Consider the following 288,358-nt stretch of genomic DNA (forward strand, 5'->3'; position numbering starts at 1 on the left):
CGACGATCGCTGACTGTGTTCGCCGCTGTCTCCATTCTTTAAGTGTAGCCTGTTTTTGTGGGCACAGCTTCGCCCAATAAAAGCTCGTTTTGCCTTTCACAGTATTGCTACTGTGTTCTTTGACGTCACGACCACGTGACACCTGGTGGAGGTGCTTTTCGTCCATGTACCGGACGCCCCCGACAAGCCGTGATCCAAGCCCGGACCGTAAAGTGAGCACCAACGTAATAACGGACCATCGAGCAAGCCGTCGTCTACAACAGCTGCCCCCGGAGCACGGACTTCTACCTAAGAAGACCAAAAAGATTGCAGCCAAGACAACCACAATGGCTGCTCCAGTATCACCCATCGTACTTCAACAGCCCAGAGAGCCCCCTACCTTCCGTGGAGCTGCGTCGGAGTATCCTGAAACCTGGCTCGAAACCTTCGAAAGGATCTTGACCTTCAATAACTGGACCTCTTAGGATAAGCTACGACAGGTGTATTTCTCCTTGGAAGAGGAGAAATACACCCGTTCTCCTCGCGGTTCTCCGCGAGGAGAACGGGCAGTCCACCCTAGCAACATGGGACCTGTTCCGCAGTAACTTCCTGAGGACGTTCACGAGCGTTGTTCGAAAAGAAAGGACCGAAGTTCTGCTGGAAACCCGACGCCAACTACCCAATAAGACCATCGCCATCTTCACGGAAGAGATGACACGTCTTCTCCGGCACGACGTCCCGGAAATGTCCGAAGAGAAAAAAGTGCGTTTCTTGATGCGAGGCGTAAAGCAAGAACTTTTTGCCGGACTAATCCGAAACCCACCGAAGACCGTAGCTGAGTTCCTGATAGATGCTACGACGATTGAGAAAACGTTAGAAATGCGCACTAGGCAATATAACCGCCAAGTGCTCACGCCTCAGTGCGTCATCCAAGCGCTGGGCTCCGTTGATCTCCAAGAGACCAAAAGGGCCATTGTGCGCGAAGAACTCCGCAAGGTCTTGCCTTCGTCGCAGCCTCAAGTAGCCTCGATCGTTGAAATCGTGAAAGATGAGGTTCACCTCCTATGAACACAACAATCAAACCCCGGCCCTCAATCCCCAGCAGCTGCGAAGCAACTGACCACGGCGGCGGTCAGACCTGCGACGCAGCAGAGGGTGCTAAGAATCACTGGCTCCGGACAGGCCGCCATTGGAATATGAACCTGGCAACGTTTAACGCTAGAACGTTATCTAGTGAGGCGAGTCTAGCAGTGCTATTGGAGGAATTAGAGGGCAGTAAATGGGATATAATAGGGCTCAGTGAAGTTAGGAGGCCGAAAGAAGCATATACAGTGCTAAAAAGCGGGCACGTCCTGTGCTACCGGGGCTTAGCGGATAGAAGAGAACTAGGAGTCGGATTCCTGATTAATAAGAATATAGCTGGTAACATACAGGAATTCTATAGCATTAACGAGAGGGTGGCAGGTCTTGTTGTGAAACTTAATAAGAGGTACAAAATGAAGATTGTACAGGTCTACGCCCCTACATCCAGTCATGATGACCAAGAAGTCGAAAGCTTCTATGAAGACGTGGAATCGGCGGTGGGGAGAGTGAAAACTAAATACACTATACTAATGGGCGACTTTAATGCTAAGGTAGGAAGGTAGGCAAGAAGCAGGCTGGAGACAAGGCAGTGGGGGAATATGGCATAGGCACTAGGAATAGCAGGGGAGAGTTATTAGTAGAGTTTGCGGAACAGAATAATATGAGGATAATGAATACCTTCTTCCGCAAGCGGGATAGCCGAAAGTGGACGTGGAGGAGCCCGAACGGCGAGACTAGAAATGAAATAGACTTCATACTCTGCGCTAACCCTGGCATCATACAAGATGTGGACGTGCTCAGCAAGGTGCGCTGCAGTGACCACAGGATGGTAAGAACTCGAATTAGCCTAGACCTGAGGAGGGAACGGAAGAAACTGGTACATAAGAAGCCGATCAATGAGTTAGCGGTAAGAGGGAAAATAGAGGAATTCCAGATCAAGCTACAGAACAGGTATTCAGCTTTAACTCAGGAAGAGGACCTTAGTGTTGAAGCAATGAACGACAATCTTGTGGGCATCATTAAGGAGTGTGCAATGGAAGTCGGTGGTAACTCCGTTAGGCAGGATACCGGCAAACTATCGCAGGAGACGAAAGATCTGATCAAGAAACGCCAATGTATGAAAGCATCTAACCCTACAGCTAGAATAGAACTGGCAGAACTCTCGAAGTTAATCAACAAGCGTAAGACAGCTGACATAAGGAAGTATAATATGGATAGAATTGAACATGCTCTCAGGAGCGGAGGAAGCCTAAAAACAGTGAAGAAGAAACTAGGAATTGGCAAGAATCAGATGTATGCGTTAAGAGACAAAGCCGGCAATATCATTACTAATATGGATGAGATAGTTCAAGTGGCTGAGGAGTTCTATAGAGATTTATACAGTACCAGTGGCACCCACGACGATAATGGAAGAGAAAATAGTCTAGAGGAATTCGAAATCCCGAAGGTAACGCCGGAAGAAGTAAAGAAAGCCTTAGCAGATATGCAAAGGGGGAAGGCAGCTGGGGAGGATCAGGTAACAGCAGATTTGTTGAACGATGGTGGACAGATTGTTCTAGAGAAACTAGCCACCCTGTATACGCAATGCCTCATAACCTCGAGCGTACCGGAATCTTGGAAGAACGCTAACATAATCCTAATCCATAAGAAAGGGGACGCCAAAGACTTGAAAAATTATAGACCTATAAGCTTACTGTCCGTTACCTACAAAGTATTTACTAAGGTAATTGCAAATAGAATCAGGAACACCTTAGACTTCTGTCAACCAAAGGACCAGGCAGGATTCCGTAAAGGCTACTCAACAATAGACCATATTCACACTATCAATCAAGTGATAGAGAAATGTGCAGAATATAACCAACCCTTATATATAGCTTTCATTGATTACGAGAAAGCGTTTGATTCAGTCGAAACCTCAGCAGTCATGGAGGCATTACGGAATCAGGGTGTAGATGAGCCATATGTAAAAATACTGGAAGATATCTATAGCGGCTCCACAGCCACCGTAGTCCTCCATAAAGCAAGCAACAAAATCCCAATAAAGAAAGGCGTCAGGCAGGGAGATACGATATCTCCAATGCTATTCACAGCGTGTTTACAGGAGGTATTCAGAGACCTGGATTGGGAAGAATTGGGGATAAAAGTTAATGGAGAATACCTTAGTAACTTGCGATTCGTTGATGATATTGCCTTGCTTAGTAACTCAGGGGACCAATTGCAATGCATGCTCACTGACCTGGAGAGGCAAAGCAGAAGAGTGGGTCTAAAAATTAATATGCAGAAAACTAAAGTAATGCTTAACAGTCTCGGGAGAGAACAGCAATTTACAATAGGCAGCGAGGCACTGGAAGTCGTAAGGGAATACATCTACTTAGGGCAGGTAGTGACGGCGGATCCGGATCATGAGACGGAAATAATCAGAAGAATAAGAATGGGCTGGAGTGCGTTTGGCAGGCATTCCCAAATCATGAACAGCAGGTTGCCGTTATCCCTCAAGAGAAAAGTATATAATAGCTGTGTCTTACCAGTACTCACCTACGGGGCAGAAACCTGGAGGCTTACGAAAAGGGTTCTACTCAAATTGAGGACGACACAACGAGCTATGGAAAGAAGAATGATAGGTGTAACGTTAAGGGATAAGAAAAGAGCAGATTGGGTGAGGGAACAAACGCGAGTTAATGACATCTTAGTTGAAATCAAGAAAAAGAAATGGGCATGGGCAGGACATGTAATGAGGAGGGAAGATAACCGATGGTCATTAAAGGTTACGGACTGGATCCCAAGGGAAGGGAAGCGTAGCAGGGGGCGGCAGAAAGTTAGGTGGGCGGATGAGATTAAGAAGTTTGCAGGGACGGTATGGCCACAATTAGTACATGACCGGGGTTGTTGGAGAAGTATGGGAGAGGCCTTTGCCCTGCAGTGGGCGTAACCAGGCTGATGATGATGATGATGATGATGAGGTTCAGCGATCGCTGGGAGCTCCTGAGGTGCAACCTAAATTACCGCAGCCCCAGCCAGAAACGATGACCTACGCCGCCGTCGCACGCCGTGAAGGTCCCCCTCCGCGACCGCGCCAGGGCCCTGTCACGCCGCAATTCCGTCGTCCGCCGCCGACGCCGCCAGCACGACCACCCGTCGCCCAGCGCACCTACGCGAGGAAGACGGACATTTGGCGAGCACCCGACCACAGCCCGCTATGCTACCACTGCGGCGAAGCCGGCCACGTCTACCGACGATGCCCATACCTGGAGGTGGAACTGCGAGGTTTCGCCGTCAACGCTCCGCGCCCGCAGCAAGGTGAACGCCCTCGCGATATCGCAGACAACCTCGCCGCTACTCAGTGGAGCTCTCGACGACCGACGCGTTCACCATCACCAGGCCGCTACCTGTCGACCCAGCGCAAAGCATACATTAGCCGAGCCCGGGGCCGATCCGTGAGTCCATATCCGGAAAACTAAAAACAGCAACCGATGGGGTGGCGGTTGCTGTTCGTCGAACTGACGAAGATCCTCCGCCGCCTACGAAGACTACGAAGAGACTGCCTCGACGACATAACCAACAACGCTACCATACTCCCTTTGAAGAGACATAACAACGACACGCCGCGTCCCAACGAAGACTAGAAGTAAAGAATGCGCCGACGAAAGACCACCTGACGACGCCACGTATCAGCCAGAGGTCAACGCGACGCAGCCGTGAACCAACGCCAAGACCTAAGTGTAACGCAAGACAAAGAACCACCGACCTCGACGTGCTGCTCGACGGCCACGCAGTCACCGCCTTAGTAGACACAGGAGCCGATTACTCCGTCATGAGTGGACCCATCGCAGCACAGTTGAAGAAAGGTAAGACTGCATGGGAAGGCCCGTTAATACGGACCGCTGGAGGACACCTCATCACACCGACTGGAATCGGCACGGAAAGAATCACCATTCATGACCGGACTTACCCTGCCACATTCGTTATCCTGCAACAGTGTTCACGAGACGTCATTCTCGGCATGGACTTCCTGAACCAACACGGCGCAATCATCAACCTGAAGTTGAAGTCAATAACACTGTCGGAAAATCAAGCGACACCGCCAGAGAGCGCTCGTTGTCACCACGCCTTGAGTGTGCTCGAAGATCAAGTGAGCATCCCGCCTCGCTCCAGCATTGTTATCTCGGTCGGCACCGAAACGCCCGCTGACGTAGAAGGCGTCATTGAAGGCGACCAACGTCTACTGCTCGACCGTGAAATTTGCGTCGCAAGAGGGATCGCTCGACTGCACGAAGGAAATACAGAAGTGTTAGTGACAAACTGGAGCCAGGAGTTCAAGCACATCAACAAGGGCACGACGATCGCATATATCGAGGAAATTCTGGAAACCATCAATGCGTTTGTCCTCTCGGATTCTGTTGCATCTACCCCGACGACCGTAGTTCCCGAGCCAGACTTCGACATTAATCCAAGTCATCCCGTGATTAAGCGGCAACAGATCAGAAGTCTGTTTCGACGACACAAAGACTGCTTTTCGACGTCATCGAGGATTCGACAAACACCAGTTGCAAAGCATCGCATAATAACCGAAGAGTGCGCTCGACCACTCCGCCAGAGCCCATACCGAGTTTCGACAAGAGAACGCGAAGCTATAAGACAACAAGTCGACGAAATGCTGCGCGACGACATCATCCAGCCGTCGAAAAGCCCGTGGGCGTCTCCAGTTGTTTTAGTGAAGAAAAAGGACGGAACCCTACGTTTCTGCGTCGATTATCGTCGACTGAACAAAATCACGAAGAAAGACGTATACCCCCTCTCACGGATACACGACGCATTGGATCGGCTCTGCAATGCTAAATACTTCTCATCGATGGACCTCAAGTCTGGCTACTGGCAAATAGAAGTCGACGAAAGGAATCGCGAAAAGACCGCCTTCATCAGGCCAGACGGCCTCTATGAGTTCAAGGTTATGCCATTCGGACTGTGCTCGGCGCTGCAACGTTCCAGCGCGTGATGCACACGGTTTTAGCAGGATTGAAGTGGCAGACCAGTCTTGTTTACTTGGATGACGTCGTCGTCATCGCCGGAAATTTCGACGATCACCTTAAGCGGCTTGCGACAGTATTAGAGGCCATCAAGTAATCAGGGCTCCTCTGAAGCCGCACAAGTGTCGCTTCGCTTACGATGAGCTCCTATTCCTAGGCCACGTCGTCAGCGAATCTGGGGTATGCCCCAACCCGCAGAAGACAGCTGGGATCGCAAAGGTCCCGCAGCCAATCGACAAGAAGGCAGTGAGCAGGTTCCTTGGCATGTGTGGCTACTATAGGCGCTTTTTCAAGGACTTTTCACGCATCGCGGAGCCGCTAACACATCTGACAAAAAGTGATGTCGAGTTCAAGTGGAAAACGCCACAGGCCGACGCATTTAAAAACTCAAACGACGCATACAGTCACCGCCGGTACTTGCGCACTTCGACGAGAACGCCGATACTGACATCCACACTGACGCCAGTAGTCTAGGCCTCGGTGCCGTCCTAGTCCAGAGGAAAGACTGACTTGAACGGGTTATATCTTTTGCTAGCCGGTCGCTGTCAAAAGCAGAAGGCAATTATTCTACGACTGAAAAGGAATGCTTCGCCATCATTTGGGCTACAGCAAAATTCCTCCCTTACCTATATGGCAGGCCATTCAAAGTCGTCAGCGACCATCACGCGTTGTGTTGGCTAGCTAAGTTAAAGGACCCTTCAGGACGGCTGGCGCGGTGGAGCCTCCGGCTGCAAGAATATGACGCCACCGTAATATACAAGTCCGGTAGAAAGCACTCTGACGCCGACTGCTTATCACGCGCCCTTATCTATCCCCCGCCGCAGGACGACGAGGACGACGACGCCTTCCTTGGAATAATAAGCGCGGAAGACTTCACTAAACAGCAGCGACCATACCCGGAGCTTAAAGGCCTCGTCGAGTATTTGGAAGGGAACACCGACGTTGTCCCTAGGGCATTTAGGCGCGGGTCGTCTTCGTTCACGCTACAAAACAACCTGCTTGGGAAGAACTTCTCAGCAGTCCGCGCCAGCTACCTTCTTGTACCGTCAGCGCTGCGTCCAGAAGTACTGCACGCCTTACACGACAATCCAACCGCTGGGCACCTCGTATTCTCCCGGACGCTGTCGAGGATACGGGAAAGGTATTACTGGCCGCGTCAGACCGCCGACGTCGCCCGTTACGTCAAGACATGCCGAGACTGTCAACGACGCAAGACACCACGGACAAGGCCAGCAGGGTTACTAAAGCCGATTGAACCTCCTCGTCGACCATTCCAGCAGATTGGGATGCATTTGCTGGGGCCGTTTCCGACGTCAACGTTCGGCAATAAGTGGATCATCGTGGCGACGGACTCTCTCACCCACTTCTCTGAAACTAAAGCTCTACCAAAAGGCAGCGCAGCCGGAGTGGCGAAATTTTTCGCCGAGAACATCCTGCTGCGACATGGTGCCCCAGAAGTCCTCATCACCGACAGAGGAACGGCTTTTACAGCAGAGCTCACCCAAGCATTCTGCAACATAGCGAGAGAAGCCACAGGAGGACAACTGCCTACCATCCGCAAACGAATGGTCTCACGGAGTGCCTGAACAAGACCCTCGCCGACATGCTAGCGATGTATGTCGACGTTGAGCACAAGACGTGGGACGCAGTCCTGCAGTATGTAACCTTCGCTTACAACACGGCGGTGCAAGAAACAACACAGATCACGCCGTTCAAGCTAGTATACGGCAGGAACCCGACGACGACGCTAGACGTCCTGCTGCCGCACGTCAATGACGAGAATCTCGACGTCGCTACATAGCTCCAGCGCGCCGAAGAAGCCCGACAGCTCGTTGCCTGCGGATCAAGAACCAACAGAGGACAGACAGCCGACGCTACAACCTCCGACGACGCTTCGTCGAGTACCAGCCCGGCAACCGTGTTTGGGTATGGACCCCGATATGCCGACGAGGACTGAGTGAGAAGCTACGGCGACGCTATTTCGGACCCTACAAAGTCATTCGACGTATTGGCGCACTGGACTATGAGGTCATGCCAGACGGCATTTCGCATTCACAGCGGCGCCGCGCACGATCTGAAGTGGTCCACTTGGTGCGTCTTAAACCCTTTTACGGACGCTGACGAACTTCTTATTTTGTTGTTTTCCTTGCTACGAGTGCTTTTCTTTCTTTCGTTTGTTTGCAGCATGGGGTCGATGCTTTTTAAGAGGGGGGTATTGACACGTGTACTTATCCGGCGACCAGGTTTCGCCGCCTAACAAATGTTATCGCAGAGCGCGGGACGCGCCCGCATGTATCCGATGTTTCTGGAAAGTTATCGATGCTTCTATCCGCTGTCTGTTGTCGCCGCACCTTTTGTTATCTGATTTCATCGCCTGACGCGAATGGTGTAGAACTTTGTGGAAGGCACGCGGGTCCCAACTATTAGTCTGGAACATTCGACGACTGCTGTATAAAAGCCGACGCGCTTGACCCGCCGATCAGATTTTCGACGATCGCCGACTGTGTTCGCCGCTGTCTCCGTTCTTTAAGTGTAGCCTGTTATTGTGGGCAGAGGTTCGCCCGATAAAAGCTAGTTTTGCCTTTCACAGTATTGAAACTGTGTTCTTTGACGTCACGACCACGTCACAATATATGTTAGCTAATACGATGAAATAACAGCGGGAAGCAACAAAAATTCAAGCAATTGACAGATAACAAATATAATTACATACTTGGTTAGTTACATTGCAATACACTTGTGTTTAAAACATTATGAAACTCGGAATAATGAGCAGTGGAGGTGACTGACCCAGGAACGTGGTTCCAGTCATGTGAGGTGCGGGGTACAAATGATTATTCACATGTTTGCGTCAAACACGACATTATTCCCACCTTTTGTGCATGATCGAGACGAGGGGAAATGTATAATCGAGGGAAAATAAGGTCGTTGTGTAGGGCGGGTCTGTAGTATACTTTGTGGAAGAGACAGGCGAGAAAACTTGCGGCGACGGGCGAGTGACGCAAGCTGCAGGGACTTTTTCATTAAATTGATACTGGCAGTACGACTGTAGTTTCCTAGAATGAAGCGGACAGAGTTATTTCGGACAAGCTCGAGGGCAGAGGTTAATATAGCAGTGCTGGGGTCCCAGATGGAAGAGGCATATTTGAGTTTACTTCTAATTAAAGACTTGTAAAAGAGTTCTAAAGAAACAGGAGGGGATGAAAAATTGCGCCGGAGGCAAACTAACCAGCGGTTTGCATTGCTAATTATTTTGCTAATAGGAAGAGACCAAGAAAGACAGGAGGTTACGTGGACATATAAGTAGCAACAGTATGTTGCGGTTTAGAGAGCGGAATTCCCAAGCAAGTAGGAAGTGGGGCAAGAAATTGTACGGGAGGTACGTAATACCTTACGTTTCGTGTGTTGAGTTCCATCAGCCAGATTTTACACCAGTTTGATATACATTTGATATCATTTTGCAGGATCCTAACATATATTTGGTCAATAATTTCTCGGAAGACTACGCAACGACGAGCAAGATTTGTATGTAGCTTGTGTGTAAAGGAAGCCAACTGTGCTTCACAGGAAAGAGATCGGCAGAAACCATACTGGGCCTTCGAAAAGAACAAGTTGGCATCAAGGCAATTAACAATGTTTGTGCAAAGGACATGTTCGACGATTTTACACAGGATACTAGTTAGTGAAATAGCAAGGTGGTTTATGGGTGAATTTTTACTTCCAGATTTATCAACTGGAACCACCTTTCCGATTTTCCTGTTGGATTGCAGTGTGAATTCATCACTTGATTGTTGGAATATTTCGCATAGCATAATACTAGAATGTATGACGTAGTATTTCTGCGGAAACCCGCAAGGTGGGGAGAACTAATTGATAAAGGGAAAATCAGACATCCACCCGTTAGTAGCAATTGCTACAATGGAAACCCATACGGGTTCCTCGAGAGAAAAGCCTTCGAGTTGAAGAAAAATTCGTCCTGGTCCGGGACTCGAACCCGGGACCACCGGCTTTCCGGGGCAGCCGGTCTATCATCTGAGCTAACCTGGCGGCTAGCAGATGGCAGGGCGAAGTCGAATTTGCCGACAACACGCGAAGCAAAGGTAAGTTTACAGTTTACTTGCCCTGCCATCTGCTAGCCGCCCGGTTAGCTCAGATGGTAGAGCGGCTACCCCGGAAAGGCGGTGGTCCCGGGTTCGAGTCCCGAACCAGGACGAATTTTGCTTCAACTCAGAGGCTTCTCTTTCGAGGAATTCGTGTGAGTTTCCATTCTAGCAACTGCTACGAACGGGTGGATGTCTGATTTTCGCCCTTTATACTAAAATATGACCGGGGTAGTTGGAGAAGTATGGGAGAGGCCTTTGCCCTGCAGTGGGCGTAACCAGGGTGATGATATTTTGATACTTTGTAAGAATTTAGCATTGATAAGGTCAATTACAGGGCTTGAGGACACTTTCAATAATTCCATAATTTTTTCGAAGCCAAGGGGTTGAATACTGGATTAATTATTAGAGAATCAAATCACTGTTCGTTGGGAAATTTTGTAGACGAGGTTGTACCAAAATTACGGCAAAATACATCATTTAACACCACAGAGCAGTAGGCAACTGGGATTGAATCACCAGCAGAGTCAAGTAACGTGATTTCGCTGTTACGGTCGGGGTGAATTGTTTGCCAAAACATTTTGGTTCATTGCTGAGCATAGTTGGCAGAGTATTTTGTAGGAGATTATTACGGGAACATTTCAGTGCGGAGACAAACATTATTCGCTTTCACATATGCATCCCAGCGCTGCTCGGAGGGAGAATGTTTAGCAGAGTGATAGAGCCGATTTTGTTTGTTACGAAGTCGTTTTAAATGCGAGTTATACCAAAGTGCTTTTGAATGCGAAGGAATACTGCGCATAGGCACGCGCCTGTCAATTAGTTCATGTACTTCTGGGGTAAACATGTTCCAGTTAGTTTCGGTAGTACGGCTTTCCAAATCTTCTAAGAAAACGTTAAGAAACGTAGACAGTTCGTTATTAATGACTTCAAAGTTGGCTTTACTGTAATTAAAAAGGAACTTTTTGACTCTCCGGTTTATTGACTGACAATATTTTACTTCAAAACAGAGCGCTAAATGATCGCTAATACCTGGCAGATACGATAAATCAGAGACCAGATCAGGACAGTTCGTTAGTATAAGGTAAAGCGTATTTGCCGTATTGTGCGATAGCCTAGTAGGTTGACAGACAAGCTGATGAGGAGAAAATATGGAGCAAAGATTGATAAAGTCAAAGCTTTCTGATGAAAACGGTTTCAAAGCCGGGTGATCAGAAGACCAGGAAATGTTGGGAAAGTTGAAGTCTCCCAGGAGAAAAATGAGAGCGGCATGATGAAGTGCAATAACGGCATCAATGGCATCATGTAAATGGCAGCAAAATTTGAGCAATTATTGGGCGCACGATAGCAAAGCCCAAACACAAAGCTTTTATGACAGATATAAGCGTGCACGCATAGAGTTTCTAGAATAATTTGAACAGGAATATAGGAAGACGGAATATCTCGCGAGATAGCCAACATAACACCGCCTCCTATACGTGATTCACGGTCACAGCGATAAATGCTGAAGCTAGGTGTGTCATGGAATATTTCGTTGTCAGTTTTGTTTGGGTGAGGCCAGGTTTCAGTGAGCGCAATGATAGCAAAATTGCACGTGTCAGCAACTGATTCAAGGGTCTCACGCTTATTAAGTACGCTTCTGACATTTGCCAAAAGTACAGACACATTGGGTGCCGGCAGCAAACCACCAAGTCCACTCGCGTTTACCTATGGTGGTGTTTCGCCAGTCAAGTTTGGCGCTGAAGGTCGTGATACACTCCTAGATGAATCACCGGAAATGGGTGGGTTTAGCTCTTTAATGCTGCTGCCAGCTGCGTCGTACACATAGCGTTTATTCTGAACAATGAGCTTGTTGTGCTGCAGCTTGAAGTTCGGTGACCTGCGTAAACCTTTGGCGAATTCAACCAGCTTTTTTCTAGCATAGCGAGTGGCAGCGGAAAAGTTTTCGGCAACTGACATTCTATCCTCTTTGAATTTTGACCGTAATGCCAGCACATTTTCTCTAGTTTTAAAAGAAGTAAACTTTATAGCGCCATAGTTTGGAACCTCCATCAGTCTTATCTCCAAACGAAACTTTGGCGCTATAAAGTTTACTGCTTTTAAAACAAGAGAAAATGTGCTGGCATTACGGTAAATTCATTACGGTAGTTTGGAACCGCCATCAGTCTTATCTGCAAACGAAACTTGAATGAATTCAAAGCCTAGCACTCCGTTTTATTTATTCCCGTTACTCCCGCTACGATAGCGTGACACTTCTGCGTAAAACGGCTTGCGTCTGGACGTTAGAATGCCGACGACTAACTGCATGCATGAAATTTATTTTCCTGTTATATCATGATTGCACCAGCATAACTAAAGATAGATACTTAAAGCCACCTCACGACCGCTCCAAAAGAATAAACCACGACATGTGAATACGACCATTTGCTGCTAAATGTGATTCATTCAAATTTTCATTTTTTCCTCAATCCATAGAACTATGGAATAACCAGCCCCACCATATTGTGAATGATTTTCACTTGGTGCTTTTGTTGCGAATGTCAAATCTTTCTTTGAAGACCAGTCCCTTTTGTAAATCTGTTGCAGCCATAGCTTTCTTGATTATGAGTCATGAATTGTATGATTCCACAGCTCGCCACACTTTTCATTCACTCATTTATGTAAGCTACGTGTCTTTTCATTCATGTTCCGGAACACCAAACCGGTTGTACTACCTATTGTTAATTCCACTCCTGTCAGAGCCTGAGAAAGGCTCACAGTGTTATGAAATAAATAAATAAATAAATAAATAAATAAATAAATAAATAAATAAATAAATAAATAAATAAATAATAACAGGCCGACATTTGATGCTGCAAAGTGCCTAAACGGTGTGCGCTTTCGATCTCGTATTCGGAGATGCTACTGCCCATAGCGGTGGACAACACGGCAAGCGCTTTCTGCTCGGTTTGTTGCCATGTTTCACGTGCGTCAGGAATACCATGTATAATCATGTTTTCGTGTCTGAACCGATCTTCTGCGTCGTCTATGCAATTCTGGATTGAAACTTGCTGCTACGTCAGACGCGTGACAGGATCCTGCACAGCAGCTATGTGATGACTCATGGACCTAGAGTCGTTGCTCTTACGCTCAAGAGTTTCAATGCGGTTAAGCATGTCAATGAGTCTAGATTCTAATGTTTCTTGGTTAGACTTGATTGTCTTAATATTGGCTATTGCAGTCGCTTGACCCAATGAAAAAGCTTTCGATAGTTCTTTGGTGCTGTCATTTGTCTTTTTCAGCATCTGCATCATGACACTTATCTGCGCTTGCTCCGAATCGTTTTCGGTTTGAGTAGATCGAGTGCGGGCTGGGGCCAGAGTTAGTCTGAATGTCACCACAGCACAGCAGCAGCAAAGAAGAATCAAAGCAATTGCACAGTTTCACAAAGCACCCGTGGGCATGGGAGCGCTTCCAAGCAGCGGTCGTCCGACCTTCTAGCGAAAATAGAAAAGCGGTTACAGATCTGAGGAGTGTAGAAAATGGAGGGATTAGCCATGCTTCCGCGACAGCTGCTCCCAAGACCACTGAAAGCGCAAGTTGGCGGCCAGGCATATAAATACGGGGCGGGACTTGATTCCAGCGTCGATTTTGTCATTTTGATAGCAAAAAATTGATGATCCGAGGCATGAATCCGTTGAGTGTACGCGCACCTTCAAGGCAGCGCCTACGGCCAGTGCTGCGCGGGGCTTTCGGTGAGCGACACTGTCAAGGGCGGGATGGCGGACGGCATAGCGACCACTTAGTAGACCACCAGGGTAACAAAGGCCTGCGGAGCGTAGAAAACGAAGGGATTAGCCATGCTTCCGCGATGGCTGCTTCCATGCCCACTCGCACTATCTTCGCACTACCTTCGGGAGCGGCCCAAGTATGGGGAGTGTTTAACGCCTGTTTCACCTCCGCCGCGGGTCGGCCAATGTTGCACTATCTTCGAGATCGGCCCACGTTTGGGGAGTGCTTAACGCCAACTTCAGCTCCGCCGCGGGTCAAACCGGCATTGCACTGTCTTGAGATCGCAAGCATATTTAGCGCCAGCAAACAAGGACGGAAGGGAGACGACAACACAATGCGCTAACTTCAACAACTTTGTTTTCAGGAAATACACCTATATAACCCATGCACAGTGGCGCCACCTTATCCAAATCTTACCCATCCAAAAAAGCCGTCTCCTTATCTAACAGGTCGATTGAAGGGGCACTAACACACGTGTCTCTATTCCGCCAGATAGCCTGAGCTTCAATGATCTCTCGCACGTCTTTATCTTTGTGCTTCGCAAGAACCCGGCAGGATTCATACACCGGCGCACAGCCGCATTCTTGGCAGTGGGTTGGCAGATGACCGTATTGCTTATTTTTCAGAGTTTGGCAATGTTCCCGTAATCGGTCATAAAGACATCTCCCTGTCTGTCCGATGTATTTTTTCCCACAGGACAGCGGAAGCTCATATACAACAGTCTCTACGCATCCCACTGGCGCTTTTCGATGATTCGTAGAGCACCCCGCAGCTGGCTTACGGTACGGGTCTGTCAATCGACATATTTTTGCCAGCTTTTCTGGTGCGGAAAAGACCACTTTTGTGTCCACCCGGCTTGCCATTTTCTTAAGTTTATGTGCCGTCCTACGCAGGTAGGGCACTACCGCTACCTTCCTTCCACGTTGCGTCCCTTGATTTGCCGTGTCCTGAATTGTGCTATCTGACCTGCACCTTTTTAACAGCCCCTCGACGACCGAAACTTGCACTGATTCCGGACACAAAAGTGGTCTTTTCCGCACCAGAAAAGCTGGCAAAAATATGTCGATTGGCAGACCCGTACCGTAAGCCAGCTGCCGGGTGCTCTAGGAATCATCGAAGAGCGCCAGTGGGATGCGTAGATACTGCTGTATATGAGCTTCCGCTGTCCTGTGGAAAAAAATACATCGGACAGACAGGGAGATGTCTTTATGACCGATTACGGGAACATTGCCAAACTGTGAAAAATAAGCAATACGGTCATCTGTCAACCCACTGCCAAGAATGCGGCTGTGCGCCGGTGTATGAATCCTGCCGGGTTCTTGCGAAGCACAAAGATAAAGACGTGCGAGAGATCATTGAAGCTCAGGCTATCTGGCGGAATAGAGACACGTGTGTTAGTGCCCCTTCAATCGACCTGTTAGATAAGGAGACGGCTTTTTTGGATGGGTAAGATTTGGATAAGGTGGCGCCACTGTGCATGGGTTATATAGGTGTATTTCCTGAAAATGAAGTTGTTGAAGTGAGCGCATAGCGTTGTCGTCTCCCTTCCGTCCTTGTTTGCTGGCGCTAAATATGCTTTCAATTTACCAATAAGCCCAACAAATGGCAATGCTTGAGATCGGCCCAGATATGTGGAATGCTTAACGCCTGCTTCACCTCCGCCGCGGTTCGGCCCGGCATTGCACTATCTTCGAGATCGGCCCACGTATGGGGAGTTTTTTGCTTACCATGTCAACGATACGAAAATTTCCATGGGACAGTAGAGGTGTACAGCTTCGCTGTAAGAATGTATAGAATACATTCCTACCTTCCGCTCTTTTTGTTTCCTTGGCTTTCGTGCTCTTTAAGGCTGCATTGTGCCTCTTCTCACAAAGGATCCGCGCCCCGACGCCGCAAAAGTGGCTCAATAAAATCGCGCCTTAAAGAAAGAAAAGCAAACAAAGGCTTTTGTACGTTTTCTACCGAATCCGAAGTATTTTTAATGAAGGAAAACCCCGGCTTCCGCGTGCGCCTGTCAACAGTCGTGGTGCCCCTCCCCCCACCCGCCACCCTTCCCTAAGACGCGCACACAAACATTTTTTTTTCGACTGCTTTGACGTTACAGTCCCAAAACTAAGGAGCCCAAGTGAAAGTGGTTCGCCGTGATAACAAACATACAAAAAATGATTGCGCATAATAAACGTTTCTTTCTCTCTCTCTTTTGGCGCCGAGAGGGGGCTGAGCAATACTGCTTCGTCCTTTTGTCATTGAATAGAGGGTAGAGTAACCAGACCAAAAAAAAAAAAAGAAATGTCATGCAGCAAGGAACAGAATGGTGGCCGGTCCTGTGTGGCGACGTAATGGGCTGATAGCGAAGGCAAATAAGGTTCGACTTATTTTCCAGAACGGAGGAATACGAGGGCCCACTGTTGGGGGGGGTGCGGGTGTAGGAGGGGCTGTGCGTCGCATTATTTAGCTTGGGAAAATTTCATTTGGCAAGTCGCGGGCTTTCAAACGTCGGCACTGCAAAAGTTGGGGTCGGTGCCCCATAACGCGAATTTTCGGTCACAGGTTATGAGCCAAGTAGTGTGAGGTCATTCACTTTCTAAGCCATTATTATATTCCGCGGCTGGATAACCTTCGCAGGAGGGCTTTTTGTTGTTCGCTCTTGAAGGGGCTAGAGAAGGCAGGGAGTTGACCGCGATACCATTCAGTAACTAAAACTTTCATCCCTGTTAGCGCATATCCATGTTTCTATGTTTCTACGTTCTATGTTCTATGTTTCTACGTGGGACTGTGAGCGAAATATGACGCTATGCAAGCAGGTGTAAAATCAGAAGTCGCATATTAACTCCTTGACAACAAAACTGTTACGACGGTCACACCGAAAATGAAAGGCAAGAATTTCCAAAAAGTTGTTACGCCGCGTATCTGAAAGCGAAACTGTGTCGCCTAATTTTTCACATTTGTGTTCATTTTGCCACACACTTTGCATTTCTCTGCATACGTTTCTACCACCGTTCGCGAAGCCTGAATATAGCTTTCCCGTGCCGCCATGCCGACTTTTTTTTATGTCGAAACAGAGAGAGAGAGAGAGACTCTTTATTAGAAAACCAGAGATTTTAGCCGGCGCTTGTACGACCACTGGCGTTCTACTCTGCATAATGATGGAGAATGGAACTGAATGATTCCAGAGAGTGGAAAAAACTAAAAAAAAATAATGAAAAGAAATACGAAATGCGCAAGTTGGCGTGATACTAATATTTACAGGTGAGATGGCAGGTAAACTTAGGCTTTTCTATATGAAATCTTGAATATTTAAAGTGTTTCGGCTTGACGAATTTCTTACGGGTATTCGAATGGTGAATCCAAAACCGGCCGCTGTTCGGAAAGGCCAGTCACTAGACCTAAGATGCTGGGTAGCGTTAAAGGATCGTGAAAAATCATTGCCATTTGTCAATAAAAAAATTTCTCTCTAGTCGCGGTACGCGAGGCATTGAAGCTGTACGTGATCTACTGTCTCTAAACTGCCACAGTTATCACTGTAGTGAATAGTGGTGCGCCGTATGCGGTACAGATATTTGTTTGTGTATGTCACTTTCAGTAGAAGATGATGGTACAATGTCTCTAAGTGTCAAGATTGTGGAGTTTTGCATCTCACTTCTGGATCGATATAACGCAGAAAGCTTTCTTGATGAAGCGGCAGGTTGTAGAGGCGGTCTTTTTATTGAAAAGCATATTTTTTGCCATGTTCTAAGCGTCGGCTTGCGTAAAAAAATATTCGTCTGAAATTGCGGCATTGGAGTCCATTTCAGGCAGCTTCATTCGCTTTTTGGCTTCCCGAAATACTAACATGACCAGATATCCACTGGAACGTGATGCAACGCCCAGAAATCTTAGCCTTGTGGTGAAGATAGGCAAGGTCAACTGCTGCAGGTTGGATATTACAGCGCTTGTACCTGTTCCACATACTTTGTAGGGATGCTTTCAAATCCGTGAATAACACCCATGTCTTTGGCGGCTGCTGTCGAAGCACATAGACAAGGGCCTTCTTAATGACATGGAGCTCAGTTCACATAGATAAGGCCCCTCGCTCAAGACGAAATGAGAATCGTTGCCCTTTATAGGGGCACAAAAAGCCCGCACGATGAGGATCCATCTGTAAAAATGTGCGTTGCGGATGGGTATTCTTTGTGCATATATTCTAAAGCTGTCTAATGGGTGAAAACTTGAGGCATTTTTTTTGCACTGATTCCGGGGATAGGTGGCACGATTTCCAGTGGTGACAGTGTCCAGGGTGATATGTTTCGCCGCATAATCTGCTACGCTTGATAAGGAATCGAAATAGACAAGCTTCCGGTTGCCTGCGCAAAGCTAGATGCGGCGCGGGTTCCAGAAATATTTTTTTAAAAAGTGGGTCTTTGTATGAACAACGTGTCTGAGGTGAATCCGAAGCGTCCCCGTCGAAGTTAGCAGTTCAAGAGCAGGCATCCCGCTTCTGCTACAGTTCCTGAGCGGTACAACACCTTCCAAAGGACGAGACATACTCGAAGACAGTTGTTTTCTGCTGCCTCAAGTTTTGTTTTGTTTGTGGGGGACATTTTCTGCAGGATAGGTAAGTAATACCACAGTGTTCCGTCGATGTAGATGTTATGCACCATTGATCGAAAGTTGCTGCCGCACTGTGATCCAGCTAAATGTCGGGATACGTGCGACGCCGAGGAAACCTTTTCTCTCAGTTTTTTTCACTAAGGTGACCGTGTGCGATTCCTATCAATCCACATTCCAAGAAACCATTGTGAATTGACGTATGAAAGGGTGCGACCACCCAACACTAGTGTGTATTTTTCCATAGGCCTCCCCGTGAATGCGATAGCAACGCTTTTACTGGAGAACAATTTCAGACACCTTGAATTCGGGTATGCCGATATATTTGCCAGCGCTCTCTGGAGACGTTGTTCGGTGGTACTACGGAAACGCCCCGCGCTCCAAATGCAGATGTCGTCCACATAGAGTTTGATGCTGACACCACGGGGCAAGTTTTTTTTTCTCAGATGGATCAGGACTAAAGTAAATAATAGCGGTCTTAACACAGCGCCTTGTGGCACTCCCTTCTCGGCAGCATAAAGCGTCGTGGGGCCACCCGGAGTTCACATGTTCTTGCAGATGACTGCTTAATGTATACCAGAGTATCCAGCCGCAGTGACCAGATCGCCTTAAATTCCGCATTAAAAAGTTATGGTGACTGGTGCAATAGGTAGAAAATGAAAATAAACTGCAGCAACACTATGTATATAAGGGTAACCAACAAGATTAAAAATATACACTCCTTCGAGGTGCTAAGCCGTGAAAATCACATTAAGTACCTTTGAATTACCATATCGAGTGCCCTCAACTGGAAAACACACGTAAACAACACATGCTCATCAGCTGAAAAAAAGCTCTGCTACTTCAGGCGAATGTTAAAACTTGTTCCTGAACAAACTAAATTAGCTGCACATTTAACACCTGTTCCTCCAACATTAGAGTACGCGAGCATCGTGTGGAATCCGTTCAGAAAGAAATATTGCAGTTAGAATTGAAAAACATTCATAGAGTAGCAAAGTTCACCATGTCAAAATATCGTTCAACTGACTCCGTAACTGAAATGCTCAGGAAGCTCAACCTACCTCCACTTTCAGAACGCAGAAGGGTAGCTAGACTAAAATTTCTTTAGCTGATTCGCCATAGCTGGTTTAAGCTTATTACACAGCAGTACATAAAACAGCGTCTGTCTCGAACAGTAAGAAGGAGCAACCAAGAGCAAATTCAAGCTATTTTAGCTCGAATAGATGTACAAGGGTACTCGCTTTTCCTCACAACAACATAGGAGTGGAATGCGCTGCCGCATGAATTACTAACAATAGACAGTGTAAATAAATTTGAAACCACACAAATAATCTTTTTTACCTTGGCTAGAAGTACGTAGCTACTACTTTAGTAAGGATAATTTGTCGAATTAACTTTATTTCCTGGTTGTAATACACATGTTTAAAAGAGCGGCTGTGGTACATTTGATGCCACCCTGATGTAATTTGTCTTTTGCTTCTTCTTGCTTTGTATTATGCCATTTCCCGTGTATATGCCTCATTTGGTCTCCTCGAGACTGCGTCAGCACTGCTATGTTGTTTCCTTGTCTTACAACCGCCCTGAAATGACCTTCAGCCAACAGTGCTGACAAATAAATAAATTTAAAAAATGTCATTTAAAAAGAAGGTATTTTCCCTGCACTTACCGTGGCCTCACTGCTTGTTGGCTTCATGTGCAACTAAGAAGGACGCAGCCCGTTTGTTCCCCCTATTTTTGCGGTCGTTTGGGAATGTGAGTTGTGATATCGTAGCGATTAGGCTGAACATGTATTTATTCTAGCTCAAGGCAGCGGCGGCGTGCAAGTAGAAACTTTGTAAGGAGAAGCTTTGCAATAAGATCTGCTACACATTTTATCTTATGTTGGCAATGAAGTATCTGTCCCTTTCGAAAGAGCATCTTGTTTATCCCTGAGCGATTATCTCGGTAAATGAAATTCCTCATCAACGTGACATACCTACCAAGGTGCCCTGAGGTTCCAAATAACGGGAGTCTACTGTTCAACATACGTTGAAGTTATTCGACGTATAGAACAGGAACTCATGATTATACGACAATATAGGGGAATCGATCGGCTGCGTTTTTGTTAGTTCTATATCAAGCCACCAGATAAAGTAGTTTGGGGAAGTACAGGGTAAATTAGGTGTTCTCAAATGACATGGAAAAATAATACGAAAATAAAGGGAAAGTGGGCGATAAAGCTCTCATATCTTAATCCTAACAACCTACCATAATGCTCTTGGTTCTATTTGGGTGCTACTTCTGTTTACGCTATTTAGGTTTACCGAGATTCTAGTGTATGCAATACCGCGTCAACAAGCGGCTCGTCTGATGTAGAGTTGTGGGTGGTTTCAGCACGGCTTCATATCCATCACTGCTCGTCCTCCAGAGAAGGCAGTTTAAGTGCTGTGTACTCAGTGCAGATGCTGTTCCTAAGGATAGATTTCCTTATTATTTCTAAGGCGATAGCCTTAAGTGGTTCATACCCTCGATGGTCTTGAAAAACGCATCGTCCGATCCAGTGGTTCAAAAACTATCGTCATCAGGAATGGCTCATAACCCCCTAAGCAAACGAAATAGGCAATGTCTCATCTCTCTCGTAATGCAGAGGCTACAAGCACTCAGAAAAGTGAACCGTACGGTACTTACATTCATTGGAATCACGCATACAACCTACAGAAACGCGGCGTCTAATCGAGTTGTACGACGAAAATTCCGAGTCATTCGAATCTGTGAAGGCGGATGACCAGCGGAACTGTATTATGGTGATAAATATGTTGATAATAAGTATTTTGATTGAAAATTTAAAAAAAAACACATAACACAGTGAATTTCGTCCTTTCATGACTTCTTACAGCGAAGCTGTATATGGATAGCCGATTCGTCCGTCCATCGCCTCCGGCGCAACCCCATGCACCTGTGCGAAAAAAAAAGAGAAAAAGAGGCGGGAAATTGGCTGCGCCAGTAGTTGCCCTAGTTGGCGCAGTAGTTGGCGCAGCCATTGGCTGCGCCACGTCGTTGCTCTCCATCGCAGCCGAGAGCGCGCTCAGCAGTTTCTCTCCGGCTCCGAAATTGGTAGGCCACGTGCCATACACCTGTACGTACTGCTGAGGAACAGGCAGCTTTTGGTCAACAACGCTGCGAGCTGAACCGGGAACGAGCTCGTCTACGCCGTGCCAATGCTGCAGCCCGGGCACAAGAACAGGCTGGTCAACAACGCTGCGAGCTGAACCGGGAACGAGCTCGTCTACGCCGTGCCAATGCTGCAGCCCGGGCACAAGAACAGGCTCGTGCAGGCGAGCGCACGCAGCAACTGCATACTGAGGATCCGACAGCCTACCAAGCCGTCGTTTAATGAACCGTCGGGATTAACCCAGTGATAAACAGCGGGGCCGCACGTTTCTGCTTCGCTCGTTTACGACGTGTGCTCTAATATCCTCTCCCCCTTGGGAGCTATGCAAAGGGGGAAAGCAGCTGGGGAGGATCAGGTAAAAGCAGATTTGTTGAAGGATGGTGGGCAGATTGTTCTAGAGAAACTGGCCACCCTGTATACGCAAGGCCTCATAACCTCGAGCGCACAGGAATCTTGGAAGAACGCTAACATAATCATAATACATAAGAAAGGGGACTCCAAAGTACTGAAAAATTATAGACCGACCAGCTTACTGTCAGTTGCCTACAAACTATTTACTAAGGTAATCACAAATAGAATCAGGAATACGTTAGACTTCTGTCAAGCAAAGGACCAGGCAGGATTTCGTAAAGGCTACTCAACAATAGACTATATTCACACTATCAATCAAGTGATATAGAAATGTGCGGAATATAACCAACCCTTATATATAGCTTTCATTGATTACGAGAAAGCGTTTGATTCTGTCGAAACCTCAGCAGTCATGAAGGCATTACGGAATCAGGATGTAGACGAGCCGTATGTAAAAATACTGAAAGATATCTATAGCGGCTCCACAGCCACCGTAGTTCTCCATAAAGAAAACAACAGAATTCCAATAAAGAAAGGCGTCAGGCAGGGAGATACGAACTCTCCAATGCTATTCACAGCGTGTTTACAGGAGGTATTCAGAGACCTGGATTGGGAAGAATTGGGGATTAAAGTTAAAGGAGAATAGCTTAGTAAATTGCGATTCGCTGATGATATTGCCTTGCTTAGTAACTCAGGGGACCAATTGCAATGCATGCTCACTGACCTGGATAGGCAAAGCAGAAGAGTGGGTCTAAAAATTAATCTGCAGAAAACTAAAGTAATGTTTAACAGTCTCGGAAGAGAACAGCAATTTACAATAGGTAGCGAGGCACTGGAAGTGGTAAGGGAATACATCTACTTAGGGCAGGTAGTGACGGCGGATCCGGATCATGAGAAGGGAGTAATCAGAAGAATAAGAATGGGCTGGGGCGCGTTTGGCAGGCATTCTCAGATCATGAACAGCAGGTTGCCATTATCCCTCAAGAGAAAAGTGTATACTAGGTGTTTCTTACCAGTACTCACCTACGGGGCAGAAACCTGGACGCTTACGAAAAGGGTTCTACTTAAATTGAGGACGACGCAACGAGCTATGGAAAGATGAATGATGGGTGTAACGTTAGGGGATAAGAAAAGAAGAGATTGGATGAGGGAACAAACGCGAGTTAATGACATCTTAGTTGAAAACAAGAAAAAGAAATGGGGCATGGGCTGGACATGTAATGAGGAGGGAAGATAACCGAAGGCCACTAAGGGTTACCGACTAGATTCCAAGGGATGGGAAGCGTAGCAAGGGGCGGCAGAAAGTTAGGTGGGCGGATGAGATTAAGAAGTTTGCAGGGACGACATGGCCACAATTAGTACGTGACTGGGGTTGTTGGAGAAGTATGGGAGAGGCCTTTGCCCTGCAGTGGGCGTAACCGGGCTGATGATGGTGATGATGATCACTCTTATCTGCTTGGGTGTTGATTTTCGTTGTTAGCCGCCGTGGTTGCTGAGTGGCTATGGTGTTAGGCTGCTGAGAACGAGGTCGCGAGATCGAATCCCGGCCACGGCGGCCCCATTTCGGTAGGGGCGACATGCGAGAACACCCGTGTGCTTAGATTTAGTTGCACGTTAAAAAACCTCAGGTTGCAGAAATTTCCGGTGTCCTCCACTACGGCGTGCCTCATAATCAGAAAGTGGTTTGGGCATGTAGAACCCCATAAATAAATTACATTATTATTTTTGTTGTTTTAATAAATTACATACCTAATACTTTTATATTTATTTTTAACCTTCTTTTGTTTGCTTTTTTGGATTATTACTTTATCACCAAGGGAACTATATCGCTTTATGATTGCCATGATATACGGGCAGTTGCTCTGTGTTGACGCTGGAAAGGTTTTCGGACAATGAGAGATGTATACACGACCGATGATGCTTCGTAGTCCACTGATATTTGTGTAACATAGCATGGCGAACCTTTCCAAGAGATACGCAATGAACCACATTGCGTCTGGCTGAGATACGCCTAAGGTAAAATTACCCACAATTTCTTTGAGGTGGAGCCCGTGGAGGTGATCCAACCAAAGGTGTATACGCTTTGCGTTTGCGGCATGATCTTCGTCCGTATTGCGTGCCACCCGGCGTCGCCTAGTACATTCTCACTTCTGTTCATAACGGTGTTCTTTGTAGGCATGATGTTCTTTCGCATTCGTCACCTACGTCATCTGCCCATTGCACGGGTGGAAGGAAACTGAGGTAAGGTTACGTGGTTTGGCTTAGAGCCTGTGACGTCAAACCGCAATCCGTACTAAACCGTGTCTATTCGGTTTTAGTTTTTCATTACGATATTTTTTTTATCACAATATATATGGCAATACGCTTTATGTATGTATATCTATAAAGACGCTGCAGCAGTTTCTCTTCTAACCCGCCGTGGTTGCTCAGTGGTTATGGTGTTGGGCTGCTAAGTACGAGGTCGCGGGATCGAAACCCGGCCTCGGCAGCCGCACTTCGATGGGGGCGAAATGCGAAAACACCCGTGTACTTTGACTTAAGTGCCCTTTAAAGAACCCCTGGCGGTAAAAATTTCCGGAGTCCTACACTACGGCGTGCCTCATAATCAAAAGGTGGTTTTGGCACGTAAAACCCCATAATAATAAAAAAAAGTTTCTCGTCTACGCGCTCGGTCTACACGATCATTCTGCGCACGCAACGGACCGCTCGGACTTAGCGCATAACAGCTCGGGTGTACGAAACCACGTGACTTTCTCAATGGCTCATACCCCCGTTAGCAAGCAAAAAATGCAATGGCTCATACCCCAGGTCTTGCACTCCTAGAAGAGGACAAAAGCTTGATATACTGCGACACCAAGAGGGCAATTCTGTCCTCCGGAACAGGGAGCATATCCCCGACCGTCGGCAGAATACTTGGTACTCATCACCCCACACTACATCAATTGGTTCCCGGCAAACATGGGACCATTGGAGGGGCCGCTCCCTGACCTCAACGAGACAGCACACGAAGCCGCATGAGGCCTATCTCACCGTGCGAGCCCGGACTCCCTCTCGGCAGGATGGGAGAGCGAGCGCGACCCACTCGTCACTTACAACAATCTCACCCAGCATTATAAGTTACTGAAGAGACCCATGCAGCTACCGCACAAAGCACTCAATAAAGCCCAAGATGTCACATACAGGCGGCTTCAGACGGACACCTACCGTGCCCGGCCTTCCTGCACAAAATCTTTCCGGAGGCGCACCCTCACAATGCGTGTCGGTACTGTCAGAATGTAACTAGCCTTGCGCACATGTTCTGGAGTTGCCCCCTGGCACCGGGGGCGAGGACCACCAAGCAAGAGTGGGATCGAGCTCTACGTAGCTCGGACCTTCAATCACAGCTCTGGGCTGTCCATAGGGTCCGCGACGCTGCGGAAGGGCATGGCCTCTCTGTCCCGACGTGGGAGCGGCCCGCTGCGCACTAATCGCGCGCACCAGCGGACCTCAAGAAAGTTATTCATCCATCCATCCATACCCCAGTAAGGCGGACGCTACAAGCGCCCTGCAAAGTAAAGCGAACATTGCAAACATTCAATGAAATCGCCCATACAACACACACAACAGCATACGTTTTAATACCATGCGGAGAGGATGCCACTGCAAAGACGAAGAGAAACGTCATTGGCGTGAGCCTAACCACGCAATACGAGCGCGCGAAGCCGCAGCTAAGCGTCGAAAACGAGCCGAAGAAATCGAATTACGAAAGCAGCAGCGCGACAATGCGGGACGGCGCATTACCAATTGTGCAGCCGCCTTTCGCCTTCAGGTGTTACATGAGTGTAACATGCTACCGAACTTTTTTTGTTTCGAAGGAATAACAAAACATGAAATAAAGCGCACAAATAGGGAGAACCTAATCTTAACCTAATAGCCACGAATTCTAGTGTGATACGTCGAATAATTTCAGCGCATGTTGTGCAGTCAAGTCTCGTTACTTGGAACCTCAAGGTACCTACCTTGTTAATATGTCGTGTTCATCAGAGGTTTCACGTACCGAGAGACTGAGCTCAGGGATACGCAGGATCCTCTTTTGAAAGGGACAGATACCTTGTTGCCAATAGTAGATTAATGGTGTAGCAGATCTTAATACAAAGCGTCTTCTTAGAATTTTTCTACTCGCACGCAGCCGATGACTGGGGCTAGCAGCAAAACACATTGTTACGAAGAGAAAGCGCAGCCATGTAGAAAAAAATAATAGCCGTTTTAGTGCAGCGACTACTATTGAAGTCACTTATAACTTCTATCGTCTTCTATGACAACATCGTGACGATGTTTCTATCCCGCCAATCGCAAAAGCTACGCTCTTAAAAATAAAGGGGGCGAGAAAGGACGAACTAGCCGTTTTCCTCCTTCGGGCCTTTGAGTTCCTCCTTCCCACGGACTTCACATGTCGCGCACACTTGTGGCAATCAAAAGGGGAGGATCGTTTCTCCCTTGCGTGCATATCGTGCGTCGCCGTCGCCAGTGACCTGAACATCGACTACAATAACATTTTTTTCGACGAGAAGTAATGCTAAGTAGCAGAAGTTTTTAAGGACGTGCGAATTTTGCGACCGCCTTTGAACGTTGCAGCGCGTAGTTTCGCGTTACTGTGTGAATTTTCTTTTTTTTTTCATTTTTCCCCTCTTCTTCTTTCTCCTTTTATTCCCTTTACCCCTTTCCCCAGCACAGGGTAGCCAGCGGGCACTTACACTGGCTAACCTCCCTGTCTTTCCTCTCCTTTTTCTCCTCCTCCTCCTGACGTCTAAACCTTTCATGACAAGCGACCACCCGTGTCAAACCTCTTGCTCGGACGGGAGCTGCGATACCAGAATAGTTCAACTCAAAGCAGCGCCCGGTTGCTGACACACACCGAGACAAGCCTGTATTTAGACATCTCGGTCTAGACATCGCAGATATCAGCCAGCCTTTCTCGTTTTTATGCGTGAAGTTAGGATGGGGAGAAGGTTAAGCTATCTTAAATGTATGCATTTGTGGCCGATTTGAAGCGCCATCCTCGAAGGCTTTGAAGCGAAATCAAAATACATTTGCTGGAGCCGTCGGCACGTAGCTGTGCGGTGTGAGCACATCACCGCCACAAGCGACGCCGTCAAATCCATAGCTGAAACACAAACCCTGCCGCAGAGCAAGGAGGCACTCTAGCGCACCATGTAACCAGATATACAGCTGTATATCCGGCGTCACTCGCGTGCCGGTTCGTCTGCATCTCCGCCCGCCAACGGCGGCTTGTCCGTGATGCATCATGTAGCACGCACTGCACTACAGAGACAGGAAGCACCGACCAACAACAGAAGATGTATTTCCTAAAAGGTGTGGTACAAGCAAATGTACAAACAAAGAGTACCCAGAAAGTAAATTTGAAATAAACTCAGTGCCCTTCCTATCTGTGAAGAAGGATGACCAAGGAAACTATGTATGTGTGCGCCTTAATGGCGAACTGCACCTCCGCCATGGGTCGGCCCGGCTTTGCACTATCTTCTGAGTAGGCCCATGTTTGGGAAGTGCCTAACGCCTGCTCACCTCTGCAGCGGGTCAGGCCGGGATTGAACTATCTTCCGGATTGGCCTAGGTAGGGGGAGTGCGTAACGCTTGCTTCACCTCAGCCGCGGACCGGCCCGTCGTTGCACTATCTTCGGGATCGGCCTACGTATGCGGAGTGCTTAACGCCTGCTTCACCTCCGCCACCGGTCGGGCCGGTATTGCACTATATTCGGAATCGGCCAACGTAGGGGGGGGGGGGGGTGAGGAGTACTTAACGCCTGCTTCACCTCCGCCGCCGGTCGAGCCGGTATGGTTCTATCTTCCGGAGCGGCTCACGTATGGGCAGTGCTTAACGCCTGCTTCACCTCCGCCGCACGTCGGCCCGGCATTGCAGTATCTTCGGGATCGGCCCACGTATGGGATTTGCTTAACGCCTGCTTCACCTCCCCTGTGGGTCAGCCCGGTATTGCACTATCTTCGGTATAGGCCTACGTAAGCGGAGGGCTTAACGCCTGCTCACCTGCGCCGCGATTCAGGCCGGGATTGCTTTGTCTTCGGGATGGGCCAACGTATGGGGGGTACTTAATGCCTGCTTCACCTCCACCGCGGGTCGGCCCGCATTGCGCTATATTTTTTGGATCGGCCTAGGTATGGGGAGCACTTAACGCCTGCTTCACGACCGTTGCGGGTCAGGCTGGTATTGCATTATCTTCGGGCTCGGCCTACGTATGCGGAGCGCTCAACGAATGCTTCGCCTCCGCCGCGCGTCGGCACGGCCTTGCAATATCTTCGGCATCGGCCCACGTATGGGGGGGTGCTTGATGTCTGCTCCACCTCCGCCGCGGGTCATTTCGGTACTGCACTAACTTCGGGATCGTCCTACGTATGCGGAGGGCTTAACGCCTGCTCACTTCCGCCGTGATTCAGGCCGGGATTGTATTACTTCGAGATCTGCCTGTGCAGGGGGAGTGCTTAACGCCTGATTCACCACCGACGCGGGTCGGCCCGTCATTGCACTATGTTCGGGATCGGCTTAGGTATGGGGAGTCCTTAACGGCTGCTTCGCCACCGCGGCGGGTCAGGAAGGTCACTATCTACGGGATCGGCCTACGTATGTGGAGTGCTTAACGACTGATTCACCTCCGCCGCGCGTCGGCACGGCATTGCAGTATCTTCGGGATCGGCTCTCGTGTGGGGGGGTCCTTAATGCCTGCTGCACCTCCGCCGCCGGTCGGCCGGTATTGTGCAACCTTCGGGATCGGCCCATGCATGGGCAGCGCTTAACGCCTGCTTCACCTCCGCCGCGGATCGGCTCAGCATTGCCCTATCTCCGGAATGGGCCCACGTATGGGGAGTTTTTTTCTTACAACGACACGAAAATTTCCTTGGACGGTAGAGGTATACACCTTCGCTGTAAAAAACTTTTAGAAATTGCTGACTTCCACGTTGCAGTTTTGCGCATATGGCTATCGGCCTCTGTGAATAAAGCGAGGCACTCTTCTTTTCGGATAAACGGATGACCCCATACGTCAGCGGGAGTCCAAGTTAATGTGACACAGATTGGTACGGCTGTGTTGTGCACTATTTCGAGTGCCGGGGTTCTAGAAAGCTGCATGGCACTGTTGACCTCGAACGTCGGTACGAAGCGAAATCACCTTCTCTCTAGGAGAAAGCATGGTAAGTACGGCGCAGACACAGCTTCGCAATAGTGGCGCCCAGAGAGAAACGACATACTCCAAAGTCGGAGTTATCCTTCCCGGTCACTTGTCGCGGCAGTTACACTTGATCCACTGTATTCCCGCTGTGGTTATAGCATTTTTGGTCTGGTAGACTGTATCGAAACAATCTTCGTTACCGCGACTCTCTTGGAGAGGGATATAACACAACAGACACCAGCAGTTAGCCGTTTGACATCGTCAATGGTGTGCGGGGCAAGTGCCCGTGTCAGATGGGAAGAGGACTTGGCACCCGGAGGTGCCGTGTCGCAGAGCTTACATGTACTCATCAACCCATCATTATCCTATACATTGATCCCGGCACTCGCCCTCTACACGGCCTGACTGGGCGGGGGCTTTGGTTAGGGCCAACGGTCCTTCCCGGACAATGGGGGCTGCTGTGTTGCCGCACAACTGAGTTACTGCACTCAACACACAAACAACCATGTCGGTCTTACAGGACAGAAGGCTGATTGAACTGCGGACTGCCTTGACGCAAAAGCGGTCAAGGCATACAACCATGGAGACCACCAAAGCCATCCGTGGAGCAGCGCGAGCACACCAGGATGCGCCACGACCGGTTCCGGCTGCGGGTTCCACTGAGCCAAACAAAACCCGTGCAAAAATCGAACCGTCTGATATGGAAAACCTGGGAACTTAAAGACACTAGCAATCCTTTGGAGAAGAGCTGCAGGAAGCAAACACTGTGTAGCGATATGAACCGAGTCCTCACAACCGCTACATGAGGGGTGCACTCCACGAGCCGGGACGGCTGTGAAGGGCCTGTGAGTCAACGGCATGCACCCAACGCGCCAGGCGGTACATAAACGCAGCTCGCCTAGCGTCGAGGAAACTGGCCTTAATGAGCTTCCAGTTTGGCCTGTGGATGGACAGATCGTACCTTTGGCAATGCGGGGGAGACCTGGGGTGAGGATATCGACTAGTTCTTAGAATGGAGTTGAAACAACATCAATACCGGGGTGTACCTTGCGGGTGCTTACCAGAGAAATGGCAGCCGCCGCATAAATGGTGGACGGGGAACCTGAGCGAAGCACACAGTGGGAAAATTTGCTGTGCGAAAACAAGTGGAGTCGAGTTCTAAGAAAGAAGGAGGTTAAGTTTCGAGTTTGGAGCAAATCTGAGTTAAGTGCGACCTGGGTCCACCTGACGTGCAGTGCAGTAGCCACGATGCCCAGGTCGGGAATTCCGAGTCCTCCCTTATCGCTGGGTCACTTGAGCACCTGCCTAGCTACACAACCAGTTGTCCCCTTCCAGAGGATGCGAAAGAAGACCCTCTCGAAGATAAGCTTGGTTCGGTTTCCACTAGGAGACACACACGCCACGTACGTCAGGAAGGAAATAGAAGTGAACGAAGAATTGTCGCTCGAGCAGTCAATGGGCATGACAACCTGCTGAATTCCTGAATCCTGGTTTCAAGCTTCTCCTTAGCCTGTTGCCAGTTTCCAGGAGATAGACCGTCTGGTTCGAATTGGAAACCTAGAATGCGCAGCCACGTTTTTACGGGGAGACCATTGAACGGGCTGCGGACGGGATGGAGTGGAGTCACGCCAACCGCGGTGAGTAATCTTTGGTTCCCGTATGTAGCAGTATCCTGAAATCCCGGCGAGAGACTTTTTTCTTAGCCCCCTCGGATGCTATGCTAGTATTTCCGTCGGCTCTCCTCCAGTATTCTTACAACAGCTGTATTCTCACAGCTGCTCAACGTGTAGCAGCAAACGACGTCCTCGACGTAAGCGAATACTTTTAGTCTGTGGACAGGAAGGCAAAACATGATTTCTAAGGCTTGCTCGAAAGCGGTGGCGTCAGCGTCCCAGCAAGTCTGGCCGCCGGCATACCGCGCGCCGGCTCGCACGTACCCGCTTGCCGCGGCGTACGGACGCCGCAGATCGCAGATTGTTTGCCATTTCTGTATGAAATTAGGCGAGAAAACGTTGAAGAGATCTCAGCAGAATACATTCTGTAAGAGTCAACGGTTCTTGAAGTGCCATTTGCTACGGCTTCGAAGTAAAAGGCTTAATCGCCGTCGCCACCATGTTTATAATTTAAAGCGGCTAGTCAAAAGTATTCATTATAGTGCGGTTTTATATTAACAGGTCTGTGTAGATTTGTCGTGCCTATCCCGTGACTATACCAGAGCAAGTATTAGATGGAAATGTATTGTGTAATTACGTATAACAGAGTCTCTCACTGGCATTGCAATGCGCCTCGAAACATCATGGCTATATAGGAAGGTTCCAAGACATGTGGAGGTAGCCAGCTCGAGCCGCGTTTTTGTTGTGGTTGCTCTGTTCTGCGCAGCCTACTCTGTCGTGACTCGAGCAGTGAATGTGTTGAGCATAGCATTTTCCTCTGTCGTGACGTTGCCGAATGGAAAGGCAGCTTTTTTTTTCGTCAGCTTTTAGCGCCATCATCGGGTGGCGTAGGGGCTATACGGTTTAGTAATTTGAAGCCTCTCCAGGTGGCGCTATGCGCGTTGTTTACGTAAGCTTGTGTGTGTGTGTGACGTGTGGATGTACGAATATCCCTATGAGTGTGTGTGTGTGTGTGTGCGTGTTCGGCGGATCAATGCATGGATCTACCTACGTTTACGTAAGTTCAACGCCGCAATGTTCTAGCGATGCCATTCCTCTTCGCGTTGAGACAATGGGTAAAGCGACGCTCCGCCCGCGTTAGTAGCATGATCAGCTGGCCTTCAGCAGTGGGTGATGAGCGGGGCAGCCGAGCGGAAGCCATCACTACAATATCGTGTCGTACCTGCACCTGGTTCCTTGTACGCGCCGAAGGAAGATTACGGAGTGTGTTTGTTTTTCTTTGTTGCAAATATCAGTAACGTACACTATGCTTATGACGCGTACGTTGTTTTCCAGCTGGGAACTAGCGCAGTTCGTAGGCCTAGTCGCATCCATCGCTTCGTTTGCTTGGAGTCGGCCATGTTGGTTTTGGAGAGGAAGCAGCCGTTGCTCCCATGCATGAGGACGGAAACTTGCTCCATTTAAAGACAAACATAGGGGACATCGCCGTTTCTCTCGTAATGGAGCACGCGTCACTTCTTTCTTTCTTAGAGTGTGTGCAAACTCACCAGCTCGCTCACATTAGCAACACCAAGAAACCACTGCGAGCCACGACCATGGTCGTGGCTCGCAGAAATGGAAACACGAAATGGAAAGACCCAAAGTGTTATGCGTGCCTCGATGGCACTGATACTGGCCACTCAGTTTCATTTTTGGGAATATATTTTTCTACATTTACCCGGAGTTAAAAAAAGATGATGTTCCGTTTAACGAACATTTTTTTACGTTGTCCTAATGCATAACAACAACCTATCAAAAGGCTCTTGTTCCATCCAAACGCTACTTCTGTTTATGCGAGTTCCGTTTACCGAGCCTCTACTGTATATTTCAGTTTTCAAACATTGCAGCGGAAACGAAAGACAGAGTCTGCCGCGCGCTGTTTGCCCGGCTAATTTGACGTTGTTGCAAGACCCAGCATGAAGGTCAATTCGCTCGTTGCTGCTGCCGCGCTTCCTCCCTCCAGCGTTTCGACAGCGAGTTTCCGCGGTCATCGAATGAGATGTGTTCATGTTTGCTTGTGCGCGCGTGACACCGCGCTTATTATTTTAGTTAGCGTACCTATTTATACAAGTTTACGCAGCCGATAAAGCTACTCTCCTTTTATGTTACAGCTGTCCACTAATTTGCTATTGCAATCGAAACTTCGCCTTTTGTGCGAAACCGCGACTTTTTTTAATGTCGTGGTAATTTTTAGAAGCTTGTTAAAATTGCACCAGGAAATTGATTCCGCTTATATAAATAATGGAGCTTGAGTGGCATTAAGGTAGTATATTTGAGTGTTTAATTTAGACGAATCGACATATGCGGTCAGCATATCTGTGGTATCCTGTGTTGGCTTCTGGTTTCGGTTTTGAGTCGTTTACTTCAGGGCGCCACTCAGCGCCAAACGCTGGAAGTTGCCTCCTGTTTCCCCTCCCATAAATAAAAATTAATTCTTTGTCAGCTCCCCGACTGAAGCAGTCGGGCTCTTTCTTGCGGCGCTGCGCGCCCCGGCCGTTTAGGCCTCATGCCGTAAATCCTCCGTCCAGCGGCCCCATCGGAGCAACAAAAAACTGGCGACGAGGTAAACCTATAATCACTCTGCTTCCTACGTGCCCTTGTCGTACTTCTGCTCCTCCTCCTGCTTACGGCATGCAAGACGCCGCAACTACGTCTCCTCCGTCAACCGCAACTCCCCCGCCTTTGTTCTCGGTGTCCAGCATGGCCTTCGTACCCCCCCCATGCCGCCTTTCTTGCCGCTACCCGGTACTCCTGCGGTACCGTGGCTCACGTGTAAACGGTACTTTTGCACGTTTGTCGAGGCAACCGGACGTGAGGCACTATAAGACGAGAGGAAGAAGGCCATTTTACTGAGTAACTTAGGCTTCGAGGGGCAGCGTCTCTACTGCGACCTCGCGTCGCAAACGGACCAGACGGGTACCACGTTCGAAGACATTCTTCGCATCTTCGAGCAGCACTACGAAGAAAGCACCAATCCCCTGGTGCACCGCATTATCTTCCGGGACAGGACACAACTTCCCGGAGAAACCTTTCAGGACTTAGTCACCGTGCTACAAAGGCTAGCGCCTGCTTGTGCGTTCGGCGCTTGGCATGACGAGTCCCTTCGCGACCAAATCCTCCAAGGCGTCGCATCAACAAGAATACGAGAAAGGTTACTCTACGAAGGAGCGCCCCTCACGCTCAAGAAGGCCCAGGAAATCGGACGAAGCGTACAGCAAGTTCACAAAGAACTTCAAGTCTTTAACAGCTCGTCTGTTCAGCGCGTCTCGACGCAACGCCAAAATGGCGTCGACAGCCATCACCTTCCTCGCCCGGCCGCGAAAGCAGGCGGTTCCCGCCACCCTTCTCCCTCGACCCAACGGCTTCAAGATGGCGCTCGGCGGCATGGCGGAAAGTCGCGACCTGGCGAGGCCGGCCAACATGGCGCGCGGCCCGAACTCTGCGAAGGCAGTCGAGACATCACGGGCCATTGCTACCGATGTGGTTCACCTCACCACATCGCATCTGATCCAGGCTGTCCAGCCAAGCACGTTTCCTGCCGTGCGTGCCGAAAAGTAGGACATTTTGCTTCAGTTTGCCATTCGAGGAACCGAAAGCATCGAGAGTCCCCTGCTCGTACGCAGCTTGTTTTCGCGGCATGCCAACAAGTGTCAGGAGTTCCAACTGACCCAAGCGTTCAGTTTCCGTCTCTTCCGCATAACGCTCCCTCGGAGTTCGCCCAGCCCTACTCAGGACAATCGGGACTTGTAAAGAACTTCATCCACGACGTTCATCTTCAAGCTTCAATGCAACCAGTCTCGGCAAAACAGCGTCCTCAACCTCGGTTTCTCCGTGAGCAAGCCTGCGCTGCAAACGTTATTTCGCCCGGTATTTCGCCCCTGGAGTTAAGTCAGTTGTTGAGGCACCGCAGCCAACTGACAAGAAGTCACTGCATTGATTTCTCGGTGTCACGCGATACTACGCTAAACTGATCCCGCAGTACGCTGAATTGGTAGAGCCGCTTCGGAAACTGCTAAAGCAAGGACAACAATTTGTCTGGGATCAGGATACCGAGTATAGCTTCCAGACTATTAAGGAAGTGATTGCATGGGAATTCGGCTCTTACGCCAAAAGTTTTAAGACGTACGTGGACCGTCGTTGTGCATCAAAATGCCCTCAATTTCGCCCAGGAGATCTTGTCCGAGTACGTAACTCGAGAGCGTCCGATCTCGGGACCATTTAAGATTTACCTAGGGTAGGTCGCAATACTTTCACGTTTGAAAATGGCAAACCATGGAATGCATCCAAACTTGTGAAATGCCCTGCACTACAGGATTTTCTTGGAAAATTCACTGAAAAGACTCACTCAAGTGACTACCCTTCCCTTGATGATTGTCTCCCACCTTTTCTTCCAGTTACTACTGGTATAGGGGATACATTACGTTTTTTGTAGCGTAATCGTGCACTACGCACATCATTACTACGGTGCTGACCGCCATACGAATGGGCCTTTCATGCAAAAAGTTTTTGCAACATTTTCAACACTTACGTCATTAGCATTCTTTCGGGGGGACTATCACAAGTTGGAGTGTAAAGTGATTTTACGCACAATGCTATATTCACAACAACCACAGAGCTGCCTCGAGTCAAGCACAGGGCGAATCAGCCACCCATCAGTGCTGTCCCAGGGGGCACACAGATGTTTACACTGTCTACTTTTGTACTCTCAATTTTTTTTCATGTGTGATCTGTGTGTGCAAGGCTGCATCTCATTGTCTTCCCAAGACGGGTACTGAAACTCTGCAGAACTGGAGTGCAATCGCGTTCATTTTCAGTTTTCATGTTGTGCGTTTATCTACGCACAACATGAAACATGAAAGTAGTGAGGTGCAGCGGAAGCGTAGAGGTAGAACACCCGCCTCGCATTCAAGAGGTCCGTGGTTCGAATCCCGGTGCCGTGCAATTTTCCACCGGATAAAATTGCATAAACAGGCCTGGAGTGTGGCCTGATCCCGGTGACCAGAACCGGTAACACACTCCCTCACCAGAGCAGGGTCGGCCACCCTGGTGCAGTACTTGGCCACAGCCTCCTATATGAACACAACAATCAAACCCCGGCCCTCAGTCCCCAGCAGCTGCGAAGCAACTGACCACGGCGGCGGTCAGTTGCTTCAGACCTGCGAGGTCAGACCTGCGACGCAGCAGAGGGTGCTAAGAATCCCTGGCTCCGGACAGGCCGCCATTGGAATATCGCTAGAACGTTATCTAGTGAGGCGAGTCTAGCAGTGCTATTGGAGGAATTAAAGGGCCGCAAATGGGATATAATAGGGCTCAGTGAAGTCAGGAGGCCAAAAGAAGCATATACAGTGCTAAAAAGCGGGAACGTCCTGTGCTACCGAGGCTTAGCGGAGACACGAGAACTTGGAGTCGGATTCCTGATTAATAAGAATATAGCTGGTAACATACAGGAATTCTATAGCATCAAAGAGAGGAAGGCCGGTGTTGTTGTGAAACTTAATAAGAGGTACAAAATGAAGGTTGTACAGGTCTACGCCCCTACATCCAGTCATGATGACCAGGAAGTCGAAAGCTTCTATGAGGACGTGGAATCGGCGATGGGTAAAGTCAAAACAAAATACACTATACTGATGGGCCACTTCAATGCCAAGGTAGGCAAGAAGCAGGCTGGAGACAAGGCCGTGGGGGAATATGGCATAGGCACTAGGAATAGCAGGGGAGAGTTATTAGTAGAGTCTGCGGAACACAATAATATGCGGATAAAGAATACCTTCTTCCGCAAGCGGGATAGCCGAAAGTGGGCGTGGAGGAGCCGGAACGGCGAGACTAGAAATGAAATAGACTCCATACTCTGCGCAAACCCTGGCATCATACAAGATCTGGACGTGCTCAGCAAGGTGCGCTGCAGTGACCATAGGATGGTAAGAACTCGAATTAATAAATAAATAAATTAGCCTAGACCTGAGGAGGGAACGAAAGAAACTGGTACAAAAGAAGGCGATCAATGAGTTAGCGGTAAGAGGGAAAATAGAGAAATTCCAGATCAAGCTACAGAACAAGTATTCGGCTTTAACTCAGGAAGAGGAGCTTAGTGTTGAAGCAATGAACGACAATCTTGTGGGCATCGTTAAGGAGTGTGCAATAGAAGTCGGTGGTAACTCCGTTAGACAGGATACCAGTAAGCTATCGCAGGAGACGAAGAATCTGATCATGTAACGCCAATGTATGAAAGCCTCTAACCCTACAGGTAGAATAGAACTGGCAGAACTTTCCAAGTTAATCAGCAAGCGTACGACAGCTGACATAAGGAAGTATAATATGGATATAATTGAACATGCTCTCAGGAACGGAGGAAGCCTAAAAGCAGTGAAGAACAAACTAGCAATTGGCAAGAATGAGATGTATGCGTTAAGAGACAAAGCCAGCAATAACAATACTAATATGGATGATATCGTTCAAGTGGCTGCGGAGTTCTATAGAGATTTATGCAGTACCAGTGGCACCCACGACGATAATGAAAGAGAGAATAGTCTAGAGGAATTGGAAATCCCACAGGTAACGCCGGATGCAGTAAGGAAAGCCTTGGGAGCTATGCAAAGGGGGAAGGCAGCCGGGGAGGATTAGGTAACATCAGATTTATTGAAGGATAGTGGGCAGATTGTTCTAGAAAAACTGGCCACCTGTATTTGCGATGCCTCATGAGTTCGAGCTTACCGGAATCTTGGAAAAACGCTCACATACTTTTAATCCATAAGAAACAGGACGCCAGAGACTTGAAAAATTGTAGACCGATCAGCTTACTGTCCGTTGCCTACAAAGTATTTACTAAGGTAATTGCAAATATAATCAGGAACACCTTAGGCTTCCGTCAAACAAAGGACCAGGCAGGATTCCGCAAAGGCTACTCAACATATTCACACTTTCAATCAGGTGACAGAAAAATGTGCGGAATATAACCAACCTTTATATATAGCTTTCATTGATTACGAGAAAGCGTTTGATTCAGTCGAGAGGTCAGCAGTCATGGAGGCATTGCGGAATCAGGGTGTAGACGAGCCGTATGTAAAAATACTGAAAGGCATCTATAGCGGCTCCACAGCCACCGTAGTCCTCCATAAAGAAAGCAACAAAATCCCAATAAAGAAAGGCGTCAGGCAGGGAGATACGATCTCTGCAATGCTACTCACAGCGTGTTTACAGCGTGTCCAGCTTTTCTGGACACAAGGGTTTAGTCCGCTTGAGTGCCACCACGTGGCGTACTCACCCTAAACTTTTCAAACTTCCGGTGGTCACGCGTGATGACGTCAAGTAAAGAAAAATAAAAAAATTGAAAGCTATCCCTGCGCATTGTTTGCTCGTCGCTTGGAAATTACTCGTCATACTAAGAGCGTTTAGTCGCGACGAGCAATGGTTGATTCTGGGCTTTTGATGCGGTTCTTTTTTTTCCTTTTTTCCTTTCCTTTCCTTTTTCTTTTTTTTTTATTCTACGGAGTAAAGAAGCTAGCCTAACCATAGAGAAAGGGATTGAACAAGAGGGGACACTCAGCGAAAATTGGAAACAGGAAACACGTCACGCTATAGTATTAATATCGACGAATTGAGGCCGCGAGCATCGAAAAAAAGAAGAATGTGAAATGAGATTAACAGAAATTGTTTTATTTTTTTTTATTCTTTCCCGGAAGAATTAAAAATATCTGCGTATAAATTAAATTAAACTTTGCGGCTTACTTCCGTTGCCTAGCGACAGGCGAACCGGCGAATGACGAGCCAGATGTTTGCGTCATTCGTCAGACACACCGCCGAAGCGAGAGAGACCGGCCTCGCATCTGAGCGTTGGTCTGTTCTGGCACCCGTCTGCCTGTTTTTCTATTTTGGTATTTAGCCTGGTTTGGTGTCCTCCCAGCGAATTATTGCGTTCATTCGGAACCTCGACATGGCAGCACTGCACTATTGGACGACGGCAAGGTGAGAAACTTTGTTCGACAGTCTGTGACGCACTTCAAGCAATTAGGCTTACTGCCCGGCACCTAGGCTAGACCTGTGACGCAGTTAACGAAAAACAGCGTGGCCGTCGTGGAGCAGTTAAGTTTAATTAAAGAATCGTACTAGGAGATGTTTGCAACGCTTCTAATAAGCCCCAATATTATTTTAACTAATTTCGGCAGTTTTTGGGCACGCTAGTCGCACAGGGTGCTGTGACGCAGTTTCGCATGTACTGAATTTTACTGCGACAAGTTTTGGCGCTTTCTCTGACTGCCAACATTATTGAAACTAATTTCATTACTTTTTGGGCTACCTTTCGAGCGTAGTGGGCGCGCCTGGCGCTGTCACTCGGTTAGCGAAAATCAGCTCGGCCGTGGTGCGCGGTTTCGCGCTTTAATGCATTGACAAGTTCATGGCGTTTTTCTTTCTCTGCCGCCCAACATTGTTGAAAATTATTTTCGAACCTTTATGTTATGGAGGCCCGCTCGCCGCGCCTGTTGTGACGCAGCGAAAAGCAGCTCGGCCGTGGTCACAGTTAGTTTGGCGCGTACTGAATCTTACTGCGACAAGTTTGTGGCAATTTTTATGTCCCCGCAACAATTTAAGCCTTCTTTCGGTACCCACGCTTGTCGAAAACCCGAAGAGCAATCGTCAACAGTGATAACACGGGAGTGCGCTGCTTGCGCTTGCAGGACGCACAAGAGATACGCCAAGGAGCTCAAACGCCAGCTACCAGTAACTCGAAAATTCTGTCTTCTGAACGGCACCCACGCATTTTGTCGTGATTGCGAGTAGAAGGAATTCTGCGAGCGTCCAGCATGCTCTGGTTGAGAGCCTGTGTTGTGGCCACCTCTGTGTACTCGTAGCGTACTATCGCGTCGGTTGTAGCCAAGTTCGCGAAACGCGCCGTTGCCCGCCCATTCGTGCTATTAAAGTGCAGGAAATAAATATTGAGAAGAGGGGAATGCTTGGAATGAGAATGTATTTGTGGTATGTACGGTATTGCTTGGGATGAGTCGGGTGTTTTCTACGCCGTGTGAGTAAATACGAACTGCTTTTGTTTGTAATGCCGCCCACTCACCACTTTCGCACGCTTCGCCTCTACAGGCATTATTCTTCCATGTTAATACCAAAATAACGCTTGTAATTGTTTCAGCTCACGTCGTCTGGTGGAGCTTCCTGCGGAAACTACTGCTGCTTATCTGGTGCCACAACGCTGGATGAATACACAGAAAGCCCGCGACGAGCATTTACAAAGAATAAAATAAACGTTAATTTTTCCACATTTCACAAGGTGTCTTGCGTCTTTATGAAATTGCACGTGGCACATATTCAATGGAGCCTTGTGAAGATCGTTCGCAATCAATTTTACTTAATATGGTTTGCAAATAAATATTTCATAAATAAAAAATAAATATATAAATAAATATTTGCTGCAAAAGCAAAAAAAGAAGAATGAACGGAGCCGGCGTGACGCGCACCAGCTAGTATTAAAAACGCGCGCGCACGAACTGAAGCAGGAAGTGTGCTTCAGGTTTTAACATCCACGGCTTGGTGCGCTGCAGTCAATTCGGTGCCTGGGCTCTATGGGAGTGTCCGCTCTTGTGGTATTCCTTTCTCTATGGCCTAACCGTCAGAAGCACTTCGGGCCAGCCTTTCTTCAGTCGGCACACATTGTTAACGTCCGAACATCGCACAGCGTCTACTAGAGACGCCGTCGTGGACGGATTTTGATTTTCCCCTATCGAATTCGTTAAGGTGCACACAATTATTTCACTAGCGACTTTGCAATGCGCACTCATGGACTACCGCCGCAGCTGCAAATCTAGATGTGCTTAAGTTTTAAGACATATACATGGATATGTTGGTTTTTCACCTTGACACAAAAGTCACGACACAAGAGTAGACCAAACTGTCCCTGTGTCGTCGTAGGGTATGAGACCGGGCTAGTTGGTATTCCATGCTAAAGTGACTAGCGGAAGAGTGGACACGGGACACTAAAGAGGCGACAAGGATAAGCGCAAACATCCAACTGGTCGCTTGTCCTTGTATCCTCTTTAGTGTCCCCTGTCCACTCTTGCGCTAGTTACATCAGTCTGTGTCGTCGTTCGTTAGCATGCTATGGCCGAAGCTGCTCGCAATATTACGTCACATTTACTGGCCTCCTGGCCAGGTACACCCTTAGGTACGGCATACACAGTACTTGCAGTTCGTTTGCAAAGTCTAATATGGCGGTTATCTACGTGCGTGAAGCAAGAACGCTACTTAAAATTATTTTGCAGTTATATATGCGGGATTTGTATGTCCTCCACATTCTCTACCATGTTGCCGTTCCGCTTTTATTATATAGCCGCATGTAGATTAGCAGCTATCGAACGCCAAAAAGGCTATCCACACACTCAAAGACCTCGCGCACAACTTTTGACACTTAATTGTATTCAAGAGTTTTGCGACTGCCCAGGACATCCTTAACGAATGTTACATAACACATTATGAGGTTTTACTTGCCAAAACCACGATTTCGTTATGAGGCACGCCGTAGTGAAGGATTCGGGAATAATTTAGACTATTTGGGATTTTTTAACGTGCGCCTAACCCTAAGTACGCGGGTTTTCGCATTTCACTGCCATTGAAATACGGCTGCCGTGGTTGGGATTCGATCCCGAGACCTCGTGATTAGCAGCCGAACCCAATAAAAGCTAAGCAACTAGGGAGAGGAAGGAATGTTGGCAGTAGGAGGAAGGTGACAGCCGGTACGAGAGACACTTTGTTCCAATCCTCATTGCGCGAGAATCGGTACCATCTGTCGAAGAATGACACCGTAGAATGCACTGTATTCACTGTGATGGAGTCCACGTCCAATATTTCAGACGCGAACCATACTGTAACTACTGACGACCAGGCATCTCGCTAATACGTGCAGTCGCTTGACAGCTGCCGAGCGCTGGCGTCGGCCACAGGGCCTACTTGACCTTTGTTCAACACTTGCCGACATTCTGGCCTCGTTTCGCACCATTGCGTTTCAGTTGAACTGCGTCAACAGCCAATTTATTTGTGCAAAAATTTGGCCACCCTGACAACGTTATGGTTTCTTATTTTTAAGTCAGCTTTTATATTTAGGCTAATGCTGTCCTGAAATTTCCAGCGGTTTCAGCTTTCGCAAAATGCCCGCATTTTTGTCGGCCTCTGTTCATATCTTCAAGGATCTTTAATACACGTGGCAACCATTGCGTGGCCCCCTGACCAAGCTTCTCAAAAAGTCGTTTTATATCCCTGAGGTCTTGTACAAGCTTCTGCCTTCTTGCCGTTCATCAACCTCCTGATTTCCCTGGCAACTGTATTCCATTTTGACGACTGGAATCCCACGGAAGTTGGAAACGATATAATGTCCCTGGGATTAAAGCCATTTAAATCAGTTCTACTGTGGATACGACAGGCGCTTTTGTTCACTGTGAATGGAAATATTGCGTTAAGAGCCATTCTTAAGCATTTAAATTGATAGTCAAAAAACTATGCCGATCCCATGTATGTGCGAATCGATGTAAGCAAAGCTTTCGGTGTTTGTTGTCATTGTCATACGTAATCTTCACAGAGTAGACAGGCACTCTCTAATAAAATGCTGTCAATGTTTGCCTGATTACGCCTGCCATTGTGATGCAAATAAACGTAACTTCAATTCATTTTTTCAGAAATAAATACTGAATGAAATGCTGACGTCATCCTAAACAACATCAACAAGCGCCGTAGTGTTGGATCTTATGATATCCCTATTCGTAAGCTTATATTCGCAATTTTTTTTTTCGGGGGCGGGGGGGGCGATGTGCTCTTGTACCCTAGAAATGTCCCTCGGACGTCTCTGATGTGCTCGTTTTTATTCTCAAGTACCCAATGAAAACTCTCATCGCTGCAATTTCATGATCTCCTGGTGGCAGGCCACCATGGCGTTTCGCGCAAGTATGACCACGCTGATTCATTTGGGTTGACATACACTAATTTGTGCGTCATACTTTGCCACGTTCATTTTTCAAAGCATGCCAGAGCTCGCAAAGAGCGGCCAACTTACTACGTCTCTTTCCTCTGTTTACTTCGGCAAAGTGTGTGATATCGCTGTGGTTACCAAATACGTCCAGCGGTATGCTACCACTCAAGCCTTTCTGGCGGCTGAGCAACTGAAGTCGCAGGCTTTATTCAATATGGCGTCGACGTTCAATATGACTATCCTCAATTACTTGTCGCGGGCTTCGCCCTCCGCCTTCTCTCCAGTGTCATCTCTTACACTACTCGCTCCTGCTAGACACAACAGAAACACTCAACGACCTTAATGAAGTATCAGTTACAGGCTAGTTGACATGCTGTCGATGTACATTTCCGCTGAGCACCGAGATTCGAGCGTGGTCCTGTCTATGTTGACATTATCCCTCTACAGCCTCGCTCAACAACACCGCTCGTTACTCATCACGTTTTTTTTTTGTCGACAAGAGCATAGTGTTTTTACTCTGAATGTGCTTTCGGCGTGACCTTGCACGCCCGCTTACTCTGTTACGTTCACGGCGACAGTTGTCTTCAGGCTGCCGCCTCATTCTGAGCTTCGCAGTCACCAGAGAGCACAGAAAGCTGTCTTCACAAACAAACCACCGGGATTCGAGCCCATCTCCCAAATGCACCATCTTGCATTTGGGAGACGGGCACGCTAACCATTACGCTACCACCTGCCTCCATCAATTTCTGTTTATCTGCCTTCCTACTTCACGTTTCTGCCGCAGACGCAGGCAGAACGGATGCAGAAACGAAAAAAAAGTAAAGATAGCTTGAGCCGGGCAAGCTGACACATGACCTTAACTTTGGCAGGTTATTATCATTGAGCGCATGAATAATTTTTTTAATATATGGGGTTTTACGTGCCAAAACCACTTTCTGATTATGAGGCACGCCGTAGTGGAGGACTCCGGAAATTCAGACCACCTGGGGTTCTTTAACGTGCACCTAAATCTAAGTACACAGGTGTTTTCGCATTTCGCCCCCATCGAAATGCGGCCGCCGTGGCCGGGATTCGATCCCGCGACCTCGTGCTCAGTAGCCTAACACCATAGCCACTGAGCAACCACGGCGGGTATTGAGCGCATGAAGGCTTGCGGCTGCGTGCAGATTGTGGGTCGCCTTAGCTTTATTGTAAATTTGCTTTCACCGACTCTTTTCAGCTAGAACTGAAACGCCGGACTAAAACGAGACCTACCGTTGAATATTTTTTTCTTGTTTTCTAGGTTTTAACCAAAAACACTCATTTACACAAATAGTGATTTTTTAAGGAAATGGCATAAGGATACTATTTTTCGGGATCATGTCGTTGTGTCAATACGGGCCGGCACCACGTATCGACGAAAGGGCATCACAGTGGTGATGCACGCGGCAGGTTACTGAATGAAGAAAACAGGAAACGACTGTTTTTCAGTTCTCGCAACATATTGTACACTGAACACAAGGCACCCACCACGATGACATTTTATTTTTGACAACAGCGACACACAATGGCGGACTGATATACTTCCTAAAGGGGTTTCATTTTATTGTTTCATCGCAGAACCGCAAGCACAGGTTGCGTCGCGCGTATACCGCAGCCACTCACTGTGGCCGCGCTCCTCTTCCTCTAACAATGTGGCCACCGTCGGCTTCACGCGCTACCGTAGGTGACGGATTGGACTGTAACTCCAGAAGTTTAAATACATAACCTCTTTGCATAGAAACGACGCCATGATTGTTAACATATTGTTGGCTTGGATATGTTTGGCACGAGGCCCAAGACCCTGTCTTCTAACGCGTTCTTATGTTTGCGTTCACGTCTCTGTCTTGAAGGGACGCGCACCGTAACACGCTGCAATGGTGCTTGCGTTGAGCGCATGTAACGCGAAAAACGCGGTTCTAAAATGTCTGTTCACTAACTTGTGCAGTAAACCCATGTCTATAGTATTAGTAGTAGTATAATAAGAGTCACGGAGTATGGCATCCGTAACCGCAAGCGTCACGTTATGGTCGTAATTTGTCGGGACAGCGTAGTTGTAGTCCACAGACCCTGCCACTAAGGAATACGTGGCTAGGCATGGCTGATGAATAAGTAATTGCGAAGATTGGTTTTCAGTAAAGGTTTGTTACCAAGAACGGCGGGAGCTTATACTGCCGCAAAGGACGGATGCTGGGCGGTGACTCCAATCATTTACTCGGCACATCACACATCCACACTGGAATTCAACTGGTTGTGCCAACTCTTTCTTATATTCTCTCGCCCCTAAGCTGCGACTTTGTCTGCCACCCGGGCCCCAACTTTTCCTCTTTGTCCCCCGCTTCCTTCCCAATCTGCTGAGACTTGCTTCCACTGATGCTTGCTCCTCCTTTTTCTCAATAACTAAAGGCCTTCATGCATGCATTCCAAAGTTACTGCAGAAAATAGCGTGTCTTTATCTCCATAACCACCCTGTCTCTCACCTGGACTCTCCCATCGCAAAACAATGTTGCTGTGTTGCAAATGGCTGGGCGTCACATATACAATTTTCTAGGAATGGCCAGTAGCACGGCGGGCAATTTTCGGTGGGTGACTAAGCAGTATATAGAACACCTTCTCTGCCATATCCACACTGACTGCTCTGCTTCGTGAGCTACTATTAGTCGCTACGACGAAGTACGAAATGAAAGAAACCTAGCTGGGCTGGTCGCGGGCACCTCTCCTTGGTTTCGTGATGCGTCGATTTAAAATATATATATTTCTTATGTAAGCCTAAATGACAGCGATATAGGCGAGGTGAGTTACGGTAGCTCGTTGGTTTGGACTAACGACGCTCTTCACGCAGCACTTTCTTCTTATGCGTGTTTGCGAACTGGAATGAAAGGCAGGAGGGTAACACGCCTTCCTGAAATGAAACATTCGGAATAACCCTTTGTTCGGCGGTTGGACATATGTCGAGGGTCCCCGATACGAACCACCTGCAAGTCTATCACTTTGCAAAGGGGAACTCAGATGAAACGTTGTCAAACGGATATGCTTTTAATTATCAGAAGTATATCTTTATTGAAATTCCTTGCCATGAGGTGAAAGCCGATTAATAAGCATTTACATTTTCTGTGTTAGTAAAACATCCTGTTAATAAAAGGTTGCTGTGCTTTACAGCCCCCTAAATTAAAAAGTAAATTATGAAAAATAAATATGTGCGGTAAATGTGTAAACGCAGACGCATGAAAAGGCCTAGTCCGTTTCCCAGTATTCCCTCAATGGAGATGGAGCACCTCTATACTCTCACGTTGTAGTAATGTCAAGAGCAAAACACTTCCAGAAGAGTCAGTCACGAATGTAACTCATTATAAGGTGAGCGGAAAAGAAAATAACGCTCAAACATAACGATGGCTGCGCGCAAAGTGCTTCCTGTGTTTCCGATCTACGGATCAAGGCGTCGGTTCGTCAGAGTGGAATGCTCGTACATTGCAGCGCAATCTCGGGTCGTCAAATGAGAATGAACGCTAGTATTCGCTTCACATGCGCAATCTGATAAGATAACGCTCTTTCGCTATTGAATCCGTGACAACATACTGGATAGTACAAACACATGCAGGCGCTTCTTGAGCTGATAACTTTGGAACTGTGGTTGGACGCTAAAAAAAGCCCCCCCCCCCCCCCCCCCCCCTCAAGAAAGATAATACAGTTGCTTTCAATATTAGCTTAAACAGCGCTTCTGGTTTAAAAAGAGCCCCCAACACTGCACAGTGGCGCCGACATACAGGAAATTGAAGAGCGAACCACTTTCCAATTACTGGTATTTATCAAACCAGCATATCGTTGTTCGATGTAGCCCTGTAGTCCAGGGGCCAGTTCCACCACGGGTACTGTGTCGGAGCTCATATTTCATGCCGGCATTAAGTGTCACAAAATCGCAGTATCTTTTTCTTTAGATATTATCATTAGAAAGCTAAAATAGATCCAGCGAAATCCTCACCTGAATATTTCAGTACTTTTCGTTCTAACGTACACATCCGTGCTGATCCATATGTTACAAAGTACTGAAAATGTACCCAATGCTTCCCTCCAGGAAGCTGTTTTTATTCCTTATGATGCCAGGAAACCGAGCCTGATGGCACCAACGCTCAGAAAACTTATCGGGAGCGCGCACAATGTTCTCGCACACCTTGTGGGATGTACCGTAGCGCCGAGGTGCTTCTTGTATAATGTATAAAAATCGGTTGTAAAGACAGACGTGCAAGGTAGGGCCATGTGCTTAAGCTCATGAAGTTGATTTGCGCCAAGATAACCTGTCCATGCTTTCATGCTTACTTTATAAGAAGTCTACAGCACCATCAATATGCCGGCTGCTTTTAACTGCACGAGACAAAACTATTGAAACGATACAAACAATGTTAACATCATTTTATCATTCGAGTGTTCAGATTGGTAACCTCCAGATGCGGAGTAAGGTTGTTTGCATAATTAACAAAGCTACGGTAATTAAATTTTTAGTAATGGTTCTTACGTGGCTAAAAAAAATGAGCAGTTTGGAGCCCGTCCTCGAGATTATGCAGTCAAGCGAAAAAATTTGGACTAAACATGCTTCTGCAAGAGCCATGCGAACAAAAATTTTCTAAGTAAGCACTCTTGGATGACGTAACTGAGGCAGAAAAAGAACATCTGTAAAGTCACAGAAAGAACAGCACTTCACGACGGGACACAAAGGAGGAACCACACACAAACTGCGCTAACTTGAAGCGCTGTTCTTTAAGTGATGATGAAGCAACTACCCCGTCAGTCATTCCTTCCAAACCTGTAAAGCCAACCTGACCACATCTAGCCTTTTGTGGTGCTGTCATCAATAGTATGGCCCCGCGAACATTTTCCCCATGACCACATAGACGCGTTCCATTTTTATTCATGCTGCTTTCTCGAAGGCAAGCATTTTAATGTTTTAGTGTCAATACGGCCGTGAACGTGTGCCGCCGAAAGTTTGCTTGGTCGCACAAGCGATGCATGACGAAATGATGGTGAAGATTTAGCGCGTCGCTGGCATCAAGACAATCCGCTGCCGCCGATGGAAGAAAGATAACAAAAGTGAACAGCTTTGTAGCTGCTCACGGAGCAATGCCGATGGTGGCGGTGCCATCATGACGAAATCTGAGGCGGCGATATTGACGGCTGAGGCGTTTTTCTTTTCTTTTATTCCTTTTTTTACAGCAAAGTCGTTAAGAGGAACCTTTAACTCGGGCCCAACTCCGACGCGGCCGATTCAAATAGATGTAAAACGCCGAAATGCTTTTCTGAGATAACTCCTGGGCCGATTTTAATGGAATTTGCTGGATTCGGGAGAGAAAGGCAAATTCTATTGACTATTGGAAGCGGAAGTTCTATTTAGGGCTTGAATTCTGGTGAAAGATTTTCGGAAATTCGAAAGTGCGAGAACTACAGAAGCACGAAGTTTAAAAATTAATAACTTCGCATAAAGAACCGATATCGCGGTTCTGTAAACAGCATACTTGAGACAATTCAAAGCGGACAAATTCAATATGCCGATTTATATCTTACGTGAAGTCGTTGCGTTGTGAACAAGGGTTGTGGAAAAGCTGTATTTCTCCACATTACTAATTTTTTTTTAGATTCATGCGTAATATATCAATTTTGTCCTCTTTAGATGTGCTGTTAGATACAATGTACAGAATTGTGATATCAGTTTTCATTGCCGAAAGACAGAGTTGTAAACTTGATGGTTTCGTTTTCTGAAAATTTGCGATTTTTGCCAATTTTGAATAAACAAATGATGACCTAAATTTAAAATTCTAAACCAACCGTCACTAGATTTTAAGTTTTTCATTTAAGTTTAACAAACCTTGTAAAATATGATGCAGTGGTTGTGGAGAAAAACGAATTCTCCTTTTACATGTATTTAGATAGGACCACCAGAGCTGAAGTTCCTCTTAAGGGCTACTTTCCCCACTATCGCGTCGGCGTGTAGAGCAAAATCCCGAAGATAACGTAATTCCGGCCTGACCCGCAGCGGAGGTGAAGCAAGCGTTCAGCTCTCCCCATACGTGGGCATATCGTGCATGTAACGACATGCCAGGCCGACCTGCGGCGGAGGTGAAGCAGGCGTTAAGCACTCCCCATACGTGGGCCGATCACGAAGACGGAGCAATGCGGGGCCGACATACGGCGGAGGTGCAGTTCGCCATTAAGGGGCCCACATACACGACTTTGCTGGTCATCTTTCTTCACAGAGTGGGAGGGCACTGAGATTTTGTACTTATCAAACATCAGGTCATCGACGGCGAAACCAGGGACACCAAAGCCGTCCTCGGGCTCGACCTAGAAAGCGCCTTCGACAAAGTGACGCACTCTGCCATCCTCGCGCACGTATGCCATCAAAACCTAGGCGAGAGGTCGTACGAATATTTCAAAGACTTTCTCACCGGCAGAACGGCGTAGCTCAGAGCCGGCGACCTGAAGACGGACGAGAAGAATTAGGGAGCCAGGCACTCCCCAAGGCTCCGTCATCTCACCCGTGCTATATAACCTTGTTATGATTCAAGTTGCCAAAAGACTATGCCAGCTTGAAGGACTGAAGCACTCGATATACGCGGACGACATTACGCTGTGGGTGGACGGGGGCAGTGATGCCCGCATAATATCCACACTACAGACGGCCATCGACACGATCGATTATAGCCTGGAAGGTATGGGACTGCGTTGCTCCCCAAGTAAATCGGAGCTCCTGCTTTACCAACCGATCAAAACGCACAGAATCAAGAAGCAAACAAACACGAAAAGATCAAGCTCCGCACCAGGGATGGTAACACAATACCGACGATCAGCAAGATCCGAGTCTTGGGCATGACGATCAAAGTGCTCGGCAGGAACGGAGACACCGTCACCCGCATCATGGGTAAGGCGGCCAACGCCATCAGACTGCTCAGGTGCGTTACCACCAAGAAGGGAGTCATGAAGGAGGAAAACATCAGACTTATACACTCCTCCGTAATCTGCCACATAGTGTACGTGGCAGCCTTCCACAGGATGATGAAAAGCGAAAAGAACAAGCTAGACATCCTAATCCGGAGGGCTTACAAGACACCCCTCGGTCTACCCGAAACTACCAACACGAAACGTCTCCTCCAGCTGGGCATACACAACACGCTCTACGAAATTGCCGAAGCGCAAGGAGCCGCTCAGTTGGAAAGACTGTAATCAACAAAGGCCGACAGAAAGATCCTGTGCAGTCTAGGCATCGGTTATCACGAACAGCAGGGACCAAAATGCCCCGTCCCCGACCACGTACGACGGAACGTGTGGGTTGACCCCTTGCCGAGGAACATGCACCCGGAATTCAACGAAGGCAGAAGACGCGCTAGAGCCAAAGCACTGACGGACCTGCACGCGGAAGACATCAGCGCCAGATACGTGGTTGCAGCCGAATATGCCGGCCGCAACGGCTTCGCGATCGCGGTGGTCGACTCCGGAGGCAACGTGCGGGCGATCGCCAGCACATCGAGCAAGCAAGTGGAGGAAGCAGCAGAAATACCCATCGCCCTGGCCATCGTAGACCGAGAATGCCACATGATCCTCAGCGACTCCAGACGGGTGGTGAGGAACTACGCCAAAGAAAGAATTGCCCCAACGGCGGCACGCGTCCTGCTCCGACAGGCAGACCGCGACAAGTAGACTCGAATCAAGTGGTACCCGGCGCACGCAGAACAAGCGTCGGAGAAGCATGCCAATCGCAACGAAACGGCACGCGCCCGAGCGCGAGGACTAACTGACCGCGCCCAAGTCAACGGCTGCCCGCTGTGGTTCAGCGCCAAAGACCGGATGACCAGCTATAACGAACTGACCAAGGCTTTCGGCTGGCCCGCAGACTTCTCCCGCCGCCCTGCAAAGGGCTGAGCAGGTCGCAGGCCGTGCTGTTCAGGCAACTACAAACGAGAACGCTTAAAAGCCCGGCGCTATTGCATAGAATGTACCCAGAATCGCACCCCCATGACAAGTGCAGAGCGTGCTGCAGGGAGACGGCCACATTCGAGCACATACTATGGGATTGCTCCAAACATCCAAGTGAAGCTAACTCAGGACGTATACCGCTGCAGCATGAGGAAGCAACGCATAGCGGCGACCAAGAAAAACAACTCCAGGCCGTCCAGCAGGTCATCGAGGCGTTGGCTAGGCAGGAGCCTGGCGAGCCGGCAACGGCGAGCGGGGATCCTCGCAGAGCACCCGCCACGATGACGACGTAGGCCACGTCCGAAGCGCGCCTTCACGCTTTACTGTAGGCTCAATAAACGTTTTCCTAATCCAATCCAATTACTTAGCCGCGTTTGTCCTGCATGCGTCTGCGATGAAAACAAGAAGCAGGTATGCATAGAAAATCTGATGTGGCGGCGGCAGGTGGTAGCGCAGAAGTTAGCATGCCCAGCCCCTGCACGTACTTATATCTGCATTGACATGGGTGCGTGGTCGTGATAGCGACCAAAGCTCTACTTTTTTGGCGCGCTCTAGCCATTGTGAAACTAAGGATGTAGTTAGCATGCCCAGCCATTGGATGCAAAAATTGCAGCAGTTACGACTGGTGGAATCCCGCTGGGGCTGATTGTGAAGAAAGCTTCCTTTCTCTTTCCACTCTCGCGATGGTGAAGCTAAAATGAGGAGGATGCCTGACGGACACAACGTTGATCGTCACTATAACACAATGGATGAACGACCTGCGGAAAGGACAAAGCACACCAAGTTTTTAGCACTTGTCCTAGAGTAAAGTGCTACAATGGCTAGTATACCATCATGGGTATGGTAGACGGAACTGCTTCTCACTGCTAACACTGGACTGACACTAAGAAAATACTTCGTTCCCAGACCACACGCTACACCGAAATTGGCAAAACAATATCAGTTTATGAACTGATAGTGTCAATTATCTGGTGTCCTTCTTGTGTGTGTGTGTGGAGGGCATAAAGGTCCTGGCAATTAAATGGTAGTATCTTTGTTTTTGGTGCAGTTGCACACAAACAAAATTCGTTGAAGTGATCGGACAGTGATCTACCAGCGAAGACCAACCCGCAGATTAAAAATAATTGCTCGTTTCAGATCTTCCAATGTACTTTGCGCTTAGCTACTAGCTGTAATATTTTTTTTGTTTTTGTGCTCTTATGAAGAGGAAAACTCCACATTACTACAATATCAACAACAGTACATAAAATACACTGGCTTTGAAGCTGTGACCACGCACCGCACTTTTGTACATTCAGCACATGTAGTGTTGGGGCAACACGTTTGAGCAAACTGATTAGGTTTTCGGTCAAAGCACTGTGACAGGCGGGAAGAAATCTTTCAGACTGGGATACATAGCGCAGGAAATGACACAGGGACAAGCAGAACACAGGACGAGCGCTAACTTTAAACAATTGAGTTATTGCAGCTGGTGAGTATATATATACTCACTGAGACGCCACTGCAATAGAACACACTGAAGGGAATGAGGAAAAGACAGTCATGTGACTATTATGCCCAAAAATTCAAGCTCTTTCCTTGATAAAAATATAGACGGCGTGCTAACGCACTCGTCACATGCTCTGGCTATCTCAGCTGCTTACACAATTTCCTTCGTAATCTTATTCCTGTGGCGATAGACAACAACAGTCTGTTTTAATAGCTGGAAGCATGGTGTCTTCGCGTCACATTTTCTACAATGGGCAGCCAGATGCCCATCGATTGCGATGCTCTCCATTTTGGTACTATGCTCCGCGAGACGCACGTTTAACCATCTGCCCGTCTGGCCCACGTAGTACTTCCCACACGAGATTGGGATCTTATATACACCATTGCGAGTGCACGTAACAAAAGGATCTTTGTGCGCGGTAGCACACAAAGATCTTTTAGTCTGTTGTATTGCAGTGGCGTCCCAGTGAGTATATATATACTCACCAGCTCCAATAAATCAATTGTTGAAAGTTAGCGCTCGTTCTGTGTTCTGCTTGTCCCTGTGTCATTTTTTGCGCTATGTATACCAGTCTGAAAGTATGCCACCAACACGCCCAAACTTCTTCCCTGCTAAAGGGAAGAAATCGTTGTCGTGCCCGGTCGAAACAATACCATCTGAAATCTTATTCACTTATACATATTTTTTGAAAAATCGCTATAGCCCTTTATACATTTGCTTCGTATGAGTTATACACCAGCTTGCCTCGTCAACCACAAATATGTATTCTCTTTGCGGAAGAAGGCTTTCGTGAAAAATGACGCAACATAACAGCAAAACATTCACCAAGGTTCCTATCCAGATGATTGACGAAATCGTGCACTGAGAACGTCTGGACTAGCGTGCGATTGAAAGTTGAATTATGATCGTTGTAAGCTTGCGCTGCGTCTAGCACGAGGGAGTAGTGTTAACGATGACATTGGTGTCAACATGGTCAGCTCGGTCTGCGATTTGTTCTTCTCGATCTCCACATTGAACGTCGCAGTCGTCACGATGAGAGCACTCCTGTGACATTATTAGCTCAGTGGGCTGGGAAGGCTCGAGTAGTAGCTCACCTTGAGGGGTATTGGATAGCAATTATTAATATACGTACTTTGCAATGACAAAAAAGATGCAGGAACACCACTGGTTTTGTCTAACTATTCGTAAACAGGTCCCCAAATTTCAATTGGCCCAACCCGAACATTAAGTAGGCCCACCCTCATATTTAAAGTGGCCCACCCCCAAATTTAAAGTCGGCCACGCCCGATTTTCTTTTCGCCCAGCCTTAAACTTCAAGTTAGCCGAATCCCAAACTTCAATTGGGCCACCCCTAATTTTCAAATTGGTCCACGCACGAATTTCCATAAATAGTCCTCCAAATTTCGAGTCGACGCACCCCAAAATTTAGATTGGCCCACCCCCATATCGACCTCAAATTCAGATTGGCTCACCCCAAGATTGCCCCCACATTTAGGTAGGACCAACCCCATATCACCTCCAAATACAGATTGGCCCGCCTCCACAATACCACCAAATTTAGGTTAGCCCACTCCAATACCACTTGCAAATCGAGGTTGGCCCACCCTCATATCCGCCCCAAACTAACCCTGGCCCACCCCTCCATCACCTCAAATTTAGGATGGCCACCGCAAATCACACACCAATTAAGGTTAGTCCACCCATATATCACCCCCCAATTCAGTTTGGCCCAGCCGCACATCACCCCCATGGTTCGGTTAGCCCGTCCCCATGTCACCAATAAATTCAGGTCGGCCCACGCCTATATCACCCCCAATCCAGGTTGGTCCACCTCCATATCCGCCCCAAACTGAGCCTGGCCCACCCCTCTATCACCTCAAATTTAGAATGGCTCACCGCAAATCACTCCCAAATTTAGATTAGCCCATCCCCTTATCACCCCCGATTAAGCTTCGCCCTGCCCCATATCACCCCATGGTTAGGGTGAATAGGGTAATGTTAGGGTAATGGAGAATAGCTTAGAAAATTGCGATTCGCTGACGATATTGCCTTGCTTAGTAACTCAGCGGACCACTTGCAATGCATGCTCACTGACCTGGAGAGGCAAAGTAGAAGAGTGGGTCTAAAAATTAATCTCCAGAAAACTAAAGTAATGTTTAACAGTCTCGGAAGAGAACAGCAGTTTACGATAGGTAGTGAGGCACTGGAAGTGGTAAGGGAATACATCTACTTAGGACAGCCTGGGACTGCGGATCCGGATCATGAGATTGAAATAATCAGAAGAATAAGAATGGGCTGGGGTGCGTTTGGCAGGCATTCTCAGATCATGAACAGCAGGTTGCCATTATCCCTCAAGAGAAAAGTTTATAACTCCCCCCCCCCAGCTGTGTCTTACCAGTACTTAAGTACGGGGCAGAAACCTGGAGGCTTACGAAAAGGGTTCTACTTAAATTGAGGACCACGCAACGAGCTATGGAAGGAAGAATGATAGGTGTAACGTTAAGGGATAAGAAAAGAGCAGATTGGGTGAGAGAACAAATGCGAGTTAATGATATTGACACGTATACTTATATTTATCGGGCGACCACGCTTCGCCGCCTAACAAATCTTATCGCACAGCGCGGGACGCCCCTGCATGTATCCGAAGTTTCTGGAAAGTTATCCATGCTTCTGTCCGTTGTCTGTTGTCGCCGAACCTTGTGTTATCTGATTTCATCGCGTGACGCGAATGGTGTAGAACTTTGTGGAAGGCACACGGGTCCCAACGATTAGTCTGGAACATTTGATGAATGTTGTATAAAAGCCGACGCGATGGACCCGCTGATCAGATTTTCCATGATCGCCGACTGTGTTCGCCGCTATCGTTGTGCTTTAAGTGTAGCCTGTCATTGTGGGCACAGGTTCGCCCAATAAAGGCTAGTTTTATCTTTCACAGTATTGCTACTGTGGTCTTTATCGTCACTACCACGTGACATCTGGTGGAGGTGCTTTTCGTCCATGTACCGGACGCCCCCAACAAGCAGTGGTCCAAGCCCGGACCGCAAAGAGAGCACCAACGTAGTCCCGGCAATCGAGCAAGCCGTCGTCTACAACAGCTGCCCCCGGAGCAAGGGCTTCTACATGAGAAGACCAGAAGGATTGTGGCCAAGACAACCACAATGGCAGCCCCAGTGTCACCAGTCGTACTTGAACAACCCACAGAGCCCCTTACTTTTCTGGAGCTACGTCGGAGGATCCGGAAACCTGGCTCGAAACCTTCGAAAGGACCTCGATCTTTAACTGGACATCTGAGGATAAGCTACGACATGTGTACTTCTCCTTGGAAGATCCCGCGAGGACTTGGTTCGAGAACCGGGAGTCCACCCTTGCAACAAGGGACCTGTTCCGCAATAACTTCCTGAGGACGTTCACGAGCGTTGTCCGAAAAGAAAGGGCCGAAGTTCTGCTGGAAACCCGAGGCCAACTACCCCAATGAGACCATCGCCATCTTCACAGAAGAGATGACCCGCCTTTTCCGGCGCGCCGACCCGGAAATGTCCGAAGAGAAAGAAGTGTGTTTCTTGATGCAAGGCGTAAAGCAAGAACCTTTTGCCGCACTAATCCGAAACCCACCGAAGGCCGTAGCTGAGTTCCTGACAGAGGCTACTACGATTGAGAAAACTTTGGAAATGCGCTCTAGGCAATATAAGTGCCTAGTGCTCACGCCTCAGTGCGCCATCCAAGCGTTCGGCTCTGTTGATCTCCACGAGACCATCGGGGCCATTATGCGCGAAGTGCGCAAGGTCTTGCCTTCGTCGCAGCCTCAAGTAGCTTCGATCGCTGACATCGTGAAAATGAGGTTCAGCAATCGCTGGGAGTTCCTGAGGTGCAACCTCAATTACCGCATCCCCAGCCAGAAGCGATGACCTAAGCCGCCATCGCACGCCGTCAAGGCCCCCCTCCGCGACCGCGCCAGGGCCCTGTAACGCCGCAATTCCGTCGTCCGCCGCCGCCGCCGCCCGCACGCCCACCCGTCGCCCAGCTCACCTACGCGAGGAAAACGGACATTTGGCAAGCCCCCGACCACCGCCCGCTCTGCTATCACTGTGGGGAAGCCGGCCATGTGTACCGCCGATGCCCATGCCGCGACTTGGGACTGAGCGGGTTCGCCGTCAATGCGCCGCGCCCACAGCTTGGGGAGCGCCCACTTGACATCGCCAATTACCTAGAAGCCAGGAACTCTCGACGACCGTCCCTTTCGGAGTCACCAGACCGCTACCTGTCGCCGCAGCGCCGTCCATACACTGGCCTACAGCCCGGGGCCGGTCAGCGAGCCCATATCCGGAAACCTAAAAGCAGCAACCGATGGAGGTACGGTTGCTGTTCGTCGAACTGACGAAGATCCTCAGCGCCCGACGAAGACGCCGAAGAAACTACCCCGACGACCGTAGTTCCTGAGCCAGACTTCGACATAAATCCAAGTCTCGCCGTAATTAAGCAGCAACAGCTCAGAAGTCTGCTTCGACGATACAAAGACTGCCTTTCTACGTCGTTGAGGATTCGACAAACACCAGTCGCAAAGCATCGCATAATAACCGAAGAGTGCGCTCGACCACTCCGCCAGAGCCCTTACCGAATTTCGACGCGAGAACGCGAAGCTATAAAACAACAAGTCGACTATATGCTGCGCGATGACATCATCCAGCCGTCGAAAAGCCCGTGGGCGTCTCCAGTTGTTTTAGTGAAGAAAAAGGACGGAACCCTACGTTTCTGCGTCGATTATCGTCGACTGAACAAAATCACGAAGAAAGACGTATGCCCCCTCTCACGTATACACGACGCATTGGATCGGCTCTGCAATGCTAAATACTTCTCATCGATGGACCTCAAGTCTGGCTACTGGCAAATAGAAGTCGACGAAAGGGATGGCGAAAAGACCGCCTTCATCAGGCCAGACAGCCTCTATGAGTTCAAGTTTATGCCATTTGGAATGTGCTCGGCGCCTGCAACGTTCCAGCGCGTGATGGACAATGTTTTAGCAGGATTGAAGTGGCAGGCCTGTCTTGTTTACTTGGACGACGTCGTCGTCTTCGCCGAAAATTTCGGCGGTCACCTTAAGCGGCCTGCGACAATATTAGAGGCCATCAAGTCATCAGGGCTCACTCTGAAGCCTGAAAAGTGTCGCTTTGCTTACGATGAGTTTCTATTCCTAGGCCACGTCATGAGCAAATCTGAAGTACGCCCCGCCCCGCAGAAGACAGCTACCATCGCGAAATTCCCGCAGCCAATCGACAGGAAGGCAGTGCGCAGATTTCTTGGAATGTGTGCCTACTATAGGCGCTTTGTGAAGGACTTTTCACGCATCGCGGAGCCGCCAGTACATCTAATGAAATGTGATGTCTAGTTCAAGTGATAAACGCCGCAGGCCGACGCATTTCAAGAACTCAAACGGCGCATGCAGTCGCCGCCGGTACTTGCACACTTCGACGAGGACGCCGATACTGAAATCCACACTGACGCCAGTAGCCTAGGCCTCGGTGCCGTCCTAGTCTATAGGAAAGACGGACTTGAAGGGGTGATATCTTATGCTAGCCAGTCGCTGTCAAAAGCGGAAGGCAATTACTCTACGACTGAAAAGGAATGACTCGCCATCATTTGGGCTACAGCAAAATTCCACCCTTACCTCTATGGCAGGCCATACAAAGTCGGCAGCCAGCATCACGCGTTGTGTTGGCTAGCTAACTTAAAGGACCCTTCAGGACGGCTGGCGCGGTGGAGCCTCAGACTGCAAGAGTATGACGTCACCGAAATGTAGAAGTCCGGAAGAAAACACTCTGACGCCGACTGCATATCACGCGCCCCCATCGATCCTCCGCCGTAAGACGACGAGGACGACGACGCCTTCCTTGGAATAATAAGCGCGGAAGAATTCACTACACAGCAGCGAGCAGACCCGGAGCTAAAAGGCCTATTTGAGTACTTGGAAGTGAACACCGACGTTGTCCCTAGGGAATTTAAGCGCGGGTTTTCTTCGATAACGTTACAAAACAACCTTCTCGTGAAGAAGAACATCTCACCAGTCCGCGCCAGCTACCTTCTTGTTGTACCGTCAGCGCTGCGTCCAGAAGTACTGCATGCCCTACAGGACAATCCAACCGCTGGGCACCTCGGTTTCTCTCGGACGCTGTCGAGGAATCAGGAAAGGTATTACTGGCCGCGTCTGACCGCCGACGTCGCCCCTTACGTCAAGACATGCCGAGACTGTCAGCAACGCAAGACACCACCGACCAGGCCAGCAGGTTTACTACAGCCGATCGAACCTCCTCGCCGACCATTCAAGCAGATTGGATTTGTTGGGGCAGTTTCCGATGTTAACATCCGGGAATAAGTGGATCGTCGTGGCGGCGGACTACCTCACCCGCTTCGCTGAAACTCAAGCTCTACCAAAAGGCAGCGCAGCCGTAGTGGCGAAATTTTTCGTCGAGCACATCCTGCTGCGACATGGTGCCCCAGAAGTACTCATCACCGACAGAGGAACGGCTTTTACAGCAGAGCTCACTCAAGCCATTCTGCAATACAGCCAGGGAAGCCACAGGAGGACAACTACCTACCACCCGCAGATGAATGGTCTCACGGAGCGCCTGAACAAGAGCCTCGCCGACATGCTAGCAATGTACGTCGACGTCGAACACAAGACCTGGGATGCCGTCCTGCCGCACGTAACATTCGCTTACAACACGGCGGTGCAAGAAACAACGCAGATCACGCCGTTTAAGCTGGTTTACGGGAGGAACACGACGACGACGCTCGACGCCATGCTGCCGCACGTCACTGACGAGGAGAATCTTGACGTCGCTACTTATCTCCAGCGCGCCGAAGAAGCCCGACAGCTCACCCGCCTACGGATCAAGACCAAGCAGCGTACCGACAGCCGGCACAACAACCTACGACGACGCTTCGTCGAGTACCAGCCCGGCGACCGTGTTTGGGTATCGACCCCGATACGCCGACCAGGTCTGAGTGAGAAACTATTGCGACGCTATTCCGTACCCTACAAGGTCATCCGACCTATTGGCGCACTGGACTATGATGTCCTGCCAGACGGCATTTTGCATTCACAGCGGCGCCGCGCACGATCTGAAGTGGTCCACGTGGTGCATCTAAACCCTTTTACGGACGCTGACGAACTTCCTTATTTTTTTTTGCTACGAGGGCTTTTCTTTATTACTTTCGTTTGTTTGCAGCATCTGGTCGATACTTTTTAAGAGGGGGGTATTGACACGTGGACTTCTCTTTATCTGGCCACCACGTTTTGCCGCCTAACTAATGTTATCGCACAGCGTCGGACGCGCCTGCATGTATCCGAAGTTTCTGGAAAGTTATCGACGCTTCTCTCCGGCTATCTGTTGTCGCCGAACCTTGTGTTATCTGATTTTATCGCGAGACGCGAATGGTGTAGAACTTCGTGGAAGGCACGCGGGTCCCAACGATTAGTCTGGAACATTCGATGACTGCTGTATAAAAGCCGACGAGCTAGACCCGCTAATCAGATTTTCGACGATCGCGGACTGTGTTCGCCGCTATCGTTGCAAGGTCGATTCAAATAGGTCGCGAAGCTTCGGGCGAAAAGCGGTTGAGTAAGGATTGTCACCGACATCAGCATGGGGGGTTATGGGAGCAGCGATTGAAGCGCGACTATGTTTGGAGGGAATAAACATTGGGAAAGAAAAACGCGTTTTTTTAATTCAAACGAGACACAGTTAGATGCATTCAACGAAAATAAAATTCCCAGTCATTTTTATATATTCGTGACGAGTTAAGAAAATACAATTTTAATTTTGTTATTATTAATAAATGCATTTCTTTTCAGCGCCCATCGCTACAGGCGGCGTTGACGCCACTATCACTCGCAATGGAATGCACGTCTTGAAATGGGCAGAAAGGCGCACTCGTAAAGTTCACCTGTTGAAATACGCCCCCCTCACAGTTTGTGCTTTCTTGCTTGCCGAAGTTTGTCTGAATTTGGAGACGCGGGTAGCTTCATCGCTTCTTAATCTGTTTAGTTAAAAGGAGTGGGTTACGACCGCCAGATAATTGTGTAGTTGTTTCCGTGAGACTGCGCTGGCCTACGGGCTTGGCATCCGACAATAGGATCAACACTCTACACCTAAAGCTTTCGTCGGCCTCCAAAGAAAGTATGTTCTGTGCAGGGATGCGATTCCGACAACCGTACGGCTGGCCTCTTCCCGCATCGCTTTCCACGCTGAACGCTCGAAACGCCCATCAAGTCGAATGGCGGGGCATTTGAATATATAGCTCCAAAAGATGGACAACAAAACAAATTTCGCGCCTTCGAAAACAAAATAACGTCACTTCTGGTTTTAACGGACATGGCGTCACATTATTTTTTCTTCCGCCGGAAGTGTTCCCACCACATACAGATGGCGCTAAGCCCCATGAACCGCCGATGGGCCGCCAGGTTTTGAACGTATGGGCTCCTATGGAAGCTTCGCTACCAGGTATATTTACCTTGATCGTTGTGCTTTAAGTGTAACCTTTCTTTTTGGGCACAGGTTCGCCCAATAAAAGCTAGTTTTGTCTTTCACAGTATAGCTACTGTGTTCTTTAACTTCACTACCGCGTGAGAATATTTTAGCCGAAATCAAGAAAAAGAAATGGGGGGGGGGGGGGGCATGAGCAGGAAACCTAATGAGGAGGTAAGATAACCGATGGTCCTTAAGAGTTACGGAATGGATTCCAAGGGAAGGGAAGCGTAGCAGAGAGCGGCAGAAAGTTAGGTGGGCGGATGAGATTAAGAAGTTTGCAGGGACAACACGGCCACAATTAGTACATGACCGGGTTAGTTGGAGAAGTATGGGAGAGGCCTTTGCCCTGCAGTGGGCGTAACCAGGCTGATGATGATGATGATGTGGATGATGATGATGATGAAGTGTTTTCCTAAAATGGGGAACCCAAAGATGCCATTTTCTATTGTGTAAACATGTCATCATACACACGTGTGGTACTGTGCTAACATGTGTTCTTCTGTGACTCATGACTTACTTTTGTTGCGAGGAGAGCGAGTAGCGCATATTCCTTTCAAGGGAGAGGTGATGTGGTATCCTGTGTTGGCTTCTGGTTTCGGTTTTGAGTCGTTTGCGTCAGGGCGCCACTCAGCGCAAAACGCTGTAAGTTGTCTCCTGTTTCCCCTTCCCTAAATAAAAATTCATTCTTTGTCTGGTCCCCGACTGAAGCAGTCCGGCTCTTTCTTGCGGCGCTGCGCGCCCCTGCCGTTTAGGCCTCATGCCGTAAATCCTCCGTCTGGCCGCCCCGTCGGAGCTACAACATTATTGTTACGCAAGAAGAGAAGGAAACAAGAACACTACCTGGCTAACAACCACATTCTATGGGTGGGATGCAGGAACTCATATACCGGCGCAATAGAGTAAAAAAAAAAAAGAACAATGGTACTTTGAAGAACAGGAAAACTCAACTGGACACTAAATTAGGGCAGAGCGTAGCACCACTGGTTCTCTTTGTATGCGAAACTTGGAATGTGACGACTGTGGCGCCTCGAATGCTGCGTGCGCGTGCGTCTCGGGCGAGCTTTCACACTCTCGTTTTTCGCGCTGACACTTGTAACCCTCCTCTCTTACAAATTTCTGATTTCGCGCGCTCTGTGACATCGCGCACGCTCAACACACCTCGAGGGTTCTGTTAGATACCGCAAAAGTGGATAAAGCCTGCCTACAATGATACAAAGAAATGTGTAGCGGACGATGGGGTGTAATCTTCGTCTTCCAGCAGCCCAATGCTTTAAGCATTACGCCATGATCAGACGCATGCTTCTCATTCCAAGCCCACTCGCTGAAACTCCTGGCATGTGAGTCACGTGCCAATTTATCGCGTTCTTTCCTCGTGACATGTAGTGATTTGAGATGCTGTTTCAGACTGCAGTACTCTCGGGATCGGCCCGCATGTTATGTAAGACAAACGCGATACCTCGAAAGTGGGTAAAGTCGACATTAAAATTTCTGAGATGAGTTCGCACCTGCCTCCGGAAAGGCGCCACGCCGACAAGCCTCAAACAGGGAGGGCAGCAAAGGCACAGGAAGACAAGTCTGAGGCAACAACAATAAATGCCACGAGGAAAGAGAGAATACTGAAGAATGTCAACAAGCGTACTTGTGGCGCTAGGAATCCACTGATTGAGCTCTTCCTCAATATATGCCTACACCAGTCAGCAACAAACGCAGCGCTACGACAGAGGAACACTCACAGGTATAAAAGAACAACAAATAGAGACCTCATTCAGAGATATAAGGGTACCAGAATTGTGCTAAACACTGAGGCACGCTAACGGAGAAATAATTCTCCTCAACCTAAACAAAAGAATGTAATACAGATGTAAATATAGCCTCACAGTCGACCATGAAACTTTAGACAAATGACGAATACTTGAAAGGAATTTCTGGGCATAATCCCGACGGGATGCAGATGCACTAGGGAAACGAATACTGTCTAAATGCCTTTATGACTCCAGTGTGATAGGTACTGGGTAGTATAGGGTAGGTGATGTAAGTACTGTAGTGTGCTTTTGGTACTGGTAACCGTACATAGCGACACTCTTCGTGCAGATTTTTCTCATTACATAGCGTTTGTTGATATTTCTTTCTTTTCTTTTTCTTTTTTATTGTTGCTTGAGAAAGGAAGCCGCAATTTCGGGACTGCCGGCTCTAACGTACCCTGGCTTCCCAGTACTATTTATCTTAAACTAACAAATTACGTAAAGGTAGATAAGACCCATGACGCTGTTGAAGGTTTTCGAGCATGCGCTTGGCATCATATGGGAGAGCACGAGCGACTGCTTGCCCCGCCGGGACATCTAGCTCTGCCGACATATGCAAAGAAGCGCATGACTAGAGCTTCGTACTCAATTAAAGGACCCGGTGCAATGAAGAGCAATAAATGTGCAAAACTGCAAATCGATATTGCGAGCGTTCGTGTTGTCTGCTCCCTTTGTCCGTCGTTTGAGTTCCGCTTTTTTCCCCGCAAGGAAGATTGCTGTATTCGCACTGTATCGGCACCTGCGGGGAAATAATTTCGAAGTTTTATGGAAATCTTTAAAATGACTTGTTTCAAATCATATAAAACTAGTCCTTCAGCTGAATTATTTAGAGAGGCCGATATTACTTGCAATAAAACCGACACACATACAATTAATTACCATAAGCTCAAGCTGCAATTTACAAATTCAAGCCGGTGAACTTGCAAGGCGTATCGACTTGGAATGAATTTCCAGAATGACGCCAGCTTGAAGATACGTGACGTCAAACTTGCAGTAAAAATGCCATGCTGTTCCACTTAGTTAAAAAAAAAACGCTCTTTAATGCATTGATGCACAAAACATGTTCAAGGCGCTTTTTACACCCAGGTTAGTAACAAATAATTTTCTGTTAAAACTAGTAACCCTTATTTTGTCTAGCTGACCTGTCCACGTAGTCTGTATGCCTTCTTTTCTACCATTCAACCAGTGTTTCTGTCCTTACTAATGATCTGCGGAGGCGTTGAATCCAATCCAGGGCCCTCCACTTCGGAATTTTTGACGAGTTGATTGATGGTCAGAACAAGATTGACATGAGGACTCGTTTATCTTATTCGAGTGAGCGCTTTCAACGTCTAGGAAATGTTATCGCTCAGCGCGGGACGTGCCTGCATGTATCGGAAGTTTTTGCACTGTTATTTCATTTCATTTCATTTCATTTATTATCACCTTGAAGGCCCGAAGGCATTACACAAGGGGGGGCAATACAAACACGTGTAAGAGTGGTTTCTTGCAAAACACCGAAAAAAAGAAAAATAACACATCGCTGATTTTGTACGACTTTAAACAATCAAAGAAAAAATTCGAATTGAAAGAAGTAACACGGCAATACATTAGCAATAAAAGAAACAAAAGAAAAAGAGTAGGTGGAAGGGTTGACAAGGGTAGACTATTCCGATAGGTTTATGATGGATTCATGAACGATGTACACTGGGAACAGAAAGTTATTCAAAGCGATTTGTTAGGTATTCACGAAATTTTTTGCGGTCAGTACAGGTAACGAAGTTCTCAGGGAGCGCATTCCAATAAACGATTGCATCAGGAAAGAAGGAAGTGGTCATGGCAGATGAGCGGCTGGGTAAACGTGCTATGGCAGAGCTGTGACTTATGCGAGAGGAAGTTCGTAATGGTGGTTTAAGAAGGTGGTGCCTTGAGCGTGGATTCTAAAAAAAAGAGTGCAGCAAGCAAAGACGTGATATGATGCGGCGAGACTTCAGTGTTGGCAGACCTATCGTTTGTTTCAAAGAAGTGACACTAGTGTACCGTGAATAATGTGAAGTGATAAAGCGGGCGGCTCGGTTTTGAACGGATTCCAATGATGCGGCTACGTAATCTTGAGATGGATGCCAGACAGCAGAAGCAAATTCAAGTTGTGGACGGACAAATGTCAAGTATGCTAACTTCTTTACCTCTGGGGATGCCTTCTTTAGATTTCTTTGTAGATACCCGAGTGAGCGCGCAGCTTTGCGACGTATTGTTTCGATATGTGTTATCCAAGAGAGTGATGACGTCAAAATAAGACCCAGGTACTTGTAAGATGAAGTGGCGCTGATGTTGACAGAGCTAATGCGATAAGTGGACTGAAAAGGACTGCGTTTTCGGGTAAAAGACATAGATTTGCATTTCGATAAGTTGAGAGGCATGTGCCATTTTTCGCACCATGACGAGATGGCATCGACGTCACGCAGCAGGAAAAGAACATCGTCAGAGGAGTTAACAGTGTTGTAAACTACGCAGTCGTCTGCGAAAAGTCGTAGTTTACAATGTATGCTAGTAGGCAAGTCGTTTACATAGATTAGAAATAATAAAGGGGACAGACAGGCGCCCTGAGGGACGCCCGAAGTCACATCGGTAAGAGGTGAGCGGTGATTGTTTGTGGAAGTGTATTGTGTGCGCCCGGATAGGAATTGTTCAATCCATTTCAGTAAGCTATTACAGATTCCAAGTCCAGATAGTTTTTGCAGTAGGAGCTCGTGAGGCACCTTGTCAAAAGCTTTTGAGTAATCTAAGAAAACGGCGTCGATCTGGAGGTTCCTGTCCATGATAAGCAGAATGTCGTGGGTGAATTCGGCGAGTTGGGAATCACACGATAAGTGTTTTCGGAAACCATGCTGAAATGGGTAGAAAAAATTTTTGCTTTCAAGGAATTTCATTAGGTTTGAGGCTATAATGTGTTCAAGTAATTTTGAGGAAATGCTGGTAAGGGAGATTGGGCGGTAATTGGTAAGGTTTGAGCGGTCACCTGATTTAAAAATGGGCAAGATATTAGCTTTCTTCCAGTCACCTGGAACGGTCCCCGTCTCTAGCGATTGTTTGAATAGTACGCAGAGTATTTGTGCTGATACATGAGAGGTGTTCTTCAGAAGTTTACTACTAATACCATCACAGCCAGCGGAAGATGATGGTTTAAGGCTATTGATTAGGTTAAATATGCCCTCCGCGTATATGTCTAGGTCTGGCATAGTTTGCACTGAAGCAGTAAGTGTGGGCTGGTCAGGTACGTGAATGGGAGCAGTAAATACAGAAGAAAAGTAGTTATTTAGGGCGGTTGCGCATTCATCATTATGGATAGGTTCACCATCGAGGTCAACGAGTTCGATGGTGTTAGATCTGTCTTTAGTGGAGAGCATGCGCCAAAATTTATGTGGATTTGATTGGAGAATGGAGAGTAGATCGTGACTGTTAAATTTATCTTTAGCTTGACTAACCTCCTGAATATACAGTTTTACGCATGCGCGATACCTTTCCCACGCTGCAGTGCTATTACTTTGATTTGCTTTCCTGTAGAGACGTTTTTTTACGTTTGAGAAGAGATTTTACACGTTTAGTGAACCAAGGGTTGTTATAGTCTGATTTTACGACAATAGTGGGTATGTACTTATCTTTTAGCTTTAACATTGCGTTTCTAAATAGCTCCCAGTTGGAGTTCACTGAGCGTGACGAAAAAGTGGTCTGAAAGTTTTGCCAAAATGACTCTAGTCCACTGTTTATGGCCTCATAGTTACCTCTCCGGTAGTCAGAGATTAGTTTTTGGGTAGATGATTTCTTACTCAGTGGAAGACGAATAACAACATGCAGGAGACAATGATCGCTGAAGCCAGGTATCGCGGTAATGGCGGAAATGTCGTCCGGGTGAGTTGTAAGAAGTAGGTCGAGTATGTTATCGCCTCTGGTGGGGCATGCTATCATCTGCTGGAGGTTAAAGTCTTCTGTTACTTCAAGAAACTGCATTGCTTCAGTGGAAAAGGTCCCTGTTGATACAGACAGCCTACTCCAGTTAATCTGGGGGTAATTAAAATCTCCGAAAAGAAAAACTGGTGCATTCGGCAGCTTGTGTTTAATGTTTGCTAGGGATTGGGACAGCAAATCAATGAAAGCTTGCTGTTTATCAGGTGGTCTATAACAAATGCCAAAAACTGTTCTTATCGTATTGTTATAGACACATACCCATGTAAGTTCAAGGTTACTATCGTGACATATTAGGTAGGATGATAATGTCTTTCTAACAGCGATAAGGACGCCTCCTCCCCTTCGGCCTTGTCTATCGTTACGGTATAATGTGAAGTTAGTGGTAGACGGAAAAACTTCGTTATCGTCTATGTCCGAGCTCAGCCACGTTTCTGTTAGCAAGACGATATCGGATTCTGTGTCGCTAATATAGCTGTGTAACTGATCTCGCTTTGGCACTACACTTCGTATGTTAGTGAATGATATATGTTGAAATTCAAAAATTTAGGCAGCCTTTTGGGAGTGGGACTTGAGCTAGTATTCTGGAGACATCATTTGGTCAAGACTGTGGGTGTACTTACAGAATTTATGGTTCGCGTGTACGCATGACGCATTGGTGGTGTGCATTCCTCAACTTTGGAAGATGCGATGTCATAGAAAAAACACTTACTACCGATATGAAGTTTATCGAAACTGAGTTTGAATGCACATTTCTGAGTTCGGGCGAACTGTAATAGTTGAGCTCTAGACACGCGCGTGGTAGCCTCGAAGTCTTCTCTGATGGCATAGCTGGTATCTTTTAATTTTCGTCCATGAGAGAGGATGTTGTCTTTTGTCTTAAAATGGGTGAATTTTACAATGATAGGCCGCTTCTTTGATTCGCAAAATTTACCAATTCGGTGCGCTCGCTCAATAGAGTTGGGTTCTAATTTAATGTTTAGATTATCTGCGCACAATGCCAGTATTTTATCTTCGGACTCCTTCAATGACTCACCGACACAATCGTCTAATCCTAAGAATAGTAAGTTATTTCGTCGCATCCTATTACTAGTTTTTATGCTTGCAGTTTTTAGGGCTGCAATATCGTTGCGGATCTGAGCTGTTTGGGATTTTGAAAAATCATTGCCTGGTGTTTGTCTGGTGCATTCCAGCAGTGTTACGCGTGATTGAAGGGACAATAATATATTGTCTTGGTTTGCTTGAAATGCTCGTACTTCTACGATTTCTGCTCAAATTGCCTCTAACAAAGGGGTGAGGTCGGTAGCAGCAAGTGGGCCTGGATTCAACTCGACATCACCTGACAATAACAGCATAAGCTCGGAAAGCAGTTCAAAAGCAATCATGTCACTACATAAACAAATCACATAGCGCCAATTTACGTGAATGGGGCAAGACACCGCAATAAGAAAGTGGTCACTACTACGAAAATCCTTTGAGTTGCCGAGGTAACAAACCTGGAACGATACGTGGATCAGCATGGTGTGCCGAGCGGTGTCGTGCCCCACGCAGGCGCCATTCCATTCCCGGTTAAGTAGTGCTTGGTGCGGTCCTGTGACAAGTGACGTAGGCGAGGCGGGGTGTTGCCAGACGGGCACTTCCGTGCGCGCTGGAACTGGATTTCCAGTAGAAAAGGTGGCGGAGAAGGGTTGGTTGGTGACGACGGGTTCAGTTGCGTTGACAGAAGGTGGCGTCGGCAATGGTAACGGGTCCGGTAATGTGCACGGGAGAACAAGGGGCCAGCATAGCAGCACCTGGAACGATACGTGGATCAGCATGGTGTGCCGAGCGGTGTCGCGCCCCACGCAGGCGCCATTCCATTCCCGGTTAAGTAGTGCTTGGTGCGGTCCTGTGACAATTGACGTAGGCGAGGCGGGGTGTTGCCAGACGGGCACTTCCGTGCGCGCTGGAACTGGATTTCCTGTAGAAAAGGTGGCGGAGAAGGGTTGGTTGGTGACGACGGGTTCAGTTGCGTTGACAGAAGGTGGCGTCGGCAATGGTAACGGGTCCGGTAATGTGCACGGGAGAACAAGGGGCCAGCATAGCAGCACCTGGAACGATACGTGGATCAGCATGGTGTGCCGAGCGGTGTCGTGCCCATGGTTGTTTCCGCTGTCTGTTGTAGTGTAATCTGACTGCATGTACGCGCGACACGAATGGTTTAGAACATTCTGGAAAACACGCGGGCACCAGCGATCACTCTTGAACGTTCGATGACTCGCGTGTAGAAGCCGACGCACTTGACTGGCAGATCAGATTTTCGATGATCGGCGACTGTGTTGGCTGCTATCCTTGTGATTTAAGTATAGCCTGTTCTTGTTGGCACAGGCTCGCCCAATAAAAGTTAGTTTCGACATTCACAGTATTGCTAGTGCGTTTTTTACCGTCATTACTACGTGAAATCCGGTGGAGGTGCTAGTGGGTTCATGTACGGAACGCCGGCACAAAGCCGTGACTGAAGCCCGCACTCGGAAGACAACACCAACGCCGCTAAGAAAGAGCAAGGGAGCCGCAGGCTGCAGGGACTACCCTCGGAGCACAGACTTTTGCCTGAAACGAACAGGAAGATCATCGCCAAGTCAATCCTAATGCCAGCCCCAGCGTGCTCTAGTGTCCCCTGTTGTGTTGCAACAGCAGGGAGCCACCGATCTTCCGTAGATTATCATGTGAACACCCGGATAACTGGTTGGAAACATATCAAAGCGCCCCTGCATTCAACTGGAACTCCGAAAACGAGCCACTGAATGTGTATTTTGCCTTAGAAGACGCCTCCAGGACCTGGTTTGAGAACGGAGAATCAACCCTGAATACATGGGACGTTTTCCGCAACGGCTTCCTGCAGACGTTCAAGAGCGTCCTGCGCAAATAGTTAGCCCAAGCTCTACTCGGAACCCGCAAGCAGCTACCGATCGAAAACATCGCGATCTTTACGGAGGAGATGGCTCACCCCTTCCTACACGCCGACACAGACATATCGGAAGAGAAAAAAGTTCGCTTGGTGTTGTGCGGTTTGGAGCAAGGGCTTTACGCCGGATTAATATGCAACCCGGCTAAGACCGTTGCCGATTTCCGATGCCACAACTATTTAGAAGACGCTCGATATGCGGACAAGGCAATATAAGCGCCGTCCGCTGACCTTAAACTACACCGACGTTCCAGCACTCGGCAACGACGACCCGCGATAGACCTTCAGGGCGGTCGTTCGCGAGGAACTGCCAAAGCTTTTTCCAAGGTCGCCACCTCGAGTGGCCTCAATCACTGACATAGTCAAATAAGAGGTTCAGCGATGGGTTAGAGTTCCTGAGGTGCAACCACAATCACCACAGCCTCAGCCGGAAGCGATAACGCACGCCGCCCGCCGTTAAGGTCCCCCTCCGCACCCGGGCCATGTAACGCCATTCATCGTCCACCGCCACCGCCGCCAGCGCGCGCACCCGGCGCCCAGCATAGGTATGCGAGGAAGACGGACATTTGGCGAGCTCCCCACCACCACCCCCTTTGCTATCACTGTGGAGAAGCCGGCCATGTGTACCCCCAATGTCCATATCACGACTTGGGACTGAGAGGGTTCGCCGTCAACGCGCCACGTCCACAGCTTCGGAAGCGCCCACGTCACATCACCGACTACCTCGTCGCCAGTCAGTGGAGTTCTCGGCAGCCGTCCCGTTGGCCATTATCAGGCCGCTACCTGTCGCTACAATGCCTGCCATACACTGGTTCAGCCTGGGACCGGTCTGCGAGCCCATATCCACAAAACTAATAGTAGGAACCAATGGAGGTACGGTTGCTGTTCGTCGAACTGACGATGATCTTCTGCCGCTGACGAAGACGCCGAAAATCCGGTCTCGACGACATATCAACGAGTCGCCGCCATCCCCACGAAGTCTCGAAGCAAAAAATACGCTCACGAAAGACGACCTGACGTCACCACGTACCAGTCACAGGTCAACGCGACGAAGCGGTGATCCGACGCCAAGACAGCTGCAACACGAGGCAAAGAACCATCGACCTCGACGTGCTTTTCGACGGCCACGCAGTCACAGCCTTAGTGGACACAGGAGCCGACTACTCCATCATCAGTCGATTGTTCGCCGCAAAGCTGAAGAAGCAAAAGACTCCGTAGGAAGGCCCACACATTCGGCCCGCTGGAGGACACCTCATAACGCCGACTGGAATCTGGACGGCAAGAATGACTGTTTTAAGGGCAAGAATTACGTACGGCAAGAATCCCCGTACTTACCCTGCCACCTTCGTTATCCTCCAACAATGTTCACGAGTGTTCAGTGTTCATCATTCTCGGCATGGACTTCATGAACCAACACGGCGCAATCATCGAACTGAAGTCTAAGCCGATAACGTTGTCGGAAAATCAGATGATACCGCCGGAGAGCTTTTGTAATGTGCTTTCTTTCAGTGTGCTCGAAGGTCAATGAGCATCCCGCCTCGCTCCGGCGTTGTTATTTCCGTCGGCAGCGAAATACCCGCAGATGTAGAACGTATCGTCGAGGGCGACCAACGTCTACTGCTCGACGGTGAAAATTGCGTAGCAAGAGGGATCACTCTACTCCGTGGAAGGAAAGCGGAAGTGATGGTAACCAACTTCGGCCAGGAGTTCAAGCACATCGACAAGAGCACGGCGATCGCATACATCTAGGAAATTGTGGAAGCCAGCAATGCGTTTGTGCTCCGGGATTCTCCCGCATCTACCCCGACGACCACAGTTCCCGAACGAGACTTCGACATAAATCCAAGTTTGCTCATGAATGAGCAGCAACAGCTCAGAATTCTTCTCCGACGGTACAAAGACTGCTTTTCGAAGTCCTCGAGGATTGCACAAACACCAGTCACAAAGCATCGCGTAATAACAGAAAAGTCAACCCGACCCCTCCGCCAGAGCCCTTACCGAGTTCGCGGAAAAGGACGGAACCGTACATTTCTGCGTCGATCGTCGTCGACTGAACAAGATTACGAAGAACGACGTATACCCCCTCCCACGGATACACGACGCATTCGATCGGCTCTGCAACGCTCAATACTTCTCGTCAATTATTCTCAAGTCTGGCTACTGGTAAACAGAAATGGACGACAGAGATTGCGAAAAGACCACTTTCGTCACGCCCCACAGCCTCTACGAGTTCACTGTCATGCCATTCAGACTGTGCTCGGCGCCTGCAACGTTGCAGTGCGTCATAGACCCGGTGCAAGCAACATTGAAGTGGAAGACCTGCCTTGTTTACTTGGATGACGTCGTCGTCTTCGCCAGAAATTTCGACGATCACCTTAGGCGGCTTTCGACAGTGCTAAAAGCCATCAGGTCATCAGTGCTCACTCTGAAGCCGCAAAACGGCCCTTTCGCTTACGATGAGCTTCTGTTCTTGGACCACGTCATCAATAAATCTGCAGTCCGCCCCGACCGGCAAAAGACAGCTGCCATTGCAAAGTTCCCGCAGTCCATTGACAAGAACGCACTGTGCAGATTCCTTGGCATGTGTGCCTAGTACGTGCACTTTGTCAAGGTCTTTTCATGCAACGCTGAGCCGCTGACACATCTAACTAAATGTGATGTCGAATGCAGGCGAGAAACGTCGCACGCTGACGCATTTCAAGAACTCAAACGATGCATGCAGTGGCCACCAATATTTGCGCCCTTCGACGAGGACGCCAATACCGAAATCCACACTGATGTGGGTAGCCTAGGCCTCGGTGTCGTCCTAGTCCATAGGAAAGACGGACTTGAATGGTGATAGCTTACGCTAGCCGGTCACTGTCAGAAGCGGAATGCGAGCAAAAGGGATTGTTTCCGCATTATTTCGGACGCGGAATTCCTCCATTACTTATATGGCAGGCCGCTCAAAGTCGTCGGCGACCATCGCGCTTGGTGTTGGCCAACGAATTTAACTCACCCTTCAGGATGCCTGGCACGGCGGAGCTACAAACTGCAAGAATAGGACATCATTGTAATCTACAAGTCCAGATGAAACACTCTGATGCCGATTGCCTATTACGTGCTTCCATTGACACGCCGCCGCAAGATGAAGAGGATCACGACGCCTTCATAGGAATAATGAGCGCGGAACACCTCGCTGAACAGCAACAAGCAGACCCTGAGCTAAAAAGTTCGCTGAGTATTTGCAACAGAGCACCGACGTTGTTCCTAGGGTATTTAAGCGAGAATTGTTTTTTTTCTCGCTTCAAAATAACCTACTCGTAAAGAAGAACTTCTCACCGATCCGCGCCAACTACATTCTTGTTGTTCCGTCAGCGCTGCGTCCAGAAGTACTGCAAATGACGATCCAACCGCTAGACATCTCGGACTTTCCTGGACGCTATCGAGGACAAAGGAAAGGTATTACTGCACGCGCCTGACCGCTGACGCCGCCCGATACGTCAAGACATGCCGAGACTGTCAGCAACGCAAGACACCACTGACAAGGCCAGCGGGCTTACTAAAGCCGATCGAGCCTCCTTGCCGACCATTTCAGCAGATCGGAATGGACTAGTTGGGACCCTTTCCGACGTCAACAACCGGAAATAGGTGTATCGTCGTGGCAACAGACTACCTCACCCGCTTCGCTGAAACGGAAGCTCTGCCGAAGCGTAGCGCAGCCGAAGTGGCGACATTCTTCGTGGAAAACAACCTGCTGAGACATGGCGCCCCAGAAGTCCTCATCACCGACAGACGAACGGCCTTTACAGCGGAGCTCACCCAAGCCCTTCTGCAGTAAAGCCAGACAAGGCACAGGAGGACAACTATCTACCACCCACAGACGAATAGTCTTCCGGAACGCCTGAATAAGACCCTCGCCGGTATGCTAGCAATGTTTGTCGACGTCGAACAAAAGACCTCGGATGCCGTCCCACCGTACGCAACGGTCGCGTCAACACGGCGACGCAAGAAACAACTTTTAGTAAAGCAATGAAGGGGGCTAGTTCATGGTTATATTGCTTCGTCCGTCCACGTCCTGTCCTTCCTTAATATCGTGTTTGTAAAACTGAGCGCAATATAACCATCAAGAAACAACGCTGATCACGCCGGTCAAGCTGGTTTACGGCAGGAACCCGACGATGACTGTCGACGCCATGCTGCTGCATGTCTCCGACCAAGAGAATCTTGACGTCGCCGACTATCTCCAGTGCGCCAAGAAGTTCGAAAGCTCGCTCGTTGGCGGATGAAGAACCAGCCCAGGACCGACAGCCTACACTACAACCTTCGACGTTGCTACGTCGAGTACCAGCCCGGCGACCGTGTTTGGGTTCGGACCCCTATACGCCGACGAGGACTTAGCGGAAAGCTTTTACGCCGCTATTTCGGACCCTACAAGTCATCCGACGCCTTGGCGCACTCGACTATGAAGTCATTCCAGACAGCATTTCGCTAGCGCAGCGGCGCCGCTCACGACCTGAAATAGTCAACGTTGTGTGACTGAAGCCGTTCTAAAAGCGCTAATGAAATTTGGTACTTCGCGTACCCGACATTTGCACTTTCTTTTTTTGGACAAGTGTTACTTTGGACTTTGTATGTTTGATAAGTGTCCGGTTATGTTTCGTTCGCCTGTTATGATTGCAGCTTCGTAACGATGTTTTTGAGAGCGGGCATTGACACGTGGACTTGTTTTTTTCTTTCGGCCAAGGCTCTGGCACGACTGGACTGGGTGGCCCGTGCTCACGGCTTCCTGGCAGACCAACGAACGGGCTTCCGGTGGCGGCAGCGCACTGCGGACTCCATTGCTGACATGGTGCCCACCCTGGATGACTCCAAGGCCAGCGGGGGCTTCGTGATGCTCTTGCTGATCAACGTACAGGGTGCTTCGACAGCCTGCTTCACGCAGTTGTCCAGCAGGGACTGGACCTCCTCGGTATCTGTGCCAACCTGCGGGAGTTCCTCTCGTCGTTCCTGCACAATCGCACCCTCAGGGTACGTGTGGGTCAATCGAAGATCACCCTCTGTCCAGTCGCTGTAGGCGTAACACAGAAGTCAGTGGTGAGCCCCTTCCTTTTCAACCTGGCCATGGCACGGTTGCCTGCTGCTCTGCCGATCGAGCCTCACTTCCCCATGCAGACCTCAATGTACGCGGACGACATTGCTCTACTGGTGCGAGCACCAGCGCAACACATCCGCAAGGCACATGCGGCCCTACAGAGAGCCCTACTTGTGCAGCGCCTACTTGTCTGCTACTTGACGACGCTGCCTACTTGTGCAGCGTCAGCCTTACAATCTCGGTAAGGACCACCGAGGCTTTGCTGCTGCATCCCAGAGCAGCAGCCCACCGCTCAGCTGCCCGGCTGTGCTTTGAGGGCGTCCAGATCCCATGCAGGAAGGAAGTCACCTACCTGGGGCTGCGCATTGACCGTCGGCTGACCTGGCTGACGGCTACCAAGGTCCTGTGCGCCCAGACGCTTCGGGTCCGCAAGGTGATCTCACAGCTCCTTGCCCGTGGTCAGGACTGTACCACCAGGTGGGCCCTGCAGCTCTTTGAAGCTGCAGCCACTATACGGCTACTGTATGCCCTCCTTTTTGTGGCGCTGCCCCCACCCCACCTGCCAAAACTGGATCTGCAGCAGCGGTCAGCAATACGGCTCTGTCTTGCCATTCCCCGAACCTCGCAAGTGGCCGCCACTTTGGCTGTGGCAGGTGCCTTGGCCCCTGTCATTACTCTTTCTGCAACAGGGGCTACGACACATTGATCGCCTACACCATGCCGCAGATGGTCAAGCACTCCTGACACGCCTACGTTTCCGGCCAGCATCACACATGGGACGGCTGTGTGGCCTCTATAAGGAGGTCATAGGGTACACGCCTGCCAACGCTGTACAGCCTCGCTCACCACATCGACCACCAATCCCTATCTCAACGGAGCGGCCAGCTGTCTCGAAGAACCGTTCCCGAACATGTGCCCTACAGCAGACGGCAGCCTCTCTCCTCCAAGAGAGACTTGGGGACCACCTTCACATCTTCGTTGATGGATCCGTGGTACCGGTGACGGGCTCATCCACAGCAGCCTGCGTTGCACTGGCCCTACAAAAGAGCAAACTGTGCCGTCTTCCGGAACATACAAGCTCTACCGCTGCAGAGCTAGCAGGACTCCACCTTGCTGTGAACCTACTGGCAGAGGAGCTACCAGCGACCCCGGAAGCCATCTTCTGCGACTCCAAGGAGGCTCTGGTCTGCCTGCAGAACCCTGACAGGGCTAACCTTGGGGTTGCGCTGCTCTCTTCAAGACTGACGGCCCTTCAGGACGCAGGATGCTCACTATCCCTGCATTGGCTACCGGCACACGTTGGGATCCCGGGCAATGAAGAGGCAGACACTCTTGCAAAAGTGCCCACCACTCAAGCGTCCCCCTCAGCCCTGCTATAACGGCGGCAGACTTCTCCAGACACAGGCTGCGCCGGCACATCATCGCCTGCCACCCGAACAAACGGGTATCCCTTGGATTACCGCCACGGCCTCTTCCACAGCACGGCCTCCCACGAAGGGATGCCTCGTTGCTACTCCTACTGCGAGTTGGCTGCTTCTGGACGGCAGCCCGCCGGCACCGCCTTGGGAAAGCCACCTCGCCAGCCTGTGCCTCCTGTGGTGAATTAGAGACTCTGGAGCACCTCCTGCTGGCTTGCCCTGCTCACCTGCAGCACCGCGGCCGACTTCTGCAGGAGTTCCATCGCCTGGGGCTCCCATGCTCACGACAGGAAGATATACTCTTCCTCTCTCGAAATTAGCTACCAGCCTTCCTAAGTGTCGTCGAGTACCTCAACCCATCGGGGCGCTCGGCGAGACTATAGGAAATTTCTACAAAAGCGGATTGCCTAACGGCCATCCCACCACCTCGGGCTTCCTGATCAGCCACTACTTCGCTTCTGCTGGGCCACCTGCTATACGGTCTACCTGCAGCCTACTCCTCCGGTCGAACCGACTGGGCCCTCCCGGCCGGGCTGCTCTGATGCTGCTAAGACGACCCTCTACCTCTGTCCCCCCTACCCTCTCTCTCTTTTAATTGCAGCTCCTATAGCCTGCTGGCGCTGAGCCGTGCTCCCGCATGGGTTGCAGAAGATAGTTCTAGCCTTTCCACCTGCCCCTAAAGAACCCCTTCTCGCTCTCTCTTTCTCGGGTGAGCGCTTTTAACAAATGTTATCGCTGAGCGTGCGACAGGCCTGCATGTGTGGGAAGTTTCTGAAATGTTGTTGATGGTTCTATCGGCTGTCTGTTGTCAGCGAACCCTGTGTAATCTGATGGGATGTATGCGCGACGTGAATGGTGTATACTTTTATAGAAGACACTCAGCCACCAGCGATTTCTCGGGACCATTCTATGGCTCGTGTATAAAAGCGGACGCTCTTGACCGGTAAACCAGATTTTCGACGATCGCGGACAGTGTTCAGTGCTATCGTTGTGCTCTAAGTGCAACCTGTTTTTGAGGGCACAGGTTCGCCCAATAAAAGTGTTTGGTGATTCAGAGTATTGCAACTGTGTTCTTTACGGTCACTACTACGTGACAATATGAAAAAAAGAATCTTGATGACAGAGTTGAAGCAAAAATCAGTTGAAGCAAAAATCTGTGCAGGAATCTCCTGTGGTAAATAAAGAATTCAGCGATAAAACTTATAGTCCCGAAAAGACAGTCGATAAACTAGAAGGTAAGCTCGTTGGTTTAAAGGATCGGAGTATGCGTAACAACCTTATTGCGTTCGGCATACCGGAAAAAATTGATCACGCCTCTGAAGACCTCATGGATAGCGTTTCAGACAATGTGCTCATGCATACAGTAGATATCTCAGTCGAACAAATTCATAGGCTGGGGAGAAAGCAGCATGTTAAATTGTGACCAGTGATTGGAAGTTCTTTGATCACAGGGAAAAAGTTAACGTCCTGCAAAGTTGCTACACATTTAAAGGGAAGGGAATCTATCTCAGAGGATTCTTCCGCAACCACTAGGCGCGTGAGGAAGCTAGCTTGGAACACCTCGGATGTTAGGAAAACGGGCACAAAAGTAAAGGTTGTACATTACAAAATTAAGATTGAGAATCTATTAGTAACGCTACATGAAGTTCAGCATGAAAGTAAATGGTCTCTACCCGCGTACCAACTACCAGACAAATACATATTAAATGTAACGTCAAGAACTTTAACAGGCCTTTTCGATGCATCAATCTTGACCCTCGTAACATTCTAGGAAAAAGTGCCTATTTAGACAATGTCGTCTTGGCATATAAACCTCATCTACTTATAATTGCAGCGGTGGCGTAGAGGTAGAACACCCGCCTCGCGTGCAAGAGGTCCGTGGTTCGAATCCCGGTACCGCGCAATTTTCCACCGGATTAAAAAAAAATCCGCGTGTTGATAAAATTGCATGAACGCCTGATCCCGGTGACCAGAACCGGTATCGCACTTCCTCACCAGAGCAGGATTGGCCACCCTGGCGCAGTACTTGGCCACAACCTCCTATATGAATACAACAATCAAACCCCGGCCCTCAGTCCCCAGCAGCTGCGAAGCAACTGACCACGGCGGCGGTCAGACCTGCGACGCAGCAGAGGGTGCTAAGAATCCCTGGCTCCGGACAGGCCACCATTGGAATATGAACCTGGCAACGTTTCTATGAGCTTCTATGAAGACGTGGAATCGGCGATGGGTTAGAGTGAAAACAAAATACACTATACTAATGGGCGACTTCAATGTGAAGGTAGGCAAGAGACATTGCAGTGGGGGAATATGGTATAGGCACTAGGAATAGCGGGGGAGAGTTATTAGTAGAATTTGCGGAACACAATAATATGCGGATAATGAATACCTTCTTCTGCAAGCGGGATAGCCGAAAGCGGACGTGGAGGAGCACGAACTGCGAGACTAGAAATGAAATAACCCTGGCATCATACAAGATGTGGATGTGCTCAGCAAGGTGCGCTACATCCATGAGCTAACAGTTCTATACAGACGTTATACAATGCATACCAAAGAATTTTTTTTCAAAAGGGAATTACCTAGTGGCTCCTATTGTTGAGCGGTAGACAAAATTAATATTCCATCCGCTGTTAGCAATAGTTGGTATCTACTATGCTCAATATGCCAATATCAAGTTCTTGAGATTGAGCAATTATTATGATGCATGTAAGTATCCAATGTATGGGGACCAATAATGTTTTAGGTTGGTTTCGCAAATCATGTTAGATAACTGCGAATTTGTGGTATTTTGAACATAGTCGCAGTGTCACTGTCAGATACAGTGGGCACAGTATATTCGTACTTTTTGAGTTATTGAAACAAGTAGTTTGTAATCTAGTACGGGTATGTACACTGATATGTATCCTAAACGCAGTGATAAGACTTCCCTATTGTAATTGGAGTTGATTCAGTTTTAATTAAAAAGGATCCTTGTTGTAACATACCATGTGAAAAACAGAAAAGAAAAATTACACTAATTACGTAACTTTGAATATTATCGCATAATCACTCTATTGGTTAAGCAGACGATTTGACAAGAAATAAGGTGCCTGAAACTAGTTGCAACAAACAAATTTGTGAATACGGAGGTTGCGGACAATTCAGTAAACATATTGTGACCCAGTCTTTTTATGGGCACTCCTCAGCGATTTTATTGGTTGCCGTAGGTAAACAAAACAAATGAACAGTCTAAATCTGGCGCGCAGCCCCAGGTCCCATCAGTGCATGGTCAAGTGCGACGAACATACTGGTCCGGTGAGAGAATTATGGCGGTCTCTTAGGCACATGTTGTCGCACCGGCCAATCTGCTGCGTGTACATTTGACCAAATATACACATGATCACAGGAATTGACTATACTAACCCTGATAGACACAAGAAAAATTTAGTAGTACCGTTATGCAAGCCTTTCTTGTCAGGATGCCTACATATCCAGCGAAAAAAAAAAGTATGCAGCTTATGCACAGCAGTGTGCAAGGGAATTGAGAAAGCCAAGAAGCCAAGAGAGGCTTGCTCGGTGAAAGATACCACCAAATTTGTCGTGTGTGTCACAGACAGTGTACTGTAGCCCTTTCACATGATGTCAAGTGTACATAAGGCAAACTGGCCGGCATCTTATGTGTATAAGAGATCGCCATATTTCATTCAAAACACCAGTATCGTCGTCCAGCTTGGCCGTACATTTCCACAACGGGGCTTCATGTTGGATTACAATCGTTCATCTGTTTTCATCAACCGTTAAAATTTACAAGTGAAATCGATGAGGCATACCACATATATAGCAAGACATATGGGCGAACCCCATTTTTAATGCAAGAACAAAAAAAGGCATCCTGTGTAGGTCACAAGGGATGCATATCAGACTGTGCCTATGTACTACTGAAGTAAATGCAGCATAGAAAATACTGACCTGCATATTGTCGTAGCCTAGTAGGAGACGGGAAAGCCGGCGTGGAGGACTTTATCAGAGCAGTCAACACGAAGTCGTTGTCGTCTCTATTTTTCCGCTCGCGCGCTACTTCAGCGTAGTTCTCATCGCCTGGCACATACCAGCGGCGACCATATAGGATGTGGCATTAGCCCCCCCCCCCCTTCCCTTTGAAGAGAAAAGGCATCGTCCCGGTGCACCAACCGCCGAAGGCTGTGCACAGATGGTGCAAAGTTGAGGTCATGAGGAAAAGTATGGCTTCATACGAAGCACGTGCACAACCTCGGGCAGATGCCGCCGGCGTTTGGAGCAGTTGTGGCTGTCGGTGACAACTTCATAATTCACATCGCTGATGCGGCGCAGAACTGTGTACGGGCCGAAGTATCTTCGCAGGAGCTTCTCAGACAGCCCCCACCGACGAATCGGAGTCCAGACCCACACCTGCTCACCGACGTTGTATGTGACGGGTCTGTGCCGAATATTGTAGTGTCGGGCATCGTATTCTTGTTGTTCTTCGATTCGCAAACGCGCAAGCTGCCTGGCTTCCTTCGCGCGTTGCGTAAATTCCTCGGCACCTGTATCGTCGTCACCGCACTCGTGTGGCCGCATTGCGTCCAACATTGTTGTCACTTCGCATCCGTAAATGAGGTTGAAAGGCGTCGCGCGTATTGTCTCTTGGCGAGCCGTGTTATACGCCACTGCAACATAAGGTAAAATCTCGTCCCAGTTCTTGTAGTCGACGTCGATGTACATACTCATCATTTCTGCCAGAGTCTTATTCATACGTTCTGTCAGCCCATTGGTTTGGGGATGATAAGCCGTGGTCTTTCGGTGAGTGGCACCACTTAGTCGCAACACGGTATCCAGAAGCGCAGCCGTGAACGCAGATCCTCTGTCTGTTATGACTACTGCGGGAGCGTCATGCCTTAGCACGACGGCTTCGACGAATAATCGCGCTGCTTCGGCTGCTGTTCCACGTGGGATAGCACCTGTTTCGGCGTATCGAGTAAGATAATCCGTGACGACGATTGTCCATCTATTTCCGGCAGTAGACAGTGGAAATGGGCCTAAAAGGTCCATGCCAATTTGTTCGAATGGCGCTTGCGGTATCTGAACAGGATGCAGCAGTCCAGCTGGCTTGCCGGGTAGGGCTTTGCGGCGCTGGAAATCCAGGCATGTCTGTGTGTAACGTTTCACGATCGACGCAAGTCTTGACCTAGTACTTTAGCCTAATTCTTGCCAATGCGCGGGTGTATTCCAAGTGACCAGCGGTCGGCTCGTTGTGACAGGCATGTAGGACTTCGTCGCGAAGAGATGCTGGAATGACAAGTAGGTAGCTGCTGCCACTAGGTGACAAGTTTTTTTTACAGAGAACGTCGTGCCGTAAGCAGAATGAAGGCAACCCTCTGGCGAATAACCTCGGCACGCTGCTTGTTCTTCCTTCTAAGTAATCGAAAAGAGGAACAAGATCTGCGTCCTCGCGTTGCTGGCGTGACACAGCCACAGTATCTAGCACGCCTAGAAAAGCTGCATCATCATCGTCGTGCACTGCAGTCTCAACAGGAGACCGAGAAAGGCAGTCGGCGTCGGTGTGTCGTTTCCCCGATTTGTATACAACAGTGAAGTCGAACTCTTGGAGCCGAAGCACCAGCGTGCAAGCCGACCAGCTGGATCTTTTAAATTAGTCAGCCAGCAAAGTGCATGATGATCACTGACAACGGTGAAACACCGACCATACAAATTTGGCCGAAATTTGAGGACGGCCACACCAGTGCGAGACATTCTTTTTCTGTAGTGGAGTAGTTAGCCTCCGTTCTTGATGGCGTCCTGCTGGCGTAAGCAATCACTCTTTCAGCGCCGTCCTGCCGCTGTACAAGCACTGCGCCAAGGCCGACATTACTAGCGTCGGTATGAAGAAGCGTAGGGGCGTCTTCATCAATACGTGCGAGCACGGCAGGCGTCTGCAGCCGTTCCCGTAGGTCGTGAAAAGCCCGTTGCTGGTTTTCACCCCACACGAAGGGGACATCTTCTCTGGTAAGATGTGTTAATGGCCATACGCGAAAATTCCGCGATAAACCGTCGGTAGTGGGCGCAAAGGCCCAGAAAACGTCGCACTGCCTTTTTATCTGATGGCGTTGGGAAATTAACGACGGCAGAGATTTTATCAGGGTCAGGTCGGACACCTTCAGGACTAACAACATGACCGAGAAATTTGAAGTTCACAAAACCAAAATGGCACTTTTCAGGTTTAAAAGTTAGACCAGCTGAGCGTATTGCCTCAAAGACCGTCTTTAGTCTCTGTAAGTGTTCCTCGAACGTCATGGAGAAAACAATCACGTCGTCGAGGTACACCAGACAGGTTTGCCATTTGAGGCCTGAGAGTACCGTCTCCATTAGTCGTTGAAACGTTGCCGGCGCCGAACACAAACCGAAGGGGAGCACCTGAAATTCATAAAGTCCGTCGGGCGTCACAAAAGCCGTCCTCTCACGGTCTCTCTCATCAACTTCTATTTGCCAGTAGCCGCTTTTCATGTCCATCGACGAAAAGTAATGTGCGATTCCTAGCCTGTCCAGTGAATCGTCGATATGTGGTAGCGGATAAACGTCTTTCTTTGTGATCTGGTTGAGTTTTCGATCGTCGACGCAGAAGCGCAGGCTGCCGTCCTTTTTCACCAATACGACAGGCGATGCCCAAGGACTCTTAGAGGGCCGAATAACTCCGTCCTCAAGCATGTCTTTTTGTCTTTTGTCTTTTTGAGAACTTGTTGCATCTTATTACATGCCTACGATGATGTAAGCCCGCTCCCTGTATGGGTCTGCAGAAGACCTGCAGTATTGATAAATAAAATAAATGGTCTTCACTTGTGTTTGTATTGCCTCGCGCTCTTTAGGTGCTACAGGATAAGGATTCTGCCGAATTGGTCTGGCGTCGGCTTCGGTGACAATACGGTGCTTAGTGAGCGGCGTCTGGCTAACTCATGACATGGATGAGAAGCAGCTGTCAAACTCATCGATGAGCTCAAGAAGGCTGTTTCATTGCACGGGCGATAAGGTGGGACTGATGTCAATCACAGGGGCAGGAAGAACCACGGTGGACGTCGCGTGCTCCACTGAGAGGCAGTCCTGTATTGAAGTAAATTCGTCGAAGTAAGCAACAGCTGTGTCTTTAACAATGTGTCGACGTTCCCTGTTAAAATTCGTCAGCAGGAGTTCAGCATGTCCGTCGTGTACGTTAACTACGGCCCTGGCGATGGAAACCCCTTGAGTCAGTACCAGTGCGTCGATGTGTTCAGCAACGCAAGTCCCGGTGTTCAAGTTGTCGCAGATTACAGGTACGAGGGAACAGCTTCGCGGCGAAAGCGTGACGCCATCATCGGCGATACATAAGCGGGGTCGCTGGTGTTCCGCGGGGTCGACGTCGTCCGAGCTCGTAGAAAATGTGACGACGAGGTCACGGACATTAATCACTGCACCGTACTCTCTCAAAAAATCCATCCCCAATATAGGTTCCTTACAACACTCAAAGAGAATGACGAGGGTGGCGACGAAGGTTGCACCGGCGATTACTATCCTGGCTGTGCATTTTCCAATCGGCGTCATCAACTGGCCGCCGGCAGTTCTGATGTTGGGCCCAGTCCACGACGTCTTCACTTTTGTCAGCCTATCGGCCAGCTTTTTACTTATTATCGAAAAATGCGAACCAGTATCGTCGAGAGCGGCCGCTTGGTGGCCGTCAAGGCAAACGACAAGACTGGCGCTGACGGCGTCGGTTAGAGGGGGTGTGCTGGGAGTCGTCGGAGTTGTAGAGTCGTCGCTCGTCGGAGATGGGGCTCTTGGATATCTAGCCGGTTTGCAACCTCACCCCCGGAGGTCGCTGCGTCTAGTTTTCCCGGCGCGGGCTAGGGGACCTGCTCCTAGAGGCGTCAGAGAAATCACGACGGCTCGGTGGGGTGTAACGAGCCGGAGAAGGGTAACGCGATCGAGGCGTCGTTGAGCCTTCTGGCCGAAAGTTTGTAGAATTTCCGTCGCAGCTACGTGCAACATTAGACACAGCGTAATTGCAGCTGGGAAATCTTGGATACCCAGTCACGCGTTAGTGGCACGCGCGGTAAACATGTCCTGCTTCGCCGCAATGAAAGCATAGCGGCCGGCGGTCAGTGGTGCGCCACAAATCGGTCTTTCGAAGCGGGTAGCCGGCAGGGGATTCACCGTAGAAACGAGGCGCAGCGATCGACTGGCGGCGATACGGCATAGTTGGCGGCGGCTATGACTGTCGAAAATAGGGAGTCGGGGGTGGTGGCGATGGCTGCGTCGTAGTGGTCGACGGTGTCAGCAGCATCGAAGTGGCGGGAGGTGGACGACAGACAGCTTCCGCGTAGGCTAATCGTCGCGGCACCGCCTGCCAGTGGGGCGACGAAAAGGCCTCTCGGACTTCCTCCCGAACGATATCAGCGACAGAAGCCACCGCTGGTGCCATGGGAGAGATCCCAAGCTGCTGGATCTCCTCTCGCACAATCTCTCGGATGACTTCCCGCACAGACGTGCTGCAGCTCTCAGGTAGAATTGAAGCATTCACCGGCGAGTTCTTGCGGTCATATTGGCTGTACCGTTGCTGTAGTGCCCGTTATATAGCGGTAGCCTCCTTGGTAAATTCGGCCACTGTCGTCGGTTTGTTCCGCACGAGCCCAGCAAACAGTTCCTCCTTCACCCCGCGGAAGAGATAGCGTAACTGCTTTTCTTCGGCCACCTCAGGGTCTGCTCTGCGGAAAAGGCGCGCCATGTCTTCTGCAAACATGGCAACGCTCTCGTTTGGTTTTTTAATACGGGATTCGAGTAGGCGCTGCGCGTTGTCTCTTCTGTCGGTACTAGTGAACGTGTCTAGCAGCTGGGTGCGGAAGGCATCCCATATGGTCAAGATTCTCTCCCGGTTCACAAACCACGTCCCCGCACTGTCTTGAAGCACAAAATAGACATTAGGCAGCTTTTGCTGGGAGCCCCAGTCATTATAACTGGCGACACGCTCAAATTGGTCCAGCCAATCTTTAAAAGCGTCGCCATGGAAACTTTCTGGTATCTTAGGATTCTGCAGCGTCACCTGCGATGGAGTTGCAGTAGCCATGGCGGAATTAGGTAGACGCGTTTCAGCAGGGTCCTGCAAGGGGTTGAACTCGGGCGTCAGGCCTAGCAAGCGGTGACTGTACTGGTGAAGAGGAGTTTCGACGAACGAAGGTGATTCCGCTTTCGAGGTATGGCTCCGCGAAGGGGTGCCGAGCATGAGGCAATCCTACCCCGCACCTCCACCAGTGTCGCCGCCTAGTAGGAGACGGGAAAGCCGGCGTAGAGGACGCATGAAAGCACTTTATCAGAGCATCCAACGCGACGTCGTTGTTGTCTCTGTTTTTCCACTCTCGCGCTACTTTAGTGTCGTTCTCATCGCCTTGCACACACCCGCGGCGACCATATAGGATGTGGCAATATTATTTTCAAGAAATTCAAGCTCATCAAATGTGCATTTTGCAATGATTGTTACTATGGGAACAGAGAAGTAACTGTAAAGATATCAATGATAAACACTGGTGTGCACACTACGTGCTTATACCTGTGACATATTTAGCCCACTAAGCTTCGAATTCCTACATGCACAGAAAACTACACAAAAAATTGTAGCACAAACAGAAAAAAATTATGAAAATAAGGGGTACAGCATAGGAAATAGTTTTCAAAGAATAAAACCATAATAAAAAATGCTAGATATACTACGTATAAAGCAAAAATAATATTTACCTTCCAGGTAAGCAACTTATGCAAAATAAATACTAAACATCAGGAAAGGTTAGGTATAGTTTTACACAGAACACAATAATGTACACAAATAGGTAGCAAGTTCAATAAAGTTGCATAAATATTTAGTCTCTCTGGTAAGCTGCGTTCAGTAATGTGTTGATAAACTTCACCATGAATGATACCAAGCCCACTTCATGGAGCACGTAGATTTCATACACACCTGACACGCCCATTTCCCCTTTACCACCTGACATGACCTTCCAGATCACTCGCCATCCTACTGCAGCCATATATCCACGGGGTCTGCTTTCTGGGGGCTCCTCGCTCTTGTGGTTTATTGTGGGGCACGGTCTCACCACTACAAAATGAGTTCTATGATAGCTTATAGCAGTGGCACAATAAAGCTCTGATCTCGTGAAAACAAGCAATCAGCACCTAAAAGAGTTATGAAAACAATGTCTGCACTAATGTAGAAAGAGAGAAAAGCTTGAAATCATCGAATGTCATTGATAATAGGAACCTCTACAACAAATAAAATTTTGGACACACCGCAGCAGCGGATTAGAATCTAATCTTATTGTTTTTTTTCCATTACTTAGTATAAACTAAACATGACAGGGGAAAGTTGCTAAGTCAGTTATGTCAACACATCTTGTTTTGAAAATAAAGCTGTCTAGTAGCAAGGTGGGATTGCCTTACGTTTTTCCCTAAACTGTTCGTTAACCAAAAACCTCAAAAGCAGAGATTGTGCACAACGTCGAAGCATTTATAACCGAGGAAACATCATTGAAGAACGAATCGGTGACGAGGTAGACGGGTCGGTACTATGCAACTTTAGCAGAGAAGCGGGCGCTCGACGCACAGCTCCACAAGGTGAACAGGATTTCCGAAACTTTTCTCAGCGGAAGGAAACGCTTATCAGGATTATCAATTCCGCACTGTGGCAATGGCGTTGCGTACACAAATCTTACAACCAGCGCGCAGCAAGTATCAGCACAGGTTTCACTGTTGTCGTGGGTGTTCCACTTGCTAGGTTCTCAAGGCTCTCTATACACACATAGGAAGCACACACAATACGCATGAACGCACGTGTAGTTGGCGAGCACGATTGCTTACCGTTTCAACAGTAAGGCGAGGTCGAAAGGCGCTCTCCAAATTTCCAGTGCTGCGTCCGCCATGTTACTTGCAGCATACAAGCCGCTGGGTAGTGGAAGAGCTGAGGCACGCTAATAATACGCATTATTTCTTTGCGACGTCCACCAAACTTTCCACGACAATCAGCGGAGACAAAGGAAACGCACTCCACGACATGAAAATCGTTGGTCTACGTTTAGCTGGCGTGCCACGCATATGACGTGTTTACAGGGAGACGCAAGCTATCTTCTGGCACTTTCGTGCTCGCGAACTACGTCTCATTTCATTACAGCAAACCTAATAACACACGATCAAACAAACACATCAAAGCAGCTCGTACAACCGATTGAAAACAGAGCAATAAGAACACGCCGTATCACAGAACACTTACACAAACTTAGAGAAGGGAAACTGCTACTTCCACAGTGCAACGAAAATAAAAGTAGCGGTGACGTCGTGAACTGAAGTATGCGACCGAGAGATTGCGCTGCCAAATTCAAAACTAACGAAGACAACTAATGAAGACGTCTACACAGCGGTCGATTTAGGGGCCACTGGCCTCCTTGAAGCACTTGGGTTCAGCGAGAGCCATGGAAAAGTAAACATGTCCGCAATAGACATTAGTAAGAGGTGATTAGAGGATTGGTGGAGGAAAGTAGGGAAACGACTAAAAATGGAGACGTATAAAAGCACAGTCCAAATAGGGGACTAGAAAGTTTGGGTAGGGTAGTTCATAGTGTTTTTTTTTCTCTGTTTTATTGTTTAGCCTAGGTAGGGCATTAGGCATTATAATAGCAAGAGCTTGGTGGCGCAACCCACCGGCCCATTCCAATGGGGACGCTCATAACATCCATCCATCCATACTATCATTAGCATCAGCAGTAAGCAATATGGCCGCTACGGTAGTGGCTGGTCGGGTTCGTTGCGCTGCTCACTCGCTGGTTATGGGCGTTTCGCTACCGCTTTCTGAGCGGTGTTCGTGTGTACGATACTCTAAAATGACTACTGGTACCTTTATTATATTGCCAGGTGACCGAGAGGCCTTAATTGGCAAAAAAAAAAAATGTCCGACAAGTAAGCTTGCATTGTTTATTGTCAATCGTGAATGAAGCTGTACATGCCAACAATTTTCGTACAGGTCAGGTGGAGCTAAGGCTGTCAATCACTGAGTTTGCAACATACAGAAACACAGGTAGTAATCTATTTAACGGAATTAAAAACTGAATTCAAGCGAAGTTTTCTCACCGTGTTTGGCGTGCCGCTAAAGCAAGGACAACGATATTGTGCTCGGCTACACTCGTACTTGTGTCGCGTACAGTGCTGTTTGACGTGTTTCATACTATACGTATGTTGTCTGCCTTCGACGATTTCAGCTAGATTAAAAAAAGAAACATAAGAAGTGCTCGGAAAATATGTACTGTCAGTAAGGTAAGCTCTAGCTGCAATGTCGCATTGTTTTCATAACACATTGGCTATAGGCACGAAGTGTAGAGAAAAAAAAAACGTTATGCTAAATTTTAGAACATATATTGTGTGTTTTTGATATTTCTGCTGGACATTTAGTGTTCAGTTCCAGCAGTAAAGGCTTTCACACAAGTGGAGTACTTGTAGAAAGGCGAGGAGCGTTATGGAGACGAGAGTGCTTACAAGGACCTCTGCAAATATTGTGTATAAACAAGGACCCTAAGTAAACGTATAAGTATGCACAACTAATGCTCACGGATCCTTGCAAAATGCAATTGACTGTTTCATGTTGAAAAAAACATCTCGGTTTGCGTGTTCAAACAATGCAAAAAGGTTACAAGGAGATGAACACTTCAGTTGAGCAACAGAGGTGAGCAAGGGGAGCCTCAGCCTGTAGCCAATGTTTCAACAATCAAGCATATTTGTGAGGGCCGTGACGAAGATAAGTTCCCATGCTGAGGCTTCCCTTGCACGTGCACTGTTGATTGGCTGAATGTTAAGCCAAACATCGAGTAGATCTCAAAAACTTTTTGTTAACACGCTGTCCTCAGGTACGTTATCTGCTGTTTGAAGAGAAACAAAAATTGATTTTATTGGTTTGTCATGTTTGAGAAGTGTGGAGTAGGCGAGTTCTGTGAAGTTGCCTTTTCTAGCCATCTCTTACGGTGCAGGGCTAGTCTAGCTATTGATTTCATGCAAAGTGTACATGAGCCTTTTGTAGTTAGCAAATGAAAAGTTCAATATCCCTATCTAATTCTAATCCTATCACTTATCAATCATCACTTACAGCGCATACATAGACAAGGGACAAAAAAAAACGACGAAGACAAGCGCTGCATATGAGCGCTTGTCTTCGTCGTCCTTTATTGTCCCTCGTCTATGTATGCGCTGTAAGTGACGATTGATACCATGGAATACCAAATAGCCTGTACCCAAATCTTGCTTCAACCTATCACTCTAAAAACTAGGAATGGAATCGCAGGAGTGAAGCGGCCGATTTACTCTTCAAAGCGTTGTTTTACTGTCGCAAAATGTCGAGGAGAGTGAAATGCATTGTTCTCTCTGTCACCAAGGAGAGAGAGAAATGTGCTTTTCACTCTCCCCTTCAGAGAGAGAGTAGAATGCCCGTTCTACTCTTGCGGCAATAGAGAACAAAACGTAGCGTAATCTTCTGCTTCAACTGTAGGTGGCTGGCCCCGAACATGGCAAGGTATCATTCATGCACGCTGAGCAAAGAACACAACGTTTTGCCTCTAAGAGAACAGGCCGCCGCAGTTCAAAGGAACGCGTAGCGAGCGCTCTACTTTTTCACTCGGAGTTGCTCCACCGCGCGTGCGCGCGCTCAAGATCGCGGAACAACACAGCACCGGAGAAAGGTGATCCGTCCAGCGAGCAGCAACAAAGCCCAGCCATGGGAGATCCTGTGTCAGCCATCTCGCGTCGCCACGAAAACATGACAGTCGTTCGTCATGCCTTGGATATAACAAATCCTCCACGGTAAGTGAATTCTAACTTAGGTGCACATTCTCCGTATATGTCATGCTATCGCCCGCGAGGAAGTCGTCGCTGCGCTTAGCCGACGCGATTGACAACGGACTAGGCATAGGCGCTGTGTCTCTCGATGTCAATCGAAAAAGCCAGTCGTCGCGATAACTGCATGTGATTTTATCACTTTGCCGTTGTCCGTAAGAGCTTTGAAAATCGCAAACGCTGCCAGAACTATGGTATGTTAAATAAGACGCCAGGTGAGAGGACGCTTAAAATGATTTGTTCACCAGCCCGTGATTCCTATGCGCAGCCTGATTAGCGTGCGTTTTGTGTGTTTGAATTTATTCAGTTTGGCAGTCTACTGTGTACGGAACGCTGTTGAACTAAGGAATCACATAACAGAAGGCGTCATTTTGCTGGCAGCATGCTTTTGTTATAAATGAGCCGCGCGCTTGACGGTGTCTCGCGCAGGGGGAATCTGCGACCACTGAAGTTACGTGCAGCAGCAGTGCTAGTTAGAAACTTTGCCGCAGGCATTCAGCTGCATGCTGCAAGAGGTCGATTGGGCGAGTTATCTTAAACTTACTGAAAACGCATGAGGAATCCATGTTTTATGCTGAAGAAAGTATAAACCCCATATAAGCGATCTTGCGAGCGGCAGCTACAAGCGACGCGATGGAGATGGCTGTCGCGTTCGCTCGTCGCCTACAAGTGGTACTCCGTGCGAGCGACGATTTTGAACGACGCCTCCCCGGTGTTGCCGGCATAAGGGCTGCAATCACGCGTGACTCGTGCTTTAGTAATTTACGTTGATGTATTTTACTATAAAAAGGAGCCTAATATATTTCCGGAGGTCTTGCAGTAGGTTCTTATCCTTGCACGTATAAAAATTGAATCATTTGCTCGTTCCGCGCGACAATCGGTAGTATTTGAGCAATGTACGTCCAGTTCCGGCTTCGCGCTATTGGCTAGTCGCTCATAGCACTTCCGGGCGACGAGTGACGATTTCTAGATTTCCAGAACCGAGCCATCTGTTCAAGCGACGGCCCGTTTTGTCGCTCGGAGCCGTCGCTCGTCGCCGTCGCGCACTAAATCGCCGTCACAGTGTTTATCCCCAAGACTGAACTGTTTTCGCTCATGTATTGAAATGGTGTAATTATTGGTCTGGTTTTGTCTCCTGTTGCGGTTTTCGTGCACGGTGCGAAACTGAAAGGATGCTTATGTCTACGAACTCGGTGAATTGTCGAGCAGCTAGTTATGCATCGGCATCGAATATAACGGCTGCTGTGTGGAATTACAATTGCAGGGGCGCTTTGCATACGCTTATTGCTTTGGACATGCCTGTGCATTTGCTAATATGAGTTGGCGTGTCAGAGTTATGTCATATGAACAGCTAAATCAGCCTTCCTCTGGGGGTTACAAGAGTAATGTGTGCATTTTGCTATTGCATGGCAGATCAAAATGTGTTTATCGCTTGAATATTTTTATTTACTTATTTATTTATTTATTTAAGATACTTTCAAGGCCCAAAGGCATTACAGAAAGGAGTGGGTGAACATAAGAAAACATTTGTGCAATATACAAAGACATATTCAATGTGGCGTTTCATGAATGCTGGTTTTGATGGTGTCGGTATCCAGGATGGCTGCAACGGTGGCGGGAAGGTGGTTCCAATCTTTGCTCGTGCTAGGGATGAATGCATTACTACAAAGTTTAGCACGTGAAGACGGCACACCAACTTTGAAACTGTTATCAGAGCGAGATGATATGTATGACGGTTGGGCGATAAGCTGTTCTTTCAACAAAGGGTTGTGGTGGTAGATTTTATGGAATAGCGAAAGGCGGAAGCATCTACGACGGAAAGAAAGTTCTGGCAAGTTAAGTGTTGTCTTCACTGAGGTAACGCTAGTATGTCGGGAGTAGTTTGATAAAATGAAACGCGCTGCACGATTTTGAATGGCTTCTATGCTGTTTATGAGTGTAATGTTAGCCGGGTCCCAAATGGCGCATGCGTATTCTAGTTTGGAGCGAACTAATGTTTTGTAGATTGTTAGTTTCAGCGACGATGGTGCGGATGAGAAGTTTCGGCACAAGTAGCCCAACATGCGATTGGCATTGCTAAATATAATGTCGACATGCATGTGCCAGGAAAGGTTGCTGGTGATGTTTAGTCCAAGGTATTTGTACGACGAGACAACTGAGAGAGGGCTATTATTTAGGAAATATGTATGCAGATTAGTAGTATTGGTACGCTGTGATACCCACATGCATTTACATTTGCTTAAGTAAAGCTTCATAGACCACTTGTTACACCATAACAGAACGTTATTAATGTCGTCTTGAAGTTTACGAGAATCACTGAGGTCAGTAATTTTATGATATATAACGCAGCCATTAGCAAATAGCCTAATAGTTGAAAATTTCACACAGGAAGCAAGATCATTAATATAGATTAGAAAAAGTAGAGGACTGAGAACCGACCCTTGCGGCACTCCTGACGTTACCGCGAGGGGCGCAGACGACGAATTGTTCGCGATTACGTATTGTGTTCTATTAGGAAGAAAGTTTTTAATCCAGTCCAGTACTAGCGGGTCAATTTTAAGAAGACTAAGTTTATAGTTTAGTAGGTTATGGGATACGGTATCGAAGGCTTTAGCAAAATCGATAAAGATGCAATCGGTGTCAAATCCTAAGTCGCTGTTCGAAAAGAGGTCGTTAGTAGAGCAAGCTACTTGCGTTTCGCAGGAGAAGGATTTCCTAAAGCCATGCTGACTGTTGTTAAAAAAAGAGTTCGTCTCAAGAAAATCAACTATGTGGGAATATATTATGTGCTCCAGAATCTTACAGGGAATGCTGGTTAGTGATATGGGGCGGTAGTTTTCGGGACAATGTGTGTTACCTGATTTGTGAACAGGAACCACCTTCCCCACCTTCCAGTCGCTTAGTAGTGATGAGCAGTGTAATGATTGTTGGAATATCCTAGACAGAATAAGTGATGAATACAGTTCGGTACACTTGAGTATTTTTTAATTAATTTCATCTGAACCCGTCGACAAGGATATCTTCAAATTACCGATTAGTTTTCTAATGCCCACCCAGTCTATAAGAATTGAATCCATTGGAGTATCATAAACTTTCGTTGAATAAATCTAAAATATATAGAAATAAAATACAAAAATAAAATGTTGCTTTAATTTCGTGTTACCAGTCGTCTATCGTACACAGAACAATAAGTTGGTCTAATAAACTAATACCTGCGGTTTAACTGCAACTTTTACATGCCTTCAAGGATCTAAGATACTAGATTTCAAACTGCAGCAGTAGTCGGGTCTGTCAAAAATGAACTGCATTGTTCACCTCATACATGAAAATAAGTTCATGCCTTTTAGTAAGCTTAGATGCAGGCAGCAGTGAACTTTCTTGTTAGTATTGAAATGGGGGTAAGCTTGCCATAACAAGCCTTGTTGCCCTTTTTTTATAGGCACATCCATATATCCATTGAACTGAAGGACAATATTTTCATCCCTACTGAGCATCATGTTTGCAGCTATAATCCTCCAATTATGGCTTCAGCAGTGGCACAACCAGGGATGGTGCGGGGGGCACACTGGGCACGTGCTTAGGATGTGTCACAAGTGGTGTTTGCGATACACCAGACTTATGACAGACCTATGACGTCTGAAAATGACCAATATTCTATTCATTAGCAGGAGTATTCTAACATTAGTGACAAACAAGGATGAACTGTTGGTTATTTGTTTTTTGCTTAAATCTAAAAGTTGAAGTTAGTTTAGCAGTTGACTGTTGCAGTCATTTGGATGTTTTGCATGAATTTCACTAGGAAGACTAAGAGCTAAGACTTTCTTTTATTGCCATGGCCTTGACTGTCTTGATGTTGTTTTGCACCATGCCCTTGTGTTGACTTTTGCATACGATATTTTTCAGGCACCCGCTTTATATAACGCAAGAAGGCAGCTGCAAGGACACGAGGATGTGAAAGAGCCAGTGCAGCGCGACTTCACGTAGTGAAAAGGAGCGAATGCCAAAAAATCAAAATACATTGGCATGTAATTTCGACAAGAAAACTAGCATGTGGGTATATTGGGTGTACCATTTGGCCAAATGTCAACAAAATCAAGATACAGTATGTTACATCAAGCTGAAAATTCTCACGTGTTCCAGGCAGTCATCTTAACATGGTACATTTATGGAATGTCTCTGATTGGAAAGTCAAATCAAGTATTCTCTCTGGAGACAAACACATAGCAGCAAGTGTCATTGAAAAGTTAGAAATGTGTTTAAAAAAAGCTGATTAGTTCTGAGAAGTGACTGCTTTTTTTCTTGCCTCTCAGCAGATACATCCATGTGATAAAAAAATAGTGGTACAATGAAATTGCATATTTGCTTAGTGACATGATACATACTTGCAATGAGCACGGCGTCTGTGTTTACTATAAAAAGGAACAGCCCATGCTTGGTTAGGTTAGGCCCACTACAACATGCAGGCATGGGTGATTGGCGCTTTTTTTTATTTCTGTGTCGTGAGGTTTATTGACGTGCGTATAGGTGCAGGGGCACGCAGTATGGCTAGTACAATAAAGAGGGGGGGGGGGCAGATCCTCTCCTCTCTGTAATGCCTCCGGGCCTTGAGAGTATGACAATAAATAAATAAATAAATATATGTAGCTCACTGTACACGTCACAGGGCAAAGGAAATCCGTGTTCAGCAACTAAGTTAAATGACATGTACGTAAATTTTAGAACGCTACTCATTCGAAGCGCGCACAGGTGCATATTGACGAAAAGTTGTCCAGGGTACATAATTTAGTGCGTAATTTACACTAATTTTGCTCTAACCACGAGACATAATAATTTGAATATTTTGCACGGAAAAACCTAGAGCGAATTAAATTGTGTGTCAGCTTCGTGTGTATACATATAGTCTTTCCTTGCATTAGGTTTTTCGCGTAATGCATTACCAGTTGACAGCCTATCTTTTCATGTGTACTCTGTTTACATTACAGTTGTTTATTAGTTTACTCATTTGTTTTGCAACTTATGAAATGCCGGTGTATATATATTTTCAACATTTCACATAACCCTGTATGTTTTGTAGGGACAACCCAGGACGTGCATTTCTCACCAGTCAACTGCCAGAAGTGACTCAAACACAGCCCACCAGTAAGTGGACATCAGTTGCAATTTCACATTATGCAGTTGGCTGCTGCCTTGTACTGAGGCTTTTTTTTTAATGAGATGGTGGTGTCGTTCTGATGTACATTTTGACCACAAAGGTGCGATCATGTCTCACAGAGGCATATATGGTTGCTATTCTCTGCGAGGGACGTGTTCTCGTGTTCGTGAAGCATTTGTGTTTGCCAGTATTGTCGCCCGATGAGTCGGATATAAACACTGTAACTCGCCACTGCCGGCAAGTAGTTGCGAGAAACAATATATTATGACGCTGTAAACTTATTTCATTAATTCGAAGGAAAGTTTTGCAGCAGGAAGAAAGGTTGCTATTCCAGGTAAACATGTCTTTTTCTCACAAGGTATTTAACCAAACTGTATTGCGTGAAATTTGTGGCTTATGAATAGATTTTAATTCTTCCTTTAGTAATGCTTCTAACATAGACTAGAAATAGCATGTGACAACCTCTCCAATCAGCAGATCATACACTTACAGTCATAAGTGGCAGTTCCATGCAGTCTCGCACTCTATATAACCTTTCCTTTCAGCAGCATTGGAACTGGTGGCTGCGTTTTCAGGAGGAGGAGTGCACTTGGCACTGTATATGTATGTGTGAATTCGGTTTTCTTTGTATGTGTCGGCCCACTGACACAAACAGTGCAAAAATCAGTTGTACCATGAGGCTGACGACGCCTTCTGCTGCTAGAAATGCGGTACTTCATATTTTATAGTACTGCATGACAAATAAATCAAAGCTAGCACATGAAATGATCAAGAAAACTAACCGCTATTATAGCTGTTTTCCTCAAAGAAAGCTTGTCCTTTATGGGCTGTGTTAATGTGAGCTCTCCACCGATGTTTCAGTAGTATTATCACTTAGTTAGTGCGAGATTGGGGGCAATTAATCGTGTTAGTGTTTAAATGGTGTCCTAATTATGTGCATTTGTTCCAACAAAATTGTCTAGATTACTTTATTGTGTAGTGTAAAGCTTATGAAACCATCAGCAACTACCGAGTTGCTAACATGCATATGCATTTGTCACTATACAGGTGGCACTCGGCTGTACCACTGCAGTGCTGCGGAAATTGCCAGCACCAGTGGCTTTGCAACAGCTGTTTCACAGCATGTCGGCATGTGCTAAATTATAGTTATGTTGGGATGGGCTAGTATTATGGACCACTGCTACTCTGTATTGTTACAGATCCATATGATAAGTGATGTAATGGGCACAGCGAAAACCTGTGAATGTTGTACTATGGTACATAAAAAGGCTCTCCTTTTCGTCACTGGAGCAGGGAAGAAGAGCATGCAGGCACTCCTGAATGTACATATATTTCAAAACATGAGAGAGACATTATATATATATATATATATATATATATATATATATATATATATATATATATATACAATTAAACTAAAGGCAGGGACGTTCCACTTTTCATCTTGAATTGACTTGTACAGCGCAAAAATACAACACAGACCACACAGAAGCACGCATGTTAACAGGTTTGATACACACAATAATTCAACAGATTTGATACTTCAGGTGGGCTATTTTACGCAAGGGGGAAGGGAAAGGGGAGAAAACCAGAAAAAAAGAGTGGAGTGGAAAAGAAAGGAATCGTGCCAAAAAGCATGAGAAACATCGTGTAGCCAGGATCGCCAGCAGGACATCTAAAAAGCACTCTGATAAGATTACATACAGGGCAACCTTACGTATTGTTCGTTTCAATCAACTCAGATCACATGCAGCCATTACTGCAATCAAGTTGTTTCCTTATGTCATATGAGGGAATGATGTGGGCCCAAAAAACTGTTTAGAGCTGAAGGATTATGTTCCATGCTAGCCTCATTGCCTGCTCGTTTATCATATTTTTATCAGCTGCTTATGTTAGGGACAAAAAGTAAGAGTACGAGCTTTTTCCTGATTCGCCATTCCACACAACATGTCTTTGTGACTATATGTACATGCAGATGATCCATAGATGTAAAATATTAAGTACAGCAGAATCTCATTACAAGATACACTTGGTTGTAAGAGACATACGAAAATGGTTTGGTTGGTTTTCCGATGTTTGCCACGTTAACAACACTGTACACAAGAGACACCTATGTTACTAACGATGAGTTTTTCAGTATTCACTACTTCCAAGGGACACAACCCAGACACATTCACTTCGTGCACCTTGTGTGCTCCGAAGGGCGTAAAGATCACGCAATCCTCACACAAGACAATTGCGCATGTCTCTTGAAGCATGAACTAGAAAAGGAGTGCAACGAGGACAGTGCAGGGCAGAAAGTGTCGGCAGTTGAAGCTGACGAGCAGACGTCTAAGAGCACCTCAAAGGTACTGCGAGCAACAAGGCTTGCAAAGTGAAGTGTTTAACTTCCAGAAGTTGGGAAGGAAGGTAACAGAATCTACAGTCACAAAAAGCTGTGAATGTCTTCTTTAAAGGGCCCATAAACCACCGAGGTTGAAATTTAGTTGCGGTGTTGCAGTTGTACATGTTAAGGCAACGAACACGTAGCCACGAGAATTTTTCGAAGCGGTGCAGTAATGGTGGAGCTACGTGTGTTTGATTATCGAAAAGTAGTCCCCGCTCATTTAACTCTTTCATCTGGTACACGCCATCTGGAGAGTATCGTCTTTTCCTCGCCTAGTACACCTCCAAATGTTATGGGACAGGCCATCACCAACGAACTCTGTTGCTGCCGCGCAGGCCCGTCGTCCTGCGAGGGGTGGCGCTAATGACCTCGCCAATACAATGGAACTGTATGGTGACTCTAGTTGAAGAGCCTATAGGGAGACCCTTATGTTGGCGTTTCTGTTCTTTGCCCCCATTGGCTTTTCACAATGGCATCGCGAGCAACACGACGAGGAAGGAGTGTGTGTATTTGCTCGAAGGCCTTGCCGGCAGTCGTACACTTTCGTTCGACCAATCGACAGCACCTGAAACTGGTGACATCATCAGAGACAGCTTGGTGATGTCAGGACAAACTGGGGGGGTGCAGGATAGGTCCAGAGAGGCGCACGGGGTCGTTTTCTTCATATTGTGGTGCTCCCACAGTGCTACGCACTGTGGCGTTTGGCATCGTCGATTGTGACGGCATTCTGATTTCGATACGCTTGTTTACTTGAAATGTTAAAAAAAATATCGAGAAGTGGTTTAGGGGCTCTTTAAGCCACCCTGAGCAATTATTCCTTCAGATATATTTAAACATACTTTAGTGATGATGCATAATAAAGTGATCTAGTCTGGCTCCTCAGTGTTTTAAAATTTTTGGTTTCGAGAGACATGTTTCCCGTGCCTCTTGAGTATCTCTTCTGATGAGGCTTTATTGTAATGTACACACAATTGTGTAACTCCTCCTGCAAGTATTATTCATTAAGCCTGGTCACTGATGTGCTAAGCTTGTGGTTAAGTCTTGATGTCCGTACTTTTTAGAGCTATGTTTATTAATTCAGGCTGTTCTTATTGGTTCTTCGATGCAGGAGACAATGCCTGCGAAATTATTGGCCCTGATGTCGAGAGCCCTCAAGGGGCAAACGACATCTCTGTTGCAGAAGTGAGCCCGATACCACCTGAAGTTACGATGACAGATGACACGGCAGCAATAGATACAGAGACTGCCATGTCTACTGCATCTGCAACAGTGTACGAGGCAAGCAGCAGTACGTCAGCATCAGTGTCAGAAGGAACCGCGCCAGGCCTGGTAGAGTAACATGTGTGCTATCACTGTGACTTTTTTTGTAGTGCATACAACTCATTTCCTCAACATACAAAAGCTTTTCACCACGACTGTGAGCCAGCCTTCTTGTGCAGCAAGTGCAAGACTAAGTTAGGTGTGATAACAGTGTACAAGCATCACTTTCAGATATGCAAATGCAAACATATTACAATTGTTGCCTCCCCAGCCAGCCAACATAGCGACAACAATGTAGAACACATGGTGGGACACACCTCTCCCCCATTAGAAGATAGTAGAGACTGTCAGTGTTGTTGCTAGATTGACTGGTCTTTGTAGAAGGACAACACAGGTGTCATAAGATTGTTGTTGTTGTTGTTGAAGAGGTAAAAAAGAAGTTTGATGCAGCTGAAGTGCCAAATGATATTGAGCAAATCAAAAGCAACCACCTGAGAAAGCAACACTATCGAAATGTGGGTATCTATATGCCGCCAACTCAGGTAAGGATGGCATAAGACAGAAGTGTGATGAAAATCACACAGACACTGCTGTTGCATCACTGGCCACAGTGAGCAGCGACTTGCAGGGCAAGAGAGTCAACTGAAACAAACATTATGACATAGTGTCATGCTCCCATGTGACCACTTTCCATGTTATTTTGCATGATACAGCTCAACCTCCAGAAACAAGACTGCAACTTGTCTGTAAAAAAGCTTTCACAAAAAAATATTCATAGCACTATTAACATAGCAGTATCTTTTTTTGTGTGGATTCAAGGTTCCCGGGTGTCCATTTATGCAAAAATTGAGGAAAAAAAGAACGTGTGTCGTACTTACACCTTTTTAACAAGTACAAGGGGGACAGAACTTTTCTAGTCATGCATCTTCATCATACTATCAAGTTTTTAAATGCCTTTTAAAATTATTATTACCAGTTATATCTGAGTGCGTTGTATGCATTTAGCAGGTATAAAATCAGGTCAGTTGGATCAGATGCCTTATCTGCAAGAGAGCCCTATATTCAAGAAATTTTAATTCAAATAGGCACGTTAGAGACGCAGTCTTTCAGCACTTTATTGCCTGTGGTTTAAGCATTGCTCAATACTTTTGCGGATGGCAGTTTGAACCGGCACAGCACTGCGCTTTGCCACAGTCACATTTGTCTTCAAAGCGGTGTTTACCATTTGTGTTGATCTGTTTGTGTATGCATAGAGAAAGTTTTTTTTTTTTCGCATTCTTGTGCTTGCACAAAGCTTGTATAAGGCAGTTACAAAGTGTGCGTCACTATAACGAACTGTTCTGTTGAGCTTACACGTGCAAATAATAGTGTTCAGATGGCCGCACATGTAGGTGCACCGATAGCGCTTTGTATGTTCTCATGTTTGTATAAAGCTTATATAAGCTAGTTACAACATGTATGTAACTAAGCATTGTGATATTCTTTAAAGAACTGCTTGGTTGGTTTTACACTTGTGAATTAGTGTTGAGGCAGTGGTATTCCCATGTAGGCCCACTGCTAGCTTTCTGTGTCCTCACGTGTTTGTATTAAGCCTTTACAAGGGAGTTACAGCATGTACGTCACTAAGCGCTGTGATATTTTTTAAAGAACTGCTGTGTTGGTTTTACACCTCTGAGTAATAGTACTCGGGTGGCACTAGTCATGTGTAGGTACACAGGGACCATTTCTATATATTATGGTCATGTAAAGCAGAGACAAAGTGTATGTCACTAATCACTGTGATATTTGTTGAAGAATAGCTGTGATGGTTTTACACATGTGAGTAATAGTGGTCAGGACACAGTACTTGCGATTTATAGTTGAATTTATACACTGCCAAGACATGGGCTGTATACGTACCAAAAGAAATGTATGTCACTATATTGTTGTGATTATTACTGTTTGGATTTTATTAAACTGTAATAAAATTGTTTCTTATCTATTCAGGGTGGCAATTTGTCATGCAACCAAACTGAGGACCTGAACTTGTGCATACAAATAAACAGCCAATTTAAGAGTATACTGCTCATATTCTGCTAAACCAGTTTAACAAATCTTGTACTACAATGCTCGAAAAATGAGAGCTGACTGGGATGTACAGAAAGAGTTCTGAACTGGCTGAAGGACTGCCCTACACTGGAGTTGGCAATGTTGCGTTTATTGGAGTAGAACAGAAAGTGCCGTTCTATTAAAAATGCGGCAGTCGGTGCAGAAACATAAGGCAGACGAGCAGATATGTCACATTTTTTCAGGGCCCTCCATGCCTACTACTGCATTTCTAGTCTTCCTGTGCTCTGCGTATAAGCCCCTGTTCAGCCAATGTTTTTACTCCATGACAGTTGTTCTACTGGGTTCGTAGCAATATTGAAGAAAAAGATTCAATGGTTTTCAAGGACTTTCGAGGCCCCGACACAGTAACTTCAAGGACCTCGTGCAATGTGTTTACTAGTTTGGACAGGCAATAACTTATTCAACAACATTGTCAACTTTAATGCAAACAAAAGAAAACAAAACAAATCGCATTTCACTGATGTCAAACATTTGAAAGACTGCTAATTTGACTTTCACCGCCGATCACTAAACGCACACAAGGAAGCATTTCAAGAAAGCACTCAAAGTTTCTCTGCAATAGCACAATTAACTACTTGGAACTGCAACATCTGCAGTTTTTGAATACTGTTTGGTTTGACAGTGTATGTGATGTCATCTGTTGCCTTAGCTTCTCACCATCAAATAAGCAATAGTCATTTCTAATTTCTTTTTATTGTGTCTGTAGCTCTCGATTTACTCTTCACGGCTTCTCTTCGAATGCCTCAACTGTTGACCTTCCTGCTTCTGCTCCTCCAAGTACATTTGTCGCCGGTTCCATGTGCATAAAACTGGTATCTGCAGCTCCTTTGTAATGTCAACTTTAAGGATGTCGCTTTCCTTCTATTACCTTCACAGACAATTCTCTGTGACATGCGAGAGAGTGTCACAGAAGGAAAAAAAAAAGCTTGGCCATGTCACCTAAGTCTAGCCAAGTGTACAAGTTTAAGGACTTCCCGGTACTTCTAAAATTTCAGGGTTCTCAATGCCTTGAAAATGGCATTTTAGAAATAAAGGGTTTTCAAGGATCGCTACAAACCCCGGATTCTAGCACCTAAATAATTTTACAAGCTTATTTTGGCATGGAGTTCGGAAATTCATGCTTTTTAGCTAACGCTGCACTAGCTCTGTACGTTGAAGCCACGAGAGCGCAATCATTTTAGAATAAAGAAAAATACTGAAAGCTTTTAATACCACTCTTCTTTTTTTATGTGGAGCTTCGTATTGCCTAGCTAAGTTTACTAATATGCCTGGTTTTGGCGGGCGTTTCTTCGACATTTTCTGTGAGAAGCAGATGACTAACCCCCGTATTCAGAAATGTATCTTAATAGAAAGCTCATGCTTGACTTGATATAAAGGACGCCTGGTGCGAGTGTCCCCCAAGACGCTCATCTGCCTTTCGTTTGGTGCGTTCACGACTTGCGTCAAGTCAATTCAAGCATGGGCTTCAAGTTATGATGCATTTATGCATATGGGGGTAAGCGTGCACAATTCCGGGCAACGCACTGTGCCACTGACACTGAGAGGAAACGGGGAAAACTAAGTGAACGCCCTATGCTCCTAAACTTTCGCTTACCTGTGGTGTGCGTGTATCGTGGAAGAAGAAACAGCGCAAACTCAAGGACTAAAGAAAGCATCAAGCACACCAGCGCTTCGTGGTGTGGTCCATGTTTTTGCGTCGTCCTTGTGTTGCGCTGTTTCTTCTTCTAAAATGCTCAACCAACTAGCCGGCAAGGCCATCCTGTGCATATATATTGTACACGCGCATCAGTGTAGATGGTCTTCGAAGCTTTTAGAACGAGCACTGCCACAGGATACGAGCAGTGCACGCGTAACAAGTGGACACATTGGTCATTTAAACATGCGTGCCAATGCATGTGACGCGGCAATCGGCATAAGCAGTCTTGCATGCTCTTCAAAACGCTAACGATCCGCTGCTAATGCAGGACAACAGCTCACAGCGGACTGAACCAAACTCTAAACTAATGCACTTGAAAAGAACGCCTACACAGCACCGTGAGGCTCGTCGAAATGCCGGGTACTGGCGTCGCAGTTGACCATATAGGAATGGAACTGGCGGAAAAAAAATAAACAGAAATGCTCACCAGTATACGCGCCAATTAAATTCACATACGTGGATGGTTGGCGCGATACTTTGTATCGGCGTATTTTCGGAGAACATATAATGCATGGACTGGAGAAGCACTCGATCGTGAGCTGAACGGCACATTTGTTATTTTCCTGCGGTGACGACAAGCCGTGAATAGTTCTCATGTTGTCTACGTTGTCTTTCTTCGATAGTCGTAGCAAGGAATAGAAATGATGCAAACGCAAACGTATTCCAGAGCACAACAGCGCAGTACACTGCAGAGAAACCCCACCCACTGCAGCCGATTCCTCAAATACATCTGGTATACATATACCTTCTAAAAGAACACGACTGGGCGTGGTGGCGCTGTGGTGTTATGGTTAGGATGTGTGCCTTGAATTGTATAGATGTGAGTGTATGCGGGTTCGAATCCACGTGGCGTATATAGAGCATTGTGATTCTTCATAAGTACGTGGTTCCCTTGACAATTGTGTTCTAATTAGACTGTGCGACTCCTGATTGTGAAATTTGCCAAGATAATTGCGGATAAGTGTTCATTAGCTTTTTTTTCTCCGCAGTGGCGTTCGGGACGTATACGCATAGGCCGCTTCAGAGCAGTCACGCCTCATGGTAGGCAAAAAATAATAATATTTGGGGTTTTACGTGCCAAAACCACTTTCTGATTATGAGGCACGCCGTAGTGGAGGACTCCGGAAATTTTGACCACCTGGGGTTCTTTAACGTGCACCTAAATCTAAGCACACGGGTGTTTTCGCATTTCGCCCCCATCGAAATGCGGCCGCCCTGGCCGGGATTCGATCCCGCGACCTCGTGCTCAGCAGCCCAACACCATAGCCACTGAGCAACCACGGCGGGTGTAGGCAAAAAATAGCCAGGAAAACTGACTTTAAAATCCTGCATAACTTTGCTCACGCCTATTCTGAAGCCCGCTTGGAATTGGGCCACTGTCTCTGAGGAGCCGCCTAGGGAACAGTATATCAGCGGCCCTAATTGGATCTGATTTCCTGCCTGCATGCGTGGCCAGGATTTGGCTAAGAGGGTATTGGGAAGAGTACTAGCACGCTGTTCTGAAGGAGTACAAGCATTCTGTTTAGGGGAGTAGAAGTACTCGGTCTGGCGGAGTACTATTACCCCTGTGGGGAGAGTATTAGCACTCTGCAGAAGAGTACTAGCACTCCCTCTGGGAAGAGTATTATCACTCTGCGGAAGAGTACTAGCAATTCCTTGCGGTGGAGTAACAAAACTGTCAGGAGGAGTTGACCTACTCTCTCTCAAAGAGGGTCGATCTACTCTCGAAAAGGGAGTGAAATATAAGACAAGCAGCTACTCCCTCAAAGAGAGTGCCCGGAACTCTTTGTTTTTAGAGTGTGTTAACAATGTTCTTAGATTTCGTCATGTCCTATAAATATATTGGTCTACACACTACAAATAACTTAAATTGGACCAACATGGAGTATGTCATTAACAATGCTCGGGTACTTACAGTGCGACTTTTCCAAAGCACTGTCTACTTTAAAACTACACCTTTACAAGACGCTAATACGGTCAAAACTTGAATATGCATCTGCAATATGGGATCCCAGTTGAGTTAGTCTTACTACTTCACATGAACTAGTACAAGATATCTCTGCTCCTTCGATTCTTTCTAATTATAACCGTACCGTGGGTATAACCTTAATGAAACCAGCCAGCACTTACTCCCCTAGATGATCGCCGCAGTCGCCATGATTTCATAAGATATTCCGTCATACCACACTTCACGACGACTTCATACCGCGGCCTCAAGTACATTTCAAACTGCATCGATCATCGCAGTAACGCAGGGATTGATTCTTGCTACACGAAGTCCTTTTTTTTTCAATCTTTCATTCCCCGCACATCTCAGGAATGAAACCACCTTCCCTCAAGTATGGTAGCCATCACCGATAACAAACCTTTTTTCGAAAACATTAGCTAACTTTGTGTAATCAGGAGAAGCATTGTATTACCAGAACTCACTGCTATTTTTCGTTTCTTTTACTCTGCTGCGTTGTACCCACTCACATTTTTAATGGCGTATGGCCCTGAGCGTACTGTAAATTAAAAAATAGAATAATAAAGTGAAGAGTGATTGCCAGAGTTTCAGTGAGCATGAAGCATCATTTCCTCAAAATTGCACTCAGTGGTTTTGAAGGCTTTAAAATTCTTTGCAGTTTAATGTAACAAATAATTGCTATGAGAGAGCATCCGATACTTTGTGTTAATGCCCGTCAATCTGATTTAAATATAGCACACGACAGAGCTTGTGCATTACCAAGTAGGAGCTCGCCACATGACCAGCAAAAAACGAGCTGGGACTCAATACGTTACTTCTCCGAGTGTCATAAAACGCCCTTAAAATCAATAAGCTTGTATGTCAAATTTTAGCATTCCTGCTCGGTACGATAGAAAACTAGACTGCTGCTTTCCCGATAGCGCTCACAGCCCTCTATGTGGTAAACTTGCAAACATTTCATGGTGAAGCACGTAGTTCAAGAGGATCTGTTGTCGTTATGGTGACCGTTGATCTTATGACTTGGCGTGGGCCGCTTTCAAACCAATAATCTCTCTTTTGTCCTTCTTCCTGAAAAGAGAAATCATGTAGCTATGAAAAACATGCAAGCAAAGAATGGTGAAACAGAAGTTTGTCCAATTAATTAAAAAATCAGAGTTCTAGTTGAAGTGTTCAAAAACATACCTTGCGAGGATTCTGGCTCTGTGAGGATTCTGGCTCTGTGGCGACACATTCGCTGTTGACTTGTACGTCCAGAGACAATAGAGTCGAAAGGGGTGATCAAATATCAGCAGCATCTTGGAGGCTGGAGGCAAACGAAGAAAGCCTCAATTACTATGGTGGAAGCGCGGGTGAGTTTGTGATTCATGTATGGCTAAGAACACTGCACAAAACGCTCCATGACAGAAAATCACAAAACACACAGAACACTGCTTTGAGTGTGCATTTCTTTCAATGGTGTCCTAGCGCGGGCTGTGCTTAGGGAAGCCTCGGTGAAATTTTCTGCCAGCTACTAGGTAAGAAACGCAGTAATTTCATTATGTATCAAATGACAATAATCGAACTGTATCACCGGAAGTACACTTGCGCTAATGTGCTGTGAATTTTTCGCAGTGTATCATTCATGCAGACACTGCCAAAACGATGTATTTTTTATACTGTACTCCGTGTTAGGAAATTTAGCAACGTGGCAAAATAACAAGAGGGTTATTTGAGTTGCATTTGAAGAGCAATAACTTTATTATGATTTTCCACTTTGAAAAAAAAAATTGGTCCACAGGAATCTGTTTTATGCGCCTCGCACCCGAAGTAATTGAAAGTTGAAAATGCGAAGCAGTGTTTTTTTACTCACCGGTGCACACACGCAGAGGCTGCAAGGTTAATCCACTTTCTTGGTTGATTTCCAGACAGTGCTCGGTTCTAGCGACGAGTTTTCACGCTAGCTGTTACAGTTTCTTCAAGGAACCCTTCCCTACACGGCCAGAGGCGGCAGATCACTGCCGACGGAAGCCTTATATGTCGCCATTACGCCAGTGAAATGCCGCAGCTGATCAAATTCACAGTCTTTAAACACGTTCGCCTGGTAGCGGCTATTGAGTGTCGGACGCACAAAGTGGCTGAGGTATTATTGTCTAATTAAAACGAACCTGCTTGATGTTGCACAAATGAAACGACCACCCCGTTGGCAAATAAAGCCGTCGTACAGTTTGAATCGATAAACGGCACGGACTGCAATCGATACCAGTGGGCTGCTGCTTATCACACGTCAGTGTGGTCTCAAAACCTTTATTCAAGTAATAAAGCACAGGTTTTAATAACATCGGTTTAATAAATATAATTGTCTGCTTATCTTGGAAAAAATTGCATGGTAACTATGTTTGACGGTTATTATATGTACATCTATAGATACAATGTTTCGCATCGTTGAGCACGTTTAGCAGGAAAAATACAAATTAAAGTATGCGACCAAAGTACATTATATAGCTCCACTTGAGCGCTCATACTGGAACGCGCCGCGGTCGATTTGTTGACCTCTGAGGCGAGCGTTAGAACTGAGAGTGTCCGCGGCCTGGCCGTATCTTCGTATTCTACCGGTCGCGTACAATACGAAAATACCGGCGCCGCCAGCACCGTCTGTATAATGGTGCGGCCGTTGTGGCCACCGTGATTCCTACAAAAATAACCACTACAGCAGGTTGTGTCATTTTGGGCCGAACTACATACATACGTTGCGAGACAAGAAACATTGACATGCTCATATTGTGTGCTATAGTTTAGGGCAGAAACAAATTACATGCAGTATTCTTGCTTTTGAATCACTTATGCCACATGCAATCAGCAAAAGCATGGCCTTCAATATCTGAACAGTTTACCTTCAGAAAGCGATCTCTGGGGTGTGATTTTAACAATTTCAACTTCGTTCACTGGCCTTAAAGGCTTGAATGACGTTATGCGCCGCCGTTACGTGCACTACCTGCGCCGTCACTTCGTTTCTCATTGAAGTACTTCCTGCTGTCGTTTAAATGTAGCCCAGAAATTGTCCACAACCTCGGAGGTACACGTGTGCAGCGTGTGATGTTTCCGCGCGCTTTCTGTGTCTGTCGCACAGCAACAAATATACGACGATTTTTTATTTTACCCGCGAGGCACAGGTTACGCTTATGTGTTCCGTATCGCGCACCACGCGCCACCTCTCATGCAATGCCAATGCGCGGCGTAGCGCGCGCATTGCTTGCGAGCTGGTGCGTGGTGCGCCGTAGCGCGCGCGATAGAAAAAAAAAATAACGCGCCGCGTACAGGTAAAAAAAAATTGGAGGACGCTTAAGCTTCGCCTTCATGAGTGAAACGCGACAGCGTTCCCGTCGACCCGCCAAGGAGTATAAGACAATGGGCTACGGCGCAGCGATCACTTACGAGGCGCCCCGCATCGGACGCGGTGAGCGTCGAGCAACGCAGCGTTCGGCGCGGCAACGAAACGTGCGCCTGAGCAAGCGGAACGAACGAAAGAACTCGGGGTCTCGGAGGGGGAAACGATGCACGCCAGCCAAACGTCGTGATCGGCACGGGCAGAGAGATAGACAGATAGTGATCTAAAGAAAGAAAGAAAGGAAGGACGCTTGATTCTGCAACCCGTGAGGGAGCAAAGCGAAGCGTCGTCAAGGGAGAGGGAGTCCCGGCCGCGACGCGCCTCGCACCGGTCCCCGCACAGCCCCAATGCGCGCGTGGCGCGCCACCTGTCGGGGCAGCGCCGTAGATAGAGAGGAGGGGGTCTTCTGTGCTGGTTGCAAGGTGGCTCTGCGTGTGCGGAAAGCGCAGAAGAAATGTAGCGGAAACGCACTTCGCTACTCGTGTAACTGCGACTTCTGTAAGTTACGTGTTCATAATTACTGATATACACCGCAGTATAACTTTCTACGGCTCCTTTCTAAAGCAACACCGCACTCACTAGAGGCGCTTTTGTACCGCTTTGAAGCATCGAACTCGTGACTGAGTGGTCAATAAAGAAAAAAAAAACTCGTGACTGAGTGGTAGCGTTTCCGTCTCACACTCCGGAGACCGTGGTTCGATTCCCACCCAGCCCATCTTGCAAGTTGCTTTTTATTCATGCAGTGCCTGCCGGGATTTATCGCTCACAGCCAACGTCGCCGATACCGGCTTTTCTGCGACACGAGCACCTTAACGCTGTCGCGTTAAAAGTAAGCGGCGCGCGCGGCATGTGAGAAAGGAAGCGGGGCGGCATAATGAAAAGGAAAACGTTTCTTCTCCTCTACCAAACGTTTCTTTTTATTTTTATTATGCCGACCCGCTCCGCTCCGTTTCCCCCATGCCGCGCGCGCCGCTTACTTTTTTTTACCTGTACGCGGCGCGTTTTTTTTATTGCGAAAGCAATACTGCTCGAGGTTTCCGCTCTTGGCCGTCGTCCCGGATAATCCACCATTGACCTTTAGCGTGACCTTTGTGTGACGTCATGCCAGCTGTGGAAAAGCGGGGCCTCAACTTGGCTCGTCGCGATCGTCCCAGCGAATCTTCCATGCTGCAGCTGCGCGCCGCTGCCGCGAGGGCCCTCGCTGCACGTGACGAGGGCCCTCGCTGCACGTGACGAGGGCCCTCGCTGTACGTGACGTCATGCCAGCTGTGGAAAAGCGGCCCCACCAACTCGGCTCGTCGCGATCGTCCCAGCGAATCCTCCACGCGCTGCTGCCGTGGCGAAGGCGCTCGCTCTACGAGACGTCATGCCAGCTGTGGAAAAGCGGCCCCCAACTCGTCTCGTCACAGTCAGGCCCCGCACACTCTCAAATTCAACAAATGGCCACAGAGGACGAAAAAATCGCCCGCGAGGCGCTGCTACATAAGCAGGCCTAGTACACCAATTAAAAAGGTTCCCCGTTGAGCGCATTATCTCCCGCTGGAGACGCCGTAGTAAGCACAATTTTAACTTGCAAACTTTCTTTAACAATAACCGAAGCGTTTCTATTACATGATAAAGAGTACAAAGTTATCATTCCTAATTTACATTGTGCTCTTTATTACAAACTTTGTTGTTTTTCTGCCATTTCAAACGCAAAATAACGCTCAGCATCATCGACCTCACACGTGACCTCTGGCCTGGATTTAAAATTTTTACGGGCATGTTCGCGTTCACAGCAGGTACGGATTCTTTGGTTCGTACGTCGGTTGGTTATTTTGTGCTAAAACCAGTTTATTGCGCTTCGATATCTGGCGTTATTTAACTTGGGGTGTAAGCCCGAAAGCTAGGTTTCAGTCGTGAGCCGTGTGGAACACGTCTGCATAGAAATGGGAGCCCGGTCCTGCTGCGACTGGGGACAGCAATACCGGTGAGTCGTTTAACATCGCTGCTTCAGTCGCTATCTAATTTATTCGTCTCGTTAAGTTACAGGCGCAGGCAAGTTAACGAACTAGATGCTGCATTACATATGGGCAGTCAGGACCCTCCGTTGCTATTTCCGAAATAAACTTTCAGTTGCGAGGCCATCATTATACACACATTCACGAAAGAGAAAGCGATATCGGAACGCGCGTCACATTTTACATCTCGTTGTAGCCGTAGCCATGGGTGACTGAGTAGCCTTATCGATATATTTTTTTTCGAGGCCGCCGGCAACTTCTCTTGTTCACAGAACCGAATAAACCTTTGATAAACTGAAGCTAATGTACTGAATTTAATGTATTAAACAGTTGCACGCATGATAATTCATCCATATTTCGTACCTGTTTTTTTCCAAATGTTCTTGCTGTTCAGTTTGGGTTACCTCAGAACATTTTTGCAGTAGTGAAGCGGTGCATCACGTTCATGCACAAAACGAATTTCATGTCTTCATGTCTTTCATCTATTTGCTTGTGAAACCAGCAGTGTGATCTCAACTAGTGTATAAACGTGCGCACAAAGGTTCTCATTTGTGATCTTAATAATACTTAAGCTGTTGATATGCTTTGTAGTTACGCAGACACCAATTTTACGGAGAGTAACCATATGTATTTACCATGCTGCCTCAGCACCCTAGAACAAACAGTGCACATTTATTTATTTATTTATTTATTTATTTATTTATTTATTTATCATACCCTCAAGGTACGGTTGTACATTGCAGAGGGGAGGGGCAAAGTAAGTAAATACAGAGGCAATCACAAAATAAGGAGGGAAGGCAAACAACATGGCAAAAAACATTGTATACAAAACAAGAATGGTAAATAGAAACTTGTGAGCGTGGCAAAAATACATGGCGGAACAAAATAAAGAAAGGAAAGAACATACGATATAAAAATACAAGCAATAATGTAAAACAATGGCATAAAAGCAGTTATTATACAGAACAAGCAAACGCAACAATTATTGATAACATGAAGCTTTGAAGTGTGCTTTTAAAGTTATTGGTGTCAATAATGCTTGTAAGTAATGCGGGTAAGTTATTCCAATCTTTGCTCGTTTGGGGAAGAAATGAGTATGAAAAGCCGACGGTGTTGCTGTGCGGAATGTTTACCTTTTGGCGGTGGTCTGTGCGAGATGAAATGTATGGTGGTGGTTGGACAAAGATAGAGCGTAAATATGTGTTATGGTAGCAGATTTTATGGAAAAGACATATGCGAGATAGTTTTCTACGGTTTGATAACAGCGGGAGGTGAAGGAGAGCTTTCACGTTAGTGACACTCGCAGTTCTTTGGTAGTTGGCGAGAATGAAACGGGCTGATCGATTCTGTATTGCCTCTAGAGAGTGTATGAGGGTGTCATGACCGGGGTCCCATACTGATGACGCGTACTCTAGTTGTGGGCGAATGTAAGTTGTGTACAATAAGAGTTTTAGTGATGATGGTGCTTGAGAAAATTTTCGACGAAAGTATCCCAGCGTGCGAGTGACCTTAGATGTTATGTGATCAATGTGAGTTTTCCAGGATAGATTGCTGGCAATGTGAACCCCCAAGTATCGATATGACGTTACACATTCTAGTGGGATGTTATTTAGCGTATAGGTGGGGTAGATGACGTTAGTACGAGAAATCCTCATAGTCTTACACTTTCTAATGTTTAATTCCATGCGCCATGTACGACACCACTCATTTATGTTATTGAGATCCTCCTGAATTAGTAGAATATCTGAAGAATTAGTTATTTTACGATACAAGACGCAGTCATCCGCAAAAAGACAAATGTTCGAGGAAACGTGAGTGGGCAAGTCATTAATATAAATTAGGAATAATAAAGGACCGAGCACAGACCCTTGCGGGACGCCGGAGTCAACTGGGGCTAAAGGTGAGTTAGCGTCATTAGTGGTTACATATTGAACACGTGATGTCAGAAACGCGCGAATCCAATTAATTACGGAGGGGTCGATGTTTAAAACGCCTAATTTATGAAGAAGCAATGCATGGTTCACTTTGTCAAATGCTTTAGAGAAGTCGAGAAATATACAATCTGTTAAAAAACCAGAATCTAAATTGGCATGTAGGGCATTAGTGAAGAGGATAAGCTGAGTATCACAAGAGAAGTTTTTACGGAATCCATGCTGCATAACTGTGAAGAAGTTGTTATTTTCAAGAAAATTAACCAGATGTGTGTATATTATATGCTCCATAACTTTGCATGGTACAGATGTAAGTGAAATAGGTCTGTAGTTGTGTGGATCATGGGTTGGTCCGGTTTTGTGAATGGGGATTACTTTGCCAATTTTCCAATCATACGGTAAGGTGCCAGAGTTGTAAGATTGTCAGTAAATGCATTCTAGTAGGATTGAACAGTATTCCGCTGTGTTTTGTAAGAATATAGTGTTAATTTCATCTACCCCACATGATGCTTTAGGTTTTAAGTTTTGTACTATGGCTTTGATACCAGTTGCGTCGAAAACGATGGGATCCATGAAATGGTAGTTAGTTGATTTTATCTCGGGCATCGGATCAGGGGTCTGAGGTGATGAGAATGACTGAGTGAAGGTATTGTTAAGCACGGTAGAACACAATAGGTCATGTACTGGGTCCCCAGAAGTTGTTAGCAATGAGATTCCAGTTTTATGGTTGTTTCCTCGTATGGCTTCCCAGAAGCGTTTTGGATTAGTCTTCAATAAATTTGGAAGTGTACAATTAAGGAATGAAAATTTGGCTGACCTTAGGGCTTTAATATATGAAATTGCTGCGTGTTTATATGCTAGCCAATGTGTCTGTTTTGAGGAATGTTTCGCTGTACGGAATAAACGTTTTTTCCTGTTCGATAACCGATTAAGATATGTGCTGTACCATGGTGCTTTATTGTTAGCATAGACGGATCGAAGGGGTACGTGTTTGGTGATAAGCTCACTTATTTTATTTTTGAAGGTAGACCAGTTAGTTTCTATGGAGCGTTGCAGATAAAGTGGTAGGAAAGTGTCTAGAAATATGCATAGTTCTCTGTTGATGGCTTGATAGTTAGCTTTTTTATAATCTCGTAACTTTTTCCGCTGTCGGTATGTTTTTTGTTGTGTTGTTGTAAGTGTAAAATGCAAGATGTCATGATCGCTCAGTCCGGGCATGTGTGTCACCGCAGAAAAGTTATCGGGCGATGACGTTAGAATGAGGTCCAGGAGTGATGATGTGTTATGTGCTACACGTGTTGGAAGTCTGACGATCTGCGATAAGCCGAAGTCAGAGCAAATGGAAATGAACCGATTGGCCTCGGCCGACGAAGGATTAGAAAAGGGATTGACATGTGACCAGACAATGTTAGGAAAATTAAAATCGCCTAAGAGTATAATTTCAGTTCCGGGGAAACGCATGGTAATCTTATTTAAACAATCATATAAGTCATCGCAAAAGGATGAGTCGCTTGATGGGGATCGGTAGCACACACCTAGTATTATTTTTTTAAAACTAATAGTTATACAGCACCAAATTAGCTCTAAATTGGTATCAATGGTCACAAAAAAACAATTAATACATTCTTTAACGGCGAGCAGAACGCCACCACCAATTCTACCAGTTCGGTCACTTCGGTAAACAACGTATTGGTTCTCGCACTGAAACAGTTCGGGGTTTGTTATTTTACTATTTAACCATGTTTCTGTGAGTACAATGATGTCAGCATTACAGTCGTTAATAACAGCACATAATTCGTCTTTCTTAGGAAAAAAACTACTAATGTTAGTAAAAAGAACTGAACACCCGCAATCTTTTAAGGCACCTCCCCTCGGATGGCCTTAACTTGGCTGTAACTTACGGCCAGAACGAAGAGTTGTACCAGGTGTATGCGTTCTGCGCATTTCATAAATACTTTCACTGGCTTCGTCATATGCGTAGCATTTCCCATCCAACATTAGTTTTTTATATCTTAGTTTGAAAAGAGTGTTTTTCGATTTGCCATATTCTATTAATTTTTTCCTTATGTTACGAGTGGCTTGGCAGAAATCTTCACTCATTGCTGTGTCAGTGTTTTTTAACAAACCCCGCTTTGAAGAGACTAGCTCCCTGGTTTTATAGGTTTCAAATTTAGTTATTAATGGTCGAGTTTTCGCTGAATCAAAACGACCAATTCTGTGCGCCCGGCATATGTCAGAACCGGTTATGTTAACCTTCAATGTATTAGTCAGCAGGTTTAGTATCTTATTTTCCGATTCTGATGAAGTTTCGTCTGCGGTGTCCGGGATACCATAAAAGATCAGATTATTTCTGCGAGATCGATCTTCTGCGTCATTAAGACGTGAGTGAAACGCACTCGTGTCTTTTTTGAGGCGCTCTACCGTGGCATGCAATTCTTTCATATCTTTTTGGCACTGCTCGAAAACAGAAGTTTGAGTTTCGACTTTCGCTAGTCTGTCGTTTATTTCGGACATCGCTTCTGAAACAGACTGCTGCTGTTGCTTTACTTCAGCTACTGTTTCCAATATTGTTTTTTGCGCTGATTCAATTCTCTTTGTGCGCTCATTCAAGTCTCATCGTTTTCAGGACTTCTGCAAGATTATCAGGGCCAGGGTTGCTTTCAACATCCCCACAAAGAAGAAGCAGCAAGGAGCAAAAAGGCAATAGGACGGCTTCAGGGCACGGAAGCTCGATAGCGAATGGATCATCTGATCTGAAGCTACGACAAGGTAATTTAGAAAGGCAACTAACCTGCAGGACGAAAAAAGAGGTGCGTAAGCCTTTGGTTCTTCCACTCATCGTGCCTCCGTGCCCACTGGAGAGATACTGTTCGATGCTTGGTCTTATCCTTTCCAGACGTGATGACGTTGACGTCGCAGCTGCGCACTGGCGGAATTGCAGGTGGCGCCCGATGCGCACTGTCAGGTCCACGTGTTCATGCATTTGCATGTGTTCTGTAGTCACAAACTATTACAATGCATATGTCGCACCTTTTCGCATATTTTATTGCAAAATTGAGCTTATTCAATTTCTGACGCAGTCAAAATTTCTGTTCCAGACATGCAGTAATGAGGACAGCACCAGTATAAAGCTACACACTCCATACACTAAACAGAAGCTGCTGCCTGCTACAACAAGGTCATTGTGTGGACTTTGGCTGCTACTACAAGGTAAACAACACCTGGTACAGAAATAAATATGCTTGATATATGCTGTATTGGCTTGCTAGTATTGGGATACATGTCATATGTTTGTAGCAAATATTCTGAACGTTTGTTCATGTTTACATTTGAGCATAATTGGTTCAAACATAAAAGAAAACACTACATGAGTTTGGATAATCTCTGCTGTATCTCATGTGCCACTGTTCTGCCCCAACAGAGTCTGTGCCAAGTACATCTCGGTCATCATGGGAGCTCCCATCTACACCAACAGGAAGGGGCTGGAGCCGAATTCGCAAGACCACGAACAAAAAAGCCATTCCAGTATAATTTGGATGAGATATCAAGTCTATGGACGACTGTTTCAAGAGTCAAAAGAGCCTCCGCCATCATTCCACCCGTACAGATATTGGCCAAGTCATCCAGGTACCTCAACAAAAATTCTGTGTCTGCAAATGTACCTGCAACCTATGAACAAGCAACGATGATGCGGGCCAAGAGTGTTCCGTCAGCTTGCCCTTGCTTAGTGAGCTTCGTGGCCTTGCGAATTCGTGCCAAGTATAATTTTGTTTCAATGAATGCAAGCTTTTTCATTCCACATTTTTGTTAGAGATCATTCCTCTTTCTCATCCAAACATTGAACGTCAACTGATTCTTTGCTCATATTTAATACCAGTCACTGTCTAGAAGCAAACATATCTGTAGCAGTATTTTCTAGTGTATGTTGCCATGTGCAATTCCTCTCCTGAAATAACTGATGCGGCATTGGCGTGTGTCGTGCATTAACATTCACACTGTGTGCTATGTAGCATTTAACTTTTCTTAATGTTTTTGGCTTTCAGTGCTTGCAAGATAGAGTGGCTTCTTTCTTGAATGCAAGCTTCCTCATTCCCATATTAAATTCCTAGTCTCATTCAGGATTGTTGTTCTTGCTCGACAGCCTGTGTTTTTGTGCAAGCTACAGTGAAGTGATTGATTGCAGAATCTGGTTTCGCTGCTGTCCAACTTGGTACTAGTCACCGTGTTACATTTCTCATATGTGGGAGCCTGGTCAGTTGCATTGGGAAACAGTCTCTCAAGGCAAGCACCTGCTCCTAAAGTCCGCAACAGTGACATAGGCTGTGAATTTACACACACCGTGGTTGGTGCTCCCCGTTCCGCCCTTTCCTGCTGCTGCCGTGTGCAATTTAACACTGATTCTTTGCTACCTCGAGAGGCCAACGGCCTCTCGAGGTAAGCACCTGCTCCTGCAGTCCGCACATTGACACAAACTCCCTGTTTACATGTATTGCGAGTGGTGCTCCCTGTTTGTCCTTTCCTGCTGCAGCCATCGGTAAAGTGTGCTTGTGGCCTTCTTTGGCTGCGATTTGGCGTGTACGGAGACTATCATAAATGATTACATGGTTTGAAGTGTATGATATCCACATGGGTGGAAAGGCCTGCAAAATGGTTATTCCCACAAAACGGACCATGTCCATATTGAGAGCAGGTGGGGCACCAAGTGTGAGCAACACATTAGCGGTCACCGAAAGAACAAAAAGAAACGTGGATGTAGGAAAGGAGGTAACGCTAGAAAGCCGGGTAATTCATGTCGCTGTGTTGGCTATGGCAGCAGGTGCCTGCGTCACCCGATTTATTCGTAGTGGAAGTTACGGCGACTATCAATGCAAAAAGGTGGGGCACTGTCCAATCTGCTTGCGCTGCTGGTTGTCACTCGTCACTAGACCACCATGTGCGACGTAGGCAAGCACTGTGCCTGAAGTTGGATAGCTGAATATGCTGCAAACGACCTGTAGTGCGTGAATGCCCACTGTTGTCATGTGGATCTTAGCCAATGTACAGCGTATTGTCTGAACCTTATGCGGTGATTGAATGCAAAATCTAATTTGATAATGGTCGCCGTGTTATGCTTCTTAGATGTGGCGCCCTGGTCAGCTGCATGGGCAACAGTTTCCCGAGGTAACCGCCTGCTCCTGCAGTCCGCACAGCGACAAAGACTACCAATTTACATGCACCGTAATTGGTGCTCTCCCCATTCGACCTTTCCTGCTGCAGCCGCGGGCAAATTATGCTTTGGGGCCTTAATTGGCCGTTATGTGGCCCATATTGAGAATGTGGGGCACCAAGTTTGAGTTACACATTAGCGGCCCCCGAAAGAGCAAAAAGAAACGTGCAGGTTGAAAATGAGGTAACGCTAAAATGCGGACTAGTCCATGTCGCTGTGTTGGTGGCGGCAGCAGATGCCTTGCGTCACCCGATTGCTTCGCAATGCAAGTTACGGCGACTGTCGATGCAAACAGGTGGTGCACTGCCCAATTTGCTTGCGTTACTAATGGTCGCTCGTTATCATATCGCCATGTGCGACGACCAAAGAGAGCAGTTAACGAACTCACGTTAACGGATTCAGCGTATCTCGAAATGCAAATTTTATTCCTGCTCTCATACGAGAAGATGCAGTGCTTTTCTTCTGCCAATAAAGTCGCACGTCCTGTTCACTCACTTGTGGCTTGTTTGTATGTCGTCAGTAGAGGCTCTTTAGTCTCCTTGCAATTAAAACGCGGCAGCTGAGGCATGCCGCAACGCCAGCAAGGCGAGCACGGCGCGTACCCAGCGTACGCCACCGGAATAAAGCGACCATATTGGATATTGCACAAAAAAAAGGCATTTCCGCTTCCTGTTTAAGCAGCGCCATTTGTCGGGCCCCGCGCTAAGTTCCATGCGCTGCCGCTTCTTATTTTCGAACCACTGTGGAAGGTACAGTTTCCCTTCTCTAAAGTTGTTTCTTTATTCTGTGTCACAGTCGTTTCAGCGAATTCTCCGCGGTATGTCGGATGATGCGTATAAGATGAAGCTGCTACGATGTGCTGCAGCTAAGAAGCGGCGGCATGCGGAAGAAACGGATGAAAAGCGGGAACAATGCTTAGCTAAACGACGTGTATATTATGCAGCCAGGCGAATGCGTTCAACATCTCTTGATCTGGCCGCATCTACAAGTGTCATGAATGCTCTCAATGCGGACGCGACTTTGGCGACACCTGATCGTTCGACAGCAAGCCTTATGGATGCTTTAAATGGCGACGAGATTGCATCTACACGTTCGATGAGCAGTATGGAACTCTACAACCTGAACAGGAGATTGCTTTCGCAATCCACTAGGCTTAGCTAAGCTCAGCCTCTGCCAATTTTTTTTTATCGCGCCCACGCGCTGCCGCGCGACGCACCAGCTCGCAAGCAACAAGGTAAATATGCCTGGTAGCGAAGCTTCCGTAGGAACCAAACGTTCAAAACGTGGCGGTCCATAGGCGGTTCATGGGGCTTAACGCCATCTGTATGTGCTGGGAACACTTCCGACGGAAGAGAAAAATAATGTGACGCCATGTCCGTTAAAAGCAGAAGGGACGTCATTTTGTTTTCGAAGGCGCGAAATTTGTTTTGTTGTCCTGCCTTTGGAGCTATATGTTCAAATGCCCCGTCATTCGACTTGATTGGTGTTTCGAGCTTTCAGCGTAAAAAGCGATGCAGGAAAAGGCCAGCCGTACGGTTGTCGAAATCGCATCCCTGCACAGAACATACTTTCTTTGGAGGCTGACGAAAGCTTTAGGTGTGGAGTGCTGATACTATTGTCGGATGCCAAGCCAGTCGGCCGGCGCAGTCGCACGAAAACAACTACACTATTATCTGGCGGTCGTAACTCACTACTTTTGACTGAACAGATTAAGAAGCGATGAAGCTACCCGCGTCACCAAATTTAGACAAACTTCGACAAGCAAGAAAGCGCGAAGTGTGAGGGGGGCGTATTTTAGCAGGTGAGCTTTACGAGTGCGCCTTTCTGACCATTTAAAGACGCGCATTGCACTGCGAGTGATAATGGCGTCAACGCCCCCTGTAGCGATGGGCGCTGGAAAAAATGCATTTAGTAACAATAATAAAATTAAATAAACTTGTATCTTCTTAAGAGGAAGCTTTAGCTCGAGTGCTCCTATCTAAATACATGTAAAAGGAGAATTCATTTTTCTCAGCAACGACTGCACCAAATTTGACGAGGTTTGTTGCATTTAAAAGACAAACTTAAAATATAGTGACTGTTGGTTTCGAATTTTTTAGTTAGATTGTCAATTTCTTATTAAAAATTGGCAAAAATCGGAAATTTTCAAAAAACGAAACTATCAAGTTTACAACTCTGTAACTTAACTACTAAATATGATAACGCAATTCTGTGAATTGCATCTAATAGTACATCTAAAGCGGACAAAATTGATATGTTACACATGAATATAAAAAAAAATTTAATCATAGGGAAATACAACTTTTGCAAAACCGTTGTAACCAGCGTAACAAATTCACGTAAGATGTAAAATGACATATTGAATTTGTCCGCTTTTTATGATCTAATGAATGCCGTTTACAGAACCGCGATATCAGTTCTTGATGCAGAGCTATGAATTTGTAAACTTCGTGATTCTATTTTTTTCAAACGGTCAAATACTTGAAAATTGTTTTAAGAAAATTCAAGCCCTAAATCGAAATTCCGCTTCTAACAGTCACTAGAATTTAACTTTCTTTTTCAAATGCGACAAATTTCATCAAAATCGGTCCAGGGGTTATCTCATAAAAACGTTTTTGCGTTTTACATGTATTTGAATAGGCCGCGTCGGAGTTGGGCCCGAGCTAAAGCTTCCTCTTAAGGCCCTAAGTCGTACCTACTGGGCACTCCTTTGTATAAGAAACACGAACTGCAAAAATCTGCATGTAGGAGACTTGCAATGCTCAAGATTTCCAGAAGAAAAAAAAAAGCATATCATGCCTACACTTGAAGGTTGTTCGCGCGGTTTTGCCATCGACGATTACTGAGATAATACACAAACAAGAACAGCAATTTTTAGCTGCTAGTACGTTTGTAGAACGTGACACAGAAAAAGCACTGAGGGCGGAATGGAAAGCTGGGCAAGTTACTGAAGTTGCAGAATGAGACTTGGCACAGAAAAACACAAGCCATAGATTAGGTGACAATGAGGAGGAACACCTATTTGTGAGCTTTCCTTACCGGCCTGAGGGAAGTGTAGCACAATCAAGGCGCAACGACGTCCGGAGACTCTTGGAGCACACACATGGACAGGGCTGTGTTCGTGTACATGCGCCTTCTGATGTCGTCGGGTCTGCGCGCTCACCTGTTGTCTTTAGGCACCCGGAACAACCTTGCAGGGCTTGTTTTTGAGGTGCTCGTGCACCACTGCAGGGTGCACGAGCGGTACGAGCCGTACAACGGGTGAAACATCGCGCAGCACAAGCACGCAGCTACCGCGGACCACGAAACTGACGAAACTTTGTACGCCGGTCAACGCACAGCAGCGCACGCTTCCGGATAACAGCAGATAACCAAACATGAAACGTCATGCAGCGGGCTAAGCTGGCGGCCGGCCGATGGGGTCGCACGGCGCGCCCGCGAAGACAGTGGAAGGTGAAGGAGTTACGAGGGAGGGCGAGGGGAGAGGAGTTAGAGGGGAAGGCCTAGGCCACCTTGTGCGGCGCGCGTACGCGCGACCATCTACGAGGCCTTGCAAGGGAAACGAATTTTCGGCTTCGCCCTCCTCATAGATGGCGCCAATTACCTCTGCCGCCTACTACCACCGAAGCCGGAGAGTTTCCCACCGTGGACGCGGCTGCTAACGCGCAATTTTGCTTAGTCTTGCTTGTTTATCTTTGTGATTTACCTGCGTATGCGATATAAACCACAATTCGGGCTTCCATTATATTTGGGTTTTCTAATTTCTGTTGGTGTAAGGTTCGCCTTCGTAAAGGTGTGTCTTTTTAACGATGCTCTTGCTTGATAGTAAAAAAAAAAGAAACCTCTGAAATGGCTATTGCAAAAACCAGCGTTTTCCAGTGCCTTCCAGCGTGAAACCAGCGCGTTTTTTGGCACTCGATCGCACTAGGTACGCTGGCGCTCGCTGGGACTCACTCGAGACCAGTGAGAACGCTGGATAAGAGCTGGGTGACTCTGGAAGAGACGTTGGTTCCACGGCAATGGCGCTGGGGCGCACTGGTTTCTGCCGTACAGGCGCTGGTTGTATTTATGCCGCGCTGGTTCCAGTACGCGAGGATGAGCGCTGCTGAATATTAAATGCTTTATACAATTTCATCGCTTGATACATGTCTCTTGTCCTAAATAACGCTATATCTTGGGGTTATAAAACTATTTCTGTGTCGCAGCATGGAATAAAGATGCGTGAGTTGCCTTGTTTATCCGTACACATTTCAACTGAAGATCACTTCCGTTTTTTGCATTTTCCCCTTTTGACAGAGCCAATAGCTAAGTTCTTGAACGAAACCACGCTTACGCAGAGGACGTGGGGCTTTTTAGTAGTTCGCACGTCACATATGACTGTTAGTTGCCGCCGTTTTCGCAGTGTGGTGTAGTGGACATGAAATCCAGAGGTCGTTCAGACGCGCCCGAACAGATCCCGTGTTCGAAGCCTATACCGCTGATCGATATTATCGTACCGATAATAAAGCTGAGGCGATTCGTGCGCTTCCACCCTTCCTATTGTACTAAAGAGAGCTCTGAGGCTCAAATACACACATTTTAGCTTTCGCTAGCTACCTGGGCCAAGATTGGTCCCCACCGAAGCTTAGGCCTAGCCTATCCGCTCAGTCCATCTGCACGCCATCGGCGCGTGTAGGCTCAGAAACCAAGAAGTCTAACAATGATAAATCACTCTATATTTCAGAGTTCGCATCGTTGTTTTTAAGTAAACATTTTTTTCATGTTTACCGTGCCAGCACAAGAAGCGGTGAGTGCCGATCTGACGCGTTCTATGCAGGTCTATGTGCTGGTCTATGTGCTGTCGCCGAAGGCTCCCAGCACTAGCCTGTGCTTCTCTGACGAAGATATATTGACTAGACAGACGTGTAGACTGAAATGCATCACTGAACTTAAGAAAACGTAGCATATCCCTCGCGTGAAGAACAAGAAACAGCTATCGAAATCGGCAGTAACAGCCCATACAGCGTCCCGGGTGAGCGGTTCATTTAGGACTTTTTTCGAAGTTAAAATACCAATCGCAAGGGAAAATCGATGTTATGGCACTTCCTAGCTCACTATTGAATATGGACAGCAAATTTTTCATTGTGGTACTGGGGTGAGGTTTAGTTGCTGGGCAATGCGCATCTGCCATGTCTGTGCGAGGCATCTCTGTGAAACAAACTCCTCCTCGATTTTGACATGCTAACTTATCCGTTCATGTTCGTATGCTGGCGTGGTGTCGCGGTAATGAGCCGGGCTTGGGATCTGTAGGTGCGACGGTCGGATCCTGGTCGAAGCGTTATTATTCTTACGTTTTTCATTGCGCTAAAACGCTTTATGTTGCTTTATGTATTCAAAAAATATATGCGGCGTCCAGACACCGCTTATTTAACGCTCTAGAGCTGTTTTAGGCTTGTAGCGCAGGTCAGAAAGAGCAAAAAAAGAAGGAGGCAGGGGTAATCAAAGTGACCGGAAAACAGAGTGAGCGCTAACTTCCAACTGATGGTTTATTTCGCGACACAGAAGGCTACTTATACACTCGGCAAACCATGCGACATGAAGAGATTACAAAGAAAGGAAGCAAGAAAACCCACAGTAAGCAAGTGACAACATATTCAGACAGCCTGTGGCTGCACTCGGAGATACGCCAATTCATTGTTTGATAATGGTAATGAAGGTGTGCTTACACATGCATGGCCCAGACCAATGATAGCCTTTGCTTCGATTATTTCTATTGTGAGCTGATTACGACTATGACCTAGAATGACGCATTCCTCTAGGCAGGTTCGCAACAACACGTTTTGCAGTGCTGCTCAAGAAACCCCCCAGCTCTAATACAATTCTACAAGTTACAGTTACAATTCAATACAAGTTGGTCAAGAAAGGCATTGCTAAAAAAATTAAATTATGGGGTTTTACATGCCAAAACCACTTTCTGATTATGAGGCACGCTGCAAATAAAACTTGAACGCCCGTGTATTTTGTTCCACGATTCGGGAAATATCTCTCAACTGGTCTTATCCTGAAAATTCATTTTAGGTCGATAAGTCTGGCAAGTTCACAGGCGACCATTCGTAAATTTCAATATGTGCCGTGAGGTACCTCATTAAGAAGTTGATTATTTGAAGTGTTTTTTAGTTCAATATTCGTTTCGATTACTCGTGCTAGTTATGTCCACCTCTTCGAATAATCCAGCTCAAGGACAAGAATTATGCTATCTTTAAGCGACGTTTAAGAATTTAAGAAGCGATGCTAAGCGATGTTGTCTTTAAGCGATGTTTAAGAATTTCATAAAACTAAACAAAATCACTCTGTATACTTCCTTTGTTGCGTTACCCGCAGAGGAGTCTTCGTGAGCAGGGTTTCGGTCTGTTGTGACACCACCTACCTGAGCATTCGAAGGTTGCATTCTCCCGCGCCTAGGCGTGCGTTGCTTTTCGGTGTCTGCGGAGAGGGGGATACTTGGGGTCGAGCCAAAGTCAGCTTTTCGGACCTTTAAGGCTGAAACACCTCTTTGGCATCTGCTTTGGGCCAGCCGGGTAAATCGGTAGTTTCCTTTTACTGTCTCTCTCTCCCTCCAACCCTCGTTCTTCTCTCACTTTCAATCTTTCCTGTCCTCTCTTTAATTTCCTTTTACTTCCGACTTCACGGGCAGGAAGTGTTAACCTTACGTGGAGCAATAAACTTTGCTTGCACATATTTGGCTATAGCAAGAGCGGTCAGGTGGCGTTCGCATGAAATGTTTCTTACAACTCCTGTGGCGTCCCCGTGTTGGGCTCCATGGTAGGCGGCTGGCATTGCTGCCGAAATATCCACATATCCTTATGGCTAGTTGATTCCACCACAGCCTGATCGCCCTCAAAGAGGAGGGTGCGTCGAAAGTGTGTTCCACTTATTTGGACGTCACAGACGAAGCTTCCCACGATTCCACGTCATTCACTCGGAAATACAGATCCGTTTTGTAGTTTCCAAGTCTCTAACTGAGGCTCTTGGACCAGGCTACAAGGCATCAAGGATTGCAAGTGGGGATCTCCTCTTGGAGCTCCATTATCAGAAACGGTATTAAAAATTGCATAGTCTAGTGTCACTTAGCGATGTTCAAGGGACAGTAACCCTGCACCGTACTTTGACACAAGCCACGGCGTTGTCCCAGATGATTATTTGTTGGAACTGAGTGAGGCTGAACTCTTGGAGGAATCTAGTGAGCACAATGTTATCAAAGTTAAAAGAATTAAGCTGAGGCGTGACGGCAAGGAAATCGAGACTAAGCACTTGTTGCTTACCTTAGGATCAAGTACTCTGCCCGAGTCCATTGAGGCCGCGTACATCAAGCTTCCTGTCAGGCCACACATGCCGAATCACCTCCGCTATTTTAAATGCCAGCGTTTCGGCCACAATTCATAGAGTTGCTGAGGACGCCAAACTTGTGCGAAATGCAGAGCTCATGAACACACTTCTCAATATTGTGAAAACTGTCTTCACTGTGCAAACGGTGATGGGAAGCGTGCCGAATACTTGCGGTCGGGACCATCATGGAAAAAATAAAATAAAATAGTAACAATTGATGTAAAGCAAAATATAACTTTCAAGGAGGCACGCAGGCGCGTATCCTACCAGGCCAAGAACGCCTTTGCTGACGTGGCGCGTCAAGTGGCGGTGACAACGGCTTGCGGAGGCTAATTTTTGAGCTAATTTTTGACACTGCAACAAACAGCGCAAAACACATTTACCACAATGGAGACACAAATATTACAATGGGATGTTAGAGGACTCATTCATATCCTCGATGATATAAAAGAATCCTTGCACAAACACAATCTAAAGTTACTTTGTGTTCAAGAGACATATCTGAAACCTACGAACACTAATTTTCTGCCTAATTTCACCATCTTCCGAAAAGGCCACGACGAGGCTAACGCTATCGGTGGTGTAGCAGTAGTAGCCGACAATTAAGTCTGTAGCTTGCCGACACATCGCCTTTCGAATTCCCCTTGAGGCAGTGTCAGTTCGGACCATTCTTTGAGAAATTGGCCACTCTATGTCCCATTTATATAACCCCGAACCATCATCTCGAGAAATAAGCTTCCCGAGCCTTACATACTCGTGGTAGATTTTAACGCTCAAAACACGATGTGGCGCGAGAGGTCGACTTATTGAAAACTTCCTTGTAACTCCGAAACGTGGCTCTTCAATAAGAAGGAACCAACATAATAAAGTGTTCATCATTCTTATTCATAATTGGACGTGTCTATTCGGTCTGGCTCCTTTTTTTCCGGCTTAGAATGGTATGTAATCAAAAAGCCACTCGGAAGTGACCACTTTGCAGTACCTCTAAACTTATTAACCCAACGTGACTGCGCCCGCCTCCACATGTTCCTAGGTGGAAACAGCTAGCCTCCACCGATTGAAAACTTAAAAAATGGCCTTTTTTTCACCACATTTCGTTAGCGAGTTTGGTGTAGATAACGCAGTAATGTATTTACTGCCTTTGTTATTTCCGCAGCAGAAAAATGCGTTCCACAAACATGAGGCAGGTCGTTCAAAAGACGAGTGACTTGGTGGAATGAAGACTAAGCAGGCACGCAAAAAACAAAATAAAGCGTGGCGCAAACTCCATCGATCGCCAGCAGCTGAAAACTTGATCGAGTTCAAACACATTAAATAACAAGGAAGGCGGATGCGACGGCAAGCTCGAACAGCAAGCTAGGAGAGGTTCCTTTCAGGTTCGTAAAACCAGGAGGCAATGGTATGGAGTGGCTTACGAACTCTTAAGGCGCAGCAAAACCATCGTTACCCCTGGAAAACGACAAAGGGAACTACCTAAAAGAGCAAGCTGACGCGCTTGAGGAATACTTCGAACGTGTGTATAGTTCTGTGAATTATTCAGAATCACTAGTTAATTACAAATAGAAGAAAATTATGCGCTTGACCGCAGAGGCAGACAAAATTAACTACACCACTGTCCCTTCGACGTCGCCGAACTGAAAGCTGCCGTGAACGTATGCAAAGGGTCAGCTCCTGGAGGCGACCGGATCATGTACGACATGCTGAAACTTGCACACTGACACGCAAATGACGCTGCTAGCACTTGCTAACACAATTTTGGCCACCGGATACCTGCCAGCCAGTTGACAGGAAGCTATCGTTGTCGCAATTTTAAAGCAGGATAAAGACCCATTCTTCGTATCAAGTTACCGCCCAACAGTACTGACCAGCTGCCTATACAAGCTGTTTGAAAATAATATTAATCGCCGTTTGTTACACTTTCTCGAAACCAATAAGTTGCTCGGCCCACACCAATGTGGTTTCAGGGAAAGGCAGTCAACAACAGACCACCTCGCATGCGTCCAGACTGTCATTCGTGAAGCATCTGCGCATCAACAGTACTATTTGTCGGCTTTCCTTGCTATGGAAACAACAGCTGGCGCTCCGGGATTCTGCGAGATCTGTCAGGAATGGATACACGAGGGACCACGCTAAACGTTAACCGGACATTCCGTGTTCGAACGGGTAGTGCTTTGTCCGGCTCCTTTATTCAGGAGAATGGGCTGCCGCAGGGTGGCGTAATTAGTTGTGCCCTTTTTATTACAGAAATGCACTCTTTTAGTTCACCAATTCTGCAGAGTGTTTTGTTCCGCATATGTGGATGATGTGCAAATTGGACTTAAGTAGTGTAACCTTGCAGTCCGAGTATGACATGTTCAGGTTTGCCTAAACAAAGTGTTCCAATTGGCTAACGAAAATGGGTTTAATTTAAATCCGCAGCAATGCTGCTGTGAATATTCTTAAGGGGCAGCGCAAGACGACGAAGACAGAAGGCAGGAACACACAGGACAGCGATGTTTGTTCCTGCCTTCTGTCTTCGTCGTCTTGCGCTGCCCCTTCAAGATGTTCGAAGACACTTCGTGCCAGAGCTCAATATCGAACTCAATGACACCGCTTATCTGTAAATGCGGAGCACAAGTTTTTAGTTGACACTAAACTAACCTTCGTCCCTCACATTAGGTGTCTCAAAGTTAAATGCCGGAAAACAATGAACATTATCAAAATACTGTCACACACATGGGGCAGTGACAGAAAGTTCTTATTGAAACTGAACAAGAACCTGGTTCGATCACGCTTAGATTATGGCGCCGTGGTGTACCACTCTGCTGCATCAACCGCGTTAAAGATGCGGGATGCGATTCATAATTTTGGCATACGATTGGTCACAAGAACCTTCAAGACAAGTCCTGTACAAAGGACTTACGTGAAATCGAATGAATGGTCCCTTAACGTGCAGAGGTGCATTCGAGCCCTCAACACCTGTTTCACGACCATAAACAATACCACATCTGCCAGACTGTTTGGCAATCAACCTACTGCAAGACAACCCTTCTCACTTCTCGTCAAAATGCTAAGTAACGAAATGGGTGTCCCATTGCTCGAACATCGCCTAATGCCACCAGCCAAGCTACTACTTCTATGGCAGTGGCTTGTGGTAGAATGTGACACATCATTTATCAAGGTAACGAAGCACGCTCCACAGACCAACATTCAAATGCACTTTTAGACTTCATTCAAAGTATTCGTGTCCCGAATTCGACATGGATGCGTCAAGGTGCTGAGATATCTTACGCAGCTCTTGGTCCCTCTTTCTTTGTGTCCGGGGTTCTGCACCCTCAGATAAGTATTCTTACAGTGGAAACATATGCAGTACTGTGTGCCGCAAAACACATCAGGGAATTTAGACTACAACAGACAATAGTATTCCCCCTGTTTAAGTGTTTTAAAACCTTCACGGTCTTTAAAGAAGCTCCAGAATCCTGCTTTTATTGAGCTGTATTCATTGGTGTGCACAAATTATACACATCATAAACATGTGATAGTATGATGGGAACCTGAACATGCAGAAATATGTTTGCTGACAATATGGCTACATCATGTAAGTACAAAACCATGTAATTCCTCCATAGCTGTCCCTGTCATAGATATAAAGCCCTTTCAGCGCAAGAAACTGAGGGGCCATGGGCAACATACGTGGAACACTGAAACACAAAATAAGCTTCACGTCATTAAGCCAAACGTCGGAAACGCCACCAGTAACGAAAACAAAACAAACTGAGGCTATTTTCTGCCCACTCAGGATAGGAAACATCTATGGTATCCATAATTTTCTACTGACTGGAAATGAACTTCCAACTTGTGGTAGATGTGGTGAGGGGCTGTCCGTCCACCACGTCCTCCTGGAGTGTAAGTAAGCCGTAGGTGAACGAAAGAAGCACTTTCCTCTAGTATACAGATGCCGCAGTCCCCTACATCCGGTATTGTTTTTTGGAGCAGAACCAATTCTTAAAAAAATCAGTTTTAAATTTTTTCAGGATCTCAAATTATTGCTTGTTATAAGCCCACGATATTCGTAGCACATGCTCTCACGAGAGGCTGATGCTGCGATAGTAGCCACCTGTAAGGCACATGCCTGCGGGCGCTTGTGCTTAAGGGCTTCGGTGAGGCAGCAGTGCTACTAGTAGCGATATATTTTAGTACATCACCTCTTCTTAGTGGATTGTTTCTGCACAGCATACGTCATGTAGCATTGTCTAGTTTTATTATGCATATATTTAGGCACTTTCAAAAGAATATTTTAGGCCTCGTTAAAGCCGCGCTTCGCCCACGTCTCGATTATCATTATTCATTTACCAATGACAGTCTATTATTATACCCTTGGGGCTCTTAGGCCATTTCTAGCATTTGCGCCAATAAACTCCAATCATCATCATCATCCTTCGTTCTAAGTAAGTGCTTTTTTATTTCCCATAAAAACATACATTTGAATATGAACAGGTCTTGAGGAAAAAAGCTGCGTCAGCAGCTTGACGAAGTCCTAAAACACATTTTATGGCAGCAGCAGGGGGAGCAACAGTGCATGAGGCAATGATAATAATAAAGCAGGATAAGACGAATAAAATACCGCAACAGAAACAAACACAAACATTTATGAACCAAAGCAAGTTACTTAGCTTACATATTAAAAAATCAGCAGTATGGAGAGAAAGAAGAAAATAAAAACGACACACAGATCAGTCACGCGTACTAATAAAAGAATATGTAGCAAAAGTAATATTATGATCTACAACTACAATGTGTTAAGCATAAAACCAGCGCTAGCAGCAATAATAATTATACAGATGGGCTTTTAACGAAAATTAAAACATCGATATCATCTGCGATCACAGTGTTGAGCAGGACAGGCAGCGTATAAGCATCACTTGCTTTCCGTAATTAGTGCGCGGGTGCATTACGTACCAATATTCTGGAGATCGTGTTTGATAATAACCTATGTTCTGTTTAAGGTTCGCTACGGAACGGATATAACAATTATTCGATTTACACTCCCTAACGTATGCACGGACTAACCTGTAAGTGTATAAATTATGCACTTTGTGTATATTCAGTTCTTGTATAAGAGGTCCCCTTTGGGAGTCCCATGGTATATCACATATCACACGGAAATGTTTTTTCTGAATGATGAATAATCTTCCTATATTTGTGACAGATGTGGTACGCCAGACAAGGCAGCAATAATTGAGATGTCTGATGAAAAGCGAGTTATAACTAAGCATTTTACATTGCGTGGTAGGTACCTAAGGGAGAAAACCAGGCCAACTATCTGTGAAAGTTTAATTACAAGTGATAATATGTGGCTATTCCACGACATATCGTGATCGAAAATGATCCGTAGGCTCTTGACTGAGCTCACTAGTTCACTTTATCTCTGAATTAAGTGTAATGTCAGCACGCAGCGTAGCGTTTTTGTTCTTGGCTTGGAATAATATGGCTTTAGTTTTAGTAGCGGTAATTATGAGACCATTTTTAACGTACCACACATGTAGTTCATCTAGTACTGCATTAGCAGTCCTTGACAAGTCTGAGGTATGATGAGAGGAAAACAGTAGTGTAGTGTCATCAGCATAGATGATGCATTTTGTGTAATGTCAATATTGGCAATATCATTCATATAGATATTGAAAGGAAGGGGCCGAGCAGGCTCCCTTGTGGCACTCCTATCCATGCGTATCCGTAACTGAGAGGCGAGGTTATTTACGCGTGTAAACTGAGTTTAGATATAATTTAACTAAATCAAGCGCAATGCCGCCAATTCCATAGTTACACAATTTATTCAGTAGAAGTTGATGGATAATGCAGTCGAACGCTTTCGTAAAATCTATCAACACTGCAAGTGTGAGCAAGCGCTCTTCCATGTTTTTGACAATGAATTCTTTTTGCTCCAACAAGGCAAACTGTGTTGAGCGGTTTTTACGGAAGGCCTACTGACAGTCAGTTAAGAGGTTTTTATTTTCCAGAAATGCAGAAAGACACCTAAATATAACCATTTCCAGGCCTTTTGAGAAGACTGGCAAAATGGATATGGTCCTGGAACTTGTCAAAAGAGTCCTGTCACTACGCTTGAATAACGGGATTTCTTTAGCGACTTGCATTTTATGCGGGAAGACTCTGGCATCGAGGCATAAGTTGTATACGTATACCAGCAATGGGGCAACAATGCCTAGGGCATACTGAATTGGCTTTAGCTGTAGATTATCTACATCCAGGCTAAGGCTGATGCTCAGCTCAGAAAAAAAAGTATATTAACTCCGATTCATTGGTCGGGTGCAGGAAGATCGTGTCTGCGACACTTGTTCTTATAAAATCACACGCACTCATGCATACAGGAATATTATTATTACTGACTAGAAAATCGTTGAATGCATCAGGTAGTGACTCACAGGTTATTTGAACACCATTACCGACAATGTGCATACGTGACTGGGAGAAAGGTGCATGGTTGCGCAGAACATTCAGCTGTTTCCATATCCTCTGGCTGTCACATTCACAAGAGTGGAAAAAGTCAGCACGATAACTGTTTTTCGAGTTGCGCAGCTCGTTCGTGAGACGATTGCGAAAATGCTTAAACTCGTTCCAGTAGCTTGGATCTCGTGACTTATCAAGTCGTGACTTATCATAAGGCTTCTTTTTTCTTTATTTGATAGAGAAGCTTGTTTGTGACCCATGGCTTGCGTATCCTGGAAGGATGTATTTCTTAATAGTAAAAGGGAAATGTTTGTGATTGCATGAGGAAAATAGCCTGAGGAAACTTGCATATGTGACATCCGGAATTTGCGTGGCATAAACATCCGTCCAGTCCGTGCTTCCTAATTCGGCACGGAAATTTACTAACCAATTCCGCGTAATCGCTTGTATGAAGGTATCAGTATCAGTTGATCGTTGACATGCATGATTCAGACTCAGAAATATGGACATATGGTCACTAAGGCCACCGGAAAACACCCCCGATTTAATCATACTTGAATCAATGTTTGTAATGAATAGGTCGATACACGTAGATGTATTATGAGTACTTCTGGTAGGTGATATTACATTGAAGCAACCATGTGCCTGTATAACTGCTTCAAAATTTCGCTTCATGGGGTTGTCGAGCATCATACTGATATTTAAATCACCACCCAACACGAGTTTAAATTGCAATTCACCTACATAAAGGAAAACTTTTCAAGAAACTGGAAGAAATGGTATAAATTACCGCTTGTTGGACGGTAGTAAACTAAGTAGACAGTTCGAACACTCAAGACTTCATAGTCATCAGTAATACAGCAAAATTCATTGATGCACTTTGCATCAATGTTATCACAGACGAGCACACTGACACCACCGCCTCGCGACGTGTCTGTTTTTAGTAAAGCATTGATATTTAGGCAGTTGCCATACGACTGAGTGCTGGTCTTACCACGTTTCAGCCAGCATAATGACATCAAACTGAAAGGTCAAGCTGCTGAAAAAAAAAAGGCCGAGCATGTCGTGCTTGTTTCGCACTGGCTGGCAGTTCAGATGGAAGCATCGAGTGGCATTTTTATGGTCTGGTCCGACGAAATTCAAACAATGAGACGGGGTAACGACTCAACAGAAGTCATTTATGGCATTCCGGAAGTAGAAAATGAGAAACCTGATGACCTTAAAAGAACAGTCTCTAAAAGATCATCAAGGGTACCATCGGTGTCACGATCTCGGGAATCGAGAGAATGCATCGCCTAGGTACTAAAGCAGAAAATAAAACGCGACCCATTATCCTCAAGTTGCAATGTTTGGGCACAAGGCGAACATAATGATGAACTGCTCCAAGTTAAAGAATTCGGGTTAAGATTTTTCTATCCATGTGCGTAACATCCGAGAAAAAGAACTTTGGAACAGCAGCAAGAGCAACCGAGATAGGGGCAAGAAAGTTACTTGTGTACGACAAGATTAAAATTAATGGCAAAGTTTACGTCTGGGACGAACATAAAGGAGCCCGAGTGCCTGTGGGAAAGAAACCTGCCGTCCGAAAGAAAAAAAGAAACTGACTAGACATGAAACGCCCTCCAGCCTAGTGATAGTGAACATAAATGCCAGAAGTGTTGGGAACAAAAGCACAGAACTGCAGGCATTTATTATCGAACATAGACGAGATAGAACAATAACAGAAACATGGCTTTCTCCTGATGTTTCAAGCAGCGATATCTTCCCTCCGGGTTATACTGTCATGCGCAAAGATAGGTCCTCTAACGGTGGTGGCGTAACAATTTTGATAAGGGCAAATATTTACGCTACACCTATGCCGGAAATGGTTGATGCCGAAGCACTTTCGTGCAAAATCATGACAGACAAATCCTCCCTCTTTTTAGTAACCATGTACCGGCCCCCTAATACTTCCCATGATATGCTGCACGTGCTAGCAAATTATATGGAAAATGTTTTTACACAGACTACAAAGCTAATCCTTACGGGGAATTTTAACCTTGCTAGTATAGCATGGGACTCCCTTGATAACATTGCTGATACAGCTCACGAAGAGGCGCTGCTTCATCTATGTTTTAATCTTGGCCTTAGAGAAATCATACGGGAGCCAACACGTGTTACTGGAAAAAGCAGGAATGTACTCGATTTCACGTTTGTGAGTGATGCTCTCGCAGAAGGCAGTGTTTCATGAGAAGTTGTCGACGGCATATCGGACCACAAAGCTACTAAATGTTCCTTACGGTTAGACGCACCTCCGCCCACCCAAAAAAGGAAGTACATGAATTTCAGACTCAGCGTTCTTGATTATCTATATCACTCTTACTCCAGTTTTAGATCGTTCTCGAATGATCCTACACTTTCATTAGATGGATTACGGTCAAGATTTAAAAGTATCATTGAGCACTGCTTATCAAAATATATTCCCATAAAGATCAAACCACTACGTAAGACAAAACCTTGGATAACAAGAAACATAATACAACTAAAGCGAACAATTGCCAGATAAAGAAACTGAGAAATAAACTGCCGAAATCAGGCTACCCTACTAAAATACGCGAACACTCCCTGGCACTAATGTCAGTCGCAAAAAAGGCAAATGATGAATACATGAATGTCACCTTAATTTTATCAAAACATCTCCATCTAAGTTTAGGTGATACCTTAATTCCAAGCCACGTCAGACCAGTAATCCTTCACCAACTGAAGCTATGATGAAGGCTACAGAGATTAATGAATGCTTTATTTCAGTGTTTACACAAGACAACGAAAAAAAAACCCAACCTCAATCCTCTTCCTTGCAACACAGCAAAACTAGACGACTTATTCTTAACCGAATCGGGAATTTTTTCCCTCTTACTTGAAATAGACCCAAAAAAATCATGTGGTCCTGACAACATACCAAATGCATTTTTGAAGCACTACGTGGAATGGATGTCCTAGTTCTTGCTGATTATTTTTGTAAAATCGTTGCAAATGGGCGAAGTTCCGGTGAAATGAAAAACTGCTAAGGTTATCCCTACACATAAATCTGGGTAATTTAACAGCACAGCAAATTACCGACCAATCTCGCTTACTTGTACGGCCGGCAAAATACTCGAACATATGATCCTAAAACATATAGTGTCATTCGTAGAAAAAATAATTTAATTGTCCCTAATCAGCATGGCTTTAGAAAAGGATTATCTACGATTACTCAATTGATTGGGAGAATCAACGACTTAGCGCTTACAATGGACAAATGCAGTCAAACCGATATGCTATTCCTAGATTTATCTAAAGCATTCGATCGAGTTTCCCATCCAAAGGTACTTCAGAAACTTATCCACTACCTCGGTGATAACATCACCAAGTGGATAAAAAGCTATATTGCAGGTCGACGTCAATATGTATGTTTCAAAGCCTACTCTTCGGACTGCGGGGATGTGCTATCTGGCGTCCCACAAGGAGCCGTTCTAGCTCCTATCCTCTTTCTTCGTTTTATCAATGACTTACACTTTGATACTAACGCCACTGTAAGAATGTTTACAGATGACTGCGTTATCTACAAGGAAATAACCTGTCGTGATGACCAGATAACCTTAAACAGTGTACTTGAAAATATAACAGAATAGTGCCAAACGTGGCAGATGGTAATTAACACAGAAAAAAACAGTTTGTATGGCAGTGGCGAATAAAAGAGCGCCCATGAACTACCCATATTATTTACAAGGACAGATGTTAAAAAAAGTAGAAGAGTATAAATATTTAGGCGTCATAATTTCATGAGATCTTATTAATTGGGGCAAGCAGGTAACATATATTGTAAATAAATCACTGGCAGTTGTATACTCGTTAAAACGCTCGCTTAGATTCGCCTCAATACACACTAAACGCTTAGCATATCTGTCACTAGTTCGCTCTAGACTGGATTATGGAATAGTATGTTGGTTTCCCTTCCGGAAACAGTACATAGCAAGGTTAGAGAGCGTACAAAGGAAAGCGATTAGATTTATTTTTAAAAAGTAACCCCGTCATGACTCCCTCACAGAACTGGAAAGCTGAACTTCCCACTATACAATATCGAGCTTGAATACTTCTTAAATTTCTTTTCCTTGTTAATGGCAGTATGAAAATCAATGCGACTTACTAGTTACTACCGACAGATACACATACTTCCCGAACAAAACACACCAAGCACTTAACAGAATACAGATTTCACAACGACATATTCAGGTACTTTTTTCCACGTGCAATCCGTGAATGGAACATGTTGCCTGATGCCGTTGTCACCTCCACATCACTCGAAAGTTTTGTCGCCAAATTATCAAACAATGTTCTCTAGCTACGAACTGCCCGTAGGTGAGCTGCGTCGTACAATGGCATTCTGATTCACTTCTCAGTGTCTTGTATTCTGCCCTGATATAAATGTCTGCTGAACCTTGTCTCTTGCGCATTGCACATCCAATGCACATCCTATATATTTACATATTTTAGAGCGCAGCTCTTTGGCGTCCGTTCCTGGGTTTCGCGTCGTCGTCGGCGTCGTCGTCGGCGTCGTCGTCGGCCTCGTAACCAGCTCCGCCCCCCTTTCATCCCCCCAGCGCTAGCAGCGACCGACTGATACCGCTGGATGCCGCTGACGCCGCTAGAGAGTCAAGATAACGTGACTGCATAGAACACCGTCGCCGCCATGCAGAAAGAGGAGGAAAGGGTCCCCCCCCCCTGTTCTTGTGTGGCGGATAGCTGGGGTTGACTCACTATCGCCGTCAGCGGCATCAGTCAGTCGCTGCTATCTCTTCCCTCCTCCCTTTATCGTGTTGTCCGCTTGCTGCGCGCGCTTCTGCCCCCATCGTTTGCCGCTGGGTGTACACGCCGCCCCCCTCCGCTTCCGCTTACTGCTGGTTGCTCTCGACGGCGGCGATGAGCCTCCGCTTCGGCGGCGCGAACTGCAGGGTCTTCTCGGCGGCGGCGATGAGCTTCTCCTTCAGCCTCGCTTACTGCTGGTTGCTCTCGACGGCGGCGATGAGCCTCCGCTTCGGCGGCGCGAACGGCAAGGTCTTCTCGGCGGCGGCGCTTAGCCTCTGCTTCCCCCACGGCTGTGACAACCTCGCGAGGCACTTGTATAGATCTCGTCTTTGAGAATCAAGCATTGGTGTACCAAGTCGAACATATATCAGTCTATTTCTCAGACCACAAAGCTTCCTTCATGACTGTCAAGAACTGTTAGTGGAGTCTTTGTTAAAGGAATACGTGTGAAAAATAAAAAAAAATTATGTGATAGCGCATACATCTGTTGCTCGATTTCTTTGCCTCAATCTATCCAAAAGGTGAAACAGCTTATTTGCTGCGCTCACATTTCGCATTAGGAAGTAACGTAATCGTCGGTAATTTTTTTACTTTGTTCTTCTTCTGTGTGCGAAACCGTCCAACATGGCGTTTGCTACTATTTTCCCCGCTTGATTGCATATGTACTGCCTTGTTCCCGAAAACTCATCGATGTCCACGCCTACTTGAACTGTTCTCTTGAACATGTATCCTGCCCCTTTCCTGCAACAGCCTCAAATGAGAGGCTAGCAGTATGTTCATATAAAATAAATAAATAAATATATGTCAAAACGGGAAAACGTGGGGACACCGCTTCAGTATCGCGTTCAGCTTTTCGAAATCGGTTGCGGTCTTGATTACATGTACATGGGAATGTTCTGCTTTCCGGACCAATATTCTTCCGTTACGATGCCACACAAATTTGAAATTGTTAACGAGTGCCCATTCCTTTGCAACTTTGAGCAACGATCTATTATACCCGGTTAGGTGTTCGGATATGTAGGCATCAGATTTTACCCTTGATATAGCTTTCCTTTTTTCAAACCATTTGTGTCTTGTCGACTGTCGCGTGAAGCGAACAAGCACTGCTGGTGTCTCATCTTCTTGTGAAGGAAGACGGTGAATGGCGGAGACGGTCTGCTCGTTAAGAGGATCAAGTTCTAGTTTGGCAGCTAGGACGTTTATTCTAGTCATGAGGCGTTTATTCTCATGTTTAGGCAGCCCATGAATTTCAAGGTTCAGCTTTGGTCTGTGGTATTCAAGGTCATTTACAGCCACAGACACTCTCCTGAGTTCAGCGTCTGTCCTAACTTTTTCAAGTTCTGAAACTGTTCTTTATTTGCCTAATTTCGCCTGAGTGCTCTGTCACGGTGGGGAGTACTGTGTCATACTGGGCGGACATGTGCTTTGTTAAAGCCTCCATATCATTTACAGTGTTTTTCAAAGGAAGCAGCTAAATAACTTTCTCCTGAATGTTGAGCAGAAGCGCCGTGACAGTGCTATCATCCGGTTCCCTAGAGCTGGGCACAGTTGTCATGGTTTTGCGGCACGCCGTACGTTTCCAAGACTGTTTATAGTCGTCCCCTTTAGATTTATATCTGGATTCTGATACGCCAGAACAGGAACCTAGGTGATACTGCCGCAAACAGTCACTGCATGTCAATGATCGACAGTCAGCTTCTATAGCCTTTTCACACGTTGCACAATTGGTACCACTGGGATCACACATGGCAGATTACGTGCACCGGCACTTGAACGCGAACCAAAGCAACGTAGTGCTTATTCGACAAAATCGCAATAACAGGAACCAAGCAGAAACAGAAAAACTATCATGAATTACAACAAAGAGATAGTTATAAAGCAGCAAGAGTGGCAGCAGCTGCGGCGAAATACATACGCATATGACAGGGAGGTGGCGATGACCAATCTGCGAAATTCCAGAAGGAAAGTTGGAAGGCGCCTGCGTTCCCACGCCGCTGCTACCAATTGAAGATCAAGTCGGCAGTGCTTTCTTCTTTTATAGCTGCCGGCGGCGCTCGGGTAGCTGTTGAACGATGACGGAACACATGGCAGCCATCATGATCGCATGTAGCAGCGATTAGGTGGTCAGGTCTTTGCACGTGCAGCAATGAAGTCCGATGTTTCCTTGCGCAGCAGAAGGACACCGGGTCAGGTTTGCGCAACCGCAAAATTCCAGAAAGAAAGTTGGAACGCGTCTGTGTTCTACCGCCGCTGCTGCCAATTGCGTTTCAAGTGTCAGGCATCTTGTACCTAATTTATCCACCAGAGCGCTTAACTCAAAGCACTTAATCAAAAGAGCATATTTGGTAATAGTTTGTGACCAGAAGAAAAATATGGTGCAGAAAGCTCCACATAGGAATACCATCTGCACTGCGTACACAGCAGTTAAGTTGCCTTCTATCGAGAACGAGAAGTGGTGGGTATGAAGAAGGTGTGCTTTAACCGCCCACGACTCTACATCAAACGAGCCGCTCGGGCACGCGTCATTCTTCTTCTCTCAGTGCATCGTGGCACACGTTGGTCTGCGTCCCCGCTTTCACTTCGCAGACCCTTGCAGGTTTCTTGTAACTCATTTCACCTGGCTTCTCTTTTAGAACGCCGCTATATTTAAAACACAGGCCATAATGTTCCCGCGCTTAAAGATACGCAACATTTTAAAGGGAAGGCTTCTTCCTCCTTAGTAAATTGCCCGAGCAGCGAGCGAATATCGGCAGCACTTCTTTTCGGCTTACGGCACTTAAGCAACAATAACTAAGCATTTTCTGGCTGATATTTCCTTTGCGGTATACGGTATAAGCCTCTGAATTGTTGCCATATGTCCCTTAATGAGTTGGAAAATAAGGATAAAGCAGTGTGAGCTGAACGCTATTTCTTAATTTTTGTAGCACACTAATCACGCTGGCTTTCAAAGCAATAACTTGGCTAAGCGCCCTTCTTCATGAAGTTGTGGCTCTGATTTAACTCCTAAGCAGCTGCGTATGTCACACGAATAAGCAGTAAATTACAGTTTTGCCAGTATGCAAAGCAGTCAAGGCATGGCTAGCGAAATATAATGCGCAGTAAATTGAAGGCTGTTTCACACGGTGTTTCTTGTACAGAACAAGTTGCAGGTGCGAGTGACCAGTCTCCCTTCCAGAAATAAATCAAGCTTTAGTCGTGGTAGTATGTGGAACATTTGGCCCGTGGTGGTGGAGTGGGAGAACTGCGCTTTCTTCCCCATCTGCCACTGGTCTCTACTAAAAAAAGTACTTTAGTTCATGTTGGATTCGTTAAACTTTTCTCAAATATGTATTTAGGTTTAATAGGACCCATTCCACCTCCCGCTTAACAGGCCTGACGCTTAATATCCTCAAAGAAAAGAAGTCGTCAGAGCAATCTACACTCTTCAAAAGTTTACACCCTTTGGGTCGTATCTTGGCCCACCACAGTGATCGCCATTTGTCTTGTCCGCATTTCTTTTCTTTAACGCTGCAAACCCGGTACTCCCAAGTAACGAACGGCTTGCGCGTTATCAGCATGGCAGAGCATTCTCGACAGGAAAGTACCGAGCACTGAGCTTTCAAGAAAGGAAACGCAAGTAATGGAGACGACGATTATTGTTGTGGCACTTGATAAGCCCCAAAGGGGATAAACATTTTCGAAGAGTGCCGTAAGAGAGAGAATAAACCTAGTGCCAGAAGAAAACTAATGAAGATGATGCAGACGATGAAGCTGCTAGCGTGATCAGGCCTTCGAGAATTAGTATTCTGCAATGCTGTAGCACTGGCAGAGTGGATGAGAGGTAGGCTCCTAGACTAATAACCTGTTGTTTGTAACTTAGAATCCTCGCGGCAAAAAAGGATCAATATTATTTGCGCGCCACTTGGAACGAAGACTGGGGGACGACAGAGACAAGCGTGAACTATCAACTGGTTTTAACAGTAGGAAGTCAAGGGGTTTATATACATACATGAATGGGACGCTACATGAAATACATATGGTGCGCAAATGCTATTGATCATGAATCGCAACCCAGCCCAAACCAGTACCCTTATAAGGAGAACTTTCTTTTGAATTTTTGTATTTTCTTGCAATGGTATTTGGGATTCCAGCGACGACACCGGCGTACATTAAAACCTCCACTCCAGGGAGCCAATTGCAACAGTAACTCCGAAGAATGAAACATTTTTATACGCTCTCTGTTATTTGGCCCATGTGACGCATGTAATCGCGACACGCACACGCGGTGTGCTCATAAACGTAAAAAGCTAAGGCTATAGCATCATCACCTCTGATCACATTACGGTCTCAAATATTGCACTAATACGACATCATCTTCTCGCCATTTTCACTGACAAACGTGACGTTGTTAGTACTGTAATCATGCTGACGGTGTTCTTATTCTGGTCATAAACTGAGCAGGCGGTCAAGTTGTCATTGAGTTGCACGGTGGTTTCCAGGCGTTTTCCCGCTTGTTGCCACGGGATGCGGACTGCTAGTCCGTCAGTAAGGACAACAATAAGACAACAAAACTACACGTTTCTGAAACAGGCATCCTCATAGCGGGAATGCCATTGTAGCCCCGAAGGGTTTGTAGCGAGAAATGCTGCTCGCAGAAAGAAGCCGAGCCGGAGCAAGAGTTCAAAGCCATTCAAAGCACGCGATGACGGCACGCGCTCTCAGAAAAGGCGAGAAGTTACGGCCGGCCGTATTTTTCGCCTGTTTACGGACAACGCAAGCGCTGCTGCGGGGGCGCGAGCGCCGCCACAAGTAGTGGTGAGATGAGCAAACACGTCAACGGAAATGGTCTCGCACCGGGCGCGGGCAAACACGCCGTAACGGTTCGCCACCTCTCCGTTAATGGCTCGTGGAGCAGCCACCAGACCCTTCTCCCCAACATCTCTACTCGAAGCCGACGGACGGCCAGCCGCCTTCTCTGTGAGCCATGGTTTATGGATCGTGGAAACAGTCGTGCGCTTCCTTCCTTCCTTGAGGTCAGCGTTTCTCGGAAACCAAAGAGACGCTGCGCGTGAGCACTTCCTCAGCCAATCACCAAGCAGCTCACGCAGTCTGTTCGTGCTTCGTCTACGCACTCTCGGTTGCACCGAACAGCGGGTGACAGGCGCATAGCAGCCACATTTATTTTTATCATCATCATCATCATCAGCCTGGTTACGCCCACTGCAGGGCAACGGCCTCTCCCATACTTCTCCAACAACCCCGGTCATGTACTAATTGTGGCCACGCCGTCCCTGCAAACTTCTCAATCTCATCCACCCATCTAACTTTCTGCCGCACCCTGCTACGCATCCCTTCCCTTGGGATCCAGTCCGTAACCTTTAATGACCATCGGTTATCTACCCTCCTCATTACATGTCCAGCCCATGCCCATTTCTTTTTCTTGATTTCAACTAAGATGTCATTAACTCGCGTTTGTTCCTTCACCCAATCTGCTCTTTTCTTATCCCTTAACGTTACACCTATCATTCTTCTTTCCATAGGTCGTTGCGTCGTCCTCAATTTGAGTAGAACCCTTTTCGTAAGCCTCCAGGTTTCTGCCCCGTAGGTGAGCACTGGTAAGACACAGCTATTATACACTTTTCTCTTGAGGGATAATGGAAACCTGCTGTTCATGATGTGAGAATGCCTGCCAAACGCACCCCAGCCCATTCTTATTCTTCTGAATATTTCCGTCTCATGATCCGGTTCAGCCGTCACTACCTGCCCTAAGTAGATGTATTCCCTTACGACTTCCAGTGCCTCGCTGCCTATTGTAAATTGCTGTTCTCTTCCGAGGCTGTTAAACATTACTTTAGTTTTCTGCAGAAAAATTTTTAGACCCACTCTTCTGCTTTGCTTCTCCAGGTCAGTGAACATACATTGCAATTGGTCCCCTGAGTTACTAAGCAAGGCAATATCATCAGCGAATCGCAAGTTACTAATGTATTCTCCATTAACTTTTATCCCCAATTCTTCCCAATCCAGGTCTCTGAATACCTCCTGCAAACACGCTGTGAATAGCATTGGAGAGATTGTATCTCCCTGCCTGACGCCTTTCTTTATTGCGATTTTGTTGCTTTCTTTATGGAGGACTATGGTGGCTGTGGAGCCGCTATAGATATCTTTCAGTATTTTTACATACGGCTCGTCTACACCCTGATTCCGTAATGCCTCCATGACTGCTGAGGTTTCGACAGAATCAAACGCTTTCTCGTAATCAAAGAAAGCTATATATAAGGGTTGGTTATATTCCGCACATTTCTCTATCACCTGATTGATAGTGTGAATATGATCTATTGTTGAGTAGCCTTTACGGAATCCTGCCTGGTCGTTTGCTTGACAGAAGTCTAAGGTGTTCCTGGTTCTATTTGCGATTGCCTTAGTAAATAGTTTGTAGACAGTAAGCTGATCGGTCTATAATTTTTTAAGTCTTTGGCGTCCCCTTACTTATGGATTAGGATTATGTTAGCGTTCTTCCAAGATTCCGGTACGCTCGAGGTCATGAGGCCTTGCGTATACAGGGTGGCCAGTTTCTCTAGAACAATCTCTCCACCATCCTTCAACAAATCTGCGGTTACCTGATCCTCCCCAGCTGCCTTCCCCCTTTGCATATCTCCCAAGGCTTTCTTTACTTCTTCCGGCGTTACCTTTGGTATTTCGAATTCCTCTAGACTATTTTCTCTTCCATTATCGTCGTGGGTGCCACTGGTACTGTTTAAATCTCATAGAACTCTTCAGCCACTTGAACTATCTCATCCATATTAGTTATGATATTGCCGGCTTTGTCTCTTAACACATACATCTGATTCTTGCCAATTCCAAGTTTCTTCTTCACTGTTCTTAGGCTTCCTCCGTTCCTGAGAGCATGTTCAATTCTATCCATATTATACTTCCTTATGTCGGCTGTCTTACGCTTGTTGATTAACTTCGAAAGTTCTGCCAGTTCTATTCTAGCTGTAGGGTTAGAGGCTTTCATACATTAGCGTTTCTTGATCAGATCTTTCGTCTCCTGCGATAGTTTACTGGTATCCTGCCTAACGGAGTTACCACCTACTTACATTGGACACTCCTTAATGATGCCCACAAGATTGTCTCTCATTGCTTCAACACTAAGGTCCTCTTCCTGAGTTAAAGCCGAATACCTGTTCTGTAGCTTGATCTGGAATTCCTCTATTTTCCCTCTTACCGCTAACTCAGTGATGGGCTTCTTATGTACCAGTTTCTTCCGTTCCCTCCTCAGGTCTAGGCTAATTCGAGTTCTTACCATCCTGTGGTCACTGCAGCGCACCTTGCCAAGCACGTCCACATCTTGTATGATGCCAGGGTTAGCGCAGAGTATGAAGTCTATTTCATTTCTAGTCTCGCCGTTCGTGCTCCTCCACGTCCACTTTCGGCTATCCCGCTTGCGGAAGAAGGTATTCATTATCCTCATATTATTCTGTTCCGCAAACTCTACCAATAACTCTCCCCGGCTATTCCTGTTGCCTATGCCATATCCCCCCACTGCCTTGTCTCCAGCCTGCTTCTTGCGTACCTTGGCATTAAAGTCGCCCATTAGTATAGTGTATTTAGTTTTCACTCTACCCATCGCCGATTCCACGTCTTCATAGAAGCTGTCGACTTCCTGGTCATCATGACTGGATGTAGGGGCGTAGAGGTAGAACACCCGCCTCGTGTGCAAGAGGTCCGTGGTTCGAATCCCGGTGCCGGCAACTTTCCACCGGATTTAAAAAGAAAAAAATCCGTGAGTTGATAAAATTGCAGAAACATGCCTGCAGTGTGGCCTGATCCCGGTGACCAGAACCGGTAACGCACTCCCTCACCAGAGCAGGATTGGTCACCCTGGTGCAGTACTTGGCGACGACCTCCTATATGAACACAACAATTTTTATCATAATGCCGTGCCTTTTCGAAGAATAAGTTGACAGAATGCTGGATAAACAACCCATCTTTCTAACAGAGAACTAGTTCCTCCAATTGAAGTCTGTTAACTCATCGATGCACATGGGCATGGCGGTATTGTTCGCAGGTTGGAGTATGGCTCGTGTGTTCCAATTTGCTAGCAGTACCGTACGAGCAACTGCAGTTGCAGGGGCCAAACTTTATTCTAGATAAGACAGTTGGATGTGCAGCACACTAACTTTAGACTGCACCCTTAGAGGTTCTGTTCGGCAGCCATAGAGATGACTCGCAAAAAATGCGTGAGGAGTTTAGCCGGCCAAGCCTGACAGAAGGTTCGATGATATTTGAGGATTAATGCACAAATGAATAAACCCAGTTCAATAGCGCGGTAACAGGACCAGAGCTCATTATTGGCACAGCGAACCTCATGGAACTATGCAAAAGAAAGTTTCTGTAAGCCATGCAAACAAAAGGGACATGAAGCAGGAGCAGTAATCACTCGGCGAACGAAAATAAGTTGAAGCACAAACCACCTGCATTCCGAAGAACTGCAGCTAAGTGCTTTGTCGCGGATTCAACGCGGACCATGGCGGCCGCATTCCGGTGGGGGCGGAATGCAAAGACACTCCTGGGCGGAGTTTGAGAACCTCATGTGGTGGAACTTGATCTGTAGTACCCAACTACGGCGTGCCTCATAATCGTTTTGTTCTTCTCACACGTAAGCACCTGACGATGTCTTAGCGTAGCGTTGTACTGGAAGAGTGTCCAGCCATTGCATTCCGCCTATCTCAAACTCGAACAAGGAAGCGACACAAACAAGTAAAGGGCATGTGAAGAGCGATTGAAAGGATAATTATAAGTATAATGTTATAAGATGACATTATTGTTTACAGAACAGTGATTTTATTTCAAGAGGAAGAAGTTAATTCGGACTGTTCACGCAATTTGTTGAGCAGATAAGAGGTAACACCCTCCAGTTGGCCGCGCAGTTAATAAACAACAAACAAACCGGAGGTATATGTACTAACAAAATGGGTACCAACGTTAGGTTTTTTGAAATTTGAAGTTTGAGTTTATTGATACACAAAACATAAATACCTCAATCCAACATACAGGCGAGGGTCTCATAGTATGAATACTTAAAACGGGTGCCTTAGAGTGTTTGCAAGCATGGCATGGAGATGACGCGGCGAAACACATAAAAGCCCTTGTGTCAGATTCGCAAGGCGCTTTGAATACCATAAGCTTCTTCAAGTGTGGTTCCCAGCAAAATTTAAGTGCCGAAGGTGACATTCTCTATTTGTTAAGCTACATCGACCCCCAACGTACTTGCGGCTTTTCTACGCTGACCATATTGCTTGACGTTATAAAGGGATGTGATAACTTTCTCGAGCGTTTATTAATCGGTCAGGTACAAAATACGCTCGACACTAGTCGCGGTTTACGTTTTACGAATGAGTTAATCCGTGGCACGCACATCCAAGTCGAACTGGGGACAGCATTGAATACTGAAAAATCAAGCTCAGAATGCACCCCACCGGGAAGTGTGCTGCTGGCATTTAATGTTTCCACGGCAAGGCTAACAAACACTTTGAAGGATGCATGAAATAAAGCACACTTATCAATGTATGTAGACGACTTCTGCATTTGGCTGTCTGAATAACGCAAACAAGCGTCTGGCAGTGACAGCCCTAGGGACAGCTTTGATTCTGCAAGGCTACTTCAAATCGATAGGTTCAACCATCTCAAGATTACTATCTCAGGGCCACCATTCGCTTCCAACCATTCAGAGTGGTTGGCAGCTGCTGTTCAGAGGTAAATAGCAAAACACTAGTAAAATATAACACTAGCAAATGAAACACTCGCAAACACAGCAACAAATGGCAAAATAGCTAAACAAAAGAGAGCCGTTCCCTGTAGTGCGGCGAGGAGCAACGCAGATGAAGACCTGGCGCCAACCTTACAGAGGTTTTTGCACGTAAGAACATTTTTAATTGATCGACGGCTTTCGCTAATCTATGCTCGCCGTCGCTATTTGATATTTTTTGTTCACAGAAAGTTTACTAGGGGTAAAACCTATTTGGGAATATGGACTCTGTATAGGAAAATATGAATTAAACTAAGTCCGTGGTGATATCTTCGGCGTCATACGTGACGGCACGATATGCCAACGTGCCGTAAACACTATAGTCGTCGAACCACGCCTAAATGCTGCGCGCGAAATGGCTGGTACACTTTAGGAAGTCACCCTCCCTCGATGGTCTTCGCTAATGCTGAACCCAGTGATGTTGCTGTTGCCTCAAGAACCGTCAGCCAAGGCCCAGTCCGATAGCCTGCACTCGCCGTAGTACTTTGAAAATAAAACGAAAAGAGAACGTTGCGCCTGCGCGGTTGCTGCTGCACATTTCACTGTGCGTCATACGAGAGTGCAAAATATCTGCAAGAGGTTTCTAACATTTGCACCAAGAGATATAAGTATACTAAGTAGCCTTGAGGGAGAGTAATGCTAAACAATGTATTTTAAAACGTGCACTGCCAACTTTGATGAGTCATTCGTCGTGTGCATCTTTATCACTGTCGGTAATTGGTGTTTTTTATGCATCAGAAAAGTGTGAACAGAAGAATGACCACCACTTATAATATGTAGCATTTTTTGCGATTCATGATTTAATGCCTGTGATAAGAATGTGAACACATGTAATTTTTTTTGTTAGCACGAAATTCATACATTCATCTGCAGGAGCAAAATTATTTCGGCAAATTTTGCTCATTCGGCCTGCTTCGTATGCTCTCGCTCAGATACAGTACGTGCGCAACTCTGGCCTGAAATCTCACCACCACACGAAAGGCCACCACTTCGAGGTACCTTCAGAAAAGTAAGAAAATGCGCCGAAGAATGCGTGCACCGGGTACACCGCAAGGATTTCAAACGCATTTTCATTCGGATTGGTTTAAATGCTTGGCACGTCTGTCACTCGAATGGCGTTGAAGGAGAAAATATGCCCCTCTGCGCGGGATGAACAGGCGACAGGGGATGTCGTTGCATCGCGACCGTAAAATGCGAGAGGCGTTCGATCGTCGAGGAGCACGCGCGAAAGCGAGAATGGTCGCGGCACAGAACTGGCGAGGAGCTCTCGCCGCGCAGTCAAGTATGCGCGCACAAGAAGAGGAAGTAGAGAGCAGTGAGAGTGAATCTGTGTGTACTGCGAAAACATTGAGCCGGGTTGAGGAAGAGGGGGGAGCGAGGAGCAGCTGCTCGTCTCACCTTGTCGGCAGCCGAATCGGCGGTTGGGCCGATAAGGAAGCGAAACACCTGGAGATCGTCCTCCTCCTCCTCGAGGCTGGACCTCCGGCGCCGTCCGCGGCTCTTGCTCGCCTCCGCAGATCGCCCCAAATCCAAGGCCACAAAACTGCTCGCGCAAGCATACTGCTCATCGCGCACTTCCCCATGTGCGCAGCAGCAAGAACGGCGAGAATTGAGCGGCTTTCTGGTCTTCCATTTATGAAAGTTTTTTTTTTTCTCACCTATTCTTTCCGCGTTTCCAGACTAGCTCACGCGTGACAGCCCCACCTTTATGGCTGTGGTTGTTTCCTAGTCCCGACCGATCCTAACAAAATAATGTATTTTCACAGTGCAGGGCTTCGAATTAATTTTCACCGCTAGTGGATGTTCAATGTGCACCTAAAAATGTGGAGGACGCTTATGCTTCACCTTCAAGAGCGATAGCATTCAGAGGTTGCTGACTGCTTCTCTTGCATGCCGGCCATTTCAGCTTATGCAACCGTAATGATTACGCTGGCGGCGAACGCTCTCCACCAAGGCGAGCTTTCTGATAGAAACGCTGCCTATTGCTTTGCACTTTCAATATTTAGGTCAGAGAAGGTATCACATAAAAGGCATGCGCTGTCGGTGTTTTGTTTCCTGACATTTGTTTGTGGGCTGTCATCCTCAACATTCCGAGGATTAACTTTGCCAAGAATGTAAGACAAGGTAACAGCAACTTCAGCGATGGAATGTTCTGGCAATATAACCCGCATATGCCACATGTCATATTACAAGGTGTGGCATATACATATACCTAAATATATAAGGAATGGGTGCCATGAGGAGGGAAGCACAGTCGAGGAAGGCAAAGACTAGGTGGGATGATGAAATTAAAGAAATTCACAGGCGCTAGCTGGAATCGGTTGGCGCCGGGCAGGGGTAATTGGTGATCGCCGGGAAAGGCCGTCGTCCTGAAGTAGATATAAAATTGGCTGATTATGGTGGAATATATACCAGGATTTGCGCTCATGGGGACGCTGACAGGGAGAGAGAGACAACTTCATGTAGTCGCCTGCAGAACGACACCATGACTAAATGGCGCCGTGACGCGGGCCTTGACGTCTTCTGAGCGGATGGTCTCTACTCAACTCCAGCGCGTGTTACTCTCGCGGTCGGTCGCACTGAGGGGCAACGTTCCGTCGGTTTAGCTCGGCCTTTGTCTTTCGAGAGACGCCGAGACTTGCTGGATGGCGCAGGTTTGACTTTCGGGGTCGTAGCATTCCGCGCCGCAGCCGCGAGTCGCGGCCAAATCGCTGTACTCGTCGAAGCTTCGTCGGGGAAGTTGGCGCGATCCCGTAGGATGTGCGTCCGGGTGACCTTCTCCCGCTGGCACACGCGGCACACATCACTCACATATAATTTCGGGTACAGATGATTCATTAACACTGGGGTGGGTAAGGAACTAGTTTGCAATTGTCTGAACAGCACCGCCTCCGCTCGGCTCAGCCCCGGGTGCGGGGGTGGGAATGTCCGTCGAGCCAGGCGGTGGAACTTTGTAAGTTAGTTGAACGTTGTCATGCGGTCCTTGGCACTACACCACGTTGGACGGTCGATTGTAGCGGCGCGGTTGGTTAGCGCTCGCGCCACTGCGTGTGCCGTCTCATTGTGGTTATCGTGCTTCTCCGACGCATCGTTGCCCGCGTGCGCCGGGAACCACTTGATTCTAACATACCTATTCTCTCGTTGCAGGCCAGCCGTGCACACAACGCGCATAGCCTCACCACACATTTTGCCCTCAGCATAATTCCGGGGCGCTGACAGCTGATTTTCAGCGACACGGGACCCTTCACGCTATCCCATCGATTCCCGGGCGTCCTTCTATTACGCCCCCCCTCCCTCCCCCCCAACGATATTTGTCCTGGGATCGAACATCAGCAGCACAACCCCACATCCGTGGCGGCTTGCTTTCGTTTGGCATGGAACGCACTGAATTTGATACGTTACCTTCCACGAACTGTCGTCAATGCTGCTCAATTTTAACGCGAGAGCGTTAGGGCCCCGTGTCGCAGAAGTTCAGGTGTCGGCGCAGACATGAGCGTCCGCGTCCGCGGCCGCGAAAATCATACCGAACCACGCATATTCTATACGGCACTAAAGTTCTATCCTTAAATTTGCTCACGCCTTGTCTTACGTTATTTACAAAGTTACTCCTCGGAATCTTGAGAATGGCAGCCCACATACAAATGCCATCAAATCTTTTTATCAAAAGTGCAAAACGATAACAAACATCAAAAGTGCGAAATATTAACACATGATTGGCGAAGGTTAAGCGTCCTCCAAATTTTTGGCGTGTTGTTTTGTACTTTCATGCAAATCCAGTGTTCAGCTAGCGTTTGGGATCTTCATTTAAGCAGATAAAGCATTTTTTCAGCGTTCCGTAATACAGATGCATCGAGCCTGGTGAAAAGCCAGGGGCCATATTTTTTTTCAGAACATAGCAACACAAGTTCAAGTATATCAGAATAATTTAAATAAGAAAGGAATAATATAAAAAAGGATGAAGAAGTCTGACAGCGAGGGTTAACGTGCCTTAACAAGTACTAATGTTTATGTTAAAATGAAACCATACATACGCCGTTATCACAGTGCCACCTCATAATGTCAAAGCTGATATAATGCAAGAATACATTTGCAAACTCAATTCATTATTTGAATAGCTTACGTCCCGTTAATAAAGACGGAAATGGGACTTCCTCGCTACGCAAATAAAGAAGCATTTAATCGTGTATACTTTGTAAGAAATTCTAAAAAAAACAATTAACTAAATTCGGTGAATTTACGTGCCAGATCCACGTTTCGATTATATGGTACGCTGTAGTGCGGGGCTGCGGATTAGTTTTTATCACCGGGCGTTCTTTAACGTGCACCCAAATCCAAGTACACTAGCGCTTGTGTATTTCGCGCCCATTGAAGTGTGGCTGGGATCGAACCGGTGACGTCGAGCTCACCCGCACTCTAGGAATTGCTATTTTTCCCTTTGGTCATACCAATGCAAATTGATCCTCATAGCTTGATGGGTAACGAAATAAGAGAAAGGTATTCGCTTTACTTCTTTTACGTTGTTTCGTAATAAGAGGAAGCTTTGGCTGCATAGGAAAGAATAAAGTGTTTTGTTCGGCGACGACTGCACCGATTTTGATTACTTCAATTACATTTAAAACGGAAAAGTTCCGGTGAATGTAGGAAGCAGAGGTGATATTTTACACTACAAAAATATTTTACGGTATATTTGTTTGTGAGAGAAAATATCAACCAATTCTGATGCTGGACATATCATTAACGAAGCCGGCTGGCCAGTGGCAAAGTGCACTTTTGAACGAAAAGCTTTGTGAATTTTACACCAGATTTTAACGTGAATATTCTTTCACTCCGGTCACCATAGACGCACCTACATTCAAAACGGTAGAAGAAAACAAGAATGAATTTCAAACCATGCTTGTCCAGGTCATGCAGTCAATCTAAGCAACAATGCAAATTGCAGTACAATCAGTGAAATTGGAAATAGCACAGATGGGTGACAGTGTTAACGAACGTCTGCCAAGGTTGAGGACTGGGCGTGTTGGTATAGCATATTAGAGGCTTGATTGCGCAACATTTGGACGACACACACAGAAGAGAAACACACTCCACAGAGCGCTTGGCAACTATCGTTTTATTCCCTTGTCAATGGAATAAATACTGGAAACTACTCGGGGGGGGGGGGGGGAGGGAGGGTAACAACAAAGACAAAAAGATTTCTACAAACATGGCCATCCACCAATGACAAACCAGCTTTGTCATGTGATCATTTTTCACATCGCAAAAAAGGAACCACGATACAATATTCCAGATTAGCGCGTAAGGAAATTTATTTCCTTTTCACAAGGGGAGTCTGATGGCATGCTCACGCACACACTTCCCAAACTTGCAATCTCAGCGGCTTCGGTTATTTCTCGCGTCATTTGGCAGCCATCTTTGCTCACAATCTTGCATTTCTTAAAGAATGGCCGACATCCGCAATCTCTACAATGTGGCCAAGGTGGCCGGCGACTGCTTTTGAAACGTTATAGTCGTGCTCCTTTAATCTTTCATTCAAACGTCGCCCAATCTGTCCGATATAGTTTCTGCCGCACTGAAGTGGAATAGAATATACCACTCCCTTAGTGCAGTCGACGAACTTTTTTCTGTGTTGTGCTTCACAGTCTCGTTTCTGTGTGGCACCTGGGTTTACCTTTGCACACATGCTCAGCAATTTTTTTCGGGTGCGGAAAACACCACTTTTACATTGCATCTTTTACCAATTTTCTTTACTCGGCGCGCAATCGAATGGATGTACGGCATCACCACTATTTTTTCTCGTGTGCTTGGACCACCAGACTCCTTCCCAGATAATGTTGCCCTGGTTCTGATTTCCTTGAGCAAACATTGTGCCACAGATACTGATGCATGGAACGGATAACCTGCCCCCGTGAGCCTGCGCGTTTGCTGCCGAAAGCTGTCAGCAACGCTGTGACGGCACGATTTTTGCAACGCGTTTCTGTAACATGACTTAACTATGGCTTGTTTTACGACTCTCGAATGGGCAGATTCGAAGGGCAAAAGAGGCTTATTAGCACGCGGTTAGTATTGCCAACAACAATGGCTGGAGCCTGCAGACTTAGTTTTAAGTCAAGAAACCTAATTGATCCAGCGTCTGGCTATTCGCTTGTGATCACCAATGGATCTAGCCCCTCTCTGAAAATTCTTTCTAGGTGTAACAACGGCAATTGAATCATGTTTTTAACATTTTCCACTAGAACTCAATAATCATCAACAAACCTCAGCACACGAGCAACCCATGAATCCATGATGCGCGCCGCTAGGATTCTGTCAATGTTGGTTAGGAACAAGTCGCTCAGAATCGGTGCGGTAGACGAACCTATACGTATTTCTTTTTCTGAAGAAATATGTTTCCATTCCAAGACACGTTGTCCTTGTATTTAAGATCCGCCTACAACTCTAAAAAGGCTTCAACATACATCTGTGAATCATATTGAAAGGCAACGTTTCCGTAATTGTCAATACATTGTTCAATGCACAGCAAGAGCTCTTTGTGAGGAATAGAGTAAAATAAGTCTTTGACATCACAAAAGTAAGATCAATACCCCCTGTCACAATTTTCTCGTAGGAATGCAATAACTTGCTCAGAATTTTTATTAAAAAGGGGTTGTCAATTTCAAGTAATCTTAACCTGGTCTGCAGGAACGAGGCTACCGGCAACTGCCAGGTGTCTTCAGCAGCGACAATTACCTTAAACGGGCCGTCCACTTTATGGGTCTTTGCTGTGAAGAACATTTGTAAGCTTAATTTTCTCTTTTTATCAAGAGACTTATACAGATTATCTAGTTTCCATCTGGCGCACAACTTCTTAGCTTCGTTTTTTACTTTAGACACGCAGATACTGGTGCGGCAGTCAACAGTTTCTCTGATGGCTTCTGTTGCTTTAGATAAATACAATTCCTTAGGTAACAACAAGAAGCCTCCTTCTTTATCCGCTGGAACTAAAGCCAGCGAATGCGCCTTTAGGTAGGATACTTTAGCTAGGTCAGCTTTTTTGACAGGAACAACGTTCATAAGTGTCTTGCACCTCACCAAAACGTCGATGCTTTCGGACAAACAGCCGTCAGATTTACTTTCCGCAGCCAAGTTGGACACGCGCTTGGCGATGCCTAGAAGAGATGACAGAGACAGCTTAGGTTGAACGGCAAACTTTGGTCCCTTCGAGAGAACGTCCTTGATGGGTTCTGAAGCGCTCTGTGGTATGTGTTTCTCTTCTGTGTGTGTCGTCCAAATGTTGTGCAATCAAGCCTCTAAAAGTTAACGAACTCATATCCGCGCTGGCAAACAAGTGAGGACAGGCGAGAAAGAAACCTAAATATCGGGCAGAGAAGTACATATGAAGGAAACCCTTGGTCGTATAGACGGAGAATCACACAGGAAGGACAGAACACCAACAGCTCAAAGTATGGGAGTGGAATTGCCGGTCCATCACCAGGAAACGGCAGAACTCAATAAAGCTGAGCAATATACACCAACCTGTTATCATAGCAGTACAAGAAACGGAAACAAATAAGTTGAAGATGGGAGGATACGACACGCACATCGCAGACGGTAGGACCCGCACGACCATCGTAACAAATAAGTACCTCATGACGCAACAACGTCCGATAAATAACCGATCAATAACCGATAAATAGAACAGACCCTGGTCGAAATCATCTTAAGCAAAAAGACCAAACCAAGGCTCTTTATCCTGACTTACACAGCCCTCTGAGTGAAACACTGAATGATTCGCTGTTTCCTTCGACACGTAAAGAAAATCACCAAGACAGATGCCATGCTCATTATGGAGGACTTCAACGCCTCTCATGGCGCATGGGGTTACAAATGCACACGAAAGAAAGGGAAAGACGTTCGCAATGCCGCTCCGCCGCATCTCTTACCTCTCTGGAGTGACCCACCGATACCAGCACGAGTCTGGAACAGTGTGTCGCAAGACACCAGTCCGGATCTGACCTTTTCGATGGAAATCAAGCGCATAGAGTGGTCATGATTGCAGAAAACCCTTGGTACTGAACATCACATTATATACCCTCTTACCACATCACTAGACAGCCATGAAGGTGGGACATGCGCAAATCACGGTTGTGTAGGCATTCCGCAACGAAAAGACGACAGGGACTACAGAAAATGTTGAAGAGTGGTCCGAAAGCATCATACGGAAGGTAACCGAATGCACAATGGCCATACAACTGACGAGTGAGATCCAGCAGTCGATCCGCACTTATTACACTTGTGGGAAGCTCGCTGGGGACTCCTCAGGTGCTGGAAGAAGCAAAAGTGTAACAGGAAACTCACAATCAGGAAAGCCAAGATTACGCAGGAAGGCAAGGTATACGCCGATGCACAAGGCAGACATAATCGGAATCAAGTATGCACCAGCTTACAAGCCACCGTACTTCTATCGCTGCTGGCTAAAATGCAAACAAAGATGGTCGCACTCCAACACGTCAGAAGACTCATCCGTAACTTCGAATGCACTGAGGAAGATATCCTCAAGGCACTCAGTAGCAAGTTCATGGGAGACGGCAATGCACGACGTGTCCACCCCTGATTCCTAGAATACAAGGGACAACCCAATCCAAAATTGGACCGGAATTTTACAAGTGCAGGGACGGTAGAGGCCCTAGGCAACTTGACCAGAAATACTACACCACGCAAGGACCACTTCAACAATAAGACACTCGTAACCTAGAAGCCCCAGCGATAGACGCCTTGTTAGAACTTATCAAGGATTGTTGGGAAACGGGCAAGATGCCGGCTCTGTGGAAACTCACTGATGTCACCGTGAATCGTAAGCCTAGAAAAACATTAGCCATACATAACTTAAGGCTGATTCCGCTGACTTCGTGCGCGGTAAAACTACATGAACATATGGTGGTCAACAGGCTTTCACCATACATTAAAGACAAGCGCCACTTCCGGAACACGATGTTTGCATTTCCATTGCACCTATAAACACAGGATATCCTCGCTCTAATAAAGGAGGAGTCAATAGATACGTTAAGCACAAACAAGAAGAGAGCCATTGTAACGTTAAACGTAAAGGGGGTTTTCAGCAGCGTCTCACATGAAGCGATACTTGTGCACGTCAGCCTCTTCACTTGCGATGAGTGAGTCTAAAATTAATTGAAGGACTTCCTATCCGACCGTACGGCAACAGTGGGTATATGAAATTTGAGATGAAAAAATCAAGTTCACCGCCAAAGGCACGCCTTGGGGCTCGATAATTTCCCTCTGCTCTTCCGCCTGGCAATGCGCACCATACCGAACATTCTCGGCGAAGTGTAGGGAATTGGACATGTCCTGCATGCGGATGACTGAGCCATATCGACGCTTAGGGGACCGACGGCAAGATAGTAACAAGCGTTACAGGAGGCCGTAGAGAGAACTGACAGGTAACTTGGTGCTTGTGAACTATTATGCCCCCCCTGAAAAAAAAATCAGAACCCCTGATTTTTAGGCAGAGAACACGAGGGCGCACCGGTTCCAGAAGAGACACCAGATCCTGAAGTAACACTAAATGAGAGCCACATGCGAAAGGTTAATAAACTTCATATCCCTGGATTAGTCTTCCAGAAGGATGGAGCGGGGCTTGCCACAGCACACCGACTTCAAGAAGCGATCATGCAAGTTACACACCAGGTGAAGAGGATCACAAATAGAAGGCATAGATTTAAAGGAGCAAGGCACCTTAAATCGCTAGCATTGCTCATCAGAAGAAATTACGGTACAACGTACTCAGATAGGAAGAATAGTGAGAGAGACAAGTTGAACATACTGTTAAGAAATTTGCAACAGGACTACCACCCACCACGTCAACAGAAAAACTACTGAAGCTGGGAGTACATAATACCTGGGAAGAACTGGCGGAGGCTCCGGAGATGAACCGAATTGAAAGACACAAACTTAATTACCATTGCCGGTACAGCTCTCGTCAGAAGACTTGGCAGGGAGGTATGGCAGGAAGGTATGTTGCCTGCGTAACCAACAAGCAGAACAGAGAGAGAGAGCAGCTGCAACAGTAGTTGGTTGGGACATTAAGGTAGCCGAACAGGACGCCATAGCTTGGCTATAAAGACCTGCTTATGTGACGTGTCGGTCACCATCGTCACAGACTAACGCGCAGCCTGTCGCCATTTTCGGGTAGGAAGAATTAGCAAGAACGCACTCAACATCATCAAGAACCAAGACATCCCTGAAACATACATTGTCTGGATCCCGGGACATGAATCATTGGTGGGAAATCAAGCGGCTCACGCCGCCAACTGAGACCATGTACGCCGGGCAACCCCAACGTGACATCGCCTACCATCAAAGCAATAAGAAATGATACCTAGAAAATACCATTCTAGAACATCACAAAAAGAAAAGGAGGAAATATCCGCCACCACACATAGAGCTTAACAGAGAAGCCGCCATACTACGCCGACTTCAGACGGGCAACGACCTCCACGGCACTCTACGACACGCAATGTACCGCTCAATATTTACAAGAGACTGCCAATTCTGCAATACATCAAACGCCCTTTACCACATGGCCTGGGAATGCAAAAGTAACCCGCGGACAACACCCATCTAAGCATCAACGGAAGACCAGTGGTATGCACAACTGATAAGCTCAAAACCTGAGGACCAACGTCAGCTGGTGAATAAGGCCAGGCTCTCAGCAAAGGGACACGGCTACCTGGAATAGGGTGGCCGCCCATGTTTGGGCATGAACAGCTTGGTCTTCGAAATACAGTTTATTCACTCACTGGGTCACCATGGAAGCTTGCTGAAACAGCAGGGAAAACGCGTTATACGAATGTTGCTTATATTTTTGCAACCGCGCAACTCGCACATCTTACCTTGGTATTGTTGCGTAGATGGTGGTGGTGGTGAAAAACGTTTATTTTGCTTTATTTACATATGGCGTTAGCGATTCTTCAGATGGCTTCTTCGATCTTGATTTGCAGGGTTGGTGCCCCTAGTCCAGGGCCCCACTGAGGGTAGCTGCCGTGCGAGCACGCCTTACTAGCCATTGCTGGACTTTCAGGATGTCGCTGGAAAGCATCCTCTCCCACTGTTCCGCACTCGGGTTTTCTATTATGGTTATTTCTTTTGCTTTTTGGCAGGCCCACGTGATATGATATAGGGTGAGCTTGTTCCCGCACCAGGGGCATGTGTTCTCATATTGGGTAGGGTAAATTTTGTTTAGTGTGTATAAGTTCGGGTATGTGCCCGTTTGTAGTTGCCGCCAGATTACGTCTTCTTCTCTGTTGAGTTGTTTGTCTGGTGCCGGGTATCGCATTCTGGAGCCCCTGAAGTAGTTTAGGGTGTCAGCATGCGTTTGGCCTACTGGTTCTGGGTCCTCTATGGCGGCAGTGTTCTTGGACGCCCGGTTTGTTGCGTACCCTCGAGCTATCCTATCTGCCTCCAGATTTCCCTCGACACTCGCGTGTCCCGGTATCCAAACTATCGCGTGTTTGCTTTGCTTGTGTGTGGGTCGGCCGTTAGAGCGGAGAATGTTCAGCGCTTGGCGGCTGATCCTGCCATTCATGTAATTCCGGCATGCTGTTTGCGAGTCTGTTAAAATCGTTAAGGATTTGCCTAGTCGATAGCCCTCCACTGCCGCTACAGCTACGGCCGCTTCCTCGGCTTCAACTACCGTGCAGTTCCGTATTGACGCGCTGGTGATTTCCCTAAGGTCCGAGCCAATCACCGTCGCCACTTTATGCTTATTGCCTTCTCCTTTGCCGGTGTATGTTGCGGCGTCAGCATACACCGTTTCGTTCCGGGTGGCCAGTGTCCTTTGCACGTACTCTGCCCTCGCCTCCCTGCGTGCCTTGTGCAGGTTCGGGTCCATATTTCTGGGTATTGGTGCTACCCTGATGGTACTGCGGTACTCGTCCGGGATCGTCATGTTATCTTGTACTTCTCGCAGGGTTGATTCGCCGCCGTACCTGACTAGAAGTCTTCTACCGGTTTCAGTTTGCTGTAGTCTTTGGAATTGTGCGATCCTTTGGGCTTCTTGTAGTTCCTCAAAGCTGTTGTGCAGGCCTAGGGCTAGCAGCTTCTCGGTCGAGGCTGTTTGGGGTATTTGAAGCGCCGTCTTGAGTGCTTTCCTTAGGATGGCATCAGTTGTAGTATGGTAGGCTGTACACCACTCTGCTGACTACTAGGCTTTTTATCAGCTTGAGTGTGTCTGCCTCCTTCATGCCATATCTTCTTTTCGACACCCGGTTTATCATTCTGGCCACTTGGTTGACTGCAGTCTTGGTTAGTGCCAGGGCGTATGTGCAACGCTGGTTTGTTTGCACCCACATCCCCAGTATTCTGCATTGCGTCACTTCCGGGATCTGGTGTCCCTCCAGGTAGATTTTCAGGGGCTCGGCCTCGTCGCTGGCCTTGCGTCTCCGGCGTACTCTCAGGAGCTCAGATTTCTCCGTTGAGCATGCGAGTCGTCTTGCCCTGACATATGTTTCTACGCATGCTGCGGCCTCTTGCAACTTGAGTTCTTGGTATCCTAACGGAGCTTTTTCGGCCCAGATGGTAATATCGTCGGCGTACATCGCATGACGTATACCCCCAATTTCCTCTAATTGTTTGGCCAGTCCAATCATTGCCACGTTGAAAAGGATGGGCGAGATAACTGATCCTTGCGGTGTGCCTTTGTTTGGAGTGCTGAACTTGTCTGATCTTAGCTCTCCTAGCCCGATGGTCGCTGTTCTGCCCGACAGGAATGCTTTGACGTAGCCGTGTGTCTTTCTGCCGCAGTTCAGGTTGTCTAGACCCGTTAGTATGGCTTCGTGACTGACGTTGTCAAAGGCCCCCTTGATGTCGAGTGCCATTATGATATTTTCTCCGTAGCTTGGGATTTCGCTGAGTATTTCTTCTTTTATCTGCAGCAGCACGTCTTGCTTCGACAGCTTGGCTCTGAAGCCGAACATACTGTGCGGGTATAATTCGTTATCGTCCATGTAGTCTTGAAGCCTCTTCGTAACCACTCTCTCGTATATCTTGCCCAAGCATGATGTGAGAGAGATTGGTCTGAGGTTCTCTACTTGGAGTTTCTTTCCTGGCTTTGGAATCATGATGATTTCAGCGTGTTTCCATTCTTCTGGAACTGTTTCCGCTCCCCAGTGTTTGTTGAGGTAGTCGGTTAATTTTTCGACTAACTCGTCACTGAGGTTGTGGATAAGTGCGTTGTTAATTTTGTCCGCACCCGCAGCCGTGTTTCTTGTTGCTCTTCTTATTGCCGCATAAACTTCTTCCTTAGTTGTGGGCCTGTCCAATGCTTCGTTTTCTTCCCCTTTATAGCATTCTGTGTAAGCGGCCGGGTTGCTGTCGCCAAAGCATTTCTTGCGTACTTTTTCTAACAGTTCTTCATTCGTCCCTTCATACTGGTGAACCAGTCAATGGATTGCTTTGTTATTCTCTGACGTGGTTTTGGTCGGGTATAGCAGGGCTTTGAGTATGCTCCACGTCTTTGCTGTGTTCAGGGTCCCGTTCAGTGAATTGCTGAACTGCTGCCAGTTTTGTCTCGCAAGCTGCTCCGCATACTCCTCCGCTTTCCTTGTGATCTCTGATATTTTTATTTTGAGCTTTCTGTTGAATTTCTGCCTCTTCCACCTCTTCGTGAGTCCCTTTCTTGCTTCCCATAGTCTGAGTAGCCTAGAGTCCACGTCCGGTGTTTGCTGCGTGCGTCCTACTTCTTCCGTGAACTTCCTTACTTGTTCTTTGAGTTTTTCTCCCCATTCGTATATCGACTGGACTTCCCCTCTGGTCGTGTCGCTGTCCGACTCTCTGAAGGCTCTCCAACCCGTGATACTGGCTTTGCCTATTTGCCGTCTGATTTTATCTGATGTCGTGATTTGTGTTCTTATTATATAGTGGTCGCTTCCTAGGTTTTCCATTACGTTTTCCCATTCTGCTTGTTTTGTTCGCAGGACGAAGGTGAGGTCTGGGCAGGTATCTTCGGTTACGCTATTCCCGGTTCTTGTCGGGTTTTCGGCGTCGGTGATGAGCTCGCACCCCGTGCTATCTGCCGCGTCGGCTACTGTCCTGCCTTTTATTTCTGATGTCTTGTACCCCCAACTTTCATCTCTGGCGTTGAAGTCGCCTAATATAACCAGCGCATTTCCTTTTGCGATTTTGTTTGCTCCTCTACATAGCTCTTCAAATTTGGCCTTCTTTTGCTTAGGAAAACTATATACATTGACTATGAATATGCTTCCTCCTGCCCTTTTCTTTTTCGGAATTGTTTCGACTATTACATGTTCTACGTCCGTGTCAGCTATCCTGTCGTGTTGTATGGCCGTGAGGCTTTTACTAACTAGGATCGCTGTCCTTTTCCATTCTTCGTCCGGATTTTCGTAGCACGTGTAGCCTTGTAATTTTGGTTCTACGTTTGTTTCTTGTAGCGCAATTATGTCCGGAGGTATTAATCGCTTGTTAATGTATTGTTGTAGTAGTCCTTGTTTTCTTTTGTAACCTCTTCAGTTCCACTGCCATATTTCTAGTTTTTCTTCTTTTTTCTCTCTTTTGGCTCGACTATCCATGATTATATTTCGGAGTCGTCTCTCGTACTGTAGTTTTCTAGCATTGGGCGTCTGTGATTGAACTTGTCTTTGGCTCCCTCCGTAATTTTCTGTTTGCGCATGGTGCGGATTTCCGTACCCTGCATCATAATTTGCTGTTTCATTTCTTGCATTGCTTTTTGCATTTCTGCCATAAATTGGGCAAATTCTGGTTGGTTTGTTATCTCAGGCTAGGTGGGGGGGTTGGTGGCGTGAGCGACCTAGGGGGGCTACCTGATCTTAGCTCCTGCATCTCTTGCATTAGTCTATTAATTTTCGCGTCCTGCTCTTCGAATTTTCTTTTGAGGACCTTATTTTCCTCCTCTAGTTGTTTCTCCATGATGCTTATAATGTTATTTTCATTTTGATTGCCCGAGTGCGGAAAAAGGGATTTATGAGGGCCTGCTTCCCAGCTCACCTTTGTGCCGCCGTTGGGCTTCTTCTTGGCCATCTTCTGCTGCTGCTGGCCCTTGTCCTTGGTTGCCTGGGGCACCAGTGGCGGGGATGATCTGGAGCAGCTGCGTGAGCGGCTCCGTGAGCGGCTCCGTGAGCGGCTCCGCGAGCGGCTCTGCGAGCGGTCCCACGACTGGTTCCGCGAGCGGCTCCGTGACCGGTCCTGTCCTCTCTCCGAGCTAAACCACCTTGGTCTCCGTTCCCGTGCCTTTCTATTCCGTTGCTGGTGTAGTTGCTGCTGGTTGCCGGCCTCGCAGCTCTCTTGCTTTCTTGAGTCGGTCCTTGCAGTCCCTGGATTCCGTGGCATGATCGCCTCCGCAGATCAGGCACTTGGTTTGACATTGGTGGTTCTCCGGCGGGTTCTGCATTCCGCATGCCCTGCACGCCTTTGTGCTGGGCGCAGGGCAGATGTCGGACCGGTGGCCTTGCTGACAGCAAATGTAACACACCTGCCTCGTCGGTCTGTACGGGTAGCATCTGAATTCCCCGCCGGCGAAAAGCACGTACTTGGGTATGGTGGGGCCGTCGAAAGTGATGACCGCCGTTTCTGACTCTCCTAGTATTCTTGCCGTAAGTACTGTGACTCCTTGCGTGCGTACCTTGATTCTTGCTTTGAGCTCTTCCGACGAGGTCCCTGCGTCGATGCCATGTATAACGGCTCGCCTGACGTCTTCCGGTAGAGCCACGTACTTGTTGAATTCGTAGGTATGTCCTCTAAATTGTAGATTAATCATCCCCAGCATCGTCTTCGCTGCTTCCTCATTTGAGGTACTTGCGATGATGATGTTGGATCCCATTCTTAGTCTGACAGTGACGTCGTCTTCTTTAAACTTGCCGTTGCATGCCTTTACGATAGCTCTTGCAACCTCGGTCACTTTTAGCTCTCTGATTGGTAGGCCGTTCCTCGGGCGTATTATAATTTTCGCGTCGTCCTTTGGGAGCGGCGGTAACCTTTGTCTCGGCTGCCGTTGACCTTTGCTCGCAGCTGCTGCTCCAGCTGTCTTCGCGTTCGCGCCACCTTCTGCCGAGGCGGACGACGCCATCTTGCTATTGGTCTCCCCGCTCGGGGCTTCCTTCTTATTCAAAGTGGCGGCGTTCCAGGATCCGCTCTTCTGTAGTTTCTTCTGGCGTTTAGAGTAGTAAATCTGCCAGTTGTCGTCGAAATTTTGTGTACCTGAGGTACTGGGCTGGTCTTGCTGCATGGCGGTGGCCGCGAGCTCTCCGTCTCCGGTGGCCTCGGTGCCGGAGGAGCTGCTGTAGCGATCGTCCTCCATATCTTGAGATTCGGGTGGTTTTTGGGCTGGGCCGCCCATGAAGAGCTTGGGGTTCGGTATACTCGGTCGGCAGGAGTCCATTTCGGCCCGCGTCGGTGTCGTCGACGCGGCCTGATCTCCCTCGAGCGTCGCGCTCGTGCGTTCCTAGCCTAGCGATCGGCTTAGCTCCACGGCCACGTGGGAGCTTCAAGGTCCGGTAAAACGCCGAAAATTGGGCCTACCGTCTTTAAACTGGTGTCCGCGTGGTCCAGCTTGCGAGATGTATCAGGTCCTAAAAGCTTTTGCTGGCCCCGTGGGTCTTGATGGCATGGGTCGGTCGAAAACTGCGGAGCGCATGCGGCGCCCGTCCGCACTCCTCCGCTGCCACGACGGAACTCCTTGTTGCGTAGAGAAGTCATCATAAATGCGTCGCGTAGGCAGATGGCGCTATTGTCCCGCCACGCATGACGTAATCGGAGCTAAAATTAGCCTCACGTGCGGCGTTCTGAGAGGCGTTGCTCGGCAGTATACGTTTCTTTTGCGAGTGGCAGTGACCACATTTGAGAGAGCTCGCTATGCCACAGTCAAAATCAGCATCACCCCATTTTCTGTCTACTGCAGGACGAAGGCCTCTCCCTGAGATCTCAAATTACCCCTGTCTTGCGCCAACCAATTCCAAGAGGCGTCCGCGAATTTCCCAATTACATAGCCCCAACTAGCCTTCTGCCGTTCTCTGCTGCGTTTACCTTCTCTTCGTATCCATTCTGTAGCCCTAATGGTCCAACGGTTGTCTAACCTGCGCATTGCATGACCTGCCTAGCTCCATTTTTTTCTTTTATTGTGAATTGGAATATCGGCTATACCCGTTTGCTCTCTGATCCATACCGCTCTCTTTCTTTCTCTTGACGCTATGCCTAGCATTCTTCAGTCCATCGCTCTTTGCGCGGTCGTTAACTTGTTCTCAAATTTTGTCACTCTCCAAATCGCTGTCCCATGTCAGCACTGGTGAAATGCACTGATTGTACACCTTCCTTCTCAATGGAAACGGCAAGCTTCCAATCAGCAGCTGACAATGTCGGCCGTATGCGGCCCAACCCATTTTTATTCTTCTGTGAATTTCCTTGTCATGATCAGGGTTTCCTGTGACTAATTGAGCTAGGTAAACGAACTCCTTCACCGACTCTAGGGGTTGACTGGCGATCCTGAATTCTTGTTCTCTTGCTCGGCTATTGATCATTATCTTTGTCTTGTGCATATTAATAGTCAACCCCACTCATAGGCTCCCTCGGTTAAGGTCCTGTATCATACGTTGCAATTGGTCTGCATTCTTGCTGAATAGAACAATGTTATCGGCAAATCGAAGCTTGCTGAGATATTCGCCGTCGATCTTTACTCGTGAGCCTTCCCAGTTTAATAGGTTGAATACTTCTTCCAAGCACGCACTGAATAGCGTTGGAGAAATTGTGTCTCCTTGTCTAACCGCTTTCTTTATAGGTATCTTCCTACTTTTCTTGTGTAGAATTAATTGAAACGATTTTCACACGTCGCCGACAGAAGACCTCACAGCTGATTTGGACGAAGGGACTACTTCGGTTTTTGAAAGAGACGGGCTTGGACAAGCGGCTGTGACAGTGATGTCACGCACCACGCAAGAGTGACGGACTGTAACTGAAGATGTGAACGATGTACTTTGTGTTGTCTCTACCTCTCCACCGCATCTTTCATCCCGCTCCCATGTGTAGGGTAGCAAACCGGTTGAGCTAAACTGTAACCTCCTTGCCTTTCCTTCTACATTTTTTTCCCTTCCTTCCTTGTTAAGGAGTTAAGGCAGGTGTGCAATCTCTGTAGATATTTTGCAGCGTACTTATGCAAGTGGTCTGTACTCCTTGATTACGTAATGCCTCTATGACTGCAGGTATCTCTACTGAATCAAATGCCTTTTCGGAATGTATGAAAGCCATGTTTATTGTACTCGGCGGATTTCTCGATTACCTTAATGGAATGGATCTGATCCATTGTAGAGGATCCCTTCCTGTAGCTAGCCTGTTCCCTTGACTGACTAAAGCCTAGTGTTGCCCTTATTCTATTGGAGATTATTCTGGTAAATATTTTATATAACCCTTGGAGTAAGGTAATGGGCCTATAGTTTTTGAATTCTTTAACGTCTCCCCTTTTGTGGATTAGGGTAATGTGTGCATTCTTCCAGTTTTCTGGGAACCTTACAGTCGATAGACTCTTCGTATAGAGAGCTAGCAGTTTTCCAAGCATTATGTCTCCTGCATCTTTGAATAAATCTACTTTTATTCCATCTCTCCTGCCGATATTCCCCGACCTCATCGCTAGTTATAGGAGGAGTCTCTGCAATCTGTTGATTACTACTTCGAATGCAAGTATCGTGGATCCCCTGGGTACTGTACACGTCAGTATAGAATTCTTCCGCTACCTTTACTATACCTTCGAGATTGCTCATAATATTACCCTGCTTATCTTTCTGTGCATACATCTTTGTCCTATGCCAAGTTTCCTTCTCACTGATTTCAGGCTGCGTCCATTTTTTACGGCTTCTTCAGTCTTTCTCAAGTTATAGTTTAGAATATCACTTATTTTCCCTTGTTGATCAGTTTTACAGTTCCGCGTATTCTGTCTTATCTCTTGACTTGGACACTTTCATTCTTTGTCGTTTCTTTATTAAGTCCTTGGTTACTTGGGAGAGCTTACCTATTGGTTGTCTTGGTGCGTTGCCTCCCACTTCAATTGCTGCCTCTGAAAGCAAACTAGTTACGGTTTCATTCATTGCCTCTATGCCATCTTCCCTCTGTTCTACGGCTGCATATTTGTTGCCAAGTACAAGCCTGAATTTGTCTGCTTTTACCTCTCTGCCTCTAGGTTGACCTGGTTCTTATTGACCAATTTTACTCTTTCTCTCTTCAAATTGAAGTGAATCATAGTCCTTACTATTCTATAATCACTGCACTTTACCCTGCCTATCACTTCTACATCTTGCACTATGCTGCGGTAGGTAGAAAGTATAAAATAAATTTCATTTCTTGTTTCACCAGTAGGGCTTTTCCAGGTCTACTTTCGGTTGCTACGCTTCCAGAAAAAGGCATTCATTATTCGAAGCTTATTTTTTTCTGCGAATTCCACCAACATCTCTGCTCTAGCATTCCTAGAATCGACGCCGTAGTTGCCAATTGCTTGTTCCCCGGCCTGCTTTCTCCCCACTTTTCCATTGAAGTCGCCCATTACTACAATATACCGAGTTTGCACTTTTGTCATCGGTAATTAAACATCTTCACAAAACTGATCTACTTCATTATCGTGACTCCATGTTGAAGCATAGGCTTCAACTATCTTTAATATACACCTCTTACTAAGTTTAATTACGACTACTGCTAACCTCTCAACAATGCTGTAGAATTCGTCAATGTTGCCCGCTATCTCCTTATGCGTTAGGAATCCTACCCAGTATTGCTTCTTATCTGGGAGACGTCTATTGCAGGGGACATAGCCATTAGTCAGCAATGTATAAGCCTCATCAGTTTTCTAATCTTTCTAAGGCCAATGGTATCCCAAACAATGTCTGATAGTTCCTCAAAGAGTCCTATTAAGCTAGCCTCACTCGACAGAGTTCGGCCGTTAAAGGCTGACAGGGTCAGCTTCCATTGGCGGCCTGTCAGGACCCAGGAATTTCGGCACCCTCTGCTGCGTTAAAGCTCCGCAGCTAGTGGGGACTGAGGGCCTTGGTTTAGTTGCCGGAGTCATTTGGGAAGGAGTGGCCGTATACTGCGCCAGGGAGGCCAATTCCTGTTCTGGTGAGGGAGTGTCTTTGCTGAAGCTTAGTGGGCCTTTCTAATTGGGTTGTACTTGGATTAGTGTAGCCTCTCTCGCTCTCGGCATGATTTTGCCGGTGTCAGGCGTCACTCCCAGCCTGTAGATGTCGTGTACTGGAGGAGGTTAAATTCACGCTCACCGCCGTCAGATAAAAAAAAGCGAGAGGATTCTAAGACAACCGAGCATTCGACATAGCTCAGTCAGATAATCCCGTAGGCGGCAAGGCTATCTTCTCGTCGACAAGTGCAGCCCCGAGAGCCCTACATGCCTAAAAACTTGTTTCATTTGTCCGCTGTATATGTGTTTTACTGATGTGTTTGCAGATGTGCTAAAGGCTGACCCTTTCAGCCTTTACCGACCGAACTCCGTCGAGTGGGGCAAGCTTAGCAGGACTGTTTGAGTAACTCGATATAGAACAATTTCTAAACGGTACTGGCCACGTAGTTCCGCAATCCCACATGCGCAGGCGGCCATGATTTCGGCTAGCCAAAAAATATACAGCCGACTACGACTCACGTGATGAACACTAATAATAATACCGTGTCTAAGTAGATATACTTTATTAAACTCAAACTGGTGCTTACCATGATATTGAGGTCTCCGATTGCTGAATTTCTTGCAGTCATTTCACGCTTGCTTGGCTACGGCACCACTGCATTCGACGCATAGGGTGCAGAAATGGCGTGATGAGACTCTGGCGGAGCGACACACGGAGACCCTTCGGCCACGGTGCAACGTGGCGGCATCTATGCGCTCTGTGTCGATCGAGGCAAGCGCAAAGCCCCAACGCGTGCGACAGGCTAGAGCCGCGCAGGGAAGTCTAGGCTTGCACCGGTATGTGTTCCTTTCTATGCCTTAGTTGTGCCCAAACAACCTCTGCAAGACAAGCATGCCCGCTACGAACAGGGATGAAGCGCGATTCCAAAATGAAATTCATGAGCCATTCCACTGTGTGAAGGTTGACGACCGATGAAGCTGTGTGACACGTGATAAATAGGTGACACATTCGCTGTCTTCATCGGTGGTCATCGTGACGAAAGGTACAAACACATTTAGTTTAATAAAGTCGCGTTGATTCATGTCCTATATTCGTTATACACATTCGTTATATACATTCATGTTTTCATTCTGCGATATATTTAGGCAAAGAATTTGAGCCCGAAATCACCGCACCGACTGGCCGTCAGAGCCACAGCCAGTGCAGACAGCGTTTCAGCCGAGGGAAGGGCAGTATGGCAATGCTGGCATCATTAGCGGCAACGGAGCCAGCTATGGAACAAGACGAAGACGAACGTGCGAGCAGTGGTATAAGTCATCGCTGATGTTGTAGTTATTGCTCGCACACATGAAAGTTTCACGGAACCCTAGCCATAAACAGCTTCAGTGTAATTTGACCCTCAGACTCCCGCTAGCGTTACCACAGTTTAATTTGATGAACTTGGAATGCGTGAATAACTAAGTTCTGCAATTGGCAAAGTCATTTGTATACTCTAGTGCCCATGCACCCTCTGCAGCACACATGAAACAATTCCCATTCCCTACTGCGGCTGCGTCCCTCAAACAGCTTGGCAGATATTTTCTTCCTTATTCGGGCCGTCACAATTTGGGCAAAGTCTTCAAAATGGCGAAATAAAAGGAATATCAGGTATCAAGTCCAACTCTCTAACGAGGCAACTAAATAAAATATTACAGTTCTCTAAACCCACGGAAGTGAAGGGCAAATATAACAAACGCTTCAAACAGCTGTCAGGTATGTGGCGGTATGTGGTATGTGGCGATATATAGGCAAATCCGGGTCCCACAGAAAAAGAAATGCTTTCCGAATTAGTGATTGGCCAGGGAAAGTTGACCACATTTGTAGAAGCCTTGCAGAGTTCTCAAAACGATATTGAGAAGAACATTTCAGCACTGACCAAATGCATAGAAGGTTTCGAAAAACAGCTGGCTGGTTTGAACGCACTGAACAAACGTGTGATAACAATGGAGGACACTGTTGCGAAGGTTGATAAACAGTTATCTGCTCTCATTTCTAAAGTCGACGACCTAGAAAATAGGAGTCGCAGCGACAATTTAGTTATATACGGGCTACCTGACATGACGAAGAGACAGCAGCTGGGCTTGAAAGTAAAGTAGTGACTGAGGTCTTTCAGGACAAATTAGGATAAACTGTCTCCGGCATTGAGAGGTGTTATAGAATTGGTCGCATATTTAAAGATAAGAAATGCCCCGTAATACTGAAATTTTTAGGCTACCGAGAAAAGGCGTCAGCATTGAAATCCGCGCAAAAACTAAAGGGTTCCGAAATATCAATCTCCGAAGACTTTTCCACCAGAACGCGAGAAATACGAAATCACCTGTGGAAGATTGCCGCACGAGAAAAGGCCAATGGAGCCAAGGTGAAACTAATGGACAATAAATTGTACGTTGACAATGTAATGTACGGCTGGGATGAAGGTAAAGGTGCCCGTTATAAGCTGAGCAATAGAAATAGCTGACAGCACAAGCCCATTCCTAAATCACTGAAAATACTAAATGTAAATTGTAGAAGCACATTAAACAAAATTAGTGATTTGGAATGATTTTTACTTTGCGAAGATCCCGACATCGTGGTCTTAACCGAGACATGGTTAAATGATACCATTCACGATAGTGAATTTGTGCCGGCTTCCTTACAGTGTACTTCGGAAAGACCGTGGTGGTAAAGGTGGAGGAGTTGCCATACTCTTTAAAGAATATTTAAATATATTGAGCATGCCTGAAGTGCCTAATATTGAATGGATTTTCTGTAACGCATACCATAACAATGCCCGGTATATTGTAGGAGCACTGTATAGGCCGCCTGGATCGCCTGTCATGGTCTTGGATAACCTTAACGATTATATGACGAACTTTATTAAGCTAAATGATCGCATTATTTTAACAGACGACTTCAATTTGCCGGATATTGACTGGTCAACATTCGCACTCAAAACGCATAGTGACGAATCAAGTGAGGCAATGCTTGATATAGCTTTCTCGTTTGACTTGACGCAAACTGTAGAGCACCCCACTCGAATACAAGGGAATTCAAAATCTATTTTAGACCTCTTCTTTGTTTCTGGAACAATCCTCGATGCAACTAAGTGTGTAGTGATGCCTGGTATCTCCTATCACCAGGCTGTTCTCCTGACCCTTTACGGCATGACTTTTGATAAAGTTTGGCCTAAAATGCATTTTAGAACCTTCTCCCGTGCTGACGATGTTTCCATTATTGATGTTCTTTCCTTTAATTTTGATGCATTTTGTAATAATACTGCAAGTGTTCAAGAACTCTGGGACCAGTTTAAGGCCATGGTACATCAATGTATTGAATATCACGTGGTGGTTATTGTTAAAAAGAAAACAAAAAACCCATGGATTTCTCGGGCGACACTGAAGCTAAAAAGAAAACTGAAGCGCATGAAACTGAAAAGAAAAGAAAACATTTTTTCTCCGGAATTGGAACAAAATATAGCTTTGCTTAGTTCTCAGCTCAAAAAGCAAACGGCCATTGACAAACAACATTATTTTGAAAAATGTTTGCCCAAATTTATGTCAGAGTCTCCTGAGAAATTCTGGCGTTCAGTTTCCCCAACCTCAAAGACGTCATGATCAGTTTGAAATCAAAGGTGTTCTGGTCAGTGATGCACACAAACTAATGTCTTCAATGAACATTTTATTTCAGTATTTACTAACGACAATAACATCTTTCCAAAATTTGAAGCCTCACTGCCGCCTTTGGAGGATCTTGTCATTAGTGAGCATGGTATCTTAGGTATGCTGCTTAACCTTGAGGTAAAGAAATAACCTGGACCGGACAACATACCTAATGCCTTTTTGAAAAGATATGCACAATGGACATCTAAATATTTGTTTGTTTTATTTACAAAGTCCTTGTGTGAAAGTTAAATCCCAAGAGACTGGGGGACTGCCAGAGTGAAACTGCTTCACAAAAGTGGAGACAAGCGATTGATCAAGAATTACCGCCCGATTTCGCTAACATCGACTGCTTGTAAACTACTTGAGCACATAATTCACGATCACATATCAAATTTCCTCGAAGCTAACAATTTATTTACTAACAATTTCTTTAATAGCATGGATTCAGGAGGGGTTACTCAACTTGTACACAGCTAGTAGAAAATATACATGATTTTTCCTCTTCAAGTAACAATGGAACACAGATTGACGCCGTATTTATGGATTTCTCGAAAGCTTTTGACAGGGTCACTCAAGGAAAGGTAATTTATAACTTAGACACAATACTTCATAACAAACAATTAGTAAAGTGGACTTCAGCCTACATTTTAAACGGGAAACAATTTGTTGTTTTTAACAATCATTGTTCTCACAAGTTCACTCTGGCGTCCCTCAGGGCTCTGTTCTTGGGCCTATATTGTTTTTATTATATATTAATGATATTGTGTGTAATATTCCTGTGAAAATTATGCTTTACGCTGATAATTGTGTCATTTATACAGAAGTAAGAAGTGTCTCAGATTAAATACTACTAAATAGCACGTTGGAAAAAGTTTCTGCATGGTGTGAATTATGGCAAATGTCCATTAATTTTGAAAAAAACTGTATTGATGAGGATTACACACAAAAAGAATGCCTTACCGTTCGATTACAGTATTAATGATGTGACACTTGCAGAAGTAACAGAATATAAATATCTAGGGCTCTGGGTCACTAACAATCTCAGCTGGAACAAACATATTGATTTCATAACGTGTAACGCTTTTCGTAAATTGTTTTTCTTAAGACGGGCATTGCGGTTATGCACTCCATCTGTCCGCCTCCTTGCTTACAAATTTATTGTCTTGCCTACCTTAGATTATGCTGCTATCATTTGGGACCCATTCACTAAGAGTAACGTAAACAAAGTAGAGAGGGTTCAAAGGAGGGCTGCTCGATACATATATTGTCACGTGGTGGTGACGTTGAAGAACACAGTAGCAAATACTGTGAAAGACAAAACTAACTTTTATTGGGCGAACCCGTGCCCAGAAAAACGGGCTACACTTATAGCACAACGATAGCGGCGAACACGGTCGGCGATCGTCGAAAATCTGATCAGTGTGTCAAGTGCGTCGGCTTTTATACAGCAGTCATCGAATGTTCCAGACTAATCGTTGGGACCCGCATGCCTTGCACAAAGTTCTACAACATTCGAGTCGCGCGATGAAATCAGATAACACAAGGTTCGGCGACAACAGACAGCTGATAGAAGCATCGATAACTTTCCAGAAACTTCGGATACATGCAGACGCGTCCCGCGCTGTGCGATAACATTTGTTAGGCGGCGAAACGTGGTCGCCCGTTAAATATAAGTACACGTGTCAATATAATAATTACCGACGTACATCGATAACACATCTTTTAATCAAAGCTGGTCTGCCGACAATAAATGAGCGAAATCGTTCTGCAAGACTTAAATTCATGTACCAATTAATTAAAGGACACTACAGAACTGAAATCACCCATTGAGTTCATTTTTCGTCGGGGTGTGTGACCCGACAACGACATCAGCTAACTTTAACGCCTTTTCGCATCCGTAATAACTGTTTTAAATACTCATTTCTTCTACGAAGTATTACCGATTGGGATAATCTCACTAACAATGAAGTGTTGCAACCGTCACTGACGTTATTCGCTCAACATGTTGCCTAGTCTGTGTTACTGCATTTTCATCACTTTACTGTTCTATTGTGTATTTTATTTTTTTACTGTTTGATATCTTGTTCAAATGTATTCCTGATACTGGCTGCAGAGCTTCAACCTGCACCCTTATTTCTTTTTACATTTTGCCATTTTTGTGAAAGTGCTTAATTCTTTTTCCCACCCTGCTATAATCCCGATACCGGGATTGAAGTATCAATATCAATAAATGAATAAAACAACCGAACAATATCTAAAGGGCACAGGGCTAACCTGCTCGGCAGAGAAATCGGAGCTGTTGCTGTACAGACCGACTCGCAGAGGTCGCAAACGAGGCAACTACAGGGGAGATCTCAACCATAGAAAGGAGATACAGTTAAAGACAGCCGATTGGAAATCCACACCGAAGGTCGACATGATCTAGCTCCTCATCGAAGCCAAGGGCAGCAACGGAGAAACGCTCAGAAGACTGGAGGGAACTGTAGCGCAAATCATGAACCTCATCAGAAGGATGGCAAACAAACATAGGGGAGTGAGAGAGGAAAACACAATCAGGTTAAGACTGGACTTCGTAATAAGTATAATGGTAAACGTAGCGTCGTACTTGAAATGGCAGGTTACAGAAAAGATCAAACTAAACTGCGTCAGAAGAGTACGCATTTGGGCTGGTTGGTTCATGATTACGAGCGAACAGCGCTAAACGACGGGACAAGCGAAGGGACACAGGCAACAGCGCTGGCTAACAACCAGAGTGCCTTTGTTCCTTCAGTCAGCATATATATGCTCCGTCGCTATCTGAAACCACAGAATCTACAAAATTGGGCATGCGCAGGGGGAATTGCAATTAATGTGATAGGAAAGCAATCTCCTTCGGAAGGAGAGAAATGGACGGAACGCTCACACACGCTTCGCCACCAACGTGAATGTGGAATGCTTCGGATATAAGGCGTGCGCGTTCATCACGATATTTTGACAGATAGGTTACACCTTCGAAAGATGGCTTGCAGCCGCATTCATTGCAATGCAGAGACAACTGACTATGTTTTGCCCGTTTTTGAAATTTGTTGAAGTGCTCGCGCATGCGGTCATTGATGGCCCCGTTTGGCCGATATAAAAACGCTTGAATGAAAGGCGGATCTTATACTCCACACAGTCACCACAGTCACCAACAAACCTCTGTCTGTGCTGTTTTTTTACAACTTTTTTGTTGTTCTTGCTTACCCTATTGACTTGGTGGCACAGGCTACCTAACTTATTTTTAGCAGTAAACAGCAACCTGACGCCTGCCCTGCTGACAACCTTTTTGAGATTGTGCGCAACCTGGTGCACATATGGTATAACCGCAACCGTTTGCCGTGAGCGATTCTCGGATAGAGCAGCTGCCGACTGCTTTCCTTTAAGGTTCGTTGCGAGGCTTTCAGCGATGCTGGTCAAAAGTGGTACCGAGTAACCTGCGAGCTTCAGTCTCGCTACTTGCTTTTCGAAGCTTACATGCACTTGGTGGTCACATGACCGGATGAGGGCCGCCTTCATGCAGGACTGACTGAAGGAATAAAGACACTTTGGTTGTTAGTCAGCGCTGTTGTCTGGGTCCCTTCGCTCGTCCCGTCGTTTAGCGCTGTTTTTATTGCTCGGAAAATGCGTCATACGGAAAATATACAAACTAGCCGTAGGGCTACCGATCAACACCAGCAAGGACAAGTTGCTACAATTAGGCCTACACAACACCATATAAGAGCTTATTGAACCGCAATGTACGGCACAATATGAACGCCCTTCATATTGGATTAGTGTAGATTCTACCTCTACGCCCTGCTGCAGCGGTGGGGTAGAGGTAGAACACCCGCCTCGCGTGCAAGAGGTCCGTGGTTCGAATCCCGGTGCCGCGCAATTTCCCACCGTATTCAAAAAAAATCCGCGTGTTGATAAAATTGCATAAACAGGCCTGGAATGTGGCCTGATCCCGGTGACCAGAACCGGTAACGCACTCCCTCAGCAGAGCAGGATTGGCCACCCGGGTGCAGTACTTCGCCACAACCTCCTATATGAACACAACGCTCAAACCCCGGCCCTCAGTCCAAAACAGCTGCGAAGCAACTGACCACGGCGGCGGTCAGACCTGCGACGCAGCAGAGTGTGCTAAGCATCCCTGGCTCCGAACACGCCGCCATTCGAATATGAACCTGACAACGTTTAACGCTAGAACGTTATCTAGTGAGGCGAGTCTAGCAGTGCTATTGGAGGAATAATAGGGTAGCAAATGGGATATAATAGGGCTCAGTGAAGTTGTGAGGCCAAAAGAAGCATATAAAGTGCTAAAAAGCGGGCACGTCCTGTGCTACCGGGTTTTAGCGGAGAGATGAGAACCAGGAGTCGGATTCCTGATTAATAAGAATATAGCTGGTAACATACTGGAACCCTAGAGCATTAGCGAGAGGGTGGCAGGTCTTGTGGTGAAACTTATTAAGAGGTACAAAATGAAGGTTGTACAGGTCTACGCCCCTACATACAGTCATGATGACCAGGAAGTCGAAAGCTTCTATGAAGACGTGTAATCGGCGATGGGTAGAGTGAAAACAAAACACACTATTGTGATGGGCGACCTCAATGCCAAGGTAAGCAAGAAGCAGGCTGGAGACAAGACAGTGGGGAATATGGCATAGGCACTAGGAATAGCAGAGAGCTATTAGTAGAGTTAGCGGAACAGAATAGTGTGCGGATAATGAATACCTTCTTCCGCAAGCGGGATAGCCGAAGGTGGACGTGGAGGAGCCCGAACGGCGAGACTAGAAATGAAATAGACCTCATACTCTGCGCTCACCCTCGCATCATACAAGAAGTGGACGTGCTCGGCAAGGTGCGCTACAGTGACCGTAGGATGGTGAGAACTCGAATTAGCCTAGACCAGAGGAGGGAACGGAAGAAACTGGTACATAAGAAGCCGATCAATAAGTTAGGTGTAAGAGGGAATATAGAGGAATTCCGGATCAAGCTACAGAACAGGTATTCGGCTTTAACACAGCAAGAGGACCTTAGTGTTGAAGCAGTGAACGACAATCTTACGGGCATCGTTAAGGAGTATGCAATAGAAGTCTGTGGCAACTGCGTTAGACAGGATAGCAGTAAGCTATCGCAGGACACGAAAGATCTATGGACACGAAACATAATATGGATAGAATTGAACGTGCTCTCAGGAACGGAGGAAGCCTAAAAGCAGTAAAAAAGAAAATAGGAATAGGCAAGAATCAGATGTATGCGTTAAGAGACATCATCATCATCATCAGCCTGGTTACGCCCACTGCAGGGCAAAGGCCCCTCCGATATTTCTCCAACAACCAGGGCATGTACCAATTGTGGCCATGTCGTCCCTGGAAACTTCTTCATCTCTACCGCCTACTTAACTTTCTGCCGCCCTCTGCTACGCACCCTTCTTTTGGAATCCAGTCCGTAACCCTTAATGACCATCGGTTATCTTCCCTCCTCATTACATGTCCTGTCCGTGCCCATTTGTTTTTATTGATTTCAGCTAAGAAGTCATTAACTCGCGTTTGTTCCCTCACCCAATCTGCTCTTTTCTTAATCCTTAACGTTACACCCATCATTCTTCTTTCCATAGCTCGTTGCGTCGTCTTCAATTTAAGCAGAACCCTTTTCGTAAGCATCCAGGTTTCTGCCGCGAAATTGAGTAGTGGTAAGACACATCTTTTATAGACTTTTTCCCTTGAGGGATAATGGCAACCTGCTGTTCATGATCTGAGAATGCCTGCAATTAGCACCCCAGCTCATTCTTATTCTTCTGATTATTTCCGTCTCATTATCCGGATCCGCCGTCACTACCTGCCCTAAGTAGATGTATTCCCTTACCACTTCCAGTGCCTCGCTACCTATTTTAGATTGCTGTTCTCTTCCGAGACTGTTAAACATTACGTTAGTTTTCTGCAAATTAATTTTCAGACCCACTCTTCTGGTTTGCCTGTCCAGGTCAGTGAGCATGCATTGCAATTGGTCCCCTGAGTTACTAAGCAAGGCAATATCATCAGCGAATCGCAAGTTACTAAGGTATTCTCCATTAACTTTTATCCCCAATTCTTCCCAATCCAGGTCTCTGAATACCTCCTGTAAACACGCTGTGAATAGCATTGGAGAGATCGTATCTCCTTGTCTGATGCATTTCTTTATTGGGATTTTGTTCCTTTCTTTATGGAGGACTACGGTGGCTGTGGAGCCGCTATAGGTGTCTTTCAGTATTTTTACATATGGTTGGTCTACACCCTAGTTCCGTAATGCCTCCATAACTGCTGAGGTTTCGACAGAATCAAACGCTTTGTCGTAATCAATGAAAGCTATATATAAGGGTTGGTTATATTCCGCACATTTCTCAGCACCTGATAGTGTGAATATGGTCTATTGTTGAGTAGCCTTTACGGAGTCCTGCCTAGTCCTTTGCTTGACAGAAGTCTAAGGGTTTCCTGATTCTATTTGCGATTACCTTAGTAAATAGTTTGTAGGCAAGTGACAGTAAACTGATCGGTCTATAATTTTTCAAGTCTTTGGCGTCCCCTTTCTTATGGATTAGGATTATGTTAGCGTTCTTCACAGATTGCGGTACGCTAGAGGTCATGAGGCATTGCGTATAAAGGGAGGCCAGTTTCCATAGAACAATGTGTCCACCATCTTTCAACAAATCTGCTGTGACCTGATCCTCCCCAGCAGCCTTCCCCCTTGGCATATCTCCCAAGGATTTCTTTACATGTTCCGGCTTTACCTGTGGGATTTCGAATTCCTCTAGACTACTTTCTCTTCTATTATCGTCGTGGGTGCCACTGGCACTGTATAAATTTCTATAGAACTCCTCGGCGACTTGAATTATCTTATCCATATTAGTAATGATATTGCCGACTTTGTCTGTTAACGCATACATCTGATTCTCGCCAATTCCTAGTTTCTTCCTCACTGCTTTTAGGCTTCCTCGGTTCCTGAGAGCATGTTCAATTCTGTCCATGCTAAACTTGCTTATTTCAGCTGTCTTACGCTTGTTGATTAACTTCGAAAGTTCTGCCAGTTCTATTCCAGCTGCAGGGTTAGAGGCTTTCATACATTGGCGTTTCTTGATCAGGTATTTCGTCTCCTGCGATAGCTTACTGGTATCCTGTCTCAGGGAGTTACCACCGACTTCAATTTCCCACTCCTTAATGATGTCCACAAGACTGTCGTTCATTGTTTCAACACTAAGGTCCTCTTCCTGAGTTAAAGCCGAATACAATTACTGTAGCTTGATCTGGAATTCCTCTATTTTCCCTCTTACCGCTAGCTCACTGATCGGCTTCTTATGTACCAGTTTCTTCCGTTCCTTCCTCAGGCCCAGGCTAATTCGAGTTCTTACCATCCTATGGTCACTGCAGCGCACCTTGCTGAGCACGTACACATCTTGTATGATGCCAGGTTTAGCGCAGAGCATGAAGTCTATTTCATTTCTAGTCTCGCCGTTCGGGCTCCTCCACGCCCACTGTTGGCTATCGCGCTTGCGGAAGAAGGTATTCATTATCCGCATATTATTCTGTTTCGCAAACTCTACTTATAACTCATGCTATTCCTAGTGCCTATGCCATATTCCTCCACTACCTTGTCTCCAGCCTGCGTCTTGCCTACCTTGGCATTGAGGTCGCCCATCACTATAGTGTATTTTGTTTTCACTCTATCCATCGCCGATTCCACGTCTTCATAGAAGCTTTCGAGTTCCTGGTCATCATGACTGGATGTAAGGGCGTAGACCTGTACAACCTTCATTTTGTACCTCTTATTAAATTTCACAACAACACCTGCCACCCTCTCGTTAATGCTATAGAATTCCTGTATATTACCAGCTATATTCTTATTAATCAGGAATCCGACTCCTAGTTCTCGTCTCTCCGCTAAGCCCCTGTAGCACAGGACGTGCCCGCTTTTTAGCACTTTATATGCTTCTTTTGGCCTCACAACTTCACTGAGCCTTATTATATCCCATTTAATGCCCTTTAATTCCTACAATAGCACTGCTAAACTCGCCTCACTAGATAACGTTCTAGCGTTAAACGTTGTCAGGTTTATATTCCAATGGAGGCCTGTCCGGAGCCAGGGATTCTTAGCACCCTCTGCGGCGCCGCAGGTCTGACCGCCGCCGTGGTCAGTTGCTTCCGCCGTGGTCAGTTGTTTAAGAGTTGTTGAGAGACAAAGCCGGCAATATCATCACTAATATGGATGAGATCGTTCAAGTGGCTGAGGAGTTCTAGAGAGATTTACGCAGTAGCAGTGACACCGACGACGATAATGGAAGAGAGAATAATATAGAGGAATTCGAAATCCCGCAAGTAACGCCGGAAGAAGTAAAGAAAGCCTTGGGAGCTATGCAAAGGGGGAAGGCAGCTGGAGAGGATCAGGTAACAGCAGATTTGTTGAAGGATGGTGGGAAGATTGTTCTAGAAAAACTGGCCACCCTTTATACGCAATGCCTCATGACTTCGTGCCTACCGGAATCTTGGAAGAACGCTAATATAATCCTAAATCATAAGAAAGGGGACGCCAAAGACTTGGAAAATTATAGACCGATCAGCTTACTGTCAGTTGCCTACAAACTATTTACTAAGGTAATCGCAAATAGAATCAGGAACACCTTAGACTTCTGTCAAGCAAAGGACAAGGCAGGATTCCGTAAAGGCTGCTCTACAATAGACCATATTCACACTATGAATCAGGTGATAGACAAGTGTGCGGAATATAACCAACCCTTATATATAGCTTTCATTGATTACGAGAAAGCGTTCGATTGTGTCAAAACCTCAGCACTCATAGAGGCTTTGCGGAATCAGGATGTAGAAGAACCGTATGTAAAAATACTGAAAGATATCTACAGCAGCTCCACAGCCACCGTAGTCCTCCATAAAGAGAGCAACAAAATCCCAATGTAGAAAGGCGTCAGGCAGGGAGATACGATCTCTCCAATGCTATTCACAGTGTATGTACAGGAGGTATTTAGAGACCCGGATTGGGAAGAATTGGGGATTAGAGTTAATGGAGAATAGCTTAGTAACTTGCGATTCGCTGATGATATTGCCTTGCTTAGTAACGCAGCGGACCAATTGCAATCCACGCTCACTGACCTGCAGAGGCAAAGCAGGAGAGTGGGTATCAAAATTAATCTGCACAAAACTAAAGTAATGTTTAACAATCTCAGAAGAGGACAGCAATTTACAGTAGGTAGCGAGGCACTCGAAGTGGTAAGGGAATACATCCACTTAGGGTAGGTAGTTCATAGATCATGAGACTGAAATAATCAGAAGAATAAGAATGGGCTGGGGTGCTAATTGCAGGCATTCTGAGATCATGAACAGCAGGTTGCCATTATCCCTCAAGAGAAAAGTGTATAATAGATGTGTCTTACCACTACTCACCTACGGGGCAGAAACGTGGAGGCTTACGAGAAGGGTTCTGCTTAAATTGAAGACGACGCAACGAGCTATGGAAAGAAGAATCATGGGTGTAACGTTAAGGGATAAGAAAAGAGCAGATTGGGTGAGGGAACAAACGCGAGTTAATGACTTCTTAGCTGAAATCAAGAAAAAGAAATGGGCATGGGCAGGACGTGTAATGAGGAGGGAAGATAACCGATGGTCATTAATGGTTACGGAGTGGATTCCAAGGGAAGGGAAGCGTAGCAGAAGGCGGCAGGAAGTTAAGTGGGCGGATGAGATTGAGAAGTTTGCAGGGACGACATGGCCACAATTAGTACATGATCAGGGTTTTTGGAGAAGTATGGGAGAGGCCTTTGCCCTGCAGTGGGCGTAACCAGGCTGATGATGATGATGATCTAAGACTAGAGCAGGCAGACACATCCTAGAGAGACTATGCATAGGTTGAGATACACAGGAAGTTGTCAAGGTGAATATCCCGAGAGAGACGAAGGAAACAATGGTAATACCCCCCATACCGATGAACATGCACCCAGAACACAATAAGGACAGACGACAGAACAGAACGAAGAAGATACAAAAGAAATTCGGCGACGATAAGGACGCCGTCTTCGTAGACGCAGCTCGATACAGTCGCAGACGGGGGTTTACGGCAGCCGTAATCGATAGCGAGGAACAGGGCAAGACGTACGCGACCATACGCACCACAAGTGACGAGACTGCGAAAGTAGCCACAACGCTCGCAGTCGCTCACAGTAACGTAACCGTGAATGTCAGCGACTCTCAGACGGCAATAAGAAACTTTGCCAACGGCCGAATCTCCCCGGAGGCACTACGCATTCTTCTTGCAGGAGGCCAATATCGCAAAAGAAAGATATTCATCACATGGACACCCACTCACACCCTCGCGGAGGACGATAACCAGCAGTTGCAAGTGAGGCCCCGGCACCGTCCAGGATGTGACGGTTCGGTAAATGAGTGGGAGGGGGAGGATAGAATGATCACATATAATGACATCACGAAATACTATAGGTTACAGAAGGGAATATTCCCGCGACATTACGCAAAATTGACAAAAAAGCACTCTCTCGCATGGCGGCAGTTACAAACTAGGACGTATCCCAATCTTGCGCTCTCGCACATCATATATCCGGATATATATCAAACGGACAAATGCGACACTAGGGAATCCAGAGCCACTATGGAGGATGTATTATGGGAATTCCGAGGGATATATAACAATAACGAGAACGCGGCCTCTAGCAACAGCCTTCGCACGCGCTGGGAAGACGCGATTCTCAGCTCTGCTCTCGAGGATGAACTGTGGACCGTCCAGCGGGCCGAGGATGCCGCCTGGACCCACGAACTCCTGGTCGTCGCCCAGGCGGGGCCTTTGGCCCTCCCCACCGACTCGCAGGGCGTGTCATATAACGTCAATAACGTCATTTCCTTCTTCTCCTCTCTAAACTGCACCTCCTGATACAGTTAAAGTCTACGAAATTCGGGCGATTTGCACTGCTCTGAAATATACCACGGATGTGTGAGCAGAGCTTTCGTAAAAGCATCGTAAACGTAAGAAATTCACGCAATTTCCGCAATTTCTAGTCATATATCAAATTTCTCACCCGAATCAGTTTGCATAAATGCGATATCTTTTTTGGTGCACAATTACAGATTTGTAACCTTGGTGCTTCTTTCGTTGACCACTTTTGGGTAATTGCTACATAACTGAGGTTACAGATTAACCGCTAAAAATCGGAGCTCCCCCCGGGATAAATCCTGCTCTTGAGTAAAGGAGCCGATTGCTTATGAATGACTACGAGAGGTGCACAGCCCGATGTAAGGATTGTATCTTTTTCTAATTTTTTTCCCTGCTCCAGCCTTCGCTAGAGCAAGTGCTACTTCGTTTGTCCCGCCCACTCATTTTGCTGCGTCAGTTGGTGCTAAATATTTTGCTAACTGATGCGACCGTCTGCATTAGGCAGTATGCCTCAGAACTGCGTCCATAAAGTTCTGTACTTTAGTTGGTCATTTCTGTGTTGTATCAATCGGTTACGATTGCTGAGTGCATACGCATCACTCATGAAGAAAAGGAAAGTGGGAAATGCACGCTTTGTGTAGTGCATATTCTTGAATGCGCCCAATTTTCCAAACGTGGGAAAGGTGTACTCAGACGTGAGATTTCAGGAAGACATTTTATTAAATATAAAAGGCATGCAGAGGCATGGCCCCAATGCAATGTTCACATGTTTTACTTACAGAGTGAACGTGTATAAGCGATGGTTTCGTTCACGTTCACCTTGAGGTTACCAAGGGAATTGCGCTCGCATGTTGCACGAGAAGACTCGAAGGGAACGAAAATTCAGGCAACACGCGAGGCATGCAGGGTACGAACGTGCACGAAAACTGTGTTTTTGTAAGGTCACATGTACACGTAGCACTCTCAAAATCTCTACAAATGCACTATCCCGGAGCCAGTGGGTTCCAAATATTCCCAACCTATTCTTTACAACGAAACTTTGAGTTAAGGGGAGCTTCACAACGGTTCATGTGCGGTGGCGGCTGCGCTGGCCGGCGACATGCGTCTACGCGATCGATCTGATGTTAACAAGGAGCAGGCAACGTCGGAGACCTGAATTCACTTGAAAACGTAGGTCTAATCTTCAAGAGTTGTAGAATTAAAGTTACCCGACTCCAATAGACTTCCTTGCATTATTTTAGGCAATAATCAGTTGATTTTATGTTTTACCGTCTAAACTTTGGAGGTTTACTGGGAGAGGCTGAAATTGAGAGACAGTTTGCGGTTATTGCCTCTTGGTTATGATCATGCGAGAGAAATGGCGCATGCAAGCGTCTTTGCGCCTCCGAGCCCTGTTTGCGTTCTCTTGCGCACCAAGTTTGCATCCCCCTAATTTTGGTTGTGCCAAATGCAAAACTTTCTAATATTAGAGAAAGTGCTTCGAAGTAGTGAATATTTGTGAACTGCACCAATTTATTGCTCGTAATAACCTTCCAACATGGTAAGTACTTTCGTGCGGTGCCGTTTCTTTTCATTATGACTTAAAAAAAGAACACATATGTTTTCACAAGCTTACATCCGGGTGTAGCGAAATCGCACTGGATATAATGAAGTGTTTTCAAAGTGCTGGATAGATTTATAACAGTGGCAAAACAAACGCTTCGCATACTTCCTAACGGTGTAAGAACGCCCTTATGGAGCATCGCAGTCTTTACTGTATGCGTTGCTCGTATTGTTATGCCTCTGCGAAGTAGTTATCTTATTTCAACCTAAATGTTGAACATATATGGACGCGAACAAAAGATCTGAACGCGAAAGGCCGTCTTCCATTTCTTTTGCCCAGTTGTGAAGGTCACCAATGTAAAACTGCGATGCTTTATACCGTAAATGACCTGATTTTGGCTCGAGTTTGGATAAGAAGTGCTGTGGCATAAACGTGGCCCTTTTTGTCCTACTTTGTGTCCAAAAGTGAATCTGGAGTATGGAAAATGTTTAGAAATCGTTAAAAAAAACGCGATGTAAAGGTCTATTTAGGACATTTTTATCTCGCGAGATTTCGCAGCACACGACTTCTTACGACGTCTTGCCGGTTCCAACAGTATGCATCCAGAGGAAAGGAGACATAAGTTGTTAAGCATACGCTCAAAACTTCTTGCAGTCATCTTGCCAGTTTTGAGGCTGTTCAGTCATGAAAGCCGCGGAGTTCATTTATCATCACACCCGGCGATAAGCTTCCCTTCCATTAGCGTCTCTTGGGCGTCTGAAACGCCACCTTGCGAGGAAAGGTGACACCTTGTCTTTCTCACGCAGAAGAAAAATGAACGAGCACTGTGCGAGAAGCCTTCGTTCACTCTCGTACATGCGCCCGCATTTTGATGCTAGTGTGAACAAGGCAACGTTATCTATCATCAAGAACGCAAGAGAAAAAAATATGTTGAAATAAAAGTGGAGCGGACTTCGAACCCCAGCACAGCTTCGCAGTATCACTAGGAGATAATTGTTAGTCTTCTAACACTATGTAAACAGAGAATCGAAACTACGAGAAACTCCCCATTTTTCATGCGCTTTAAACTGTCGGAGCCCTTGAGATTCAGTCAGTGGACTCGGAGGTCACCAGAACCGGCATGGGTCATCGTGATTCACGACAGAGAAACACGACGCCCGCATGAAGGGAACCTGTAGCCGCTGCAAGGGCGCATGCCGCTCACTTTAATATATTCCTTTCTTATCGTCCACTGCCGTTCACGACCGGACGATTCCGGAGATAACGTACAGACCATTTTATCGGGCGAGGTGGAAAGGGAGCGCGGCGAGCCTTTCCTCCTCTCTGGCTTGGACGATTCGGCGCGGCGCGGCGCTGCTTGAAAGTATTGCTCTCGCGTGCTGCGGAACGATTTCGAGATGTTTTACAAGGTCGATTCAAATAGGTCGCGAAGCTTCGGGCGAAAAGTGCTTCAGTACAGATTGTCACCGACATCAGCATGGGGGGTTATGGGAGCAGCGATTGAAGCGCGACTATGTTTGGAGGGAACAAACATTGGGAAAGAAAAACGCGTTTTTTAATTCAAGCGAGACACAGTTAGACTCATTCAACGAAAATAAAATCCCTAGTCATATTTTATATATTCGTGACGAGTTAAGAAAATACAAGTTTAATTTTATTATTATTGATAAATGCATTTCTTTTCAGCGCCCATCGCTACAGGGGGCGTTGACGCCGCTATCACTCGCAATGCAATGCACGTCTTGAAATGGGCAGGAAGGCGCACTCGTAAAGTTCACCTGTTGAAATACGCCCCCCTCACAGTTTGTGCTTTCTTGCTTGTCGAAGTTTGTCTGAATTTGGTGACGCGGGTAGCTTCATCGCTTCTTAATCTGTTCAGTTAAAATGAGTGGGTTACGACCGCCAGATAATTGTGTAGTTGTTTTCGTGAGACTGCGCTGGCCGACGGGCTTGGCATCCGACAATAGGATCAGCACTCTACACCTAAAGCTTTATAATAATATTTGGGGTTTTACGTGCCAAAACCACTTTCTGATTATGAGGCACGCCGTAGTGGAGGACTCCGGAAATTTTGACCACCTGGGGTTCTTTAACGTGCACCTAAATCTAAGCACACGGGTGTTTTCGCATTTCGCCCCCATCGAAATGCGGCCGCCGTGGCCGGGATTCGATCCCGCGACCTCGTGCTCAGCAGCCCAACACCATAGCTACTGAGCAACCACGGCGGGTGCCTAAAGCTTTCGTCGGCCTCCAAAGAAAGTATGTTCTGTGCAGGGATGCGATTTCGACAACCGTACGGCTGGCCTCTTCCTGCATCGCTTTCCACGCTGAAAGCTCGAAACGCCCAAGTCGAATGGTGGGGCATTTGAATATATAGCTCCAAAGGAAGGACAACAAAACAAATTTCTCGCCTTCGAAAACAAAATGACGTCACTTCTGCTTTTAAAGAACATGGCATCACATTATTTTTTTCTTCCGCCGGAAGTGTTCCCACCACATACAGATGGCGCTAAGCCCCATGAACCGCCGATGGACCGGCATGTTTTGAACGTATGGGCTCCTATGGAAGCTTCGCTACCAGGTATATTTACCTTGTGTTTTAGCTCATACTATGTGAAAGTTACGCAATGTCCGTTCATATAAGGTCGCCAGGGAAGCCTTTGGGTGCATCGGTAACTACAGTACGTGGAAGTATCTCCTGGAGGCACAAACACGCGACGCGCATTGTCAGCAGCGGTGTGTGTATATGTTCTGAACTATTTTGCGTATATCGGTTTTATTTCAACGAAGAGAACCAGTGTCTCTGTATTACCAGCATTAAATGATAAATTTGTTGACTATCTGATCGATTGGCGTAGGGACTAAAACATAAGAGCGCATGCTCGTGTACGGCCAAGCTTAAGCAACCAGGAAACGTCTAAGTGGCAGGCGCTAGCAAACATTTGTGATACACCGGCATCGTTCTCACGCATTTCAAGTCTAGTAGGATTGAAATCACTGTATGTCTACGCTAGCCTTCCTGCATGAGACCGATGTCGCTGCTTAACACAGCGATCACTGCGGTTGGTGAACCAGCATGATACATATATAAGCTATGTGCTTCGGCATTGCCTTTTTGCCCCGTAAAGCCATAATATATGAGAGGGGTCGCATAAAAAGAATGCGAAGGCTTCTTTTGAGGAAAAAAAAAAACCCCGTAATACGCATGAGTGCGTCGAACACAACCGAAAAAGGAAAATTGGCTATCATCCTCTTTGTAGAAAAAAAAAGAGAAAACGAGCTTACGTCGCGATACGACCTCGCATAGTCACGCCGCACCACGCTTATAGGTCTATAAACGTTGATGCCGTATGTTTGGACGATGCGCTATACAGAACAAAGCTGTCTGTAGTCTAACACCTACCACTGCTTAGACGCTCGCGCAGTTCGTAAACGGTTGCTTTGCTGGACAAGCTTAATTCACACTGTAAGATATGCTGTTATTACTAATCAAAACTACTGTATTCGTGGGTGGAAACCTCATCCACCGAACCAAGTAGTCACGCAATGTAATCTGCAGCCAACAGTTCGAACGCTTGTCAAAGTGTAACAGCACAGCTCCTATCGTAGCAGAACAGCACCCATGCTGTTACGATCGTCGCGTATGTTTCATTGCTCGTAAACCGCAGCTTAGAACTGGAGGATAATACTGCAATAAGGTCACATTAGTGAATGAAATATTCAGAAATACACAACTGATCTCCGTGGCTGATTGTAGGCTCAAATATTCGCGCACACATCGCGCTGCGTGCTCCGTACGCCTCAGCCCTAGCAAATCTGGCCATACTGACTTAAACCACTTCAGTACGTCTAACGCTACCACGTAGGAGACGCACGCCATACTAAATATACCGCACGAGCGCGCAAGCAAACGTCAGAAACCAGAAGCGAGCGTATACCTTTCACGCAAGAAGGTATACGTATGGAATTGAAAGTGGCTTAAAAGACAACTTACCACAGGTGTGGAACGATCCCACAACTCCCAGGGTTCTGCTAGGAAACATAAATACCCGTGAAAGTGGATCGGGAAACGGCACCGCAGTAGCTCAATTGGTAGAGCATCGCACGCGAAATGCAAAGGCTGTGGGATCATTCCCCACCTGCGGCAAGTTGTTTTTTTCCTCCACTTTCCATTCCATTAATTTATCGTTTGCTTATTTCATCTACTAAACACAAGTAATTTCCCCTTTGTTGTCCTCAGTGTCAGTGTTGGTTGGCTTGTTATGTTAGGCAAGATAGGTATTTCATGTCCCAATATCGGGAACCAATCTCTCAACGATCACCACATACCACCCGATCTTTGCTGTCGAGTTCAGGCGAGGGTAGGCCAAAAGTCTGCAACACCATTCACGTCCTGTGAATGGCATAACATGGTTAGAAATGGCTACCCCTGGATCTGATCGGCCAGGCTTGGCGTCGCCATATGGAGGGACGACGTCGTTTCCGTGGAACGGATGTTCGCGGAAGCAATAGCCAAAAACCACCTCTGCGGCAAAGACATATGGAATACTTCGTTTTAAGTCATCTCTTTTGAAGCGTAAGCTTGCCTTGGCGAGCTCCTCCGCGCTGTCACGCTAAATGTGTAATGCGTTGTATCTCTTCAAAAACGCGTATTTGCAAAGGCATTTAATCGTTATCATAGTGTACGTGTAGAGGATTGGTAGATTTTCAAGCCATAAGGAACAATTTGATAAGGGGAAAATGAGACATCCACCCAATTGCACCAATTTTTACAAAGGAAACCCAGACAGGTTCCTCGAAAGAAAAGCCTCGCAATTGAAGAAAAATTCGTCCTGGTGCTGTGCTCAAGCCCGGGACCACCGCCTTTCCGGGACAGCCGCTCTACCATCTGAGCTACCCAAGCAGCTAGCAGATGGCAGGACGAAGTCGAATTCATCAACAACTCGAAGCAAAGGCAAGAGTTTAAAGCAAAAAAGAAAGTTAAAACAGTATACCCATAGAAATACCTAGGGCTGTTTAGAAAATGCGTGGGAAAGGTTGTAGTAGAGGTGGGCCCACTGAAATTTTGGGCTGGGTAAACTTGAAATTTGGGATTGGGTCAACTTGAAAGTTGGAGGTGGGCCAACTTGAAATTTATGGTAGGCACACTTAAATTAAGGGTGGGCCAACTTAAAATTTGGGGGGGGGGCAACTGAAATTTGTAGGTGCACCCACTTTATTTAGGGAGTGGGTCAGCTTGAAATCTGGGGTAGGACAGGTTAAACTTGGGAAGGGCCAACTTAAAATATGGGGGAGGGCCAACCTAAATTTGGGGTTGGACCAACTTGAAATTTCAGTGTGGGCGTACTTGAGATTTTGGGGTGGCCCAATGTACAATTGAACGCTGCTGAGTGTCCTTCGAGTTAGGAACACCTGGCGGGCAAGCGAGCATGTTGAGTCGTTGGCACGTTTTCACTGGGCCTTACAGAGGCCCAGTCAGAATGCAGGCGAGGGCTTGCGTGGATAAAGAACGCGCGCATAACAGAGGCTTGCGAGAGTGAGTGCGAGGCTATGTGCTATCGCGGCTATGCCCTGTCACCTCACCGAGCGCCTCACAGGCACTGCGGCAGCTGGTGTTTCCGTTCGACCGCCCTGCTGCATCGAGGCGCCCTCGTGCCTGGCGTTCTGGCCCCATTGGTATGGTTGCATTGAGGGAAACGGACACGGCTATAAAATCTAACAATTGCCTACTAACGCCTAAGCATTCTCTGCCACCGCAAAGGCCATGGGTATAGACGCATAAGCTAGGAAAGTCAAGTAAGCAAAACTAAGCAAAAATGAAGCCACAGCCGTGCCCAACGACGCTTACGCCTTAGTAGGCAAATGTCAGAATTTTTGTAGCTCTTTTTTCTTCGTTGATGTTGTAAGTGCGTTGACATAAGTAGGTAGTACGATGTGGTAGAATGCAGATGACATCCTCATTTTGGTTCAGTCTGAAGCGAAGCGTTCGTGAGCCGGTTAATGCTATAAATGTGTTCACGTTCTGCGACGCCTTTTGGAGCATAGCGATTCCGTGCCCGGCCGGCAAATCGGCAAGACGCGCAAAGCTCCACCTGGTGACTTGGCTGACCTACGCAACCAAGGATGACATTATCCCCAGGATCCGCCCACTTTTCATCACGTCCATCTAAGGGTTCACTAGAGTACAGTGAACCCTTAGGTGGTGGCACGGCGAACCCCCGTTTCAAGCACGTCTGTTTGATCTTGTAGATTGCCGGCATCACCAGTAGTCCCGGTGTTCTGCTACCAGATACTGCAAGCGACACGCCACACAGGCTCCTACCGCGATTGAGCAGCGCCCAAACTGCCAGTGGTGATGAATCTGCGCCGGAGCAGGGACGCACCACTGTTCGCGAGATGGATTTTCCGTTCACTATCCTGCCTTGCAACAACCATCTGTACCGTACACGGCATGGTACAACGGTGGCGCTGGCAGCATGGTGTTACGACTTTGCACCGCTGCCACCACTATTACGACATTGAGGTGGTCCCGTAGCGCTGGTCACCCGTTTCGTGACAGAGCGTTGGTAGTGAAGACTCTGAGTCAGGCATCGGTGAGAATAACGAAAGGGATTTTATACACTATATACAGGTCATTATACAGGACAAGTTTGGATCGGCACGGGGGCCGAGAGCTCACAGCAAACGCGACTGTTCCCGCACGGCGACGTCCGGCGAGACTCCAACGCGTGACACATCTCACTCCACTCGAGAGCGGCACTGGGCTCCCGGTGGGTCGGTGGATCCGGTTTTCCAGGCGGCGTCGTCGGGACTTATAAAGCCCCGAGAAACGATTGTTACTCAAACGGCCCAATACAAAGCCAGCACTCGACGGTCGTCCGAGACGTCAAACCAGCGACCGCACTGGCCACCCGCTTCCAAGTTGCCGTGCGCGGTGACCTCCAGGGAAAAGGAAGTACGGCGCCGGGCTTTCTAGCACTTTGTTGCACGTTTGGACATGTCGCTTGCCGATGCTTCTCCGGGGACGCCGCTGGCTCACGGCTCAGCATCTTGACTTGTCAAGGGAGAATTAGGGCGCTGTGCCTTTCGGCACAGCCCCGGGTTTGTCCAAAGGGCGTTCGCAGGATAAATTCTGCATCTTGTAGATTCGGAATCCGGGCTGGTAGTAATGGCACAACAGCGTCCCCGCCATCAGATAAGGCGCCGGGAAGACGAGCTGCCTCCACGTGGGTCGGATGCCAGGCGCGCACATTCGTCAGGCTCGTCCAAGTTCACGTCCAGTGTCTGGACGCCAGGTAACTTCACGTGCGCAGATCCCACTCGCCAGGACAGGAGGTCTGCTCACCGCGTTGTCGCCAAGGCACCTCGACCAGGTCCGCTCGGGTCGTTCCTAAGCCCTTGCTTCTCGCCACTGGTCCCAGTTTGTCGTTCTGCAGCTTGCAAAACCGACCGGCAAAAGGCAACACCCAAGACGAACAAGTGCCCTCTGTCTCCAGTCAAACACCAGACAAGGCCATACTCCAAATCAACCTAACTAAATTGCTATCCGCCTTTTTGCTCCCGCTGCAACAAGAGGCAGGTGTACGATCTAGTACACAAGGCTCAAACAACCATTTTTCAAATAAACAACACACCAAAATATCAGGAACAACTAATAATCAGCAATAATAATGACAAATAGAATGGTACCCTTGAAATCACTTGGACCGAAAACACACTACTGAGGAAGCAACGGAGGTCATTCATTTTTGTCGGTGATATTTTCGAGGAATCAGAAGCTGCTTGTATTTGCGACCCTGCTTATCCGTGTAGCGGCGGTACAATAAGCCAGATTCCTCGTAAAATGAAACCCTCTTTTTTTCGCTCCCCGTTTGACGCTCTTCCTCAGATCGGCTACTGAACAATCTTCCTGTTGCTCGCGATTCAGAGTTTCCCTTTCAACTGCAGTCAGCTCCTGGCGGAACCCGGAGCGAGTGTGGAACCCGCGTCGCCTAACTGCGGCGTTGCGTCCATATCGTGGCTAGCACTGCACGTGTCACTCCCACTCACTTCCAGGACACGCTCGCCCAGGACAGCCTCCGAGTTCTGCCTCTCCCGTGCCTGCTCGCCACTCAAGTTACCTTGATCGGTCCGTGTGCAGCACCGCTGTTCGCTCACCGACGCAAAGTCAAGTTCCCTCGACAGCGGGCGCTCTTTCGATCGCGTGAGGGCCATGTACGCCACGTCCGAAAGAATGATTTGCCCTGATCATTCAGCAGCTGCTCCGAGCTATTTGAGAAGAGGTAGGGAAAGTGCTCCGGGAGGGCGGCAGACACAGCGGCTTCTGTGTTAACTTTCCCAAACTCTCCTTTAATGATAACCGTTGCGATCGGTAAACAGACACTCTCCTCCTCGGCCACTTGCCGTATCCTAGCGCACTCTCCCGTAAAATCACTCGAGGAGACGAAAGACGGGTGGACAACGTTCATAGTTGCTGCAGAGTCCCGAAGTGCTCGGCACTTCTTACCGTTTACCTTAATTTCCTGCACATAGGGCTCCAATAGTCGTATGTTTTTTGCGTTTCCTGTATTGTTGCAAAAGCAATTTTCTCTGGGCAGTTCGCAGCGATGTGCCCTTGCTTTTTGCAATTGTAGCAGGTTAACGGTTTACGTTTTTCAAATGAACGCGTCGTATCGTTTCGCTGTTTGGGACCGTCGCTATCATTCTGAGATGCATTTTGTCCTTCCCTTACAGTTTCTTTGGTAAGGGACTCGTCTTCCCGAAACTCGCGACGCGTGTTTTGCTTCCGTTCGTCGGGCTTCCCGGAAAACCCATCTCTCCTATCTGCTTTTTATACGCGCACTGCCTTGCTGTGCAAGCTGCGGCGGGTGTAATACTCTTCCGCTAACTCTGCTGCCTTGTTTAACTTAACCTACTTTAGCCTATCTTGCAGCCAGAGCCTGACATTCTCATCAATGCAACGGTAGAACTGCTCCAATGCGATGCATTCGACGATTTTGTCGCGGTCGTCGTAAACCTCTTCGCCCTTTAGCCATTCCACCAGGTCGGCTTTTAGACGAAACGCGAAGTCAACATTCGACTCCCTGCCCTTTTTTGCATACCGGAGCCTCTGCCAGAAAGCTTCAGGCGACAATTTGTACTTCTGCAGTAGCGCTTCCTTCACATCACTGTAGCTCTCAAACGCCTCTTTCGATAAGCAAGTTATTACGTCTGATGCCTCCCCAGGAAGCAAGGCTAACAGATTCTGTGCCCAGAGGGATCGCTCAGTGCTATTCCGTTCGCAGACGTGCTCAAATTTCACGAGGTATTTGGCCATATCCTCTCCGATGACAAAGGGTGGAAGTTGATCGCGTATTCTTGGAACGTTATCAGTGAGAATAGGCGCCGGCGCGCTATTTCGGGTCTCCAACTCTTTCATTTTAAGCTCGTGCTCAGGGCTCTCCTTCTCTCTCCTTTCCTCGCGACGTTCCATTTCTCTCCTTTCCTGCTTTTCCTCCTCGCGACGTTCCTTTTCTCTCCTTTCCTGCCTTTCCCGACGTTCATTGATATCCGCCCAGGCCTCTTCGGCTTCCTCAGCCGTTACGTCCCCAGTCCTCATGACCTCAAGGATTGCATTCTTTCTTTTGGTTGAGCCGAACTCAATGCCCAACTCCTCACAAATTAGGAGAAGTTCCTTGACCTTGTACTTCTCCATCGTTCACACTGTCCTCCTGCTGTTTACCCTTTTTGAATATACCTGCCGTACGCTGCTATAACGCTACTAGTAAGACATCCGCAAGTATTTCACACACTGCCCTGTTTACCCCCTCAGCATCCCCTGGTTTTCAAAACACTCCCACTAGGCTTGAAACACACACGGTTAACACAATGCAACACCAAATCCTTCCCTAAGCTACTATAACCTGTGTCAGAGAAAGTCTGGTGTTTGAGGTAAACTTCAGGCACTCACTGCGCCGAGGTAGTCGATGCCGGTCAATCCCGTAGCTGCCATCCACTATTACGACTTTGCACCGCTGCCACCACTGTTACGACTTTGCACCGCTGCCACTACTATTACGACTTTGAGGTGGTCCCGTAGCGCTCGTCACCCGTTTCGTGACAGAGCGTTGGTAGCGAAGACTCCGAGTCAGGCGTCGGTGAGAATAACGAAAGGGATTTTATACAGTATATACAGGTCATTATACAGGACAAGTTTGAATCGGCACGGGGGCCGAGAGCTCACAGCAAACGCGACTGTTCCCGCACGGCGACGTCCGGCGAGACTCCAACGCGTGACACATCTCACTCCACTCGAGAGCGGCACTGGGCTCCCGGTGGGTCGGTGGATCCGGTTTTCCAGGCGGCGTCGTCGGGACTTATAAAGCCCCGAGAAACGATTGTTACTCAAACGGCCCAATACAAAGCCAGCACTCGACGGTCGCCCGAGAGGTCAAACCAGCGACCGCGCTGGCCACCCGCTTCCAAGTTGCCGTGCGCGGTGACCTCCAGGGAAAAGGAAGTACGGCGCCGGGCTGTCTAGCACTTTGTTGCACGTTTGGATATGTCGCTTGCCGATGCTTCTCCGGGGATGCCGCTGCCTGACGGCTCAGCATCTTGACTTGTCAAGGGAGAATTAGGGCGCTGTGCCTTTCGGCGCAGCCCCGGGTTTGTCCAAAGGGCGTTCACAGGATAAATTCTGCATCTTGTAGATTCGGAATCCGGGCTGGTGGTAATGGCAGAACAATGGTTACCGAAGGCTATAAGAGCAGCACCGTGGGATCCCTAATTTAGTGGGTCCGGTGGCGGCATGGCGAACACCCGTTTCAAGCACGTCTGTTTCATCTTGCAGGAAAGATACATTTACAAATCTTACACAAGTAATAACCTTGTTTGCTGCTGCTACCAGACCCTCGGAATTGTACTGCCATTTTGATACAATTGGTGCATTGCCTATGAATGTCATTGTTGTTGCTTTCAGCTGACATTGAGACCAATGAAGGTCCAAACGCGGACGAAATGCTGTCGCAACTGCTGGCTGAGCAGGCCCGCATCAGCCAGAAATAGCTAGCCTATCTCAAACAGTTGCGTGCTTTGATAGTTGTCTAAAAAATGTTGAGGAAATGGCGGCATCTATGACAAAAATTTCACCACGTGCAAGCAAGCAAACTGGAACACACCGTAGGAGCACTTGAAGAACTAGTAGTGAAGCTAGATCGTCAGAATGATGAGTTAGAAAATATTCTCCGTAAAAATAATTTGGTTATTCATGGCTTGCGTGAAATGCCTTCCGAGTCGGCTGATGATCTGCTTTTCGTAACAGTTAAACTCGGTGTAAAATGTGGCGACTATAGCGTTGCCACAGGCTTGGAGCTGAAAGAGAGGATAAACCTCGGCCGGTAATCATTAAATTACTGGATTTCAGAACAAAGGTTGCTATCTTCAACAACGTGCGGAAACTTAAAGGAACTATGATATTCATAAACGAGGATTACTCTGCATCGATACGGATGACACGTAGAGCGCTGTAGCACAATTCACAAGATACACACAAGGATGCTGGCTGATTTAGACAAACACGACACATTCACGATTTATGGTGTTCGTTACATGTGGGAGACTGATCAAAATGTCATTGTTAAGGTTTCAGCGCGTTCACCTTCAACGGTGTCAGCCTCTGTGCCGTCTGATCCTGTGAAATGGTCTTCTGCGCAAGCATCTGGTAAGGATCCAGCTTCGGCTGATACACCTTCGGCTTTTGTTGACTGACGCAGCGATTAGAATAAAATGCGCTTCAATGTAAGTGCGAGGAATATACTAAACAGTGTTGAAGCTCTCAATTGTTTGGTGGAATGCCACACCCCATAACTGTCTGTCTTACCGAGACTTGGTTAAATGATTCTGTTAACGATAGCGAAATTTTACCTGCTGGTTATGCACTTCTTCGAAAGGACAGGCATGCTGGCAGTGGTGGCGGTGTGACAGTTTTCATTAAAAGAAGTCCTGAATTTTCTTTAGTGAACTTCCTAGCGTTGAGGCTATTTGGTGGAAAATATAAAGTAGAGGTATTGTAATAGTTGTTGGCGTTCTTCATCGCCCTCTGAACTCCGATGATATTTTTCCTGCTATCAATGAGTGCCTTATCAGTAACAAGTTGTGTGGTTGTAAATTATTGTTAGCTTGGGATTTCAATCTCTCGCGCGTTAACTGAAGCACACTTAGCCCAACTGGCCGTGATAGGGTGATTTGCGCTTCCCTGATCGATCTGGTTATTTCATTGGGGTTGCCTTAACTTGTGGATTCTGTAACGCGCGAAGACTGAATATTAGATCTTATGTATGTAAACCACAACTCTTATCGCACGGAATAAAATGCGAAGTCACCGAAGGCTTATCTGACCATAAAGCTGTTGAAGCTACCTTGAACTTAGTGTGTCCTCCACTAGGTACTGAGTTCACAACAGTTTTGGACTTTTCTGAAGCTGACGATAGTTCCATACTTGGCACTTTAGCTTCAACTTTCGATGAATTCCAATCCTGTAGTGAACTTTACAATGTAGACAGGCCGCTCCTTAAATTTTGTGACATTGTCTATGAATGCCTGTCAATGTACGTGCCCCAAAAATGTATTAAACGGAACCCTAGGCATCCTAGGTAAAATAGAAAATTAATTCAGCTCACTCGTCGCATTAAGCGGTTACGTAAGCGTAGTCATTCCGAGTGTAAGCGCAATATTTCTTTAGTTAACACGTTGAAGTCTAGATGAAGAGCTAAAATGCCAGATGCTAAGAGCTTTTACTTTAGTAATAGCTTGGCTACATCTATGAAAAAGAAATCCATCTAGGTTCTGGAGATCGATTAGTCCTGCATCTTGTGTACCTTCTTTGTTTATTCTTGATGATCAACCCTGCTTCCAACCTGAAACTATAGCACATGCCTTCGACAACTTATTCAAATCTGTTTTTTCTACCACAAATGGAACCCTCCCCCATTTTTCGCATGCCGCAATCTGCCCTCTCTTCCTAATCTTGAAGTAACCCCCTCCGGAGTACATAATCTCATATCAAAACTTGATGTGACGAAAACCTCAGGCCCAGACGGCATTCCAAATATGTTCCTAAAAGAAGTACTCGGAATGGTGCGAAAACTTTCTAAATATAATATCTAAAACATCAATAAGCTCTACAATAGTTTCCCGGCTGTGGAAATGGGCTAACGTCGTGCCCGTATTCATGTCCGGAATAAAGCAAATAATACCAAATTATAGACCAATATCGTTACCTTCCGCCAGCTCTAAACTCTTGGAGCACATTATTCACAAGAGCACATTGTGGAATACCTAAATGCAAACAATATTCTATCCCGATCACCACACGGTTTTCGGGCTGGCTATTCCACTGTTACACAGTCGCTGGGATTTGCACAGGACATGGCTTCTTCCCTTAACAGCCGAGGACAGCTTGATGCCACATTTATTGACTATTCCAAGACCTTCGATCTGGCTTGCCATGCCAAGCTTTTAAGCTTCGTACATTTGTTGGTGACAGTAAGCTGGTCGATTTGATAGCTGATTACTTACGGTCGCGCCCTCAATTTGTTACGTTTAATCATGCGAAGTCATCAGCGGTACAGATTGCATCTGGGGTGCCGCAAGGCTCAGTGCTGGGGCCACTTTTGTTCATTATTTTCGCAAATGACGTAGCAGAAATAGTCGGTGATACTCAAGTTCAACTTAGAATGTATGCAGATGACTGTATCATCTACAACACAATCTCCGATGCTCAAGATCAGGTTGCGCTGAATAATAGTTTTTCATTGTTTTGTAACTATAGTGAAACCTTGCCAATGCCTATGAAGTTCAAAAATATTGTAGCTATGACCTTTTCAAACAAGGAAAAGCCCCTTTCTTTTACTTATACTAATTACGGGGTTAGTCTAATACATGTTACGGAGTTTAAGCTCCTCAGTGTAACTCCAACACCAAATTTAAAATGGCGCGAGCACGTGGAAATGATCTGCAACAAGGCTCGTCGAACACTGGTATCTCCAACGCACGTTAAGCAGCTCGACAAGAAAACGCAAATTGACTGCGTGCAAAACTTTGGTCAGGCGCATACTAGAATATGCATCGGTGGTTTGGTCACCTCACCTCAAGCACGACATAGCTATGTTAGAATCTGTCCAGAAAAAGCAATCAGGTTCATTTTTCGTAGCGATGACCGGCAATTCTCACCTACTTCGCCTGCGCACGTTTTAGTGTCGCAAAATCTCGAACATCGGCGCACTTGTGATCGTGTTATCCTTCTGCGTAAGATAGTTTACACCAGCTTGAGTTTTCTGGCGCCCATTTCTTTTGTTGCAGCTTCTGCATCCTGTACTCGACGATCTGATCCCCTGAACCTTGTGGCTTTCAGGTCAAATCTTGATCCTTTTAAGTTTTCCTTATTTCTGCAGACGGTGGATTTGAAATAAACTTGATGGGTCTCTTCGCTGACTCGGTACTGAGCATTTTCAAAAGTAATTACGCAATTATGTATTCTTTTAAGGTTTTCTTGTATTCTGGTGAATTTTTTTGTGTATCTTTAATTGCATTTTTTCTTCATTATTCTGTACTCACTAATGGTATATCTCAGAAACGGAGAGAGCAGTATTTGTAAATTAACTATAAATAAATTAATTAATCCCAGTCGACTGTCTCCCCACTTTTTTCCACCAGAAGCCGACTGAGCCGATGCGCGAGAAATCCTGAAAGAAAGTGTTTAATCTTTCTTTTTAACATAGGAGTGATGCGCTTGAAGGCGTACTTTGGCTGCACTGATATTTAGGTACCATTTGTTGTATCGTCGCGTAATTCCGCAAGAAAGAAAGTAAAAGCCCGCCACGTCAATACGGAGACCACAGATTTGGCAACATATCAATTTGTTGCATGCGTGTTATATTATGTGGGACATATTCGACAAAAGAACAAGCTAACCAACTTGTCTTTCCGCCTATAGCAAACGCACGTTTCCGCATGCTTAACAATCGCTCTTTAGGCACGCTACATTTTCATTGTACACCGCGGGACGCCGCCAGCGGACGCTTGTCTCGCCGTAGTAGCCGTCCATGTCAGTGCGGATGGCTCTACGCAAACGCACTGCTCGCCTTCTGGCCGCAGGAAGCTACGTTAATAACCTTGTCGATGCCATTTAAGAAGCACTGAGAGGCCCACTAATCATTAGGCAGGCAGGATATTCAGCAGTTGCATCAGCAACCGCCTTTGCGAAGCTATTATTCCGACCCCGCCGGGGCGTCTGCATCAGCAGGCGTTTGGTGTGTTGCGACACCACGTACCCGAGCACACGAAGGTTGGACTCTCCTGCGTGTAGCCGTGCGCGGCTTAGCCGTGTCCGGCGAAAGGGGGATTCCTGGCGGTTGAGCCGATGCCGGTTGTTCGGACCATTAAGGCCCCCCGGCGAAGGCAACACACCTCTTTGGCCTCTGCTTCACATAGACGACACCCCCGGACTAACCCATCCGGGGGAAATCGGCAGTCGCCTGTTCCGGTCTCTCCCTCCTCAAACCTTCGTGTTTATCTCTCACTTTTAACGCGATAGCGTAAAGGAGCTCGTGTCGCAGAAAAGCCGGTGTCGTCGGCGTCGGTGTCGGCGTCCGCGGAGTTGGCCGTGAGCGATAAATCACGGCAGGCACTTCATAAATAAAAAGCAACTTCCAAGATGGGCTGGGTGGGAATCGAACCAGGGTCTCCGGAGTGTGAGACGGAGACGTTACCACTGAGCCACGAGTTCCATGCTTCAAAGCGGTACAAAAGCTCCTCTAGTGAACGCGGTGTTGCCTTAGAAACGAGCTGTTTCTAAGGCTCAGGCGTGCGTCGTTGTCGCGCCGAACGCTGCGTTGCTCGACGCTCACCGCGTCCGATGCGGGGCGCGTAGTCGCTGCGCCGTAGCCCATTGCCTTACACCCCTTGGCGGGTCGACGGGAACGCTGCCGCGTTCCACTCTTGAAGGTGAAGCTTAAGCGTCCTCCAATTTTTTTATCTTTCCTGTCTTTTTTCTCTTTTCCATTTACTTCCTTTCTCCACGGCGGCAAGGGTTAATCTTGTGTGGCTATCCTACCTTGGGTACACCATATTTGGTTACAGTGACGGCGTACGGCTGGCGTCGTGCAGGCTTGAACACAGGCTTTGCCGCGTCCCCTTGTTGGGCTCCGTCGTGGGCGGTCGGCGCTGTTGCCGAACATACACATTTTCCTATGGCAGCGCAAGCTTCTGTTGTCTATGATCGGCGTCTGAAAAGATGCCGGACCGAAGTACCATTCCAATTCTCCTTTCGAAGTAATGCTCAATCTTTCCCCAAGTACTATGTAGTCCACAGCGAAACCAACATGCCAGTAAGAAAGCTATCTCCATTCATTGTAGCCAAATACCTGAAAGATAAAGTCGTACCGACATACAAAGCCTCCAAAATGTCTAGCGGGGACCTACTCCTAGAACTGAATGATAATGATCAAGCAGAGAAGCTCTCTGAACTTAGCAGTATTGGAGACGCGACATTGACAGTTTCAGCCAACAGAACACTTAATACAAGCAGGGGAGTAATATCTGAAGAAAGCTTTATTGGTTTAAGCGATGAGGAACTGCTGGAAGGTTTCCAGGAACAAAATGTTACTAAAGTACAAAGAATGGTAATACACAGGAACGACCAAGAAATCGTCACCAAACATATTATACTCACCTTCGGAACAAGCGTAATGCCTACTTCACTCGATGCAGGTTATGTCAAAGTCAATGTGACACCATATATCCCGAATCCCAGACGATGTTTCAAGTGCCAAAGATTTGGACATGCTTCACATGCATGCCGAAGACAAACAACTTGTGCTAAATGGAGCTCCAACGATCCCCAATCTGAGAATTGCACGTTTTCCCCTTTGCAGTTAACACAATGTGGTGATCATCTCGCTTACTCGAGGTCTTTCCCTTGCTGGAAAAAAGAAAAAGAAGTAATTGCACTAACTGTTACAGAAAAAATCTCGTTCTTCGAAGTCAGAAAGCGACTGTCGAACCTTTCACGAAGCAGTTATGCCGATGTGACGAAGGTGAGGCCATCGTCACAGAGGCCTGAGGAGTCCTGCGAGTGGTCCCGTAGTGACGCCTCCCGCCCCCGTGGTGGAAGCAGCCAGTGCTGTTCCATAATCTTCGCAGGCCCTGCAGACACCAGTCCCGCAGGGCCATAAGATCAAACGAACCCCAAGGCCCGAGACACGTGTCTCGGCGCCAAACTCTCGGTCCTCCAGTGCCTCAGAGAGAGCGATGGAGGTCGACACAAAAACCCCGGTGTCATTGACACCGAAGGACAAGCGCTCTCTCGAGCGCCGTAATAAGGACAAAATCCCAATAACCACTGAAAATAAGAAAGCGATATCCTAAAGTTTATCGCTCATTTCTATTAGCCTTTTTAAATCCATGTCACCTAACACCTCAACTATTAATTTTTTCGTAGTGCCATTTCTTATCTTTCAATTTTAATATGGCTTTTATTATCCATTGGAATTCTCGAGGGCTTTTACACAACTTAGGTGACATTAAAGGCATGTTAAAAAACTTCTCTCCTGTGCCCTGCGCTGACAGGAAAAAAACCTAGGCGAAAAACACAAAAACATTTTAAAAGGTTTCACTGTTTTACGGAGCGACCGTAGTCAGGCGAACCGGCTGTCAGGTGGTGTAGCCATTGTTCTGCCAGGTGGTACAGCACCAAGAGAATTTCCCATTAACACTGACATATAAGCCGTTGCTGTCACCGTTTTAGCTGACAGAACCATGACCATTTGTTCAGAATACATTCCGCCGCATTCACATTTTACCGTAAGAGATTTAGAGTTAATTTTAAACCAGCTACTTGAACCCTTTTTAATAGGTGGTGATCTTAATTCACATAACACGTTATGGGGTAGTAAAGCTACTGACAACAGGGGTCATACGCTTGAACATTTTATCCTAACAAATGACATATGCCTTTTAAACACCGGTGCAGCAACTTACTACTCCCCAAGCACAGGAGCTATGAGTTGCTTAGATCTGGCACTGTGCTCTACATTTATTTTTGGCGATTTTCAGTGGAATGTTATTGAGAACTCCTATGGTACTGACCATATGCCTGTTATCATTAAAAGAACATCTCATTTTCCTACCATCCCACTGAGGCCACCACATTGGAAACTCCATTTAGCAGACTGGCCTCTCTTTACTGAAAAGGCCACTCTGGAGACCATATCAGATGAGCTAACCATAGATAAAATGAATGATAAGATCACCGCCTGTATACTTGCTGCAGCAGCAGAAAGAATCCCACAGTCGTCTGGCTTCCTAAGCAATTACCTAAAACCCTGGTGGACGAAAGAATGTACGTAAACAAAAAAAAAACTACAAAACAAAGCGTGGGGTATCTTTCGGCGACACCCAACACAAGATAATCTACTCTATTTCGAAAAAGCAAAATCGAAAGCCACGCATACAAGCCGAAAGACAGTCGTGGAAAAATTGTGTCGTCCATAAATAGCTCAACAACATCCAAACGAATGTGGGACCAGCATGGCAAGTTTAGAGGTGATAACGCATCTTACACCATTCCCATACTGTCACCTCCAGGCACACAAACAAATATAGAAGAACAAGCAGACATATGAGGGCAACATTTCCGTGATATATCAAGCTCTGGAAACTACTCTGCTGCATTTCTAAAACATAAGCAAATAACAGAAAAACTAACGCTTCCGACCACAGGAAGTTCAGAAAGACAGTATAATGCCGCTTTAACACTTCCAGAAATCGACTGAGTTCTTACCAGTGGGAAAAAAACAGCACCTGGTCCGGACGGGGTACACTATGCAATGCTAGCTCGCCTATCCCCTAAAGCAGTTGAGACCTTGCTTCACTTCTTCAACATAATCTGGGAAACGGGAAAAATGCCCAAAGAGTGGAAGAAATCCATCATATTTCTTTTCTTGAAAGGTGGAAAACCTCCCACAACAGCAACCAGTTATAGACCCATAGCACTCCCAAGTTGTCTTGCAAAGTCCTATGAAGCCATCATCAACATAAGATTCACATACGTCCTTGAAACGGAGAACCTGCTAGATAAACATCAGTGCGGATACAATAAAGGTTGCTCCACAATAGACCACCTGGTCCGGCTAGAAGACGAGATATGTGCGGCCTTACTGTACAAGCAATATTGTCTCCCAGTTTTCTTTAATCTTGAAAAGGCGTACGACACAACATAAAGGTTTGGTATCTTAAGGGACTTAGCAGGTTTAGGAATCCGAGGTAGAATGCTGAAATGTCTAGCCGATTTCATGTCGGACCGAACATTCCAGGTGCGTTTAGGAACGGCGCTGTCACGTGTATTCATTCAGGAAAATGGGGCGCCACAAGGATGCGTACTAAGCACAACATTGTTTGTGGTGAAAATGAACTCTGTTAACAGTCATTCCCCCCTCTGTTATGCACTTCATATACGTCGATGATCTGCAAATAGCGTGCCGTGCCTCAAACTTACAAACATGTGAAAGGCAGCTCCAGATAATAATTATTAACTAATGGAGTGGGCTGAGAAAAATGGCTTCCGCTTCTCTACTAAAAAAACTGTTGCAGTGCTATTCTCGCAAGAAGGAAGATTGTACTTAGACCCGGTTCTAAAATTGAATGATGTCGCAGTGCCAGTAAAACAAGAATATAAATTCTTGGGAGTAATCTTTGATAAAAAACTAAACTTCCTAGCCCATATTAAAACGCTAAAGATTAAGGTAAATAAAGCATTGAATATCCTAATAGTTTGATCTCATAAGCACTGGAGTTCCGACCCGAACCTGTCTTTTACTTATTTACCGGTCTCTTGTGCGTAGCCTTTTAGACTACGACTCCGTGGTGTACGGCTCAGCCAGGCAGTCCTACATCCAACTACTTGATCCAGTACATAACCTTGGATTGCGACTGGTAAGTGGTGCCTATAGAACGTCAGCTATTCAAAGTTTATATGTTGAGTGTAATGAACCCTCATTACAGCAGTGCAGAGCATTACTCACATTCTCTTACCTACTCAGAATTCAGTCATCACCGCAACACATATGTTACAATATCTTCACACAATGCAACGCACGCTTACACTACACAAATAAACCGAACATGATTAGGCCACTTGTCCTGCGGTATGAGCAATACTGTCGGGATTATGAAATTCCCCACGATGTCCTCCAGGTTGCCAAGAAACCAGAACGGTTGGCGCCTTGGTACGATTTCACATAGTTGTGCGACTGGACATTAACACATCTAAAGAAAAGAGACACTCCGCACGAACACATCATACAAGAATTCCGTGCTCTTCAGGAGAAATATCAAAATCACATGCAATTCTGCACGGATGGCTCCAACACAAAAGAACACGTGGATATAGGGGCCGTAACAGAAAATTGGGAAAGAAGTACTCGTCTACCAAAGCATGCCTCTGTTTTCACTGCTGAAATTTATGCTGTATGGGTTGTAGTTAAAAAGATTATCAGTGGCAAGCACAAAAACACAGTCATATACACTGATTCCTTAAGTACACTGAAGGCTCTAAATCTGAAATCTGAGTGTGAACCCCTGTTAGGAGACATACTAAACTTGGTTGCACTTAACAAATACGGGAGATCAATCCGCTTCTCCTGGGTACCAAGTCATGTGGGGATACCGGATAACGAAGCAGCCGATAGAAATGCATCGATGGCAGCATACAAAGAAATAATAAGCACAACACTTCCATATAAAGATAGTATCCGTGCCAGTAGGAAGGCCTTAACGTCAAAGTGGCAACACGAATGGGGCCATTGTAGAGAAAACATCCTATATCTCACTAAACCCGTACTTGGTGAGTGGAAGTAGTGCAACCACCAGGAGCGCTTCTTTGAAGTAGTTCTATGCCGACTACGCATTGGGCACACACACCTCACACTCAATTATCTACTTACAAAAGAAGACGGGCCAACATAGGAAAAATGCAAAGAACAACTAACAGTCATGCATATATTACTCACATGTACACACGTTGAAGTACAAAGACGAAACATTTTGCACAGCGTATATCAAATGCACATACCTTTACATCCTGCTTTAATTTTAGGAGACGATTCGTTAATCACATTACCTGACATACGTAAATTCCTAGACAACAGTGGCTTTTTACACAAAATATAGACTAGCACAGCCTTTCTCCTCTTAAATAGTATTATAAAACACATCGTGTTTGGCGCAGCATAGCCTTAGCCGCTTTTGCGCCACTAAACCACATTTAATTAACCAACTAACTATTATTCCGAGGCCCTTTTTAAGGCCTTAGATGGCTCATGGCTCGAAAAATCCGACGGCGTTACGTTGTTACGGCACCCAAATTCAAGCGCATGCACCTTTATTTCTTTATGCATAAAAGAGCTCGATAAAAGGGTTCGCGTGAACAGACACCCTTCTAAATAATCAGCGTGGCCGCAAAACTGTGTGCATGCACTTTTCCCGGTTTTGTTCATATTTGCTCAGCAATGTGCACGTGTCTTATGAGGAACATAAGTACGCCTGCGAGAACTACATTGAAATAAATCTGTTGAAAGCTAGCGCTGTGTATTTGCCCCTCTCATTCTGTCTGCTCTACAAGAAAGCAGAAGGCACCGTATATGTATGCAAGCCCATGTAGCTACTCTCGTCGATTAAAGTCTTCAAATAAAAATTAATTCAGTCAACCTGTGTATGTGTGCTAATGGTCTTCATAGACTGGCCACGAGCGTTCTAACCTGCCATTAACCACGGAGAGCCAGTGGCGATGTCGAGGCGACCGAAGAAGGGAACAAGAGAAGGCAAGTAATAGGAAGTGGGAACGAATTCAAATGAGAGTGTCAGAGTAATTTAATGCGTGCCTCGTGAGCGCGCAGGCTTTCGCCTTCATCCTCTTCAGCGTTTCATAAAGTGACTGTCAACTTTGTTCTCAACGGCGCGTTGAGAACAAAGTTGAAACAAAGTTGAGCTACAGATCTGGTTGTTACCTATTTGTTTGTTGAGTGCACAATGTTAGGTTCTTTGCACATGAGTGTTCCATTGCCCATATAAAGGAGAAACGTGGCTTTCGCAGCAGCACTGTGTCATTATATGGGTAGGTGCTCTCAGTAGAACAGTCCAAATTCTATAGCGAATGCGTCAAGTATGTACAGGCGTACGAGTCTGCCATGAGCCAAAAAAAAATGGAAGAAGAAAACAGAAGATATGAAGATAACAAGAAAGCCCGAGGTGGATGTGGAAGTGATAAAGAAAATTATGGGACAAAATACAATTGTAATATCAAAAAAAAAAAAACGCGAGATATGAAAGAAGTAAAAAAAAATGCCGGCCCAGATACGCGTCCAACGCGACCTAAAGGACACGTAGCAGAAGAGAGCAGTCCAGCTACACTCTAGGACGGCGGGGAGGGGGGGGGGAGGCGGAGGGCAGAAAGAGCTGGAGGCCGGACGGGACGGATGGATCGCCGTGTTGGCGGCAACCCGGTAGAAGCGTTGCCGCGGCTGCGACCCGTGAGCTGAGCGGGTGCCCCGCCGGAGACCACATCTACAGGCTGACGGTGCCGTTTCCGAGGCCCCCTGATCCTCAGGCTAGCGGAGTCGGCCGGGCGATCCAGGTGCATCGGTAACCCCCCCTCCCGTCCTGACCTCCGAACCAGGGCAACCGTGGGCCGAACGAGGACACAGCGACGTCGAATCCACGACGCATTGGCGATCCTATCGACGTGTCGTCGGAAGTAGCGACGACGAGGTGACGTGCTCATGCTAGAGGACTCAATGTAAATATCTTGGGTTTATCAATGCATCTTATCTGAGGACGTTGGGGAATGTGTGCCGCTAGGACGCGCTGTACATTGTTTGTTTTGAGTTGTTTTATTTGATGTCTTTTGTCAATTATAAATTTTTGTCTTACGCGTGCGACTTATCCTTGTCTGTCTTTAGTTTGCCGAAATTCGTGCCTGAGTTATCAGAATGTAAATTTCCAAGGCTGGCCCAAATTTGCCATCGTCATGGATATCACGAAAGGTGTGCTCTTGATGTGGGTCAGAAAGCCACTTGGAGAACTGCGAGACTCCAAGCTGTACCCTCTGCGAAACCTTTGGGCTCGATACGAGAAGCTGCTCGTTGCTTTGTTTTCGAGTCCTTTTGATGTGCGCTGGAAAGAAGATAGGCCCGACACACGTGTTCTCGTAGCATTCTCGCTGTTATATTTTAATATTATTTTCATGTATTTTTTTATTTTTAAAGGCTCCTGAAGCGCAAAATCTTGCAGCGAAGCCGGAGATGGTACAAAACGTCCCACCGACGCGCGCTCCTACCACTGGTCACGTTTTCGTCGTCGTCTTCCACAGCCGATGCCTCTCAACATGTCAGCGTTCCCATACTGCCTCTCTCTCTGCGAAGACACCAACGGCACTGACCCACTACGAGTCGGTGCGGTGATTTCGGTTAGTTTTGTTGTGCGCTGCGGTTAACTAACCTTCGAAGGAGATGGTACGAAAGATCACGTGGTCACAGTCGCAATGCGCCAGTGGCCAGTCTATATATAGCGCCCCGCGTCGCGGCGCTGTCAGTCGGTGCGCGTATTTCGGCGACTTTCGTCGTGCACTCCGGTAAAGGAACCTTCGACTTCTCAGTCAGCAGCTGCGCCTGGCTCCTTTAGACATCCACGCTAGTAGGTGAAGGCGGCCGACACGCGTGATGCTAGAAATGATACAAGGCAACGAAAACAATACGATGAGATGAAATTAAGAATTCGAAGGCGCAAATTTGAATCGACTGGCGCAGGACAGTTGTCATTGGAGATCGTAGGGAGAGGCCTTCGTCCTGCAGTAAACTTCAAAACGAATGATGATGACGACGACGACGTTTCTTAAAACGAGTCTCCGCCAGGAAGGCGCGCAAATAGTTTCGCGTTCATGCACGTAGGGATACCTAAGTGCGCTTGACTTCTTGTACACCAACTTCTTTGTATTAAATCTGCAAATATTACTTCTGATTAATCACACAGACCATAATTAAGGCCCTGCCGAATCCAAAGCGTCGCAGTTGACCTAAAACAAGGCAATAATGCTTCACTCGAGGGCCATTTGAACTTGCCTATGGAGGCTTTATCAAAAGTCACGACTTGTTTTGACCGTGTGCGAAGTGCCATCGTTTTCTTGGTACAAGCTGGAAAGCCCCCCTGTTGTAAGAAGAACAATGTAAGTCGGGGAGAAACGGCAAAACCGGATCGGTTCAGTTATTAGACAGCTTCAGTTTGCCTTCACCAAGGGAGTGCACCACGAAGCGCCAAACTCACTGGATGGGCAACGGTGTCTTTGACCCCGAAATGAAGTCGAGCGTGAGGACATTTATCTACAAAGAAGGGAGAAAGCAGAAAAAAATAGAAACAAGATTGAGGTCACGTGCATCCTCCGCCTGGGCTCCCCGTGTAATCCTCTCCTGCCCCAGTAGCCGTGCGGCCTGAATATCGCACGGAAGTGCCGCTTAACAATTTCGCGCAGGGACGATCGCCTGCCAGGCCATATGTCCCGTCTCACACGCCACGAGCCGCAGCCGACACAGAAAAGCATGCCCAGTTGTCCGCCTACCTCCGCACTTAGCGGTCGTTCTCAAAGTCCCGTTAAAACCCATTCTCAAACCGCAAAGAGGGACGTGTATGCCGTTGAATACCTGGGGGCGAACACCGCCTCTCCGCTGCACCCCCCCCTCCCTTCTGCTTCGAGTTCTCTCTTCTACCCGTCCTTTAACCGCGCGAGGAATGGCTTCTTCGTCACAATAGGCACCTTTCTGCTAAATTTCACCCGCTGTTACGGGTGAGGACAGATGCGCCGCGAAAGAGTTCTTCTCTGGTCGGGGTGACGCGAGCCTCCCTCCGAAGTGCAGGATCATTTATGCTGTCGATGGCGGCTCTTCCCCACCGTCGGTTTCAGTGGGTGTGTGCTATTTTTTGTGCATTCCACAGTACTCCGCACACTTTTTCGTAGCGATGCCTAGTTCGTGGCACCCGCAACTTTGATGCATTGTGCAGTGAACGCAAAGCAGCGGCCTCTAATTTCTGGCTGCTCGTGTACCGAAATCTCCGTGCTTCTTTTGGAAAACAATGAGAAACAGCGTAAGAACGATAACTAAGTAGTAGCAAAGAAACTAAGTGATATAATGCTGAACCGTAAGTGATTGCTTCTTTATTTTGTTTGATATTACTTGATGCGTAAATTCTGTCTGTTGTGACATTGCATCTGCTAATTCAAAATTACCGTGAATCATGCCTCAGTGCGTTCGGACCTTTCCTTGCATATTATTTTAACGCTTAATCTCGTTTGCATGCCTCTTTGTTAGCTGCTTTTTACGTAAGGAGTGTGCATCAGTCATGATTCCAACCGGAATTCGATGAAAGGAAATACCGCTATTCGTCAAGTGATCGGCCAATTTTCTCGTCTAATATGTGACGACATGTCCAGACTAATGACGCAAAATTGCGCGGCCTCTCATATGTATCGCCAATTAATTACCCCAGTTTTCTATCACAACGCAGGAACTAAATGTTCCGCGTACATCTGCAGCACTTTCAGAGTAGAGACGTAGGCATGCGGGCGTGTACACCCGTGCGCGCTCCTCAATGCCAAGCGGCTACACTCTCATGGCGGCAAGAGTGAGATTTATATATTTATATCGTGTGCTTCTATAATATATATCGTATGCTTCTATAGTCCGTTCAAGTCTTCACATTGCCGAGACATGATAATTTGTTCCTGCGCACCTGATGAGGGAGAAGACCTACTTCATTGTTCTACATATTTAGGCATACTCTTCTGCTATGGAATTCCGTTTATTGGTTTGTTTTTCTTTGTTTGTTTTTGCTCCTTTTCATTAGAAGTGAAGAATAAAAATTCATCAAGTTCGTTCTTCTTGCCGCAGTTTCAACTCATTGCATTTTGAAGGTCACCCTCGTGTTCATCTTGTGTGTTCGTCGGTTTTCCCAAATCATTAATTCTTTCGTGCTGATAAGTTTGGCCCCAGGTGCACGCCGTGGTTTGGCCGCAGCCACAGGGCGTTCGGTGTGTCTGGTTCTTACTGTCCCGTTCCCTGCGCGCTATTCAAGCCACGGGTTGGTTGCCCTTATTCTTCATATATTCAAGGAACCATGTAGCTAGACCACGTTCTTGTGGCGACTCTCGTAATATTTACAATTTTCGGCGGTGTCATGTGGTAACTCAATTAAATTTTTTGTGACTTGATACAAATTGTAGTCCAGTGTAATCTGTTCTAAAGCGGCTGCTCTGGAGAAATTGAAGCAGAAACCTCTCCGTCTACTTCATTTTCTCTGTTCTAAGGCAAATAAGAAGAAATAAATTGACATTAAAAATCTCTGATGATTACGATATTTCCTACAGCTAAATGGGAGCGCAGCGGATACGTGTTTTCATTTCGCTATATATTGAGGCATGGAATTTGACACCGAAATCACCGCACCGACACGCAGTGGGCCAGTGCCGTCAGCGCCTTCGCAGGGGGCAGTATGGGAACACTGGCCTGATGAGGAGCAGCATCGGGGGCGACGAGTCTCCCTAGATTCCTGCGATAAAGACGAGAGCGAACGCGCGAGTTGTGGCACGAGCACGTTCGGCGTGGTATCGTCGAGGGGCGCCAGCGCTCAACCCAAGAACGGGCGCCTATGAGCTGCGCTCTGGAAACATGAACAAAATAGATGAGAACATATGATGACGAAGATGATTATAATGATGATAACGATGTGTAAGATTCGCGGTGCTGGTTGCCATTCTACTTTGGAATCTACAGATAAGATTGCCTCGCTTGCCACGATTTTTTTTCGTTATTTTTGCCACTCCCTGATTGGCTGCTTAGCGTTAAAAAAGCGCGCCGCTTAGAGAATAAACGTCATTGTCTTCGTGGCCCGGCGTGGGTCGTCTGCTCCTTGGGCCGGTCGCCCTGGCCGTCTAGCCGCTGAATACAGCTGGTGACAGCGGTGGGACACGAACCCACGCCTCCGAAGACACTGGTGCCTCAAACCCGTGCCTTCCGAATCGCCTCTTACTAGTCTCTATTGTGGACATGTTTACTTTCTCCTTGCTCTCACTGAACCCAAGGGCTTCAAGGAGGCCAGTGGTGCCTAAATCGACCGCTAGGCAGATATCTTCACATTCTGATGAAACATGCTCCATCGTTTCCCCAGTTGTGCCGCAGCAAGCAGATCCTTCGTCTTCCTTCTTATATTTCGCTTTATAGGTGCTGTGTTCTAAGGCGTGCTGATCTCGCTTCGAAAAGTAATGAGCTTCCCTTTGAGTTATCATAAATCGTTTCTTTCCTGATTTCGTTTTTTCCTCTTAAGTAGTTACTCGTAGCAGGTTTCTTTTCCATTGCCGCCACCCATGAGATTATTTGAGCCTCTCTCACTTTCCGCTTGACGTTCTTTGTGACCATGTTGCTCACCATACAAGCCGCATATTTGCTGGTCAGCTGCCTGGTTCTTTTTCTCCACTGCAAATTAATGTTATCCCTGTACCTCAACACTCTCCCAGCCCATTGTCTTTCTTCCATATCGCTCAGAGTTACAGGCAGGCGCCACGCCCCTTACGGTCGCAGTTGCCAGCATGTCCCCTTTCCAGCCCGTTCTTTTCGTTCTCTCCGTTCGTATGTTTCTCTGGACCCAATAACGCCAACTAAAGTCGGTACGTGTGCAGCGCTGACGACATATGCGACATCGCCTGGAGACGCGCAACGTGTACTGCAGAGGTGAGCTCGGTGGAGCGTCGCCCGTGAAAAAGCTTTCTCATCGCCACTATGATCCCGCCTGGCGACATGAAGGGAGAAATAAAAGCAGGTATATGCAGAAGAGCGATCCAGCTCGCTCTCTCCGAAAGAGCCGCAGTGGCCACGAGCACTCACGCGTGCGCAGGCGCGTGAACCCATCCCGAGGCTGCGCTCACGAACGGGCATCGGAGAAAGGGTGCAGGGTCCGGCAGTGTCCACCCCGCCCTCCTGACCATTGAGCACCCCGTATTCGCAGATGGCACGAACCCTTCCGCGCGCAGAAAGGAAATCATTTTCCGGGTCATGTTGAGCACGCTGGAGTGAACGCGTGATTGACGCGTTCACAAGGACGTAAACTCGAAGCAGGCAGTGTGCTCCACTGGACACGACCGCCACGCAGGGAAGAAACCCGCGCATCTTTCAAAATATTTCATCGGACATGCACAGACATCACGTGCATAGTAAACTTTTGCGGTTGAGTCCAGTAGTACTTTCTTTAATACCACAGCTTGCATATATGTACCTGACGTGTGATTTTTTTACATGTTACGCATTTTGTTATGTAGGTATGCATAGACAGCTTCTGCCTTTTCATCCGCTCAACTCTCAACTTGTGTGCGTATCCTTTTACTCCCTTTGCATGAATTGGCTCGTGTGCGGAACTAACCGAATGTCCGTAATACTTGACTGCATCCACTGTTCAGTCATTTTAGCTTGCGGTCTTGCTTGCCCTGCGATGCGAAGCTGCCGGTTCCAATGAAGGCGCCAACGTCACCTTTATTTACAGAACAATAATGACTTTTAAAAAAGCCTTCATTTCTACGTATCAGCCGTCTGCTGCACGATCTGTGAGACTTTCAATGGAGCCACACGTTTTATTACATCGAAATATTCACGTCGTGCCAGTGTCAGGTCGATGAAGACCAGTTTGAGCCTGCTTGCTGTTTCAATGCGTCGTTAGCGCTTTTGCCTCTGTTTCTTGGATTGTGCATTATCATCGTTAAAAGCAGAATCCGGCCTAAGAACCCTGGCTTGTCGGCGTCGCATCGCCTGTATGTAATTTTGATAGGATAGGATAACCTTCTTTGATGGCGCGTACCCACTGCGGGCCAAGACTTGGATGGTATTAGGAAGATGTTGGGATAACAAAAACTGGTAAAAGTGTCATGTGGAAAAGCATAAAAATAATTTACGAAGAACCTAAAAGAATCCTCTTGAAACAAATATGAATTCCTTCATGGCTGAGCAGACAACCCTGCGGTGGTTTCCAAGCGGGCTCCTAGAGAAAGTATATTGAAACTACTAAAATGTAAGCCAAGTTGCGCGAACGTTGGTTCTAAAAATTTTCCTCAAAGAAGAAAGATATCTATGGTCTCATCTACTGCACAGAATAGGCACAGAGGGGGAGGGTGCAAGAACAGCTCTGTGACGATAACAGTTTAATAATGACGTTGGACAGCGTAACCGGGTAAAAATTACTTTAGTTTTTCTGGCGTGAAAGGAATTTTTGTGCCAAGGGAATAGGAGGTGTCGGTATTCTGAAAAATTAGCTATCGCTGGATTCAAAAAGTCTATGGCCCAAACAATAAAACGTCCCTTTCCTTCGACCACTTCCTAACCTTATGTGAGGCCTCCTTACAGCGAAGGACCGATGGAGGAAGCAAGCATACTCTGAAAGCTCCCTTCGCCCGTCATCACGTAAGGAACGGTTGCCGCACGGCTGAGTTCAAGATGATCTCTTAAAAACTTTGCGCCCACACCATTATTCCATAAAATATGTTGTATCGACACACAATTTTTCAATTGAAGTGCAAATATTGAAACGCGTGGGCGCTGTCTTCTAGTTCTGCTTACTATCACATTATAGCTCAAAATTTGGTGGGATGCAGCAACGATGGCACGCCGGCGTCGTGCAAAGCCTGGCAACGCCACTCACGTTGATCGCGCGACTGAAATGAACATGCCTGGCAGGAAGTACTGTGGTCGCGCTTCTCCGAAGGCCGGCGACAGCGCGCATGCGCACGCAAACGTCACGTGGCTAAGCAGTGAGGTGAAGCGCTCGTTTTGAGCCAGGAGCGGCGTAAGGACGCATGAAGGTAGCTTTGGAGCTACCTTATGCTGAGGAAGCACCAAGGAATCAGTCACTGAGGGCCTCTCAGTAAGGAAGTTTTGAGAGTGACATAAGGTGGCCTCACCGCAATGAAGGCTTCCTTACTAAGGTATGGAAGATTTCATTGTTTGGGCCAAGAGGAATTCCACATCTCCTGAATCCACTATTAATTAGGTAAGCTGCTGCGGGAAGTAATTATAGTACAGGGCAGGCATGTACCCATGATTTTTTTTCGGAGGGGGGGCAACTCAAGGTAACTTTCCTATGCAAATGAGGGGCTGGGCACCTTTACTACTGTAAATGTGAATAACGGCCGCCACTCGCCATAAAGACGCGTAAACCCGCAAAAGAGAAATGAAATAAGGTTTATCTCGCAGGTGCGCCTGTGAGATACACCTCTCTTTTACTCCGCAAACAAGGAACCACATCAAATGGACTCGCGCAGGAAAGATGCGCAGGAAGAAAACTGCCAAGAAGAATTAAAAAGCGACAGTGTAAACTAAAATTTATATGGTAGCATAGTACTTAAAAAAACAGCACTTGCCAACCAAGGCACACGGCCCAAGCGGGGTTGTGTGACTCCGCCACCCAATCACAGAAGCAAACAAAATCGTCGTCATGCGGTCTTTTCAATATGGCGTCGTACTTGATACCACTGGAGCGCCTGCTGTCTTTGAATAGTTTTTCGTCGACGGAAGTAGTGAGGTGTGTAACAGACATGGGCAGAGTTTATGGAGTTCGAGCATTTCACTCTTCAAAAGCCTACCTGCCATGGTTACTTAGTGGCTATGATGTTGGTATGCGAAGCACGAGGTCGGGAGATTTGGGCGATTAGGCAAAACTTAGATTTAGCTGCACGTGAAAGTACCCCAGAAGGTCCGAATTCCCGTAGTCCCCCACTATGGCATGCCTCATGGTTTCGGCACGCAAAAGTCCATAATTAATTAATTAAATCTTCAGTAGTCTGCGGTACAGTTGATTTGACTGCTGAGCCCATTTTACTCATAAAAGTTCACTGCCAACAGAAGTGCAACTTGACAATATACTGCATAGTTGCAGCAAAGCATGCATTTTATTTCAATTCAATAAAGAATTAGGCATGCACGATTCCACTATAACAGGCGAGGGAAAACGTATAAATTTACGCGCTTTTAATTTTATTTTTGTGGTTCCCGCCTGCTTTGTGTAACAGGAAAAGTTTGAAGTACGAATTATTTACAGCCTCGCAGAGGAACAGTGGCTGGCGGTTATGAGGGCCTGTGCGCGCCTTCACTGTTGACTTGAGTTGTATCCGACTATATCGGCGTTTTTCAATCAGCTCTGGAAGAATCTTAGAGGAATATACACTTGCAGAACAATGACAGTTCTTTTGGATCCCTCGTGCGCTGCTCTACCAAGTTAAGTGCCACAGCCGACTCGTGTTGTTTGGGGAGTTGCGTAACGATGCGGCCGCCAGTCCCGTACAACCGTGTAGAGCGCAGGACGCTGCAGTTCTAGACGTACTGCGCGCAAGGCGGAAGGTTAGGAAAACATCTATACATGGGCACAGCAGAGAAGTGGCTATGTTTGGTGGCTCGACTGATAAATGTAGAAGCGTCATTCAAAACACACAAAATTGTTTTCTACATCCGGCGGCGTTTTCTCTGCTTCCTTTTTAAATAAAAAGATGTTGATCCATAAGGATTTTCATAAGCACCGGTTAAATTTGTTGATATTCGCTTTTTCTTCCTGTGAGGCTGTTGCCTTAGCTTTCTCCCTTAGTAGATCGCTTAATTTCTCAACTCCTTGCGACTCTTGTTTCCAGTTGCCAGTTTTGCACGAGAACTGCTGTACAATTAGGAAAAAACCACACGAGGTAACAGGTGACAGTCAAATTGCTTATGGGTTTAAGAGGATCCTTTAGCTCGGGTGCTCCTTTCTAAAGACATGAAAAACGAGAATTCATTTTTCTCGGCACCCACACACCAAATTTGACGAGGTTCATTGCATTTCAAAGAGAAACTTAAAATCTTGTCACTGTGTGTTTCCAATCTTTAGTTTAGATCGACAATATTTTATTGAAAAATTTGCATAAAAACTAAACTTTTCAGAAAACGATACTATCAAGTTTACAACTCTCTAACTCAGCAAGGAAAAATAATATAACAACACTGTGAATTGCATCTGGTGTTACATCCAAAGGGGACAACATTTATGTTACACATAAATCTAAAAAAATCAGTAATATGGAAATACAGCTTTTGCTGAACCATTGTACGCAACGCAACAAATTCACCTAAAATATAAACTGACCTATAGGATTTGTCCGCTTGGACTGATCTAATGGACGCCGTTTACAGAACCACGGTATCTGTTTTTCATGTAGAGCTATTAATTTATAAACTTCGGGCATCTATACTTTTCGAACTTTCGAGTATATAAAAATATTTCTCACAAACTTCAGGCCATATATCGAAATTCCGCTTCCAACATTCAGTAAAAGTTAACTTTCTCTCTCAAATGCAACAAATTTCAGTAAAATTGGTCCAGGGGTTATCTCAAAAAAGCGTTTTAGGGTTTTACATGTATTTGAATAGACCGCATCGGAGTTGGGCCCGAGCTAAACCTTCCTCTTAAGGGTTATTGCGGAGTATGATGATAGACGCTGTTTCGCATTATTTTATATTCCACTTTATCTGACCCATATCGCAGGTATATGGTTCCGAGTATCTGCCACAGTCGCGGCGAGCCGTCACTTCAGGAAATAATGAAGCAAAAAGACAAGTGAAACGCAGCTCGCGCTTTGCCCGGCTGCCACTCGTTCCACGAGCATACAGACCAGGTGACCATGAACCAAATCCCTTTCCTGGTCCCTGGATCAGTCTAAACGAAGAAGGTTGAACTAACGAAGCAACAGTGGTGCGCGTAACCGTTGAATTGGTGGTGACAACTGCAGCGAGAGCGCGCAGAGATATATCACGCCTCTAATGTTATGCGACGCTTCTCAGATTGTGAAAAGTCTTTATTACGACCGGCGTAAGCTCCAGGAGACGGCCTGTGCAAAGAAAGGCGATGCAACCCTTTTCTACCGCTGCAGCGAGATCGCGCAGCGATATATCGCATCCCTAGTGTTATGCGACGCTTCTCAGTTTCAGAAAAATCTTTCGTGCGACCGGCATAAGCTCCAGGAGACTGCCTGTACAAAGAAAGGCGACGCAATCCTTTTCTACCGCTGCAGCGAGAGCGCGCAGCGATATATCGCGCCCCGAGTGTTATGCGACGCTTCTCAGTTTCAGAAAAGTCTTTATTGCGACCGGCGTAAGCTCCATTAGACTGCCTGTACAAAGAAAGGCGACGCAACCCTTTTCTACCACTGCAGCGAGAACACGCAGCGATATATCGCATCCCGAGTGTTATGCGACGGGTCTCAGTATCAGAAAAGTCTTTCTTGCGACCGGCGTAAGCTCCAGGAGACTGCCTGTACAAAGAAAGGCGACGCAACCCTTTTCTACCGCTGCAGCGAGAGCGCGCCGCGATATATCGGATCCCTAGTGTTATGCGACGCTTCTCAGTTTCAGAAAAATCGTTCGTGCGAACGGCGTAAGCTCCAGGGGACTGCCTGTACAAAGAAAGGCGACGCAACCCTTTCCTACGACTGCAGCGAGAGCGCGCAGCGATAGATCACATCTCGAGTGTTATGCGACGGGTCTGAGTTCCAGAAAAGTCTTTCTTGCGACGGGCGTAAGCTCCAGGAGACTGCCTATATAAGGAAAGGCGATGCAACCCTTTTGTAGCGCTGCAGCGAGAGCGCGCAGCGACATATCGCATCCCTAGTGTTATGCGACGCTTCTCAGTTTCAGAAAAATCTTTCGTGCGACCGGTGTAAGCTCCAGGAGACTGCCTGTACAAAGAAAGGCGACACAAGCCTTTTCTAGCGCTGCATCGAGAGCGCGCAGCGCTATATCGCGCCCCCAGTGTTCTGCAGCGCCTCTCAGTTTCAGAAAAGTCTTTCATGCGACCGGCGTAAGCTCCAGGAGACTTCCTGTACAAAGAAAGGCGACGCAACCCTCTTCTACCAATGCAGCGAGAGCGCGCAGCAATATATCGCATCCCGAGTGTTATGCAACGCGTCTCAGTTTCAGAAAAGTCTTTCTTGCGACCGGCGTCAGCTCCAGGAGCCTGCCTCTGCAAAAAAAGGCGACGCAACCCGTTTTTCCCGCTGCAGCGTGAGCGCGCAGCGCTATATCGCGCCCCCAGTGTTCTGCAGCGCCTCTCAGTTTCAGAAAAGTCTTTCATGCGACCGGCGTAAGCTCCAGGAGACTGCCTGTACAAAGAAAGGCGACGCAATCCTTTTCTAACGCTGCAGCGAGAGCGCGCAGCGATATAACGCATCCCTGGTGTTATGCGACGCTTCTCAGTTTCAGAAAAATCTTTCGTGCGACCGGTGTAAGCTCCAGGAGACTGCCTGTACAAAGAAAGGCGACACAAGCCTTTTCTAGCACTGCAGCGAGAGCGCGCAGCGATATATCGCGCCCCGAGTGTTATACGACGCTTCTCAGTTTCAGAAAAGTCTTTATAGCGACCGGCGTAAGCTTCATTAGACTGCCTGTACAAAGAAAGGCGACACAAGCCTTTTCTAGCATTGCAGCGAGAGCGCGCAGCGATATATCGCACCCCGAGTGTTATGCGACGGGTCTCAGTTTCAGAAAAGTCTTTCATGCGACCGGCGTAAGCTCCATTAGACTGCCTGTACAAAGAAAGGTGACACAAGCCTTTTCTAGCACTGCAGCGAGAGCGCGCAGCGATATATCGCACCCCGAGTGTTATGCGACGTGTCTCAGTTTCAGAAAAGTCTTTCATGCGACCGGCGTAAGCACCAGGAGACTGCCTGTACAAAGAAGGGCGACGCAACCCTTTTCTACCGCTGGAGCGAGAGCGCGCTGCGATATATCGCGCCCCGAGTGTTTTACGACGCTTCTCAGTTTCAGAAAAGTCTTTATAGCGACCGGCGTAAGCTCCATTAGACTGCCTGTACTAAGAAAAGCGACACAAGCCTTTTCTAGCATTGCAGCGAGAGCGCGCAGCGATATATCGCACCCCGAGTGTTATGCGACGGGTCTCAGTTTCAGAAAAGTCTTTCATGCGACCGGCGTAAGCACCAGGAGACTGCCTGTACAAAGAAAGGCGACGCAACCCTCTTCTACCACTGCAGCGAGAGCGCGCAGCGATAGATCGCATCCCGAGTGTTATGCGACGCTTCTCAGTTTCAGAAAAGTCTTTATTGCGACTGGCGTAAGCTCCAGGAGACTGCCTGTACAAAGAAAGGCGATGTAACCCTTTTCTACCACTGCAGCGAGAGCGCGCAGTGATATATCGCATCCCTAGTGTTATGCGACGCTTCTCAGTTTCAGAAAAATCTTTCGTGCGACCGGTGTAAGCTCCAGGAGACTGCCTGTACAAAGAAAGGCGACACAAGCCTTTTCTAGCGCTGCATCGAGAGCGCGCAGCGATATATCGCATCCCGAGTGTTATGCAACGGGTCTCAGTTTCAGAAAAGTCTTTCTTGCGACCGGCGTAAGCTCCAGGAGACTGCCTGTACAAAGAAAGGCGATGCAAACCTTTTCTACCACTGCAGCGTGAGCGCGCAGCGATATATCGCATCCCGAGTGTATGCGACGCTTCTCAGTTTCAGAAAAGTCTTTCTTGCGACCGGCGTAAGCTCCAGGAGACTGCCTGTACCAAGAAAGGCGACGCAACCCTCTTCTACCACTGCAGCGAGAGCGCGAAGCGATATGTCGCATCCCGAGTGTTATGCGACGGGTCTCAGTTTCAGAAAAGTCTTTTTGCGACCGGCGTAAGCTCCAGGAGACTGCCTGTACAAAGAAAGGCGATGTAACCCTTTTCTACCACTGCAGCGAGAGCGCGCAGTGATATATCGCATCCCTAGTGTTATGCGACGCTTCTCAGTTTCAGAAAAATCTTTCGTGCGACCGGTGTAAGCTCCAGGAGACTGCCTGTACAAAGAAAGGCGACACAAGCCTTTTCTAGCGCTGCATCGAGAGCGCGCAGCGATATATCGCATCCCGAGTGTTATGCAACGGGTCTCAGTTTCAGAAAAGTCTTTCTTGCGACCGGCGTAAGCTCCAGGAGACTGCCTGTACAAAGAAAGGCGATGCAAACCTTTTCTACCACTGCAGCGTGAGCGCGCAGCGATATATCGCATCCCGAGTGTATGCGACGCTTCTCAGTTTCAGAAAAGTCTTTCTTGCGACCGGCGTAAGCTCCAGGAGACTGCCTGTACAAAGAAAGGCGATGCAACCCTTTTCTAGCGCTGCAGCGAGAGCGCGCAGCGATATATCGCATCCCGAGTGTTATGCGACGCTTCTCTGTTTCAGAAAAGTCTTTCTTGCGACCGGCGTCAGCTCCAGGAGCCTGCCTGTACAAAAAAAAGGCGACGAAACCCGTTTTTCCCGCTGCAGCGTGAACGCGCAGCGCTATATCGCGCCCCCAGTGTTCTGCAGCGCCTCTCAGTTTCAGAAAAGTCTTTCATGCGACCGGCGTAAGCTCCAGGAGACTTCCTGTACAAAGAAAGGCGACGCAACCCTCTTCTACCACTGCAGCGAGAGCGCGCAGCAATATATCGCATCCCGAGTGTTATGCAACGGGTCTCAGTTTCAGAAAAGTCTTTCTTGCGACCGGCGTAAGCTCCAGGAGACTGCCTGTACAAAGAAAGGCGATGCAACCCTTTTCTAGCGCTGCAGCGTGAGCGCGCAGCGATATATCGCACCCCGAGTGTTATGCGACGGGTCTCAGTTTCAGAAAAGTGTTTCATGCGACCGGCGTAAGCTCCAGGAGACTGCCTGTACAAAGAAAGGCGACGCATCCCTCTTCTACCACTGCAGCGAGAGCGCGCAGCGATATGTCGCAACCCGAGTGTTATGCGACGGGTCTCAGTTTCACAAAAGTCTTTCTTGCGACCGGCGGAAGCTCCAGGAGACTGCCTGTACAAAGAAAGGCGATGCAACCCTTCTCTTGCGCTGCAGCGAGAGCACACAGCGATATAACGCATCCCTAGTGTTATGCGACGCTTCTCAGTTTGAGAAAAGTCTTTCTTGCGACCGGCGTCAGCTCCAGGAGCCTGCCTGAACAAAGAAAGGCGATGCAACGCTTTTCTACCACTGCGGCGAGAGCGCGCAGCGATATATCGCATCCCGAGTGTTATGCGACGGGTCTCAGTTTCAGAAAAGTCTTTCTTGCGACCGGCGTAAGCTCCAGGAGACTGCCTGTACAAAGCAAGGCGACGCAATCCTGTTCTTCCGCTGCAGCGTGAGCGCGCAGCGATATATCGCACGCCGAGTGTTATGCCACGGGTCTGTTTCAGAAAAGTCTTTCATGCGACCGGCGTAAGCACCTGGAGACTGCCTGTACAAAGAAAGGCGACGCAACCCTCTTCTACCACTGCAGCGAGAGCGCGCGGCGATATGTCGCATCCCGAGTGTTATGCGACGGGTCTCAGTTTCAGAAGAGTCTTTCTTGCGACCGGCGTAAGCTCCAAGAGACTGCCTGTACAAAGAAAGGCGATGCAACCCTTTTCTACCACTGCAGCGAGAGCGCGCAGCGATATATCGCACCCCGAGCGTTATGCAACGTGTCTCAGTTTCAGAAAAGTCTTTCTTGCGACCGGCGTAAGCTCCAGGAGACTGCCTGTACAAAGAAAGGCGATGTAACCCTTTTCTACCACTGCAGCGAGAGCGCGCAGCGATATATCGCATCCCGAGTGTTATGCGACGGGTCTCAGTTTCAGAAAAGTCTTTCTTGCGACCGGCGTAAGCTCCAGGAGACTGCCTGTGCCAAGAAAGGCGACGCAACCCTCTTCTACCACTGCAGCGAGAACACGCAGCGATATGTCGCATCCCCAGTGTTATGCGACGGGTCTCAGTTTCAGAAAAGCTTTTCTTGCGACCGGCGTAAGCTCCAGGAGACTGCCTGTACAAAGAAAGGCGATGTAACCCTTTTCTACCACTGCAGCGAGAGCGCGCAGCGATATATCGCATCCCTAGTGTTCTGCGACGCTTCTCAGTTTCAGTAAAATCTCTCGTGCGACCGGTGTAAGCTCCAGGAGACTGCCTTTACAAAGAAAGGCGACACAAGCTTTTTCTAGCACTGCAGCGAGAACGCGCAGCGATATATCGCGCCCCGAGTGTTATACGACGCTTCTCAGTTTCAGAAAAGTCTTTATAGCGACCGGCGTAAGCTCCATTTGACTGCCTGTACAAAGAAAGGTGACACAAGCCTTTTCTAGCACTGCAGCGAGAGCGCGCAGCGATATATCGCACCCCGAGTGTTATGCGATGGGTCTCAGTTTCAGAAAAGTCTTTCATGCGACCGGCGTAAGCACCAGGAGACTGCCTGTACAAAGAAAGGCGACGCAATCCTTTTCTTCCGCTGCAGCGTGAGCGCGCAGCGATATATCGCACCCTGAGCGTTATGCGACGGGTCTCAGTTTCAGAAAAGTCTTTCTTGCGACCGGCGTAAGCTCCAGGAGACTGCCTGTACAAAGAAAGGCGAGGTAACCCTTTTCTACCACTGCAGCGAGAGCGCGCAGTGATATATCGCATCCCCAGTGTTATGCGACGCTTCTCAGTTTCAGAAAAGTTTTTTTGCGACCGGCGTAAGCTCCAGGAGACTGCCTGTACAAAGAAATGCGACACAACCATTTTCTACCGCTGAAGCGAGGGCGCGCAGCGATATATCGCGCCCCGAGTGTTCTGCGACGCTTCTCAGTTTCAGAAAAGTCTTTGTTGCGACCGGCGTAAGCTCCAGGGGACTGCCTGTACAAAGAAAGGCGACGCAACCCTCTTTTACCACTGCAGCGAGAACGTGCAGCGATAGATCGCATCCCGAGTGTTATGCGACGGGTCTCAGTTTCAGAAAAGTCTTTCTTGCGACCGGCGTAAGCTCCAGGAGACTGCCTGTACAAAGAAAGGCGATGCAATCCTTTTCTAACGCTGCAGCGAGAGTGCGCAGCGATATAACGCATCCCTAGTGTTATGCGACGCTTCTCAGTTTCAGAAAAATCTTTCGTGCGACCGGTGTTAGCTCCAGGAGACTGCCTGTACAAAGAAAGGCGACGCAACCCTTTTCTACCGCTGCAGCGAGAGCGCGCAGCGATATATCGCGCCCCGAGTGTTATACGACGCTTCTCAGTTTCAGAAAAGTCTTTCATGCGACCGGCGTAAGCACCAGGAGACTGCCTGTACAAAGAAAGGCGACGCAATCCTTTTCTTCCGCTGCAGCGTGAGCGCGCAGCGATATATCGCACCCCGAGCGTTATGCGACGGGTCTCAGTTTCAGAAAAGTCTTTCTTGCGACCGGCGTAAGCTCCAGGAGACTGCCTGTACAAAGAAAGGCGATGCAACCCTTTTCTACCACTGCAGCGAGAGCGCGCAGCGATATATCGCACCCCGAGCGTTATGCAACGTGTCTCAGTTTCAGAAAAGTCTTTCTTGCGACCGGCGTAAGCTCCAGGAGACTGCCTGTACAAAGAAAGGCGATGTAACCCTTTTCTACCACTGCAGCGAGAGCGCGCAGCGATATATCGCATCCCGAGTGTTATGCGACGGGTCTCAGTTTCAGAAAAGTCTTTCTTGCGACCGGCGTAAGCTCCAGGAGACTGCCTGTGCCAAGAAAGGCGACGCAACCCTCTTCTACCACTGCAGCGAGAACACGCAGCGATATGTCGCATCCCCAGTGTTATGCGACGGGTCTCAGTTTCAGAAAAGCTTTTCTTGCGACCGGCGTAAGCTCCAGGAGACTGCCTGTACAAAGAAAGGCGATGTAACCCTTTTCTACCACTGCAGCGAGAGCGCGCAGCGATATATCGCATCCCTAGTGTTCTGCGACGCTTCTCAGTTTCAGTAAAATCTCTCGTGCGACCGGTGTAAGCTCCAGGAGACTGCCTTTACAAAGAAAGGCGACACAAGCTTTTTCTAGCACTGCAGCGAGAACGCGCAGCGATATATCGCGCCCCGAGTGTTATACGACGCTTCTCAGTTTCAGAAAAGTCTTTATAGCGACCGGCGTAAGCTCCATTTGACTGCCTGTACAAAGAAAGGTGACACAAGCCTTTTCTAGCACTGCAGCGAGAGCGCGCAGCGATATATCGCACCCCGAGTGTTATGCGATGGGTCTCAGTTTCAGAAAAGTCTTTCATGCGACCGGCGTAAGCACCAGGAGACTGCCTGTACAAAGAAAGGCGACGCAATCCTTTTCTTCCGCTGCAGCGTGAGCGCGCAGCGATATATCGCACCCTGAGCGTTATGCGACGGGTCTCAGTTTCAGAAAAGTCTTTCTTGCGACCGGCGTAAGCTCCAGGAGACTGCCTGTACAAAGAAAGGCGAGGTAACCCTTTTCTACCACTGCAGCGAGAGCGCGCAGTGATATATCGCATCCCCAGTGTTATGCGACGCTTCTCAGTTTCAGAAAAGATTTTTTGCGACCGGCGTAAGCTCCAGGAGACTGCCTGTACAAAGAAATGCGACACAACCATTTTCTACCGCTGAAGCGAGGGCGCGCAGCGATATATCGCGCCCCGAGTGTTCTGCGACGCTTCTCAGTTTCAGAAAAGTCTTTGTTGCGACCGGCGTAAGCTCCAGGGGACTGCCTGTACAAAGAAAGGCGACGCAACCCTCTTTTACCACTGCAGCGAGAACGTGCAGCGATAGATCGCATCCCGAGTGTTATGCGACGGGTCTCAGTTTCAGAAAAGTCTTTCTTGCGACCGGCGTAAGCTCCAGGAGACTGCCTGTACAAAGAAAGGCGATGCAATCCTTTTCTAACGCTGCAGCGAGAGTGCGCAGCGATATAACGCATCCCTAGTGTTATGCGACGCTTCTCAGTTTCAGAAAAATCTTTCGTGCGACCGGTGTTAGCTCCAGGAGACTGCCTGTACAAAGAAAGGCGACGCAACCCTTTTCTACCGCTGCAGCGAGAGCGCGCAGCGATATATCGCGCCCCGAGTGTTATACGACGCTTCTCAGTTTCAGAAAAGTCTTTCATGCGACCGGCGTAAGCACCAGGAGACTGCCTGTACAAAGAAAGGCGACGCAATCCTTTTCTTCCGCTGCAGCGTGAGCGCGCAGCGATATATCGCACCCCGAGCGTTATGCGACGGGTCTCAGTTTCAGAAAAGTCTTTCTTGCGACCGGCGTAAGCTCCAGGAGACTGCCTGTACAAAGAAAGGCGATGCAACCCTTTTCTAGCGCTGCAGCGAGAGCGCGCAGCGATATATCGCATCCCGGTGTTATGCGACGCTTCTCTGTTTCAGAAAAGTCTTTTTTGCGACCGGCGTCAGCTCCAGGAGCCTGCCTGTACAAAAAAAAGGCGACGAAACCCGTTTTTCCCGCTGCAGCGTGAACGCGCAGCGCTATATCGCGCCCCCAGTGTTCTGCAGCGCCTCTCAGTTTCAGAAAAGTCTTTCATGCGACCGGCGTAAGCTCCAGGAGACTTCCTGTACAAAGAAAGGCGACGCAACCCTCTTCTACCACTGCAGCGAGAGCGCGCAGCAATATATCGCATCCCGACTGTTATGCAACGGGTCTCAGTTTCAGAAAAGTCTTTCTTGCGACCGGCGTAAGCTCCAGGAGACTGCCTGTACAAAGAAAGGCGATGCAACCCTTTTCTAGCGCTGCAGCGTGAGCGCGCAGCGATATATCGCACCCCGAGTGTTATGCGACGGGTCTCAGTTTCAGAAAAGTGTTTCATGCGACCGGCGTAAGCTCCAGGAGACTGCCTGTACAAAGAAAGGCGACGCAACCCTCTTCTACCACTGCAGCGAGAGCGCGCAGCGATATGTCGCAACCCGAGTGTTATGCGACGGGTCTCAGTTTCACAAAAGTCTTTCTTGCGACCGGCGGAAGCTCCAGGAGACTGCCTGTACAAAGAAAGGCGATGCAACCCTTCTCTAGCGCTGCAGCGAGAGCACACAGCGATATAACGCATCCCTAGTGTTATGCGACGCTTCTCAGTTTGAGAAAAGTCTTTCTTGCGACCGGCGTCAGCTCCAGGAGCCTGCCTGAACAAAGAAAGGCGATGCAACGCTTTTCTACCCCTGCGGCGAGAGCGCGCAGCGATATATCGCATCCCGAGTGTTATGCGACGGGTCTCAGTTTCAGAAAAGTCTTTCTTGCGACCGGCGTAAGCTCCAGGAGACTGCCTGTACAAAGCAAGGCGACGCAATCCTGTTCTTCCGCTGCAGCGTGAGCGCGCAGCGATATATCGCACGCCGAGTGTTATGCCACGGGTCTGTTTCAGAAAAGTCTTTCATGCGACCGGCGTAAGCACCTGGAGACTACCTGTACAAAGAAAGGCGACGCAACCCTCTTCTACCACTGCAGCGAGAGCGCGCGGCGATATGTCGCATCCCGAGTGTTATGCGACGGGTCTCAGTTTCAGATAAGTCTTTCTTGCGACCGGCGTAAGCTCCAAGAGACTGCCTGTACAAAGAAAGGCGATGCAACCCTTTTCTACCACTGCAGCGAGAGCGCGCAGCGATATATCGCATCCCGAGTGTTATGCGACGGGTCTCAGTTTCAGAAAAGTCTTTATTGCGACTGGCGTAAGCTCCAGGAGACTGCCTGTACCAAGAAAGGTGACGCAACCCTCTTCTACCACTGCAGCGAGAGCGCGCAGCGATATATCGCATCCCGAGTGTTATGCGACGGGTCTCAGTTTCAGAAAAGTCTTTCTTGCGACCGGCGTAAGCTCCGGGAGACTGCCTGTACAAAGAAAGGCGATGCAACCCTTTTCTACCACTGCAGCGAGAGCGCGCAGCGATATATCGCACCCCGAGCGTTATGCAACGTGTCTCAGTTTCAGAAAAGTCTTTCTTGCGACCGGCGTAAGCTCCAGGAGACTGCCTGTACAAAGAAAGGCGATGTAACCCTTTTCTACCACTGCAGCGAGAGCGCGCAGCGATATATCGCATCCCGAGTGTTATGCGACGGGTCTCAGTTTCAGAAAAGTCTTTCTTGCGACCGGCGTAAGCTCCAGGAGACTGCCTGTGCCAAGAAAGGCGACGCAACCCTCTTCTACCACTGCAGCGAGAACACGCAGCGATATGTCGCATCCCCAGTGTTATGCGACGGGTCTCAGTTTCAGAAAAGTTTTTCTTGCGACCGGCGTAAGCTCCAGGAGACTGCCTGTACAAAGAAAGGCGATGTAACCCTTTTCTACCACTGCAGCGAGAGCGCGCAGCGATATATCGCATCCTTAGTGTTCTGCGACGCTTCTCAGTTTCAGTAAAATCTCTCGTGCGACCGGTGTAAGCTCCAGGAGACTGCCTGTACAAAGAAAGGCGACACAAGCTTTTTCTAGCACTGCAGCGAGAACGCGCAGCGATATATCGCGCCCCGAGTGTTATACGACGCTTCTCAGTTTCAGAAAAGTCTTTATAGCGACCGGCGTAAGCTCCATTTGACTGCCTGTACAAAGAAAGGTGACACAAGCCTTTTCTAGCACTGCAGCGAGAGCGCGCAGCGATATATCGCACCCCGAGTGTTATGCGATGGGTCTCAGTTTCAGAAAAGTCTTTCATGCGACCGGCGTAAGCACCAGGAGACTGCCTGTACAAAGAAAGGCGACGCAACCCTTTTCTACCGCTGCAGCGAGAGCGCGCAGCGATATATCGCATCCCGAGTGTATGCGACGCTTCTCAGTTTCAGAAAAGTCTTTCTTGCGACCGGCGTAAGCTCCAGGAGACTGCCTGTACAAAGATAGGCGATGCAACCCTTTTCTAGCGCTGCAGCGAGAGCGCGCAGCGATATATCGCATCCCGAGTGTTATGCGACGCTTCTCTGTTTCAGAAAAGTCTTTTTTGCGACCGGCGTCAGCTCCAGGAGCCTGCCTGTACAAAAAAAAAGGCGACGAAACCCGTTTTTCCCGCTGCAGCGTGAACGCGCAGCGCTATATCGCGCCCCCAGTGTTCTGCAGCGCCTCTCAGTTTCAGAAAAGTCTTTCATGCGACCGGCGTAAGCTCCAGGAGACTTCCTGTACAAAGAAAGGCGACGCAACCCTCTTCTACCACTGCAGCGAGAGCGCGCAGCAATATATCGCATCCCGACTGTTATGCAACGGGTCTCAGTTTCAGAAAAGTCTTTCTTGCGACCGGCGTAAGCTCCAGGAGACTGCCTGTACAAAGAAAGGCGATGCAACCCTTTTCTAGCGCTGCAGCGTGAGCGCGCAGCGATATATCGCACCCCGAGTGTTATGCGACGGGTCTCAGTTTCAGAAAAGTGTTTCATGCGACCGGCGTAAGCTCCAGGAGACTGCCTGTACAAAGAAAGGCGACGCAACCCTCTTCTACCACTGCAGCGAGAGCGCGCAGCGATATGTCGCAACCCGAGTGTTATGCGACGGGTCTCAGTTTCACAAAAGTCTTTCTTGCGACCGGCGGAAGCTCCAGGAGACTGCCTGTACAAAGAAAGGCGATGCAACCCTTCTCTAGCGCTGCAGCGAGAGCACACAGCGATATAACGCATCCCTAGTGTTATGCGACGCTTCTCAGTTTGAGAAAAGTCTTTCTTGCGACCGGCGTCAGCTCCAGGAGCCTGCCTGAACAAAGAAAGGCGATGCAACGCTTTTCTACCACTGCGGCGAGAGCGCGCAGCGATATATCGCATCCCGAGTGTTATGCGACGGGTCTCAGTTTCAGAAAAGTCTTTCTTGCGACCGGCGTAAGCTCCAGGAGACTGCCTGTACAAAGCAAGGCGACGCAATCCTGTTCTTCCGCTGCAGCGTGAGCGCGCAGCGATATATCGCACGCCGAGTGTTATGCCACGGGTCTGTTTCAGAAAAGTCTTTCATGCGACCGGCGTAAGCACCTGGAGACTACCTGTACAAAGAAAGGCGACGCAACCCTCTTCTACCACTGCAGCGAGAGCGCGCGGCGATATGTCGCATCCCGAGTGTTATGCGACGGGTCTCAGTTTCAGAAAAGTCTTTCTTGCGACCGGCGTAAGCTCCAAGAGACTGCCTGTACAAAGAAAGGCGATGCAACCCTTTTCTACCACTGCAGCGAGAGCGCGCAGCGATATATCGCATCCCGAGTGTTATGCGACGGGTCTCAGTTTCAGAAAAGTCTTTATTGCGACTGGCGTAAGCTCCAGGAGACTGCCTGTACCAAGAAAGGTGACGCAACCCTCTTCTACCACTGCAGCGAGAGCGCGCAGCGATATATCGCATCCCGAGTGTTATGCGACGGGTCTCAGTTTCAGAAAAGTCTTTCTTGCGACCGGCGTAAGCTCCGGGAGACTGCCTGTACAAAGAAAGGCGATGCAACCCTTTTCTACCACTGCAGCGAGAGCGCGCAGCGATATTTCGCACCCCGAGCGTTATGCAACGTGTCTCACTTTCAGAAAAGTCTTTCTTGCGACCGGCGTAAGCTCCAGGAGACTGCCTGTACAAAGAAAGGCGATGTAACCCTTTTCTACCACTGCAGCGAGAGCGCGCAGCGATATATCGCATCCCGAGTGTTATGCGACGGGTCTCAGTTTCAGAAAAGTCTTTCTTGCGACCGGCGTAAGCTCCAGGAGACTGCCTGTGCCAAGAAAGGCGACGCAACCCTCTTCTACCACTGCAGCGAGAACACGCAGCGATATGTCGCATCCCCAGTGTTATGCGACGGGTCTCAGTTTCAGAAAAGTTTTTCTTGCGACCGGCCTAAGCTCCAGGAGACTGCCTGTACAAAGAAAGGCGATGTAACCCTTTTCTACCACTGCAGCGAGAGCGCGCAGCGATATATCGCATCCCTAGTGTTCTGCGACGCTTCTCAGTTTCAGTAAAATCTCTCGTGCGACCGGTGTAAGCTCCAGGAGACTGCCTGTACAAAGAAAGGCGACACAAGCTTTTTCTAGCACTGCAGCGAGAACGCGCAGCGATATATCGCGCCCCGAGTGTTATACGACGCTTCTCAGTTTCAGAAAATTCTTTATAGCGACCGGCGTAAGCTCCATTTGACTGCCTGTACAAAGAAAGGTGACACAAGCCTTTTCTAGCACTGCAGCGAGAGCGCGCAGCGATATATCGCACCCCGAGTGTTATGCGATGGGTCTCAGTTTCAGAAAAGTCTTTCATGCGACCGGCGTAAGCACCAGGAGACTGCCTGTACAAAGAAAGGCAACGCAACCCTTTTCTACCGCTGCAGCGAGAGCGCGCAGCGATATATCGCGCCCCGAGTGTCATACGACGCTTCTCAGTTTCAGAAAAGTCTTTATAGCGACCGGCGTAAGCTCCATTAGACTGCCTGTACAAAGAAAGGCGACACAAGCCTTTTCTAGCACTGCAGCGAGAGCGCGCAGCGATATATCGCACCCTGAGTGTTATGCGACGGGTCTCAGTTTCAGAAAAGTCTTTCATGCGACCGGCGTAAGCACCAGGAGACTGCCTGTACAAAGAAAGGCGACGCAATCCTTTTCTTCCGCTGCAGCGTGAGCGCGCAGCGATATATCGCACCCCGAGCGTTATGCGACGGGTCTCAGTTTCAGAAAAGTCTTTCTTGCGACCGGCGTAAGCTCCAGGAGACTGCCTGTACAAAGAAAGGCGAGGTAACCCTTTTCTACCACTGCAGCGAAAGCGCGCAGTGATATATCGCATACCCAGTGTTATGCGACGCTTCTCAGTTTCAGAAAAGTTTTTTTGCGACCGGCGTAAGCTCCAGGAGACTGCCTGTACAAAGAAATGCGACACAACCATTTTCTACCGCTGAAGCGAGGGCGCGCAGCGATATATCGCGCCCCGAGTGTTCTGCGACGCTTCTCAGTTTCAGAAAAGTCTTTGTTGCGACCGGCGTAAGCTCCAGGGGACTGCCTGTACAAAGAAAGGCGACGCAACCCTCTTTTACCACTGCAGCGAGAACGTGCAGCGATAGATCGCATCCCGAGTGTTATGCGACGGGTCTCAGTTTCAGAAAAGTCTTTCTTGCGACCGGCGTAAGCTCCAGGAGACTGCCTGTACAAAGAAAGGCGATGCAATCCTTTTCTAACGCTGCAGCGAGAGCGCGCAGCGATATAACGCATCCCTAGTGTTATGCGACGCTTCTCAGTTTCAGAAAAATCTTTCGTGCGACCGGTGTTAGCTCCAGGAGACTGCCTGTACAAAGAAAGGTGACGCAACCCTTTTCTACCGCTGCAGCGAGAGCGCGCAGCGATATATTTGCGCCCCGAGTGTTATACGACGCTTCTCAGTTTCAGAAAAGTCTTTATAGCGACCGGCGTAAGTTCCATTAGGCAGCCTGTACAAAGAAAGGCGACACAAGCCTTTTCTAGCACTGCAGCGAGAGCGCGCAGCGATATATCGCACCCCGAGTGTTATGCGACGGGTCTCAGTTTCAGAAAAGTCTTTCATGCGACCGGCGTAAGCACCAGGAGACTGCCTGTACAAAGAAAGGCGACGCAACCCTCTTCTACCACTGCAGCGAGAGCGCGTAGCGATAGATCGCATCCCGAGTGTTATGCGACGGGTCTCAGTTTCAGAAAAGTCTTTCTTGCGACCGGCGTAAGCTCCAGGAGACTGCCTGTACAAAGAAAGGCGACGCAATCCTTTTCTTCCGCTGCAGCGTGAGCGCGCAGCGATATATCGCCCGCCGAGTGTTATGCCACGGGTCTCAGTTTCAGAAAAGTCTTTCTTGCGACCGGCGTAAGCTCCAGGAGACTGCCTGTACAAAGAAAGGCGACGCAATCCTTTTCTTCCGCTGCAGCGTGAGCGCGCAGCGATATATCGCCCGCCGAGTGTTATGCCACGGGTCTCAGTTTCAGAAAAGTCTTTCTTGCGACCGGCGTAAGCTCCAGGAGACTGCCTGTACAAAGAAAGGCGATGCAACCCTCTTCTACCACTGCAGCGAGAACACGCAGCGATATGTCGCATCCCCAGTGTTATGCGACGGGTCTCAGTTTCAGAAAAGTTTTTCTTGCGACCGGCGTAAGCTCCAGGAGACTGCCTGTACAAAGAAAGGCGATGTAACCCTTTTCTACCACTGCAGCGAGAGCGCGCAGCGATATATCGCATCCCTAGTGTTCTGCGACGCTTCTCAGTTTCAGTAAAATCTCTCGTGCGACCGGTGTAAGCTCCAGGAGACTGCCTGTACAAAGAAAGGCGACACAAGCTTTTTCTAGCACTGCAGCGAGAACGCGCAGCGATATATCGCGCCCCGAGTGTTATACGACGCTTCTCAGTTTCAGAAAATTCTTTATAGCGACCGGCGTAAGCTCCATTTGACTGCCTGTACAAAGAAAGGTGACACAAGCCTTTTCTAGCACTGCAGCGAGAGCGCGCAGCGATATATCGCACCCCGAGTGTTATGCGATGGGTCTCAGTTTCAGAAAAGTCTTTCATGCGACCGGCGTAAGCACCAGGAGACTGCCTGTACAAAGAAAGGCAACGCAACCCTTTTCTACCGCTGCAGCGAGAGCGCGCAGCGATATATCGCGCCCCGAGTGTCATACGACGCTTCTCAGTTTCAGAAAAGTCTTTATAGCGACCGGCGTAAGCTCCATTAGACTGCCTGTACAAAGAAAGGCGACACAAGCCTTTTCTAGCACTGCAGCGAGAGCGCGCAGCGATATATCGCACCCTGAGTGTTATGCGACGGGTCTCAGTTTCAGAAAAGTCTTTCATGCGACCGGCGTAAGCACCAGGAGACTGCCTGTACAAAGAAAGGCGACGCAATCCTTTTCTTCCGCTGCAGCGTGAGCGCGCAGCGATATATCGCACCCCGAGCGTTATGCGACGGGTCTCAGTTTCAGAAAAGTCTTTCTTGCGACCGGCGTAAGCTCCAGGAGACTGCCTGTACAAAGAAAGGCGAGGTAACCCTTTTCTACCACTGCAGCGAGAGCGCGCAGTGATATATCGCATACCCAGTGTTATGCGACGCTTCTCAGTTTCAGAAAAGTTTTTTTGCGACCGGCGTAAGCTCCAGGAGACTGCCTGTACAAAGAAATGCGACACAACCATTTTCTACCGCTGAAGCGAGGGCGCGCAGCGATATATCGCGCCCCGAGTGTTCTGCGACGCTTCTCAGTTTCAGAAAAGTCTTTGTTGCGACCGGCGTAAGCTCCAGGGGACTGCCTGTACAAAGAAAGGCGACGCAACCCTCTTTTACCACTGCAGCGAGAACGTGCAGCGATAGATCGCATCCCGAGTGTTATGCGACGGGTCTCAGTTTCAGAAAAGTCTTTCTTGCGACCGGCGTAAGCTCCAGGAGACTGCCTGTACAAAGAAAGGCGATGCAATCCTTTTCTAACGCTGCAGCGAGAGCGCGCAGCGATATAACGCATCCCTAGTGTTATGCGACGCTTCTCAGTTTCAGAAAAATCTTTCGTGCGACCGGTGTTAGCTCCAGGAGACTGCCTGTACAAAGAAAGGCGACGCAACCCTTTTCTACCGCTGCAGCGAGAGCGCGCAGCGATATATCGCGCCCCGAGTGTTATACGACGCTTCTCAGTTTCAGAAAAGTCTTTATAGCGACCGGCGTAAGTTCCATTAGGCTGCCTGTACAAAGAAAGGCGACACAAGCCTTTTCTAGCACTGCAGCGAGAGCGCGCAGCGATATATCGCACCCCGAGTGTTATGCGACGGGTCTCAGTTTCAGAAAAGTCTTTCATGCGACCGGCGTAAGCACCAGGAGACTGCCTGTACAAAGAAAGGCGACGCAACCCTCTTCTACCACTGCAGCGAGAGCGCGTAGCGATAGATCGCATCCCGAGTGTTATGCGACGGGTCTCAGTTTCAGAAAAGTCTTTCTTGCGACCGGCGTAAGCTCCAGGAGACTGCCTGTACAAAGAAAGGCGACGCAATCCTTTTCTTCCGCTGCAGCGTGAGCGCGCAGCGATATATCGCCCGCCGAGTGTTATGCCACGGGTCTCAGTTTCAGAAAAGTCTTTCTTGCGACCGGCGTAAGCTCCAGGAGACTGCCTGTACAAAGAAAGGCGATGCAACCCTTTTCTAGCGCTGCAGCGAGAGCGCGCAGCGATATATCGCATCCCGAGTGTATGCGACGCTTCTCAGTTTCAGAAAAGTCTTTCTTGCGACCGGCGTAAGCTCCAGGAGACTGCCTGTACAAAGAAAGACGATGCAACCCTTTTCTAGCGCTGCAGCGAGAGCGCGCAGCGATATATCGCATCCCGAGTGTTATGCGACGCTTCTCTGTTTCAGAAAAGTCTTTCTTGCGACCGGCGTCAGCTCCAGGAGCCTGCCTGTGCAAAAAAAGGCGACGCAACCCGTTTTTCCCGCTGCAGCGTGAGCGCGCAGCGCTATATCGCGCCCCCAGTGTTCTGCAGCGCCTCTCAGTTTCAGAAAAGTCTTTCATGCGACCGGCGTAAGCTCCAGGAGACTGCCTGTACAAAGAAAGGCGACGCAATCCTTTTCTAACGCTGCAGCGAGAGCGCGCAGCGATATAACGCATCCCTGGTGTTATGCGACGCTTCTCAGTTTCAGAAAAATCTTTCGTGCGACCGGTGTAAGCTCCAGGAGACTGCCTGTACAAAGAAAGGCGATGCAACCCTTTTCTAACGCTGCAGCGAGAGCGCGCAGCGATATAACGCATCCCTGGTGTTATGCGACGCTTCTCAGTTTCAGAAAAGTCTTTATAGCGACCGGCGTAAGCTCCATTAGACTGCCTGTACAAAGAAAGGCGACACAAGCCTTTTCTAGCATTGCAGCGAGAGCGCGCAGCAATATATCGCACCCCGAGTGTTATGCGACGGGTCTCAGTTTCAGAAAAGTCTTTGATGCGACCGGCGTAAGCTCCAGGGGACTGCCTGTACAAAGAAAGGCGACGCAACCCTCTTTTACCACTGCAGCGAGAACGTGCAGCGATAGATCGCATCCCGAGTGTTATGCGACGGGTCTCAGTTTCAGAAAAGTCTTTCTTGCGACCGGCGTAAGCTCCAGGAGACTGCCTCTACAAAGAAAGGCGATGCAATCCTTTTCTAACGCTGCAGCGAGAGCGCGCAGCGATATAACGCATCCCTAGTGTTATGCGACGCTTCTCAGTTTCAGAAAAATCTTTCGTGCGACCGGTGTTAGCTCCAGGAGACTGCCTGTACAAAGAAAGGCGACGCAACCCTTTTCTACCGCTGCAGCGAGAGCGCGCAGCGATATATCGCGCCCCGAGTGTTATACGACGCTTCTCAGTTTCAGAAAAGTCTTTATAGCGACCGGCGTAAGTTCCATTAGGCTGCCTGTACAAAGAAAGGCGACACAAGCCTTTTCTAGCACTGCAGCGAGAGCGCGCAGCGATATATCGCACCCCGAGTGTTATGCGACGGGTCTCAGTTTCAGAAAAGTCTTTCATGCGACCGGCGTAAGCACCAGGAGACTGCCTGTACAAAGAAAGGCGACGCAACCCTCTTCTACCACTGCAGCGAGAGCGCGTAGCGATAGATCGCATCCCGAGTGTTATGCGACGGGTCTCAGTTTCAGAAAAGTCTTTCTTGCGACCGGCGTAAGCTCCAGGAGACTGCCTGTACAAAGAAAGGCGACGCAATCCTTTTCTTCCGCTGCAGCGTGAGCGCGCAGCGATATATCGCCCGCCGAGTGTTATGCCACGGGTCTCAGTTTCAGAAAAGTCTTTCTTGCGACCGGCGTAAGCTCCAGGAGACTGCCTGTACAAAGAAAGGCGATGCAACCCTTTTCTAGCGCTGCAGCGAGAGCGCGCAGCGATATATCGCATCCCGAGTGTATGCGACGCTTCTCAGTTTCAGAAAAGTCTTTCTTGCGACCGGCGTAAGCTCCAGGAGACTGCCTGTACAAAGAAAGACGATGCAACCCTTTTCTAGCGCTGCAGCGAGAGCGCGCAGCGATATATCGCATCCCGAGTGTTATGCGACGCTTCTCTGTTTCAGAAAAGTCTTTCTTGCGACCGGCGTCAGCTCCAGGAGCCTGCCTGTGCAAAAAAAGGCGACGCAACCCGTTTTTCCCGCTGCAGCGTGAGCGCGCAGCGCTATATCGCGCCCCCAGTGTTCTGCAGCGCCTCTCAGTTTCAGAAAAGTCTTTCATACGACCGGCGTAAGCTCCAGGAGACTGCCTGTACAAAGAAAGGCGACGCAATCCTTTTCTAACGCTGCAGCGAGAGCGCGCAGCGATATAACGCATCCCTGGTGTTATGCGACGCTTCTCAGTTTCAGAAAAATCTTTCGTGCGACCGGTGTAAGCTCCAGGAGACTGCCTGTACAAAGAAAGGCGATGCAACCCTTTTCTAACGCTGCAGCGAGAGCGCGCAGCGATATAACGCATCCCTGGTGTTATGCGACGCTTCTCAGTTTCAGAAAAGTCTTTATAGCGACCGGCGTAAGCTCCATTAGACTGCCTGTACAAAGAAAGGCGACACAAGCCTTTTCTAGCATTGCAGCGAGAGCGCGCAGCAATATATCGCACCCCGAGTGTTATGCGACGGGTCTCAGTTTCAGAAAAGTCTTTGATGCGACCGGCGTAAGCACCAGGAGACTGCCTGTACAAAGAAAGGCGACGCAACCCTCTTCTACCACTGCAGCGAGAGCGCGCAGCGATAGATCGCATCCCGAGTGTTATGCGACGGGTCTCAGTTTCAGAAAAGTCTTTCTTGCGACCGGCGTAAGCTCCAGGAGACTGCCTGTACAAAGAAAGGCGATGCAATCCTTTTCTAACGCTGCAGCGAGAGCGCGCAGCGATATAACGCATCCCTAGTGTTATGCGACGCTTCTCAGTTTCAGAAAAATCTTTCGTGCGACCGGTGTTAGCTCCAGGAGACTGCCTGTACAAAGAAAGGCGACGCAACCCTTTTCTACCGCTGCAGCGAGAGCGCGCAGCGATATATCGCGCCCCGAGTGTTATACGACGCTTCTCAGTTTCAGAAAAGTCTTTATAGCGACCGGCGTAAGTTCCATTAGGCTGCCTGTACAAAGAAAGGCGACACAAGCCTTTTCTAGCACTGCAGCGAGAGCGCGCAGCGATATATCGCACCCCGAGTGTTATGCGACGGGTCTCAGTTTCAGAAAAGTCTTTCATGCGACCGGCGTAAGCACCAGGAGACTGCCTGTACAAAGAAAGGCGACGCAACCCTCTTCTACCACTGCAGCGAGAGCGCGTAGCGATAGATCGCATCCCGAGTGTTATGCGACGGGTCTCAGTTTCAGAAAAGTCTTTCTTGCGACCGGCGTAAGCTCCAGGAGACTGCCTGTACAAAGAAAGGCGACGCAATCCTTTTCTTCCGCTGCAGCGTGAGCGCGCAGCGATATATCGCCCGCCGAGTGTTATGCCACGGGTCTCAGTTTCAGAAAAGTCTTTCTTGCGACCGGCGTAAGCTCCAGGAGACTGCCTGTACAAAGAAAGGCGATGCAACCCTTTTCTAGCGCTGCAGCGAGAGCGCGCAGCGATATATCGCATCCCGAGTGTATGCGACGCTTCTCAGTTTCAGAAAAGTCTTTCTTGCGACCGGCGTAAGCTCCAGGAGACTGCCTGTACAAAGAAAGACGATGCAACCCTTTTCTAGCGCTGCAGCGAGAGCGCGCAGCGATATATCGCATCCCGAGTGTTATGCGACGCTTCTCTGTTTCAGAAAAGTCTTTCTTGCGACCGGCGTCAGCTCCAGGAGCCTGCCTGTGCAAAAAAAGGCGACGCAACCCGTTTTTCCCGCTGCAGCGTGAGCGCGCAGCGCTATATCGCGCCCCCAGTGTTCTGCAGCGCCTCTCAGTTTCAGAAAAGTCTTTCATACGACCGGCGTAAGCTCCAGGAGACTGCCTGTACAAAGAAAGGCGACGCAATCCTTTTCTAACGCTGCAGCGAGAGCGCGCAGCGATATAACGCATCCCTGGTGTTATGCGACGCTTCTCAGTTTCAGAAAAATCTTTCGTGCGACCGGTGTAAGCTCCAGGAGACTGCCTGTACAAAGAAAGGCGATGCAACCCTTTTCTAACGCTGCAGCGAGAGCGCGCAGCGATATAACGCATCCCTGGTGTTATGCGACGCTTCTCAGTTTCAGAAAAGTCTTTATAGCGACCGGCGTAAGCTCCATTAGACTGCCTGTACAAAGAAAGGCGACACAAGCCTTTTCTAGCATTGCAGCGAGAGCGCGCAGCAATATATCGCACCCCGAGTGTTATGCGACGGGTCTCAGTTTCAGAAAAGTCTTTGATGCGACCGGCGTAAGCACCAGGAGACTGCCTGTACAAAGAAAGGCGACGCAACCCTCTTCTACCACTGCAGCGAGAGCGCGCAGCGATAGATCGCATCCCGAGTGTTATGCGACGGGTCTCAGTTTCAGAAAAGTCTTTCTTGCGACCGGCGTAAGCTCCAGGAGACTGCCTGTACAAAGAAAGGCGACGCAATCCTTTTCTTCCGCTGCAGCGTGAGCGCGCAGCGATATATCGCACCCCGAGTGTTACGCGACGGGTCTCAATTTCAGAAAAGTCTTTCATGCGACCGGCGTAAGCACCAGGAGACTGCCTGTACAAAGAAAGGCGACGCAACCCTCTTCTACCACTGCAGCGAGAGCGCGCAGCGATATAACGCATCCCTAGTGTTATGCGACGCTTCTCAGTTTCAGAAAAATCTTTCGTGCGACCGGTGTAAGCTCCAGGAGACTGCCTGTACAAAGGAAGGCGACACAAGCCTTTTCTAGCACTGCAGCGAGAGCACGCAGCGATATATCGCGCCCCGAGTGTTATACGACGCTTCTCAGTTTCAGAAAAGTCTTTATAGCGACCGGCGTAAGCTCCATTAGACTGCCTGTACAAAGAAAGGTGACACAAGCCTTTTCTAGCACTGCAGCGAGAGCGCGCAGCGATATATCGCACCCCGAGCGTTATGCGACGGGTCTCAGTTTCAGAAAAGTCTTTCTTGCGACCGGCGTAAGCTCCAGGAGACTGCCTGTACCAAGAAAGGCGACGCAACCCTCTTCTACCACTGCAGCGAGAGCGCGCAGCGATATGTCGCATCCCGAGTGTTATGCGACGGGTCTCAGTTTCAGAAAAGTCTTTCTTGCGACCGGCGTAAGCACCAGGAGACTGCCTGTACAAAGAAAGGCGACGCAACCCTTTTCTACCGCTGGAGCGAGAGCGCGCAGCGATATATCGCGCCCCGAGTGTTATACGACGCTTCTCAGTTTCAGAAAAGTCTTTATAGCGACCGGCGTAAGCTCCATTAGACTGCCTGTACTAAGAAAGGCGACACAAGCCTTTTCTAGCATTGCAGCGAGAGCGCGCAGCGATATATCGCACCCCGAGTGTTATGCGACGGGTCTCAGTTTCAGAAAAGTCTTTCATGCGACCGGCGTAAGCACCAGGAGACTGCCTGTACAAAGAAAGGCGACGCAACCCTCTTCTACCACTGCAGCGAGAGCGCGCAGCGATAGATCGCATCCCGAGTGTTATGCGACGCTTCTCAGTTTCAGAAAAGTCTTTATTGCGACTGGCGTAAGCTCCAGGAGACTGCCTGTACCAAGAAAGGTGACGCAAGCCTCTTCTACCTCTGCAGCGAGAGCGCGCAGCGATATATCGCATCCCGAGTGTTATACGACGGGTCTCAGTTTCAGAAAAGTCTTTCTTGCGACCGGCGTAAGCTCCGGGAGTCTGCCTGTACAAAGAAAGGCGATGCAACCCTTTTCTACCACTGCAGCGAGAGCGCGCAGCGATATATCGCACCCCGAGCGTTATGCGACGGGTCTCAGTTTCAGAAAAGTCTTTCTTGCGACCGGCGTAAGCTCCAGGAGACTGCCTGTACCAAGAAAGGCGACGCAACCCTCTTCTACCACTGCAGCGAGTGCGCGCAGCGATATGTCGCATCCCGAGTGTTATGCGACGGGTCTCAGTTTCAGAAAAGTCTTTCTTGCGACCGGCGTAAGCTCCAGGAGACTGCCTGTACAAAGAAAGGCGATGTAACCCTTTTCTACCACTGCAGCGAGAGCGCGCAGTGATATATCGCATCCCTAGTGTTATGCGACGCTTCTCAGTTTCAGAAAAATCTTTCGTGCGACCGGTGTAAGCTCCAGGAGACTGCCTGTACAAAGAAAGGCGACGCAATCCTTTTCTTCCGCTGCAGCGTGAGCGCGCAGCGATATATCGCACCCCGAGTGTTACGCGACGGGTCTCAATTTCAGAAAAGTCTTTCATGCGACCGGCGTAAGCACCAGGAGACTGCCTGTACAAAGAAAGGCGACGCAACCCTCTTCTACCACTGCAGCGAGAGCGCGCAGCGATATAACGCATCCCTAGTGTTATGCGACGCTTCTCAGTTTCAGAAAAATCTTTCGTGCGACCGGTGTAAGCTCCAGGAGACTGCCTGTACAAAGGAAGGCGACACAAGCCTTTTCTAGCACTGCAGCGAGAGCACGCAGCGATATATCGCGCCCCGAGTGTTATACGACGCTTCTCAGTTTCAGAAAAGTCTTTATAGCGACCGGCGTAAGCTCCATTAGACTGCCTGTACAAAGAAAGGTGACACAAGCCTTTTCTAGCACTGCAGCGAGAGCGCGCAGCGATATATCGCACCCCGAGCGTTATGCGACGGGTCTCAGTTTCAGAAAAGTCTTTCTTGCGACCGGCGTAAGCTCCAGGAGACTGCCTGTACCAAGAAAGGCGACGCAACCCTCTTCTACCACTGCAGCGAGAGCGCGCAGCGATATGTCGCATCCCGAGTGTTATGCGACGGGTCTCAGTTTCAGAAAAGTCTTTCTTGCGACCGGCGTAAGCACCAGGAGACTGCCTGTACAAAGAAAGGCGACGCAACCCTTTTCTACCGCTGGAGCGAGAGCGCGCAGCGATATATCGCGCCCCGAGTGTTATACGACGCTTCTCAGTTTCAGAAAAGTCTTTATAGCGACCGGCGTAAGCTCCATTAGACTGCCTGTACTAAGAAAGGCGACACAAGCCTTTTCTAGCATTGCAGCGAGAGCGCGCAGCGATATATCGCACCCCGAGTGTTATGCGACGGGTCTCAGTTTCAGAAAAGTCTTTCATGCGACCGGCGTAAGCACCAGGAGACTGCCTGTACAAAGAAAGGCGACGCAACCCTCTTCTACCACTGCAGCGAGAGCGCGCAGCGATAGATCGCATCCCGAGTGTTATGCGACGCTTCTCAGTTTCAGAAAAGTCTTTATTGCGACTGGCGTAAGCTCCAGGAGACTGCCTGTACCAAGAAAGGTGACGCAAGCCTCTTCTACCTCTGCAGCGAGAGCGCGCAGCGATATATCGCATCCCGAGTGTTATACGACGGGTCTCAGTTTCAGAAAAGTCTTTCTTGCGACCGGCGTAAGCTCCGGGAGTCTGCCTGTACAAAGAAAGGCGATGCAACCCTTTTCTACCACTGCAGCGAGAGCGCGCAGCGATATATCGCACCCCGAGCGTTATGCGACGGGTCTCAGTTTCAGAAAAGTCTTTCTTGCGACCGGCGTAAGCTCCAGGAGACTGCCTGTACCAAGAAAGGCGACGCAACCCTCTTCTACCACTGCAGCGAGTGCGCGCAGCGATATGTCGCATCCCGAGTGTTATGCGACGGGTCTCAGTTTCAGAAAAGTCTTTCTTGCGACCGGCGTAAGCTCCAGGAGACTGCCTGTACAAAGAAAGGCGATGTAACCCTTTTCTACCACTGCAGCGAGAGCGCGCAGTGATATATCGCATCCCTAGTGTTATGCGACGCTTCTCAGTTTCAGAAAAATCTTTCGTGCGACCGGTGTAAGCTCCAGGAGACTGCCTGTACAAAGAAAGGCGACGCAATCCTTTTCTTCCGCTGCAGCGTGAGCGCGCAGCGATATATCGCACCCCGAGTGTTACGCGACGGGTCTCAATTTCAGAAAAGTCTTTCATGCGACCGGCGTAAGCACCAGGAGACTGCCTGTACAAAGAAAGGCGACGCAACCCTCTTCTACCACTGCAGCGAGAGCGCGCAGCGATATAACGCATCCCTAGTGTTATGCGACGCTTCTCAGTTTCAGAAAAATCTTTCGTGCGACCGGTGTAAGCTCCAGGAGACTGCCTGTACAAAGGAAGGCGACACAAGCCTTTTCTAGCACTGCAGCGAGAGCACGCAGCGATATATCGCGCCCCGAGTGTTATACGACGCTTCTCAGTTTCAGAAAAGTCTTTATAGCGACCGGCGTAAGCTCCATTAGACTGCCTGTACAAAGAAAGGTGACACAAGCCTTTTCTAGCACTGCAGCGAGAGCGCGCAGCGATATATCGCACCCCGAGTGTTATGCGACGGGTCTCAGTTTCAGAAAAGTCTTTCATGCGACCGGCGTAAGCACCAGGAGACTGCCTGTACAAAGAAAGGCGACGCAACCCTTTTCTACCGCTGGAGCGAGAGCGCGCAGCGATATATCGCGCCCCGAGTGTTATACGACGCTTCTCAGTTTCAGAAAAGTCTTTATAGCGACCGGCGTAAGCTCCATTAGACTGCCTGTACTAAGAAAGGCGACACAAGCCTTTTCTAGCATTGCAGCGAGAGCGCGCAGCGATATATCGCACCCCGAGTGTTATGCGACGGGTCTCAGTTTCAGAAAAGTCTTTCATGCGACCGGCGTAAGCACCAGGAGACTGCCTGTACAAAGAAAGGCGACGCAACCCTCTTCTACCACTGCAGCGAGAGCGCGCAGCGATAGATCGCATCCCGAGTGTTATGCGACGCTTCTCAGTTTCAGAAAAGTCTTTATTGCGACTGGCGTAAGCTCCAGGAGACTGCCTGTACCAAGAAAGGTGACGCAAGCCTCTTCTACCTCTGCAGCGAGAGCGCGCAGCGATATATCGCATCCCGAGTGTTATACGAAGGGTCTCAGTTTCAGAAAAGTCTTTCTTGCGACCGGCGTAAGCTCCGGGAGTCTGCCTGTACAAAGAAAGGCGATGCAACCCTTTTCTACCACTGCAGCGAGAGCGCGCAGCGATATATCGCACCCCGAGCGTTATGCGACGGGTCTCAGTTTCAGAAAAGTCTTTCTTGCGACCGGCGTAAGCTCCAGGAGACTGCCTGTACCAAGAAAGGCGACGCAACCCTCTTCTACCACTGCAGCGAGAGCGCGCAGCGATATGTCGCATCCCGAGTGTTATGCGACGGGTCTCAGTTTCAGAAAAGTCTTTCTTGCGACCGGCGTAAGCACCAGGAGACTGCCTGTACAAAGAAAGGCGACGCAACCCTTTTCTACCGCTGGAGCGAGAGCGCGCAGCGATATATCGCGCCCCGAGTGTTATACGACGCTTCTCAGTTTCAGAAAAGTCTTTATAGCGACCGGCGTAAGCTCCATTAGACTGCCTGTACTAAGAAAGGCGATACAAGCCTTTTCTAGCATTGCAGCGAGAGCGCGCAGCGATATATCGCACCCCGAGTGTTATGCGACGGGTCTCAGTTTCAGAAAAGTCTTTCATGCGACCGGCGTAAGCACCAGGAGACTGCCTGTACAAAGAAAGGCGACGCAACCCTCTTCTACCACTGCAGCGAGAGCGCGCAGCGATAGATCGCATCCCGAGTGTTATGCGACGCTTCTCAGTTTCAGAAAAGTCTTTATTGCGACTGGCGTAAGCTCCAGGAGACTGCCTGTACCAAGAAAGGTGACGCAAGCCTCTTCTACCTCTGCAGCGAGAGCGCGCAGCGATATATCGCATCCCGAGTGTTATACGAAGGGTCTCAGTTTCAGAAAAGTCTTTCTTGCGACCGGCGTAAGCTCCGGGAGTCTGCCTGTACAAAGAAAGGCGATGCAACCCTTTTCTACCACTGCAGCGAGAGCGCGCAGCGATATATCGCACCCCGAGCGTTATGCGACGGGTCTCAGTTTCAGAAAAGTCTTTCTTGCGACCGGCGTAAGCTCCAGGAGACTGCCTGTACCAAGAAAGGCGACGCAAGCCTCTTCTACCACTGCAGCGAGAGCGCGCAGCGATATGTCGCATCCCGAGTGTTATGCGACGGGTCTCAGTTTCAGAAAAATCTTTCTTGCGACCGGCGTAAGCACCAGGAGACTGCCTGTACAAAGAAAGGCGACGCAACCCTTTTCTACCGCTGGAGCGAGAGCGCGCAGCGATATATCGCGCCCCGAGTGTTATACGACGCTTCTCAGTTTCAGAAAAGTCTTTATAGCGACCGGCGTAAGCTCCATTAGACTGCCTGTACTAAGAAAGGCGACACAAGCCTTTTCTAGCATTGCAGCGAGAGCGCGCAGCGATATATCGCACCCCGAGTGTTATGCGACGGGTCTCAGTTTCAGAAAAGTCTTTCATGCGACCGGCGTAAGCACCAGGAGACTGCCTGTACAAAGAAAGGCGACGCAACCCTCTTCTACCACTGCAGCGAGAGCGCGCAGCAATAGATCGCATCCCGAGTGTTATGCGACGCTTCTCAGTTTCAGAAAAGTCTTTATTGCGACTGGCGTAAGCTCCAGGAGACTGCCTGTACCAAGAAAGGCGACGCAAGCCTCTTCTACCTCTGCAGCGAGAGCGCGCAGCGATATATCGCATCCTGAGTGTTATACGAAGGGTCTCAGTTTCAGAAAAGTCTTTCTTGCGACCGGCGTAAGCTCCGGGAGTCTGCCTGTACAAAGAAAGGCGATGCAACCCTTTTCTACCACTGCAGCGAGAGCGCGCAGCGATATATCGCACCCCGAGCGTTATGCGACGGGTCTCAGTTTCAGAAAAGTCTTTCTTGCGACCGGCGTAAGCTCCAGGAGACTGCCTGTACCAAGAAAGGCGACGCAACCCTCTTCTACCACTGCAGCGAGAGCGCGCAGCGATATGTCGCATCCCGAGTGTTATGCGACGGGTCTCAGTTTCAGAAAAGTCTTTCTTGCGACCGGCGTAAGCTCCAGGAGACTGCCTGTACAAAGAAAGGCGATGTAACCCTTTTCTACCACTGCAGCGAGAGCGCGCAGTGATATATCGCATCCCTAGTGTTATGCGACGCTTCTCAGTTTCAGAAAAATCTTTCGTGCGACCGGTGTAAGCTCCAGGAGACTGCCTGTACAAAGAAAGGCGACACAAGCCTTTTCTAGCGCTGCATCGAGAGCGCGCAGCGATATATCGCATCCCGAGTGTTATGCAACGGGTCTCAGTTTCAGAAAAGTCTTTCTTGCGACCGGCGTAAGCTCCAGTAGACTGCCTGTACAAAGAAAGGCGATGCAAACCTTTTCTACCACCGCAGCGTGAGCGCGCAGCGATATATCGCATCCCGAGTGTATGCGACGCTTCTCAGTTTCAGAAAAGTCTTTCTTGCGACCGGCGTAAGCTCCAGGAGACTGCCTGTACAAAGAAAGGCGATGCAACCCTTTTCTAGCGCTGCAGCGTGAGCGCGCAGCAATATATCGCACCCCGAGTGTTATGCGACGGGTCTCAGTTTCAGAAAAGTGTTTCATGCGACCGGCGTAAGCTCCAGGAGACTGCCTGTACAAAGAAAGGCGACGCAACCCTCTTCTACCACTGCAGCGAGAGCGCGCAGCGATATGTCGCAACCCGAGTGTTATGCGACGGGTCTCAGTTTCACAAAAGTCTTTCTTGCGACCGGCGGAAGCTCCAGGAGACTGCCTGTACAAAGCAAGGCGACGCAATCCTGTTCTTCCGCTGCAGCGTGAGCGCGCAGCGATATATCGCACGCCGAGTGTTATGCCACGGGTCTGTTTCAGAAAAGTCTTTCATGCGACCCGCGTAAGCACCTGGAGACTACCTGTACAAAGAAAGGCGACGCAACCCTCTTCTACCACTGCAGCGAGAGCGCGCGGCGATATGTCGCATCCCGAGTGTTATGCGACGGGTCTCAGTTTCAGAAAAGTCTTTCTTGCGACCGGCGTAAGCTCCAAGAGACTGCCTGTACAAAGAAAGGCGATGCAACCCTTTTCTACCACTGCAGCGAGAGCGCGCAGCGATATATGGCATCCCGAGTGTTATGCGACGGGTCTCAGTTTCAGAAAAGTCTTTATTGCGACTGGCGTAAGCTCCAGGAGACTGCCTGTACCAAGAAAGGTGACGCAACCCTCTTCTACCACTGCAGCGAGATCGCGCAGCGATATATCGCATCCCGAGTGTTATGCGACGGGTCTCAGTTTCAGAAAAGTCTTTCTTGCGACCGGCGTAAGCTCCGGGAGACTGCCTGTACAAAGAAAGGCGATGCAACCCTTTTCTACCACTGCAGCGAGAGCGCGCAGCGATATATCGCACCCCGAGCGTTATGCAACGTGTCTCAGTTTCAGAAAAGTCTTTCTTGCGACCGGCGTAAGCTCCAGGAGACTGCCTGCACAAAGAAAGGCGATGTAACCCTTTTCTACCAATGCAGCGAGAGCGCGCAGCGATATATCGCATCCCGAGTGTTATGCGACGGGTCTCAGTTTCAGAAAAGTCTTTCTTGCGACCGGCGTAAGCTCCAGGAGACTGCCTGTGCCAAGAAAGCCGACGCAACCCTCTTCTACCACTGCAGCGAGAACACGCAGCGATATGTCGCATCCCCAGTGTTATGCGACGGGTCTCAGTTTCAGAAAAGTTTTTCTTGCGACCGGCGTAAGCTCCAGGAGACTGCCTGTACAAAGAAAGGCGATGTAACCCTTTTCTACCACTGCAGCGAGAGCGCGCAGCGATATATCGCATCCCTAGTGTTCTGCGACGCTTCTCAGTTTCAGTAAAATCTCTCGTGCGACCGGTGTAAGCTCCAGGAGACTGCCTGTACAAAGAAAGGCGACACAACCCTTTTCTACCGCTGCAGCGAGAGCGCGCAGCGATATATCGCGCCCCGAGTGTCATACGACGCTTCTCAGTTTCAGAAAAGTCTTTATAGCGACCGGCGTAAGCTCCATTCGACTGCCTGTACAAAGAAAGGCGACACAAGCCTTTTCTAGCACTGCAGCGAGAGCGCGCAGCGATATATCGCACCCTGAGTGTTATGCGACGGGTCTCAGTTTCAGAAAAGTCTTTCGTGCGACCGGCGTAAGCACCAGGAGACTGCCTGTACAAAGAAAGGCGACGCAATCCTTTTCTTCCGCTGCAGCGTGAGCGCGCAGCGATATATCGCACCCCGAGCGTTATGCGACGGGTCTCAGTTTCAGAAAAGTCTTTCTTGCGTCCGGCGTAAGCTCCAGGAGACTGCCTGTACAAAGAAAGGCGAGGTAACCCTTTTCTACCACTGCAGCGAGAGCGCGCAGTGATATATCGCATCCCCAGTGTTATGCGACGCTTCTCAGTTTCAGAAAAGTTTTTTTGCGACCGGCGTAAGCTCCAGGAGACTGCCTGTACAAAGAAATGCGACACAACCATTTTCTACCGCTGAAGCGAGGGCGCGCAGCGATATATCGCGCCCCGAGTGTTCTGCGACGCTTCTCAGTTTCAGAAAAGTCTTTGTTGCGACCGGCGTAAGCTCCAGGGGACTGCCTGTACAAAGAAAGGCGACGCAACCCTCTTCTACCACTGCAGCGAGAGCGCGCAGCGATATGTCGCATCCCGAGTGTTATGCGACGGGTCTCAGTTTCAGAAAAGTCTTTCTTGCGACCGGCGTAAGCTCCAGGAGACTGCCTGTACAAAGAAAGGCGATGTAACCCTTTTCTACCACTGCAGCGAGAGCGCGCAGTGATATATCGCATCCCTAGTGTTATGCGACGCTTCTCAGTTTCAGAAAAATCTTTCGTGCGACCGGTGTAAGCTCCAGGAGACTGCCAGTACAAAGAAAGGCGACACAAGCCTTTTCTAGCGCTGCATCGAGAGCGCGCAGCGATATATCGCATCCCGAGTGTTATGCAACGGGTCTCAGTTTCAGAAAAGTCTTTCTTGCGACCGGCGTAAGCTCCAGGAGACTGCCTGTACAAAGAAAGGCGATGCAAACCTTTTCTACCACTGCAGCGTGAGCGCGCAGCGATATATCGCATCCCGAGTGTATGCGACGCTTCTCAGTTTCAGAAAAGTCTTTCTTGCGACCGGCGTAAGCTCCAGGAGACTGCCTGTAGAAAGAAAGGCGATGCAACCCTTTTCTAGCGCTGCAGCGAGAGCGCGCAGCGATATATCGCATCCCGAGTGTTATGCGACGCTTCTCTGTTTCAGAAAAGTCTTTCTTGCGACCGGCGTCAGCTCCAGGAGCCTGCCTGTACAAAAAAAAGGCGACGAAACCCGTTTTTCCCGCTGCAGCGTGAACGCGCAGCGCTATATCGCGCCCCCAGTGTTCTGCAGCGCCTCTCAGTTTCAGAAAAGTCTTTCATGCGACCGGCGTAAGCTCCAGGAGACTTCCTGTACAAAGAAAGGCGACGCAACCCTCTTCTACCACTGCAGCGAGAGCGCGCAGCAATATATCGCATCCCGAGTGTTATGCAACGGGTCTCAGTTTCAGAAAAGTCTTTCTTGCGACCGGCGTAAGCTCTTGGAGACTGCCTGTACAAAGAAAGGCGACGCAACCCTTTTCTAGCGCTGCAGCGTGAGCGCGCAGCGATATATCGCACCCCGAGTGTTATGCTACGGGTCTCAGTTTCAGAAAAGTGTTTCATGCGACCGGCGTAAGCTCCAGGAGACTGCCTGTACAAAGAAAGGCGACGCAACCCTCTTCTACCACTGCAGCGAGAGCGCGCAGCGATATGTCGCAACCCGAGTGTTATGCGACGGGTCTCAGTTTCACAAAAGTCTTTCTTGCGACCGGCGGAAGCTCCAGGAGACTGCCTGTACAAAGAAAGGCGATGCAACCCTTCTCTAGCGCTGCAGCGAGAGCACACAGCGATATAACGCATCCCTAGTGTTATGCGACGCTTCTCAGTTTGAGAAAAGTCTTTCTTGCGACCGGCGTCAGCTCCAGGAGCCTGCCTGAACAAAGAAAGGCGATGCAACGCTTTTCTACCACTGCGGCGAGAGCGCGCAGCGATATATCGCATCCCGAGTGTTATGCGACGGGTCTCAGTTTCAGAAAAGTCTTTCTTGCGACCGGCGTAAGCTCCAGGAGACTGCCTGTACAAAGCAAGGCGACGCAATCCTGTTCTTCCGCTGCAGCGTGAGCGCGCAGCGATATATCGCACGCCGAGTGTTATGCCACGGGTCTGTTTCAGAAAAGTCTTTCATGCGACCGGCGTAAGCACTTGGAGACTACCTGTACAAAGAAAGGCGACGCAACCCTCTTCTACCACTGCAGCGAGAGCGCGCGGCGATATGTCGCATCCCGAGTGTTATGCGACGGGTCTCAGTTTCAGAAAAGTCTTTCTTGCGACCGGCGTAAGCTCCAAGAGACTGCCTGAACAAAGAAAGGCGATGCAACCCTTTTCTACCACTGCAGCGAGAGCGCGCAGCGATATATCGCATCCCGAGTGTTATGCGACGGGTCTCAGTTTCAGAAAAGTCTTTATTGCGACTGGCGTAAGCTCCAGGAGACTGCCTGTACCAAGAAAGGTGACGCAACCCTCTTCTACCACTGCAGCGAGAGCGCGCAGCGATATATCGCATCCCGAGTGTTATGCGACGCGTCTCAGTTTCAGAAAAGTCTTTCTTGCGACCGGCGTAAGCTCCGGGAGACTGCCTGTACAAAGAAAGGCGATGCAACCCTTTTCTACCACTGCAGCGAGAGCGCGCAGCGATATATCGCACCCCGAGCGTTATGCAACGTGTCTCAGTTTCAGAAAAGTCTTTCTTGCGACCGGCGTAAGCTCCAGGAGACTGCCTGTACAAAGTAAGGCGATGTAACCCTTTTCTACCAATGCAGCGAGAGCGCGCAGCGATATATCGCATCCCGAGTGTTATGCGACGGGTCTCAGTTTCAGAAAAGTCTTTCTTGCGACCGGCGTAAGCTCCAGGAGACTGCCTGTGCCAAGAAAGGCGAAGCAACCCTCTTCTACCACTGCAGCGAGAACACGCAGCGATATGTCGCATCCCCAGTGTTATGCGACGGGTCTCAGTTTCAGAAAACTTTTTCTTGCGACCGGCGTAAGCTCCAGGAGACTGCCTGTACAAAGAAAGGCGATGTAACCCTTTTCTACCACTGCAGCGAGAGCGCGCAGCGATATATCGCATCCCTAGTGTTCTGCGACGCTTCTCAGTTTCAGTAAAATCTCTCGTGCGACCGGTGTAAGCTCCAGGAGACTGCCTGTACAAAGAAAGGCGACACAAGCTTTTTCTAGCACTACAGCGAGAACGCGCAGCGATATATCGCGCCCCGAGTGTTATACGACGCTTCTCAGTTTCAGAAAAGTCTTTATAGCGACCGGCGTAAGCACCAGGAGACTGCCTGTACAAAGAAAGGCGACGCAACCCTTTTCTACCGCTGCAGCGAGAGCGCGCAGCGATATATCGCGCCCCGAGTGTCATACGACGCTTCTCAGTTTCAGAAAAGTCTTTATAGCGACCGGCATAAGCTCCATTAGACTGCCTGTACAAAGAAAGGCGACACAAGCCTTTTCTAGCACTGCAGCGAGAGCGCGCAGCGATATATCGCACCCTGAGTGTTATGCGACGGGTCTCAGTTTCAGAAAAGTCTTTCGTGCGACCGGCGTAAGCACCAGGAGACTGCCTGTACAAAGAAAGGCGACGCAATCCTTTTCTTCCGCTGCAGCGTGAGCGCGCAGCGATATATCGCACCCCGAGCGTTATGCGACGGGTCTCAGTTTCAGAAAAGTCTTTCTTGCGACCGGCGTAAGCTCCAGGAGACTGCCTGTACAAAGAAAGGCGAGGTAACCCTTTTCTACCACTGCAGCGAGAGCGCGCAGTGATATATCGCATCCCCAGTGTTATGCGACGCTTCTCAGTTTCAGAAAAGTTTTTTTGCGACCGGCGTAAGCTCCAGGAGACTGCCTGTACAAAGTAAGGCGATGTAACCCTTTTCTACCAATGCAGCGAGAGCGCGCAGCGATATATCGCATCCCGAGTGTTATGCGACGGGTCTCAGTTTCAGAAAAGTCTTTCTTGCGACCGGCGTAAGCTCCAGGAGACTGCCTGTGCCAAGAAAGGCGAAGCAACCCTCTTCTACCACTGCAGCGAGAACACGCAGCGATATGTCGCATCCCCAGTGTTATGCGACGGGTCTCAGTTTCAGAAAACTTTTTCTTGCGACCGGCGTAAGCTCCAGGAGACTGCCTGTACAAAGAAAGGCGATGCAATCCTTTTCTAACGCTGCAGCGAGAGCGCGCAGCGATATAACGCATCCCTAGTGTTATGCGAGGCTTCTCAGTTTCAGAAAAATCTTTCGTGCGAGCGGTGTTAGCTCCAGGAGACTGCCTGTACAAAAAAAGGCGACGAAACCCGTTTTTCCCGCTGCAGCGTGAACGCGCAGCGCTATATCGCGCCCCCAGTGTTCTGCAGCGCCTCTCAGTTTCAGAAAAGTCTTTCATGCGACCGGCGTAAGCTCCAGGAGACTTCCTGTACAGAGAAAGGCGACGCAACCCTCTTCTACCACTGCAGCGAGAGCGCGCAGCAATATATCGCATCCCGAGTGTTATGCAACGGGTCTCAGTTTCAGAAAAGTCTTTCTTGCGACCGGCGTAAGCTCCAGGAGACTGCCTGTACAAAGAAAGGCGATGCAACCCTTTTCTAGCGCTGCAGCGTGAGCGCGCAGCGATATATCGCACCCCGAGTGTTATGCGACGGGTCTCAGTTTCAGAAAAGTCTTTCTTGCGACCGGCGTAAGCTCCAGGAGACTTCCTGTACAAAGAAAGGCGACGCAATCCTTTTCTTCCGCTGCAGCGTGAGCGCGCAGCGATATATCGCCCGCCGAGTGTTATGCCACGGGTCTCAGTTTCAGAAAAGTCTTTCTTGCGACCGGCGTAAGCTCCAGGAGACTGCCTGTACAAAGAAAGGCGATGCAACCCTTTTCTAGCGCTGCATCGAGAGCGCGCAGCGATATATCGCATCCCGAGTGAATGCGACGCTTCTCAGTTTCAGAAAAGTCTTTCTTGCGACCGGCGTAAGCTCCAGGAGACTGCCTGTACAAAGAAAGGCGATGCAACCCTTTTCTAGCGCTGCAGCGAGAGCGCGCAGCGATATATCGCATCCCGAGTGTTATGCGACGCTTCTCTGTTTCAGAAAAGTCTTTCTTGCGACCGGCGTCAGCTCCAGGAGCCTGCCTGTACAAAAAAAGGCGACGAAACCCGTTTTTCCCGCTGCAGCGTGAACGCGCAGCGCTATATCGCGCCCCCAGTGTTCTGCAGCGCCTCTCAGTTTCAGAAAAGTCTTTCATGCGACCGGCGTAAGCTCCAGGAGACTTCCTGTACAGAGAAAGGCGACGCAACCCTCTTCTACCACTGCAGCGAGAGCGCGCAGCAATATATCGCATCCCGAGTGTTATGCAACGGGTCTCAGTTTCAGAAAAGTCTTTCTTGCGACCGGCGTAAGCTCCAGGAGACTGCCTGTACAAAGAAAGGCGATGCAACCCTTTTCTAGCGCTGCAGCGTGAGCGCGCAGCGATATATCGCACCCCGAGTGTTATGCGACGGGTCTCAGTTTCACAAAAGTCTTTCTTGCGACCGGCGGAAGCTCCAGGAGACTGCCTGTACAAAAGAAAGGCGATGCAACCCTTCTCTAGCGCTGCAGCGAGAGCACACAGCGATATAACGCATCCCTAGTGTTATGCGACGCTTCTCAGTTTGAGAAAAGTCTTTCTTGCGACCGGCGTCAGCTCCAGGAGCCTGCCTGAACAAAGAAAGGCGATGCAACGCTTTTCTACCGCTGCGGCGAGAGCGCGCAGCGATATATCGCATCCCGAGTGTTATGCGACGGGTCTCAGTTTCAGAAAAGTCTTTCTTGCGACCGGCGTAAGCTCCAGGAGACTGCCTGTACAAAGCAAGGCGACGCAACCCTCTTCTACCACTGCAGCGTGAGCGCGCAGCGATATATCGCACGCCGAGTGTTATGCCACGGGTCTGTTTCAGAAAAGTCTTTCATGCGACCGGCGTAAGCACCTGGAGACTACCTGTACAAAGAAAGGCGACGGAACCCTCTTCTACTACTGCAGCGAGAGCGCGCGGCGATATGTCGCATCCCGAGTGTTATGCGACGGGTCTCAGTTTCTGAAAAGTCTTTCTTGCGACCGGCGTAAGCTCCAAGAGACTGCCTGTAAAAAGAAAGGCGATGCAACCCTTTTCTACCACTGCAGCGAGAGCGCGCAGCGATATATCGCATCCCGAGTGTTATGCGACGGGTCTCAGTTTCAGAAAAGTCTTTATTGCGACTGGCGTAAGCTCCAGGAGACTGCCTGTACCAAGAAAGGTGACGCAACCCTCTTCTACCACTGCAGCGAGAGCGCGCAGCGATATATCGCATCCCGAGTGTTATGCGACGGGTCTCAGTTTCACAAAAGTCTTTCTCGCGACCGGCGTAAGCTCCGGGAGACTGCCTGTACAAAGAAAGGCGATGCAACCCTTTTCTACCACTGCAGCGAGAGCGCGCAGCGATATATCGCACCCCGAGCGTTATGCAACGTGTCTCAGTTTCAGAAAAGTCTTTCTTGCGACCGGCGTAAGCTCCAGGAGACTGCCTGTACAAAGAAAGGCGATGTAACCCTTTTCTACCAATGCAGCGAGAGCGCGCAGCGATATATCGCATCCCGAGTGTTATGCGACGGGTCTCAGTTTCAGAAAAGTCTTTCTTGCGACCGGCGTAAGCTCCAGGAGACTGCCTGTGCCAAGAAAGGCGACGCAACCCTCTTCTACCACTGCAGCGAGAACACGCAGCGATATGTCGCATCCCCAGTGTTATGCGACGGGTCTCAGTTTCAGAAAAGTTTTTCTTGCGACCGGCGTAAGCTCCAGGAGACTGCCTGTACAAAGAAAGGCGATGTAACCCTTTTCTACCACTGCAGCGAGAGCGCGCAGCGATATATCGCATCCCTAGTGTTCTGCGACGCTTCTCAGTTTCAGTAAAATCTCTCGTGCGACCGGTGTAAGCTCCAGGAGACTGCCTGTACAAAGAAAGGCGACACAAGCTTTTTCTAGCACTGCAGCGAGAACGCGCAGCGATATATCGCGCCCCGAGTGTTATACGACGCTTCTCAGTTTCAGAAAAGTCTTTATAGCGACCGGCGTAAGCTCCATTTGACTGCCTGTACAAAGAAAGGTGACACAAGCCTTTTCTAGCACTGCAGCGAGAGCGCGCAGCGATATATCGCACCCCGAGTGTTATGCGATGGGTCTCAGTTTCAGAAAAGTCTTTCATGCGACCGGCGTAAGCACCAGGAGACTGCCTGTACAAAGAAAGGCGACGCAACCCTTTTGTACCGCTGCAGCGAGAGCGCGCAGCGATATATCGCGCCCCGAGTGTCATACGACGCTTCTCAGTTTCAGAAAAGTCTTTATAGCGACCGGCGTAAGCTCCATTAGACTGCCTGTACAAACAAAGGCGACACAAGCCTTTTCTAGCACTGCAGCGAGAGCGCGCAGCGATATATCGCACCCTGAGTCTCAGTTTCAGTAAAATCTCTCGTGCGACCGGTGTAAGCTCCAGGAGACTGCCTGTACAAAGAAAGGCGACACAAGCTTTTTCTAGCACTGCAGCGAGAACGCGCAGCGATATATCGCGCCCCGAGTGTTCTGCGACGCTTCTCAGTTTCAGAAAAGTCTTTGTTGCGACCGGCGTAAGCTCCAGGGGACTGCCTGTACAAAGAAAGGCGACGCAACCCTCTTTTACCACTGCAGCGAGAACGCGCAGCGATAGATCGCATCCCGAGTGTTATGCGACGGGTCTCAGTTTCAGAAAAGTCTTTCTTGCGACCGGCGTAAGCTCCAGGAGACTGCCTGTACAAAGAAAGGCGATGCAATCCTTTTCTAACGCTGCAGCGAGAGCGCGCAGCGATATAACGCATCCCTAGTGTTATGCGACGCTTCTCAGTTTCAGAAAAATCTTTCGTGCGACCGGTGTTAGCTCCAGGAGACTGCCTGTACAAAGAAAGGCGACGCAACCCTTTTCTACCGGTGCAGCGAGAGCGCGCAGCGATATATCGCGCCCCGAGTGTTATACGACGCTTCTCAGTTTCAGAAAAGTCTTTATAGCTACCGGCGTAAGTTCCATTAGACTGCCTGTACAAAGAAAGGCGACACAAGCCTTTTCTAGCACTGCAGCGAGAGCGCGCAGCGATATATCGCACCCCGAGTGTTATGCGACGGGTCTCAGTTTCAGAAAAGTCTTTCATGCGACCGGCGTAAGCACCAGGAGACTGCCTGTACAAAGAAAGGCGACGCAACCCTCTTCTACCACTGCAGCGAGAGCGCGTAGCGATAGATCGCATCCCGAGTGTTATGCGACGGGTCTCAGTTTCAGAAAAGTCTTTCTTGCGACCGGCGTAAGCTCCAGGAGACTGCCTGTACAAAGAAAGGCGACGCAATCCTTTTCTTCCGCTGCAGCCTGAGCGCGCAGCGATATATCCCCCGCCGAGTGTTATGCCACGGGTCTCAGTTTCAGAAAAGTCTTTCTTGCGACCGGCGTAAGCTCCAGGAGACTGCCTGTAAAAAGAAAGGCGATGCAACCCTTTTCTAGCGCTGCATCGAGAGCGCGCAGCGATATATCGCATCCCGAGTGAATGCGACGCTTCTCAGTTTCAGAAAAGTCTTTCTTGCGACCGGCGTAAGCTCCAGGAGACTGCCTGTACAAAGAAAGGCGATGCAACCCTTTTCTAGCGCTGCAGCGAGAGCGCGCAGCGATATATCGCACCCCGAGTGTTATGCGACGCTTCTCTGTTTCAGAAAAGTCTTTCTTGCGACCGGCGTCAGCTCCAGGAGCCTGCCTGTACAAAAAAAAGGCGACGAAACCCGTTTTTCCCGCTGCAGCGTGAACGCGCAGCGCTATATCGCGCCCCCAGTGTTCTGCAGCGCCTCTCAGTTTCAGAAAAGTCTTTCATGCGACCGGCGTAAGCTCCAGGAGACTTCCTGTACAAAGAAAGGCGACGCAACCCTCTTCTACCACTGCAGCGAGAGCGCGCAGCAATATATCGCATCCCGAGTGTTATGCAACGGGTCTCAGTTTCAGAAAAGTCTTTCTTGCCACCGGCGTAAGCTCCAGGAGACTGCCTGTACAAAGAAAGGCGACGCAGCCCTCTTCTACCACTGCAGCGAGAGCGCGCAGCGATATGTCGCAACCCGAGTGTTATGCGACGGGTCTCAGTTTCACAAAAGTCTTTCTTGCGACCGGCGGAAGCTCCAGGAGACTGCCTGTACAAAGAAAGGCGATGCAACCCTTCTCTAGCGCTGCAGCGAGAGCACACAGCGATATAACGCATCCCTAGTGTTATGCGACGCTTCTCAGTTTGAGAAAAGTCTTTCTTGCGACCGGCGTCAGCTCCAGGAGCCTGCCTGAACAAAGAAAGGCGATGCAACGCTTTTCTACCACTGCGGCGAGAGCGCGCAGCGATATATCGCATCCCGAGTGTTATGCGACGGGTCTCAGTTTCAGAAAAGTCTTTCTTGCGACCGGCGTAAGCTCCAGGAGACTGCCTGTACAAAGCAAGGCGACGCGATCCTGTTCTTCCGCTGCAGCGTGAGCGCGCAGCGATATATCGCACGCCGAGTGTTATGCCACGGGTCTGTTTCAGAAAAGTCTTTCATGCGACCGGCGTAAGCACCTGGAGACTACCTGTACAAAGAAAGGCGACGCAACCCTCTTCTACCACTGCAGCGAGAGCGCGCGGTGATATGTCGCATCCCGAGTGTTATGCGACGGGTCTCAGTTTCAGAAAAGTCTTTCTTGCGACCGGCGTAAGCTCCAAGAGACTGCCTGTACAAAGAAAGGCGATGGAACCCTTTTCTACCACTGCAGCGAGAGCGCGCAGCGATATATCGCATCCCGAGTGTTATGCGACGGGTCTCAGTTTCAGAAAAGTCTTTATTGCGACTGGCGTAAGCTCCGTTAGACTGCCTGTACCAAGAAAGGTGACGCAACCCTCTTCTACCACTGCAGCGAGAGCGCGCAGCGATATATCGCATCCCGAGTGTTATGCGACGGGTCTCAGTTTCAGAAAAGTCTTTCTTGCGACCGGCGTAAGCTCCGGGAGACTGCCTGTACAAAGAAAGGCGATGCAACCCTTCTCTACCACTGCAGCGAGAGCGCGCAGCGATATATCGCACCCCGAGCGTTATGCAACGTGTCTCAGTTTCAGAAAAGTCTTTCTTGCGACCGGCGTAAGCTCCAGGAGACTGCCTGCACAAAGAAAGGCGATGTAACCCTTTTCTACCACTGCAGCGAGAGCGCGCAGCGATATATCGCATCCCGAGTGTTATGCGACGGGTCTCAGTTTCAGAAAAGTCTTTCTTGCGACCGGCGTAAGCTCCAGGAGACTGCCTGTGCCAAGAAAGGCGACGCAACCCTCTTCTACCACTGCAGCGAGAACACGCAGCGATATGTCGCATCCCTAGTGTTATGCGACGCTTCTCAGTTTGAGAAAAGTCTTTCTTGCGACCGGCGTCAGCTCCAGGAGCCTGCCTGAACAAAGAAAGGCGATGCAACGCTTTTCTACCACTGCGGCGAGAGCGCGCAGCGATATATCGCATCCCGAGTGTTATGCGACGGGTCTCAGTTTCAGAAAAGTCTTTCTTGCGACCGGCGTAAGCTCCAGGAGACTGCCTGTACAAAGCAAGGCGACGCGATCCTGTTCTTCCGCTGCAGCGTGAGCGCGCAGCGATATATCGCACGCCGAGTGTTATGCCACGGGTCTGTTTCAGAAAAGTCTTTCATGCGACCGGCGTAAGCACCTGGAGACTACCTGTACAAAGAAAGGCGACGCAACCCTCTTCTACCACTGCAGCGAGAGCGCGCGGTGATATGTCGCATCCCGAGTGTTATGCGACGGGTCTCAGTTTCAGAAAAGTCTTTCTTGCGACCGGCGTAAGCTCCAAGAGACTGCCTGTACAAAGAAAGGCGATGGAACCCTTTTCTACCACTGCAGCGAGAGCGCGCAGCGATATATCGCATCCCGAGTGTTATGCGACGGGTCTCAGTTTCAGAAAAGTCTTTATTGCGACTGGCGTAAGCTCCGTTAGACTGCCTGTACCAAGAAAGGTGACGCAACCCTCTTCTACCACTGCAGCGAGAGCGCGCAGCGATATATCGCATCCCGAGTGTTATGCGACGGGTCTCAGTTTCAGAAAAGTCTTTCTTGCGACCGGCGTAAGCTCCGGGAGACTGCCTGTACAAAGAAAGGCGATGCAACCCTTCTCTACCACTGCAGCGAGAGCGCGCAGCGATATATCGCACCCCGAGCGTTATGCAACGTGTCTCAGTTTCAGAAAAGTCTTTCTTGCGACCGGCGTAAGCTCCAGGAGACTGCCTGCACAAAGAAAGGCGATGTAACCCTTTTCTACCACTGCAGCGAGAGCGCGCAGCGATATATCGCATCCCGAGTGTTATGCGACGGGTCTCAGTTTCAGAAAAGTCTTTCTTGCGACCGGCGTAAGCTCCAGGAGACTGCCTGTGCCAAGAAAGGCGACGCAACCCTCTTCTACCACTGCAGCGAGAACACGCAGCGATATGTCGCATCCCTAGTGTTATGCGACGCTTCTCAGTTTGAGAAAAGTCTTTCTTGCGACCGGCGTCAGCTCCAGGAGCCTGCCTGAACAAAGAAAGGCGATGCAACGCTTTTCTACCACTGCGGCGAGAGCGCGCAGCGATATATCGCATCCCGAGTGTTATGCGACGGGTCTCAGTTTCAGAAAAGTCTTTCTTGCGACCGGCGTAAGCTCCAGGAGACTGCCTGTACAAAGCAAGGCGACGCAATCCTGTTCTTCCGCTGCAGCGTGAGCGCGCAGCGATATATCGCACGCCGAGTGTTATGCCACGGGTCTGTTTCAGAAAAGTCTTTCATGCGACCGGCGTAAGCACCTGGAGACTACCTGTACAAAGAAAGGCGACGCAACCCTCTTCTACCACTGCAGCGAGAGCGCGCGGCGATATGTCGCATCCCGAGTGTTATGCGACGGGTCTCAGTTTCAGAAAAGTCTTTCTTGCGACCGGCGTAAGCTCCAAGAGACTGCCTGTACAAAGAAAGGCGATGCAACCCTTTTCTACCACTGCAGCGAGAGCGCGCAGCGATATATCGCATCCCGAGTGTTATGCGACGGGTCTCAGTTTCAGAAAAGTCTTTATTGCGACTGGCGTAAGCTCCAGGAGACTGCCTGTACCAAGAAAGGTGACGCAACCCTCTTCTACCACTGCAGCGAGAGCGCGCAGCGATATATCGCATCCCGAGTGTTATGCGACGGGTCTCAGTTTCAGAAAAGTCTTTCTTGCGACCGGCGTAAGCTCCGGGAGACTGCCTGTACAAAGAAAGGCGATGCAACCCTTTTCTACCACTGCAGCGAGAGCGCGCAGCGATATATCGCACCCCGAGCGTTATGCAACGTGTCTCAGTTTCAGAAAAGTCTTTCTTGCGACCGGCGTAAGCTCCAGGAGACTGCCTGTACAAAGAAAGGCGATGTAACCCTTTTCTACCAATGCAGCGAGAGCGCGCAGCGATATATCGCATCCCGAGTGTTATGCGACGGGTCTCAGTTTCAGAAAAGTCTTTCTTGCGACCGGCGTAAGCTCCAGGAGACTGCCTGTACAAAGAAAGGCGATGTAACCCTTTTCTACCACTGCAGCGAGAGCGCGCAGCGATATATCGCATCCCTAGTGTTCTGCGACGCTTCTCAGTTTCAGTAAAATCTCTCGTGCGACCGGTGTAAGCTCCAGGAGACTGCCTGTACAAAGAAAGGCGACACAAGCTTTTTCTAGCACTGCAGCGAGAACGCGCAGCGATATATCGCGCCCCGAGTGTTATACGACGCTTCTCAGTTTCAGAAAAGTCTTTATAGCGACCGGCGTAAGCTCCATTTGACTGCCTGTACAAAGAAAGGTGACACAAGCCTTTTCTAGCACTGCAGCGAGAGCGCGCAGCGATATATCGCACCCCGAGTGTTATGCGATGGGTCTCAGTTTCAGAAAAGTCTTTCATGCGACCGGCGTAAGCACCAGGAGACTGCCTGTACAAAGAAAGGCGACGCAACCCTTTTCTACCGCTGCAGCGAGAGCGCGCAGCGATACATCGCGCCCCGAGTGTCATACGACGCTTCTCAGTTTCAGAAAAGTCTTTATAGCGACCGGCGTAAGCTCCATTAGACTGCCTGTACAAAGAAAGGCGACACAAGCCTTTTCTAGCACTGCAGCGAGAGCGCGCAGCGATATATCTCACCCTGAGTGTTATGCGACGGGTCTCAGTTTCAGAAAAGTCTTTCGTGCGACCGGCGTAAGCACCAGGAGACTGCCTGTAGAAAGAAAGGCGACGCAATCCTTTTCTTCCGCTGCAGCGTGAGCGCGCAGCGATATATCGCACCCCGAGCGTTATGCGACGGGTCTCAGTTTCAGAAAAGTCTTTCTTGCGACCGGCGTAAGCTCCAGGAGACTGCCTGTACAAAGAAAGGCGAGGTAACCCTTTTCTACCACTGCAGCGAGAGCGCGCAGTGAGATATCGCATCCCCAGTGTTATGCGACGCTTCTCAGTTTCAGAAAAGTTTTTTTGCGACCGGCGTAAGCTCCAGGAGACTGCCTGTACAAAGAAATGCGACACAACCATTTTCTACCGCTGAAGCGAGGGCGCGCAGCGATATATCGCGCCCCGAGTGTTCTGCGACGCTTCTCAGTTTCAGAAAAGTCTTTGTTGCGACCGGCGTAAGCTCCAGGGGACTGCCTGTACAAAGAAAGGCGACGCAACCCTCTTTTACCACTGCAGCGAGAACGCGCAGCGATAGATCGCATCCCGAGTGTTATGCGACGGGTCTCAGTTTCAGAAAAGTCTTTCTTGCGACCGGCGTAAGCTCCAGGAGACTGCCTGTACAAAGAAAGGCGATGCAATCCTTTTCTAACGCTGCAGCGAGAGCGCGCAGCGATATAACGCATCCCTAGTGTTATGCGACGCTTCTCAGTTTCAGAAAAATCTTTCGTGCGACCGGTGTTAGCTCCAGGAGACTGCCTGTACAAAGAAAGGCGACGCAACCCTTTTCTACCGGTGCAGCGAGAGCGCGCAGCGATATATCGCGCCCCGAGTGTTATACGACGCTTCTCAGTTTCAGAAAAGTCTTTATAGCTACCGGCGTAAGTTCCATTAGACTGCCTGTACAAAGAAAGGCGACACAAGCCTTTTCTAGCACTGCAGCGAGAGCGCGCAGCGATATATCGCACCCCGAGTGTTATGCGACGGGTCTCAGTTTCAGAAAAGTCTTTCATGCGACCGGCGTAAGCACCAGGAGACTGCCTGTACAAAGAAAGGCGACGCAACCCTCTTCTACCACTGCAGCGAGAGCGCGTAGCGATAGATCGCATCCCGAGTGTTATGCGACGGGTCTCAGTTTCAGAAAAGTCTTTCTTGCGACCGGCGTAAGCTCCAGGAGACTGCCTGTACAAAGAAAGGCGACGCAATCCTTTTCTTCCGCTGCAGCCTGAGCGCGCAGCGATATATCCCCCGCCGAGTGTTATGCCACGGGTCTCAGTTTCAGAAAAGTCTTTCTTGCGACCGGCGTAAGCTCCAGGAGACTGCCTGTAAAAAGAAAGGCGATGCAACCCTTTTCTAGCGCTGCATCGAGAGCGCGCAGCGATATATCGCATCCCGAGTGAATGCGACGCTTCTCAGTTTCAGAAAAGTCTTTCTTGCGACCGGCGTAAGCTCCAGGAGACTGCCTGTACAAAGAAAGGCGATGCAACCCTTTTCTAGCGCTGCAGCGAGAGCGCGCAGCGATATATCGCACCCCGAGTGTTATGCGACGCTTCTCTGTTTCAGAAAAGTCTTTCTTGCGACCGGCGTCAGCTCCAGGAGCCTGCCTGTACAAAAAAAAGGCGACGAAACCCGTTTTTCCCGCTGCAGCGTGAACGCGCAGCGCTATATCGCGCCCCCAGTGTTCTGCAGCGCCTCTCAGTTTCAGAAAAGTCTTTCATGCGACCGGCGTAAGCTCCAGGAGACTTCCTGTACAAAGAAAGGCGACGCAACCCTCTTCTACCACTGCAGCGAGAGCGCGCAGCAATATATCGCATCCCGAGTGTTATGCAACGGGTGTCAGTTTCAGAAAAGTCTTTCTTGCCACCGGCGTAAGCTCCAGGAGACTGCCTGTACAAAGAAAGGCGACGCAGCCCTCTTCTACCACTGCAGCGAGAGCGCGCAGCGATATGTCGCAACCCGAGTGTTATGCGACGGGTCTCAGTTTCACAAAAGTCTTTCTTGCGACCGGCGGAAGCTCCAGGAGACTGCCTGTACAAAGAAAGGCGATGCAACCCTTCTCTAGCGCTGCAGCGAGAGCACACAGCGATATAACGCATCCCTAGTGTTATGCGACGCTTCTCAGTTTGAGAAAAGTCTTTCTTGCGACCGGCGTCAGCTCCAGGAGCCTGCCTGAACAAAGAAAGGCGATGCAACGCTTTTCTACCACTGCGGCGAGAGCGCGCAGCGATATATCGCATCCCGAGTGTTATGCGACGGGTCTCAGTTTCAGAAAAGTCTTTCTTGCGACCGGCGTAAGCTCCAGGAGACTGCCTGTACAAAGCAAGGCGACGCAATCCTGTTCTTCCGCTGCAGCGTGAGCGCGCAGCGATATATCGCACGCCGAGTGTTATGCCACGGGTCTGTTTCAGAAAAGTCTTTCATGCGACCGGCGTAAGCACCTGGAGACTACCTGTACAAAGAAAGGCGACGCAACCCTCTTCTACCACTGCAGCGAGAGCGCGCGGTGATATGTCGCATCCCGAGTGTTATGCGACGGGTCTCAGTTTCAGAAAAGTCTTTCTTGCGACCGGCGTAAGCTCCAAGAGACTGCCTGTACAAAGAAAGGCGATGGAACCCTTTTCTACCACTGCAGCGAGAGCGCGCAGCGATATATCGCATCCCGAGTGTTATGCGACGGGTCTCAGTTTCAGAAAAGTCTTTATTGCGACTGGCGTAAGCTCCGTTAGACTGCCTGTACCAAGAAAGGTGACGCAACCCTCTTCTACCACTGCAGCGAGAGCGCGCAGCGATATATCGCATCCCGAGTGTTATGCGACGGGTCTCAGTTTCAGAAAAGTCTTTCTTGCGACCGGCGTAAGCTCCGGGAGACTGCCTGTACAAAGAAAGGCGATGCAACCCTTTTCTACCACTGCAGCGAGAGCGCGCAGCGATATATCGCACCCCGAGCGTTATGCAACGTGTCTCAGTTTCAGAAAAGTCTTTCTTGCGACCGGCGTAAGCTCCAGGAGACTGCCTGTACAAAGAAAGGCGATGTAACCCTTTTCTACCACTGCAGCGAGAGCGCGCAGCGATATATCGCATCCCGAGTGTTATGCGACGGGTCTCAGTTTCAGAAAAGTCTTTCTTGCGACCGGCGTAAGCTCCAGGAGACTGCCTGTGCCAAGAAAGGCGACGCAACCCTCTTCTACCACTGCAGCGAGAACACGCAGCGATATGTCGCATCCCTAGTGTTATGCGACGCTTCTCAGTTTGAGAAAAGTCTTTCTTGCGACCGGCGTCAGCTCCAGGAGCCTGCCTGAACAAAGAAAGGCGATGCAACGCTTTTCTACCACTGCGGCGAGAGCGCGCAGCGATATATCGCATCCCGAGTGTTATGCGACGGGTCTCAGTTTCAGAAAAGTCTTTCTTGCGACCGGCGTAAGCTCCAGGAGACTGCCTGTACAAAGCAAGGCGACGCAATCCTGTTCTTCCGCTGCAGCGTGAGCGCGCAGCGATATATCGCACGCCGAGTGTTATGCCACGGGTCTGTTTCAGAAAAGTCTTTCATGCGACCGGCGTAAGCACCTGGAGACTACCTGTACAAAGAAAGGTGACGCAACCCTCTTCTACCACTGCAGCGAGAGCGCGCGGCGATATGTCGCATCCCGAGTGTTATGCGACGGGTCTCAGTTTCAGAAAAGTCTTTCTTGCGACCGGCGTAAGCTCCAAGAGACTGCCTGTACAAAGAAAGGCGATGCAACCCTTTTCTACCACTGCAGCGAGAGCGCGCAGCGATATATCGCATCCCGAGTGTTATGCGACGGGTCTCAGTTTCAGAAAAGTCTTTATTGCGACTGGCGTAAGCTCCAGGAGACTGCCTGTACCAAGAAAGGTGACGCAACCCTCTTCTACCACTGCAGCGAGAGCGCGCAGCGATATATCGCATCCCGAGTGTTATGCGACGGGTCTCAGTTTCAGAAAAGTCTTTCTTGCGACCGGCGTAAGCTCCGGGAGACTGCCTGTACAAAGAAAGGCGATGCAACCCTTTTCTACCACTGCAGCGAGAGCGCGCAGCGATATATCGCACCCCGAGCGTTATGCAACGTGTCTCAGTTTCAGAAAAGTCTTTCTTGCGACCGGCGTAAGCTCCAGGAGACTGCCTGTACAAAGAAAGGCGATGTAACCCTTTTCTACCAATGCAGCGAGAGCGCGCAGCGATATATCGCATCCCGAGTGTTATGCGACGGGTCTCAGTTTCAGAAAAGTCTTTCTTGCGACCGGCGTAAGCTCCAGGAGACTGCCTGTGCCAAGAAAGGCGACGCAACCCTCTTCTACCACTGCAGCGAGAACACGCAGCGATATGTCGCATCCCCAGTGTTATGCGACGGGTCTCAGTTTCAGAAAAGTTTTTCTTGCGACCGGCGTAAGCTCCAGGAGACTGCCTGTACAAAGAAAGGCGATGTAACCCTTTTCTACCACTGCAGCGAGAGCGCGCAGCGATAAATCGCATCCCTAGTGTTCTGCGACGCTTCTCAGTTTCAGTAAAATCTCTCGTGCGACCGGTGTAAGCTCCAGGAGACTGCCTGTACAAAGAAAGGCGACACAAGCTTTTTCTAGCACTGCAGCGAGAACGCGCAGCGATATATCGCGCCCCGAGTGTTATACGACGCTTCTCAGTTTCAGAAAAGTCTTTATAGCGACCGGCGTAAGCTCCATTTGACTGCCTGTACAAAGAAAGGTGACACAAGCCTTTTCTAGCACTGCAGCGAGAGCGCGCAGCGATATATCGCACCCCGAGTGTTATGCGATGGGTCTCAGTTTCAGAAAAGTCTTTCATGCGACCGGCGTAAGCACCAGGAGACTGCCTGTACAAAGAAAGGCGACGCAACCCTTTTCTACCGCTGCAGCGAGAGCGCGCAGCGATACATCGCGCCCCGAGTGTCATACGACGCTTCTCAGTTTCAGAAAAGTCTTTATAGCGACCGGCGTAAGCTCCATTAGACTGCCTGTACAAAGAAAGGCGACACAAGCCTTTTCTAGCACTGCAGCGAGAGCGCGCAGCGATATATCTCACCCTGAGTGTTATGCGACGGGTCTCAGTTTCAGAAAAGTCTTTCGTGCGACCGGCGTAAGCACCAGGAGACTGCCTGTAGAAAGAAAGGCGACGCAATCCTTTTCTTCCGCTGCAGCGTGAGCGCGCAGCGATATATCGCACCCCGAGCGTTATGCGACGGGTCTCAGTTTCAGAAAAGTCTTTCTTGCGACCGGCGTAAGCTCCAGGAGACTGCCTGTACAAAGAAAGGCGAGGTAACCCTTTTCTACCACTGCAGCGAGAGCGCGCAGTGAGATATCGCATCCCCAGTGTTATGCGACGCTTCTCAGTTTCAGAAAAGTTTTTTTGCGACCGGCGTAAGCTCCAGGAGACTGCCTGTACAAAGAAATGCGACACAACCATTTTCTACCGCTGAAGCGAGGGCGCGCAGCGATATATCGCGCCCCGAGTGTTCTGCGACGCTTCTCAGTTTCAGAAAAGTCTTTGTTGCGACCGGCGTAAGCTCCAGGGGACTGCCTGTACAAAGAAAGGCGACGCAACCCTCTTTTACCACTGCAGCGAGAACGCGCAGCGATAGATCGCATCCCGAGTGTTATGCGACGGGTCTCAGTTTCAGAAAAGTCTTTCTTGCGACCGGCGTAAGCTCCAGGAGACTGCCTGTACAAAGAAAGGCGATGCAATCCTTTTCTAACGCTGCAGCGAGAGCGCGCAGCGATATAACGCATCCCTAGTGTTATGCGACGCTTCTCAGTTTCAGAAAAATCTTTCGTGCGACCGGTGTTAGCTCCAGGAGACTGCCTGTACAAAGAAAGGCGACGCAACCCTTTTCTACCGCTGCAGCGAGAGCGCGCAGCGATATATCGCGCCCCGAGTGTTATACGACGCTTCTCAGTTTCAGAAAAGTCTTTATAGCGACCGGCGTAAGTTCTATTAGACTGCCTGTACAAAGAAAGGCGACACAAGCCTTTTCTAGCACTGCAGCGAGAGCGCGCAGCGATATATCGCACCCCGAGTGTTATGCGACGGGTCTCAGTTTCAGAAAAGTCTTTCATGCGACCGGGGTAAGCACCAGGAGACTGCCTGTACAAAGAAAGGCGACGCAACCCTCTTCTACCACTGCAGCGAGAGCGCGTAGCGATAGATCGCATCCCGAGTGTTATGCGACGGGTCTCAGTTTCAGAAAAGTCTTTCTTGCGACCGGCGTAAGCTCCAGGAGACTGCCTGTACAAAGAAAGGCGACGCAATCCTTTTCTTCCGCTGCAGCGTGAGCGCGCAGCGATATATCGCCCGCCGAGTGTTATGCCACGGGTCTCAGTTTCAGAAAAGTCTTTCTTGCGACCGGCGTAAGCTCCAGGAGACTGCCTGTAAAAAGAAAGGCGATGCAACCCTTTTCTAGCGCTGCATCGAGAGCGCGCAGCGATATATCGCATCCCGAGTGAATGCGACGCTTCTCAGTTTCAGAAAAGTCTTTCTTGCGACCGGCGTAAGCTCCAGGAGACTGCCTGTACAAAGAAAGGCGATGCAACCCTTTTCTAGCGCTGCAGCGAGAGCGCGCAGCGATATATCGCATCCCGAGTGTTATGCGACGCTTCTCTGTTTCAGAAAAGTCTTTCTTGCGACCGGCGTCAGCTCCAGGAGCCTGCCTGTACAAAAAAAAGGCGACGAAACCCGTTTTTCCCGCTGCAGCGTGAACGCGCAGCGCTATATCGCGCCCCCAGTGTTCTGCAGCGCCTCTCAGTTTCAGAAAAGTCTTTCATGCGACCGGCGTAAGCTCCAGGAGACTTCCTGTACAAAGAAAGGCGACGCAACCCTCTTCTACCACTGCAGCGAGAGCGCGCAGCAATATATCGCATCCCGAGTGTTATGCAACAGGTCTCAGTTTCAGAAAAGTCTTTCTTGCCACCGGCGTAAGCTCCAGGAGACTGCCTGTACAAAGAAAGGCGATGCAACCCTTTTCTAGCGCTGCAGCGTGAGCGCGCAGCGATATATCGCGCCCCGAGTGTTATGCGACGGGTCTCAGTTTCAGAAAAGTGTTTCATGCGACCGGCGTAAGCTCCAGGAGACTGCCTGTACAAAGAAAGGCGACGCAACCCTCTTCTACCACTGCAGGGAGAGCGCGCAGCGATATGTCGCAACCCGAGTGTTATGCGACGGGTCTCAGTTTCACAAAAGTCTTTCTTGCGACCGGCGGAAGCTCCAGGAGACTGCCTGTACAAAGAAAGGCGATGCAACCCTTCTCTAGCGCTGCAGCGAGAGCACACAGCGATATAACGCATCCCTAGTGTTATGCGACGCTTCTCAGTTTGAGAAAAGTCTTTCTTGCGACCGGCGTCAGCTCCAGGAGCCTGCCTGAACAAAGAAAGGCGATGCAACGCTTTTCTACCACTGCGGCGAGAGCGCGCAGCGATATATCGCATCCCGAGTGTTATGCGACGGGTCTCAGTTTCAGAAAAGTCTTTCTTGCGACCGGCGTAAGCTCCAGGAGACTGCCTGTACAAAGCAAGGCGACGCAATCCTGTTCTTCCGCTGCAGCGTGAGCGCGCAGCGATATATCGCACGCCGAGTGTTATGCCACGGGTCTGTTTCAGAAAAGTCTTTCATGCGACCGGCGTAAGCACCTGGAGACTACCTGTACAAAGAAAGGCGACGCAACCCTCTTCTACCACTGCAGCGAGAGCGCGCGGTGATATGTCGCATCCCGAGTGTTATGCGACGGGTCTCAGTTTCAGAAAAGTCTTTCTTGCGACCGGCGTAAGCTCCAAGAGACTGCCTGTACAAAGAAAGGCGATGGAACCCTTTTCTACCACTGCAGCGAGAGCGCGCAGCGATATATCGCATCCCGAGTGTTATGCGACGGGTCTCAGTTTCAGAAAAGTCTTTATTGCGACTGGCGTAAGCTCCGTTAGACTGCCTGTACCAAGAAAGGTGACGCAACCCTCTTCTACCACTGCAGCGAGAGCGCGCAGCGATATATCGCATCCCGAGTGTTATGCGACGGGTCTCAGTTTCAGAAAAGTCTTTCTTGCGACCGGCGTAAGCTCCGGGAGACTGCCTGTACAAAGAAAGGCGATGCAACCCTTTTCTACCACTGCAGCGAGAGCGCGCAGCGATATATCGCACCCCGAGCGTTATGCAACGTGTCTCAGTTTCAGAAAAGTCTTTCTTGCGACCGGCGTAAGCTCCAGGAGACTGCCTGTACTAAGAAAGGCGATGTAACCCTTTTCTACCACTGCAGCGAGAGCGCGCAGCGATATATCGCATCCCGAGTGTTATGCGACGGGTCTCAGTTTCAGAAAAGTCTTTCTTGCGACCGGCGTAAGTTCCAGGAGACTGCCTGTGCCAAGAAAGGCGACGCAACCCTCTTCTACCACTGCAGCGAGAACACGCAGCGATATGTCGCATCCCCAGTGTTATGCGACGGGTCTCAGTTTCAGAAAAGATTTCTTGCGACCGGCGTAAGCTCCAGGAGACTGCCTGTACAAAGAAAGGCGATGTAACCCTTTTCTACCACTGCAGCGAGAGCGCGCAGCGATATATCGCATCCCTAGTGTTCTGCGACGCTTCTCAGTTTCAGTAAAATCTCTCGTGCGACCGGTGTAAGCTCCAGGAGACTGCCTGTACAAAGAAAGGCGACACAAGCTTTTTCTAGCACTGCAGCGAGAACGCGCAGCGATATATCGCGCCCCGAGTGTTATACGACGCTTCTCAGTTTCAGAAAAGTCTTTATAGCGACCGGCGTAAGCTCCATTAGACTGCGTGTACAAAGAAAGGTGACACAAGCCTTTTCTAGCACTGCAGCGAGAGCGCGCAGCGATATATCGCACCCCGAGTGTTATGCGATGGGTCTCAGTTTCAGAAAAGTCTTTCATGCGACCGGCGTAAGCACCAGGAGACTGCCTGTACAAAGAAAGGCGACACAACCCTTTTCTACCGCTGCAGCGAGAGCGCGCAGCGATATATCGCACCCCGAGTGTCATACGACGCTTCTCAGTTTCAGAAAAGTCTTTATAGCGACCGGCGTAAGCTCCATTAGACTGCCTGTACAAAGAAAGGCGACGCAATCCTTTTCTTCCGCTGCAGCGTGAGCGCGCAGCGATATATCGCACCCCGAGCGTTATGCGACGGGTCTCAGTTTCAGAAAAGTCTTTCTTGCGACCGGCGTAAGCTCCAGGAGACTGCCTGTACAAAGAAAGGCGATGTAACCCTTTTCTACCACTGCAGCGAGAGCGCGCAGTGATATATCGCATCCCCAGTGTTATGCGACGCTTCTCAGTTTCCGAAAAGTTTTTTTGCGACCGGCCTAAGCTCCAGGAGACTGCCTGTACAAAGAAATGCGACACAACCATTTTCTATCGCTGAAGCGAGGGCGCGCAGCGATATATCGCGCCCCGAGTGTTCTGCGACGCTTCTCAGTTTCAGAAAAGTCTTTGTTGCGACCGGCGTAAGCTCCAGGGGACTGCCTGTACAAAGAAAGGCGACGCAACCCTCTTTTATCACTGCAGCGAGAACGCGCAGCGATAGATCACATCCCGAGTGTTATGCGACGGGTCTCAGTTTCAGAAAAGTCTTTCTTGCGACCGGCGTAAGCTCCAGGAGACTGCCTGTACAAAGAAAGGCGACACGAGCTTTTTCTTGCACTGCAGCGAGAACGCGCAGCGATATATCGCGCCCCGAGTGTTATACGACGCTTCTCAGTTTCAGAAAAGTCTTTATAGCGACCGGCGTAAGCTCCATTAGACTGCGTGTACAAAGAAAGGTGACACAAGCCTTTTCTAGCACTGCAGCGAGAGCGCGCAGCGATATATCGCACCCCGAGTGTTATGCGATGGGTCTCAGTTTCAGAAAAGTCTTTCATGCGACCGGCGTAAGCACCAGGAGACTGCCTGAACAAAGAAAGGCGATGCAACCCTTTTCTAGCGCTGCAGCGTGAGCGCGCAGCGATATATCGCGCCCCGAGTGTTATGCGACGGGTCTCAGTTTCAGAAAAGTGTTTCATGCGACCGGCGTAAGCTCCAGGAGACTGCCTGTACAAAGAAAGGCGACGCAACCCTCTTCTACCACTGCAGGGAGAGCGCGCAGCGATATGTCGCAACCCGAGTGTTATGCGACGGGTCTCAGTTTCACAAAAGTCTTTCTTGCGACCGGCGGAAGCTCCAGGAGACTGCCTGTACAAAGAAAGGCGATGCAACCCTTCTCTAGCGCTGCAGCGAGAGCACACAGCGATATAACGCATCCCTAGTGTTATGCGACGCTTCTCAGTTTGAGAAAAGTCTTTCTTGCGACCGGCGTCAGCTCCAGGAGCCTGCCTGAACAAAGAAAGGCGATGCAACGCTTTTCTACCACTGCGGCGAGAGCGCGCAGCGATATATCGCATCCCGAGTGTTATGCGACGGGTCTCAGTTTCAGAAAAGTCTTTCTTGCGACCGGCGTAAGCTCCAGGAGACTGCCTGTACAAAGCAAGGCGACGCAATCCTGTTCTTCCGCTGCAGCGTGAGCGCGCAGCGATATATCGCACGCCGAGTGTTATGCCACGGGTCTGTTTCAGAAAAGTCTTTCATGCGACCGGCGTAAGCACCTGGAGACTACCTGTACAAAGAAAGGCGACGCAACCCTCTTCTACCACTGCAGCGAGAGCGCGCGGTGATATGTCGCATCCCGAGTGTTATGCGACGGGTCTCAGTTTCAGAAAAGTCTTTCTTGCGACCGGCGTAAGCTCCAAGAGACTGCCTGTACAAAGAAAGGCGATGGAACCCTTTTCTACCACTGCAGCGAGAGCGCGCAGCGATATATCGCATCCCGAGTGTTGTGCGACGGGTCTCAGTTTCAGAAAAGTCTTTATTGCGACTGGCGTAAGCTCCGTTAGACTGCCTGTACCAAGAAAGGTGACGCAACCCTCTTCTACCACTGCAGCGAGAGCGCGCAGCGATATATCGCATCCCGAGTGTTATGCGACGGGTCTCAGTTTCAGAAAAGTCTTTCTTGCGACCGGCGTAAGCTCCGGGAGACTGCCTGTACAAAGAAAGGCGATGCAACCCTTTTCTACCACTGCAGCGAGAGCGCGCAGCGATATATCGCACCCCGAGCGTTATGCAACGTGTCTCAGTTTCAGAAAAGTCTTTCTTGCGACCGGCGTAAGCTCCAGGAGACTGCCTGTACAAAGAAAGGCGATGTAACCCTTTTCTACCACTGCAGCGAGAGCGCGCAGCGATATATCGCATCCCGAGTGTTATGCAACGGGTCTCAGTTTCAGAAAAGTCTTTCTTGCCACCGGCGTAAGCTCCAGGAGACTGCCTGTACAAAGAAAGGCGATGCAACCCTTTTCTAGCGCTGCAGCGTGAGCGCGCAGCGATATATCGCGCCCCGAGTGTTATGCGACGGGTCTCAGTTTCAGAAAAGTGTTTCATGCGACCGACGTAAGCTCCAGGAGACTGCCTGTACAAAGAAAGGCGACGCGACCCTCTTCTACCACTGCAGGGAGAGCGCGCAGCGATATGTCGCAACCCGAGTGTTATGCGACGGGTCTCAGTTTCACAAAAGTCTTTCTTGCGACCGGCGGAAGCTCCAGGAGACTGCCTGTACAAAGAAAGGCGATGCAACCCTTCTCTAGCGCTGCAGCGAGAGCACACAGCGATATAACGCATCCCTAGTGTTATGCGACGCTTCTCAGTTTGAGAAAAGTCTTTCTTGCGACCGGCGTCAGCTCCAGGAGCCTGCCTGAACAAAGAAAGGCGATGCAACGCTTTTCTACCACTGCGGCGAGAGCGCGCAGCGATATATCGCATCCCGAGTGTTATGCGACGGGTCTCAGTTTCAGAAAAGTCTTTCTTGCGACCGGCGTAAGCTCCAGGAGACTGCCTGTACAAAGCAAGGCGACGCAATCCTGTTCTTCCGCTGCAGCGTGAGCGCGCAGCGATATATCGCACGCCGAGTGTTATGCCACGGGTCTGTTTCAGAAAAGTCTTTCATGCGACCGGCGTAAGCACCTGGAGACTACCTGTACAAAGAAAGGCGACGCAACCCTCTTCTACCACTGCAGCGAGAGCGCGCGGTGATATGTCGCATCCCGAGTGTTATGCGACGGGTCTCAGTTTCAGAAAAGTCTTTCTTGCGACCGGCGTAAGCTCCAAGAGACTGCCTGTACAAAGAAAGGCGATGGAACCCTTTTCTACCACTGCAGCGAGAGCGCGCAGCGATATATCGCATCCCGAGTGTTATGCGACGGGTCTCAGTTTCAGAAAAGTCTTTATTGCGACTGGCGTAAGCTCCGTTAGACTGCCTGTACCAAGAAAGGTGACGCAACCCTCTTCTACCACTGCAGCGAGAGCGCGCAGCGATATATCGCATCCCGAGTGTTATGCGACGGGTCTCAGTTTCAGAAAAGTCTTTCTTGCGACCGGCGTAAGCTCCGGGAGACTGCCTGTACAAAGAAAGGCGATGCAACCCTTTTCTACCACTGCAGCGAGAGCGCGCAGCGATATATCGCACCCCGAGCGTTATGCAACGTGTCTCAGTTTCAGAAAAGTCTTTCTTGCGACCGGCGTAAGCTCCAGGAGACTGCCTGTACAAAGAAAGGCGATGTAACCCTTTTCTACCACTGCAGCGAGAGCGCGCAGCGATATATCGCATCCCGAGTGTTATGCGACGGGTCTCAGTTTCAGAAAAGTCTTTCTTGCGACCGGCGTAAGCTCCAGGAGACTGCCTGTGCCAAGAAAGGCGACGCAACCCTCTTCTACCACTGCAGCGAGAACACGCAGCGATATGTCGCATCCCCAGTGTTATGCGACGGGTCTCAGTTTCAGAAAAGTTTTTCTTGCGACCGGCGTAAGCTCCAGGAGACTGCCTGTACAAAGAAAGGCGATGTAACCCTTTTCTACCACTGCAGCGAGAGCGCGCAGCGATATATCGCATCCCTAGTGTTCTGCGACGCTTCTCAGTTTCAGTAAAATCTCTCGTGCGACCGGTGTAAGCTCCAGGAGACTGCCTGTACAAAGAAAGGCGACACAAGCTTTTTCTAGCACTGCAGCGAGAACGCGCAGCGATATATCGCGCCCCGAGTGTTATACGACGCTTCTCAGTTTCAGAAAAGTCTTTATAGCGACCGGCGTAAGCTCCATTAGACTGCGTGTACAAAGAAAGGTGACACAAGCCTTTTCTAGCACTGCAGCGAGAGCGCGCAGCGATATATCGCACCCCGAGTGTTATGCGACGGGTCTCAGTTTCAGAAAAGTCTTTCTTGCGACCGGCGTAAGCTCCAGGAGACTGCCTGTACAAAGAAAGGCGACACGAGCTCTTTCTTGCACTGCAGCGAGAACGCGCAGCGATATATCGCGCCCCGAGTGTTATACGACGCTTCTCAGTTTCAGAAAAGTCTTTATAGCGACCGGCGTAAGCTCCATTAGACTGCGTGTACAAAGAAAGGTGACACAAGCCTTTTCTAGCACTGCAGCGAGAGCGCGCAGCGATATATCGCACCCCGAGTGTTATGCGATGGGTCTCAGTTTCAGAAAAGTCTTTCATGCGACCGGCGTAAGCACCAGGAGACTGCCTGTACAAAGAAAGGCGACGCAACCCTCTTCTACCACTGCAGCGAGAGCGCGTAGCGATAGATCGCATCCCGAGAGTTATGCGACGGGTCTCAGTTTCAGAAAAGTCTTTCTTGCGACCGGCGTAAGCTCCAGGAGACTGCCTGTACAAAGAAAGGCGACGCAATCCTTTTCTTCCGCTGCAGCTTGAGCGCGCAGCGATATATCGCATCCCGAGTGTATGCGACGCTTCTCAGTTTCAGAAAAGTCTTTCTTGCGACCGGCGTAAGCTCCAGGAGACTGCCTGTACAAAGAAAGGCGATTCAACCCTTTTCTAGCGCTGCAGCGAGAGCGCGCCGCGATATATCGCATCCCGAGTGTTATGCGACGCTTCTCTGTTTCAGAAAAGTCTTTCTTGCGACCGGCGTCAGCTCCAGGAGCCTGCCCGTACAAAAAAAAGGCGACGAAACCCGTTTTTCCCGCTGCAGCGTGAACGCGCAGCGCTATATCGCGCCCCCAGTGTTCTGCAGCGCCTCTCAGTTTCAGAAAAGTCTTTCATGCGACCGGCGTAAGCTCCTGGAGACTTCCTGTACAAAGAATGGCGACGCAACCCTCTTCTACCACTGCAGCGACAGCGCGCAGCAATATATCGCATCCCGAGTGTTATGCAACGGGTCTCAGTTTCAGAAAAGTCTTTCTTGCGACCGGCGTAAGCTCCAGGAGACTGCCTGTACAAAGAAAGGCGATGCAACCCTTTTCTAGCGCTGCAGCGTGAGCGCGCAGCGATATATCGCACCCCGAGTGTTATGCGACGGGTCTCAGTTTCAGAAAAGTGTTTCATGCGACCGGCGTAAGCTCCAGGAGACTGCCTGTACAAAGAAAGGCGACGCAACCCTCTTCTACCACTGCAGCGAGAGCGCGCAGCGATATGTCGCAACCCGAGTGTTATGCGACGGGTCTCAGTTTCACAAAAGTCTTTCTTGCGACCGGCGGAAGCTCCAGGAGACTGCCTGAACAAAGAAAGGCGATGCAACGCTTTTCTACCACTGCGGCGAGAGCGCGCAGCGATATATCGCATCCCGAGTGTTATGCGACGGGTCTCAGTTTCAGAAAAGTCTTTCTTGCGACCGGCGTAAGCTCCAGGAGACTGCCTGTACAAAGCAAGGCGACGCAATCCTGTTCTTCCGCTGCAGCGTGAGCGCGCAGCGATATATCGCACGCCGAGTGTTATGCAGCGCCTCTCAGTTTCAGAAAAGTCTTTCATGCGACCGGCGTAAGCACCTGGAGACTACCTGTACAAAGAAAGGCGACGCAACCCTCTTCTACCACTGCAGCGAGAGCGCGCGGCGATATGTCGCATCCCGAGTGTTATGCGACGGGTCTCAGTTTCAGAAAAGTCTTTCTTGCGACCGGCGTAAGCTCCAAGAGACTGCCTGTACAAAGAAAGGCGATGCAACCCTTTTCTACCACTGCAGCGAGAGCGCGCAGCGATATATCGCATCCCGAGTGTTATGCGACGGGTCTCAGTTTCAGAAAAGTCTTTATTGCGACTGGCGTAAGCTCCAGGAGACTGCCTGTACCAAGAAAGGTGACGCAACCCTCTTCTACCACTGCAGCGAGAGCGCTCAGCGATATATCGCATCCCGAGTGTTATGCGACGGGTCTCAGTTTCAGAAAAGTATTTCTTGCGACCGGCGTAAGCTCCGGGAGACTGCCTGTACAAAGAAAGGCGATGCAACCCTTTTCTACCACTGCAGCGAGAGCGCGCAGCGATATATCGCATCCCGAGTGTTATGCGACGGGTCTCAGTTTCAGAAAAGTCTTTCTTGCGACCGGCGTAAGCTCCAGGAGACTGCCTGTGCCAAGAAAGGCGACGCAACCCTCTTCTACCACTGCAGCGAGAACACGCAGCGATATGTCGCATCCCCAGTGTTATGCGACGGGTCTCAGTTTCAGAAAAGTTTTTCTTGCGACCGGCGTAAGCTCCAGGAGACCGCCTGTACAAAGAAAGGCGATGTAACCCTTTTCTACCACTGCAGCGAGAGCGCGCAGCGATATATCGCATCTCTAGTGTTCTGCGACGCTTCTCAGTTTCAGTAAAATCTCTCGTGCGACCGGTGTAAGCTCCAGGAGACTGCCTGTACAAAGAAAGGCGACACAAGCTTTTTCTAGCACTGCAGCGAGAACGCGCAGCGATATATCGCGCCCCGAGTGTTATACGACGCTTCTCAGTTTCAGAAAAGTCTTTATAGCGACCGGCGTAAGCTCCATTAGACTGCGTGTACAAAGAAAGGTGACACAAGCCTTTTCTAGCACTGCAGCGAGAGCGCGCAGCGATATATCGCATCCCGAGTGTTATGCGACGCTTCTCTGTTTCAGAAAAGTCTTTCTTGCGACCGGCGTCAGCTCCAGGAGCCTGCCTGTACAAAAAAAAGGCGACGAAACCCGTCTTTCCCGCTGCAGCGTGAACGCGCAGCGCTATATCGCGCCCCCAGTGTTCTGCAGCGCCTCTCAGTTTCAGAAAAGTCTTTCATGCGACCGGCGTAAGCTCCAGGAGACTTCCTGTACAAAGAAAGGCGACGCAACCCTCTTCTACCACTGCAGCGAGAGCGCGCAGCAATATATCGCATCCCGAGTGTTATGCAACGGGTCTTAGTTTCAGAAAAGTCTTTCTTGCGACCGGCGTAAGCTCCAGGAGACTGCCTGTACAAAGAAAGGCGATGCAACCCTTTTCTAGCGCTGCAGCGTGAGCGCGCAGCGATATATCGCACCCCGAGTGTTATGCGACGGGTCTCAGTTTCAGAAAAGTGTTTCATGCGACCGGCGTAAGCTCCAGGAGACTGCCTGTACAAAGAAAGGCGACGCAACCCTCTTCTACCACTGCAGCGAGAGCGCGCAGCGATATGTCGCAACCCGAGTGTTATGCGACGGGTCTCAGTTTCACAAAAGTCTTTCTTGCGACCGGCGGAAGCTCCAGGAGACTGCCTGTACAAAGAAAGGCGATGCAACCCTTCTCTAGCGCTGCAGCGAGAGCACACAGCGATATAACGCATCCCTAGTGTTATGCGACGCTTCTCAGTTTGAGAAAAGTCTTTCTTGCGACCGGCGTCAGCTCCAGGAGCCTGCCTGAACAAAGAAAGGCGATGCAACGCTTTTCTACCACTGCGGCGAGAGCGCGCAGCGATATATCGCATCCCGAGTGTTATGCGACGGGTCTCAGTTTCAGAAAAGTCTTTCTTGCGACCGGCGTAAGCTCCAGGAGACTGCCTGTACAAAGCAAGGCGACGCAATCCTGTTCTTCCGCTGCAGCGTGAGCGCGCAGCGATATATCGCACGCCGAGTGTTATGCCACGGGTCTGTTTCAGAAAAGTCTTTCATGCGACCGGCGTAAGCACCTGGAGACTACCTGTACAAAGAAAGGCGACGCAACCCTCTTCTACCACTGCAGCGAGAGCGCGCGGCGATATGTCGCATCCCGAGTGTTATGCGACGGGTCTCAGTTTCAGAAAAGTCTTTCTTGCGACCGGCGTAAGCTCCAAGAGACTGCCTGTACAAAGAAAGGCGATGCAACCCTTTTCTACCACTGCAGCGAGAGCGCGCAGCGATATATCGCATCCCGAGTGTTATGCGACGGGTCTCAGTTTCAGAAAAGTCTTTATTGCGACTGGCGTAAGCTCCAGGAGACTGCCTGTACCAAGAAAGGTGACGCAACCCTCTTCTACCACTGCAGCGAGAGCGCTCAGCGATATATCGCATCCCGAGTGTTATGCGACGGGTCTCAGTTTCAGAAAAGTCTTTCTTGCGACCGGCGTAAGCTCCGGGAGACTGCCTGTACAAAGAAAGGCGATGCAACCCTTTTCTACCACTGCAGCGAGAGCGCGCAGCGATATATCGCATCCCGAGTGTTATGCGACGGGTCTCAGTTTCAGAAAAGTCTTTCTTGCGACCGGCGTAAGCTCCAGGAGACTGCCTGTGCCAAGAAAGGCGACGCAACCCTCTTCTACCACTGCAGCGAGAACACGCAGCGATATGTCGCATCCCCAGTGTTATGCGACGGGTCTCAGTTTCAGAAAAGTTTTTCTTGCGACCGGCGTAAGCTCCAGGAGACTGCCTGTACAAAGAAAGGCGATGTAACCCTTTTCTACCACTGCAGCGAGAGCGCGCAGCGATATATCGCATCTCTAGTGTTCTGCGACGCTTCTCAGTTTCAGTAAAATCTCTCGTGCGACCGTTGTAAGCTCCAGGAGACTGCCTGTACAAAGAATGGCGACACAAGCTTTTTCTAGCACTGCAGCGAGAACGCGCAGCGATATATCGCGCCCCGAGTGTTATACGACGCTTCTCAGTTTCAGAAAAGTCTTTATAGCGACCGGCGTAAGCTCCATTAGACTGCGTGTACAAAGAAAGGTGACACAAGCCTTTTCTAGCACTGCAGCGAGAGCGCGCAGCGATATATCGCACCCCGAGTGTTATGCGATGGGTCTCAGTTTCAGAAAAGTCTTTCATGCGACCGGCGTAAGCACCAGGAGACTGCCTGTACAAAGAAAGGCGACGCAACCCTTTTCTACCGCTGCAGTGAGAGCGCGCAGCGATATATCGCGCCCCGAGTGTCATACGACGCTTCTCAGTTTCAGAAAAGTCTTTATAGCGACCGGCGTAAGCTCCATTAGACTGCCTGTACAAAGAAAGGCGACACAAGCCTTTTCTAGCACTGCAGCGAGAGCGCGCAGCAATATATCGCACCCTGAGTGTTATGCGACGGGTCTCTGTTTCAGAAAAGTCTTTCATGCGACCGGCGTAAGCACCAGGAGACTGCCTGTACAAAGAAAGGCGACGCAATCCTTTTCTTCCGCTGCAGCGTGAGCGCGCAGCGATATATCGCACCCCGAGCGTTATGCGACGGGTCTCAGTTTCAGAAAAGTCTTTCTTGCGACTGGCGTAAGCTCCAGGAGACTGCCTGTACAAAGAAAGGCGATGTAACCCTTTTCTACCACTGCAGCGAGAGCGCGCAGTGATATATCGCATCCCCAGTGTTATGCGACGCTTCTCAGTTTCAGAAAAGTCTTTATAGCGACCGGCGTAAGCTCCATTAGACTGCGTGTACAAAGAAAGGTGACACAAGCCTTTTCTAGCACTGCAGCGAGAGCGCGCAGCGATATATCGCACCCCGAGTGTTATGCGATGGGTCTCAGTTTCAGAAAAGTCTTTCATGCGACCGGCGTAAGCACCAGGAGACTGCCTGTACAAAGAAAGGCGACACAACCCTTTTCTACCGCTGCAGCGAGAGCGCGCAGCGATATATCGCACCCCGAGTGTCATACGACGCTTCTCAGTTTCAGAAAAGTCTTTATAGCGACCGGCGTAAGCTCCATTAGACTGCCTGTACAAAGAAAGGCGACGCAATCCTTTTCTTCCGCTGCAGCGTGAGCGCGCAGCGATATATCGCACCCCGAGCGTTATGCGACGGGTCTCAGTTTCAGAAAAGTCTTTCTTGCGACCGGCGTAAGCTCCAGGAGACTGCCTGTACAAAGAAAGGCGATGTAACCCTTTTCTACCACTGCAGCGAGAGCGCGCAGTGATATATCGCATCCCCAGTGTTATGCGACGCTTCTCAGTTTCCGAAAAGTTTTTTTGCGACCGGCCTAAGCTCCAGGAGACTGCCTGTACAAAGAAATGCGACACAACCATTTTCTATCGCTGAAGCGAGGGCGCGCAGCGATATATCGCGCCCCGAGTGTTCTGCGACGCTTCTCAGTTTCAGAAAAGTCTTTGTTGCGACCGGCGTAAGCTCCAGGGGACTGCCTGTACAAAGAAAGGCGACGCAACCCTCTTTTATCACTGCAGCGAGAACGCGCAGCGATAGATCGCATCCCGAGTGTTATGCGACGGGTCTCAGTTTCAGAAAAGTCTTTCTTGCGACCGGCGTAAGCTCCAGGAGACTGCCTGTACAAAGAAAGGCGACACGAGCTTTTTCTTGCACTGCAGCGAGAACGCGCAGCGATATATCGCGCCCCGAGTGTTATACGACGCTTCTCAGTTTCAGAAAAGTCTTTATAGCGACCGGCGTAAGCTCCATTAGACTGCGTGTACAAAGAAAGGTGACACAAGCCTTTTCTAGCACTGCAGCGAGAGCGCGCAGCGATATATCGCACCCCGAGTGTTATGCGATGGGTCTCAGTTTCAGAAAAGTCTTTCATGCGACCGGCGTAAGCACCAGGAGACTGCCTGAACAAAGAAAGGCGATGCAACCCTTTTCTAGCGCTGCAGCGTGAGCGCGCAGCGATATATCGCGCCCCGAGTGTTATGCGACGGGTCTCAGTTTCAGAAAAGTGTTTCATGCGACCGGCGTAAGCTCCAGGAGACTGCCTGTACAAAGAAAGGCGACGCAACCCTCTTCTACCACTGCAGGGAGAGCGCGCAGCGATATGTCGCAACCCGAGTGTTATGCGACGGGTCTCAGTTTCACAAAAGTCTTTCTTGCGACCGGCGGAAGCTCCAGGAGACTGCCTGTACAAAGAAAGGCGATGCAACCCTTCTCTAGCGCTGCAGCGAGAGCACACAGCGATATAACGCATCCCTAGTGTTATGCGACGCTTCTCAGTTTGAGAAAAGTCTTTCTTGCGACCGGCGTCAGCTCCAGGAGCCTGCCTGAACAAAGAAAGGCGATGCAACGCTTTTCTACCACTGCGGCGAGAGCGCGCAGCGATATATCGCATCCCGAGTGTTATGCGACGGGTCTCAGTTTCAGAAAAGTCTTTCTTGCGACCGGCGTAAGCTCCAGGAGACTGCCTGTACAAAGCAAGGCGACGCAATCCTGTTCTTCCGCTGCAGCGTGAGCGCGCAGCGATATATCGCACGCCGAGTGTTATGCCACGGGTCTGTTTCAGAAAAGTCTTTCATGCGACCGGCGTAAGCACCTGGAGACTACCTGTACAAAGAAAGGCGACGCAACCCTCTTCTACCACTGCAGCGAGAGCGCGCGGTGATATGTCGCATCCCGAGTGTTATGCGACGGGTCTCAGTTTCAGAAAAGTCTTTCTTGCGACCGGCGTAAGCTCCAAGAGACTGCCTGTACAAAGAAAGGCGATGGAACCCTTTTCTACCACTGCAGCGAGAGCGCGCAGCGATATATCGCATCCCGAGTGTTGTGCGACGGGTCTCAGTTTCAGAAAAGTCTTTATTGCGACTGGCGTAAGCTCCGTTAGACTGCCTGTACCAAGAAAGGTGACGCAACCCTCTTCTACCACTGCAGCGAGAGCGCGCAGCGATATATCGCATCCCGAGTGTTATGCGACGGGTCTCAGTTTCAGAAAAGTCTTTCTTGCGACCGGCGTAAGCTCCGGGAGACTGCCTGTACAAAGAAAGGCGATGCAACCCTTTTCTACCACTGCAGCGAGAGCGCGCAGCGATATATCGCACCCCGAGCGTTATGCAACGTGTCTCAGTTTCAGAAAAGTCTTTCTTGCGACCGGCGTAAGCTCCAGGAGACTGCCTGTACAAAGAAAGGCGATGTAACCCTTTTCTACCACTGCAGCGAGAGCGCGCAGCGATATATCGCATCCCGAGTGTTATGCAACGGGTCTCAGTTTCAGAAAAGTCTTTCTTGCCACCGGCGTAAGCTCCAGGAGACTGCCTGTACAAAGAAAGGCGATGCAACCCTTTTCTAGCGCTGCAGCGTGAGCGCGCAGCGATATATCGCGCCCCGAGTGTTATGCGACGGGTCTCAGTTTCAGAAAAGTGTTTCATGCGACCGGCGTAAGCTCCAGGAGACTGCCTGTACAAAGAAAGGCGACGCAACCCTCTTCTACCACTGCAGGGAGAGCGCGCAGCGATATGTCGCAACCCGAGTGTTATGCGACGGGTCTCAGTTTCACAAAAGTCTTTCTTGCGACCGGCGGAAGCTCCAGGAGACTGCCTGTACAAAGAAAGGCGATGCAACCCTTCTCTAGCGCTGCAGCGAGAGCACACAGCGATATAACGCATCCCTAGTGTTATGCGACGCTTCTCAGTTTGAGAAAAGTCTTCCTTGCGACCGGCGTCAGCTCCAGGAGCCTGCCTGAACAAAGAAAGGCGATGCAACGCTTTTCTACCACTGCGGCGAGAGCGCGCAGCGATATATCGCATCCCGAGTGTTATGCGACGGGTCTCAGTTTCAGAAAAGTCTTTCTTGCGACCGGCGTAAGCTCCAGGAGACTGCCTGTACAAAGCAAGGCGACGCAATCCTGTTCTTCCGCTGCAGCGTGAGCGCGCAGCGATATATCGCACGCCGAGTGTTATGCCACGGGTCTGTTTCAGAAAAGTCTTTCATGCGACCGGCGTAAGCACCTGGAGACTACCTGTACAAAGAAAGGCGACGCAACCCTCTTCTACCACTGCAGCGAGAGCGCGCGGTGATATGTCGCATCCCGAGTGTTATGCGACGGGTCTCAGTTTCAGAAAAGTCTTTCTTGCGACCGGCGTAAGCTCCAAGAGACTGCCTGTACAAAGAAAGGCGATGGAACCCTTTTCTACCACTGCAGCGAGAGCGCGCAGCGATATATCGCATTCCGAGTGTTATGCGACGGGTCTCAGTTTCAGAAAAGTCTTTATTGCGACTGGCGTAAGCTCCGTTAGACTGCCTGTACCAAGAAAGGTGACGCAACCCTCTTCTACCACTGCAGCGAGAGCGCGCAGCGATATATCGCATCCCGAGTGTTATGCGACGGGTCTCAGTTTCAGAAAAGTCTTTCTTGCGACCGGCGTAAGCTCCGGGAGACTGCCTGTACAAAGAAAGGCGATGCAACCCTTTTCTACCACTGCAGCGAGAGCGCGCAGCGATATATCGCACCCCGAGCGTTATGCAACGTGTCTCAGTTTCAGAAAAGTCTTTCTTGCGACCGGCGTAAGCTCCAGGAGACTGCCTGTACAAAGAAAGGCGATGTAACCCTTTTCTACCACTGCAGCGAGAGCGCGCAGCGATATATCGCATCCCGAGTGTTATGCGACGGGTCTCAGTTTCAGAAAAGTCTTTCTTGCGACCGGCGTAAGCTCCAGGAGACTGCCTGTGCCAAGAAAGGCGACGCAACCCTCTTCTACCACTGCAGCGAGAACACGCAGCGATATGTCGCATCCCCAGTGTTATGCGACGGGTCTCAGTTTCAGAAAAGTTTTTCTTGCGACCGGCGTAAGCTCCAGGAGACTGCCTGTACAAAGAAAGGCGATGTAACCCTTTTCTACCACTGCAGCGAGAGCGCGCAGCGATATATCGCATCCCTAGTGTTCTGCGACGCTTCTCAGTTTCAGTAAAATCTCTCGTGCGACCGGTGTAAGCTCCAGGAGACTGCCTGTACAAAGAAAGGCGACACAAGCTTTTTCTAGCACTGCAGCGAGAACGCGCAGCGATATATCGCGCCCCGAGTGTTATACGACGCTTCTCAGTTTCAGAAAAGTCTTTATAGCGACCGGCGTAAGCTCCATTAGACTGCGTGTACAAAGAAAGGTGACACAAGCCTTTTCTAGCACTGCAGCGAGAGCGCGCAGCGATATATCGCACCCCGAGTGTTATGCGATGGGTCTCAGTTTCAGAAAAGTCTTTCATGCGACCGGCGTAAGCACCAGGAGACTGCCTGTACAAAGAAAGGCGACACAACCCTTTTCTACCGCTGCAGCGAGAGCGCGCAGCGATATATCGCACCCCGAGTGTCATACGACGCTTCTCAGTTTCAGAAAAGTCTTTATAGCGACCGGCGTAAGCTCCATTAGACTGCCTGTACAAAGAAAGGCGACACAAGCCTTTTCTAGCACTGCAGCGAGAGCGCGCAGCGATATATCGCACCCTGAGTGTTATGCGACGGGTCTCAGTTTCAGAAAAGTCTTTCTTGCGACCGGCGTAAGCTCCAGGAGACTTCCTGTACAAAGAAAGGCGATGTAACCCTTTTCTACCACTGCAGCGAGAGCGCGCAGTGATATATCGCATCCCCAGTGTTATGCGACGCTTCTCAGTTTCCGAAAAGTTTTTTTGCGACCGGCCTAAGCTCCAGGAGACTGCCTGTACAAAGAAATGCGACACAACCATTTTCTACCGCTGAAGCGAGGGCGCGCAGCGATATATCGCGCCCCGAGTGTTCTGCGACGCTTCTCAGTTTCAGAAAAGTCTTTGTTGCGACCGGCGTAAGCTCCAGGGGACTGCCTGTACAAAGAAAGGCGACGCAACCCTCTTTTACCACTGCAGCGAGAACGCGCAGCGATAGATCGCATCCCGAGTGTTATGCGACGGGTCTCAGTTTCAGAAAAGTCTTTCTTGCGACCGGCGTAAGCTCCAGGAGACTGCCTGTACAAAGAAAGGCGACACGAGCTTTTTCTTGCACTGCAGCGAGAACGCGCAGCGATATATCGCGCCCCGAGTGTTATACGACGCTTCTCAGTTTCAGAAAAGTCTTTATAGCGACCGGCGTAAGCTCCATTAGACTGCGTGTACAAAGAAAGGTGACACAAGCCTTTTCTAGCACTGCAGCGAGAGCGCGCAGCGATATATCGCACCCCGAGTGTTATGCGATGGGTCTCAGTTTCAGAAAAGTCTTTCATGCGACCGGCGTAAGCACCAGGAGACTGCCTGTACAAAGAAAGGCGACGCAACCCTCTTCTACCACTGCAGCGAGAGCGCGTAGCGATAGATCGCATCCCGAGAGTTATGCGACGGGTCTCAGTTTCAGAAAAGTCTTTCTTGCGACCGGCGTAAGCTCCAGGAGACTGCCTGTACAAAGAAAGGCGACGCAATCCTTTTCTTCCGCTGCAGCTTGAGCGCGCAGCGATATATCGCATCCCGAGTGTATGCGACGCTTCTCAGTTTCAGAAAAGTCTTTCTTGCGACCGGCGTAAGCTCCAGGAGACTGCCTGTACAAAGAAAGGCGATTCAACCCTTTTCTAGCGCTGCAGCGAGAGCGCGCCGCGATATATCGCATCCCGAGTGTTATGCGACGCTTCTCTGTTTCAGAAAAGTCTTTCTTGCGACCGGCGTCAGCTCCAGGAGCCTGCCTGTACAAAAAAAAGGCGACGAAACCCGTTTTTCCCGCTGCAGCGTGAACGCGCAGCGCTATATCGCGCCCCCAGTGTTCTGCAGCGCCTCTCAGTTTCAGAAAAGTCTTTCATGCGACCGGCGTAAGCTCCTGGAGACTTCCTGTACAAAGAATGGCGACGCAACCCTCTTGTACCACTGCAGCGACAGCGCGCAGCAATATATCGCATCCCGAGTGTTATGCAACGGGTCTCAGTTTCAGAAAAGTCTTTCTTGCGACCGGCGTAAGCTCCAGGAGACTGCCTGTACAAAGAAAGGCGATGCAACCCTTTTCTAGCGCTGCAGCGTGAGCGCGCAGCGATATATCGCACCCCGAGTGTTATGCGACGGGTCTCAGTTTCAGAAAAGTGTTTCATGCGACCGGCGTAAGCTCCAGGAGACTGCCTGTACAAAGAAAGGCGACGCAACCCTCTTCTACCACTGCAGCGAGAGCGCGCAGCGATATGTCGCAACCCGAGTGTTATGCGACGGGTCTCAGTTTCACAAAAGTCTTTCTTGCGACCGGCGGAAGCTCCAGGAGACTGCCTGAACAAAGAAAGGCGATGCAACGCTTTTCTACCACTGCGGCGAGAGCGCGCAGCGATATATCGCATCCCGAGTGTTATGCGACGGGTCTCAGTTTCAGAAAAGTCTTTCTTGCGACCGGCGTAAGCTCCAGGAGACTGCCTGTACAAAGCAAGGCGACGCAATCCTGTTCTTCCGCTGCAGCGTGAGCGCGCAGCGATATATCGCACGCCGAGTGTTATGCCACGGGTCTGTTTCAGAAAAGTCTTTCATGCGACCGGCGTAAGCACCTGGAGACTACCTGTACAAAGAAAGGCGACGCAACCCTCTTCTACCACTGCAGCGAGAGCGCGCGGCGATATGTCGCATCCCGAGTGTTATGCGACGGGTCTCAGTTTCAGAAAAGTCTTTCTTGCGACCGGCGTAAGCTCCAAGAGACTGCCTGTACAAAGAAAGGCGATGCAACCCTTTTCTACCACTGCAGCGAGAGCGCGCAGCGATATATCGCATCCCGAGTGTTATGCGACGGGTCTCAGTTTCAGAAAAGTCTTTATTGCGACTGGCGTAAGCTCCAGGAGACTGCCTGTACCAAGAAAGGTGACGCAACCCTCTTCTACCACTGCAGCGAGAGCGCTCAGCGATATATCGCATCCCGAGTGTTATGCGACGGGTCTCAGTTTCAGAAAAGTCTTTCTTGCGACCGGCGTAAGCTCCGGGAGACTGCCTGTACAAAGAAAGGCGATGCAACCCTTTTCTACCACTGCAGCGAGAGCGCGCAGCGATATATCGCATCCCGAGTGTTATGCGACGGGTCTCAGTTTCAGAAAAGTCTTTCTTGCGACCGGCGTAAGCTCCAGGAGACTGCCTGTGCCAAGAAAGGCGACGCAACCCTCTTCTACCACTGCAGCGAGAACACGCAGCGATATGTCGCATCCCCAGTGTTATGCGACGGGTCTCAGTTTCAGAAAAGTTTTTCTTGCGACCGGCGTAAGCTCCAGGAGACTGCCTGTACAAAGAAAGGCGATGTAACCCTTTTCTACCACTGCAGCGAGAGCGCGCAGCGATATATCGCATCTCTAGTGTTCTGCGACGCTTCTCAGTTTCAGTAAAATCTCTCGTGCGACCGTTGTAAGCTCCAGGAGACTGCCTGTACAAAGAATGGCGACACAAGCTTTTTCTAGCACTGCAGCGAGAACGCGCAGCGATATATCGCGCCCCGAGTGTTATACGACGCTTCTGAGTTTCAGAAAAGTCTTTATAGCGACCGGCGTAAGCTCCATTAGACTGCGTGTACAAAGAAAGGTGACACAAGCCTTTTCTAGCACTGCAGCGAGAGCGCGCAGCGATATATCGCACCCCGAGTGTTATGCGATGGGTCTCAGTTTCAGAAAAGTCTTTCATGCGACCGGCGTAAGCACCAGGAGACTGCCTGTACAAAGAAAGGCGACGCAACCCTTTTCTACCGCTGCAGTGAGAGCGCGCAGCGATATATCGCGCCCCGAGTGTCATACGACGCTTCTCAGTTTCAGAAAAGTCTTTATAGCGACCGGCGTAAGCTCCATTAGACTGCCTGTACAAAGAAAGGCGACACAAGCCTTTTCTAGCACTGCAGCGAGAGCGCGCAGCGATATATCGCACCCTGAGTGTTATGCGACGGGTCTCTGTTTCAGAAAAGTCTTTCATGCGACCGGCGTAAGCACCAGGAGACTGCCTGTACAAAGAAAGGCGACGCAATCCTTTTCTTCCGCTGCAGCGTGAGCGCGCAGCGATATATCGCACCCCGAGCGTTATGCGACGGGTCTCAGTTTCAGAAAAGTCTTTCTTGCGACTGGCGTAAGCTCCAGGAGACTGCCTGTACAAAGAAAGGCGATGTAACCCTTTTCTACCACTGCAGCGAGAGCGCGCAGTGATATATCGCATCCCCAGTGTTATGCGACGCTTCTCAGTTTCAGAAAAGTTTTTTTGCGACCGGCCTAAGCTCCAGGAGACTGCCTGTACAAAGAAATGCGACACAACCATTTTCTACCGCTGAAGCGAGGGCGCGCAGCGATATATCGCGCCCCGAGTGTTCTGCGACGCTTCTCAGTTTCAGAAAAGTCTTTGTTGCGACCGGCGTAAGCTCCAGGGGACTGCCTGTACAAAGAAAGGCGACGCAACCCTCTTTTACCACTGCAGCGAGAACGCGCAGCGATAGATCGCATCCCGAGTGTTATGCGACGGGTCTCAGTTTCAGAAAAGTCTTTCTTGCGACCGGCGTAAGCTCCAGGAGACTGCCTGTACAAAGAAAGGCGATGCAATCCTTTTCTAACGCTGCAGCGAGAGCGCGCAGCGATATAACGCATCCCTAGTGTTATGGGACGCTTCTCAGTTTCAGAAAAATCTTTCGTGCGACCGGTGTTAGCTCCAGGAGACTGCCTGTACAAAGAAAGGCGACGCAACCCTTTTCTACCGCTGCAGCGAGAGCGCGCAGCGATATATCGCGCCCCGAGTGTTATACGACGCTTCTCAGTTTCAGAAAAGTCTTTATAGCGACCGGCGTAAGTTCCATTAGACTGCCTGTACAAAGAAAGGCGACACAAGCCTTTTCTAGCACTGCAGCGAGAGCGCGCAGCGATATATCGCACCCCGAGTGTTATGCGACGGGTCTCAGTTTCAGAAAAGTCTTTCATGCGACCGGCGTAAGCACCAGGAGACTGCCTGTACAAAGAAAGGCGACGCAACCCTCTTCTACCACTGCAGCGAGAGCGCGTAGCGATAGATCGCATCCCGAGTGTTATGCGACGGGTCTCAGTTTCAGAAAAGTCTTTCTTGCGACCGGCGTAAGCTCCAGGAGACTGCCTGTACAAAGAAAGGCGACGCAATCCTTTTCTTCCGCTGCAACGTGAGCGCGCAGCGATATATCGCCCGCCGAGTGTTATGCCACGGGTCTCAGTTTCAGAAAAGTCTTTCTTGCGACCGGCGTAAGCTCCAGGAGACTGCCTGTACAAAGAAAGGCGATGCAACCCTTTTCTTGCGCTGCATCGAGAGCGCGCAGCGATATATCGCATCCCGAGTGTATGCGACGCTTCTCAGTTTCAGAAAAGTCTTTCTTGCGACCGGCGTAAGCTCCAGGAGACTGCCTGTACAAAGAAAGGCGATGCAACCCTTTTCTAGCGCTGCAGCGAGAGCGCGCAGCGATATATCGCATCCCGAGTGTTATGCGACGCTTCTCTGTTTCAGAAAAGTCTTTCTTGCGACCGGCGTCAGCTCCAGTAACCTGCCTGTACAAAAAAAGGCGACGCAACCCGTTTTTCCCGCTGCAGCGTGAGCGCGCAGCACTATATCGCGCCCCCAGTGTTCTGCAGAGCCTCTCAGTTTCAGAAAAGTCTTTCATGCGACCGGCGTAAGCTCCAGGAGACTTCCTGTACAAAGAAAGGCGACGCAACCCTCTTCTACCACTGCAGCGAGAGCGCGCAGCAATATGTCGCATCCCGAGTGTTATGCAACGGGTCTAAGTTTCAGAAAAGTCTTTCTTGCGACCGGCGTAAGCTCCAGGAGACTGCCTGTACAAAGAAAGGCGATGCAACCCTTTTCTAACGCTGCAGCGAGAGCGCGCAGCGATATAACGCATCCCTAGTGTTATGCGACTCTTCTCAGTTTCAGTAAAATCTTTCTTGCGACCGGCGTAAGCTCCAGGAGACTGCCTGTACAAAGAAAGGCGATGCAACCCTTTTCTAGCGCTGCAGCGAGAGCGCGCAGCGATATATCGCATCCCGAGTGTTATGCGACGCTTCTCTGTTTCAGAAAAGTCTTTCATGCGACCGGCGTAAGCTCCAGGAGACTTCCTGTACAAAGAAAGGCGACGCAACCCTCTTCTACCACTGCAGCGAGAGCGCGCAGCAATATGTCGCATCCCGAGTGTTATGCAACGGGTCTAAGTTTCAGAGAAGTCTTTCTTGCGACCGGCGTAAGCTCCAGGAGACCGCCTGTACAAAGAAAGGCGATGCAACCCTTTTCTAACGCTGCAGCGAGAGCGCGCAGCGATATAACGCATCCCTAGTGTTATGCGACTCTTCTCAGTTTCAGAAAAATCTTTCGTGCGACCGGTGTTAGCTCCAGGAGACTGCCTGTACAAAGAAAGGCGACGCAACCCTTTTCTACCGCTGCAGCGAGAGCGCGCAGCGATATATCGCGCCCCGAGTGTTATACGACGCTTCTCAGTTTCAGAAAAGTCTTTATAGCGACCGGCGTAAGTTCCATTAGACTGCCTGTACAAAGAAAGGCGACACAAGCCTTTTCTAGCACTGCAGCGAGAGCGCGCAGCGATATATCGCACCCCGAGTGTTATGCGACGGGTCTCAGTTTCAGAAAAGTCTTTCATGCGACCGGCGTAAGCACCAGGAGACTGCCTGTACAAAGAAAGGCGACGCAACCCTCTTCTACCACTGCAGCGAGAGCGCGTAGCGATAGATCGCATCCCGAGTGTATGCGACGCTTCTCAGTTTCAGAAAAGTCTTTCTTGCGACCGGCGTAAGCTCCAGGAGACTGCCTGTACAAAGAAAGGCGATGCAACCCTTTTCTAGCGCTGCAGCGAGAGCGCGCAGCGATATATCGCATCCCGAGTGTTATGCGACGCTTCTCTGTTTCAGAAAAGTCTTTCTTGCGACCGGCGTCAGCTCCAGTAACCTGCCTGTACAAAAAAAGGCGACGCAACCCGTTTTTCCCGCTGCAGCGTGAGCGCGCAGCACTATATCGCGCCCCCAGTGTTCTGCAGAGCCTCTCAGTTTCAGAAAAGTCTTTCATGCGACCGGCGTAAGCTCCAGGAGACTTCCTGTACAAAGAAAGGCGACGCAACCCTCTTCTACCACTGCAGCGAGAGCGCGCAGCAATATGTCGCATCCCGAGTGTTATGCAACGGGTCTAAGTTTCAGAAAAGTCTTTCTTGCGACCGGCGTAAGCTCCAGGAGACTGCCTGTACAAAGAAAGGCGATGCAACCCTTTTCTAACGCTGCAGCGAGAGCGCGCAGCGATATAACGCATCCCTAGTGTTATGCGACTCTTCTCAGTTTCAGTAAAATCTTTCTTGCGACCGGCGTAAGCTCCAGGAGACTGCCTGTACAAAGAAAGGCGATGCAACCCTTTTCTAGCGCTGCAGCGAGAGCGCGCAGCGATATATCGCATCCCGAGTGTTATGCGACGCTTCTCTGTTTCAGAAAAGTCTTTCATGCGACCGGCGTAAGCTCCAGGAGACTTCCTGTACAAAGAAAGGCGACGCAACCCTCTTCTACCACTGCAGCGAGAGCGCGCAGCAATATGTCGCATCCCGAGTGTTATGCAACGGGTCTAAGTTTCAGAAAAGTATTTCTTGCGACCGGCGTAAGCTCCAGGAGACCGCCTGTACAAAGAAAGGCGATGCAACCCTTTTCTAACGCTGCAGCGAGAGCGCGCAGCGATATAACGCATCCCTAGTGTTCTGCGACGCTTCTCAGTTTCAGTAAAATCTTTCGTGCGACCGGTGTAAGCTCCAGGAGACTGCCTGTACAAAGAAAGGCGGCACAAGCTTTTTCTAGCACTGCAGCGAGAACGCGCAGCG

The sequence above is a fragment of the Dermacentor variabilis genome, unplaced genomic scaffold (assembly GCF_050947875.1).
Source record: "Dermacentor variabilis isolate Ectoservices unplaced genomic scaffold, ASM5094787v1 scaffold_14, whole genome shotgun sequence".
NCBI classification, from domain to species: Eukaryota; Metazoa; Arthropoda; class Arachnida; order Ixodida; family Ixodidae; genus Dermacentor; species Dermacentor variabilis.